Source organism: Procambarus clarkii, chromosome 51 (assembly GCF_040958095.1).
Source record: "Procambarus clarkii isolate CNS0578487 chromosome 51, FALCON_Pclarkii_2.0, whole genome shotgun sequence".
Taxonomy (NCBI): domain Eukaryota; kingdom Metazoa; phylum Arthropoda; class Malacostraca; order Decapoda; family Cambaridae; genus Procambarus; species Procambarus clarkii.
In genome coordinates this window covers 3,731,729-4,012,634 of record NC_091200.1, presented here as the reverse complement: position 1 = coordinate 4,012,634, position 280,906 = coordinate 3,731,729, and the positions used below count along the sequence as shown (strand labels likewise).

At 41.5% G+C, this 280,906-nt stretch overlaps 8 protein-coding genes and 1 non-coding gene across 21 annotated transcripts in view; 4 read left to right on the top strand and 5 right to left on the bottom strand.

The window, feature by feature from the left end:
• Positions 1-28,006, top strand: part of LOC123774590 (max-interacting protein 1) — a 739,857-nt gene extending 711,851 nt beyond the window's left edge. For 4 of the 6 annotated variants that reach the window (XM_045768983.2, XM_069303894.1, XM_045768986.2 and 1 more), the window contains 3 exons: positions 7,698-7,760; positions 16,840-16,982; positions 22,149-28,006. In XM_045768983.2, coding sequence (XP_045624939.2) covers positions 7,698-7,760; positions 16,840-16,982 — 206 coding nt within the window. In that variant the 3' untranslated portion in view covers positions 22,149-28,006. The remainder of the gene's footprint in view (positions 1-7,697; positions 7,761-16,839; positions 16,983-22,148) is intronic. The other 2 variants (XM_045768985.2, XM_069303893.1) reach the window with 1 other exon arrangement.
• A 10,365-nt stretch (positions 28,007-38,371) lies between these two features.
• LOC123774489 (uncharacterized) lies at positions 38,372-45,155 on the top strand. The gene is made up of 3 exons (XM_045768824.2): positions 38,372-38,472; positions 42,743-43,266; positions 43,460-45,155. The coding sequence occupies exons 1-3, from the start codon at positions 38,463-38,465 to the stop codon at positions 43,904-43,906; spliced, it is 981 nt and encodes a 326-aa protein (XP_045624780.2). The 5' UTR covers positions 38,372-38,462; the 3' UTR covers positions 43,907-45,155.
• A 2,831-nt stretch (positions 45,156-47,986) lies between these two features.
• Positions 47,987-121,519, bottom strand: LOC123774589 (beta-1,4-glucuronyltransferase 1). 5 transcript variants are annotated; one of them, XM_045768981.2, is made up of 7 exons: positions 121,365-121,519; positions 67,863-68,659; positions 65,291-65,440; positions 64,313-64,520; positions 61,516-61,715; positions 55,835-55,996; positions 47,987-50,967 (listed from the first exon to the last, which is right to left on the bottom strand). In XM_045768981.2, the coding sequence occupies exons 2-7, from the start codon at positions 68,643-68,645 to the stop codon at positions 50,770-50,772; spliced, it is 1,701 nt and encodes a 566-aa protein (XP_045624937.1). In that variant the 5' UTR covers positions 68,646-68,659; positions 121,365-121,519; the 3' UTR covers positions 47,987-50,769. The 5 variants fall into 5 exon arrangements, with proteins under 5 accessions (XP_045624937.1, XP_045624936.1, XP_045624938.1 ...); XM_045768980.2 differs by lacking the exon at positions 121,365-121,519 and adding an exon at positions 84,604-84,747; XM_045768982.2 differs by lacking the exon at positions 121,365-121,519 and adding an exon at positions 84,628-84,724.
• LOC138351946 (uncharacterized) lies at positions 109,962-110,546 on the top strand. The gene has a single exon (XM_069304115.1). The coding sequence runs from the start codon at positions 109,962-109,964 to the stop codon at positions 110,544-110,546; it is 585 nt and encodes a 194-aa protein (XP_069160216.1).
• An 11,658-nt stretch (positions 121,520-133,177) lies between the features above and the next one.
• Zwilch (zwilch kinetochore protein) lies at positions 133,178-165,228 on the top strand. Its single transcript, XM_045768976.2, has 15 exons — positions 133,178-133,388; positions 134,259-134,400; positions 134,895-135,003; positions 136,220-136,367; positions 142,972-143,071; positions 143,728-143,874; positions 146,796-146,936; positions 150,125-150,305; positions 151,257-151,379; positions 153,041-153,144; positions 157,121-157,253; positions 157,453-157,625; positions 160,642-160,733; positions 164,381-164,496; positions 164,759-165,228. Exons 1-15 carry the CDS (start codon positions 133,336-133,338, stop codon positions 164,848-164,850), a joined length of 1,854 nt encoding a protein of 617 aa, XP_045624932.1. The 5' UTR covers positions 133,178-133,335; the 3' UTR covers positions 164,851-165,228.
• A 5,500-nt stretch (positions 165,229-170,728) lies between these two features.
• LOC123774588 (protein YIPF6) lies at positions 170,729-190,391 on the bottom strand. The gene is made up of 7 exons (XM_045768977.2): positions 190,264-190,391; positions 187,501-187,626; positions 184,319-184,397; positions 180,922-180,964; positions 179,239-179,364; positions 174,490-174,647; positions 170,729-172,692 (listed from the first exon to the last, which is right to left on the bottom strand). Exons 1-7 carry the CDS (start codon positions 190,291-190,293, stop codon positions 172,574-172,576), a joined length of 681 nt encoding a protein of 226 aa, XP_045624933.1. The 5' UTR covers positions 190,294-190,391; the 3' UTR covers positions 170,729-172,573.
• Positions 190,392-208,354: 17,963 nt separating this feature from the next.
• On the bottom strand, positions 208,355-213,046 carry LOC123774586 (uncharacterized). The gene is made up of 3 exons (XR_011222644.1): positions 211,835-213,046; positions 211,555-211,583; positions 208,355-211,165 (listed from the first exon to the last, which is right to left on the bottom strand). It is a non-coding gene; the product is annotated as an uncharacterized protein (transcript).
• A 12,341-nt stretch (positions 213,047-225,387) lies between these two features.
• On the bottom strand, positions 225,388-243,106 carry LOC123774496 (uncharacterized). The gene is given in 10 exon segments (XM_069303890.1): positions 225,388-226,539; positions 227,738-227,904; positions 229,856-230,027; positions 230,530-230,633; positions 232,335-232,489; positions 233,715-234,580; positions 234,582-234,863; positions 234,971-235,218; positions 237,435-237,647; positions 242,803-243,106. Coding segments are annotated over 10 exon segments (2,718 nt in total). The 5' UTR covers positions 242,855-243,106; the 3' UTR covers positions 225,388-226,080.
• A 7,287-nt stretch (positions 243,107-250,393) lies between these two features.
• Positions 250,394-280,906, bottom strand: part of LOC123774585 (uncharacterized) — a 92,847-nt gene continuing 62,334 nt past the window's right edge. For 3 of the 4 annotated variants that reach the window (XM_045768972.2, XM_045768971.2, XM_045768973.2), the window contains exons 5-10: positions 280,294-280,906; positions 279,920-280,074; positions 278,993-279,105; positions 258,140-258,311; positions 255,379-255,545; positions 250,394-255,045 (exon numbers count right to left, since the gene is read on the bottom strand). The exon at positions 280,294-280,906 is cut by the window's right edge and continues 535 nt beyond it. In XM_045768972.2, coding sequence (XP_045624928.1) covers positions 254,596-255,045; positions 255,379-255,545; positions 258,140-258,311; positions 278,993-279,105; positions 279,920-280,074; positions 280,294-280,906 — 1,670 coding nt within the window. In that variant the 3' untranslated portion in view covers positions 250,394-254,595. The remainder of the gene's footprint in view (positions 255,046-255,378; positions 255,546-258,139; positions 258,312-278,992; positions 279,106-279,919; positions 280,075-280,293) is intronic. The other variant, XM_045768974.2, reaches the window with a different exon arrangement.

Sequence of the window (280,906 nt, the reverse complement as noted above, 5' to 3'; positions counted from 1 at the left end):
CGCCCGTCCTGTAGCCACCATGGTTGGTTTATTGCGCCCGTCCTGTAGCCACCATGGTTGGTTTATAGTGTCCGTCCTGTAGCCACCATGGTTGGTTTATAGTGCCCGTCCTGTAGCCACCATGGTTGGTATATAGCGTCCGTCCTGTAGCCACCATGGTTGGTTTATAGCGTGCGTCCTGTAGCCACCATGGTTGGTTTATAGTGCTCGTCCTGTAGCCACCATGGTTGGTATATAGTGCCCGTCCTGTAGCCACCATGGTTGGTTTATTGCGTCCGTCCTGTAGCCACCATGGTTGGTATATAGCGTCCGTCCTGTAGCCACCATGGTTGGCTTATTGCGCCCGTCCTGTAGCCACCATGGTTGGTTTATAGTGCCCGTCCTGTAGCCACCATGGTTGGTTTATAGTGCCCGTCCTGTAGCCACTATGGTTGGTATATAGCGTCCGTCCTGTAGCCACCATGGTTGGTTTATAGCGTGCGTCCTGTAGCCACCATGGTTGGTTTATAGTGCTCGTCCTGTAGCCACCATGGTTGGTATATAGCGTGCGTCCTGTAGCCACCATGGTTGGTTTATAGTGCTCGTCCTATAGCCACCATGGTTGGTTTATAGCGCCCGTCCTGTAGCCACCATGGTTGGTTTATAGCGTCCGTCCTGTAGCCACCATGGTTGGTTTATAGTGCCCGTCTTGTAGCCACCATGGTTGGTTTATAGTGCCCGTCTTGTAGCCACCATGGTTGGTTTATAGCGCCCGTCCTGTAGCCACCATGGTTGGTTTATAGCGCCCGTCCTGTAGCCACCATGGTTGGTTTATAGCGCCCGTCCTGTAGCCACCATGGTTGGTTTATAGCGCCCGTCCTGTAGCCACCATGGTTGGTTTATAGCGCCCGTCCTGTAGCCACCATGCTTGGTTTATAGCGCCCGTCCTGTAGCCACCATGGTTGGTTTATAGTGCCCGTCCTGTAGCCACCATGGTTGGTTTATAGCGTCCGTCCTGTAGCCACCATGGTTGGTTTATAGCGTCCGTCCTGTAGCCACCATGGTTGGTTTATAGTGCCCGTCTTGTAGCCACCATGGTTGGTTTGCAGTTTGTGGGAACAATGAACAGTTTGTGGGGACAATGATTAACTTGTGGAGGTAATTGAACATACCACGAATGGTAACTAATTAACAAGGAATAAGTTAGTGGTGGTTTGATCCTCTAGCTGTATTGCTCATCTCCAGTACAGTCTTATACTCTCGGTGTCCTGGGCATGTTGTTCATGTTACTTCGTGAACATGAACAAGTTTTTGTACGAGGATGTTGTACATTAATTAAGAGTTCATACTCGATAGTACTCCATGTGTGTGCGCGCGCGTGTACGTGTGCGCGTGCACTTGTTGCTCAGATGAACTTGATGAAGTGAAGATCGGCTCTTAGCTTCGGCTTTCAGGCATCCACAGTTTGATGCAATGATTCTATGTACTTGCTTTGGATATTTTTCTCCCAAACTCTGCATGGAGTTAGCTTCGACATTATCCAATCCATTCCGTGTATTTCCGGCACATATATATATATATATATATGGAGAATTGGAAAATCTTAAAAGTTTGAGAAAAATCATGGTTGAATTGTTGTGAAGGACGGGAGAGTGGTAATGTGGGAGGTGGAAGTGTTTGTCGAGGCTCCCGGGGTCTATATTACGCTCTCCTCTCCCTCTGGAGACCACCTGGCCGATATTGATGAAAACTCTGCTCTAAACTGTAAGAAATGTGTCCTGGTGAGAGTGAGAGTCGACCCAGGGTTTTTGTTTGGCTGGGGAGGAGGGGAGAGGGAACAGGTGTGTGAGGGGAAGGGGGGAGAGGGGGAACAGGTGTGGGGGGGGGGAGATTTGGCGGTGAACGTATCGGTCTTGGGAAGCGACACGTGGTTGCTGGGGACGATCGGTCACCGAGAAACAGGATAAGGTATTGTCCGTACCGTTTGCAGCTGTGTACCTCCGTGCAGCGGGTACTTAGTCACTGTGCGTGTGTGTAAGCTGGCTTTGTGCTGCCTACGAAGACTCCTTCACCACTGTTGTCAAGGCAGTTACCAGTGCTGTTAAGGTAAGGCAGTTACCAGTGTTGGCTCTGCCAGAGCCATTGACACCATCAGCAAGTTAGAGATCATTATAAAACCGGTTATGCCAACCTCAGTCTTCATTATACCAACACCAGTGTCATTGTTACTGCACGACCCTCCTCACCATCCCTAGCACCAACAACAGCGCTCCCGCAACACCGCCGCCAGCGGGTTTTCCATAAGCTAGACCATCAGCATTATAATTTGTTATGCTCTTTTGTGGTGGGAATACCTGGAGGTGAAGGCGGGAAGGGCGCCCAGATCAACGGCCTCCCGAGGGCGCTGTTGCCGGCAGCTCGCGTAGCCACTCCTAAAGTTCTCTCCATCACTCTCCATGTGTATCGCCTCTCCATACAACCATACGAGCATACACTATTGTATGTGATAGAACGCGGTTGTAGTTATGTTGCCGGTAAGGGATGGCGTGTATGCCTCATCGTTGTCACTCGTTTAGGCAACGTCGATGTCTGGGTTAGATAGGAAAGAGGTATAGCCCAAGTTTTCCTGAGTTCGAGGTTCGATGATAGGTTTGGGGGAAATTTAAGGTGTTCGGAGAGTCGGCTGGGGAAAAATGAGGGTTTGTTTTGACATGTATATTAATGAGAAGTTTGGAGAGAGAGAGAGAGAGAGAGAGAGAGAGAGAGAGAGAGAGAGAGAGAGAGAGAGAGAGAGAGAAAGATTCTTAACTCTCTGGTTCTTATTTTTTTTGTTGCTACTGCTTCTGTTTACACAGAACTCAGACTCGACGGAGCCAGAGAATTTCAGTACCCAGGAATATGAATGGAGAAATTGCAGTAGTAATATAGTAGTAGGTGTAGTAGTAATTGTACTATTGTAGTAATAGTAGTTTAGGTATACGAGGATTGTAAAGCGTCTCTACACAGTAGGGTGAGGGCGACCCAGCTGTTGGAGGCAGCATACTCACACCCTCATCCCTCATTCTCTGACGCCTCGGCTGGGGAAGAGAAGTGATGATGGCATGTCCCAATTAACTATCCACTCTTACATGTCATGGACCTCTAGAGGTCAAAGAGCCCTGCATGTTGGGGCTCAGGAAGTTTGGATGAGTCACAGGAGTTTGGAGTTTTATAGGAGCGGTGGCTCATGCTACCCCCACAGCTTCTAAAATCTGGTAATTGGTGAGCTCGGAGCGCCAGGCATAAGTCTTCAGCAGCTGGCCTCCGAAGTACCATGGCACCTAACAGCATGAACAGCATCTCACACTTCCCACGAGTCCTAAAGAGGAAGGATGTGTATTCTCGCCAAATCAGATTTGTAAAAAAAATACAAGAAACATGGCTCTGCAATATGCCAAAAGTGTTTGTAGACTAGATTATAGGACTCAGTTAAACCCACATACCAGTGATTAGAGACTTCTAACTGTTCTGTGATGAAAGGTTACGGGATATTTTGGGGGTTGGATATTTTATATTTGCAGTATCCTCTCTTTTTGTTTGGTATGCGGGAGTATTTTGTACCAATAAATAGGATCAGTATTTATAAATAAAATTAATGTCTCCCGGAAGACCCATCTTGTATGTACTGTTATCTTCTTAACATATTGATGATATAGTTTTAATAACTTGATTGTGTAACTGGAGTATATCTGGAGTCGATCCTGGGAGTCCATTTTCTTTATCGAGATGGTTTCAGTGTGATATCTTTTTATTATGGTGGTGATATATTATCGCGATGGTACACTTTTTAATATCGTTGATATCTTTTTTTAGTATGATTATATAATTTTATCACATAGTTAATATATTTTGTACAATTAGTCGACAAAATCCTCATAACTGCATTATTTAAGAAAAGCAGGTTGTAATTTCATCGAAATTGAGAAATGGACAGCCCAACAACTTGGCCTGGACGGTAGAGCGACGGTCTCGCTTCAAGTAGGTCGGCGTTCAATCCCCGACCGTCCAAGTGGCTGGACACCCATTCTCCCCCCCCCCCCCCCCCCCGTCCCATCCCAAATCCTTATCCCCTTGCAAGTGTTACATAGACGTAAATGGCTTGGGGCTTTCTCCTGATAGTTCCCTTCCCCTTGAGAAATGGACAATAAACTGTATGTAATATTCTACCAGGGAATTATTATAAGTCTATTTCTTCATGCTTGTCTGATATGTTCGGATTAATACCAGCATTTTTCCAGATTGAAAGTATAATCTTGGTGTTGTAGAGTCCTTCATCAAACATACAATAACTACAATATTTCGTTAATGTTGTAACTATTACAACACTGTAACAACACAATATTGTGTGTGACGTTGCTGGGTTGGCAGGGTACTTGACGAAATTCAAACACATTTTCTGGAAGGTTAATTAGTGAAATCTGATGTTCGAGTGCCGTAGAGTGTATTGTTACGAGGAGATGGCGCAGATGTATTGTAAGACGAAATATGAAATTATTCCCAACCATCCTCCTAAAATGCTGGCACTTACAGCAACTACTTGTAATGACGTACAGGAAATAACCGTTGCAGCTAACGATGTTCACGTTTTGTGATTTTTAATCAGAACTTTTGTAATGTTTTCAGTCCATCCTGTTAAAGTGTGTTCCAAACGTGTCACTGTAATGAAATGATGCGCTTTGTTGGATCTTGGCTTTACAATTTTATTTGTTCACAAGTAATTATCTTGTATAGTAGCTACACGACGGGACTTATTATACGGTCCACGCCATTATTACTGTGTGTTGACCGTGTCTTGGGCACCGAGCCCTTGGTCGTGGTATCACATTGAACACAAAACGAAATTATAAAAGGTTCACCAGGCTAGTCCCCGAGCCGAGAGGTATGAGCTACGAAGAAAGATTCCTGGAACTGAACCTCACGTTATTGGAAGACAGAAGAGTTAGGGAATACATGATCACTGTCTATAAACGTCTCAGGGGAATTGACAGGGTAGATAAACGTAAAGTATTTAGCATGTTTGGGGCGCGAACTAGGGGACACAGGTGGAAACTTTGTACCCAAATGAGCCACAGATTCATTAACAGAGTAATTAACAGGTGGAATGCATTAGGCAGTGATGTGGTGGAGGCAGACTCTATGCGCAGGTTCAAATGTAGATATGATATAGCCCAGTAGGCTCGGGAATCTGTAACCAGTTGATTGACAGTTGAGAGGCGGGACCAAAGAGTCAAAGCTCAACACCTGCAAGCACAACTAGGTGAGTACACGCTCACACACATTTGTCATGGCCTTTTTCACCTGGAGAACAAGAACATAAGTATACACCTGGAGTGTAATAGCATAACAATTACACACCTGGAGAGTAAAAACATTTACACCTTTGGACAGTACAGTAACAGCATAACTGCACACCTGGAGCATAACAACGTAACATTTACATACAGGAGGAGAACAGCAACAGGCGTTTTGACAATTTTTTTTTACCAGACTATTTCTTAACTAATGGCAGGCAACACATACTATTCAGCGTGTTATGGAGAAAAGATCAAACCCTTTGTCAGGTCAGACTTCCTGACCCCTTAATCATAGTTGCCAAGAAGTGGAGGAGAAAGAGAATTAGGGAAATGAGAGAGAGAGAGAGAGAGAGAGAGAGAGAGAGAGAGAGAGAGAGAGAGCGCGAGAGCATGAAGGGCAAGGACTAAGCTATTGGAGTTAAGGTCACGCATGACCTTTGGAAGGAATGTTCCCATTAAGATATTTGCTACAAGATGACCCGTTAACACTTTTAAAAACCCTGCAGGTGGTAAAGATCCCATGGGACCTGACCTCTCCCAGGAGAGGGAACTATGAAGGGGGAGACGAGGAGGAAGAGAAGGGAATTGGAGTAAATGGCACATATGAGGAAGATTTTCCTGGTTGTTACAACTCTCCTTGACTGGAATTAAGGCAAAATCAGGTGTATGAACAATTTTGCCTGATTTTGTCCTGCCCTAACTTGACCACAGTCCCATACAACAAAGTTTTAAGAAGACATTGAATTGAGTTACTCATAATCTAATCTAGCTAACTCAGTACAAACAAAAGTACATTATACAGATTCACTTCAAAAGAACTGATTGCAAAATTACCAGTAGTGAGTCTTAAATAATCCTACCCTGAGGAACATAATATTAAACAAGGTACATTAGTGTAAGTACACATAGCCCGACTGCACAATAGGCAGCAAGTCTTCCCCCAGAAGGCTGGGTCAAAAAAGCAACAAAGACACACATCCTACAACTAACATAGGATCGATCGGTCGGATCGAGCACACGCGCTCTTACATGACACAAAAAAGCGTTTCAATGCTCTTATTCACTCCCAAATGATTCTAGAGCCAACAATGCATGAAACGGCTAAATCTAAAAATTGCAAGTACAAGTAATTGGTTGAGAGATAGCCAGTTGTCCGGGTTCGAAGTCAGCGTTCAGAAACCTAACAAGTAGTATCTAAAGTCATCATCTCAATTTGTGCATTTCAGCGACTCGCGACCTAACATGACAAAAGACACTAAATTGTACACGCTGACGCCCGCAGCTTACGGCGGGCAGAGGGCAGAGGCACAGGGCAGGCAGGGGCAGGGTGAGCAGGCACAGGGCAGGCAGGGGCAGGGTGAGCAGGCACAGGGCAGGCAGGGGCAGGGTGAGCAGGCACAGGGCAGGCAGGGGCAGGGTGAGCAGGCACAGGGCAGGCAGGGGCAGGGTGAGCAGGCACAGGGCAGGCAGGGGCAGGGTGAGCAGGCACAGGGCAGGCAGGGGCAGGGTGAGCAGGCACAGGGCAGGCAGGGGCAGGGTGAGCAGGCACAGGGCAGGCAGGGGCAGGGTGAGCAGGCACAGGGCAGGCAGGGGCAGGGTGAGCAGGCACAGGGCAGGCAGGGGCAGGGTGAGCAGGCACAGGGCAGGCAGGTCAGACTCAGGGCGGGAAGGTTGAACTCTGGACCTGTATTAAGGTAAGCAAGTAATGATACAAGACACTTCCAAACATGGAGTAGCTTAAGCCTTTGCTTGCCCTTAAGACTGTCTAAACTACACACACACACATTGCACTTAATTAATCTGATATCTATCATCAGAAAAGGGAAACGTGACAATATTTAACAAAAACTATAATGAAATTAGGTGGAGTGGAAAATGTCATTTATAAGTATTATTCAGATCTATTTGGTCCAGACAGACCGACACTTTGTTACCCTCATTTGAGACTTGTTGATTATTGGTTTTCAGCGACATTATTTTGACTTATTCTCTGGCAGTTCTTGCTCTTTAAGATAACACAAGGTATAACATTTTATAATCTATTTGTTATTTTTCATCATATACATTACTGCGTCCACTTGGGCTGGACGGTCTCGCTTCATGCAGGTCGGCGTTCAATCCCTGACCGTCCAAGTGGTTGGGAACCATTCCTTTCCCCTCGTCCTATCCCAAATCCTTATCCTGACCTTTTGCAAGTGCTATATAGTCGATTTGGCTTGGCGCTTTCTCCTGATAGTTCCCCCTCCTCATCCTCACGTTAAACCAGTCCTTCCTCAAGCTATTCAGCTTACCTTGTGTATCCTTATATATATTTCTATATAAATAGATGATAATGTATATAGTGTGTGTGGTGTGAGTGGCGACTGACTGTGAGGATCTTTACAGGTGAGCTGTTCAAGGACCTGGCGTCCCCGCTGGCCTGCTCCTCTTCCCACAGTGCAGAAACTGGTGAGTAGTTAAGTGGTGGTGGTGGTGGTTGGTGGTGTGTGGTGGTGGTGGTGGTGGTGGTTGGTGGGGTGGTGAGTGTGTGTTGGTGGTGTGGTGTAGTGATGATGTATTGATGATTGATGAAGATTAAACCGTAGATGATGTGGTGGTGTCGTGCGTTGGGATGTCATTGGTGTGGTGCAGGTGATGTGGATGGTGTGTAGGTAGTGTGGAAGGTGTAGGTGGCGTGGTTGTGTGGTGTAGGTTATGGTGTTGGAGGAGAATGGTGGTGATTTAAAATGGAATGGCATAAAAAATGAATGGAATAGTGGTTATTTGTTAGTGACTTAGAGGAAGCGAGATCTAGCTCTTTATGCCCCGACTACTAACCTTACATGTGTTACGTTATAATTGATCTTTCCTGTCAGTTGAATTTTTTATTGAATATGGCTAGAAAGCTGTGCATGGAGGTGGCTTCCACAACTTCTCCTTTCAGCGTATCCCACTTGCTGACCACCCGTATAGGGCGCGAGTTAACATTTCTTCGACTCATTTGTGTTTCCAACTTCCACCTGTGTCCTCCTGTCGTGTTGCAACCCGTTCTCGCACTTTCTTATAGTCAATATTGACTTATTAAATACGTGCATATGTGACATACTAATTTATTGTGAATATTTTAGTTTACCTTGAAAAGCTTCATAGAAAACACCGACCTTACCTAACCTTCTTAGTATGTTAAGATAAGCATCTTATTACTTCGTAATTACAATTATTACTTAACCTATTATAGGTATTGGTTAAGTAATAATTGTAATTACGAAGCAATAAGATGCTTATCATAACATACTAAGAAGGTTAGGTAAGGTCGGTGTTTTCTATGAAGCTTTTAAAGGTAAACTAAAATATTCACAATAAATTAGTATGTCACATATGCACTTGTTAAATAAGTCAATATTGACTTAAAGAAAGTGCGAGAACGGGTTGCGTATTTTCCCTCAATTTGAAGAGGTTCTCTTTGTCCATCTTGTACATTTCTCTATCTTATATACCGCGATCATATATCACCTGCTTCATCTTATATAGTTGTGAGATTTAAATCCCTTAACCTGTCTTCGTACCTTAACCCTCTTAACTCCGGCGGCACTAATCTTGTTGCAAACCTTTGTACCTTTACAATTTTGGTTTTGTGCTTTACGAGGCGGGAGTTGTGTGAGTGTGGGAGGTGTAGGTAGTGTATTAGTGGGTGTCTCGAGGGTGTGGTACTGGTTGATCAGGGATCACTTGCCACTTACTGTGCTAGGTGGTGTACGTGGTGTGGGTGTAGATCTGGTGGTGTAGCTCGGTGTATCAGTGGTGTGATAGTGATGATATTTAAGTTATTGTATCAGTGGTGTTAGTGTGATGTGTACGTGGGTGTATCAGGGGGTGTAGGTGGTGCTGGTCGGTGTGTGAGGTAGTGCTGTGCGATACCAAAAACAGAAGTGTGTAGGTTGTATCAGAGATACACGTGAGAATAAACATCCAAATTAGCTAAAGGTACTTTGTAAACATACTAACTAGGGGGGTACTTTGTAAACATACTAGCTAGGGGGGTACTTTGTAAACATACTAACTAGGGGGGTACTTTGTAAACATACTAACTAGGAGGGTACTTTGTAAACCTAGTAGCTAGGGGTTATCTTGAGGTTATCTTGAGATGATTTCGGGGCTTTAGTGTCCCCGCGGCCAGGTCCTCGACCAGGCCTCCACCCCCAGGAAGCAGCCCGTGACAGCTGACGAACACCTAGGTACCTATTTTACTGCTATGTAACAGGGGCATAGGGTGAAAGAAACTCTGCCCATGGTTTCTCGCCGGCGCCTGGGATCGAACCCAGGACCACATGATCACAAGTACAGTGTGCTGTCCGCTCGGCCGACCGGCTCCGGAGGGGGGGTACTTTGTAAACATACTAGCTAGGGGGGTACTTTGTAAACATACTAGCTAGGGGGGTACTTTGTAAACATACTAGCTAGGGGGTACTTTGTAAACATACTAGCTAGGGGAGTACTTTGTAAACATACTAGCTAGGGGGGTACTTTGTAGACCTAGTAGCTTGGGGGGTACTTTGTAGACTTAGTAGCTAGGGGGGTACTTTGTAGACCTAGTAGCTAGGGGGGTACTTTGTAGACCTAGTAGCTAGGGGGGTACTTTGTATTCCCATTAGGTTTGGGGAATAGCGCATTTATCTGTAGTGTGTTCCCACATACACTACAACTGACAAAGTGTGGTGTATTACGTGCACTTTAGCTCCTGGGTGTAGCTTAGTGGCTGCCTTTTATTCTCTCCGTCGGGTGTAGTCCAGACCGTGCTTTATGCCACCACTAGTCGTTGGGTGTAGTTAATGTAGTCTTTATCTCCACGCAAGGTGTAGTTAGTCGTGTGCCTTGGAATATTTCTAGCTTTAGGGTGTTGTGGAAGACCTGTTTAGGGAAGGTTGAAGTTGGGACTCGCCGTTCATCATTATTACCTGGAGGAAAAGGTAGGTTTTCAATTTTAAATAGGCGAAGTGAGGCTCGGATTTCACGATGAAGTCTTGATAACCCCTTGTTTCAACTCACCCACCATCGTAGTGGTGCCGAAGATATCAAATTTGCCTCGATACGATTCTAAATCGTTGAAATACTCTGCTGTTTTTTTCTCAGGTATCCACCTTACTCTACTGATGCACTGACACCTAACTTCTAGATCCATATGTGAGGTGATGAATATGAGGCTGAGATGTGCTGGGTAAAATCTTAAATATCAGTATGTATACACACACACACACACACACACACACACACACACACACACACACACACACACACACACGCGCGCGCGCGCGTATAAGGGCTCACTGTCATGTCTAACTTGAACACCAATGGTGTGTGTAGGGTGCACGGCGTGGAGGATGGGGTGTGTTCGTGACTATGGTGGTGGCGGCATGTGGCACCGGGTCTCTGGTGAGGTGGTTGGTCGCTTCCTGGGTAAGTCACGTGAGTGCTCACCTGTCTCCTGGCAAAGAACTTCATATTACCCTCAGAGTTACAACACTGAAGCGCACAACAGGCTCTTTGATCACGTGTTCCTTTGGTATGTTTACACGAATCTTGGGAGAGTGAGACACGCTTGTGATCCGGTGTGTGTGTGTGTGTGTGTGTGTGTGTGTGTGTGTCCGTCCGTCCTTGTGCGCACCAGCATAGTCATAAACCAGATGAAACACATTATAAATTATTTCTATGTATATTCAGAAATTTATGAATTGATTACAAATGGTGCATCTTGGGACTAAGAGATCGAGACGAGCAGAAAAGTTTTATTCCATCTTCCCTACCAACCCACTTAAGCAGAGAAAGTAAAATCAACTCTTCAAACTATGATGTAAAGTTAACGGCGAAAGGCGTAAGAGAGAGAGAGAGAGAGAGAGAGAGAGAGAGAGAGACAGGGGGAAGGGGGTAGGGTGGAGAAAAAGTGAGAGGAGTAAAGAAAGAGGGGGGGTGAGGGGGGGAATTATGTAAGATGATGGCTTCTCTCAAAGAAGCTATTGGGAGCCAAGAGAGCAAAGATTAAGTATATCTTTGGCTAGGGGTTGTGTGTGTGTGTGTGTGTGTGTGTGTGTGTGTGTGTGTGTGTGTGTGTGTGTGTGTGTGTGTGCGCGCGCGCGCGTGTGTGTGCGTGCGCGCGTATATTTGAAATTATGCTGCTCTATTTGATGTCAATCTATGTTCTGATGCTCACATAAGTCCGCCGTACGCCTACACCGAGGTGTGTTACTGGGGTCTGGCGTATGTACACACACTGGGACCTCTGAAGTACGCGTTCACTGCGGAGCGCCGTGGTGAATACCTTCCGTAACTGTTGCAAATATGGATATATATTTTTTCCCCTCCGGTGCCGGTGGTATGGACTAGTGCCAGACGGGACCATCTGGCGGGCAGCTGGCGCCCTTCAACCAACCTGCTGCCACCCCGCCCGTCCGCCCGTGCCTCGCCCACACATCACTTGCAACAAAACACAATATGTTCGCTTATCAATTGAATTAAGAATAGCTCATCCCTTTTTATCTTCTCGTTTTTTATTCCTGGGTCAACAGACCCAAATCCATTGATGCGCTTGTCCCACGTTTTTTGTTATATATATGTAGTGTTAACTGATACGTTAAGTCGTGCAGTAACTTGCGTACAGTGTACTCATGCTGGTGATAGTCTCACCGTGAGTACTGAATGTCTTCCTTAGCTAAGTCTGCCCGGGTTTCTCCATCTTGACTCTCAGGTGTATTTATGTCAGATAAATGGATGGTCATGATCGTGAAGGCAGCGCAAGTTAGCAAGGTTCACAGTGTAACACTATTCAATGTCAGGTTCAGTACCACACATTACTTAAGCGTCTCTCGCGTGGTTACTCTTGAGTACCGATATCAACTTGCAGGTACGTGATCTGTGGCTAAAGTTGACTGGGAAATTATGCCATGTCTGCCCTCGTTGGCACCAGCTGCTGGGTGCCACCAGGGGCCTACCTGAGTGTCTCCAGCCTCATAAGACGTGTATGGCCACCTTGACATGTTAGTATCATGTGCCAATAAACAAGTGAGACACTTAATGCGCACAAATGTAAATGTTTCCAAAGATGAAAAAAACTCTTAAGTAAATCGTAAGCGAAGGCAAGGTTGGGGAGCCCACTCTTGCATGTTGAGGAAATCAGTAGGAGCCATAATGAGGATTCGAACCCCGCACACTTATACTCTCAAGCCCACAACCTAGACCACTACATCAAGACATGGTCAAAAGCAACGCAACCTGGGGTTCAACTCAATCCTCTTGGGCGTGGGTTTGGGGGTAGCAAGTGTGTGGGTTTGAATCCTGGCGGCTCCTACTGATTTTCGTGTTGATACATCACGTTAGTGTGATTCCATTGTGCTCTTGCCTGTTTACATGTCGGGTACTTACGTGGTATCACGTATGTACCATGTACTTACCACGACATGTCAACCCATGTTGATTGGTTGGTCAACAGGAAGTACTTACGTGGCATGAGCCGATTGGTGGGCCGAGAGCAACCTTTGTTCTACCCCACTGCCACCCTGGCAACTGTTTTCAAGGGCGCGAATTTGGCAGTGGATAAACACTGGCGCGGAGCCCCGAGGTGATGGGTATTGGCGTCAGTATGGTGCTTCATTCCTGTGACGCAACACTCTAACCTTGCCTTTCAAGAAGTATGCGCGCGCGCGCGCGCACACACACACACACACACACACACACACACACACACACACACACACACACACACACACACACGCACACGCACACGCACACGCACACGCGCACACGCACACGCACACGCGCACACGCACACGCACGCGGGCATGGGGGCCGGCCGGCCGAGCGGACAGCACGCTGGACATGTGATCCTGTGGTCCCGGTTTCGATCCCGGACGCCGGCGAGAAACATTGGGCAGAGTTTCTTTCACCCTATGCCCCTGTTAGCTAGCAGTAAATAGGTACCTGGGAGTTAGTCAGCTGTCATGGGCTGCTTCCTGAGGTGTGTGTGTGTGGTGTGAAAAAAAATTAGTAGTAGTTAGAAATAGTTGATTGGCAGTTGAGAGGCGGTCCGAAAGAGCAGAGCTCAACCCCCGCAAGCACAACTAGGTGAATACACACGGGGACCTCGTGGCTAAGTGGACAGCGCTCGGGAGTCGTAGCCATAAGGGTTCGGGTACGATCCCAGGTGGAGGCAGAAGGAAATGGGCAGTTTCTTTCACCCTGGTGCCCCTGTTCTCCTAGTGGTAAATAGCTACCAGGTAATTAGACAGCTGCTACAGGCTGCTTCCTGGGGATGTGTGCGCGTGCGTGTGTTAGAGAGAACTATATACAGTAGATATAATAGAGGAAAAATAGATTGGTTAGAAAGGCGTGGTCCAAGAGCTAATAGCACGATCAGACACAAATATTTAATACAAATAGTAAATACACACACACACGGGCGTTGCTGGACCCCGCGGCGCTAAATGGACATTGTTCGGGGATCATAGCCTTTTGGGCCCGGGTTCTATTCCCGGCCGTGGCAGAAACAAATAGGCAGCGTTTCTCTTACCTGATGCGCCTATTCACCTAGCAGTAAATAACGTAAGCAGATGCTACAGGCTGCTTCCTGGGGATGTATGCGTGTGTTAGAGAAATATATATGTAGTAGACATGGAGAAAAAAAGTAGATCGGTTAGAAAGGTCGGGTCCAAGAGCTAATAGTTCAGTCCTGCAGGCACAAATTGGTGAACACATACACACACACTGTGTACATCTCTCTTGCCTCCTCTTGTTTCTCTCAGTATTGTCGTAGTAACAATACTTTTGCGATAATTTATGTCTTCTGAAAAGTTTATTTGTATGTTGATGGAATTTTAAACTAATAATGTATATGAAACATTATTACCCATAGAACTAGTGACGATACTATTGAAGTGCAGTTCCGAAGTTAGAAATGTTGATATAAATTTAATTATGCGCATTTTGTAATGGTTTAATCATTAACCCGTTTTCAAGAGGGAGGGGGGGGCCATCAGTCATGAGAAAAAAAGGTTATAGTAAATGAATGTTTTATATATATATATATATATATATATATATATATATATATATATATATATATATATATATATATATATATATATATTATATATATATATATATAATAAATAAATAAATAAACTAGCCCATTCATTATGTCATTCATGACATATAGCATCACAGATAATTACCACCACACTCCACCTGTCATCATAATACTTTACTCATTATTCATTTTTTTTTATTAACATATTAGGTACATCTGCATTAGTGCAGCTACCCTAGACTATATGAAGTGGAGTACAGTGTGTCAAAAAGAAGCTAACTAGGTGATGCTAAAAAATCCCCATCACACAGGATGGTTAGTCATACAGAGGCATGTGATAAGCGGTCGGCACTGGCAGACTCTGGGTGCATTTTGAGAATATCAACACCACAAGATTGAAGGTAGCAGTGGTAATACAAGTCCCCATCTCGCAGGATGGTTAGTCATACAGAGCCATGTGTTTAATAGCCTGCACTGGCAAATTTTGGGTATACTGTGAGGATATCTTCAAGAATACGAGAGTGAATAAAGTAATTGCAAAGCTCCAGGTACCTCATGCCAACTGGTCTGAAAGGTCTAATAACTGGGCATTAGCAGGAACTACGGCATGATCTCCCGCACTACATCACTGAATGCCCCCCCATCATTCAGTGTTCGAGCTTACTCACCGTAGTCTACGGCACTGACTCGCCACGTTTCACTTACTTTAACACTAGTTGAGTTTCTCGTATGTAAATTTACTAGTTCTAAAACAAATATTTTGTTTAAGAACGTCCCAATAAACACACTTATGTAATTTGACCTTTAATTATTCCCTATTTACTTATACATCTCAATGTTAACTTTAGCATTATCTTTTGCTTCGATTGTTTGAAGTTTTTGCCTAAATTTGCTCTTAGGAATTTTGATTGAAATATGTAGCTTGCATTTTTCAAACTGTGGCTGTTAGTACATTTCTTAAAAAGTGAGTTGGTTATTTCTGTGTGTGCCTTGGCATCAGAATTGGTGTTGGAACGCAGAGACCACAATACCCAACATTGTGTGCTGCAAATAACCATGTATCCATAGTGGTAAAGGGGCTGGAACTGGGGACCCATTATCCAAAATTCTTTCCTGCGAAAGGATAAGGTAGCCTCGGCTCTAGCTAGGCTCGTGTTTGTAATGTTAAAGCAATAGGTGAAGAACGGAGGAAGATTTAAGTTGTGCAAGTTTGTAAGGAAGAAGTATACATGATGTGCTAGGTTTATTGCTATACAGAACTTCAAGCATGAATAATGAGGAGAATGGAGTATGAATTACTAGATTGAGAGTATGGGTGGAATAAGACGGTAATAGAGTGTTATGCTGCAATGAATGGAGGAATGTTATGAAAATAAGAAATTTGTTCATTATTATATGTATATTGAATGGCAAGGTTGAGATAGATGTCCACTGTGTGCCTGGAGTTGATAAAAATGACTAGACAAATACTGTATACGTGCACTGTAATAAAGCTATGTATTAAAAATACATACAAGATACCATATATAATTGTGTTGACTGTATAAGTGATGAAAGAAAAAAAATGGCTAAAATTACTGTACCATTGTGGAAAGTAGGTTACAGTACTGTATGTATATAATACGAAGGTCTAGAAGATTCTGTTCACATGATCTGGGTATTGTAAAATAAGATTAAATAATAGGTGAATAATGATGTTTCGCAAAGACAAAATTTTTAACTGCCACTGTTTTATCTTTTAAGAGAGATCTTTTGTAACCGATGTTTACAAAAGAATTGATTATTTTGAAACCAGATTGTGAACAGATACATTTTGTGACAGATTGTGACAGACTACCTTGGACCAAGAGACTGATGAGCCGTATTTCTTTACTTGTTATTTGACATATTTCTTAGTGAATGTTGGCATATTTTGAAGCTTAACAGATCTACTAATTTATGGATACTGTATTTTACAGGAAGTTCCTTCATTCTCATATTTTCTACAAATCAACCATGAATAAAAAAAATGTGGACCATTGAAAAATCTTCAGAGATTAGAAACCAGAGGTTCCAAGGAAAAGAAGTTATTAGTCCATATTAAAACCCATTATGCATTTCAATATTTATTCCGATATTAACTAATATTTTATTCTGCCATTCTCATATTTAAAAAAATTCTTGAATGCAGTCAGTTATTGCTGAAGAGCATTACAGCCCCAGCATGGTTGGTGCTGAGAGTTGGCTTTCACATTTCAAGGGTACTAAATACTGTAAATTCTTTGCAACATGCCAATTTTGACATGTTGAACATTATGTTAGTGTGAAGATCAAGACTTCATATTTCTTAGGGGAACAAATCGTAATCTTCAAGTTGATAACGTCATTAATTCCCAAGCCAATTTAACAGGATTAATTTACATCACATTACTAAAGACTGTCAAAGGCATTTAAATGTGTACAAAACTGCATTTTCATTGCTCTTTTACATTTCAGATGAGGTAGACATACTGGGTTATGCGAGCAACCAGAGCGACACTGACGACCACTCCTCCATCCAGTCTTCGGCTAGTGACGGGGGAGTCACCATCTCCACCCGCCGCCTCACCATCACCGAGCCCCATTCAGATACCCTCTAGGTACCTAACTCTCTCTCCTGTAATAAGCTTTAGATTTTCAGTATTTCTGCAAGACGAGTGCTTTTAATCTTAAATTTAAGTATTTTATAATACTTGTTGCATTGTTTTGCAAGCAAAACTTATCCTGTCTCAATTCTAATTTTTTAGCTTTATTTTTCAAGGCACTGCACAACAACCAGATATTTTAGAAACAATGCCTAGTCAAATTTTCTGACAATAATTATATAATTAAAAAACAAAGCTGAAATGAAACTAAACACTTTTCTCCTTATTTAGGAAACAAAGCTATTTTTAAATAAATGAGAACTTAGCGATATCATCCAACTTGTGTAGTTCCTGATTAAGTGTTTTCCAAGAAGGAAATAAAAACATCTTGATCCCACTGTTCTTCAGTTATTTTTTTGTCCATGGTTAACTTACCTATAATTATAATGAAACATTAAATTGGCAATTCTACCCTTCAGGTTATAACTGCATTTTTGTTTTTAATTTGATGGTGATATTATTAAAATATGGTTTGAAAATCCATAATATATTTTTCAGGAAGGTCATTTGGTTGATATCTCATTGTTTCTGTTTTAAATATTAATATTATGTATGGTACAGTATATTTTCCTAATTTACCTGAGGGGGCCATTAACACTAGTGGCCTTGACAAGGACAGGAAGCTAGCAGCTTGTCAAAGGTCTCCCCCTTCTCCATTTGCCTCGATCCTCTGTAGGTGGATTTTGAAACCTAACTAGAGTTTTGGCATTTGTGGCTTCGGTGAATAGGCAGTTCCATGGGGTTTATAACCTTGTGGGTGAAAAAGCATCTCCTGTTCTCGGTATTAAATTGAGGTTTGTTGAGCTTGAAACCGTTGCTCCTAGTTTGTATCATAGCTGACCTTTTGAAGAAATTGTCCGTATCAACTTCCTCCAACTTGTTCAGTATTTTAAAAGTTTCAATGAAATCTGCTATGTCATACCTGGTTTGCAGTGTTATTAGACCTGTGGCCCTCAACAGTTCCTAATGCGAGAGATGACTTAGCTCTGGAATTACTTTTGTTGCCCAATTTGCATTTCCTCCAGAGCACTATGTCCTTCTGAAAGTGAGGTCTCCATGCTTGGGTACGGTAATCCAAATGGGGGTGCACCAGAAATTTATACAGTTGAATCACTACCTTCTTTTCCTTGAAGTCAAAGGTACGCTTTATGATTCTGAGAGTTTGGTTAGCTTTTCTGACCGCTGCTCCTATCGAACAACTTTTAAATGAAGAACAGAGTTGGTCCTAAGTGAAATACTGTACTGTATTTAATTTGAAATGAAATATGCAATTAATGACACCAGAAATCATTATTCGTTTAGTAAAATTATTTTCAATACAATTACTAGTATAATAATACAAAATACAGTATAAAAAAAAAAAAAAAAAAAAAAAAAAAGTTAAATGCTTCAGTTTCCCTTCAAGAAGTTTAGCATTTCAAAATGGCTGCCATTGCAACACGTCCTCACAAATAGTACATTGCTTTTTTTAGTAATCCCCTAAGGGCAAAAGTCGATATTAAAAATCACAGCGGCTTGCAAAATTGATATGATGTCCTGTTTTCTAATTGTGGGTCCATGGTTTGGTAAGGGCAATTTAGTACATCAGTTTAGTGACACTGTGAATGCTCGAGAGAATGGGTTGCTCACCGAGCCCTGATCTCAGCTTGAGCAGGTCTTTTTCCCAAAAAAGAAGAGCCTCTACATGGTGGCACTGAAGGGGGATATTCATATACAACTTTATAAAAAGTCCTTAAATGGTGGGATGGAAAACAAGCCTTGTTGATGAAGGGTTTCTGTTTCACAAATCTCTTAACCTTTGTGTTGCTAAGGGCTATTTGGCCTTTGTCAAATTTGTCATTTGCGCCTGTTGCCCACAGGCGCATAAAAAAAAAAAATCTTCTTAACCTGTTAATTTGTGTTCCCTGATCACGGGAAAAATAATAAAATCGTAAGTGGCATATTTTGGCCGCAATAAGTCACGGAAGTCTGGCAAAAAAGAGGCGCTGACTCAGCAAGAGTCAGGAAAGTTCTGCTTCGCTGAAGCTGTCAGGCGGGGGGGTTGCCACAAAGATATAATTACCTAATTATTTCAATGTCTGATTTTTTCTTCGTTTTTTTACTGTAATATTATTCAATAGTGATATATTTATATAATAAAATGTGTAAATCATCGTTGTACTCAAAATTATGGTGTGCATATTATTGATTCAGTTATGTTCATAAACCAGTGAACAAATACTTTGTCAGTTATTACACTCTATACACAGGTTGTATATAAGTATCTGCATATTTTGTTCACCATAATGAACCACTAAGTTGATAATGCGAGTCAAAAAGCAAGGAGTGGCCACATCTGCCAGCCAGGCACTCGACACCACTCCCTCCCTCAAAAACTCCTCACTCGCCTCACATCATACTATTTTTGCTTTTATTCGCTATATACAGACGTTATATATAAGTATCTACAGGTTCTGTTCACCATAGCTGTTCATTTAAGCTGGTATAGTGCACAAAGAGCATAGTGGAAACCCTTACACAGCATGACAAGTCATGCAGATGTTGCCACCTCCCTCACCAAAATGGCTTCTCCCAACACTCCTATTGCTGTCATTACACTATATATACACGTTATATATAAGTATCTACATTTGTGTTCACCATAAGGAACCACTAAGTTTGGATGCTGACTCAAATAGCAGCAAGGAGTGACCACCAGGTTCAGTGCTCATTTGTGTGGGGTCTATGTTCTCCTATTCCACATTCCATAACATGGCATTGTGGAATAGGAGAACATAGACCCCACACAACGTATAAATTATGTGAGAAATCTTTAAAGCATTCTGATAAAGAAAGAGATCTAGGGGTTACCTTGAGGTTACCTTGAGGTGCTTCCGGGGCTTAGCGTCCCCGCGGCCCGGTCGTCGACCAGGCCGACGACCAGGCCAATACTAAAATTGTTCACGACTTTTGTTAGGCCAAAGCTAGAATATGCAGCGATTGTGTGGTGCCCATATCTTAAGAAGCACATCAACAAACTGGAAAAGGTGCAGACATGCTACTAAGTGGCTCCCAGAACTGAAGGGCAAGAGCTACGAGGAGAGGTTAGAGGCAATAAATATGCCAAAACTAGAAGACAGAAGAAAGAGGTGATATGATCACTACATACAAAATAGTAACAGGAATTGATAAAATCGATAGGGAAGATTTCCCGAGACCTGGAACTTTAAGAACAAGAGGTCATAGATTTAAACTAGCTAAACACAGATGCCGAAGAAATATAAGAAAATTCACTTTCGCAAACTGAGTGGTAGATGGTTGGAACAAGTTAGGTGAGAAGGTGGTGGAGGCCAAGACCGTCGGTAGTTTCAGAGCGTTATATGACAGAGTGCTGGGAAGACGGGACACCACGAGTGTAGCTCTCATCCTGTAACTACACTTGGGTAATTACTTAGGTAATTACCACACACCAGCTAGCCCAACACTGGCTGCCACACCCACCCACCCTCCCTCCCTAACCTCACCTGACTCGACAACATTCTCTTCCCACCATACTGTTTTTTGCTTTTATTCACTATATAATATGCAGATATTATATATAAGTATCAGCATGTTTTGTTCACCATAGCAAACCACTAAGTTGGTATAGTGAGTCCAGACAGTAAAAGGTGGTCACACAGAGTCAGCAGACAATGCTACCTCCCTCCCCACCAAGATTACTCCTCCTACTACAGTGCTAATTATCACAACAATCCTGCTATTATAAGAATCCTGGACATTTTTATCACAGTCAGGGGTCTTTTGTAATACTATCATCGCTAAATAATAGCATGTACATATATATTTTGACATTTTTAGGCGATGCTGTGGTCACAAGCTGAACAGCAGTATCTGTGAGCACATGCCACATGCGCCAGCCTTCGTGGCTCACTCAGTACTGAGGCCCTAACACCTGGGAATGTTACCCACAATTTTTTTTAAATGGCATCTGTTTACAAGAGCCCTGATGAAGGTGAGGTGAACCCCGTGTATCCGCGGGCCATTTAAATCTTGCGTAGTACACGTCATATGACGTGATGTGCAATTTTGGGTAAGTTACTTAACATGTCATATGGCTTGTTGTGCAGTTTAAGGGTTAACAATATTTTCTCCACTAACTTCATCTCACTTTCTATCCTATTTTCAAAATTAAAATAAACGAATGAGAAATGTCCAACCATCAGGAATTGCTTTAAAAAGGACTGACTTTTCTGATCATGCTTCTCACAATGAACAGAGTTCCAGGAATTCAGTCCTACCCACCTACTACTACTATATTTGGTACTACCTAAGAGTACAGTATACTCTTTTTTACTAATAACATTAATGCAATTGAGAAAATCAGTAGGAACTGGGAGGAGGATACGAACCTATGTTCTGGGTACTCCCAAGCAAACACCCAAGACATGACATGGTAAAAGCATTTCAACCTAGAATTCAATTTAACCCCCTTGGGTTCCTGAGGCTTCCATTGAAGCCAGAAATCACCTTTTCACACAATGTCTCCATGATTTCCAGCTTCAGTGGAGGCCTCAGGAACCCTATTGGATTCAGTTGAATCCCAGGTTGCAATGCTTTTACCATGTCTTGGTGTAGTGGTCCAAGGTGTTTGCTTGGGAGTACCCAGAGTATAGGTTTGAATCATCCTCACGGCTCCTACTGATTTTCTCTCATCGATACACTGTTACTGTGATTTCTCTGTGTATTAAATGTAATGGGCAGTTTTTGGGAGGTAGGGAAAGAGGGAGATTTTCTCCATAGTGGGAGGTGAAATGCCTCTTTTGAAACTCATAAATCCCTCATTCAGTCATAAATTATAAATCTTTCAAACTTACAAATCTGCCAAACGTCCTTCCTCTCACAATCACATTGTAACTTCTCATACCTGCCTCTACACTCTGTGCCCATCCCATAAAAACATTCCTTTTGGGATTTCCCTGTTATCATTCAATAGTTATTTTTAAGTGTACTTTTGTGAAGTGCAGAGGAAATTTTTATAAACTTGTCATTATAAGAGGAATTAAGTTTTTCAGGAAAACTTAATTTAGTTTTTAATTATTGTAACTTTGATTTAAAGTTTATACATTTTAAATTGCTTTTCAGGTGGTGGCAAGTGTCTAGGAGACAGGAGTTGTGGTGGTACCAGGCAACGTTGGATCTGAGCCAAGCAAGTTTTGGATAACATGGAATGCGGAGCTGCAGGCAGGCTAATACCAAGAAATCTGAAAAATCCTGTTCAAACAATCTAAATCCACATTGAAGAGTCTTTGCTGATAGAACGACCAAATCAGCACCCTCGGTTCTTGTTTTAGCAAAACAAGTCTTAATATTAATTCAGGACACCATTAATAAAAGCTTCCTCTTCTCCATGATATCTAAGAACCCTTGTGGGCTTATTTTAAACAAGATTATGGAACATCAAACCAACATCCACCACGATATTTTTAGATTTTTATTTTTTTGTTATTTATGCCAAAAAGAGAATGCTACAAAGTACATTATTATAATAAATGATGTGAACTTAAGAACATTTTTAAAATTATTTGAACAACTGGAGAAGTGTTCAAGCAGTGATGAGCGATTGATGTGCAGATATAATACAATATTTTTCTTTTATGAGATGGATGTATAATTGCTCTTTCACATGTAAGATCATTTCTCATTTTCCAAAATCCCAACCTCTTCTTCCATCCAGCCTAACACAAGAAACTTTCTACTTCTACACTTGTGTATAAGTGTTTTGTGTTGGAATAATATAATGAAAACAATCCGTTCTAGTCACTCAAAAGATTCCCAGAGATGGATATTGCTGCATTATAACAAATGAAAATTGTAATGCTTGAATAGTTATTAATTTTAGTTGCTTCGATCCAAACAATGGAACAAACAGCAAGAATAATATAGTTTATATTTTTTGATAAGGCGAGTACATAAAATGATAGCAAGGTTGGTAGTTGAAACAAGGCCATTGATTTGTAATAACATTACAGTTGAGAATAAGGAAGGTATGGGACCGGCAAGACCTGACCCCCTGCTACCTCCTGGCAACCCATTTTTGACAAATTGTAACTCTGTACTAAACAGTTTTGCTTAGAACTATCACTAACCTTATTTTGCAAATTCAAAATTAATTGGCTTTGTTCCTTGGAGAATGTACAAGTGAAGTCAATCAGTTGGTCAAGGATGCAGAGTCAGTGAGTTGTCCATCTTAGCTACCCAAATCCAATGTGGAATGTGTTGATGGATATCCACTCAAAAGACTGTGCCCAGGAGTCCCTCCCCCTCTCACTGTAAATTTTCTCCTACTTTACTATTTATCAGCATCTTTTCCTACAAAATTATGCTATGCTATGCTCTTATTTCCTTAAAAAAAAAAATACATTATGGATTTCTATTTACACTTTAATGTGTTCTTTCTCAACCCAATTTCTTCATTTTATGTAATCAATGCAGCCTCATGTGTTGGTGAGAAGCAAGGGCTAAGTATGCTGTTTGTTTCAGGTTACCTTTTGGTATTTTCTTTGCCATTCTCGCATTCCAATCTTGCAACTAGAAAAACTTTCACCCCAGAAGGATGGAGAAGAGTTGGTGCTATAAAAAAGGATTTTTTTAAGAATGTGGATTTGTTCTACTGCCAGAAAAACTGTTAAAGTGTGAGATTCAGATTGATGTATGTGTAAACAGATATACCATACTTTGTTGGAGAAGTGGAATCTGTGATAGACCTCTGAAAATGAGTGAAATAGTAACTTTTTTATACACAAGAACATTGAATGCAATAATTACTGCCAGCTTTTTAACTGCCATCCCATAGAATGCAAGAAAGATTTCCACCGACAATACTGAACAAGAATACCCTAACTCCACCTCTGTTGATGGCTCTGGCCTAGCTACTTTTACCATGCAGTTTGATATTCCATAAACGAGTTGGTTTTGCATTATGAACAAGGCTCCACTGATGGGACACCTGGGCTGTCTCTCCTGTACAGTGTAAATACTGACTAGTACAACGTGTAGAGTCTGGACACAGGGTACCAGCCTTTTCCACTGGACTCCTGGTAGCTTTAATTTTTGCTGATTCCATAGGAGTTTTTTTTTTTCCAATCATTGTCCTTATAGATTTATTTATTTTAATTATTGTATCTAATGGCCTTGGCTCCAAATGCCCCAGCAATTCCATTTACAATTGTGTTATTTCAGATTATCTAAAAAAAATTAAATTTATCAAAATGATTAGCTAATAGTACATTTTAGTTTATAGATTATATTGTAGTTCAATTCCTTACATCCTCATTTAAGCACTAACTCAATGTGAAAACAGAGACACCTTGTTCTTACAGACTTGAATCCCATTTGCAGACACGCACAGACCTCGGTGCACTCGTCCATTTACACGAGCCACTATGTGCATGTATGGCAGTTGACCACATGCTCATTGATCAAAGTGTACATGAGGTACTGCTTGTAAATGTTGTGGCTGCAAGCCGTCCCAAGGGGTGTTGGGTGGTGCCGTGATAAGTTCTTAGGAGATAATATAAATTAATGTGTATTTCAAGTCAATTTTGTTTAATTTTAGCATTTAACTAAGGCCTGCACTTGTTTTAAACACTTGTTTGTGATAATTAGTATGTTCATTAGTGCTCCCTTAGCTTCAAAGTGTTATGGTTAGCTGTGAACATCTGCTCCTTAATGTGTTAGGATAAACAATTACAAGCCTTAACCAATTTCTAACAGACAAATTTTCCTACTCAGCAATGAATTGGCTAAATTTCATAACCGAGTAATGCACCATCTTCTGTGAAGAAACCTTGCACCACCCAAAAATCACCAGCATTGAAGAGTTCTGGCTTGTCTTTCCACAGACCATCCTCTTGATAAGCTTAAATGTGCAATAACTGTTACTGATAAGCTGAACATTGTTAGACAAACTTGCAATGGAGTACCACTGGCAAAGCAACAGTATCCTGTGCACCCTCAGGAATTTTCTTCAATGGATAGCAATCTGCGCCACATTTCTAGATAATTTACCTGTGAACTATAGCTTGGGTATAACTAAGCTGTGAGAATAATGTACTGTACTTCTCTACATCATTGTTGTTGTAATTTTTACAAAGTGAGGCTTCTATAAGATGAATAATAATGACAAAACTTCTCCTTGTCATGCATTTGCCATGATTTGGTTTTAAATCAAGAATAATATTTCCATAGTGATGAATATATTACAAGTTATGTGTGGGTAAACTGTTAGCATAAGTCATCATGACCCATTACCCACAGGGCCTTGAATGTTACTGTAGTCAGTCGCTACCAACCAGCTGTAAACTAGTGCTGCCAGTTTGCAGGTTACAGTCATTCATAATTAAAACCGATGTAGGAAAATTTTTATCATATGTCTAACTTTCGATATTAACTGTTTAAATGTAAAATTGCATAGCCAAGAAGCATGGAAGTGCGATGTACCTGTAAACCTGGCATCACTTGTACCTTAGACTCTGCTATCCAGGAAAGTTGCCTCAGTGCACCAAATTTTTCTTGCCTCACCCAACTTAACATATCTACCCACACATTTTGTGCTGGCTTGATGGTTCGTCCACCTCAGTTTGAAGTTTAATCCCACTTTGTAATTGTAGGTAAAAGCTCTATACAATGTTGGTGACTGTGAGTATGGCTCATTTGTCTCAGCTTCCAGATTTTACCATGCATTTATTTAGCTCCAACCTACAATCTTACAAACCAATTTCTGTGTCTAAAGAAATTTAAACGGGCAGGCTTAAGAAAAGGTTTCACCAAAATATGGAATGAAGCTATCCAAATTGGTAGTGGGTATGATTTTGGTGGGGGGAGAGCAGAGTCCCTTGCGACACCGAGGTTCTTCCCTCTTAATACTTTAGTTTGATCTCGTGAGATGCCTGGACAGAATACACAGCAATACAGTAAGTACCTGCATGTGAAGTGTCCACTGTTTTATCAAGAGACATTCACAGCAGTGCAAAACCCAGATTCAAACTAGCAAGGATAATACAATGTTCTGGGACAGCTGCTGATGTGTATTGTGTCACTGGTGCCCACCCGAGCACACTGACAAGTGCAGCCGGGGCCGTAGTGCCCAAGAGGCCCACCATCTGTCATCACCACTCCTATTTACTGCCTGCATTACAATAAAGTGAAACTTCTGACTTAGTCAGGATACACAGGATCTTTCGTAGAGTGTCGGTAAACAATTAAATCTATTTTGTTGTGAACAATTGATAATCTGAATGTTAATGAGTATAAACACCATGGTGATGGTGATGGCAGTAGGTGGGTGGTGATGTGTGTACACCTTTATCCTCAGTGGAACAATGGGGTGGGTGCTCACAAAAAAATGTACAAAAAAGAAAAAAATTTGTTCATATTGTGTCAATGTGTCTTTCCCTTTCCATTATTCTTCACGAGCCATGTAGGAGCTGGGAAAACTGGAATGCAATCCAGAATGTGTGAAATTGGAAAATCCCCAAACAGAACATACTTGAATCATACTATCTTCACCCCATTTCCTATTATGGCTGTAGGTAGAAGTGCCCAAACCTCATTCATTTGACTGTATTTGATTTTATCCTATGTGTTGGATTGTCTGATGTGCTTCAGTCATCCATAGAAACACTCATTGCAAAAACTCATCTGTGTCTTAACATTTCATTCACCCTGCCTCAAACTTGTCAAAAACCTCTGCATCAAAGTTAGAAAATGCTACAAAAACAATCCATTAACAACTAATCCCTTTGTGCTTGTTACATACACTACTTAAAACTGAAGTTGGAGGCTGGTATAGGTCCATTGAGCAAGTGGTGTATTCTAGTAGGATGGGCCATGCTCCTGTGTCCAAAACCTACTGTTTCCATGAGAAACAGACCCAAGTACTGCTCGAGAATTTAATGCACATTCATATGTTCATAATTCCAATTCAATAAATGGATAATAAGCAGTGTAGATTGTAAGATAACCGACCAAATGTAAAATATTTCATATGAATAATTTTACAAATAGATTGCCTTGGTCCTATGTGTTATGATCATTGCTTACAAGATGTAAATAAGTTTTGAACAGTGAATGTGTTTGTGTTGATTTATGAGAGGGAAAGCTTAACTATGGCAAGCTGTGATGAGCAGACTCGCCCTGTGTGTGAGGGATCGGCTGGAAGGTGAAAACGGGAGACTTCCTACTAGGGTATTAGGTAGAGGCGCTTAGAAATTTATGGATTTTAAAGTCTACAAAGCAAAGTTCTTTTGCCTTTGACTTTGTAATGAAGAAAGCTAATACTGTTCATACATTAAATATATAACTTACACTCTTTGGGTCTACAATTTCATCTCTCCAAGAAATTCATCACAGCGATACAAAGGCAAGGCTGCCCAGTGGCCTCAGGCTGCCATGTAGTCTGTTTGTTGTCCACACCCTAAAAAGCCGTCCTTGGCGCCTTTTGCTGACTGCCAACACTACTGAAAGTTAATGCTACTCAGGGGATTCAAAACTTGCAAGAGTTGTTTTATTCAACTTTTGCAGTGGTCCTCAGTCCATTTAGTTAAAAACAAAGTGTATTGAACAGATTAGTGGGTGTTTATACAATCTATAAATCACTTCATATGACGGTTTGTGTAATTGCTAATAATTCGTCTTGTGATCCGGCAGCCTTCCAGCCTATACAAAATAAGATCCCTCCACATGACTTATTATTACTGATTAATATTCTTATTCTCCAATTACTTCCGACCAATCAAAACTCGACAGTCCTGGGTTCTTAGACACACTGATGGAATTAGACTCAATTACTGGCCCCCTTCCCTCTTCTGCCAATAGATCAGCCCCTTCTCAAGTCGAACCCGCTATGTGTCGCAAATACCATTAATGTACATATTTCTGGTAACTGTTGTTTCTGTTCTACATGATTTTCTTGAATCTAAAATAAAAATAATTTGTGTAAATATACTTATTATTACCCTTAATAGAGTTAAAACTAAATACAGTACTGTATTCTACTCCAATAGCTATAAAATTTTTACAACACACTAGTATCAAAGGCATTTTTCAATGTGTGCTGATTTTTACTCCAATATATTCACCGAGTATAATCTAATTTTCAAAACTTCAGTACCAGAATTTGTAGATCTATTTTACCATAAAAGACAACAGCAAGATATAAAACAAGGGAGATTTAAGGACTAGTTTATTATCTACCGATTCTTGCATGTTGTGAAAATTCCAGCTGGCACCCGTAATTCACATTTCTCTGTAATCCCCTCTCCTGATCAGAGGCAGTGGTAGTAGTCTTATGTCTTATCTACTGTCGTCCATTAATCCTATACTGTATTTTCTTTGGGGGCCTTTGAGGAATTACATGCTTCAATGACCCTGTGGGCAGATGAGTGTGGCTTGTAAAATCCCTCTTCTGATTTTATTTTATTTATATATACAAGAGTTCTTACATTCTTGTACAGCCACTAGTACGAGTAGTTTCTGGCAAGTCCTTAATCCTATGTTCCCTGGTCTACGACCCCGCGAAGAATCGTTTTTACAACCAAGTACCCATTTTACTGTTGAGTAAACAGTGGATACTGTTAAAGATTTGTGCCCAGTAAATCCTCCCTGGCCAGGATACGAACCCAGGACAAAGCGCTCGCAAAATGCCAGGCGAGCGTCTTAACCACTACGCCATGGAGACTGTAAAGATGAAAAGATGATCAAAGATGAAAGACAGATTAACAGTGTTCCATCCTTTAGGAATGAGCCTTATGGTCCTTTTAGGTAGCCTATCCCTTCTGGTTTGATATTCTACTGGAGTCAAGTCAAGATTGCTAACTTAACCCAAAGGTTTGCTTAATGTTTATTTTATACTATGCCAGTGACCTTATTGTTATTTTTTCTAATTATTTAGCAATATCATCCATGAATTAGAAGTTTGCAATGACTTGAAACAAATATATATAATTTTACTGTAATGTTTGACTGAAAAGTGGGAAATGATAATGATATTTAAAGCCTTACAAAGAGATCTACTTGAACTCCACAAATGGTCAGAGAACTGGCAAATGCTTTTTAATATTGATAAATGCAAGACCCTGCATGTGGGGCATACCAACCCACATCACAACTACCAAATTACAGTAATAACATTACAACAGATTGATGAAGAAAAGGTTCTTGGAGTCAAAATCCACCACACACTGAAAGTTGCACAACTGGAAGGAGCAGGAGGCAAAAAAGCTAACCAAACCCTTGGAATAATCAAGCGTACCTTTGACTAAGGAAAAGTAGGTACAGTAGTGATTCAATTGTATAACTCTCTGATGTGCCCTATGTGGATTACTGTATCTAAGCATGGAGAAGCATGTTCATCTTCAAAAGAACATAGTTCTGGAGAAAGTGCAACACCGGGCAACAAAAAAAAAATCATTCCAATGCTAAGTCAACTCTCGTATCAGGAATGGTTGAGGGCCACAGGCATAACAGGGCAAACCAGGCGTGACAGAACGAACCTCATTGAAACTTAAAATACTGAACAATTAGGAAGATGTTGATCCGGACAATTTCTTCAAAAGGTCAGATTAACACAAACAACGAGCGACGATTTCAAGCTCAACATGCCACAATGTAGGACTGAGAACAGGAGATGCTTTTTCACCCACACGGTTATAAACTCATGGAACTGCCAACCCGTCAAAGCTGAAAATGCTTCCCCCCCAAAAAAAAAAAATTACATTTTCAAGTCAAACTGAAAAAAATCATCAGGACAAATGGGGGGTGGGGACGTTCGACAAGCCGCCGGCTTGCTATCCTCGTCGAGGTCACTAATTGGACGGAATTCAATCCAAAATTGTAATCTGATTATTTGTCTCTTCTACTGAAAGACCTAATTAGAAAAGCCAGATCAAAGAAAAGTCCCCCTGGATTGGAAAGGGGTCAGAATTAGTAACCGAAAACAAAGCCTGGACCTAGATTCAGGAAGCTCTGTGTATTTCTTCGTAAGTGGGTTTGCTACGAAGGTTCCTAAGTGCGCCCTAAGAAGATGCTTAGGTGCGATTCAATAAGGTATACTTAGGAAGAAAATTGTTGGTTCACCTGCGTGCCGATAGAGGTCACTACTGTGTTTCGTTTGGCCAATCAGAGAGCAGCAACATTCTTCATATTGAAGATTTAGCGCTGGCTTATCGGAGCTCTACTGCCGCCTATTTACGTCGAATTTTCTTATAAAATTAGTATATTTCGAAGTAAAACAATGTTTTTTCAACTTCTACAGCCAGCACCGACATTGTAGTAAACAAATATGTTACATTTGTTGTTTACCTACGTAATTCTAAGAGATACTGTGTAGCTGTCCTTGTTGCTCGGAAGATGCGCTGACAATTATTGTATATATTTACTGAATATACCCAAGGGCCACTAACTATCTAGTGGCCTCGAAGAGGACAGAAAGCCGGCGGCTTGTTAAAGGGCCCGCCAATTGTCTTAATGATATTTTTTAGCTGGAATTTGGCATTTACGGCTTCAGCGGGTAGGCGGTTCCATGGGTTTATAGCCCTCTTGGTGGAAAAAAAACATCTGTTTTCAGTCCTACTTGAGAGAACATACTCTCCAACACTATATCTGTGATTGTCCTGTTATCAGTGACTTCATACCAAATGGTATGAGGTATTTTGAGCTCTGTAATTACTTCATACACTCAGGAATATTGGAAGATATTCTTGTGCTGCACCCAGATTTTGCCAGTGGAGGCTAATAGATCAGCATTAAGTATTTTGTTCTCTCCTAATTCCATGTATGACTGGCCATCCTGTGAGGTGAGGATGTTGGGTGAGCTGGTAGCTGGTTTTTGATCTACACTGTGTGGTCCTTTATACAGAATAGGAAAGCAGCACATTGCTGTGTATACCTAAACATGTTTAAAAATACATTGTTTGAGAGGAGTTTTGTAGAAACTGGTAAGAGTAATTATAATATAATGTTTCCATGATTCAGTGCTTACCTCTTGTGAAAATTGCTTAGAGTTGTTTAGTCAGAGTTGATTTGTTTTTTGTATTGAGGCTGGTATTTTCTAAATTGATTCCATGTACAGTATGTCTAACCATCCTGTGAGATGGGAGTATTAGATAAACTTATAGCTAGTTTTTTATCTACACTGTGTAATATTCCATATAGAATAGGGTAGCAGCACATTGCTGTGTATACCTAATCTTCTTAATAAAAAAAATCAGTAATAAAGATTTTAAATTATAGTTTGTATTATTACAAATACAGTACTGTATTATCCTTATTAAATCATGTTGACCATGGATCATTAAGATCTCATGTTGATATGTAATACAAGTCATATTTCTTTTGAACTGCTAATCCATGCTAATCATTCATTAAATTGTGCATTATGTCTCAATTTTTCACTTCCTTGGATATACTGTACAGTACAAAAAGATAGGATAAAAATAAACCAGTAATATTTCTTTCATTATATTTTTCATTTAAATAACTGCATCAATATTTTTACAGCTGACAGGATTTGTTTTACCATACAGGTGCATTATTTGTTAAAAAAAATTTGGTTTATTGTTACACACAATGGTGCTACATAGCCTTCCCAGCTTGGTGCCTTCTTTTAATACTTACTGATTAAAAAATAAATAATAAATACATTTTATTCAGGAAAAGTACATACAGTTGATTTACAAACATAATGTTGGATTTATAGACAGAGCTAGTACATACAATACCTAAAGCCACTAATACTCATAGCATTTCGGGCAAGGTGTGTGGGAAAAAACACAGACTAAAACTTAGTAATCGGGATTAGGTATAAATTGTGTTGATAGAAGGAATAAAAAATACAAAAAGGGGGGTTAGCATAGCATAACTCAGCAATTGCACATGTTGGTGAACAGCGTTGTTTAAAAAATAGCAAGACATGGGTTGACATTTAGGAGGTAAGTTAGGTTACATGGAGTTAATTAGGCAGTACTTGGTTTAACTCTTAAAACTGGTTGAGAGAGGTACAGCCTTTGACATGATTCGGGAGGTCATTCCACATTCTGGGTCCCTTGATTTGTAGAGCACTTCTAGTTTGGTTACACACAGCCAAATTGAGTAACAGGAAGAGGTCTTGGACACAAATTTGTTCCATGCTAAATGTAGAGGAATCAGCTGAGTATTCCTCAAATAAAATAAGTTGCCTCAGCTTATAAGGTAAATAAAATAAGCATTTCTCAAATAAGTAGCTGCCTCACCTCACTGCCTTACTGCTACATAGCCTTCCCGACATGGTGCCTTCTTTTGATAATTACTTGTTCCACACCCAAATTGTATAACAGGAAGAGGTTTTGGACCCCTACTTCCCTCTCTCTTTTTTAATAATCTACAGTATATAGTCATAATTATAGCTTTAAGTATTCAATGAATAAAGTTTGTGACATTTTTACCCTTCTCCTTACCTAACATCATTTGTGCAGCATATTTTTATTTTATGTCTCACCCAGATTTAATTTCAAAATAAAACCAAACTAAATAAATTAGAAATGGGTATGTATAGCTAAGGTACACCCTTACTACTAGGTGAACAGGGGCATTTGGTGATAGTAAATGATCCCATCAGGCAGGGCTCATCACCTTCTCTCATATTTCATGTTCACCAGTGTTTATTTACTTAATAACTACTGGTATAATATCTTGCTATTATAAAACTAATTCTACTATCATCAAACACATATTTACTTCAAGTTTCAAGCAGAGAATGCATATATAACTAACACGAAGGATTCCTCTTCACTAGATTCACCAGCTATAATATTTTGGTCATGTTCCAATATCATAAATCGATCCCAGTGTTATGTAGTAGAGAAAAAATGACTTATATCCAGTTTACGTAAAGCTACGAGTGGTCGAAACCACACTTAAATCCCGGAATGAACTTACGAAGGTTTTTCCACTTAGGGTAGCTCTTTGAATACGGACGTAGCCGCCACGAAGGCGCTAAGAAGGAATTCGTTCTTAGCTAAGAGGAAAAACCTTCGTAAGTACCTTCCTGAATCCGGCCCCTGATCATTGGAAAGACAAATGTAAACAGAAATTGGACTTGGAAGCCTCGCATCTCTACCCACCACGAAGCCCAACAAGGGAACCCATAAGTATATGGGCAACCTCAGGGGTGATGGGGACAGTATACATGAGTCATCATTGAAGCTAGGGTCCCTGTTAGTCCTAGGGACTGACAGGGATACCAATCCCTCAATGCCCACTTGACCCAATGTCTAACTAGACGGTCCATAGAATTACCCAAATCAGCCCAAATTAGTAATTACTAGTCTTATTAGTAATTACTTAGTCTTATTAGTAATACGTTCATTATTACAGGAAGAACGAGGTTAACAACCGTGGAGGTCGTTAACGGTCAGCACGGTATGGCTCGTCCGGTGGCGGGAATTTCTGTTAGCCAATCAGAACCATCCACGGTCGTTAACGGTCAGCACGGTATGGCTCGTCCGGTGGCGGGAATTTCTGTTAGCCAATCAGAACCACCGGGCGAGGTAACGTGTGCTCGCCGGAGAATGTGGAGAGACAGACCTCTACTCCCCTCCATTCAGTCAACATGCTGTCGTCGTTTTCGGATGTTTGACCAACTGACCCAACTGTTCCAGTATGCTCCACCCTCACCAAAGGAAACGGACGTGAGGACCTAGCGGCATGGTAGACGTCTCTGAGGTCGTGGAAGGCACAGTCATTGATAGTTAGAGGCGTTGAGGTAACACAGTGTCCGAATAGTGGTCCTAATTACGGAAAAGTGAATCTATAAGTGGGAAGAACAATCGGACAAGAGACGACCATTTCATGGTCGTAGTCTCTCTCTACATAATATATATATATATAAATAATTGTACTTGTGTACAATGCCTTAATATATATACATGTACTATATTGTATATAAGGTGGTTAGAGATATATCCGAATATATCCTATGAAGTTTTTATACAATCTTATATACAATTTCTTGTCCTTTGTCAGACCTCAGCACAAAGTGTGTCGCACCTGACAATAGGTCCGGCTGAGGCTGACACCTGATCAGATTAATGTACCCCGTTATAGTACAACGAAGCATAGGATAAACACTCAGAATAAACCTAAATTAAATGTGTTGGGTTGTCGACAGTTCGATCCCAACAGCGGCACACACAAGGTCTCACCCCTCCCCCCCCCCCCACTCATCGCATAAAAAGAACTGACGGGGTTAAGGGATGTACAAGGGTCTCATAGAACAGTTGGCTTCATTCTCGTTTCATAATCAAGGATCCCAAATTCGATTCTCAGGCGGGACAGAAATAGTTTGCCATATTTGGTTTCACCTATTACCGCTGTTCACCTAGCAGTAGTCATGTGATACACTCTAAAAAGCAGGCATACTCCGGCACTCTCTTCCTATGTCCTATAGCTGTTATGCCAGCTAGGTGCTCCCACTTTTGTTCCATTCAGCATTAACATGCCACGTGTAACCTATATGCCTAGGCCTTGATATAGGTCTATGTACATCCCGCTGTAATTAAGAATACCAAATCACTGGACATATCAAAGACACGTCATATTATCCAGCCAAATAAAAAAAATTGCATGCTAACACTCTTAGCAGCAACGGAATCAAAACTCGGCCTCATAACTCACTGTTAACCTATCCACCGCTGCCCACTGGATGGGGAAGCGGTGTGCAGGACAAACATATAAATTGTGACAGTAGCTCTCAACATATGTCAGTTGCTTAATGTAGAACCTGTACCTGAGGTCGATCTCGAACCCATTGTTGATGTGACGACTTATATTGAATTTTGTAACTAGTTCATCAAGATTGTAACTTGCTTAGCTAAATGAATTGTGGGGTTCAGTCCCTGAGCCCATTATGTGCCTCTGTAGCCCTTTCCACTACCGTCCACAAGATGGGTATGGGGTGCATAATAAATGAACTAAACTAAAACTAACTACAATTACAGGCCACTACTACCCCTACCATTGCAGTTATTACACCAGAGTTTATTTATATACAAGAAGGTACATTGGGGGTTAAGAGAGAACATAGAAATCAATGCCTTGGTTAGGGACACACAATAGTCACACCAGGGCTTGCACAAGGCGCCAAGCCAATACGATTATATAGCACTATGAAGTGATAAGGATTTCGGATGGGACAAACCTTTTCCAAGTTGACAACATCTCTCAACACCATTTGACCACCAAGTTAAAAAGTCTGCTATTAGTATTGAGGTGAAAATCGCGAACAATTAATAGAGAATATAGCGAATGTATAGTCCTGTAGTAAAGTAATCTACATCCTCTGCTCACAACCGAAGGAACCTGGGTTCAATCCCCGGGCAGGACAGAAACGATCGGGCACGTTTCTTTTCACCTAATACCTATGCTCACCTAGCAAGAAACTATGTACCAACGAGTTGGGCAAATGTTTTGGCCTAGAGGAATCCCGACAACAGGAATTGTTATATTGCCAGCTCCACTTTCCAGCGTTGCAAGTGGCCGGAGAAAATGTGCAATGATATTGAATCAAATATCGCCACGGACCGCTAGCTAGCAGAGAACCTGGATATCAGATTAACTACACAATCAGTAAAATTGCAGAGATAACACGATAACTTATAATTCCTTAATCTTCCTTGACGTGCTGCCGAAGTCTAACTTTATCAAGATAAAAGACACATTCATATAAAAGTCACTTTCAAGGTTTTAAGACACTTGACATAGCGGAAAAAAAAAGTATTTTTTTATTATGCATTTTCTGATACTAGTTTTTGTATTACTATATTTTGAGGATATTTTTAGATTAGAATATTGTTTCCGTAGGCTGTATAGGCTGTGTCTTATATTTGATGTACTTAAAACACTTTCGCGCTATCTGGACGCGCCGGCGCGTCCCGTTTCGTCTAACGCTAACGCATAGTGGACATAAAGTTGAGTCCTCTTTTAAAATATTTGTATAAAATTCAATTTTTATCCGATTTACTTTGGGTTTGTTTCAAACTGCGCGCTATGAGGCTCTTTCTCACCACTAGGCTGCATGGTACAATAATTTCATGAAAGGTGTGGATAACTTCGATCAAATGGTATTTTGTCCCAAACGGGTTGCAGGTGGGTGACTTTAGCCGTTTATACTGGAAATGCTTCCCCCATATCATGTATTATATGCATATGTCTGTTTAGGGAATTTTATTCCGATCAATATACAACCAAAAATAACTGTGTGCAACAAGTATAAACTTGACAAACATAACAAAAGTAAAAACATTTCGTGTGTGTTTGACGCTCACTGATATGTTCCAGCGTTGTTTTATATTTGGCGCTATTCTAACTTACGCTTTGTTGATATTTTTTACCTATGGGCACATAGAACATTCTATTGCGAACACATTGACACAAAAATGAATGACGTACATAGAAAATTAATGTCATGAGAGTGAAATAAGTATAAACTTTCAAAGCGCCGTGCGTCGTCCCGTCACCGATACCGGGTAACAATTTCACCACTTCCCACACTCTTGCGGGCGGGCCGCATCATTATTCTACGCTTATATTCGTATCACCGTGTTGGGAATTTCATTGCGAGTCCATTGATACCAAAATTAACGCTGTAGAATAAGTGTGGAGGTGATTACAATCCCAAGAGTAAAAACATTTTGTTGCTGATGGGCGCTCACGGCGAGTCATCTTCGTAGTTATTTATTTGGTGCTGGTATCCCTATACGTTTCGTGACTTTTTTTACTGATGTTCTTCTAGAGAATTTTATTGCGAACACGTTGGTACCAAAATGAAATACGTAGCATGAGAACTAAGGTCAGAAGAGTAAAAAGAGTATACACATTTTTGTTTTTACGCTTAAGCGATAAAAACGCCGCGCGCACATTCGGTTGGCTGAGTGACCTTCACGGAAAGTGCGAAAGTGTTAAGCCAGAAGATATGAGCCAAGAATTAGAGGAAGACGAACTAGATGAATGACAAGGGCAGGTAAAGATTCTTTTTTACAATATTTTCTGCCACAAACATGGCCATTAAATTTCAATGCTAACCAGCATATAAACATTTTCTTCTGTACTCCATGGACGGTTAGAGATCTGTTATACATATAATTCACTCATTGAACAATTAATCACAGAAGGTAACTGTAACGCTTTTATAAAATACTAGTCTAACCTGCTCAACCGCTGAAGTATCAGTATATTAGGAATCACATTGATTAAGAGATATACAAAAATCCATTAAAGGCAGCCAAAATAATTTGAGAAAGAAAACTTGCTAGAAACCTTAAGATCTCGTGTTTAAAAAAAGAAGTAAAACCAAGACAAAAGCCACAGTTTGAGTACTGCAAAAGTGAAGCAAAGTTCGCACACAAAGGCTCTCACTACACATACAGAAGCACGGATAATGCTTTTTGTATTACAGTTCGCCTCGTTCTTAACTCTCAATCGGAGATCTCGGGTTCGATTCCTGGGCGGGACAAAAATGGATGGGAACGCTTCTATTCACCTAGCAGCAAATAGGTATCTGTAAGTTAGGCAAATGTTTAAGTTGTTATAGATTCAGCTATTCGGAACAAGTTCCAAGTAGCACGGGCTATGGTGAGCCCCTAGTGGACTTATCTGGCACAGGTGCGGTGCTGTGAAAAATGTTTAAGGGTTGCAACCCGGAAAGGGTCAAGTGCTTCGACCTTAGGGGGCCTCGATACAAGCCTAAAGAATATACCCTACACACAAAGGCTTCCTGCCCCCGACAAAACGAATTAGTATTACTTCTATCTGGTTGCAGTACCTTACATTATCGGTAAATAGTACTTTCTCTGTAACTAGCTGACATTGTAACTATAAGGTGTGAAGGAGAGATGAAATTCCTTATGTAATAATCTAAGATGAGGTCTGATAAAGACCTTTTGTGCCCTCTGTAATGCTTTTGCGCTACCGCTCACAAGATGAGTATGGGGTGCACTATAAACTAGCCGCCTTCGGCGGCAACAATCAATGCTCTGTACCCACCCTTATTAATTATAATAAAAGCAATCACATCGGGATAATAAAGTCGATCAGTGATGCACAGAACTTGGAGACGGCCACAGAAACTACTCATTAAAGACTATTTTTATCGTTTAAATGACATGTAATAAAGTTTAAAACGTAAAATCTCAGTTGAAGTAAAAAGTATTACCTCTTAATCGTTTTTTTAACAATAAGATATGATTAAATCTTTGAGGATTAAGCAGCATTAAATTATTTTTGTGGAGCACACGAGATATGCTAAGAGGAAAGGCAGTGACGCGTTAATCTGGGGTCTTGCAAGAGGCTCCCTCATATATTAGACTTCCGCCCCCCACCGACGGCCATTGAGAAGCTGTCTGCACGTATAGTAACATCTTTACTATGCTTCCGCGTAAGAGTGCTCCGCTGAAACCAAGTTATAAAAGCTGAACGGGAGAGGCGATGTGTGTGCGCGCTGAGCCCGTGTACAGACGAGTGCGTGTACGGGCCAATGCGTGCGTGTACGAGCGAGTGCGTGCACCTACGGGCGAGTGTGTGCACGTACCGGCGAGTGTGTGCACGTACCGGCGAGTGCGTGCACGTACGAGCGAGGGCATGCACGTACGGGCGAGGCCGGGCATGCGTGTACCGGCGAGTGCACGTACGGGCGAGTGCAGTGTTTCCCATTGTGGGAGACGGAAATCTTTTAGGACTTATCGAAGTCAACTACTGACCTTCCCCAGGACACACCGAACAATAGCTGCCTAATACTTAGTAATTATTTGCTGCTAGGTGAACAGAAGTATCGGGTGAAAAGAAATATGCCCAAACGTCGTTGTCTTGCTGCGAGAGTCGAACCTGTGAACTTTCGTTCGTGATATAACTACGCTGATCACTGCGCTTCAATGAATAGCATTCCATAAGGTGTTAAACGGAACATATTTTGATGCCTCGTATGGATGTGATCGCCTCCCTGTCCTACGGGCTAACCATAGCCCGTGCTACTTGGAACGTTTTGTTCCAGGTAGCGAATCTTAAACAACAACAAGCCTCGCTGTCCATTGGAGCGGAGGCTATACATAAGCCTACCAATACTTTTTGCTGCTCGGGCCAAATTACCCTTGAACCCCCCCCCCCCCCCGCACCCTGTAACAATGTTCACATTAACAACATAATTCCTTCGCCAAAAAACACACTTGCAAACAAAACATTTTATTGGAAGAAAAGTTAAATAACTTTATTTAAAGTCACCACTTCAGTTTTAACAGTTCAACATAATGTGCACGTAATATACACTACATAACGTCCACGATAACTATTGATATGTATAATGGTTACTTTAATTTTCCGATTTTTATAACACAAAAATCCATGAATTTTTTTTTCTATGTCCATTGTCTCTGCAACTTCACGTTCAACTGAAATAATCACCAATTTGCTCACACTGGCTTATAGTTGACCCGAAGCAAGTTTTTTTCAGATTCGTTAAACTAACCTCAGTATTATAAAACACTTTACTCTTACTTTCTTCCAAATAAGTGATTTTCTGAAACAACGCGTTTTTGGACGGATTTTTTTTTCTTTAGCATGGACTAAAAAGGTCTCGCCTTTTCGAGTGATACTGAGGTGGCAATAAACAGCATCAAATGAACATTCCGATTCCTAAGCCGAAAGAATCTGGCAATTACAGACCCATTTCATTAACATCATGCATTAGTAAAACTGCGGGACGGATGGTCTTAAATAGGCTACCGTGGAAGACTGGAGACCTGCATAAACACATTTTTGGCTTCACTAGAGGAGTAGGTACTGCCAACTGCATAGCAACATTACTAGGAACAGTTAACTCGGGTCCAACTATAGTGATCTTCCTTGATCTAGAAAAAGCATTCGAACTTGCAAGCCATTTTACACACCTTAGTTAAAAAAGGTGTAAAGGGAAACATGCTAGCATGGATTCAAGATTACCTAAGTCACAGGTATGCCAGAGTAAAGTTGCGAGGACAAGTGTCGGACTACTACTTGCATGAGAATGGGACTCCACAAGGAGTCCTCAGTCCTAGTCTTTTTAATTAACATCCTTATGGAAAACCTCGTTACCATGACATTTGCAGAAGGGGTTAAATTGCTAAGCTATGCTGATGATATAGTATTAGTCATTACAGGTAATTCACTTCTAAATAAAGCACAGGGTGCATTAGATAAAGTAACATCTGAATACAGCATTTTAGGGCTAAAAGTATCTGCACAGAAGTCTAAGGCAATGAGACTAGGCGGCAAGAATGCGTAGGTTCCAGACAGGAACCTACGCATTCAAGACATTAACCTTCAGTGGGTTACACAATATTAATATCTCGGAGTGTGGATAGATTCTAAAATGACATTCAACAAGCAAATTCAATATCTGAAGGAAAAAGCAAAATCACGACTAAATATAATGAGAGCAATCACAGGGCGCCATCTAGGAGCGGGACACAAAGTGTTAAGAATGTTTTACATACACGCAGTTCGTTCCCTAGTTGATTATGCAGCGCCTGCCTTAATCACTCTTTCTCCTGGTCAGTGGACAAACGTTGAAGTTATTCAAAACGATGCAATGTGAGTCATAACAGGACCTCCCAGATGGACTAAAATACTGAGCCTAAGACTAGAAACCAAGTTAACGTTGATTGAAATAAGGGTAAAAGGGATAAGATATTGATATTGACTAGACCTAGAATCAGTTCACTTAAAAGATATAATCACTGGAGCACTAACTCTGGACAGAAGAGCCTCCAATAGCAACAGGTGGACCCATTGTGAGATAAACACCATCAATACATTCGATATAACAAACACAATCACTGAAAGGGGTGTCGACGAAATACGTGCAGACTTTGTAATGCAAGCCCCGTGGGAATCTCTGCCAGCAGACTTTAAGATTATGGTTCTTGAAGGAAAAAAGAACCAGACAAATCCTCATCTGCTACGTAATATTGCATAGATGCATATAGAAGCAAACTTGGCATCTGACAGCTTCACTTACTTCACAGATGGATCAGTAGACCAGCAGGGACAAGAAACCGGAGCTGCAGTTAAAGCAGGAAACTCTGTAAATAGTTGGAGACTCTCAAATCGGTGTTCGACTTTACAGAGATGCTAGCTATTCAAAAGGCTTTGGAACATGCTCTTGTTGAACACCGACAACATGTTATCAAACATACAAATTCGAGAACTGCCATTGAAACCTTGCAACAAGAACACATATGTGATAACATCCATCTAATCACAGATGTCATATTTGCAAACACTCAAACGACATAATGCAAACACTCAAACGACAAGGCCGACGGGTACTTATCAACTAGGTGCCAAGTCATGTGGGAATAAGAGGAAATGACATTGCAGATGAGGCTGCAAAACTTGCAACTAAGAGAAGAAATGTAGACATTTACATACCACAGAGTATCACAGATTAAGAAAGTTATTAGGAACAGAGCAATGCAAAAGATGTGCACAAGAATGTGATAACTCTTGTATATATCTCAAAAAAAAAAAAATGCAGTGACCACAACACAGCAGTTGTAACATCAGGATCTGCGGGTTGGTACAAGAGTTCAACCAACTACGAATCACTTAGTTTCATGAAAGGGAGCAGTAGAACAACAGAAGTACACTTACATCCCATCAGGCTTGGATACCCATGTGCATGTGAAATAGGCTTACGGGTTCCGGAAGATGAGAGGAACTGTCAACACTGTGGAGACATGCCCGACAGACCACTGGAACATTATCTAACACAGTGCAGAGTTACAAACTCATTAAGATTTCAACTTAGATTCAACAGAGCAGAAGAACTTGTTAAACACGTGGGACAAAATCTTGCTGAAGCGACCATACGAATCATAAATACTCATACTCCGCCCAAGTAAAACAGAAACAAGCAACACTTAGTAGGCCAGCCAGAGGCTTAGGGCCCGCGCAGGAATATCCCTGTAAAAAAAAATCAAATGAAGATTTTTCGACAAAACCGTGGATAAGTACACAAATAATGCGCGACAATGATGAGACAATTTTTGGAGGGTTACATTTTAACCCCCCCCCCCTCCCACACAAAAGCAAAATCATACGAGGCTGCCCACCTGACAGCAATTTGTCAGCGGCGAACTCTCTCTTTCACCCCCGTGGTAAACCACTGTCACAGTCAGGTGTTCGTAAGGTGCTATCTGTCTACCTACCTGTCCACTGATTTGTTCTGTGGGTTAAGTTGTAGCTCAGCTCATGGTTACACTCCCCATACCGATCCTGCAGGCGGTAGTCGAACACATTTCTGAGGCACAAAATGTACTCTGGAATTTAACCTACAAATTTGTTTAGCTAAGCAAGTTACAGTCTTGATTGTTTAGAAAATATTCCTTACAGCCTTGTATAGTATGGGGTTGCTGTGATGTGTGCAGCAGGGTGAGGTGAGGTGTGAGTTGGGTGTTGCGACTCAAGTGGGCGTAAGGTCACCAGTACACCCTCACTTGCCACACTCACGGTCACCACACCCGCACTTGCCACACCCACGGTCAATACACCTACACGCTGAATTCACGCCACATTCTCTATATGGAAAACAATGAATAATGTACATGTAATTTCAGCACGAGCATTAGTTTATTTACAGAACGTTTTTATCCTGTAATTATTTTGTCCAACAGACCTTCGCGTGATCTTCCTTGTAATGGTTCCGTTGTGCTGTCTTGCTCCCAACACAGCCCTGGATGACGATCGCTCTATTACCATATCTTCAGCTAAGCCCAGGATCACAGACAGGACAACAGACTCATCAATAAACCAGGATTCAACAGACGCTAAAGTTAGCAATGGATTCCCTGCACCAAACACACAAGACTCCATCACATCCACAACCCAAAACACAAAAAGCAGCCATAACCTCAAAGATTCTATAAATCTTCACGGCACCATACGGCCAGACAATCAAAACATACACCGCTCACAAGACCCACTGATAATAAAATGGTCATTAGTGAGAGAGTCCGATTTCGAAAACCAGGAAGCTGCAACAAACCATGATGATCAGGCATCGTTTGGAGAGAAGAAAAAGGAGGTAGTGAAGGTGTCGCAGATATCCACAGTGGGTTCAGTGGCAGACATGGCCAGTATCCTTATAAAAGATGCTATGATATGTCTCTCTAGCATCGATGACTTTAAAGATGACTTCGTAAGTACTCATTCATTATATAAACTACCATTTTATTGGCGTATTGTCAACAGTCAAAATAGGAAATCGAAGTTCATGTGCAGTAACGTTTTTGTTGTACGAGAGATTACCAGTGTCGAATAATTACAGACTAATCATATTTTGTCAGCCTTCCTAAACCTGAAAATGTAATTTCCTTCTTTGTTTAAACCAGGTTATGTCCACACTGCACATGTCTTGGGAGGATGCTGATGAACAATACCCACCGGGAACAGTTGAGGAACCCTTCTTGCCAGACTTGCCGGACGCAGGGTCTTACTCTCCCCTTGACTTCAACTACGAACTGGTAAGAATATACGGTCTGATGCAGCACTACACTGTGGCCCTCGAGTTCCTCAGCCTTGACCAGTCCCTCTATTCAAACGTCTCCGTCCAGCAGATAGACCAAGTGGATCGTAACCTGAACGTTCTTATGCTCCACATGAAGAACTTTATTGGTGACCAAGGACTTCAACCCGACAACAATACAACGGAGAAACTAGTGAAGATGACTTATGAAAGGGGTGAGGAGACTTCCAGGAATATGAGAGACTTCGAGATCCTGCGTGACATTAAGAATGGCCTTCTACACCTCAACGTCGTCTTTAGTAGTTACATATGAATTTTTTACACCATTTGTTCCCCGGGCAAGGCTTATTTTATTTATATTTATTTATATATATATATATATATTTTATATATGTATATATTTTATATTATATATATATGTATATATTTGCATCAAACTATCATCATGTATGTACACAATCGACTTGAGAATTTGAATGAAAAAATGCATTACACCATTAAATGTAATGAAACAACCCGTTCTCACACTAGGCTGTTTAAAGCAGCGCCCGTCCTTTCCAGACGCATTCGTCAATTTTAACAATGGGTATTAAAAATTGGTTTGTTCTCATATATAAAGTAATATTATACATAAAACTTATATGTATAGTTAGGCGTAGGTTAGATTAGGTGTTTATTACTACTGAGTCAACTACTACTACTGAGTCACATCAGCCATATAAGTTGTCTACGCCTGTCTATATCCTCTATGGGTTATCGAGGACCAGAGCCAGAACCTGCCCCCCCCCCCTCACAAAGCCACAAGCAGCAGGGAATTGTTAAGATCAGTCTTACCGAGATAACATCCAGAAAATAAGCGAAGCAATGCAGAACCTTCAAGATTCATTGGTTCAAAGAAAACGAAGCACCGAGGCAGCTAAACGACCAAGGAGGGCAGGATTTCAAGGGCCACCAAAACTTTACCAAAATTAAGAGGCGTTTCATTTTACTCAATGCATGTTTTCCGGAGGAGCCGAACGGTGGCTCCCTGAAGCTAACTAACAACAGAGCAGAAGGAAAACGTGTGACTTACCAGAGGAGGAGAGGGAAATGATACGAAGTGGACCCGCCATGCAGAGAAACAAGAGCCCGACTGGGACGGAGAACATTGAACCAGATAATGAGCCACCGGGACCGTGCTAGACTTCCAAAACCCTCGAGCCTACACCTATCCCTAACTAATCGTGCATAAAACATTACCAAATTAATCAGTTTAATTTAACATTGTCAAGATTTTCATGGGCAATTAATTCCCACTGTCAATTAATTTTAACTTATTTACAGATTAGTTTATTATTCACCCCATACTCATCCTGTGGGCGGTGGTGGTAAAGGTTACAGAGGCACATAATGAGATCAGGGACTAAATCGCAAAATTAATTTAAGCTAAGGAAGTTAGTCTTTGTGTCAATTATTTCATTGTAATTTATTCTTCATTGCCAATAGTTACTTATTCTACTGTTATTGTAGCCAATTATTTGTTAAGTTACACACTGATACATTTAATTAAATGAATTATTGTACTCAAGTCTATCAGCCTATGGAAAGTTATTAAGGCAACAGTTACAGCTTACTGATCTACCAGCAAGAACTTTAATCCTGAACTCTCAGTGTATATATACAGAAAACCCTGAATTTTCCTGAGGGCCACTATCTTTGGTGGTCTCGAGGACGAGGACTGGAAGCCAGCAGCTCATCAAAGGTCTCCCCATTTGTCCTGATGATTTTATCGAGCAGGATTTTAAAATTCAGCAATGTTTTGGTTTTTACGGCATCGGCGGGTAGGCGGCTCCATGGGTTTATTCCTCTATGGGTGAAAATGCATCTTCTGTTTTCTGACCATTGTGGCTTGAGCTTGGAACCGTTGCTCTTTGTATACATTGCATTTGACCTTTAAAGAAGTTGTATGGATCAATATCCTCCAAATTGCTCAGTAATTTAAAGAGTTTTGATAAGATCAGACCTGTCCTCTCTGGTTTGCAGTATGTAGTAGTCCAAATATTACTAAGAATTTAAAAACCAAAAGATCAATGCATGAATGTTCGTATAAAGCAAACAGTTCCTGGGACTTATTAATCAAAGAGTTAGTAACAAGACACCTGGTGTTGTTCTTCAGCTATATCTTGCTCTGGTTAGGCCCCATTTAGATTATGCAGTTCAGTTTTGGTTGCCCTACTATAGAATGGTTATAAATTCACTTCAACTTGTCCAGCATAGGATGACAAAGTTAATTCCCCAAATTAGAACCCTTTCATATGAAGAAAGATTAACAAAGCTTAAACTGCATTCACTAGAAAGGCAAAGAGTTAGGGGTGACATGATAAAGGTTTACAAGTGAATTAATGGACATAACAAAGGGGGATGTTAATAGAATATTAAAAGTATCAACACAAGACAGAACACAAAACAATGGGTATAATTGGATAAGTTTAGGTTTAGGAAAGACTTGGGTAAATACTGGTTCGGCAACAGGGTTGTTGATTTGTGGAACCAATTACCGCATAACGTGGTGGAGATGGGGTCCCTCGATTGTTTCAAGAGTGGGTTGGACATGTATATGAGTGGGATTGGGTGGTTATAAATAGGAGCTGCCTCATATGGGCCAATCTCCCGTCATGCAGGGTGCAGTCGCACCTCCACAGATCTCCAGCATCAGCTCCTGATACTGGTAATGGCTCAAAAGGGCCACCACTTACGGGCTATTCATGCCCAGGCCACCTTTTGGATGGCTTAATCTTTATCAATCATCATCTATGGGCCAATAGGCCTTCTGCAGTTACTTTTGTTCTTATATTATGTAAATGTGGGAGCACCAGAGGGCTAGAAAGTTAGCTTTATTTATTTGGCGAGATTTATTTACTGCAGCTCCCACTTGTGCAACTTTCAATTAGTGGATTCTGACTCCAAGGTTCTTTTCTTCGTCAATCTGCTGGAAGGTAATGTTGATTTGGTAGTTGTGATGTGCATTTTTATTTCCCATATGCAAGGTCTTTCATTTTTCAGCATTCAAAAGCATTTGCCAGTCTTCCGACTATTTGTGGAGTTCATGTAAATCTCTTTGTAAGGCTTCAGTATAATTTTCACTTCCTACTTTATCAAAAAACTTAAGTGTCATCTGCAAATTTTATCATATGATTTGTAATATCCTCATATGTCATTTACATATGTAACAAAAAAGGGTTGGCCCTAAAATGTAACTTTGCAGTACCCTACTTGCCACATTTCTCCAGTCAGATTTATTTACATTTAGGATGGCCCTTTGCTTTCTTAGTTTTAACCATTGTTTTATCCATTCCATAATAACAATGATAAAAATAATAATTCATATAATTCTAGAAGTGTTCCATAATTATAGTTCTATAATTCAATACAAAAATATAATGTTCTTCCAGTTTTATAGAACAAATTCGCTTGAACAGGGTACAGAGTTGACCCATAAAGCAAATTTTAGGAACTGGAATTTTTTTTATGAAAAGAGATTAAGAAAATTTTATTTACATTCCCTAGAAGGATGCAGAGTAATGATTGAAGACCAGTATACAAATGAAAGGGTATAAAAAAATAATGGACGAGAAAATCCACTAGGACTATAGGTGGGCACGAACCTATGACCCCGACATTGCCAGTCACGTACTCTACCACTATAGTCTTTATTTTCCCACCTATCTATAGTCCTAATGGATTTTTTGCATTGATATATATCACGTTAATGTGATTTGTTTGAAAATAATGGATATTAGCAGTACTAAATTTATCAATGCAAAAAAGAACATGAAACAATGGATATAAATTGACAAAGTAGAGGTTCAGTTAAGATCTGTGTAACAAAATGGATACAGGATGCAGACGTCACAATGTAGCCAAAGATATGAAATCCAAACCACACATCAGAAAATAATGGTCCAGGAGGACCAAAACGTTGTCATCTACATTTTCTGACGTGGTTTGGATATCGGATATGGGGTCATTGAATTGTACGAAGTGAAGGTTAGGTACACAGTATATAGGAGTTTCATTGGATGGAAATAAGAGCTGTCAAGCATGGGCCAAAGGGCCTTCTGTAGTTGCCTTTAATATTCCTGTTATAGTTTCCTACAATTGCTATTTTTAATACATTGCAAGAAAAAATGTAAATCTTTTTGTAAAGGGGAAAATTTTTCCTTTGCTAATTCACCTTATGTATAGTAATTAAGTAGTTTTCTGTAATTAACTTTTTTTTTCAATTTGACAAAAACAAGTCCTCAAATTGTTTTTGTTGAAGGGTCTTTGATGGCATCAAATATCTTCACCGTACACGAAGTAACAAACTACGGTATTTAAAAAAAAAAAAGGAAAAGGATAAGAATAACATTAATTAATTAATATCTTGTATTTTTAAGATATAAAATTGAAATTAAACAATTACACAAGATTAAATTTACTATTCAAAGAAAATATCGATTATGAATTTACATTTCATGTCTATTATTGTCTTGAATATAAACACATGATTAGATAATCATGAATCTTACACAAAACTAAATCTATTCATGAAAATTAATGCATCATACTGCACTGCACTGTACCCCTTGCTACACCTGTTGGTACTTCTGACGTTTACAGTGTTTATCAGTCCTGTACTTGTTTCAAGCTGGTACATTGCAGACTTATCACTTCAGTTTAATTAATACAGCATTCAAGTTTATCTATGAGCACAAAAGAAAGTACATAAACATATGGGTTCACTTCACTGAAAAGGTGATAAATTTTCCAAACTCACTGGTATTAAGTAAACTATTTATCAAAAGAAGGCACCAAGATGGGAAGACATCACTAGCATTAAACTAACTTCTTAATCAACAAAGCCAATAGCCAAGGCATAAGTACAGAACATGTCTATAAATTCCTTTGTATCTGATGTACCATTTTCCACTTGGCACAACTGGGTCACTAAACACAGTGACTGACAAGTAAATAGTCTCTTTTCCATACTAATAAACTTGTTATCCACAGGCTTCTAATTTTCTTGCCACTCTCCCCATTTAACCAATTCCTTTACACTTGCCAACCTACAACACAATGGTAGCACAATTGGCTCTCAAAACATTGGTGCTAGGGTTCAATTCCTGAGGACAAAATGTACATCTTGGGCACATTTATTTATAACTGATGCCTCTTTCCACCTAATAGCAGTCCATCCACTTTGACTGATCTGTAGAACAAATGCCTTTTACCTTGCAGGGTCAGCATTCAAACCCTGATGGTTCAAGTGGTTGGGCACTTCTTTCACTTCATCCTCATATCCCAGCTCCTATCCTATCCTCATATATATGATAGAGGCATGATAGAGGTATACAAGTGGATGAATGGACGTAACAAAGAGGATATTACAGTAATAGGATATTAAAAATATCAACACAAGACAGAACACAAAACAATGGGTATAAATCGGGTAAGTTTAGATTTAGAAAAGACCTGGGTAAATACTGGTTCGGTAACAGGGATGTCTATTTGTGGAACCAATTACTGCATAACATAATAGAAGCAGGATCCCTTGATTGTTTCAAGCATAGGTTAGACATATACATGAATGAGATTGGGTGGATATAAATAGGAGCTGCCTCGTATGGGCCAATAGGCCTTCTGCAGTTACCTTCATTCTTATGTTCATCTCCCAAGTAATATATACAGTAGTCACATTCGCTTAGTACTCAGCGCTGTATAGTCATGGTGGCTTGGCGCTTTCTCCTATTTATTCAACATTTGCTTAGCACTTTCTCCTGATACTTACCTTACTAGCAATATACAGGTACCTGAAAATTAATAAGACTGCTGTGGGATGCATCCTAGGGATGGTCGGCCACTGTCTAGGGAAAACTTGATAAGCCAAACAAGCTTTCTGCACCAGATAATGAATAACTTGGTCCCCTCTCCATGCTCAAAATACCTTAATGCTGTTCCTTTTACTGTCCATTTTTGGGACTCTAACATCAACCCTCAGAACACCCTCCTTGTGAGCCAAGCCTCGCACCTCTCCCATCACACACTTCATGGGTACTTGTGTTCTTGATGCTTAGGATACTCAAATTGTGATTTACTCAGTTTGCCTGCCTGTCATGACTTCCTTTTATATCTTTTCATTCATTTTCCCTGACAAATTACTATGTAGATGATTAGTTTCTGATAATCAAAAAATTTACTCCATACACATAAATCTCATTCTTAATGGAAAACGAGGCTACCTGCACCACGTTCTCTTGGACCTCTTGTAGAGTACATGTGACACACTTGTGATTACAAAAAAATATGTATTAAATTTTTGCTGTCTTCAGTGCAAGCCTAATCTAAGGCACCAAAGGAAGGAGGACGGAAGACAGTTGGGCAATAAATATATATACATTAAAACCTATCAATATATACAAATTATTATATGCACACACAATACCCTTACATCAATGTATAACTCACACATCAAAATCTTTTCCGTAACACTATTAGAAAGGATTTTTTTGTAACATTCTAACTACAGTAAGGAAAAGCACCTTCTAACCTTTCAGCATTAGAAAACTTGTAATTAAAGTGGTAATCTATATCAAAATTTAAAAACTTTTGTTACAAACTCATTAAAAAAGAAAGTTTAAGACACAAACACACATACAACATGTACACACAAGTGGCCGCCCATACACATTCAAGAACATACAGTTGGTGACCAATTACCAAATGCATTAGATAATTTATCACTTTAAGAAACAATGTTATAAAGATCACATAATACTTCATTATCAGAACTTAAAAAATATATGCATATACAGCATGAATACAGTATTACATATGTATCATCACAGAGCTCTTGATATGGTTAGCTAGAAGTAATACTCCTGAAAATGTTACTATTGAAGACAACTTTTTTTTTTATTTGCCAGAAAGCGATCACTTCCATATAAATTATTTTACCAAAAATATGGTCTGTTTTTCTCTTATGCACTTCACAACTATGCACAAGGGTTCAGATTAAATTTTACACTATACCTGTATACTGATTGTTTCAAATTTTGACTTCATGTATTCAATTAATGGTCAGCAACACTTACATTTTAGCATTAAAATTAGCTTCATTAAAATAAAGAAAAATCTAAAAATATACTGAAACTTAGATCATATAACACAGCTCTTACGGAAACCAAAGATTGTCTTGTACTCGGGAAAAATCTTGCTGCTAATGGCACTATTCTGCTTGGCCACAATCTTCTCCCGAAATGGATCCTTGTGTACTTTCTTGATACCCGGCTTATGGACCAAGAATGCATTATCAAGGATGTGAAACTCATAATCCCGAACACACAAGATGTACATCTGGAAAAGTATCAAAATATATTAACTTTACAATTTTCAATTAATATCCAATGTATAAAGATACTGATATCCAATGTATAAACAATGTAAAAAGTAAAAATAAGGTAGAAGACTGAAATGGTTCCAATAACCAAGTGCAGGAAGAGGAATGGTATTCAAGAATATATAACTAAATGCTTACAAATGAAATATGATGGACTTGGCTCAGAAATAGGGGTGAAACAGGGCAGCATGAGAAACGTACTGTATGTAAAAGTTTCAGGCTGTTCAAATGACATTTCAGAAATAATATGGAGCAGTAAACAATGATGACTAGTCAATAAAGAAGAATATGAATGCTGTGATATGACAAAATCAGAGCTTTATGATGTTACAAGGTCTTTTAATAATAATTAATAATTCATTGTGCTGGTGACAGGCAGCCAGTGTATTAACCTGATTTACCCGAGGGCCACTAACACTGATTTAACACTGAGGGGCCACATGTCAAGGACAGAATGCCAGAGGCTTGTCAAAGGTCCTCCCCCGCCCGATTTGTATTTATGTTCTCCCCCGTTGGACTTTAAAATTTAACAGTTTTGGCAATTCCATGGGTTTATAACCCTGTGGGTGGAAAAGCATCTCCTGTTCTCACATTGCGGCTTGATGTGCTTGAAACTGTTTCTCCTTGATTGTGTTACATTAGAGCTTTTGAAGAAATTGTCTGCATCAACATCTTCCAAATTTTTCAGTATTTTAAATGTTTCAATGAGGTCTGCCCTGTCATGCCTGGTTTGCAGTGTTCTTAGTCCTGTGGCTGTCAACCGTTCCTGACACAAGAGTTGACTTTGTTCTGGAATGATTTTTGTTGGATAGTGTTGCACTTTCTCCAGATCAGCTATATCCTTCTGAAGATGTGGTCTCCATGCTTAGATACAGTAATCCAGATGGGCATCTTGATTATCTTGAGATGATTTTGGGGCTTAGCATCCCCCACGGCCCTGTCCTCAACCAGGCCTCCTTTTTGTTACACACCCCCCAGGAAGCAGCCCGTAGCAGCTGTCTAACTCCCAGGTACCTATTTACTGCTATGTAACAGGAACATCAGGGTGAAAGAAACGCTGCCCATTTGTTCCTGCCTCCACCGGGGATCGAACCCCGATGGATCCGAAGTGCTGTCCACACAGCTGTCAGGCCCCAAGAGGTATACACCAGAGATTTATACAATTGAATCACTACGTTCTTTTTCTTAAAGTCAAAGGTACACTTGATTATTCCAAGGGTTTAGTTAGCTTTTTTGACTGCTTATATATTAGCCATATATGTTTTATTATTACCTGTTGTGCAACTTTCAGCAAGTGGTAGATTATAACGCCAAGATCCTTTTCTTCATCAATCTGCTGTAATATATTATTATTGATTTGGTAGTTGTGGCATGGGTTGCTATGCCCCACATGCAGGGCCTTGCATTTGTCAATATTAAAAATCATTTGCCAGTCTTCTAACCATTTGTGGAGTTCATGTATATCTCTTCGCAAGGCTTCAATATCATTATCATTTCCCACTTTACCATAAATCTTTGTTATCTGCAAATCTGATGATGTAGTTTTGTAACATTCTGTCATTGATGTATAATGACAAAAAGGGTTGGCCCCAAAATAGACACCTGAGGTACCCCACTTATCACATTTCTCCAGTCAGATTCATTTCATTTAGCCTAACTGTTTTCTTTGTTTTAGCCATTCTAATATTTAATTATTTATTCGATGTGCCTGAAATTTCCTTGCCAGTCTTTCATGTGGTACTTTATCAAAGTCTTTAGCAAAATCCATGTATACTACATCAACCAGAATTCCTTTGTATGAGTAGCTGCTTACCGTTTCCAAAAATGTGAGCATGTTTATAAGGCAGGATCTATTTTTAACAAACCCATGTGTCGATTGTACAAGATTGTTCACTGAAAGGTGGTGAATGATTCCCTACCTTAGGATTCTTTCCATGTGTTTGCAGATGTGTGATGTCAAACCGATTAGACAGTAGTTCTCCACCGAGCTCTTTTTGCCTATTTTTGAAAATAGGGGTGACATTTGCACACTTCCAATCTAGGGGGGACTATTCCTTGGTCCAGAGATTTTGTGAAAAGTATTTTAAGTGGTAGGTATAGTTCTTTTGCCAGTTTCTTTATGACTTTGAATTGGATTCCATCCACACCTGAGGCTTTTGAGTCTTAGATTGTCAATGTTCTTCCTGATTATGTCGCATATTATAGGTATATCCTCAAATTCATTCTCTTCACCTCCTTCAAACATCTGTGTGGGTGATGGGATGTCATCTAACCTTTTCAGTGTGAACACTGATGTAAAATATTCATTTAGAGAATGTTTGCTGCTCTTTTATCGTCCATTATAATTTGGTTAGTCATCTTTTAAGGGTCTTACTGAGCCCTTTGTTTTGGTTTTACTCCTTATATAGGCATAGAATGATTTAGGATCTATGTTTTGGGCAAGTTTTCTTTCATAATTCCATATGTTAAACTTGTATCGAAATCCACGCCCAAGGTAGAACAACTGACCCTCCGCAGGATGCAATCCACAGCAAGCTGATTAACTTCTGGGTACCTATTTACAGCTAGGTGAACAGGAGAATTTGGCAATAGAAAACTCACCAAACCAATTCTGTCTTGCCCAGGATTCGAGCCCAAAATTCCCAATTGTGAGTTAAGAACGAACCTGACTATACTACCGGAAGCCTTACAAAAGTTTTAACGAGGAAATTAGTGCGATAGAGGATACAACGGATACAACTGAAAAGAAAAGTTAATACCAAGTACAATGGATTAGCCAAGTGATGATTTGAATACCTGTACCTTCATCTTGGATGGAGACAGTGGAGAACTGCTAGGGTAAAATATTTATAAATTAAAATATAAATAAAGCATTTAATTTAAAATGATTTTAAAAGCTCAACTTTACATTGCTACTATTATTATTATTATTTTTTTCTAAAAAAATAAAGATCAGATTACAGTAGTTGCTTATTGGTACAATATGCATATATTTACAAAACCTCTGAATTACGTGCATCATTTTAGGTATAATTTAAGATAATGAGTATTGAGTTTTAATTTGGGGGAGGAGCAAAATTAATACTGTACTTCAGATTCCTGAACTTTCCTCAAGGGCTTTTCTTATCTCTTTCCTTGGAGATTTTTTTTTAAATCTTTACAAATTAATTATTAGTACAGTATAAACATCTTGAGCAATGAAAACGGTTAGATTTTAATTTTACATAAAATATTTCAACACAAATTAATCATTGAAAAATCATAAATCAAGCATTGAATATAATAATAATAATAATAATAATTTTTATTTAGGCAAAGGTACATACATAAAGAGATTTTACAAAGTTTGTTGGCTTTATAGATAAGAGCTAGTACATACAATGCCTATAAATAATAATGCCTATATAATAATGCCTATATAATAATATATAATAATGCCTATATAATAATGCCTAAATAATGCCTATATAATAAACCCCCCCTTCTAGCTGGCCCCTAAGTAGCTTTCCAAAGTCTAAGTTGCTGGTGAGGCTAAGCTTTCAGGTTGTACAAGACCTGTGAGAGACATCTACTGGGAATCAGCACCAAAATTTGGAGTGTGGGAGAAGGAAAAACACATGGATAGTCAGAATATGTTGGAGGACAGAGATACTGTTTACCCCCATAGTTAAGGACAGGATGCCTTTAGGATTTATTGAATGTTCCCTTGTAGGAAAACTATTGAACCTTCCCAGAATGCAAACAATAACAGTTTAACTCTCGTGTACCTATTTACAGCTAGGTGAACACGGGTATGAATAGCAAGAAACCATTGCCCTGGCACTTCTTTCCTGCCATAGTTGTAACATGACTGCACTTACCACTGTGCCACAGGACCCAGGAAAGGAGAGGTGCTGGGAAAAAGAGGGAGTGGGTGTTGGAGAGGAAAGAGGATGGGATGTAGTTACTTTGTTTGGGCATGAACCCTTTTTTTTCTTTTACTCTGGGACCTTCCGGCTCACTCGTTGTGGTGGCCTTGCGGCGCTAGGATGTGGGGATTTTATTTAGAAGAACTTTGGTGGGGCAATGTGTATTAATCAGTTTGATGATGGTGTTGTTCCAACACCAATTTGACTTCTATATGAAATGTGGTCTGGTGATTGTGTTTCTAGGCAGTAGTGTGTACACCCATAGAAATTTTTTAGATACTATTTATTCAGCAATATAATTAAGAGCATTTTTATTGACAAAAAGCAGTTGAATTGATTTGGTTTTAAGTTGGGAACAACTCTTCCAATTTATTTATTTATTTATTTTTAACACAAGTGGGGTACCAGAACAAATGACTTCTTACTTGTTAGCAGCCTTAGAGCTTTTCCCTTCTCAGTCATACCAAATAGTTTTCCATGGAACATGACCTGCCAATACCCAATTACTGCCAAGTGAACAGGGGCAAACAGTTAATTATTGGCACCCAGTTAATCCTCCCTGGTCAGGACTAACCTAGACCAAATTGCTTGAAAGGTGAGTGTGTTACCACTGTGTCACCAAGGACTACAATTTAATTAAAGACAATTTAATTGCCTAATATAAGGTAATTAATATGGCAGATTGTAAAACTACTAGTTTCCTTTTTTTTTTATTCTAGATCATTTTTCCTTATACTTGAAACTCTGGGAGCACCCAAAGAGACAGACCGGAAATGAAGTAACTAACAAATATCAAGAAGATATTTAGTTAGTATGTAGTATGTCCATTAGGCACTGTATTAAGCTTTCATTAGCAATTGCCTTCAAACAACCTATTGATCTTAGTCACAGAAATTAAGGATTTAATTGTACTGACCTGTGTCATTTTGTCACTTTTACCCTCCCAGGACAGTCGCTCATCATACAAAGGTTCTTTGTTGGTCCCAATATAAATTGGTTCCCATTTGTGAAAAGGTGGCTTTCGTTTTCCAACATGAAACACAGACATGCCAGGCTTCACAGGAGCTGCAACCCATTCCTGCAAGGAAATTATTTGCTTATTTATTGCGGAATTATAAATTTAATACTGTATCTTATTTTACAAGATAATACAATTGGCTTTTGCAAATTTGGCAAGTGGGTGGTACATTCATTCAAATCCACTAACATACATAACAATTTAAGCAAATCTTTAAGATGGCAGCAGTTAAGGTACACATTGAGAATTTGCAGCGATTTGGAAGTTAACATAAGTAAATTTTAATGTAATTAAAGCTAGTGAACATATTAGTAAACACAATTAAACAATTGCCAGAAGCCTAGTAAATATAATAAATTTGACACTGAATATACAGAGGTTGAGAATCCTGACATCATTGGGCTCAGCGAAAGATGGGGTGAGACAACATAATTAAAAGTGGAATTCCATCTTCCAAGATAATATCAACTTTTGAAAAAGGGAGAAAACAATGGCAGCAGGTGGAATTAAACATGGAATGCTCAGAATCTGCATGGTTTGCAAACAATGAGTCATAATAATGTAGATGAAGATATGATCACCAAACCACATACTAGAAGATGAAGAAACGACGATGTTTCAGTGGGTCCTGGACCATTACAAAGTCATGTGTTGAACACATGACTTTATAATGGTCCAGGACGAACTGAAATGTCGTTTCTTCATCTTCTGTATGGTACAATAAAATAGCTCAAAAATAGCAGGCTGTGGGAGTATGCTACAGTGCGGACACAGCAACACCAGAGGAAAAAGTGTAGTTACAGGATGAGAGCTATACTTGTGGTGTCCTGTCTTCCCAGTACTGTCATATAATGTTTTGAAATTACTAACGGTTTTGGCCTCCAACACCTTCTCACTTAGCTTGTTCCAACCATCTACCACTATTTGCAAAAGAATACTTTCAAATATTTTTTGGTAACTTTGTTTCCTTAGCGTGAATCCTTGTCCTCTTGTTTGTGAAGTTGCTGGTTTCAGGAATTCCGACGTTTGGTTGATTCCTGCTAGTATTTTATAAGTGGTGATCATATCACCTCTTTCTTTTATCTTCTAGTTTTAGCATGTTTAAGATCTCAAGTCTCTTTTTGTAACGACAGCTTACTATCCGAAACCACCCCAGGTCTCGTTCTTTATTAGAGTTCTGTAATTCCTTTCCACATAATTTGTAAGCTGTGTGGGGTCTATTTTCTCTGATTCCACATTCCATAACATGGCATTTATTCACATTGAATTCCAACTGCCACTTGACACTCCAAGCTCTTATTTTATCTAGATTGACTTGAAGGGTATTACAATTGTCTGCATCTCCTATCTTCCCCAGTATCTTATCTTAGCATCATCTGCAAACACGTTTGTATAATTCTGTATTCCTTCTGGTAGATCGTTTAAGTGGACAATGAACATTACTGGTGCAAGAACTAGACTATGTGGTAGTCCATTGGTACTCCACTAGTAACACTCTTCTAGTCAGATACATTTTCTCTGTTTACTGCCCTCGTCTGTTGGAAAATTTGTAATTCATGTCAGAAGTCTTCCTGTCCAACTGCCTCCAGCATGTTTGTTTCATACACAATGGGCTCGAGATCAACCACAAGTACAGTTTCTAAATTAGGCAATTGACATATGTGGAGAGCTAGTGTCACAATTGATATGCTTGTCCTACACACTGACATATATTTCACAAAACTTGAATGAGATGTATGTCAAGTTTTGTGAAATATATGATAAAGGCACAAAAAAATTTATTCCAAAACAGATGCAGAACTAGGAAACAGGATTGCTTCAACAGAAATTGCGAGAAGGCCAGAGACCAAAAGACATAAAAATGGAATCAATACAGGAAGAGGCCAAACCCCCAAACATACCAGCGATACAAAGATGCGAGAAACAACTACACGGCAGTGAGGAGAGGGGCAGAAAGAAATTTTGAAAAAGCGGTTGCAGACAAGCAGACACAATCGACTTGAGAATGGTCCAGGACGGACCGAAACGTCGTCGTCCCTTCAATTTCTAGTGTGTGGTCTGGTCAACATACTTCAGCCACGTTATTGTGACTCATCGCCTGCAAGCAGACAAATGTAAAACACGTGTGTGTGTGTAAATAATTAATTAATTAAATAAATAATTAAATAAATTATATTACACACACATTTTTTTATATATATATATATATATATATATATATATATATATATATATATATATATATATATATATATATATATATATATATATATATATATATATATATATATATATATATATATATATATATATATATATATATATATATATATATATATATATATATATATATATATATATATATATATATATATATATATATATATATATATATATATATATATATATATATATATATATATATATATATATATATATATATATATATATATATATATATATATATATATATATATATATATATATATATATATATATATATATATATATATATATATATGTCGTACCTAGTAGCCAGAACGCACTTCTCAGCCTACTATGCAAGGCCCGATTTGCCTAATAGGCCAAGTTTTCCTGAATTAATATATTTTCTCTAATTTTTTTCTTATGAAATGATAAAGCTTCCCATTTTATTATGTATGAGGCCAATGTTTTTTTATTGGAGTTAAAATTAACGTAGATATATGACCGAACCTAACCAACCCTACCTAACCTAACCTAACCTATCTCTATAGGTTAGGTTAGGTTAGGTAGCATAAAAAGTTAGGTTAGGTTAGGTTAGGTAGGTTAGGTCGTCAAAAAAACAATAATTCATGAAAACTTGGCTTATTAGGCAAATCGGGCCTTGCATAGTAGGCAGAGAAGTGCGTTCTGGCTATGACATATATATATATATATATATATATATGTCGTACCTAGTAGCCAGAACGAACTTCTCAGCCTACTATGCAAGGCCCGATTTGCCTAATAAGCCAAGTTTTCATGAATTAATATATTTTCTCTAATTTTTTTCTTATGAAATGATAAAGCTACCCATTTCATTATGTATGAGGTCAATTTTGTTTAATTGGAGTTAAAATTAACGTAGATATATGACTGAACCTAACCAACCCTACCTAACCTATCTTTATAGGTTAGGTTAGGTAGCAGAAAAAGTTAGGTACGTTAGGTAGTCGAAAAACAATTAATTCATGAAAACTTGCCTTATTAGGCAAATCGGGCCTTGCATAGTAGGCTGAGAAGTGCGTTCTGGCTACTAGGTACGACATACATACATATATATATATACATATACATATATACATATATACATATACATATATACATATACATACATATATACCCAAAAGTGTCAGGAGGCAGTAAACAGGTTCATCCCGGCCCAAAGGGAAAAATCCGAGAAGCAACAGAAGAATCCATGGTATAATAGGGCATGTATGGAAGCGAAGAAACTGAACAAAAAGGCGTGGAGGAACTTCCAGAATAACAGAACACCAGAAAGCAGGGAGAGATACCAGAGAACCAGGAATGAGTACGTCAGGGTGAGAAGAGAACCAGAGAAAAATTTTGAAAATGATATAGCAAACAAAGCCAAGACCGAACCAAAGCTACTCCACAGTCACATCAGAAGGAAAACAACAGTGAAAGAACAGGTATTGAAACTTAGAACAGGCGAGGACAGGTATACAGAGAATGACAGAGAGGTGTGTGAGGAACTCAACAAGAGGTTCCAGGAGGTCTTCACAATAGAACAGGGTGAGGTCACTGTGCTAGGAGAAAGGGAGGTAAACCAGGCGGCCTTGGAGGAGTTCGAAATTACGAGAGAGGAGGTCAAGAGACACCTGCTGGATCTGGATGTTAGAAAGGCGGTTGGTCCAGATGGGATCTCACCATGGGTACTGAAAGAGTGTGCAGAGGCACTTTGCTTGCCACTCTCCATAGTGTATAGTAAATCACTAGAGACGGGAGACCTACCAGAAATATGGAAGACGGCGAATGTGGTCCCAATATACAAAAAGGGCGACAGACAAGAGGCACTGAACTACAGGCCAGTGTCCTTGACTTGTATACCATGCAAGGTGATGGAGAAGATCGTGAGAAAAAACCTGGTAACACATCTGGAGAGAAGGGACTTCGTGACAAATCGCCAACATGGATTCAGGGAGGGTAAATCTTGCCTTACAGGCTTGATAGAATTCTACGATCAGGTGACACAGATTAAGCAAGAAAGAGAGGGCTGGGCGGACTGCATTTTCTTGGATTGTCGGAAAGCCTTTGACACAGTACCGCATAAGAGGCTGGTACATAAGCTGGAGAGACAGGCAGGTGTAGCTGGTAAGGTGCTCCAGTGGATAAGGGAGTATCTAAGCAATAGGAAGCAGAGAGTTACGGTGAGGGGTGAGACCTCCGATTGGCGTGAAGTCACCAGTGGAGTCCCACAGGGCTCTGTACTCGGTCCTATCTTGTTTCTGATATATGTAAATGATCTCCCGGAGGGTATCGATTCATTTCTCTCAATGTTTGCGGACGATGCTAAAATTATGAGAAGGATTAAAACAGAAGAGGACTGTTTGAGGCTTCAAGAAGACCTAGACAAGCTGAAGGAATGGTCGAACAAATGGTTGTTAGAGTTTAACCCAACCAAATGTAATGTAATGAAGATAGGTGTAGGGAGCAGGAGGCCAGATACAAGGTATCTGGGAGAGGAAATTCTTCAGGAGTCAGAAGGAAAAAGACTTGGGGGTTGATATCACGCCAGACCTGTCTCCTGCAGCACATATCAAGCGGATAACATCAGCGGCATATGCCAGGCTGGCCAACATACGAACGGCATTCAGAATCTTGTGTAAAGAATCATTCAGAACTTTGTATACCACATATGTCAGGCCAATCCTGGAGTATGCAGCCCCAGCATGGAGTCCATATCTAGTCAAGGATAAGACTAAACTGGAAAAGGTTCAAAGGTTTGCCACCAGACTAGTACCCGAGCTGAGAGGTATGAGCTACGAGGAGAGACTACGGGAATTAAACCTCACTTCGCTGGAAGACAGAAGAGTTAGGGGGGACATGATCACCACATTCAAGATTCTGAAGGGGATTGATAGGGTAGATAAAGACAGTCAATTTAACACAAGGGGAACACGCACAAGGGGACACAGGTGGAAACCGAGTGCCCAAATGAGCCACAGAGATATTAGAAGGAACTTTTTTAGTGTCAGAGTGGTTGACAAATGGAATGCATTAGGGGGTGATGTGGTGGAGGCTCACTCCATACACAGTTTCAAGTGTAGATATGACAGAGCCCGATAGGCTCAGGAATCTGTACACCTGTTGATTGACGGTTGAGAGGCGGGACCAAAGAGCCAGAGCTCAACCCCCGCAAACACAACTAGGTGAGTACATATATACATATACATTATATATATATATATATTATATATATTATATATATTATATATTATATATATATATATATATATATATATATATATATATATATATATATATATATATATAAAACAAATACATAACTCAGCAACAGCAGAATATTCACTTACTTTAGACATTGGTACATTGTGACATTTGGCGCACACATTCTTGTGGAAAGGAATGGCATCTCCTTTTTTAAGCATTTTTTGAAGTTCACTTTTAGTTTCTGGAGCTGTTGCATTTTCCTTTACTTCAAAAATAGAAAAGACAAACACTCTCTGATTTGTTGTATTGGATGCATCAGGCTGCTTGAGCATTTTGAAGAATTCTGAAATATAACCAACCCATTAACCCTTAGACTGCACAATACATACATGAATGATTTGACAACAAATAATTTAACATAAGTTTTTAAAACTTGCACAAACACTTTCCAATATTTTTTTGCATAATTTACTAGGTAAATGCTCCAACTTTTTCTAAATGATCACAGCGTAACTTGAAAACTAAGAGAATCAAAATTAATTTTAAAATTGAGAATTGAAAACTTCACATTTTCAATTCAGAATAAAAAATATGAACCATCATTAATTATTCATTTAATGTAATTATTCTCTCAGAATAGCATATGATCTTCATCAAATTAGAATATAGGTTTTCAGTATAGTTTACTGTAAAAAAAAAATTGTCAATAGGGCATTTGAAATATGCGGCAAATTTACACCAGAAAAATTATAACTCCAAATGTATAAAGTTTATGAAAAATCCATTTTGATGGGATTGTAGAATAGACAGCCGAGCACACAATATGTCAAAATAGTGAGAATCGGTTAATAACTGGAATTTTAGAAGCCACTCAAAGTTGAAACTTTGGTTTTAGAGATAATTGAAGTTGAAGTTATCAACAATGAATAAGGGTAGTTTTAATTCATTAATTTAATTGTATGTTTTAATAAACATTGTTTGGCATTCGTACTCGAATATGTGAAAGTTGTAGGTCACTATGTGTTGAAATGAAGTCAAGAAAAAATAGTCCACAAAAAACTCAAAATATAGGATTATAATGATTTAGGGGGATATATTTAGGGTATACTTTATATAAGTGAAAAAGCCCTAATATGGTCCCTAATTATCAAAACAACCTAGAGAGACAAAGAAAAAGTTTGAAATCAGAGAAAAAATCAGCCACAAAAAATTAATAGTTCCAAGTTTTGCGAGCTGTGACCGATTTATTTGTAGGCCAATTTCATTCTATCTTCAAATTGTTATGAAAACATATGCATTCTCCAGGATGTAAAGGTTACAACAGAATCAGATAATAAACAAAGGAGAAAAAAAGTAAAATCTTGAAAAAAAAAAATCCCCTAAAAATATTTTTTTTGAGACATTGATGAAAGTAACATATTAACATTGGGCAATGTATTTATATGATATATAACAAAATAGATCATATTAACATAGTTATTCATTATTATTTGTGTTATTATGTATTACTCAGCAATGATATAAAGGCACCAGCTGCATATCCACTTTGTGGACACTTCTTACTACTATTGTTCTTCTTTGAGTGTCGGACAGGTGCTTGCATCTCTCTATTACTGCTTCAGTTGCAGTTATTAGGAGCTGTTCTCCTTAATAAAATATTCTTATTTTTCAAAAATTCGTCTAAAATCAATTTGTTTCACGACACTGAAGCCAATAAGTTGGAGATTTGTTTAACATTTTTAAGTTATTTTTACATAATTTGAATATTTTTCATAATTATACCCCCTATATTCACCGTAATATGCGCGGTCTAAGGGTCAAATTACAATGATGTAACTAAATCTTAAAGACTTGCCTGAACACTAACTTGAGGCATTTAAACAGAGGCAAAAGCTGCTGCTATAAACAAACTCCATTACCCTATATAAATTTATGAAAATAATCATCACATTACATCAGACCTAGAAGTATACTTATTACTGAAAGAAAACTAAAGCAGTTGTGTCCAGTAGACTACCCTGTTGATTAATGGATTTACAAAAAGTTAAATCTTACTAGATTAATACCTTCTACTTTAATAGGTAATCTATTTCTGAGGTACAGTATACATTTTCTTTAACTAGCTTTAGCTGCAACCTTAATAATGATAATGGTATCATTATTACATACAATTATCATTGCTAGTTAATGATAATTTTGTTATTAACTAGCATTGCTTATATTTCATTAGTATAATATTAATTACAATGATATTTGAATTCATACAAATCAAGTACCAGTATGGAATGTTGCTAGTGGAGCCTTCAGTAGCTTCCCAAATTATGTGCAGGTGCAGCTATATCTTTTAAAAAGATGCACCAGGCCTCAACCTCCTCCCCCCCCCCCCCCCCCAAGACCCACCCATACCTATAGAGCCAGGGATAGAAGCTCACACTCTACGATGAGGAGGAAAGTTTGGGTGATGAGGGATCAACCCAAAACAGATTTGGGAAAAAAAAATCTACTAAAAACCATAAACATAAACGTAGGCAATAGTCTATGATTTTCATAGCCATTTTTTATATTATGCTCTTAAGTTAATTTTTATATAAATCTGGAATATGAACACAGTATAATAATACTAAAGAGTAAATATTAAAGTAATATGAGGTTTAAGAGAGAAAAAAAGACAGGCGTTGTCATTCCAACAATATTAAGTGAAAACAAAACCAGCATAAATAAGCCAATTGACATACATGCAGATATGTGTAAAGTTTGATGATGCACAATAAATAAAACTTTTGTGGAAGAATCAAGGAATGAATTTCTTCAATCTCTGCAGAACATAATTAAAGATAGTCTTCCTACGTAAAAAAAAAAAATCAGTGCAAACAAGATTCCTTCCAAGGTACTGAACTTTATGTATCAAAAGGATTCTAGTTCAGTAATTAAGAAACGTACCTGGAATGAAATTGATTGATGGATACAATTCTACATCTGATGGAAAAACAAAATAGGTCTGAACAGCTTGTCTAGCAGTATTTCTCGCTATGTTGACAGGATACAACAATTTCTTTTGCTGCCTGTATGTAGTAATGTTAGTCCAACGAGGGGGTTCCAGGGCACAGTCAGTCTTCCTCTTCAATAACTCTTCACTGGATGGAACCTGCTAAATAATTAACATAGCACTGAGTATAAATCATTGAGTGGAACAATTGAATATAGACAAATGTAAGTGAGTGGAACCTGAGTGGAACAATTATTATATTAATTACTCTGTTTCTACTGTTGTAAAAACTGCAGGTTCTAAATACATCTTAAAAACTGTCAGTTTAATTCTTTTCAGCAATTCAAAAATGTTATTGTATCTCATTTAGTGTTAAGTGTTAGCCCATTACACTTGTATATTATTCTCCAAATTATTTTAGGTTATGCCTGAAATGCTCTGCTTATCAGTTGCTTTATGTATTGTACTTCTCTTGTCTTCAAATAAAATATCATCTACATTATATGGTTATGAATATGGTTCAAAGTTTGTCAAACTTGCCAAATACAATTAAAACAAACAAAAATTACACACTTTGACTGCAGGAACTCTAGGTAGTGGTATTGGGCCCAAGGCCTATTAACATCTATAGGGTTATTAATGCTGTGGCAATAGTTTACTGACCAATTATGATCTGGCAAGAACAATTTGAGGCATTCCTCATTGTAATGTGCAATCAACCTATTCTGACTGTGTTGATCCTAGCTGGGAGTCAGCAAAATCTTGCATTGAGTAGTAATGTAGTCGAGTGGTTAACTTTGAATGACAATTATAAAAGGCATCTACTCTTCTGCTTTACACTGGAAATATGACATTCATAATAGAATCTGGACTGTCAACTAACATCTGCATGGTACAACTCACTGGAATACTTACTGTAACTAAATATTTACCTTTTTAGGTGTATGAGAAACATGAAAAAATAGATGGAAGGTGACATATTTCTTTATGCCCTCTGCCCAGCAATCTCGCAGATAAAGAATAGTGTTGATGGTGGCATTAAAATCATCCCCAGGTGCATACACTGCCACACTTACAGGACCCTGAAATATACAAATCCTGCAATGTACAACATGTATATACATACTCTTAAGTCAGATCTTAATTACATCTTATAATGGAAACTTAATATATCTGAAAAAAATTATTTCATATATGCAAAAGGAAAATTTAGCTCTTTACTGTCGTTGGATAAAAGTCACAAATGGTAATGATCCATTAAGAATAGCATGATCAGGAGAAAAGAACAAAGCTCTTTTCACAATGAGTTTAAGCTGATTACTCCTTAAACTGTCACAAACTCTGCATCGAACCAAGGCGACAATATCCTGGCTCATAAGTATTCAGAATGCAGGCCCACTTGGCAGCAGAACAAGTAATTTATCAAACCAAGGAAACATGTCAGGAATTTTAAATGTCTAGAGATAAATATATGTCAGCTTACATCTAATATAATATTAAACATTATCCCTAAAAATGAAAGCTATACATCAAGTAGTATATGTTTCACATGGGATGAATTAAATGGCAATGAATCTAACTGGCAAATATGGTAAGTGGGGTACCACAGGGGGGTCCAATTTTTGGGCCAACCCTTTTTGTCATATACAGTACTGTACTGTACTGTACATCAATGATATAGATGAGAACCACTTCATCAAGTTTGCAGATGACAAAGACTTATGGTAAAGTAGGAAATAATAATGATATTGAGGCCTTACAAAGAGATCTATATGAACTCCAAAAGACTGACAAATGTTTCTTTAATGTCGACACATGCAAGAATTTGCATGTGGGGCATAGCAACCCATGCCACAACTATCAAATTAATAACACTACATTACAGCAGATTGATGAAGAAAAGGACCTTTGAATCAAAATTCTCCACTCACTGAAAGTTGCACAACAGGAAGGAGCAGGAGTCAAAAAAGCTAACCAAACCCTTTCAATAATCAAGCATACCATTTGCTTTAAGGAAAAGGTCCAGTACAGTAATTCAATTCTATAAATCTTTGATGTGCCCCCATTTGAATTACTGTATCCAAGCATGGAGACCTCATCTTCAGAAGGACATAGCTGTTCTGGAGAACGTAACACTGGGCAACAAAAATCATTCTAGAACCAAGTCAATTTGTGTAACAGGAACAGTTAAGGGCCACAGGGCTAACATCACTGCAAACCAGGCATGACAGGATGGATCTCATTGAAACTTAAAATATTGAACAATTTAGAGGATGATCATCCCAGACAATTTCTTTAAAATGTCAGATGTAACACAAATAAGGAGCAAGACTTAAAACAGGAGATGTTTTTTTAACCACATGGTTATAAACCTATGGAACTATCTACACACCCAAGCTGTAAATGCCAAACCTGTTAAATTTTAAAATGCAACTGGAAAAGATCAAAAGCGGGTACAGTATTGTTACTGTTAAATATTCTACTGTAAATATACTTTTATAATAGTTACCTAAAGCTATAGTACAGCCTAATTAATGTAAGTTTTTTATTTTTATTATTATTAACAGGCTTAGATGCCCTTCAGTATTTACGTATCACTAGAAAACTTTCATTTTGCAAAATATATTAATTTTCATTTACATTCTAATGATAATTTGCATTTCATAGTATTAAGTACAACCCTAAAATGTACCAATACATTAAAGTATACCTGAAACACCGAATAATTAGTCGTTTTATAAAAAATATAAAGACAGTACTGTACCTATGTATTTGCAGATTTATAAAAAAAAATCAATTATTATTATTAGTAGTAGTAGTAGTAATGGTAATGTCTTCTTACAGACATAATAACATAGAATAAAAACCCCACACTTGTGTATGTTAAATTTATGTAAGGAATTTACACCTAATCTTTCACACCCTCCTGAGTGCTTTGTCAAGATCCGAGTGTGTGATATGGATGAGACTTACATCTCAACGTCTAATGAGCAAAGATGCACTAGACATTGCATCTCAGCTCATTAGACATTGAGATGCAAGTCTCATCCTAATCACACACTCAGACCTTGACAAAGCACTCAGGAGTGCAAAAGACTAGGTGTAAATTCCTTACATAAATTTCACAAATGCACAAGGGGCGGGTTTATATTCTATATTATTATTATTAAATATGCAAAATAAATATATTTTGGGGAATACACATCAGAAATACAGACAGGTCTGTTTCATATATTTATATTAAGCTTAAGATATGTAATCCCTAAAGTGTCTTGGTGTGGTTTCGTTTACAGTATATTGTTGTATGTACTAGTGTATGGTAGATTCCTTACATTGTGCAGCATGATAAATATATTTTTGTATTTTTTTTTAATAAGTACTGTAGTGTGTGAAGATTGAATATTTTTATATTCTGAATACGGTACAAATAGAGATCAACTGAACAAACTATGGAAACGTTTTATCAAATGTAGAGGGATAAAGTCTAAAACTATGTTAACTGACCTGCCAGCGAGAGGTGAGAGGTTCTAGGTTATCAAGAAAGGTGTAGTCTGCATGAGTGGTGTAGGTGATGGACTCATCACAGCGAAAGGAAAGGGCAGCAGGAATATAATTCTCCAAGACCCAGTAGTCACCCCGCTGGTAGTAGAAAGGACGCTGTGGTCTGGTGGAGCACTCTCGTAAGTCTGGGTATATCTTGCGTTCCATGGAATCCAGTGGAGGGTCAGGAGGTTCCATAGCAAGAGGCTCCGCAACTAGCTGCTCAGTCACTCCTGCACTCTCTTGGACCTCCCTAGGAGGCTCCTCTTGTTCCCCTACAGGAGCTTCCACACCACCTTGAGGTACCTGTTCTACACCTCCAGTCTGGGGTATCTGCTCTACACCTACTTGAGGCACTGGCTCTATGTCACCTTGAACTACCTTCTTCACACCTTCCTGCCGTATTTGTTCAGGCAACTGCCCGAGTGTTCGACGTCCACCAAGAGAGATGTCTCTTACTTCACTATCACTCAGCCCATTACCCACAGCTTCAGGTGGAGGTAATTCCAGAGGAACATAATTCTGGCTAACACCCTCACCGTTGGTATTAACCCCATCATTAAATTCTATGACTCCCAAACCAACATGATGGCCATCAAGAGAATTGGGTGTGCCTAAAGAGAAGTCTCTTGTTAGCGATCCAGGGCGGGTAGGCGTGGTGGACAGCCATGAGAGACACAGGTACAGTACCAGCACAGCATTCAACAGCAGGGATCCACGCACTATCATCACTCGTGCTGATGCCATTCTCCACAGCAAACCTGCAATAAAAAATGTAATATTTTGATAAAAGATTAATTAGACTAACCTGCAGGTAATGTGGCAGTTCTATTCTTGAATGTGAGGAAGTTACGTGTTAACAAACAGAGCATTAATTCAGTCACAGTAGGTGACATCCTGTCTCAATGCAATTATAATGGACCAGCAAGGTTTACAGCGAATTTATATTTTTGTCGGACTAAGGAAGACGAGGCTTGTTAAGACTAGCATGAGGGTACATTGAAACATTAAAAACCTTTTAGTAACTGATCAACAGGTGTTATGTTAATAGATGCGGACAATCCAGTAAACGAGTAATTAATCCCGCTTATAAGTTAATTTAGTCTGCAATTCCTTAATTCTTATGTTTATCTGTTAATCCAAGATTAACTAAGATAAGAGAACTTCATTTGCCAATTTTCCTGTTTTTTTTTGTTTTGTTTTTACCCAAGAGCCATTAACACTAGTTACCTCGACGAGGACATGAAGCCGGCGGTTTGTCGAAGGTCCCCCCATTTGTCTTTATGGTATTTTCCAGCTGTACTTTAAAGGTTAGCAGAGTTTTGGTATTTGCGGCTTCAGCTGGTAGGCGGTTCCATGGGTCTATAACCCTACGGGTGAAAAAGCATCTCTTGTTCTCAATCCTACATTGTGGTTTGTTAAGCTTTAAACCGTTGCTCCTTGTTTGTGTTACATCTGACCTTTTAAAGCAATTTTCCAGGATCAACTGCTTTCAAATTGTTCACCATTTTAAAAGTTTCGTTGAGATCCGTCGTCATGCCTGGTATTTGCAGTGGTGTTAGCCCTGTGGCCCTCAATCCATTCCTGATACGTGAGTTGACTTAGGCTCTGGAATGATTTTTGTTGCCCGGTGTTGCACTTTCTCCAGAGCAGTGTTATGATCCAGATATTTACCTAGTTACTAACTATTCAAATTATGCATATTTATACATTTCATCCTCCCTCAATTAAATATGTATTAGTTGTCCACAATTATGATATTCATATCATAAAGTTATGTTACCATATTCTTATTTCATTTAACTGTATTGCGGTTGCCTTGTACTGTTGTATTATATTGTATAAGAGTTGGTTAGGGGGGAGGGGGCTACAAGTGGTCCTGTGTTGAACGTGTATTTATCACGATCGGGCCGAGGTGAGAGTCAGTGGTACCAGATGTGCGTGTCACTGACTAGATATTATTTACAGTATAATTAGTATAATTATACGAGTTGTTGTTGCCTGCATGTCTAATATATTATATACTTATGTTTAGAACTGTATGGCAGTGTGTATCCCTGTATAAAGTGGAGCTTATGGGATTATATTTACATGGTGTGTGGCTACATTTATCTGAGTAGCGTTGAGCAACGGTCCCGCTTCATGCAGGTCGGCGTTCAATTCCCGACCGTCTAAGTGATTTGGCACCATTCCTTCTCCCCCGTCCCATCCCTAATCATTATCCTGACCCCTTCCCAGTGCTATATAGTCGTAAGGGCTTAGCGCTTACCCCCGATAGTTCACTTCCCTTCCCGTCAATAATAAATCTCGGTGAATGTGCGTCAGGTGAATGTGCGTCAGGTGTTGAACTGACGTGACACTGAAGTAGGGGCACTATCTGGGATGCTCCCGGACGCAGGTTCGAATCCTCGTCACGGCCCTTGTGGATTTGTTCATTTGAAGTAGGGGTAGTTAATTTTCTTGTGTTTTACGTGTTGCTATGAGTCTGGTATTCATGTGATTTATTAATAAGCTGTATATATTAACGTGTTAGTGGTCATAAGCCTATAAACATTATTAATTGTTAAGGTTGTCTGTACTGGTGTATTTTATCTGTGCCCTTCACAGAGTAAACTGGTGTTCCGCATTTTATTTTTAATAATGGTTTTATTTATGATTCCTGTAGTTAAATATATGATAACAGGTCAATAAGGATCTTTAAGAGCTGCTATCAGGAACGAGCTTAACCAAGTGTAAAGTATCCGTGCAAGCACATATATCCTTCTGAAGATGAAGTCTCCATGTTTGGATACTATAAACCAAATGGGGGCGCACTAGAGATTTATACAATTGAATCAGTACCTTCATAACTTAAAGGTCTTGATTATTCCAAGTGTTTTTTTTTTTTTTACTGCTGCCCCTTCCGGCTGTGCAAATGTCATTGAGTAGCGGATTTTGACTCCAAGGTCCTTTTCTTCATCAATCTGCTGTAATGTAATTACGCAGCTTTTAGACCTGCACGAACATGCGAGTAGTAGTTGAATGTATGTTCGACGAAAAAGGGAAGAAAGTGAACATCATTCGGATTCAAAAAGAAAAGCGGTGCTAGGATAACCATTTTAAAGATTGAGGTAAGCTTACAAAAGGCATAGCCATGAAAGTGACTAAGCCCACCAAGCACCGGTTCCTGGAGACAGGTCCACACACACAAATTAGAAATTTCAAGCTGAAAGTCTGAAAAACTTGTAAACAGAAAAAAAAATTCAAGCTGAAGGTCAGAAAAATTTGTAAAAAAAAAAAAAAAAAAAAAGAGCTGCGTATATTCCATTGGATATTTGACCTTTTGTAAGAACGAAAAATAGACAAACAATGCATAAGCAAAGAAGGATACAGGAAAAACGAGAGGTAACCAAGTTGGAAATTACGAAATCAGGGTTAGGTGGCATTTGTAAATAAACATTGAAAATGGGCCCGGAGGGGGCAAGGTGTTCAACCTGTCCTCTTAAAAAGAACGTCGCTTTTGGCCGTTTGCCCGTATGGCCGAATTTGGACGTAATTTGAAAATGAAAAAAAAAGTGAAAATAAATTTGGGAATTTTTTTTCAACAACAGTAAGTTAAGGGTCCTCTGATAGGTTAGGTGAGCAGGAAATTCTCATAAAGTTTCAAAACGATATGAAAAACGTTAATGGAAAGTTTCCTTTTCTTAGCTTGCCGAGTAAGCCGGACGACTCAAACAGAAAACGGAACAGTACGTCACTTTTGTGAGTATTTCATTTCAAATTACGTCCAAATTTGGCCATAGCGCGCATACGAGCGAAAAGTGACGTTATTTTTAAGAGGACGGGTTGCTCTAGGAAGGGGGCAGGAGATCTGGCTTACGCATCTGACCAGAGGAAGATAGTGGAAGTCGTAATGCAGCTTGCAAATGTCAACAACAGACTCAGTCGGTGACGAATATAAGGGATGGACACGAGTCGCAACTGTGGGCAGTACGAGTGGTCAAAATGAAGGGGGGAAGAATAAAAGTGGATGTGGATGTGGATCCATAAAGAGGCCGCATTGACAATGGAAATGCAAAGAGATAGCAAAGCAGGGAGGAAGTGATTATTACTATTAACATCTTTATTGACAAAATTAATTACAATTTTGCCTAATCTGAGGATTTTGATAGTCTAATTAAAGTGAGGATAATGCTGGTATTCACTGTCACGCAGGACAGAGGGTCATACATAAGACAATAGGTCTAAACTGTAGGCTGAAGCACATATATATCATGGTTACAATCAATGTTTTAATGTATGGATATGTGAAAAAAACTTTCTACTGTGCACTGCCACACAAGGGCAGGGATGGGTTCATAAGTGATGCAGCTTAGAAGTAATATAAATAAAAATTGTTCTTCATTCTTTAAAATGGACAAGCAAATTTTGGGTAAATGGTTAGGATGTCGTCCAGAACACCTGAGTCAATAAAATAGTTACACAGTTGGTGGTACAAGAGGCCAGGAGGTCTAAAATCCTTTATATTGATGAATGTGAAACCGTAGTGTTCTAGTGAATGCATTAAAGGTTTATCACAGAGTTTACAATCTGAGTATTCTGGTAGTGGCTCAGCCTCACCTAACCTGTCAGATGTGTCTATAGCCAAGGCGAATTCGCGCAATGACTACATCACATTGCCTTGGTTCGGTTACTGTGCTGACCATACAAATATCTATTATTACAAAACTTGTCATAACTTTTAATACTGCAGCTTTCAGGTCTCTGGGCATTTCTTAGTTCTTCTAAATCTGAACTAATTTCTTTAATTTGTATGTTTCTAATAACTGCATTAGATAGTACAAAGTCATAATCAATGTATTCTTACCTGCAAGGCCTCATCGGCCAATCGATATACAAAGTCATGTTTTCCAACTCCAACATGGAATGGGAATCCACACAAATTTTATACAAGAGTTATTCATCATTGGCAAAAATTACATTCCATTTAATATTACAAGCTACTTCCGACATACATTGTGATGGGTTATTTACGTACTGCATAGCACTTTTGGGAGTCACAGAAATAACTCCACCACCATTGAGCTTAAGGTATTCAGTGGCTAGATAAATGCCCAATAGCTCGGTCTGTGTCGTGCTTGCCCAGTTGTTCAATCTCTGTGTACTAGTCATGATCATTTCATTCCCTTTATATACTGCACATGCACAACCTGTTCTACCAGTGCCTAACTGCACAGAGCCATCAGTAAAGGCATAGGATTCAGTCGGTTTGAGAATTTGAAGACGACTGTCAATAGCTTCTAATGTTATACATCTCAAAATGTCAGTGTTATACAGGGAGGAAGTGATGTGATGTAACAAGTGAGGGGGGGGGGGAGCTAGTGAGACATCTGCCAGGCTAAAGACTGCAGAGTGGCAGGATAATTATTAGCTTCAGTTGAGGCTCTGGTGTCGAGGACATGGAAACTATTCTGGAGCAGGGGAATGGGACGAAGGCTCCTGACGGGCTCCGCGAGCACGTGACGTCCTGGAAGAAAGCCAGGCGATGTAGTTGACGCCTCACAAAGACAACTTAGGGTAGTTATCAGGAAAAAGTGCTAAGCTGCTTCTATACATCACTTGAAAGAAATACAAGGACAAGGATCTGGCATAGGACGGAGGGAAGGGGCGGATGAACGTGTTCACCAGAGTGCCCCTGGCACTTAAGAATTAATATCAGTTTAATATCATAATAGCAATCTCTAAGATCCCTGCCTTCAACGGTAAGATGTGACTAGAGAATGATAATGAAAAAAAGGCTTATTATTTCTTAGTGATAGTAGTACTATTTTTTATTAGGCCCCTAAATTACGCACAGCGTTATAAGCAAAGCTTAAAACTGTGTTTGAACTAATTAGTAAATATAAAAGCCGAAGAACAAAAACCCAAGCCACAGTAGCAATAAATTTAGTGGTACTAAAAGGGAGAGTGTTGAAGCAATGCACAATGCCTAGAAGTGGTACAGAGTCCCAGTTCCGCCACTCGACTCGTGTACTTACCAGGTCTTGAAGTGTTTAACACCCACACCCGTCGAAAGGTAGGTTGCATCATCAAGTTTAGTAGATCACAGAGCGACTAAACCTGAAGTCGACTGGGCAGTCCCGAGGTCGACTAGGTCAAATGATATTTATTATGACTGGCCCTCAAGTTGGCAGCATTACAGCCTTTCTTCAAAGTCTAAGACAACATGCCCGATTTTTTAGTCGACCAATCAGCATGAAGTAGAAGCACCATTATCGCAAGTATACACCTATACATTCAGCACCTCTTATCGCCCTCTGGTACACTACTGGATAGGAAGGCGGCCTGGCCTCTACTGTGGCCGTGATGTCAATCTCTACTTGTCCCGTCTCGACCATTCAAAGCCTGGCTCGGCCATCATATTCGTCAGTGTGAAGACGGTGAAGAAATTGAATAGGACACTTCGTACATGGACAGAGATATTCGGTATCAAGAATTTAGGGACTAAACGAATAGTTGAGCGAGAGATAAAAAGAGGCAGGACCCAGGAGCTGAACCTCAACTTTGACACTACAGGTTAATGCGAGGGAACGAACACAACTGTGCACGTGCACACGCATTAGAAATGGTGAAGTGTGGAGGACAGTGTGCCGGCTCCATCATTGTTGAGCTGATCCCCACCCCCCTTCCGCTCCCTCAGTATGCTCCCCCCCCCTCAGTATGTAACCCGTCCTCGACTCTTAAGTTCATCCATTACATCCAGCTGTCGACCCCACAGACGCATTCATCCATTTTAACATGCTGCTAATTCAAAATGGGATTTTTTTCAAAAATAAATTAATATTATAATATATTAGCATATTGTGCATATGTAGGCATAGGTTAGGTTAGGTGTTTAGGTTCTGTTGGCGATTATTTGTAGTAGGTGGGTGAAGCATTTACAGCGTTGTGATTCGAACAAAATTCGTCAGTGAAGCACTTGTTCCGGAAGTGTTCGAACGAAATCAGTTGGAGTCGTGTGTAAAACCGTTTTTCATTCTTAAACAGAGGGTTTGGCGGGTGCATGGAATCACTTTTGGGCCTGTTTGGAGGACGGGGCTGCAGTATGTCCCCTCCCCCCCCTCCTTCATTATGTCCCCCTGCACCCCGGTCAGTAGTTAGCTTAGTAGTCAAGACATACACGCACACACATGATACACGCGCCCGTAATACAACCCGGGGAGGGATTGATTAGGAGCCAATTCATAAAGCCTCACCCCGGTTCACCCAGCAGTCACTGGGAGTTAAACCGGTTAGCAGGTTGTGTTCCAGGGGGAAAGGTAGTAGGCATGGCTTACCTTTCATGGGGTATTGTACGTCTGATACCATACTACTTGTGTAAAGGAGGAAATGTATATGTTTATTTCTCAGAATGTTTGGCAATATGTTTATTGTTTGTGATGTGTGTCTATGTATGTATGAACACGTTGTACTGAAAGGGGTGAGAATAGCTTAAGCTGCCTCATGCCTTTGTGTGATTCATGGGGTATTAGAAGCAAAAGCTCTAAGCCTGTTAACAGGAGTCTGGTGTCTACTCCTGTACCCTATACGTGTAAAAAAAAAGTGTGTCGTCATTATTTATGACATGAATTTAGGGCCGGTTTTAAGACAACTGGACTAGTGTCTCTAACTGGGCCCTGTGCTAGGGGTCATTTCTTCAAGCCTTGTTAAGTAAAACGCCTTCTAACAGAGGCAAACCTGTAAAGGCTTGTCATAATCTAACACAAGCGTGCAGGCTAATGTTTATGTCTGCGGAATTCATTATGCGAATACAGATACCAGTCAGACATTAAGGACTTTTTATAATAGTTTTAAGAAATCCAAAAAAATTTTTTTTTTTCCAACAGTGTTGTTCACTTACGTTTTGACTCTTTCTAAACAAAATATAAAGGTAACGCTTTTAATAAATATTTACACTAAAACAGACTTGGCTGGGAACCTTGGGGCCCCGCCGAAAATATTCCCAATTGGGCCCCCAACTCCAGTACGCATGACCACAGGATTTCCAGTGGGACGGGGAGAGTTCCCCCTCCACCAGCGGGACGGGGAAGAGTTCCCCCCTCCACCAGCGGGACGGGGAAGAGTTCCCCCCTCCACCAGCGGGACGGGGAAGAGTTCCCCCCTCCACCAGCGGGACGGGGAAGAGTTCCCCCCTCCACCAGCGGGACGGGGAAGAGTTCCCCCCTCCACCAGCGGGACGGGGAAGAGTTCCCCCCTCCACCAGCGGGACGGGGAAGAGTTCCCCCCTCCACCAGCGGGACGGGGAAGAGTTCCCCCCTCCACCAGCGGGACGGGGAAGAGTTCCCCCCTCCACCAGCGGGACGGGGAAGAGTTCCCCCCTCCACCAGCGGGACGGGGAAGAGTTCCCCCCTCCACCAGCGGGACGGGGAAGAGTTCCCCCCTCCACCAGCGGGACGGGGAAGAGTTCCCCCCTCCACCAGCGGGACGGGGAAGAGTTCCCCCCTCCACCAGCGGGACGGGGAAGAGTTCCCCCCTCCACCAGCGGGACGGGGAAGAGTTCCCCCCTCCACCAGCGGGACGGGGAAGAGTTCCCCCCTCCACCAGCGGGACGGGGAAGAGTTCCCCCCTCCACCAGTGGGACGGGGAAGAGTTCCCCCCTCCACCAGTGGGACGGGGAGAGTTCCCCCCTCCACCAGTGGGACGGGGAGAGTTCCCCCCTCCACCAGTGGGACGGGGAGAGTTCCCCCCTCCACCAGTGGGACGGGGAGAGTTCCCCCCTCCACCAGTGGGACGGGGAGAGTTCCCCCCTCCACCAGTGGGACGGGGAGAGTTCCCCCCTCCACCAGTGGGACGGGGAGAGTTCCCCCCTCCACCAGTGGGACGGGGAGAGTTCCCCCCTCCACCAGTGGGACGGGGAGAGTTCCCCCCTCCACCAGTGGGACGGGGAGAGTTCCCCCCTCCACCAGTGGGACGGGGAGAGTTCCCCCCTCCACCAGTGGGACGGGGAGAGTTCCCCCCTCCACCAGTGGGACGGGGAGAGTTCCCCCCTCCACCAGTGGGACGGGGAGAGTTCCCCCCTCCACCAGTGGGACGGGGAGAGTTCCCCCCTCCACCAGTGGGACGGGGAGAGTTCCCCCCTCCACCAGTGGGACGGGGAGAGTTCCCCCCTCCACCAGTGGGACGGGGAGAGTTCCCCCCTCCACCAGTGGGACGGGGAGAGTTCCCCCCTCCACCAGTGGGACGGGGAGAGTTCCCCCCTCCACCAGTGGGACGGGGAGAGTTCCCCCCTCCACCAGTGGGACGGGGAGAGTTCCCCCCTCCACCAGTGGGACGGGGAGAGTTCCCCCCTCCACCAGTGGGACGGGGAGAGTTCCCCCCTCCACCAGTGGGACGGTGAGAGTTCCCCCCTCCACCAGTGGGACGGTGAGAGTTCCCCCCTCCACCAGTGGGACGGGGAGAGTTCCCCCCTCCACCAGTGGGACGGGGAGAGTTCCCCCCTCCACCAGTGGGACGGGGAGAGTTCCCCCCTCCACCAGCGGGACGGGGAGAGTTCCCCCCCTCCACCAGCGGGACGGGGAGAGTTCCCCCCCTCCACCAGCGGGACGGGGAGAGTTCCCCCCTCCACCAGCGGGACGGGGAGAGTTCCCCCCTCCACCAGCGGGACGGGGAGAGTTCCCCCTCCACCAGCGGGACGGGGAGAGTTCCCCCTCCACCAGCGGGACGGGGAGAGTTCCCCCCTCCACCAGCGGGACGGGGAGAGTTCCCCCCTCCACCAGCGGGACGGGGAGAGTTCCCCCCTCCACCAGCGGGACGGGGAGAGTTCCCCCCTCCACCAGCGGGACGGGGAGAGTTCCCCCCTCCACCAGCGGGACGGGGAGAGTTCCCCCCTCCACCAGCGGGACGGGGAGAGTTCCCCCCTCCACCAGCGGGACGGGGAGAGTTCCCCCCTCCACCAGCGGGACGGGGAGAGTTCCCCCCTCCACCAGTGGGACGGGGAGAGTTCCCCCCTCCACCAGTGGGACGGGGAGAGTTCCCCCCTCCACCAGTGGGACGGGGAGAGTTCCCCCCTCCACCAGTGGGACGGGGAGAGTTCCCCCCTCCACCAGTGGGACGGGGAGAGTTCCCCCCTCCACCAGTGGGACGGGGAGAGTTCCCCCCTCCACCAGTGGGACGGGGAGAGTTCCCCCCTCCACCAGTGGGACGGGGAGAGTTCCCCCCTCCACCAGTGGGACGGGGAGAGTTCCCCCCTCCACCAGTGGGACGGGGAGAGTTCCCCCCTCCACCAGTGGGACGGGGAGAGTTCCCCCCTCCACCAGTGGGACGGGGAGAGTTCCCCCCTCCACCAGTGGGACGGGGAGAGTTCCCCCCTCCACCAGTGGGACGGGGAGAGTTCCCCCCTCCACCAGTGGGACGGGGAGAGTTCCCCCCTCCACCAGTGGGACGGGGAGAGTTCCCCCCTCCACCAGTGGGACGGGGAGAGTTCCCCCCTCCACCAGTGGGACGGGGAGAGTTCCCCCCTCCACCAGTGGGACGGGGAGAGTTCCCCCCTCCACCAGTGGGACGGGGGAGAGTTCCCCCTCCACCAGTGGGACGGGGAGAGTTCCCCCTCCACCAGTGGGACGGGGAGAGTTCCCCCTCCACCAGTGGGACGGGGAGAGTTCCCCCTCCACCAGTGGGACGGGGAGAGTTCCCCCTCCACCAGTGGGACGGGGAGAGTTCCCCCTCCACCAGTGGGACGGGGAGAGTTCCCCCTCCACCAGTGGGACGGGGAGAGTTCCCCCTCCACCAGTGGGACGGGGAGAGTTCCCCCTCCACCAGTGGGACGGGGAGAGTTCCCCCCTCCACCAGTGGGACGGGGAGAGTTCCCCCCTCCACCAGTGGGACGGGGAGAGTTCCCCCCTCCACCAGTGGGACGGGGAGAGTTCCCCCCTCCACCAGTGGGACGGGGAGAGTTCCCCCCTCCACCAGTGGGACGGGGAGAGTTCCCCCCTCCACCAGTGGGACGGGGAGAGTTCCCCCCTCCACCAGTGGGACGGGGAGAGTTCCCCCCTCCACCAGTGGGACGGGGAGAGTTCCCCCCTCCACCAGTGGGACGGGGAGAGTTCCCCCCTCCACCAGTGGGACGGGGAGAGTTCCCCCCTCCACCAGTGGGACGGGGAGAGTTCCCCCCTCCACCAGTGGGACGGGGAGAGTTCCCCCCTCCACCAGTGGGACGGGGAGAGTTCCCCCCTCCACCAGTGGGACGGGGAGAGTTCCCCCCTCCACCAGTGGGACGGGGAGAGTTCCCCCCTCCACCAGTGGGACGGGGAGAGTTCCCCCCTCCACCAGTGGGACGGGGAGAGTTCCCCCCCTCCACCAGCGGGACGGGGAGAGTTCCCCCCCTCCACCAGCGGGACGGGGAGAGGCCAGCCTGCCTATCTCAGAGTGCCACACACTTGTATCCCCGTGGGTGTTGAATAATCAATGTGACACTTGTATCCCTGTAGGTGTTGAATAATCAAGGTTCCACGTGTTATCTGTATCCTATAGATCGCATCAGGCTTAATGATACGATAGAATTATCGATGAAAATTAACTATTGCATTGGTAAGCGTAGTCGGTTCACTACCGACAGGTCCCTCGTTCGATTCCCACTGACGTCGGAGGGACTGGTTGTGGGGAAAACTGGAGAAGTTAGTTGTTAACCACAGCCTAAACTCTAGGGCTAGGCCTAGAGGGAGATATCTATAAGCCTAACAGGTTTCTTGTCTCCGATATGGGAAACGAAATTGTGCGAGATAGGACGAGCCATAGGCTGCGACCGTCAAAGGAGTAGAAATTAACACAGAAGGTAAGTTGATTTCTCACTGTATATAATTCGTTTGTACTCACCTAGCTGTTCTTGTGCTGCTACAAGTATATACTGGCAACCTCTTGAGCTCTGGCTCTTTGGTCCCGCCTCTCAACCGTCAATCAACTGGTGTACAGATTACTGAGCCTACTGAGCTCTGTCATATCTACATTTGAAACTGTGTATGGAGTCAGTCCTCCTCCACATCACTGCCTAATGTCATCTGTTAACTACTCTGACACTGAAAAAAGTTATTTCTAACGTCCCTGTGGTTCATTTGGATACTCTGTCTCCACCTGTGTCCCCTTGTTCGCGTACCACCTGTGTTAAACATTATCTTTATCTACCCTGTCAATTCCTCCGAGAATTTTGTAGGTAGTGATCATGTCTCCCATAACTCTCCTGTCTTCGTGTCGTGAGGTTCAGTTCCAGTAATCTTTCCTCGTAGCTCATTCCTCTCAGCTTGAGGACTAGCCTAATGGCATACCTCTGAACCCTTTTCAACTTCGTTTTGTGTTTGACTAGATGTGAACTCCAGGATGGAGCCGCATATTCCAATATTGGTCTGACATATGAGGTATACAAGGTTCTGAAGGATTCCTTACACAAGTTTCTGAAGCCAGTTCTGTGTTCGCCAACTTTTGCATACGCCGCTGATGTTATCCTTTTGATGTGGGCTTCAAGGGACAGGTCTAGTGTGATATCAACCCCCAGATCTCTCTCTCGTCCTGACTCCTGAAGAATTTCCTCTCCCAGCTGGTACCTTGTGTTTGGCCTCCTGCTCCCTACGCCTATCTTCATCGCTTTGCACTTGCTCGAGATAAACTCTAGTAGCCATTTGTTGGACCATTCCTTCAGTCTGCCCAGGTCATCCTTGTAGCAGTCTCTTGCAGTCTTCCTCCGTCTTCAAACTATCCTTCTCATAATTTTAACATCAGCAAACATTGAGAGGAACGAGTCTATACCTTCTGGAAGATCCTTCACGTATATCAGAACATGATAGGGCCGAGTACAGAACTCTGCGGGACTCCGCAGGTGACATCACGCCAATCTGAGGTCTCACCCTCTCACAGTAACTCTCTGCTTCCTGTTGTTTAGGTACTCGCTTATCCATCGGATGAACCCTACCACTTTCTCTAGCTGGTTTATTGTAACTTGCTTAGCTAAATGAATTGTGGGGTTCAGTCCTTAAGCCCATTATGTGCCTCTGTAACCCTTTCCACTACCGCCCACAAGATGGGTATGGGGTGCATAATAAATGAACTAAACTAACTGGTTTCTCCAACTTATGCAACAGTCTCTTATCGGGTACTGTGTCAAAACCTTTCTTGTGTTTTGGTGTGTGTATTCACCTAGTTGTGTTTGCGGGGGTTGAGCTTTTGCTCTTTCGGCCCGCCTCTCAACTGTTAATCAACTGTTTACTAACTACTTTTTTCTTCCCTACACCACACACACACACACACACACACCCCAGGAAGCAGCCCATGACAGCTGACTAACTCCCAGGTACCTATTTACTGCTAGGTAACAGGGGCATTCAGGGGTGAAAAACTTTGCCCATTTGTTTCTGCCCGGTGTGGGAATAGAACCCGCGCCACATAATTACGAGTCCTGCGCGTTATCCACCAGGCTACCAGGCCCCCCCTCTGTGTGTGGGGGGGGGGGACACTGTTCTGGGTTGTATCGAGGTCCGCCAAGAACTACTAACCTTCCCCAGGATGGAGCCCCACAACAGATGCCTAACTTCCGGGTACCTATTTACCGCTAGATGAACATAAGCATTAGGTGAAAGGAAATTTGTCCGAACATATCTGTCCCGCCGGAAATCGAACCCGGGATCCCCGATCGTTATATATGCAAACTTCTTGTCCTGTTTATCCACTTATTAATTCCCATTAAATACGGTAGCAGTTGTAAATTTATTTACACAAATTAACCACCATTTTTTTGTTAAAATATTTAAATTGTATATTCAATCTACCCAAATGAGAGCGTCATTGCCTACCAATGTCCATGGAGGACTGAAGAAAATGTATATATGCTGGTTAGCATCGTAAATGTGTGGCCATGTCTGTGGTAGAAAAAAATGGTCATAGGAAAATTTTTTGTATGCCACACATACATTTTTCTTTTGACTTACTAGTAGTAATGACACACACTCACACCTGGGCAGACTGAGAGCTGGGACGTTCCCGCCACCTGTGCACTCACATTTCGAAATGAATTTGTTACTACAGTATTTCTGAATATAAATGTATTTACATAAATTAATCGCACCATTTTTTAATGTTAAAATATTTTAAATTTATATTCAGGAATACTGGAGTAGTGAATTAATTTCGAAATATGAGTACACAGGTGGCGGGTCCGCCCTGGCTCTCAATCTGTGTGTGTCTGTGTCTGTCTGTGTGTCCCCCCCCCAATACATATATATAGGATGGGGTATCCGGCACTGTTCAGGTGAAAACGGATGCCACATTTACACTACACTACAAGCTTCATCATTGTAACAATCTTCATACTATCCGCATTATCATCACCAGAATGTTGCAGCATTCAAGTGCTAGGAGACCCCTCCCCCCATCCCCCCAGAATGCAATTTTGACATGTTCTATCTATTTCTCCCCCCCCCCCCCCTCCCCCTTCCCACACGAGAGCCCCCAATACCACCACACCAATCCACTGCTTCAAAATATGAAGCCTGAGCATTAATCAGCCCCAAATGAGCACATTAACACCTGCACACACACACACACACACACACACACACACACACACACACACACACACACACGCACACGCACACGCACACGCACACACACACGCACACACGCGCACGCTATGTAAGCCAGACGTAAACCTGTGTATTTATGTTTGTATGTAGGTTAGATTAACATTTTAAAAGCACTAACAATCATCTTCTGTGGTTAATTGTTCAATAAATCACTGAACTATATGGTTAACAGATCTCTAAATCTTGTCCACGGAGGACAGAAGAAAATGTATATATGTATATTAGCATTATAAATGTGTGGGGGGGCCACATGTGTGATAGGAAATAATAATAAAATATAAAACTTCTCCCACGTGTCACACGTACGCACAAAATACCAGTTCATCCCATTACATAAAATGTAAATACAAGTTTAATAACTCACATTTAATGGCAACATTTAATGGTAACATTTCCATGCACATCTTGTCACTATATATATATACCGAATTATATCCAGCGTGCTATTAGGCTTTTAATAACTCTTCTTTGAATTATCTGCACAACAATTTGCGCACATAATATTAATAATAATATTATTATTATTATTATTATTAATAATAATAATAATAATAATAATAATAATAATAAAATCTTGGAGGTTTATTTACTCAATGTGTAACAAATATAAAAATATATATATAGCCTACAGTTTCGTCGTTTTATCGCCCTATACAAACTTTTTTGTTCCTATTTTGTATTTGTTTTTTGTTTGTATGAGTTACTTGTCCGCCCTTCCCTCCATCCCTTTTTGCAGTCCCTTTCCCCACTCTCTCCATCTCTTTATCCTTCTCTACCCTCCTCCCCGTCTCCTTTACCCTTCCCACCCCGTCTCCTCCCCCTCCCCCCTTTCCCATCTCGTCTTTTCAAATCAATTGTTACCTAATGTTTTATTTTTTGTCCCCTACTTATATATGACTCCCTCTATTGTTTATAATTCCTACAACCCTCCCTCCCCTCTCTCTCAACTCCGGTCAAATTAAGTTGGGTTGGGTTGAGGTAGGTTAGATTAGCATTGATTGATTAGTTAGACTATGCATTGTATGTACTAGCTCTATCTATAAATCTATCAATTTTTATACCACCTCTTGTATATATGTACTTTACCTGAATAAACATTTGAATTTGAATTAGTTAGATTTTAAAATCCATTGGCGAATCGTCTTGTGTACGACTCGACTTGTATTCTTAGAAAACACCGCTTACGTATATGGCAGCTACGATTCACCTTTTTTCTTATACATTAAACTAGCTCACCATAAAACGTAAATGGCTTAGCTTATGGATCATTAGGGTCCAGTTCCTGAGCACATTATATGCAACTCCATAAGACTTACTATCTGCCCACATAATGGAAATGGCAAGAAACAAATGAAACAAAATTTGAAGTGCATTTCGAAGTCATTACAGGCGGCTGAGCTCAGTACCAGTACTGAGCTCATGTAACAGTTTCACGTATGACTGCACACATGTGTTGAACTATGTAACTAGCTTAGCAAGGCTAACTTTCCTTTGCCAAATTAATTTTACGACTCTGGAACTGAGCTTATTAAGTGCGTGTGTACTTTTCCCACAACCGCTCACAGGATGGGTATGAGGGTCTATAACCGCTCACAGGATGGGTATGGGGGGCTACAACCGCTCACAGGATGGGTATGAGGGGCTACAACCGCTCACAGGATGGGTATGAGGGGCTACAACCGCTCACAGGGCGGGTATGAGGGGGTTACAACCACTCACAGGGCGGGTATGGGGGACCAACTACCGCTCACAGGGTGGGTATGCGGTGCATAAACAAACTAAACTAAACAAGCCAATAGCGAATTTAGTACCCCCAAACTTGTCTAAACTTAATGTTTACCAACAACTTTGCCAGTTATACCTGGGGAAACTGCCAGTCAACTTGCATTAACTTGCTTGCCACAGAAACAATCCACAAACACTAATATAGCACAACTTCCTCCTCATCTACGTGGGGCTCCTTGCACTTCCCACTCTATAATATGCCACCTACATACACTACTACCAAGCATATACACTCAGAATTAGCAGTTGTGTAAGTAAATGCACTGAATGAGTAGTCTATATCAAATATTTTCACACAATAAACATTTGCTACTAACAGTATTTTTCCATAGGCCACGTACAGGTGGTAGTAGATCATAATGAAGCACGAGATAATTCACAAAAGATGCAAGGAGTATCAGTATAAACTAGGGAGAGGAGTCGAACGTCCTCCCCCGGTCACTACCTCGGCCACACTGTTATCCAACACCATCTCTAGACACAACTCAAAGGCGGGAAGAGAGGGAGGTTAGGGGTAGGTAGAGTGGCGAAGGAGGGGAGGCAGGGGAAGAGAAGGGAGAGGAGGACGGGTAGGGGGGGGCGAGGGATAAAGGGTAGGGAGCTGTGAGGAGAGGGAAGGGGGTTAGGGGAGGGGGTTAGGAACATGAGATTGGAGAGAGGAAGGGGGAGGTGTTACGGCATTAGCCCCCCCTTGAACCAGTGAATTAGTGCCAGTGAACGCTCGCCTGCTATCATCTCGCGCTATATTTCACATTTCTACAACTTTTCATTCTCCCGTACCTCTCCATTACCTTTATTTAATGGGACGGAACTACACGCACTCTCCCCTCTACCCTCTTTTTTTTGTATTTTTTTTTATATCTGGATCTTTTTATAATTACCTTTTTACCGTCAAAGAGCCCTCTTACGGAAACTAGTATAGAACCGGAACTAAACCTCTTATCTAGTATTTATGACAATTATCACTTTAATGATAAAAATTACAGGTATTATACAGCACATGTAAACAATGTATTAACACAATGACAATATTTCTGAAATTAACTTTAATATAAGATCTCTAAGCAAACACTTTGATGATGTTAGTGCCTTGATTCAAACATTTGACAACAAATTCTCTTTTGTTGTCCTTAATGAAACGTGGTTGAAAGAGGATACTACTCAACTAACATACCAAACTACTCAGCAATGCACAACTATCGACCTATTCAGAGGTGGTGGTACTGCTCTTTACTACCACCAAGAACTTACATGCTTAAAAGCAATTAGAACTAGAGATTCCTGTTTAAGAGAATATCTTTGCCCGTTTCAGAGTTAAGAGTGCCGAGGCTGACCTGACTTATCTTGAAATGATTTCGGGGCTTAGCATCCCCGTGGCCCTCGACCAGGCCTCCTTTTTGTTACCCCGAGAGTAACCCCAGTCCATAAATGTGGTGATCTCACTGATGTCAACAATTTCAGACCTATATCAATTCTGGCACCCTTGTCAAAAATATTTGAGAAGCTAATCTACAAGCAGCTTTACTCTTATCTAGCCAAACACAATATACTTAGCTCTTGCCAATATGGCTTCAGACCCCAAAAAGGCATTAACGATGCACCGATTAGTATGATTAACTTGATACATGCAGCTCTTAATAAAAATGAGTTCCCTGTTGGGTTATTTGTTGACCTACATAAGGCTTTTGACAGTGTCAACCACCAAAACCTCCTTAAATGACATCATTATGGAGTCGGAGGTCACTCCCTCCGATACCTTCAGTCTTACCTTACTGACAGGCTCCAGTATGTTTCTGTGAATAATTCCATTTCTCCCACCCTACCCATCAACATTGGTGTTCTAACAGGGCAGCCTCCTACTCTTTCTCATCTACATTAATGACCTTCCACATGCCTCTTCAACACCTCAAACCAAATTGACCCTCTTGCTCTAAATGTCACAGTGAATGCTGAACTAAATAAAGTCCATCTTTGGCTAACTGCTAACAAACTCAACCCTTAACATTGACAAAATTTGTCTATATTCTGTTTGGTAATAAATCCTCAGATCAAATTAATCTAAGAATATACAATATCCAAATTAGTAATAGATTAGATGGCAAATTCCTTTGTGTTCTCATCGATAACAAGCTGAATTTCCAGGGATCACATTCTGAATATAGCAAATAAAGTTTCTAAAACTGCTAGCATTCTTCCTAAGATAAGTTGTTTTGTATCTCGCCCTGCCCTAGTGATGCCTCTATTACTCTCTCATCTATCCTTATCTCAATTATGGTATTTGTGTTTGGGGTTCTACTACCCAAAATCATCTACGTCCTCTAATTACTTAACACAAAGCTGCTATTAGAACAATATCAAACTCTGGCCCCAGACAGCTCTCGGTACCCCCTTACTTAAATCTCTGAATATGATAGATATTAAGTCACTGCACATCCTCTCATGTGTACTCTATATATTTAAAACTCTGAACTGTAATGCCAATCCTGACCTTAAACGCTTCCTAGAAGGTTGTAACAGAACCCATGGGCACCACCCCACAAACAAATACCCATTTGATATTCCAACAGTACGCCTTAACCAAACTAAAAATGCTCTACAAATCAAGGGACCCAGAATGTGGAATGACCTTCCCAATCATGTCAAAGGTTGTACCTCTCCCAACCAGTTTAAGAGAAACTAAGTACTACCTAATAAACTCCATGTAACCTACCTAATTGTCAACCCATGTCTTGGTATTTTCAAACAATACTGTTTGTTGACCAAGTTGTATAATTGCCGATGTCTGCCACGTTCCCCCTCCCCACTTTTTTTCCTCTTTCTGCACAATTTATACATTAATCTCAATTAGTATTAAGCTTTAGGCCAAGTGGTTTTCCTCCCCCACACTTTGCCCGAAACGTTGTGCGTATTAGTGGCTTTAGGTATTGAATGTACTACTGTAGCTCTATCTATAAATCCAACATTATGTTTGTAACTCATCTTTATGTATGTACTTTTACATGAAAACATTTTTTTTTTTAATTTTGATTTGATAATGTTAAGAGTGCGTTGCCATCACCAGCTAGGGAGTTGCGGGGGCCAGAGGTGCATAGTTCCACACGTAATATTCATCAATGGTCATTGGAAACAGAAAGAAGGTAAGGATACTCAACTGCAAAATTGGCCAACAACCACGCTTCCTATACACACTTGGGACGTTAGAAAGAACTTTTTCAGTGTCGGTATTTAACAAATGGAATGCATTAGAACGTCATGTGGTGGAGGCTGACTTCGCACACCGTTTCAAATGTAGATATTATAGAGCCCAGTAGGCTCAGGATTCTGTACACCAGTTAATTGACAGTTGAGAGGCGGGACCAAAGAGCCCAAGCTCAACCCCCCCCCCCCCTACTGACTGAGAGGCATTTAAAAGCAGCACAGGAAATCGATCTCGGATTTCACAGGCAAGAAAATGTGCAGCATAAACAAAACTAAACAAATGGAGTATCACAAAAATGCATGGAGTGTTGTACAGGCTGGTATAGCTGTATGTTCACTCACAGGATAAACTCACACTTCAGGACAAAATTTAAAATATTTAATGCATGAACGAACACACCTCCATACACGACGTTCCTACACCCTCTAGCCTCTGAACACTACAAATCAGATGAGTCATTAAATGGAATCAGAAACTGGACCCCAATATTTTACAGGTAGAGTAATTTACATTTGTGGTGAAAACCAGCCAATTTCTAGATGTTACTGCTCGGCTTAGGCTCGGATATGAGTATCTCTGGGAGGTTGCTTCACCTACCGATGTAGATCTGACCAGATGTAAACGGTCAACAGAACTATTCGCCCACACTGATGGAATGTGAAGAGCACCATACCACAGGGGCACCATACCACAGGGGCACCATCCTACTAGAGACTTCACACCAGCACCACAAGTGGTCCCTCCCGCCAACTGCAGGCCGGCCTACATTCACTAATCAACACCAACAAAGCACTCGACACTGCAGCTGGCCTGCCACCAGGGAGCACTCCTCCTGGACTCGACCTCCGCCTTCGAGTGACGTAACGTAATCATGACGTAACTACTATTATCACGTCATTATAGTAACCACATCCAAGTGTCAACCTTGGAAACTAAAGTTCAGTAGGCACAGCTAAGTGTCGCCTTGACAGCAACATTACCCCATATACTGAACCCTTCACACAAATACAAAATTGTTTCCTTTCCTAGATCAAATGTTAATTTTTGTTTTTAATCTAGCAGTACGTATTTAGACAAGGCAAAAACAGTACTGAAAACAAGATTAACACGGCCATGACCAGATACATGTTAAAATAATAATGAGAATGAAATGACTGAACGAACAATAATGATATGAACACAGGCTGCAGCTGGCGCGCTGGGCCAATCATACCAGATGACGGTCAGTCAAGCCTAAGACTATCATCGTCTGATTCACTCACTTCCTCCCACAGCTGCTGCCGCTGCTGCGCCCCCAGCTGCGTCAGGGCAGGGCAACACAGCCATGCGTCAGGGTAGGGGTCTACTTTTCTCACTTCCTTGTATGTAGTGATCATGTCCCAGCTTCCATATTTCCTCTATTGTTGCCAGATAAAGTGCCTAAACCTGTCCTCGTAATTCATGCACTTGTCTTGCTGAAAACCTCTGCACCTTTTATAGTTTGCTTCTGCATTAGACGAGGTGGGGGTACCATGCAAGTGCTGCGTATACTTCACCATTAACCTCATAGGCTACAGGACTCTTTAGAAAGTCCTTGTAGGGAGTATATGATAATATGCTCGCTCCAAACCCATCTCATTAAGCTAATGAGAGTTTGTAACGAGTATATTATGGTCATCATATACTTGCTACATCCTCATTTAGATTTATAAATACCGCTTATGAATAGTATTTTCTTTCAGATTCCTGTAGTTGCCGTGTTTTTACAGTATAGATTCCTCCTGGTCTCCTATCTCCTTTTCCCATCTTCAGTACCTCACACTTATTGGGGTTGAACTCTCATAACCATTTATCTACCAACTAAGAGTAAATCTAGGTCAGCAGTATTACTCAGCTTCCCTCGGTTTTAGTGATTCCTCGTTAGCTGTGTCTAGTGGTGGAGGCTGAGGGCAGCGTGCTGGTGCCGGACAAATAAAGGTGAAGGAAAAGCTGAAGAAATGTGAAATATAGCGGATGATCGCAGGCGGCTTGTCAGTGCCGAGGACATGGTAGGGGTGAGGCAGAGGAGACTGATAAAGATTAAGCCACCCAAGAGGCGGCACGGGCATGAATAGCCCGTAAAGCCAGAGGAGGGGATGGGAGGATATATAAAGTGGGGTGGGGAGAAGAGAAAGGGCGAGCAGAGTTACAGCCCCGCTCCTGTGCCAGGTAAGTCCTCTACGGGCTCACCATAGCCCGTGCTACTTTCGAACGTTTGTTCTAAGTAGCCAAATCTAAAACAAACAAGAGAAGGGGGGGGGGTGAGGGCAGGTACCATGGCGAACCAAGACCTTCACTGGCTTTCATTCCCTGTAACGCCTAAGGAGTGGTTATCGGGGGGGGGGGGGGTGAGGGAGGACTATTACGTAAGAGGTTATTGAGGAAACAGGATAAACACCATTAAATGATACCTGCTCAACCAGGCTGTGATTCATACGCAAGGCTACGAGCAGCCTCGTCCAACAGCCTGGTTGACCAGTCCACCAACCAGGAGGCCTGGGCGAGGTCCGGGCCGCGGGGACGCTAAGCCCCGGAAGCATCTCAAGGTAAGGTGACCAGTCCAGCAACCACGAGGTCTGGTCGAAGTCCGGGCCTCTTAGCGGGGACGCTAAGCTTCGAAATCATCACAAAGTAACGTAGGTGAGGGTGGCTTATCGGGGGGGGGGGGGGGTCTGTGTGGGGAGAGGTGGCTAATGATGTCTATCACCGCAGGCGGAGTCGTAAATTAACACACTTGTTATGCAACAACATGTTACCTGTATACATTTTCGCCTCACACTGATAGTGGCAAGAGCTGCTACTGTATATAGCCAGCTACTGAGCAGAGGTGATCACTGAGCACAGGTGATGATTCAAGGGGTTTTACAAGCTCAAGTTATAATTACATATAATAGTTTCAGCATACATTAAATCTCTGGTACAGGTCAGGTATATCATTAAGAGTTCCATATATACAGAGTTCAGCATATCTAGGTGGGTGGTGGGGGGGGGGGGGTCGGAAGTTGGTTAATATGGGACAGTCTGCCATTGATCACGTGCACTGATCAATTGTACGGGTACGCTGCACGTGTTACTTCGCTCCTGGAATGTGTACAGTTTATTCAGTTGTTGAATTAGTGACCATTTGCTCATCCATAATATTTGCTTTTCTGCTTCACCTATTCGTTGGTTCCCATTTCCCAAGCATATGGGTAGCGTTGACGCATGCTGTTGTTTCTGTTTTAGATTTAGTTACTCAGAACGAAATGTCCATATAGCACGGGCTATGGTGAGCCCGTAAATGAGTTCGGTTATTCGCGATAACCTTGTTACTCTGATATTTGGGTCAGTTTTAAATGGAGGTGGAGGTTCCTCCTTTTTCCCTGTTTCTTTTTCGCTTCTGTTTTAGTCGTGTTTAAATAACATTACCTTGGTGGCAGATGTAGGTGCAGAATGTTCACTAGTAAGTCCCATTCTTTAACGACTTTCGTAATCAAAAAACGTAGAACAGCATGGTATTCCTTTTGTACCCCCTGGTGGTGGCTGTACTGAAGCTGGGTGACTGGGCAACCTGATCTCTTACAAAGAACGTCGCATTTCAATCGCATGCGTTACTGACAAAAATTGTAGTGCTAGAAAATGGAAGCGGCTGGCGAGAGTGACGTACTGTCCCGTTTTCTGTTTTGGGTCCTCTGGTAGGATAGGAGAGGACACTTTACATTGACCGTTTTCTTGACATTGGGAAACCTTAGGAGGACGGGCTGGATTGGGGTACTATGTATAGCAGCAGCTCACACACATCCAGTTTTCTATGCATTGGTTGGTTAGGCTAGGTGGGTGGCATGGGTTTGTGCGTTTCAGGTCAGGTCGGCACTTCGTGCGTTGTGGGAATCAATTGCTGAGAAAGGGCTGAATTCACTCACGAGTCTTTGTTACCATCCAAATATGTAGTCGATTTTGTCGATAGACTTGTCGATAGACAAGTCGATAAATAATCGACTTTCTAGTCGATTTTTTTGAAGTATATTCTTGCGCGGGCCCCAAGCCTCTAGCTGGCCCACTAAGTACTCACTTAGTTGTGCTTGCGGGGGGGGGGGGGTATTTCTTTCTTGCCTAGGTGTTGGATGAATATTTATGACATATGTTGACTTTAGTAAGATTATTTCCAGAGATTTAACAACTTATGCGCTGTATAATCTCGGTGAATGTCTTATTTGGTTTGTAACTCCACTGTATTATATAATGTTCCAGTGGTCTGACATTTCTTCAGAATGCTGACATTCTGAAGAAATGCTCTTGAATGAATGAATGCTCTTCTGGAACTTATAATCCTATTTCCCATGCATATGGGTATCCAAGCCTGATGCGTGTAAGTGCACTTCTGTTCATGCATTGCTCTATCTTTAATTATTGTCTTAATGTTTGACTGTGGTATGTAAATGTTTACATTCCTCCTACAAGACTTGGCACCCACTTGACCTGTATTCAACGACCTAGACGTTGAGGGTTTGCATTAATGTTATAACATTTGTGGTCAGGTGCATGTTGTCGAGTGTTCTTGTTACAAGGCTTCAATGTAATTTCTCGAATCTGTATGATAACGTGTTGATGGTGTTCAACAAGAGTACAACAGGTGCGCGGTGTTCCAAAGTGACTCCTGAATGGCTCCCATATCTGTAAAGTTGAGGACCTGTTTGAGGCTCCAACTAGAGAATTGTCTGCCCTAACTGCAGCTCCAGATTCATGTCTCTGCTGGTCTACTGATCCGTCTGTGAGGTATGGGATGTTGACATTCCTTGACGTGTTTAGTTTGCCTACAATTTCCATATATCCTGCAGGAAATTCCCACAGAAGCACCACAAATTATATGGGAAACCCCCAGACACACTATCTCTATTACTTTGAACCTGACATATCGACCACTGGGTCCTGTAGCACAGTGGTCTACGTTCTCTACTCACAACCGAGAGACCTGGTTTCAATCCTAAGCCAGGAGAGAAATGGCTTCTTTTCACTTGATGCTTCTATTTACCTAGCAGTAAATTAAGCACCCAAGAATTAGGCAATTGTTGTCGTCAGTTACATGCTTGAGAAGGTCAGTATTTAGCCCAAGGAGCCCTCGATAATCGTTAGCACATGCTGCCTGTCCCCGACAACGGAAATTTTATCCTAATCATTTTCCAAGATGGGAAACACACGTGTGTGGCTCCCGTGACAAATAACATTAGGTGGTTACATGTACGAAATGACTGCTCAAGACAGATTAAGTTCGTCTATTTTATCTGGGATCGAGGAACAGCGAGTCGTCCAGATATACATCATCTCCGTGTACATTAATATTTAATAATGTGTAATTCCTGTAATGGGCTGGCAACCCGAGAGGATATGGAAGCAGGGAGACACTTGCGCTAGCCCACAAGTGTCCACTGGCCAACACTCCTTGTGTAAACTATGAACAACTGGGTCATGATGACCTCACACAGTAAATTAATAGAATGTCCAGTCACTAGACTCCTCAGACCTGCTCATATGAGTTACCTGAAACTTTGAAGTTACTTTATCCATTTTCGTCTTCTTGAGGATATCCTCAATGTATGCAAAGTCTGTCAGTAGAGGCTGCTGATCGCAGGCCCCTGTGTGACTAACCATCCTGGTAGTTTAGAGCATTTAATATGCACCCGATACCCATCCTGTGGGCGGTAGTTAAGATTACAGAGGCCCATAATGGGCTCAGGGACTGAACCCAAAAATTAATTTAGCTAAGCAAATTACATTCTTGATAAATTAGTTACAAAATTTAATAGTGTTATATCAACAATTACCGAGTTAGAGACCGACCATAAGTACAGTCTCTACGCTAAGAAACATATATATGCAGGGAGCTAGTTTCATAATATTTGTGTTTATCCTGCACACTGCCCCCCATCCAGAGAGCAGCGAGGACAGTTACAGTCACCCACATTTACTACCTACAGTTAGTAAACTGAGGATATTGGGTTAAAATTTATGGTATTGGGTCATTTTGATTTAAATATTTACATGTTAATAATTGAACACCTGTTATAGAGCTTCGAGATAGGAGATGTTTAGTATCGCATAACTAGTTCTTGACACAAACTATGTGATCCTTCTAACAGTCTAGAACGGCTTATAAATGTGCATGCACCTATATTTATAAACTACTAGTGAGTGATGATTTTTGATTGATTGTTGCCGCCGAAGGCGGCTAGTTTATTGTGCACCCCATACTCATCCTGTGAGCGGTAGCGCAAAAGCATTACAGAGGGCACAAAAGGTATTTATCAGACCTCATCTTAGATTATTACATAAACAATTTCTTCTATCCTTCACACCTTATAGTTACAATGCCAGAGTGACGTGATAACTAACCTGGACTAATTTCTGTAAAAGCCCTGCCAACCCTTAGATACTGCCTCAACCCAATCCTAACTATTCTTTCATTCACAGATAAATCTACTGGAGCAGAAATGGAAGGATGCATGAACCAGAGGTGGACGTGTTCAACCCGCCAAGACGCGCGTCTCCGTTTCATCTTCTCACACAATATCGAGGCAAGAGATATACCATAATATTATAATCAACGGCTTCACCTTTTTTTAGTTTAAGGTGAAGCGGTTAAAAGGAAGCAACACCCACACAATTTCAAGTCCAATTGACTATAAACATTCTTTCCGCAACTACACTAAGATTGATTGGTGAAGATTAAGCCACCCAAGAGATGGCACGGGCATGAAAAGCCCGTGAAACTACACTAAGGCTCTACATATGGGAGATGGTAAGGTCAGGAGGGAGCAGTTACAGCCCTCCTGCTCATGTGCCAGGTAAGTCCACTACGGGCTCACCATAGCCCGTGCTACTTGGAACTTTTTGTTTCCAGTAGCTGAATCTTAAGAGAACAACAACCATAATAAATCACTTTAGTTCATCAGCGTCTTGCTTCAGAGAAAGATGTTGCAGTTAAGTTTTGAGGACCGAGTTAGTGGGTTTTCTTCCTATCAGCTGTAGTTATGTAGTAACTATAGTGATAAACTTTGTATTGTCTGAGGGCTTCCATTTTCTTAGGGGTTGAATGGCGGTTTTGGAGTAATTCTGAATTATTATACATTGTTATTCATTGACATATACATACATTATTTTCATTGGCATATAGGCTTCAGACTTGAGGGATGGGAGGGGGGGGGACGGTTATTAATCGTAAACTTTGGTTTAGACCAAGCTACAGGAGGAACAATGGTAGTGCGTTCCTCATATTGACTGTGGAATGGTGAAGTGAAACACCGAAGCACTTAGGATTAGCAATACAATGTTTTGGAAGAAACGCTATCGCAATCACCATATATCATACAAGAGGGGCAAAACTTATGCTGTTGAAAGGCATTTGATGCAACAAATGAGAGTTGGCAGGCGTCTTGACGGGACGAGTTGGTGGAATGGGTTCCTTGACTGAGGAAGAACAGAGCTTGTTAGCTCAGCTTAGTATGAGTAGGGAGACTTCTATATCGGACCGGCGCAAGACGTAATCTGGGTAGCGAGATGATTCTTGATGAAGGCATTTCCTGGTAGGCAAAGGTTACGACAGTTCCTTGACGCTGGAGGCGACGGAGGGAGGGAGTAGGAGGAAGACTGGACACAGGTACACGGGGGAGGACCCTGTGGAAGGGAACGACGCTGCACCAGTGCCTGGAGGGAGAGGGGGGGAGGGGGAGTGGGAGAGAAGCGACCTTGAAGACTCAAAAGCCTGAACAAGTGAAGGTCAAGGGTGGAGAATCGTGGAATGCTGCTCAGGGTGAAGTGCATTAAATACTACAACGGAAGGTAGATACAGCCCCCCTCCTGTGCCAGGTAAGTCTACTACGGGCTCACCATAACCCGTGCTACTTGCAACTTTTGTTCTGAGTAGCTGAATCTGAAACAACAGGAAAGTAGATGTGAAAGTAAGAGCTTCAGCCTAGCGTCCATGTGAGCCGATGTGGACCTTATCAAATGATCAAGAAATATGGATTTATAACGTAAAAATCTTCAAAATTATGTAATACCCGAAAGCTCAAATCAAGTCTTCGAAGTTTGCCTACTGTAGGCAGTGCACTAGACAAACAGGTTATATTTTAACTTTCCCCGACAAATGTACTCATCGGGGGTCCAACACTTGAACCCATTATGTATTTACGTTAATCATATATTATGCACCCCATACCCATCCCGTGAGCGCTGGTGGAAAGGGTTACAGAGGCACATAATGGGAGCAGGAACAGAGCCCAACACTATTTAGCTTAGTAACAATCTCGTGACGCAAGTATGTCGCGAACCATTCTCTCAATCACCCACAAGATGGATATTGGTTCTATAATAAACTGAACTATTGATTGATTGAAGATTAAGCCACCCAAAAGGTGGCACAGGCATGAATAGCCCGTAAGTGGTGGCCCTTTGGAGCCATTACCAGTATCAAGAGCTGATACTGGAGATCTGTGGAGGTGCGACTGCACCCTGCGTGACGGGAGATGTCTCCCATGAAAAAAAAAAAAACTGAACTAATCTAAGCCGGGTTAATTAAGGGCCTCTTGGGGTTATGATCTTGTTACTCTCTAAAGTGACTGTTGACTGACTCTAAAGTGACTGTACTGACTCTAAAGTGACTGTTGATGTAAGTATTAAACTTTACAACCAGCTCATCAGTGCTGAAACTTGCTTATTTAAACCAATTTTGAGGTGTTCAGTTCGAGGTAATTATATGCTGCTGCAGTATTTCCCATTACCACTAATAGGATAGGCGATGTGAAACAAAAAATAATAATGAAGCCAAAGGCAGGGTAAATGTAATGGTGACATCAGGAAGTTCAAAAGGCCGCCACCCCCCTTTAACACCCCCCCCCCCTCCAATCACCCGACTGGTCTCCCATTACCTACACCACCCCTTTCCTTCCCTTAACCACGCCAGCTGTTAATACATCCCCATCACCAGCCTATTACAAACATGTTACTGCGAGTAGGCAGTCACGGGCTCACCATAGCCCGTGCTACTTGGAACTTTTTGTTCCAAGTAGCGAATCTTAATCTTAAACAACATGCGGGTAGGACTGAACTACCTATCTTAACTATCCAGACTTAACTAGCCTCCAATCCAGGAGGATAGTTTAGTTATTATCCCTTCCGTACTTATAGTACCGATGAGGACCATAGTATATCTACCCACCTACAACGATATTACAACGTAGAAATCTGAACTATTGAGTTGGACAAACCGGAAAACTATTTTTTTTGACTTGTGTTGCTTCGACAAACTAAACTAACCTTCCTAGGCCTAATACACGATATCTGAGGCCTAATATAGTACATGTGTGCGGTATAATAGGTCTAGCAATATCTTTGTTTTAGCTTCATTAATTTTGAAAGAATTACTAGTCGGTATACTATTATCAAGAAGCTAAATACGTACGAATTCGCGACTATTGACGACCGTCAATAGTCTCGAATTACTAATTACCAAAATTACCAATTACGAATTACCAAAGACAGTACTATCTAAGCAGGAGGATGGGTTGTCCTTTCATACCCATCCTGTGAGTGGTGATGGAGAATATTAGAAGCACATAACGGGCTCAGGAACTCTACTCCAATGTTCTATAGCCTAAGCAATCCATATTTGTGGTGCCAATGCCTCAAGTTTTATTGCTTAAAGCTTGCTATAAATTACAATGTTAGAGATCTAATTAAATCACGGCATCTTACAGTTTGGTACATGGTCGCGAGATAAGCAAGCAGAGCAAGCTTACAGTGTGTGCTTTATCTACACATTTTCACATATATAAACGCAAATATTATTCACACATACATACAACATTGTCAGACGTAGCTCTGAGCAACGAAATTGCACACTTATCATAAGTGATGATCGGAAAACGGCCACAAACGAACTTGCCACTCTTGGTCATCTATTACCTTGATGCTGCACTCTTAGTCTGCTTCATCCTAGTGTGGGGGGAGCACCCACAGTTAGACCCCACAGTCAACTGGAAGTGATGGATAAGGAACAGCAGCAGACATCGCAACAGGATCAAGATGAGACGGATCGCAGCCTCAGCCTCCCTAGCAACTCGCCCTTGGGTCGCTCCACTGATCAAGCGGCAGCAACACCAGCAGCAGTCACAGCAGGAGACGCAGCGGCTGCCCTTCATGAACGGTGGCAGCAACACCAGCAGCAGTCACAGCAGGAGACGGAGCGGCTGCCCTTCATGAACGGTGGCAGCAACACCAGCAGCAGTCACAGCAGGAGACGGAGCGGCTGCCCTTCATGAACGGTGGCAGCAACACCAGCAGCAGTCACAGCAGGAGACGCAGCGGCTGCCCTTCATGAACGGTGGCAGCAACACCAGCAGCAGTCACAGCAGGAGACGCAGCGGCTGCCCTTCATGAACGGTGGCAGCAACACCAGCAGCAGTCACAGCAGGAGACGGAGCGGCTGCCCTTCATGAACGGTGGCAGCAACACCAGCAGCAGTCACAGCAGGAGACGGAGCGGCTGCCCTTCATGAACGGTGGCAGCAACACCAGCAGCAGTCACAGCAGGAGACGGAGCGGCTGCCCTTCATGAACGGTGGCAGCAACACCAGCAGCAGTCACAGCAGGAGACAGAGCGGCTGCCCTTCATGAACGGTGGCAGCAACACCAGCAGCAGTCACAGCAGGAGACGGAGCGGCTGCCCTTCATGAACGGTGGCAGCAACACCAGCAGCAGTCACAGCAGGAGACGCAGCGGCTGCCCTTCATGAACGGTGGCAGCAACACCAGCAGCAGTCACAGCAGGAGACGGAGCGGCTGCCCTTCATGAACGGTGGCAACAGTCACAGCAGGAGACGGAGCGGCTGCCCTTCATGAACGGTGGCAACAGTCACAGCAGGAGACGTCTGTGTTGGTCTCAACGTTTCTCACGTCTGGTGTACATTACACATGAGTGTTTGCACTGTAGGGTCAATGTTTAAGGTAAGGGATTAACCAACTACCTCGTAGGACCTCGTAGCCTGGTGGATAGCGCGCAGGACTCGTAATTCTGTGGCGCGGGTTCGATTCCCGCACGAGGCAGAAACAAATGGGCAAAGTTTCTTTCACCCTGAATGCCCCTGTTACCTAGCAGTAAATAGGTACCTGGGAGTTAGGTCAGCTGTCACGGGCTGCTTCCTGGGGGTGGAGGCCTGGTCGAGGACCGGGCCGCGGGGACACTAAAGCCCCGAAATCATCTCAAGATAACCTCTCAAGATAACTACTGGGATTAGGTAAGGCCCCAGCCCCCAAGGGAAACAATTCCCAGCAAATGAAAAGTAACACCAAATATATATAGTCTGTGTCTAGCGTGATCAACCCTGCCCCCTCCCAACTTACAATGAGTAATGGAAACCTCTGGTTAATACCTTAATATAATTTATTAACCCTAATCTACCCCAAGTACAGTCAGCGCCTTACCAGCTCGAACTTATGTTACCTCATTGAATCCATAAACAGGAAACGAGAGTACATACAGCAAAATTAGAGGTAAGATCTACTTTCCTTAAGGGGACAGTACATAACACTTGATAACTTTAACATGCAACAAGTGTTCACTATCTCTAGGCCACCCCAAACAGTAAACACTTGAGGCACAAACACTGGCCTGGAGAACACACTTCAAATACACTTGGGGCACAAACACTGGCCTGGAGAACACACTTCAAACACACTTGGGGCACAAACACTGGCCTGGAGAACACACTTCAAATACACTTGGGGCACAAACACTGGCCTGGAGAACACACTTCAAACACACTTGGGGCACAAACACTGGCCTGGAGAACACACTTCAAATACACTTGGGGCACAAACACTGGCCTGGAGAACACACTTCAAACACACTTGGGGCACAAACACTGGCCTGGAGAACACACTTCAAACACACTTGGGGCACAAACACTGGCCTGGAGAACACACTTCAAATACACTTGGGGCACAAACACTGGCCTGGAGAACACACTTCAAATACATTTCGAACAACTAGTGGCACGTACAATAAGAATATTTAACATAACTGGTATAGTAAAGATTAAGAAGGGAGGAGAATAGTAAAAGAGAAAAAGGAAGAGAGCACGCCCACAGCACGAGGTCCAGACTGCTTGGAGTATGGTTAGAGAAGACCTTCTTCAACACAATGTGGCTGCTGCCTGAATCATTAAACTGATCGTACAGTAACATTATTTATTCTTCAATACAAATATGATTGCCACTAATCAGTTCAAAGTGTAACTAACTTCTTAGCTTTACAAAGCACTAATCATCATAATATCACAGAGTATATCAACTTGGTGCTCCTGCGTCTGGCAGGGAAACGGAGACCGCCATTTTCCAAGCTGTAGGTTCAAGTCCTCTTGAATCTATAATTTGTTAGCTATCTTCACTCCTTCAAAAACTCAACCTATTTATCAATATTCTATAATTTAACTAGTCAAAATCCCACACATAATCCTAAACAATCGGGGCCTATCACTAAAATACTGAAGTGAATTGTCCCCCGATTCTTTTGAAAACAGAAGCGCTACGATTCTGGTTCATTGCAGAGTGCCAATCTTTGGCTCAGGATCATAACAGTATACATCATCTATTGTAAGATATTTGTTATCAGATCATCATCCTTGATTGACTACTCTATGTATCTGAAATACCATCCTGCTCGGTGGGACTTTTAAACGCAAACGGCTCAGTGTTCCTCCTACCCGACGTAAAGACTTTTGTTGCTCATGTGTCAGAGTGGTACAGCACTTATGATCCCTCCACAGTCCAGACATTTAACCACGATCTAGTACAGAGCATTCAGATGTTCGCTGACCCTTTAGGTCGACCCCCCCCCCCACCCGCACCATCCAATAGTCGGAACGATAATGAAAAATAATAAACACCATGCCTATTACAATGACCCCAAACTGCGTACTTTGAAACGCACTGCCAGAATAGTTGGACTTGCCTATAGGGAAACACGTATGCCAGCAATGCTCAAGCTCTTTCAGAAAGCCCTAGCCATGGCGAGGGAGCGCATGACAGCTCAAGCAAGGTAACTGGGAAACTTTTGTTAACAGTCTCAACTCTCACACCCCCCCTCAGCCAGGCATAGGAGGATATTAAAAGAATTAAAGGCGATAAGATCGGCCAAGTGTCACACCCTCACCCTCTACACAGAGCAAACGAGTTAGTCGATGCTTGGGCAACCACCTCTAGCTTCAACAATCTTCCCCAGACACACAGTTCAGATTAAATGCTGGTTACGGATATTGAGAAAGGCTCGTTGACTTCATGCTCCACAAGGAAGATAAATGCAATGTGCCATTTACCGAGTTTGAGTCACTTTCGGCCCTAAACAAAGGTAAAGGCCACGTCACCCTGTGAGAATGGTATCACGTATGACATAATGCATTTGCTTCCTTTAGTACCAGGAAATCCCCTTTTTGAGCTGTGTAATATGAGCTATATTACTGGGATCTTCCTATATCTAGGACCAACAGTATAATCATTCCAATTCCCAAGACAAATCAAGAGAATGCTTTCCGCCCAATTTCCCTTACTAGCTGCCTTTGCAAAACATTCGAGAGAATGGTCCTAAACCATCTCCTCCATAGAATAAGATCCGTGCTATCGTCCCATGTATATGGTTTCATGCATAGAATGAGTGTGCATCATTGCATCACCACCTTTCTTATCCTGCACGCTGAAAAGTCATATACCACCTTCCTAGACCTCAAGTCTGCCTTTAATATTGCAGACGTTTTGAGCCCATTGTTGATGTCACGATGTGCATTGAATTTTGTAACTAGCTCATCAAGACTAACTAACTTAGCTAAATGAATTGTGGGGTTCAATCCCTGAACCCATTATGTGCCTCTGTAACCCTTTCCACTACCGCCCACAGGATGGTTATGGGGTGCATAATAAATGAACTACGCTAACTTCAACCTAGGCCTCGTACATACATATATGTGACCAGAAAACGGGGCATCAACAGTATCTCTCTCATCAACTGCTGTATCAGAGCAGTAACTTCCTATCACAGGGAAGAACACTCCTGACCTTGTTAGTCTTCCACAGCCTATATACCGCCCAACTAGAGATGCTTAGGAACGGAAGGGAATTATCAGGGTGGAAAGCGCCAAGTCGTTTTGACTCTATAGTACTTGGAAAAGGGGTCAGGATAAGGGATTTGGGATGGGTCAGGGGGAAAGGAATGGTGACCAACCACTTGGACGGTCGGAGATTGAACGCCGACCTGCATGAAGCGAGACCGTCGCTTTACCGTCCAGCCCAAGTGGATGCTTAAGAGTGGATAATGGGATACTCCACCTTCACAGAGAAATCGTCACGGCTACAACCAACGGGTCGGTCTGGCTTATGATATATCAAACAACGGACAGCTCTAATGACCACAGAGACCCGAAGATGAACCCACTCGCTCCGTGACTTCAAGCAGGCAAGTGCCACTATGTTAACGTGACACCTCTACCAGGCACCATCTATGTTTGCTAAAATACAAAAATTCAGATACAACCTGATCTCAACCTCATTACGTAAGTTGATATAAATAAAGAATTCCAAATTGATACTGTACTCGCCTAATTTTACTTGTGGGGGATTGAGCTTCGACTCTCTGGTCCCGCCTCTCAACCTGTACACAATCAACTGGTGTACAGGTTCCTGAGCCTACTGGGCTCTATCATATCTACATTTGAAACTGTGTATGGAGTCAGCCTCCACCACATCACTTCCTAATGCATTCCATCTCTTAACTACTCTGACACCGAACAAATTCTTTTCATGTGAAAAGAATTTGGTTCATTTGGGGACTCATTTTCCACCTGTGACCCCTTGTGCCACAGTTCATTTGTGCCACAATTTGGTTCATTTGGTTCATTTGGGGACTCATTTTCCACCTGTGATCCCTTGTGCTTTGTTGCTGTTTTAGATTCAGCTACTCTGAACAAAAAGTTCCAAGTAGCACTGGATATCGTGAGCCTGTAGTGGACTTACCTGCCACAGGAGAGGGGCTGTGTACACCCCGTCCCCCTTGTGCGAGTATCACCCGTCTTAAGTAATGTCTGTCTACCCTGTCAATTCCACAGAAGTATTTTGTACGTGGTAATCACATCTCCCCTAACATTTCTGTCTTCCAACGATGCCTTTCCTCGTAACTCATACCTGTTAGTTCTGGAACTAGTCTAGTGGCATATCACCATTTCTCTTACCCAAGAGGAAGAATTGCCCGAAATAAACTGCACACACACGTCAAATGTCGCCACGTGTTACAAGTGTCAACAAAACCATTACGACACAACACAAGGACTGCAAAAAATAGCAAAAATGCAAAGAATTTGTAAGCTGTTGTTATGAACTCTTACTAATTACGCAAAACTTTGCTGTTTTTATTCACTCTTGACTATGAAATCATGTACCAAGGCTGTAACCCAAACTATATTTAAAATTGCATACTTTACCTTCTAAACTACCACAAGTGAGAACAGTTTTAAAATAAAAAAAAACTTGCCATCTACAGAACGCCAGGGTGAGGCGACTGGTCCGGCTCCAGACCATCTCAAGCAGTTACTTCTTGTGCTAGAGAAATGTCCTGCTATTGAAGTTAAGCGTAAGGTATACAGATAAATTGTATAAAAACAATAAATAAATAAATGTTACTCACATTCACTTGCCGTCGCTGTAGGCAACACTCAATAATCATTAAATTGGAGAATTCAACCCACATTCAAAACGATGTGGACGAACCATTACTTAGAAACTAGTAAAACTTTTCATTTGCCACAAATTATCGTAATTTAAAATAATTAGGTGTTTACACATCTTTAAACATTAATTCAAAAAGTAATAATCATGATTAAATGATCTGATATTCTTGTACAAGAACTTCAGATATATATTTTGCTGTGCTTTGGAAATGCAAGTAAACAAAAAAATCCGTGTTGCACCTTGCAAGGAGAGGTGTGAGGGCGGCTGGCAACATCACAGACTCTACTGGAAGACTGTGACTGAAGGGGCCACCCAGAGGTGAGTAACACAGATGGGGTAGACACGTGCGAGGGAACACAGCGTGGAAGGGAGAGGGAGAGTGGTGGGAGGGAGGACGGAGGAAGGGAAGTAGATCATTACGGGGGCGAGTCTGTTGATAACGGGACGACGACCCAACGCTTGCCCATTAAATTCCCCTCCCAATACTGACGTCCTACAAGCCCATCCTGCCGCATTCCCAATACACCTCGGTCCCTGCCTCGCCGCCAAGGCCACACCTCAGTCCCCTGAACAACTTCCAAGTAGCACGGGCTATGGTGAGCCCGTAGTGGCCTTTCCTGGCACAGGAGGAAGGGCTGTGGGTTGAGGCTTCACCCACGTTCTTCTAATACAAATAGTCGCCAACAAAAACCTAACACCTAACCTAACCTATGCCTAACTACACACACAACATTATTGATTAAATTAATGATGTTAATCTATATGAGAACAAATCTATTTTTTAAACAGTTAATTAAAATTGATGGACGTCTCCTTGGGGATGGCCGCTGCATTAACGAGCCTAGCCTGAGAATGGCTGGGGTAGTAAACTATTTGTTGTAGAGTTTGGGCTGTGGATCTATAAACTGCCGTTTACTATAATGAGTAAACATATTATGAGTGTTCACTTCCTTTCGCATTCATGTTGATTTCTTCCGACTGCAATCTGTCCTCTCAAATAGTACATCGCATTTTGATGTACAAGTCGTCGGGTCACCCGACTCTGTCCCTGCCTCGCCATGGACCTGTAACACGGGTTTGGGTTTCTCTCTGACTACTTCTCTTTCCTTCTACTCCCTCTACCCGTATTCTTACTTTTTATTCTCTACCAAGGGACTCCAAAACTTTTACCAAAACCAACTCCACGCCACGTGGTCCTAAGACGATTGACCGACTTAGGATTCTACACCCAGTATGACGTGACCTAGGCTTTGAGCAAAACTCTAGAGTCGCCTCTACGCTGCCACCACCAGACCAGCAACACCGAGCAATGATCGAGGTCTGGATCGATCACGCTAATTAATCAACCTTGGGGCTTGATCCCCACTCGATGACCGTGGAAACTTAAGAGTGTGAAATTAATTACACGGGAATGATTCGATGTTAGAATCGGCGCCCAATCCAACTCTGTCTCGTGTGGACCACGTGACCAGGACAAGTGTACACATAAAACACATGGAAATAATAAAAATGCAAAGTACTAACAAATTTAATTTATTAAAAGAAAAACTAAAACAAAATCTAAATATGTTCACTCCCTGTCACTTTAACACTCCCTACTTGACCTGAATGGCAATGAAGACTATTCTATAAATAACCATAGCAACTATACCTCTATGTTTTACCAGCTAAAGATGTTGGGCTGGTCTTGGGGAGAGGTAAGATGTTTGACCTCTCCCAGCTGCTCTGCAGATCACACCGATCTCTTCTCGTCTGATCTAGCCCAGACTAGAACATTGTATCCTTCCGCCTAGTCAAAGTTTCACCAAGTTACTAGCCAGGTTTAAGTTATAACAATTAACCTCTGTTGTACTTAATTGATCCAGACTGGTTGAATTATTTTACTGAAATTAAATTACACAAACATCTACGGCAGAGCTGTTCCCGATCCCCAAAATGGTTAATTGAACTTTGAGAAATAATAGACATGTCAACCCTGCTGACCTATGACCGCCGGTCACTCCGCCTTACAAGTTAGATCTGATTCGTGACGTCACTGATGGTGACTTAAACTCAATAATTAGAATACTCTTGATATTGTACCCAGTACTATTATACAATGCAATTTTAATACAAAATGAATAAAGGCAAATTTCTCTAAATTACTGAATACTATAGGATGGTTCATTATACGCAGCTACAAAGCGTCGGTTATTTCCACTGCGAATTCCCCTGGGGGTCAGGTCCCCAGGTCACCATGCGGGCTCAGCTTCCCATTCTCTTTTGTCGATAAACCACTCTGGGTAATTCTTACAACAGCCTAGTTTGTTACAGACCGAGTTAATCACATCTTAAGCCACGTTATTGTGGCTCATCGTCTATACATGGAAAGTAAACGTTTTAAACTATCAAAATCAAATAATAATGAACAATGAGTCAAAACATGAGCACGCTAGGCTGTGGAAATCAAATTCATATTTTATTGCATGCCGAGATATCATAGGCAGTAATTATCCCAAATATATCAGCCAGTATCCAACGACAGCAACATTTCCATTGTTGCACCGATCCACAGAAGCCGGCGAGAAGGCTTGAGGAAGAACGAGACTACCGTGGCCGAATAACCCAACTGAACCACATAACCACCACCAAGATCCTGACGACGCGCGCACGTGGGTACACAACCTGCTGATTTATCAGACATAAAAATAGTCTGTCATCACGTTGCCTCGATGATAAGGCAAGCCTCGTTCACTAAGGCAAGCCTCGTTCACTAAGGCAAGGATAACGTCACCTCGGGTTGCCGACAATGTGTAATACCTGACGTCGGTCTAGCTAGTCCGTCGACTCCACTCATGACTAAATGTAAATTTTGCCCCGAGTGCGAGTTTATTAGGCAGCGTCACTCATCCTGTGAGTGGACACACCGCCATAGCAGCATGTTCAACATTCCCCAATAGGAAGAAAACCCGCTGGGTTGTTCATCCTGTCACTTGTACCCAGACACAGCTGGGACTTGCTTAACTGTCTCAAGTGAACAGCTCCTCAAACAAGATGATTAACATCTGTCAACCCTTAAAAGCTTACGTTATCTTGCGGGTGCAAAATGGGGAAATATTTTAAGAACAGTATCAACATTTGACAAATTGTGTTTTCCTAACTCAAACAATGTGGGGTTTATTATTCTATACATATTTCTAATGTCTCTCAGGTGTTCACATTCACTCAGGTAGTGGTCAAGGCGGTGTCCGTCACTCTCATCACAGATTTCGCATCTCTGCTGCTCAGCGGTTTTTTGTATTCCGAATCTCCACGGATATTTGTATCCAAGACGGATTCTCGCTATTACTGATTCTCTCCCGCGGCCACCTCCTTTTCGTCCATAATGATTGGGATTGCCAGCTGCAACCATGTTGTACCATCGTACAGATTCGCTGATTTGTGCTTCTATCCTCCTTTCCTCAGTTACCGTGTCACGGTGATGTGGCCTGACAATACCTCTAATTTGTAGCAGAGTCTTGGGTATGAAGTATTGAATATGGTCTCCTTCAGCGCCTTCGGCTGCCAACAAATCTGCTCGTTCGCTCCCACATATTCCAACATGGGAGGGGACCCACAGAAACTTGACTCTTCCCTGATTGATTAATATCCTCTTAGCTCTCTTAATTTCAGCGATTATTGCAAATTTTCGGCCCGATTTTTACTTAGGCTTTGTAACGCTGCTTTTGAGTCAGTGCAGATCACTGCGCCATTAGTGTTTCGTTCAAGGAATCTTAACGCCATAACAATGGCAGTTAGTTCTACTTGTGTTGAGGCATTAGTTCTCAATACTGTGCTTTCTCTTCATTTCAGCGTTGAAAGGCATTATTCCTAATTACAGTGAATACTGCACCAGCCCTGCCATTGACAGGATTAGATGACCCGTCAGTGTAAATTTGATCTAGCTCATCTCCGGCTTCTTTATAAATTTCCCAGAGATACTTGTGCCTCATTTCTTGTGGTATCATGTTGGATTTTTCGTTGCCATTTCATTGACGATAATCCTACACGAGTCATCCTCCCAGGGAGGTAACCTCTCTACAGGCAGGAGCTCACGGGCTTGCTCGAGCAGGTGAAGTTCTTCGAGGTAGCAGACTGATCTGTGATGCCATTTTTTGCTTCTGTTTCCTCCTGTAGGTAACACAGAACTATGTTTTTTCTTGGCAATATTGTAATAGGGATCTCTGGCTATCCTAATTGCAAGCTTAGTATTCAGTTCCTTAGTTCTGCTTTTAACACTGGGGAGGGACAACTCCTCTTGTAGATTAGACGATTTGGCAGTTCTTCGAACTCCAAGAATGATTGTCATGGCTTCATTCTGTATGCTTTCGAACCTTTTTATATCGTTTTGGGAGTAGGTGCATAAAGCTGGTGCGGCATAGCGCACATAGGCTGTGTACATCATTGTAAGGACGGCAATAGAGGCTCCATGTCCCTTCCAGGTCATAGCTTTCAGTGTCCTGAGTCGACTTTTGCATGTTCCTATGAGTTGGTTGAGCTCCTCTTTCTTCCCCTTGTGAGAGCCGATAATGACGCCAAGATACCTATAGTGGTCAACCCATTCAAGTGTTACACCATTAATTTGCAGTTCATTTGCTGCCCGCATGTGACGAGAGTATGCTTTTGTCTTGTTTGTGGAGAGAGTGAAACCGAGCTCAATTCATTTCCTTCCAAGGCATTCAACGGACTGTTTAATTTTCCCAAGGTGGGAGCTTGTATTAGGACATCTGCATATCCCACGTATTGTGTTTCTTCCGGAAAATCAATATTTGCAATGGCGTTCATAAGTACATTGAATAGTGGGGGGATTAGGACTCCGCCTTGGAGGGTCCCGAGTTCCATATTCATTGTTCTTGAGACTGCTCCATTGAAGCAGATCTTGGCCTTCCTCCCTGTGAGGTAGTCTTCAACCCATTTCATGAGTCTCCCCTTGACACCCATGCATGCAAGGTCGTTCAGGATCACAATCCCCCTGCACTTTGTCGAAGGCTCCTTTGATGTCAACAAATACAGAGTACCTAGCCGTGTACATTAGCCAAGTAATTAACTATACAGTTTGCTGTGCTCCGTCCTTTAACAAATCCATTTACCCCCTCCCCTAACCTGCCTATTTTCTGCAACAGCCGGTTTAGGTTGATCCTTTCAAGCATCTTGCAAGTGCATGACATGAGACTGATAGGTCTGTAATTGCCAGGGTCACTGGGCTTCGGTATGGGAACAATTATTGCCCGTTTCCATTGTGTGGGCAACACTCCACTTAGGAATGACTTGTTAAACAGGTGGAGTAGTTGATTCCCAGGCACTTCACACAGTGATTTGAATATGTCGTAGGTGACGCCAGGTGCAGTACTTTTACCCTTTTTCATAGCGCCCCTTACTTCCTGGTCTGTGATTGGTTCCCCATAATCGTCGTCACTAGACCTCACAGGACTTGCACGCGCACGCACGCGCACGTGCGTGCGTGCGTGCGTACGTACGGGAGGCTAGGTGGCCGAGTGGACAGCGCTCTATACTCGTGGACCTAGGGACCGGGGTTCGATCCCCGCATCCGGCGGAGACAGATGGACAGAGTTTCCTTAACCCTGATGCACCTGTTACCTATTAGTAAATAGGTACCTGGAAGTTAGACAGCTGCTACGGGCTGCTTTCTAGGGGTGTGTGTGGATGGGGAGAAAAAAAAATGAAAAAATTAGTAGATAGTAACAGTTGATTGATTGACAGTTGAGAGGCGGGCCGAAAGAGGAGAGCTCAACCCCCCGCAAGCACAATTAGGTAAGTACACACACACACAGACGACGAGCGCAAACACTGTTACAAATGTGCAAAGATTAGCAAACATCACAATACTTACACGCTTGAAGATGAGAACAAAGTTGTCGTATCTCTTATCACAAGGAGATAAGGAGGACAGATACACCCCCGTAATTGCAATACAAGATCAACTCTACAAGACAAATTTATGATAAGACCAAGAGTAGGAATTTCTCGCCTTACACTTTTAACCACAAATTCCCTGATAAATTAATCAATTACTCTTCCCTTGCCCTGTTTATATTGGGGTCACGCCGTCGACAAGGGCGTCTCAGGTCATGACAGCTACTCATCCAGGGGATCACACATGATAACTATTAAGTGCAGGCTATTAAACACATGGCTCTGTATGACTAACCATCCTGCGAGATGGGGACTTGTATTACTCTGCTACCTTATTCAATCTTGTGATGATGATATCCTCAAAATGCTTCCGGAGTCTGCCAGTGCAGACTGCTTATCACATGCCTCTGTATAACTAACCATCCTGTGTAATGGGGGATTTTTTAGCATCACCTAGTTAGCTTTTTTGACACACTGTACTCCACTTCATATAGTCTAGGGTAGCTGCACTAATGCAGATGTACCTAATATGTTAATAAAAAAAAAATTGATGTTCCAGCACACTTTCCCTCATTAACTATCAAAATATGAGGAGACAAATGAGCCTAACATCCCCAGTGGATGTCACACGCACATGACGTCTTGGAGTGTGATAGTCGTCATCATTATTACTCATTAGTGAAGAGATTTACCCAAACTATTGAAATAATTATGATAACTCTCCAAGTTTATTCAATTTTACTTATTGTTGAGAGGACCGCCTTCACACTTCATAAATATAAAAAATATGGGGTACACAAACTACCGCTCACAGGATGAGTATGGGGTGCACAATAAACTACCGCTCACAGGATGAGTATGGGGTGCACAATAAACTAATCCCCGGCGCCAACAGGCATAAAATCTCACTAAAAACGACCCTTTTACCTGGTGACCATTCGACGCCGGTCAACAATGACCTCGTGTATACACGACGGTCTGCAAGCATTGCTCAGATGAGTCGACAATACCTCCGCCGCCCCGCAGCCGCCCCGCAGACCGCCGCCCCCGCAGCTGCCCCGCAGACCGCCGCCCCCGCAGCTGCCCCGCAGACCGCCGCCCCCGCAGCTGCCCCGCAGACCGCCGCCCCCGCAGCCGCCCCGCAGGCCGCCGGCCCCGCAGCCGCCCCGCAGGCCGCCGCCCCCGCACCCGCCCATGCAGACCGCCGCCCCCGCACCCGCCCATGCAGACCGCCGCCCCCGCACCCGCCCATGCAGACCGCCGCCCTCGCACCCGCCCATGCAGACCGCCGCCCTCGCACCCGCCCATGCAGACCGCCGCCCTCGCACCCGCCCATGCAGACCGCCGCCCATGCAGACCGCCGCCCATGCAGACCGCCACCTCGCAGACCGCCGCCCCGCAGCTGACTGGCGAAGTTGACTTTTTGCAGGCGCTGACAACGCCGTCTTGGAATGCCACACAGGCCACCGCAACACACGGACCCCCCCCCCCCCCCCACATCAACCACGCTGCAGCAAGGAGCTTCTACGGGCAAAGATCTACCTCTAAATGGAGTGGACCCTCACCCCCTCTTGCTCCACCAGTACAACCAATCCAAGCTCTTGCTGGCTGATTCATGGTGAATTTTTGGTTGAGAAATGTATTGCTAAACACATCCCAAGTGAACCTTCGCGCACATCACGTTGTAACAGTTGTAAAATAACAACAACACGTTGTAGGTTTGTATGTGGTGAAGCCTCAGGCCACACCACCTTCAACACCACAATAATCCTTCACAGTCGCCTCGTCTCCACCTCTCTTGTCGATTTCACTAAATTCAACAAATGATCTCCAATACCCAGTGTCGACACTGTGCTAACATCTGTCCACATAGTTTTAAAATCTTAATATTAAGTAGCGTTTGACATCTGGGAGGCAGGAAGCCCCTGGTCTGATGTGACGGAGGGGTGGGGGGGGGGGGGAGGGGGGGGGCGTCGCGGGTCAGGTCATTGGAGGGGAGAGGAAAAAGTGTGCACTGGGAGGGGGAAATGGCAAGACAGGTTGGAGGATTTGACAGATAGTAAACAATTCGTGGGACCCATAGGTTATCATCTTCGCTCAACTTCCTCAAGAGTCTTACAGGAGTGGGACAGGCAAACTCTCCATGACAGTACAACTCATCCCTCAAGGATCAAACAGTATATTGGATCATCCTTCAAAATGCAATAATAAAACTGCGATTCAACTCTGAATGTATATAATTCTCAATGTTTACCAAAAGAGAACAAGGCATTTCCGTGCGCCGTCAGAGATTGCCGTCTTTCAAACAAGTCTCACTATATCCACAACAATTAAAGATCAGCCCAAGCTTCGTCCTACGACAAAATACAGCGCATTAACCTCCCTCTCCCAAACTATACACACTAGTGGTTCTCTACACCACCCCACTCCTGTTGTTGTCATAACGAACCCACCTAATTGCGGGGTCGAGCTTCGGGATCAACCCCCCGTATATTTTAGAGTGGAAAGTCCGCATAAACAAGTGCCCCTCACCCTGCGCCTCAGTTCACACCTAACTAATTCTCATATTTTATTCAAATTTTTACGTACAGTACTTCAGAAATTTACACATTAATTCAAAGCAATTATGATCCAAGATCGCATTCAGTTCAAGAGCTGTGACATGCTTGTATCTATAGCTTGGATACAAGTAATGAGATACAAGTATTTATGATAGTATCAGACAACTTTACGTGGATTCCTCTCATTATAGAATCCAAACAGTTGAAAACTGATGATTGTTGCCGTCGCAGGCGGGTAATTTATTGTGCACCCCCTTACACAGCCTGAAAGGGGGAGGGGGAGTTATCAGGGGAGGGGAGCTATCGGGGGAAAGCGCCTAGTCTTTGCGATTATATAACACTAGGAAGGGATCTGGATAACGATTTGGGATGGGAACGGGGGGGGGGGGAAGGAATGGTGCCCAACCACTTTGACGGTCGGGGATTGAACACCGATCTTCATGAAGGGAGAATGTTGCTCTACCGTCCAGTCCAAGTGGTTGGCCTGTGAGCGTGTAATATCAATATAGCTATATGTTAAGTACTAATTGTAATTAATTAAGAAGCAATAAAATGCTTGTCCTCATACACTAAGAAGGTTAGGTTAGGTCGTGGTTTTCGATTTAGCTTTTCAGATAAACTCAAACTATTCACAATATTTTGGTGCGATTCTGGCGATTATTTAACAGTACGGTTTAATACTAAGTGTGATAAGTACAATTCCTGACTGTTAGAAATAGTACATAATTACCCATACTTGTGCCGTTCCATTTACCTCCCCATATTCGGAGGATGGGCTGGTGAGCGATAGCGCAAAAAGGATTACAGTGGGCGCAAAAAGAATTACAGCGGACACAAGAGGTCTTAATCAGACCCCAAAATACATGCTCTCAAAGAAACAGTTTACTAACCTTAAATTACCTATGAACAGAGAACACCATAAACTTTTACAAAAACTTCATAGATCTAAAAAGAAGTCGACACTAGTTATCGCATATATTGCAACATTATCATGCAAGATGTGTTGCATATATATGGGACGTCCTATAACGGAGGACTCCTAGATGCAGGCGATGAGTCACAATAACGGGGCTGAAGTATGTTGACCAATCCACACACTAGAAAATGAAGGGACGACGACGTTTCGGTCCGTCCTGGACCATTGTCAAGTCGACCGTGATCGAAACGTCGTCGTCCCTTCATTTTCTAGTGTGTGTATTGGTTCAACATACTCCTAGATGATATTACTGCCCAGTGTCGAGGAGAAGCACCCCTAATGTGATTGGGATGAGGTGGGGGAGGGGGGAAGGGGTGGGGGAGGAGGGAGGGGGGTCAAGATGGGATATCTTGAGGTTATCTTGAGATGATTTCGGGGCTTTTTTTTGTGTGTGTGTGTGTTCCCGCGGCCCGGTCCTCGACCAAGCCTCCACCCCCAGGAAGCAGCCCGTGACAGCTGACTAACACCCAGGTACCTATTTTACTGCTAGGTAACAGGGGCATAGGGTGAAAGAAACTCTGCCCATTGTTTCTCGCCAGCGCCTGGGATCGAACCCAGGATCACAAGTCCAGCGTGCTGTCCGCTCGGCCGACCGGCTCCCTAGGGGATAGGGGAGGAAAATGAGACAGGGAAGGGTGTAGTTGGGCACCGGAGGACAAGAGGAATGATCAGACCAGAGACGAGAAAAGTACACATTACACACCAAAGAACTGTTTACGAAAGAACAGCACAAAAGACGCATCAATATTGCGTGTGTGTTGACTGTTGGTATTGTACATGTACAAGACAAAAAAAAATGGATTCTCTTGCAACGCTCCTACAAAATTAGACATCTTGAGATGATTTCGGGGCTTAGCGTCCCCGCGGCCCGGTCCTTGACCATGCAGGCTTCCTTTTTGTTACACACCCCCAGCAAGCAGCCCGTAGCAGCTGTCTAGCTCCCAGGTACCTATTTACTGCTAGATGAATAGGGACATCAGGGTGAAAGAAACTGACCATTTTTTTTTGTTTCCGCCTCCACCGGGGATCAAACCCGGAACCTCAGGACTACGAATCTGAAGCGCTTTCCACTCAGCTGTCAGGCCCCTTCATCATCTCACCTAATACTTTATATTTTTTAAACTAATCAACCAATCCGTTAAAATTGCGACGCATTAGTAAATATTCAAGCCCTATAATAATGACGTTTTTCTATACATCAGCCTCGATAGGTTCGGTGGGTTGCTTGGGGTCGTACGTTCCTGGTTAGGCAAAACAGTTCAATATTTTAGCGGAGTAAATTGAGAGAACGGACTGAATATACGTCATGAAGACCAGCTGGCCCCAGACCACACACCAAGAGGAGACGACGACCACGTTTCGGTCCGTCCTGGACCGAAAGTCGATTGTGGAAATAGTCCAGGACGGACCAACACGTCGTCTTCGTCGTCCCATCTGCTTGCGTGTGGTCTGGTCTTCATATCTTCAGCCACGTTATTGTGACTCATCAACTGCATACATACGTCATAGTCAACTGATGTTTTAAGGCATGTTAATTATACATGTTGCGTATTAGGACCACATTTGCATACATGTCGCATGAATAAGTTTAAGGTAAATAGTATGGCTGAGTAGGTACCTACCACTCACCCTTTGACCTGGTTTTATTCAGCCCTTCCTCCTGCCTTGGAAGTTCTTACAGTAACGACGAGAACCATAGTATATATATACCGACCTACAATCAAATTAGACAGTAGAAATGGGAACTATTCAGTTGGACAAACCGGAAGACTATTTGTGTTGCTTTGACAAACTAAACTTAACCTAACCTTCCTAGGCCTAATACACTACCAGAGGCCTAATATAGTACATATGTGTGCTATATTAGGCCTAGGAATATTTATGTTTGCTTATTAGCTTTATTTTAAAAGAATTCCTTACTGGTCAGTATACTACTATCTACAAGCTAAGCATGTACGAATTCGTGACTATTGACGACAGTCACAATAGGTACTATCTAAACAGGAGGATGGGTGGCTTTATTAGGAACCCCTGGTGACTAGCAGTAGGCATCCATCAGTCTCTGGAGACTATGGAGCTGCGCTCTGATTGTCGGTCTGAAGTGGCCTCTCCTTACCCTGCTGCATGGGTAACAGCTTCTCCTCGATGTCTACTGTTGCCTTACTGATTAAAAGCTATGCCTTTAGACCACATTCACTCCCTTTGTTTATTCCCAAGACCCACACTGGAAACCAAGTTAATCAATAGCAGATGTAAATCTTACCCTGGGTGTATTGATATTAAAGTAGAATTTTATCCACATTATTGGTATTAATACAACAAACTTTCAAAGAAATTAAAATAAAAAATTCTAAAATCCTTAAAAGGTAGCCAAGCAGGTAGCCGCCAGACAGACGGGGCGAACACCACCACAAGGTCCGTGAACACTGCAGGAGTATCACAAGAAATAATACATTTTAGACTCCTGCAATACTAACGGAAGGACACCGCGCTGGACCTTTCCCCTGCGACCAAGCCGCAACGCACACAGCTCCTCTGTCAATACTTCCAGCTATACGTTTGTGTGTGTTTGAAACACAAACAGCACCTAGAGTCGTCCACCCTACGACTCTTGCGTTCTCGGAGGAACTCGCTGGTCAGCAAGAGTAAAGTTATAATATCTCATTGGCAAAGACAAAATCAATGGATTGGGTTGGTACTATTACATAATTTTTTCAACATTCGATATGTACAATCGTGGGCCACAAGCACAGGGAGGCCCTTCCGTCCACAAGTACAGGGGGCCGGGCCTCTCCGTCCACAAGCACAGTGGGGACCCCTCCGTCCACAAGCACAGGGGGCCGGGCCTCTCCATCCACAAGCACAGGGGGACCCCCCCTCTGTCCACAAGCACAGTGGGGACCCCCTCCGTCCACAAGCACAGTGGGGACCCCCTCCGTCCACAAGGACAGGGGGACCCCCCTCCGTCCACAAGGACAGGGGGACCCCCCTCTGTCCACAAGGACAGGGGGACCCCCCTCTGTCCACAAGGACAGGGGGACCCCCCTCTGTCCACAAGGACAGGGGGGACCCCCCTCTGTCCACAAGGACAGGGGGGACCCCCCTCTGTCCACAAGGACAGGGGGACCCCCCTCTGTCCACAAGGACAGGGGGACCCCCCCTCTGTCCACAAGCACAGTGGGGACCCCCTCCGTCCACAAGCACAGTGGGGACCCCCTCCGTCCACAAGCACAGTGGGGATCCCTCCGTCCACAAGCACAGTGGAGCCCCTCCGTCCACAAGCCCAGGGGGCCGGGCCTCTCCGTCCACAAGCAAGAACCGCTGAGCAGAGTCCAAGGAGTGACGATGCAGAAACCAGAACAAACAAGACCCCACTGGTGCGTCCGTTGTCCAAGCCCCTCACTTTCTCTCCTGCCTTAATGACAGCCAGCCAGAGAGAGCAGTGGGGCTCCTACCTGGCTCTTTCTCCACCCTGTATGAACAACACTTCTTAGATATGCCCCCCCCCCCCCCCACACACACGGGTCGGTGGCTGAGTGGACAGCACGCTTTATACGTAGTCATGTGGACCGGGGTTCGATTCCCCGGGGCCAGTAGAAACAAATGGGCAGAGTTTCTTTTACCCTGATACCCCTGTTACCTAGCAGTAAATAGGTACCTGGGAGTTAGACAGCGGTTACGGGCTGCTTCCTGGGGGGGAGGGAAAATAGTAGTCCGTAACAGTTGATTGATTGACAGTTGAGAGGCGGGCTGAAAAAGCAGAGCTCAACCCCCGCAAGCACAACTAGGTGAACACACACACACACACACACTACACAAGTTTCAAGTGTAGATATGATAAGAGCCCAGTAGGCTCAGGAACCTGTACACCAGTTGATTGACGGTTGAGAGGCGGGACCAAAGAGCCAGAGCTCAACCAGGTAAGTACAACTAGGTAAGCACAACAAGGTAAGCACAACGAGGTAAGAACACTCACCAACCCCGTCTCTCTCTCTTAATGGCGGCAGCAATGTCCCGTTGGCTGGTGAAACAATAGTCTCCAATCTGTCAGCCAGCAATGGCAAAAACCTCCACGGCGTCTAGATGGCGTGCTTCATACCTTAAGTACTTCGAGCTGACAAATCTCTTCGACGAAAGGTCGCCTAATATGTTTTGTGTTGGGTTCGAGGCCTAACAACCTCTGGAAGCTTAATTGACGTTGTGGCACTAGCTTACTAGCCAACCAGCCGACTCGTTCAGAGTCCTGAACGAGTCGGGGAACACATCAAATTTGTACCGTTTGAAACATCTTAACGCAACCAGAATTGGCAAAGCATCGCTCAATATATTTTCCCATTATATATTATTTTACCTATCAGAAGAAATATTAATTAAATACGTTAAATCAACAAAGCCAATATTGGCTGCCGACGAGGAGACGAGTGAGGAACAGTCCTCCCCGCTGGCCTAGGGTCAACGTGAACGAAATGCAGAGTAATGAACACATTTCTAGCTTCTAAAATGTTTAATTACGCAAAATATGGCTGGGTATGATAATGTGTTGTGGGGGGGGGACACACAACCTGTGTTATGTGGGGGGGGGGGCGGGGGGTTTCAGTCCAAGACTTGAGGGTTGGGGGATGGGGGATGGAGAGGAGACTTGTGAAGCCAGCCCCGAGGTGAGTGACCGATCTCAGTTTTCTGTACATACAATGTTTAAATCAAGTATTATATTCATTGCATATTTTTCTCTTACCTTTTGTTATAGTGAAACGTACGTTTGATTACCTGAGAGCTCAAGGTAAACATTGTGTGTGCAGTCTTTAACCCTGTACATTACCCTCACCCATTGTTTACCCCTCATGTCCACCCATTGCCCATTATCTTTGTATCCCTCCGCATCATCCGTGGTGTTAATTGTATCCCCCTTTTCGAACACACGTGATCCCATGGCGCGTTCTAATTACCTTCCTGTGTGCCCATTCAACTGGTCCCTTTATCCATGGTTACACCTCGTCTAATACCAAATCTACCTGTAACTTTATCTACCTCCTCTTAACACTTCTATCCCCCCCACCCCCCGATACATTTTCTACATCTCGACTACAGTAGGAGCAGAAGCGTGTTGAAAACCTACAAACTCCCGTGGCCCTCCTGGCTAAGTCCCTTCCTGGGAGATTATGCTCAGGCTGACAGAAGGAGACAAGACTCACACTACTTAACACCAACACCAAGACAATGCGCCAGCATTTATCACCAAGCTCAACCTGCTTTAAGCTCGCGCTCGCATACGCGCGCACGTACGCTCACACAGTAGGCATAGTAGAGCAATGTAAACTATCTGAATTCGGAGGAATTGTTGCCCAAACGGCACTGAAATACACTGAAGCTTGACCAGCAACTCCGACTACAAACTTGATGCGTATTGAAAACCCGTAGATATTCCTATCAACCTCGCTGCTCGGCCCATCAACCCAACCACAACCACGCTGCTCGGCCCATCAACCCAACCACAAACCCCGCAGCTCGACCCATCAACCCAACCACAACCACGCTGCTCGGCCCATCAACCCAACCACAACCACGCTGCTCGACCCATCAATTCAAATTACGAACTAAAGGCCAAGTGAATCAGCTCCAAGCCATACGGCGACGCAGTGTGTATAACAACACTCCACAAGATCCAACAACGTTTTGCCGAAGTCAAAGCCATTAGAAAGATTACGACATAGTGAAGCTCGTCCGAACTGTGCCACATGGAAAGAGGTCCCATGGTAACAGATTGGTCTCAGGAGGCAGATGCGGCGCTGGCCCAAAGACACAGCGAAAGACGCAAGTAGGGAATACACAGCATTATAAGGGCATCGAACACCTTTAATACCGACTCAGTAAGCGTCACTGGTCTCTGATTCCATTAGCATTCGTCCCTCACACTAGCGACCGAACACGAACTCGCAAAGACTAGTATTTACAGGTAAGAATGAATGTAGCGAAAGGAAACAATGAGCAAACACACTAGTAAGTACTTCACGTAAGATGGTACGGGACTTGGGTGGAATAGATTTTAGAAGTGGCACTAATGGTCAACCTGCAAACTTAACATGGCCCTAGTCCCTATAATATAATTGGTAATCTAACCCTCTCTGTCCGTCCGTCACATATAATCTATATGTACCGTTTCCTTTTCTTCCTGCAGTTTCGACAAGGCAATCGTCCAAGACACACCGAGTCACTTTCCTCTTCATGTGTGAATTGAGGGTATTTAAATAATATACACATACAAAGAAGGAAAGAGAAAGTAGGCTACCTTCAGGGATCAATTTCCGGTAGAGGGGTTACACTTATACAATTGCGTGTACCTCCGTACGACTAATTTACTACCACAACTGGACGAGAGGGAAATGCTTCTCATAACAGCATTAACCTGGTTAATGGTTAAACTGTTGAAGGGGTAGTCTACCCCTTTAGTTTAAGGGTGAAAAACTGCTTCTAAAGGAGCAGAAAACTGCTGTTTCTTAAGGGTGTTCTTCATAGACAAATATCTACATATTCCCTCTATCCACGTGCGCTTGAGTCCCGTGTGTACATATATGTGCCACAGTGGCATGTAATACAACATTATAACGTCGAGGTGAAAATATATCAATGTGACAACATTACTAATAGCCTTAGTCAATGAAACGCAGCCTATTTTGGACAAATAAAAAAGGTCAAGCCATCAGTACATGCACGTATACATACACACATACACAAAATTCTAAGAGGAATTGACAGGGTAGATAAACTGTTTAACGCGGGTGGTACGCCAACAAGGGGACACAGGTGGAAACCGAGTACCCAAATGAGCCACAGGAACGTTAGAAAGAACTTTTTCAGTGTCAGAGTAGTTAACAGATGGAATACATTAGCCAGTGATGTGGTGGAGGCTAACTCCATACACAGTTTCAAATGTAGATATGACAGAGCCCAGTAGGCTCAGGAATCTGTACATCAGTTGATTGACGGTTGAGAGGCGGGACCAAAGAGCCAGAGCTCAACCCCCGCAGGCACAACTAGGTGAGGACACACACACACTCAACCGTCAATCACCCTGTTGATTGACGGTTGAGAGGCGGGACCAAAGAGCCAGAGCTCAACCCCCGCAAACACAACTAGGTGAGTATACACCAAGCAAATGTAATGTAATGAAGATAGGGGTAGGAAGCAGGAGACCAGATACAAGGTATCATTTGGGAGATGAAATACTTCAAGAGTCCGAGAGAGAGAGAGAAAGACCTGGAGGTTGATATCACGCCAGACCTGTCCCCTGAAGCTTATATCAAGAGGATAACATCAGCAGCATATACCAGGTTGGCTAACACAAGAACGGCCTTTAGAAATTTGTGTAAGGAATCTTTCAGAACATTATATACCACATATGTCAGACCAATCCTGGAGTATGCGGCTCCAGCATGGAGTCCATATCTAGTCAAGCATAAGATTAAACTGGGAAAGGTTCAAAGGTTTGCCACCGGACTAGTACCCGAGCTGAGAGGTATGAGCTACGAGGAGAGACTACGGGAATTAAACCTCACTTCGTTGGAAGACAGAAGAGTCAGGGGGGACATGATCACCACATTCAAGATTCTCAAGAGAATCGACAGGGTAGATAAAGACAGGCAATTTTATTTAACACAAGGGGCACACGCACTAGGGGACACAGGTGGAAACTGAGTGCCCAAATGAGCCACAGAGATATTAGAAAGAACTTTTTTAGTGTCAGAGTGGTTGACAAATGGAATGCATTAGGAAGTGATGTGGTGGAGGCTGACTCCATACACAGTTTCAAGTGTAGATATGACAGAGCCCGATAGGCTCAGGAATCTGTACACCTGTTGATTGACGGTTGAGAGGCGGGACCAAAGAGTCAGAGCTCAACCCCCGCAAGCACAACTAGGCGAGTACACACACATACACGTGTACACACACATACACGTGTACACACAGGGGGGTCTATGGCTGAGTGGACAGCACTTGGGGTCCCCGAGGATTACGGGGGGGGGGGTGCACATGCCCCGAGGGGTGGGGGGGGTGCACATGCCCCGAGGGGTGGGGGGGGGTGCACATGCCCCATGGCGGTTCGAGTAGGGGGGGCGGGGAGGGGCCCCCCTCCGTCATAATGAAGGGGGGCGGGGAGGGCCAGTAATGGTAATGAGACAGCGGGCTGCCAGATAATAGGTGGTCTGGTGGGGAGGTGTTCCACCATAGCATTCCTACAGTAGCTCTCTACGGGAATATGTTAATGCTGTGAACCTAACACTGTGATCTGTGTACGTGGCGAGCCAGGGCCCGGGGCCCGGCGTGGAGGTCACGGCCACCACACGGAGGCTGGCGATTCCAATGCCGACAAAATGATCTGTTGTTGGTGGTTGAGGCTGGCTGGGGTGTAACGTTTATGTTCCCACACTCTCTGGGCTCTTCTCCCCAGGAGACACCACGGGTGCTGTAGATGGGGCCCCGGGGCCTTCAAGGAGGAATCCCAGGGTGCAGAAACCGAGAGCAATACCCCTGGTAAGAGCCTCCAGGCCATCTAAACGCTAGTGAAGAAGGTCGAGGTGTAGCGGCAAGCATGCAGCAGCCATTACGCTCATCGCCACAAACCTCGCATCAATTAAAACAAACCACCGTCTATCTACCCCGAACACTACCGGCTCTCTACATATTCTTACCTATGCTAGTGGTCAGGCGTCACCTGGAGTGATGTACGACACTATCCCGACTGATTTTCACAGAGTGAACACATTGGTAGCGAGCCGTAACCCCCACACAAGCCTCCGCCACTCACTACCTGAGAACATTTCACCTGACGGCCGCCCGGAGACGCGGTTGCCAGCTATCATCCACCACTACGATACAACCCCCATCCATTTTCCACTTCTGCGGGGTGACAACGTTCTATTAACTGAAATGTTGTTATAGATATTTTTTGGTTATGATATTCCCAGTCGGAGGTACTAAGTTAGGATACTGAAATCAACTTAGAAGGAAGTGAAGGCCATGAGGGTGGAGTGGCGGGGGTCGCGCTCCGAGTACACAACCACGGGTGTGACAGCCGACCTTGGTCGCTACTCACAACCTCAGCAAGAACATTAAATGGGAACTTATATGTAATATCTTAGTACAACTTTATTCAATGTAATTATGAATTTAATGTGTTATTAAACTTGGTGCCTAAGGAAACCCAACCCTCAAACTATTAGCAATGCTGATGATATCATAACATTGAGAATCCTAATACACAAAACATATTCAACTAGCATGTATTAGACACATGTTAGAACCGCCTAACCTAGACACATGTTAGAACTGCCTAACCTAGATACATGTTAGAACCGCCTAACCTAGACACATGTTAGAACTGCCTAACCTAGATACATGTTAGAACCGCCTAACCTAGACACATGTTAGAACTGCCTAACCTAGACACATGTTAGAACTGCCTAACCTAGATACATGTTAGAACCGCCTAACCTAGACACATGTTAGAACTTAGGTTTAGTAATCTCAGTTAACAAGATATTAAATCGGCGCTCACCCAGACAGGAGAGGAAGGAGCCCCGTGCAAGATACCTCTTAGTTTGACTATTTTGAGATAGTTATCTTGAGATGATTTCGGAGCTTAGCGTCCCCGCGGCCCGGTCCTCGATCAGGCCCCCTTTCTGTCACTTTTGTAACCAAATTCACTGTAACCAAATTCAAATATCTTCGCCTTAAGGTCACCCGAGATGACCATGTCGTAAGCAGAGGGTGTCGTCACCGAGGATAGCTCAAGGGCTCTCAAGGCTCGGCTACTCTCCTACCTAAGTCACGATTCTGAATCTCATCTCATCTTTATGGTGCTAATGTCAAAATGACAAAAAATGGTGTACAATGCATACGTTATTTAAACCTAAGATTGTGTACACAACATAGGCTATATTAAAGCCTAAAATAATGTATAATGCATATAGGTTATATAAAAGCGTAAACTTATTATCTCGTTCGTCTGATTATTCTATATGCCAGGAAAAAATGCTGGGAGGTCCGGAATAAATGCAAAAAAAAAGTCCAGAGGATCATCGTCAGATGTCCCTGTACAACTAAATTATTTAATGAGAGGGAGGAACACAATATTCGAAGCGTCGGTGATTCGTTTCGTATTATATGTGTGCTACATAGTCTTCCTATTTTATTGTCTTCTTTTGATAATTACTTACTTCTTTATTTATAGCAAGATAGGCAACCTTTCCCAAGTCGTGCACAGAAGAAAGCAGCTTTTTTTTTATTCAAAGGTCAAGCCTCTCAAAATGAATTAAAATATCAAATGAACTCAGAATGCCTTAGACTCTATCTTTATCGAGAAAGACAACAATAGAGCACTTCTCTGCACCTCTTTTCAAATTACTATCCCTTCCATTCCAACCCAAGATAATAATTAAAGACAGAATTCATTGCCCTGAGCAATATTGATGCTCTGATAAGAGAGTGCTCCCTCTCTCAGAATAAAACATTTTGCTAATGGATCTCCTGCAAATAATTGGCCCTCCACCTCAAAACCAATTATTTGCCATACACCATACACTTAAACGTGTGCACGAATCAAAAGTTGACATTAATTGTATATGACTCGTCATTCCTGATTGCATGTAACTTCTCAAGACATAATAACTAACACATACAAGACATGACATATCACTCAGACAGAACAGGTCAATGACATGTCACACAACCTGGCCCAACCGGTTACTGCCATACGGAACAAACTGTCTGCTTAAGACAAACAAGGAGAGAGAAACTTGCTACGCTTAAAAGCCAGACAAAGGGCTTGATTAAAGAATCCATGATCGGCTGTTTTATGCCAGGGATCGACAATGTCAAAAGCTATATATGGAACTACCTACCCACCGAAGCCGTAAATGTCAAAACTCTGAATATTAAAATCCAGCTTGAAAAAATCATCATGACAAATGGGAGGACCTTTGACAAGTCTCCGGCTTCCTGGCCTCGTTAACCCCGGTCTCCCTCAGCTGACAGTGAATAGTCATCTCCGGACCCGATCAGCTGATAGTCTAGCGTAGCCTCGGACCCGATCAGCTGATAGTCTAGCGTAGCCTCGGACCCGATCAGCTGATAGTCTAGCGTAGCCTCGGACCCGATCAGCTGATAGTCTAGCGTAGCCTCGGACCCGATCAGCTGATAGTCTAGCGTAGCCTCGGACCCGATCAGCTGATAGTCTAGCGTAGCCTCGGACCCGATCAGCTGATAGTCTAGCGTAGCCTCGGACCCGATCAGCTGATAGTCTAGCGTAGCCTCGGACCCGATCAGCTGATAGTCTAGCGTAGCCTCGGACCCGATCAGCTGATAGTCTAGCGTAGCCTCGGACCCGATCAGCTGATAGTCTAGCGTAGCCTCGGACCCGATCAGCTGATAGTCTAGCGTAGCCTCGGACCCGATCAGCTGATAGTCTAGTGTAGCCTCGGACTCCTTCAGATGGTAAGCAAGACTTTTTTTCCAAAGTGTAGACAAAACACTGGGCTCGTGATGTTACATACGAGCCCTGAGGGTCTGACTGTCAAATTTATGTCTAGCCTACCTTACCTTACCTTACCTTGAGGTGCTTCCGGGGCTTAGCGTCCCCGCGGCCCGGTCGTCGACCAGGCCTCCTGGTTGCCTGACTGATCAACCAGGCTGTTGGACGCGGCTGCTCGCAGCCTGACGTATGAGTCACAGCCTGGTTGATCAGGTATCCTTTGGAGGTGCTTATCCAGTTCTCTCTTGAACACTGTGAGGGGTCGGCCAGTTATGCCCCTTATGTGTAGTGGAAGCGTGTTGAACAGTCTTGGGCCTCTGATGTTGATAGAGTTCTCTCTCAGAGTAACTGTTGCACCTCTGCTTTTCAACGGGGGTATTCTGCACATCCTGCCATGTCTTCTGGTCTCATGTGATGTTATTTCTATGTGCAGGTTTGGGACCAGCCCCTCTAATATTTTCCACGTGTAAATTATTATGTACCTCTCCTGCCTGCGCTCAAGGGAGTACAGTTTTAGGCTCTTTAGTCGGTCCCAATAGTTTAGATGTTTTACTGAGTGGATTCTAGCAGTAAAGGATCTCTGCACGCTCTCCAGGCCAGCCTATTCATAATGGATAAGGCTTATCCTATATAACATAAATATTAGTCTGTGTTCGTTGATGAGTCATGAAATATATATGCTCACAATTGTTTTAAGATGCTCACAAAACATTCCAGTTTGGAGGACACATATCGGGAACACAGGCAGTTTCAAGCCACCCTTAAATAGCCTCAGCGAGACTGAGCGCAAGTCAAATCAGGGGTCATTGCATGGAGGTTTTTCACCCTGTGAGGTGATCGCTCCCTCGAGTCAAGGTTGTTCCTCTCACCCGTGTTGAAGGTTGTGTGGCCGGGATAAACCAGCATTCTTCCTGTTCAGTACATGACAATACAACAATTCCTACAGTGTAGCTTTTTAATATAGTTTTATGTACTCTGTACTCTATACCCATCCTGTAAGCAGCGGTGGAGGGCCTGTACCCATCCTGTGAGAGGTGGAAAAAATACATACCCATCCAGTAATTAGTGGTGGAGTACCCCATACCCATTCTGTGAACGATAGGGCAATTGTTGCAGAGGAACACGTGTAACAGTTAGTCAACAGCATTAATGAACTATAGAGAATATGTTAACATACATATGAACAGTTTTAGTTAGCTTAATTAATTATTTCTTCAAGCCCCATGCCTATTGCATAGGCTTTGATAGAACAGTAACAGTCACATAAATGGTCCCCCAGACTACCATAGCGGGTGCCGGAGGGGGGCGGGCTATAGTCACACAATAAACTACGGCACTGAACGCTTGTTCGTTTGGAACAACCGAAAGTGAAACAAAGATGTTTCTTTGTTGAAAATGTTACGAAAGATGTTACAATGTTCCATCTTTCGTGAAATGTCACAAATATAGTGCAGCCTAATTACAGTGGTTAATGTTCCGCAAATAAAATTATTTAAATTTGCAGGCAGTAGAAGGGTTACATATTCAAGATTCATTATGCGGGATACTTGGGTAATATGCAAATCCCAATTTATTTTTTAAATATTACCAAGAAAGATGTCTCTAAATACTTGGATTTGTTTGACTGTCATTTGCATGGTAATATTGCAGTAGTTTTGTTAGTAGCGTTTACATATGATCAGTTCTACATTAGGAGTTATATAGATGATGCAAAACTCCTAAACTTATAATCGAGTCTATAAGCTTTACATTACAGATGTCTAGAAGTCTGCGCTGGTCTTACTGGCTGACTCATAGATACTCTTCTTGCATAGTAGTATGATGATATATGGAATAATTAGTATAGATTTAACATTATCTTGGGTTTATTCAGTTTTTGTTAAGTTTTTAGCACTTTATTTTCCTCGGGCCGCTCATAATAGGCATTCCAAGGTGATGATCAGCCCCATCATGTGCTGTGGCTAACTCTTCATTTATATCATGTGCTGTGGCTAACTCTTCACTTATATCATGTGCTGTGGCTAACTCTTCACTTATATCATGTGCTGTGGCTAACTCTTCACTTATATCATGTGCTGTGGCTAACTCTTCACTTATATCATGTGCTGTGGCTAACTCTTCACTTATATCATGTGCTGTGGCTAACTCTTCACTTATACATTCCGAGGCCAATTATGTGGGATGAAATCTTCTTGTGATTATCTTGAGGTTATCTTGAGATGATTTCAGGTCTTAGCGTCCCCGCGGCCCGGTCCTACACCAGGCCTTCTTTTTGTTACACACCCCCAGGAAGCAGCCGGTAGCATTTTTTTTTTTTTGCAGGGATATTCCTGCGCGGGCCCTAAGCCTTTGGCTGACCCACTAAGTGTTGCTTGTTTCTATTTTACTTGGGCGGAGTGTGAGTATTTATGACTCGTATGGTCGCTTCAGTAAGATTTTGTCATATGTGTTTAACAACTTCTTCTGCTCTGTTGAATCTAAGTTGAAATCGTAATGGGTTTGTAACTGTGCACTGTGTTTGATAATGTTCCAGTGGTCTGTTGGGCATTTCTCCACAGTATTGACATTTCCTCTCATCATCTGGAACCTGTAAGCCTATTTCCCATGCACATGGGTATCCAAGCCTGATGCGATAGTAAGTGTACTTCTGTTGCTCTACTGTTCCCTTGCATCAAACTAAGTGGTTCGTAGTTAGTTGAATTCTTGTACCAACCCGCAGATCCTGATGTTGCAACTGCTGTGTTGGGGTCACTGTACATCTTTTGCATTGCTCTGTTTCTAATTACTTAGCCCGTAGCAGCTGTCTAACTCCCAGGTACCTATTTATTGCTAAGTAACAGGCGCATCAGGGTGAAAGAAACTCTGCCCATTTGTTTCCGCCTCCGCCAGGGATCGAACCCGGAACTTTAGGACTACGAATCCCGAACGCTGTCCACTCAGCCGTCAGGCCCTTGCCTCATTGAAGTGTCACATCATCTTAGATTGAAAGGTAACTGGACAGTTCTTCGGAAAACTGCTCCTTCTTCTGTATAATAAATACATAAAAATTAAAGAAATGTTTTGTACTGTGTACTATGAAGTGCTATACCTGGGTATGCCTTATTTTAATTTCCATTTGAAATTAATTGGGTGACGCAGACCTCATACTTACGCTCCAAACTCTAAGCGTAAACTCAGATTAATTAGGGGATAACCTTGGAAGGAACTATAGAGTGATTATATATATAAAGCGATACAATTCACTTATAACTGTATTGCTTTCAGCTTAGGCTGCTTGTATACATTCTGTTCGAACGCTAATGGATTTTGGGAGATCCGTGACGTCACGGGGCAATCCGTTGTTGTAGCACAGAGAGACGAACACTAATCCACAGAGGATTGGCAATCTCCAGCCAGTCGGGAAAACAAATAACAATGACGTCTTTCAAGTGGAATGTGTCAACAGTTACGTCACCGCAAGGGTGTATATAAGCAGGGGGGGATATATACACCTGAGAGGTATACACCATTTCTTGGTGTATTTACACTGAGAGTTTACTCTAGTCCTGATTACGGGCTATTCATGCCCGTGCCATCTCTTGGGTGACTTAATCGCCATCAATCAATTATCGTTAGTCCTGAACCAGACCACTATTTAACATATTGAATGTTAATACTCGGTACCCACCTCAGTGTAACTATGTTCAGGACAGAGGTATATTCATTAAATAGCTTTCAATCAAATAACAACGTCCTTGTCCACGGCGCCAGATATGGATACTTCCATACATAGATAGATTTTCAAATTTTCTCCTGCTTACATATATAAGTAGGAGAAAATATATAGGAGCCATGAGGAGGATTCGAACCCACTTACGCCGAAGCTAACGCACCACGACACTGAAAAAGCAAGCAGCCTGGGATTCAGCTGAATCCACTAGGAGTCCTGAGGCTGCCAACCGTAGTCCAAACAATGGGTTTCAAACCAGCTCCGGTTGGGACCCAACCAAAAAAAAGATCAAAATCCGCCGACAAAATATTAAAAGTCTGGAAAAAGAAACTCCAAATCCTCCAACAAAAAAATTCCAAATCCAACAAAAATATTCAAATCCACCAACACAAAGTTCCAATTCCCCCCAAAAAACTAGAAATCGACCAACAAAAAATTCAAATCCTCCAACAAAAAAACTCCAAATCGGACAACAAAAAATGTCAAATTAGGCTAGAAAAAACTCTGTTGGCACTTTTTTTTATTGGGCGTTTGCACTTTTTTGTTGGGCCTTAGCATTTCTTTTGTTGGCATTTGCTTTTTTAAGGGGCATTTGCCATTTTTTGTTGGGAATTTGCCACTTTTTTGCTGAGTATTTGCCACCTATTTGTTTTGTATTAACTACTTTTCTGTTGAGCGTTTATCACGTTTATGTCGTTAGTTTGGGCGTTTGGCACTTTACACCACGGGAACTGCTATCATCATTACCTAGCCTCAAACTCTTGCATCTGTCAGCACTAAACTGCATCTGCCATCTTTTGACCATTTCAAAACACTATTTAGATCGTCTTGAAGTGATAGTGAATGTTTTTCCATCGGCAAATTTGCAAATATTGCTGCTCAAACCTGAATCTAAATTATAAATATATATCATGAATAACAGAGGTCCCAGGACAGAGCCTTGAGGCACTCCACTTACAATATTTTCCCATTCTGACTTAACTCCAGTTATACTAACTTTTTTGTTTCCTTTGGTATAGTCATGCCCTTATCCTTAATCCTTAATAGTTACTTAATGTAATACCCCCAATGCCGTGAGCCTCTAACTTTTTAAATCAGTCTTTCATGTGGCACTGTATCAAAAGCTTTGCGAAAGTCAAGATACACAACGCCATAAACCTAACCACTGTCAATTGCCTCAACTATACAAATTACGAAGTGCACAAAGGGACTGGTGCCAGACCAAAGGGTTCAGCCAGCGGTGGGCCTGCCTCTGATGTAGACTGGCCAATCCCCGATGCTGGGACAATGTCACCTAGTGTGGGGGGAGCACCCACAGTTAGACCCCACAGTCAACTGGAAGTGATAGATAAGGAACAGCAGCAGACATCGCAACAGGATCAAGATGAGACGGATCGCAGCCTCAGCCTCCATATCAACTCGCCCTTGGGTCGCTCCACTGATCAAGCGGCGGCTGCCTTTCATGAACGGTGGCAGCAACACCAGCAGCAGTCACAGCAGGAGACGCAGCGGCTGCCCTTCATGAACGGTGGCAGCAACACCAGCAGCAGTCACAGCAGGAGACGCAGCGGCTGCCCTTCATGAACGGTGGCAGCAACACCAGCAGCAGTCACAGCAGGAGACGGAGCGGCTGCCCTTCATGAACGGTGGCAGCAACACCAGCAGCAGTCACAGCAGGAGACGCAGCGGCTGCCCTTCATGAACGGTGGAGCAACACCAGCAGCAGTCACAGCAGGAGACGCAGCGGCTGCCCTTCATGAACGGTGGCAGCAACACCAGCAGCAGTCACAGCAGGAGACGGAGCGGCTGCCCTTCATGAACGGTGGCAGCAACACCAGCAGCAGTCACAGCAGGAGACGCAGCGGCTGCCCTTCATGAACGGTGGCAGCAACACCAGCAGCAGTCACAGCAGGAGACGCAGCGGCTGCCCTTCATGAACGGTGGCAGCAACACCAGCAGCAGTCACAGCAGGAGACGCAGCGGCTGCCCTTCATGAACGGTGGCAACAGTCATAACATAAGAACATAACAATGAAGGTAACTGCAGGAGGCCTATTGACCCATACGAGGCAGCTCCTATCCACCCAAACTCACTCATATGTCTAACCTACGCTTGATGGGAACAAACCCATTATTTGTATTATTAATGGGTTTGTCACAGTCACTGCAGGAGACGAAGCGGCTGCAAGAGCAGCCCCAACAGAGAAAAACTCCACCAACGATATTGCAGAGTTGCTCACGTGCACGAGAGACCTTGTAAGCAATGACTGCCACCCTCCCCCCATCCCCTTCCATATTCAGCTGTATATTCATATTCAACGGTACTTTTCTGCACCATGGGAGATTATACCCTTTCCAATTTTAATCCCTCCCTTTTCACCCAAGAAGCAAATTAGAGATCAGTCCAAGCTTCGTCTTGAGGCAAAGCTCAACGTCTTAAGCCATATTGATGTTCTGTCCACGGAGCATTCTCTCTTTCAAATCATATACACTGATGGTTCCACACCACCCCACGAGTGCAGCTGGAAGTGCAGTTGTCCTGACAATGGGCAACTGGGCTTATATTTTGAGTGGGAAGTCCGTCTAAACAACTGGGTCTCTACCATTCAGACCGAACTATTTGCCTTGCTTCTTAAACTGAAATGTGTACAAGTCTCCAAACTTGATACATTAATTGTAAGCGACTCTTTATCATCCTTATTGCTCTCAACTCTTTAAGACGTAACTGTAACATGCTCGTGCCTGAAGCTAGACACAAATACAACAAAATTATTAATGATGGTAACAGAGTCCATTTCATGTGGATTCCATCTCATGTTGGCCTCCGAATGCATGATAGAGCTGATGAATTTATCAAAGCGTAGCCATAAGATACAACTTATGCCATCTCTTGACACCAAATTAGACTATTAACAGACCACCCTACAAAATACAGCTTGCGCCATCTATTTCTTCAACATTGATCTATCAATAGCCGAACAGCAACCCATAAGGTAGGTTGTTGTGCTGAAGTAAGAATTTCCATGCTGTCATATCATTGGTAGAAACTCTTTGTTGACATTCACAACAACAGCCAATCACAGGAAGGGATCAGCTAAAGGTTTCATCCACTTAATAAATCATCTTAGTTCAACACACCAGCCCTGCTTATGACATTCTGCTTTAACATTAATCTACCCAAAAATGAAGTGTTAATTATTTAAAAAGTGTTACAAAGTTCTTCCGCTCTAGATATTCTACTAGTTTTTTCGCACAATCTTCTCCATCATCTTGCATGGAATGCAAGTTACGGACACTGGCCTGTAGTTCAGTGCCTCCTGCCTATCACCATTCTTGTATATTGGGACTACATTGACCATCTTCCAAATTTTTGGCAGTTCACCTGTTACCAGTGATTTGTTGTACACCATGGAGAGTGGCAGGCACAGAGCTTCTGCTCCTTCCTTTAGAATCCATGGTGAGATTCCATCCGGGCCGATAGCCTTTGTCACATCCAAATCTAGCAGATGCTTCCTCACCTCCCCACTGGTAATCACAAACTCCTCTAGTGGTGTCTGGTTTGATATTCCCTCTCTTATCTCTGGGACTTCTCCTTGCTCTGAGATGAAGACCTCCCGGAATTTCTTATTGAGTTCCTAGCACACTTCCTTGTCGTTTGTAGTGAATCTTTCTGCCCCTACCCTCAGTTTCATTACCTGTTCCTTCACTGTTGTTTTCCTCCTGCTGCGGCTATGCAGCAGTTTGGATTGAGTCTTTGCCTTGCTTGCTATGTCATTTTCATATTCCCTCTCTACCTCTCTTCTCACCCTGACGTATTCATTCCTTGCTCTCTGGTATCTTTCTCTGCTCTCTAGTGTTCTCCGCGCCCTTTTACTTGGTTGCTTTGCTGTCTTACATTTCTAATTAAACCATGGGTTTCTCATCTGCCTTTCATTTTTTTTCCTTTTGGACTGGGAAGAACTTGTCTGCTGCCTTCTTACACTTCTGTGTGATGTAGCCCATCATGTCTTGAGCCGTCTTTCCTCTGAGCTCTGTTTCCCAAGCTATATCAGTTAGGATATAGCAAACTGGGGATATTTGGCTAAGATTTCTAGCAGCAGATCATTTTGAATAAAATATTTACACATCTCTTGAACATTTGTTATAGAATTGTCTCTGAACTCAGATATGTTTTCGCCCTGCGAATAATTTTGTTGGCACAGTTTATAGTTGGTCAGGTTTACATCAGTAGATATTGAAAAGACCCCACCATCAACTTAATGTTAGACAGAATCTACCATGACAATACTACTCCAAAACTAGACATTACAGAGTCTGCCCTCCGTAATCTTTGGAAGATTTGCACCAAGTTGGGCCCATTCACAACCCCTTCGGAAGACATATAATGGCAGATAGATGGAGAAGCCATGTTTATGCAGGCGATGAGTCACAATAATGTGGCTAAATTATGTTGACCAGACCACACACTAGAAGGTGAAGGGACGATGACGTTTCGGTCCGTCTTGGACCATTCTCAAGTCGATTGTGAGAATGGTCCAAGACGGACCGAAACGTCATCGTCCCTTCACCTTCTAGTGTGTGGTCTGGTCAACATAATTTAGCCACATTATTGTGACTCATCGCCTGCATAAACATGGCTGCACCACACACTAGAAGGTGAAGGGACGATGACGTTTCGGTCCGTCTTGGACCATTCTCAAGTCGATTGTGAGAATGGTCCAAGACGGACCGAAACGTCATCGTCCCTTCACCTTCTAGTGTGTGGTCTGGTCAAGCCATGTTTATTATTTTTGTATTTTTTTTACAAGTGCTTTTGTATATATAAATTAAATAAAAATAAATATAAATACCTGAATACAAAACGTACAAATTTTGTGTCCAAAATGGTAAAAATATGTTTTCTGTACCAAGTGACTAGTATCCTTTCACCTCATGCCCCTGTCCACTTAGCAGTTAATATGTACATTCCTGCCCGAAACGCTGTGCATACTAGTGGCTTTACAAGAATGTAAACACATTATGCTATGCACGCTCATAAACCTAATGTAACTTCTTGTATATATATACAAATAAATAAATAAAATAAATAGGAGTTGGTCAGCTTGTTATGGAGTTACATCCTGGGGAGGGTCAGTGGTGGTGGGGGGGACCTCAATATAAGCATAATATGCACCGAATGTATAATCTGGCTTCCTGTCCCCGGCACAATGAATTATATTATACAATTCAAAATATTTGTTAGCGCCATCTATTTGTGAAATTGTAGTGTGTGGCGGGCGTGACGTGTGGCGGCGGCGCCTCTACTTTACCGTCTTAGTAGTTTACACACCAAAATAAAATACTACACAAAACTTATTTAGCGGGAAATCAAGGACCAAAATCATCTCTCGGTTTTTCTGGCTTCTGCTCGATTATTAGGCACTATGGAAGACACATATGAGGTGCAGCATGATGAGATACAGGCACTATTGAAAAGGTAGGGTAAGAAGAACTTGCCATATACAACAAGTGTCTTGAAACTAGTGAAATAATTAATTCAAATCTGCCACGGTATTGCCCTTCTAGCCCATAGCTATAACAAATTTAACCCTTATACCTAAACCGTTTTGATGTAATGACTATTTTGACCTTCAACGCTTTTTAGAGGGTTACAATACTGGGAAAAATAATAGATAAATGTTATTTATAGAGTTATTTAATGAAGCATTATAAAAGATACTGTACAAAAGTATTTCAAGTACTGGAATTTAAGTATTCATTGTTCATGTAATCTTTATTTGAAAAGTTCTGATCTCTATTTGAAAGGCTCTGAACTACATTGGTGCTTGTGAGCATCTGTCAGTTCCATGTGAAAGAATTTAGTTTCTACAGGCTTTTCCAATTTACACATTCATGACCATAACAATAATAAACTGTTGAGGAAATGTGGAGCTGTGCTTTGGCTTTTTTTTTTTTTTTGAGATATATACAAGAGTTGCTCCATTCTTGTATAGCCGCTAGTACGCGTAGCGTTTCGGGCAGGTCCCTGGAATACGATCCCCTGCCGCGGAGAATCGTTTTTTCATCCAAGTACACATTTTACTGTTGCGTTAAACAGAGGCTACAGTTAAGGATTTGCGCCCAGTAAATCCTCCCCGGCCAGGATACGAACCCATGACATAGTGCTCGCGGAACGCCAGGATTTGAACGCCAGCTTTGAATAAAGCTACTGTAGTACTGTACTCCTCTTTAGTTATGTATTAAAATTTGCTGTGTGTAAGATAATCCTGTATTCCAAGAAAGGTTTTGGTTTAACAACTTAAGAGATACAGTATCTTTATTTAATTATTATTGGTTACTTCTGCAGGCTGTTGCTGAAGAGTGATTGTGGTGAACATGTGGTTGTTGATGAGGAAAAACTCGTTGTGAGTCGTGAGGCCTGTCCTGCCGTACTTCTACCCACCAACAAGAACTGTCCAGAAATTATTCTTATCCAGCGCTTATCACAGGTAACATTCAGCTTTCAATTCTCACGTATCGTGTATCCATGACACATGTTATTGTGAATGATTGTATGAATGGGAGTGATATTTTTATTGTTTTTTATTTAAACAAAAATGTAACCTTTTGTATTACTCGCCTTATGGGGGCAATGGCGATGTATGAAATGTACAGATTCATTTGTTTGAATGGCACAACTGTCTGGTTTACTAACAGCCTTTTTGCAAGTGGGTCATGAATCCTAATTTAATGCCAAGCTAGAGGCTGAATCCAGTTTCATTTACTGTTAACAAGTATCATCATACACAACAAATATGTTCTGGAATGAATTTTAATTTCCCTCTAAAATTCTTCACATTATTTTATATGGTGTAAATATATAGTATTCCGGGAATGCAGCCATTAAAATTTAAATACTACATGATTACTTGTTTATGCTTGATACAGCTAGGGATGGATAGAGCTTCTCAGTGTACTCAATTAAATTTTGTTTACTCCACAGCACAATAAAAGGCTCTTGCGCTCCGGCTCTAATGACAGTACTCTACAGACTGTTACTCCTGTTAATGCCATGGGCAGTACTCCTGCTAAAGTTAGAATTTGCAGCTATGGTTAGTGATATTTTTTAAACAAACTTTTGGATATGCATTTTATTGCACTGTTCAGTTGACCTTACGTCTTCAGGCCTTCTGCACTTATTTCATCTTTTGTGTTCTGAAGTAGATTAGCTTTTAGAAGCAATTATTTAATCATTATCATTACCGTTTCCCACTCTTTTTGCATGGAAAAGTCTAAACCTAGAAGAAATAGGATATAAAATAGAAAAGGAAGATAAAAATATAAAAAAATTATCCCTACCATTCATCATGTCTTCTACACTACAAACTTCAGTATCACATGTAACCTCCCTACTCCAGCAATATATCCATAGTAGGACTCCCACTACATGCAACCAGATGTAAAGTGCTTCCAGTGAGTTACATGAAACTGTCAAACATTCATGCGTAAAAAACCAATTCCACCTAGCCTTATTCCCTACCACTTCTTGTGCACTGTAAATAATTTATACAGTCCAAATCTGAATCAATTGGTTATTGGTGTGATAACATTGAAGGGTCCCGGTAGTTCAGTTGGAATCATTCTCGAAGCACAAATGAGAATTTCGGGTTCGAATCTCGGGCTGGACAGAAATGGCTTGGCACATTTCCTTTCACCTAATGAAAGGGGTTCACCTAGCAGTGAGTAGATACGCAGGAGTTAGTCAGCTTGTTGTTGGGTTGCATCCTGGGTGGGGTCAGTAATTCAGCCTTGGGGAGGGGGAAGGGAGAAGATTGATAAAAAGCCAAACGTGTATGAATACACTCTGGCTTCCTGTCCCAACAATGAATTATTATTAGTTACAAATTGCTGTAACTTTTTGTGAAATTTAATAAATTAAGTCATGCACTTATCAGTTTGTTGTACCCTTTACAGCGGTTTGCCTGCTCATTTCAGTCAAAACTGTTAGTTTGCAATTTGTGTTGATAGCTATGAATAATTTTTTGTTTTTTTGTATATCCAAAGATATTAAACCAGCTTGTAGGGAAATTTTTTTCAATTATGTGAATAGAATGTTGCACTTTTAACTACATTGATTATGATCACATCCATTTTCATGCCGAGTTGTAGTCCTTGTGGTAGGTGAAAATACATATTAAGTAGATGGCCAGGTAATGTTTTTAAAATTCACTATCCATTTTTACTAAATATTCTTAAATTTTAACATTCTTGTGCTCAATTATGTGGATCATTATGATAAATTTTCTAATCACTTGTGTTCTCTGTCAGATTTGGATGTGACTGGATCTCCTCTAAAGTGTTCCTTCATGCAAGATGGATACGAGACAGACTTCTCACCATTTGGAGTTTCCCTGCTGCATTCCAAGAAAAACAAACATACTCTTTCCTACACACCAGTTGGTAGCACAAAAGCTGTGTAAGTTATTTTGGTATGGTTTGTCACCAAATGGTTATTTGCTCACCAGCTATTTGTTTGGCCCAAGGTACTGTTTTACTTCGTAAATGGAGACAATAGACAAAGTACAGTGGAACCTTGCTTCATTGAAATATGTTTTGTAAAAAAATCACCCTATTTTAACATTCTGGTCCTATAAGAATCCCCCATAACAATACATTGTTCATTGCATCTGCTTTCATGTGAAATTTTATGGCTGCTCCCAAATCTCATGGCTACTTAAATGAAATGGTCCTAAATATTTATTATAAAGTGTATAGCAACTTTAAAACTAAGGGAAATATGACAAAATTATACAAATATCAAACAATAATAAAAGAAATATACTTAAAACATGACTGATTACATAACAAATACAGTTCAAATGAATGTCGAGCACATAATAGTTAAGGTTATGTTTCTATGCCTATATTGTGTATGTAGTCACTCCATAGCCAAAGAATTTTATTGCAAAATATTACATTGTCTATGCTCTTTTTCTGAGAAGAACTTCTCAGTACTTTTCCAAGCTTTAACTAATCATATCATACCTCGGAAGCCTATTCTTGCCTTCTGAAAGCCAGGACCAGAATCTAACTTGCTTTGCAGAGTGAGGTAAACTTGGGGATTGGTGACCAACCAAAATCAGAGTTAACTGTTACCAGAATGCATAGGAAAACAAGGCCAACAATTGTTGCCACAGAGTATATACCCTGACCGTAATATGCTTGACTGTCACCAGAGTGCAGATGTGGCCTCTCGAGGTCACAGCCAGGGGTGTAGTGCCAATTTTATAGGTGCTAGAGCTCTGGTGGGTCTGACAAAAGCCTGTCATTTCCTATCCTGTGTTTATATATGTCACACGATTAAGTATTTTGTGTTTGTACTCGCTAATTATCATAAAATATAATTATCAAACAAATAAAGAAAAACATCAATCATGTATTTATAAATTTAAGAAGTTAAAACACTTAATGCTCACAAAATACAACCAGTGAGATGTTTCACAATAGTTTCCAAAAGGTCAGGTGTGAGATGTTTTCTGGAATCTGAAGCAACTCTTGTCCTGGTGTCATCTGCTGATCTGTGGTACTGCAGCGATGATATGGCATATGGCATATTCCTCCAAGGAGTGCCGGACCAACCGGGCTGTGGTGGGTATGTGGGCCTGCGGGCCGCTCCAAGCAACAGCCTGGTGGACCAAACTCTCACAAGTCAAGCCTGGCCTCGGGCCGGGCTTGGGGAGTAGAACTCCCAGAACCCCATCAACCAGGTATCAACCAGGTATCAACCAGGTATCATGGCTCAGAATTTCACTGAACTATAAAAGAGGTCCATGTAGTTGAACAAACATAAGTGCTGATACATGATTTATGAGAATACTTGAGTGTGTTGTTGTTATCAGGTTCATGTGACTCAATCCCCTCTCACACTCCACAGTACTAATAGGAATAATTTGTAAACAGCTCAGTAATGGGTGTAAATCTTTGGGGATGCAGTGTCTATGATCCTCCACATAGTCTTTAAAGGTGTTTAGTGTAGAATAAGAAGAAAGCTTAAACCTCTTAGAGATAATATTTCAGCTTCTCTGTAATTAGGTGATATTTCATAGGCCAGTAGTCTTTTTTTTTTTCAAGGACACACATTTCACTTAGCAGTGATTTATACTTATTTTGAGGTTCAGAAGTTTGAGAGCCTTTCATGGATGTTGTCGTGAACATGTGATGCTGCAAATTGTTCACAAGACTAGTAAGAAACTTTATAATTAATGGAGACAATTTTCTTGTTGCTTGTTATGGTAATTCCTCCAAACTTTCCCTTTTCAATTGCCTTTTGAGCTTCTAAAGTTCTAGTGCCAGGTTTCTCTTTTAGTCCATGAAATGACCTTGTGCTCTGTTGAATCAGTTTGTCTGTATACACATTTAAAGTAGTGCATTTCTGTAGACACTCTGACAGTAAACCAAGTTCATGCAACATGTTATATATTATTGCTAAATTCAATAGAAACTGATCTGAAATTAGCTTTTTCAACAGACCTTAATAGGTTTTTCTATCATTCCAAATCTCATTTCATCTTTCACTGCTTTTTCAAAATAAAAACAAAGTGCTTTGTAATTTTTCTACACTGCTGAAACTGTTCAAAAAGAACTGGCTACCCACCTGGTGTTCAGAACATGACCTATTTTGCAATTCTGTTGTTCAAGTCAAGAGGCACATTCGGATACAGTAGTTCCTTTTGATTTAGAGGTGATCTACTTTAAACTGATTACAATTTGTCCATAAATGCTTGAAAATTATTAATTCCATGACCTTCTCTCGCTGAATCACTTACTGCAAGTTCTAATCTGTGATTAAGATAGTGTCAGATTATTAAATAAGGGTAATGTTCCTTGAGAATTGTTGCAATGTCAGATTTGACACCAAGCATGACACTTGCCTATCACTAACAAATGCTACAAGGTTCTGTTTCAAATATAAGTCATCAAACCTATGATAATTGAGACAGCTCAATAGATGCCTCAATAGTTGCTGCTCTCTGATCACGTAGTTCATTTAGATCTAAGAACATGACATTGAGATTAACTTCTATCACTTTCACATTTCAAGTACACAATCAAAGTTGCTTTAAGGGGCCCCAGTGCTTGTGCACCGAAATTTCCTCAAATGCACTAAAATTTTTTGTGGTAAATGCTTCAGGGTAAATGCGCCAACATTTCTAATGGATCAACATCATACCATGAACAGAAAAAGAAGTTAAAAAAATAAAATAAAATAAAAAATAAAATCACAATTTCAAATTAGTAATAAAAATATTAAAATGTCACCAATTATTTTATTCATTATAGTCTCAGAATGGCATAAAATGTTCATGTTCTGTTTGGCAAAATATTGTTTGAGGGTATAGTGCACTATAAAACATTTTTTCAATGTGGCCATCCAAATATGTGTCAAATTTATACGCAAAAAATTAATAACTCCAAATGTTATGGCTTTATGACTAAACGACAAAATAGACACCCTAGAACTAAGAACTTTGCACATATGTAAAAATGGTGGCAATTGGTCAGAAACTTAATGTTTTATCAGGTCTCAAGATTGAAAATTCTGTTTCATACAGAAAAATGAAGTTAAAGTTCTCGACAATGTATATAGTACTTTGAATTTATTACATATCTTGTAAGTTTTAATTAAGATTGCATGGTAATTGTACTCAAATATGTGAAAGTTGTAGGTCAATGTGTGTTCAAATGAAGTCAAGAAAAAATAACCCCCAAAAAACAAAATATATGGATAGGTTATGGAAAACATACATACATATTCCAGTAACTTTATTGCCCACATATAAATGATAAGGCCTTCATCTGGTCCTCATTCATCAATACAACCTAAAGAGACAATGAGAATAGAATTTGAATCTGTAACTAAATCGTTCCCCCAAAAATAAGTCACAACATCTGCCTCCTGTGGCTGATTAACATGTTGTCCAATTTCATTCCTACTTCATTTGCTTAGTGCCGGATATGCATTCTCCAAGATGTAGAAGTCACAACAAAATCTGCATAGAAACAAAAGAGGAAAAAAAAAAGGGTTGTCAGCTTTTCGTACAGAAACATAAAAATATTGCCATTGGGCAACATATTTATATGATACATAATAAAAAACAGCATAACAACATACTAACTCATTATTATATGTGAAATCTGGCCCTCCAGATGGCACCAGCTGCATATCCACTTTGTGGACCCTCCTTACTACTGCTTTTCTTCTTTGTTCATCGTACAGGTGCTTGCATCTCTTTATCCCTGATTACCAGTAAATAGGATGTGTTATCGTTATAATAAGTTCCGGTTACCGCCTGTTGCGTACACACATTTATTTAAAAAAAAATTGTAAAAAATCCATTTTTTAACATATTGGGAGGAAATTTTCACGATGCTGATGCCAAATAACAGGATATTTTTTTTTTACAAATTTTCACTATTTCATATTTGGAAAAATACTCCTCAGTCACCGGGCCCCTTAATGCTCAGGCTTGTTGATACATCAATGAGAACATAAATTTTGCCATTTATCTGCTTGATATGCTGGCAAATTTTCTTTTTCATATTAATGGTTATGTGATTAATTATCTCTGTGGCACTAGTGTGGGAATGCAGTCCAAGTTCCAATGTCAACACCATTTTGCTTTTGTAGTGCCAGTAAGCCAAAATGCCTGTCATTCTGAGCTAAATAATATGCAGAATGCAAAATTGAACAAATTGTATTTAGATGCAAAGCATTTATGGCATCACACAATTTTCCCAGAGCATCTTCACTAGCTACATTTTCAACGCTGTAAAGCAGCAGTGTTAGCTCTCGATAGATTATGATCAACAATTTTTTTTCTGAGAGACTTCAAGCATGTACTTCAATCTGCTCCATAATAGTATACAGTACTTGATAAATATATACAGTACTTGGTTCGAACCCTCATCATGGCCCTTGTGGATTTGTTCATTTGATGCATCACACTATTGTGATTTCTGTGTGTATAATATACTTGTTACATCTGTCACTCATTTGATAGTCTTAAACCCTTAGAAGTGAAAAGGGTTACATTGCTTATGTTTGCACACACCTTACACCCAAGTTTATCATCCCTGAAGTCTAACCATGGATAGGTTTCCTTTTTTATCTCCCACATTTCTTTGTTCCAAACACCTAAACAGGGATACAAGTTAGACTTCAGAGCACCATTACTTTCTGAGTTGCACATGGATCCAGTTTGAAAATTTGAACTAGAGGCAGTCGAAACACAACTTTGCCACTTTCACTGATATCATTATCAGTCTCCTGTATGTTATTCTTCTTACATTCCTCATTTTGTTTATGGAAGAAGGAAGTCAACATGTTTGTGTAGAAGCCATGATGGGGTAGTTTGTGAGAAAAAAATGCTTCTGTATTAGAGAGAAATCCATGAACACTAGCCACCACCTTACTAATGCCACCGAAACACGGAAGCATTTTCCAACTCAAGTGTATCACACAACACTAGAACTACACCAAAAAGCACTAAATTATGTATACCGTAGGGGGTGTGTAGCAGTTTTGTCGTTTTACCTACCTAGTATTTAATACTAAAATATGCTATTGTATGAATAAAGAATACCTGTCTAATGAACTGCTGCTAAATCCATGAACATTATCACTGAATATTCGTATCCAAAGCAATAGGTTGGCAACTTTGTCGCATACCGTTTGTCTCGCATAAATGGACAGGAGGCGTTCACATGCATCAGGTATTATGTTTCCAGATTTGTTACAGTACAATTCAGCCTGTTTACTTTTTAAATATATAAAATTTTAAATATTGAATCCCTTAAAAAAACGAAGAAATATCATAACATTATTAACTTATTAGTGATGTAATACTAATATTTTGCTGCCATAATCAACCATCACCCACAAGCCATCATCTCTCTTCCCCTCATCCTCTCTTCCATTTCCCCATTTCATCATCCTTTTGCAGAGGTTCTGGAGTGGCGCTCCGGCGAACTCGGGCAAGCTCCGGCAGCACTGTACCACTGGTCAACTTGCAACCTCACTCTTTGATCTGATGCCATTGTCTACAACCTGAGTCCATCCCTATATATTTATTATAAATAAAATAAATATATAAGGATGTTGTATGCTTTGTGCCAAGTGGTACTGGCTTTCCTTGGAACATTAGTTCTGCGGGGCTATTGCTTTGGTTTTTATTGTGGTTCATGATCATGATGGTCAGAGATCTGGTTCTTTCACAGTTGGCTTACTTTGACTTTTTGACCAGTTGGCAGAAGTTCAATTTGGTGCCATTTCAGGTTGTGTGCTGTGGCTGGTCTGAGATACCAGAATCGCCTCGCTTTATTTCCCTCGGGTAGCCCTGTTACAGTTATATTTCTGTCTTGGACTGGTGCTATGGCTTTCCTGTCAGGCCTTCAAGCACCTTTTGAGCATCCTGAACTTCACCTCCATGATATACCTGCTGGGCCATGACTGGATGAAGGCATTTTGACAAATTTTGTTCATTAGGGATTATTTTACCTTCGCCAGAACTAGGGTTGAAGGTAGAGTTCCATGGCACACTCATCCTCCACTTAAGATGTTTATGGGTGTCATAACTTGGTCTGGACCTAGTATCCAGCTTTCATCAGACTCTTGTTGACAGGTGATCTCTTCACCGGTGGTGGAAGCTGTGGTGTGAAAATTTGCAGTAGTGTGGATGGCACTTAGTCATATCCATGTTCTGTAAGTCTCTGCATTTGGTTTTTATTCTAGGTTCTGAGGAATATCCACCATGTGAAAGGGTGAAAACTAGATTTTCTTGGTAAATGCACAAAAAAGTCATGGAAATAATAGTGTATACTTGATTTTTCTTAATGTTGCTTCAACCGCACTTCAAATACGTAACAATACATAACAGCACATTATTAAAAAGTTATTTGTGCCAAGAGAAAGCTATTTAAATGAAAACGAACCACATCATTTCATTTCGAGTTTGAAATTTTAATTTCTTTGAACTTACGACTTACAATATCATTATGTAACTTGTTTTCTCTTTTAACAGATTGATAGCTTCAAAGTTCAATTTGGCTCTGAGTAAGATGTCAGATGACATAAAGGAATTTTTACCGCTATGGGTCGTTTGTGATGGCAGTGATGCTCGGGTAATTATTTAACAATTGGATTTACTCTCAGGTCTGACTAAATTAAACGAGTAATAATTAAAATATATATATACTGTACAATAACAATTTTGCAAGTACAGTAGTGCTATACTGTATTCTACTTAGCTTTAAAATTACAGAATAACAGCTGTGTAATATTAAAGCTCATACAGCATGGTGGTTTCCTAGTTATACAAATCTGTACTGTATTACCTGACAGGTTACAAATTTGGATAAGATCTTCAGGTCATTTTGCTGCTGATTTGATGAAATCTGTTTACATTACATATTGCCATCAGACTAACAGTTCACTGCACGATTTGAAGTACTGTGTTTTATGATCATTTTCGGCTGTGTATACACACCCTGTAGTTTATCAAGATTGTAGTTTATCATATTTCATACCTCAATGAAATATGAATTAAAGGAGAGAATAAATCACAGTAAAATGCTGAAAATTAATAACTAAACCCCCACACACATGAAAAGAAGGGAAAGTGATGACAATGTGGTCTGCACACATGACTTGATGAGGGTTTAGGATAGACCAAATCATTATCTCTATCCCTTTTCATCGGTGTAGGTTGGGTTATGAATTGAAGTAGTGGTATATTGTACCTGTAATTTTTTTTTTTAAGTAAATTCTCTTTCATCAGGGAACACTCTTCATTGGATTACAGCGCTCTGAGGATAAAATGTCTCGCTCAATAGTTACATCATCAGGCTCGTATCAGGGCTTTGAAAATTTACCATCCTTGGATCATTTGAAGTTGCATCACACAGCAATTGGGCCAACAAAGAGGGTAAACTTTTTTGTTTTTATAAAACATGACTAATGCAAATAAACTCTTGTTTTTGTGGTAATTTCACTTTTTTTGGCACTGAAGTTCAAATAAGCTGAAGAAAATCCAATTTTCTCTTGAAATAAAATAATCCTAATGGATTGCTGTACTACCTAAAAACAAAATTCTGTAGAAACTGTAATTTGCTCTTATTACCATTCCGTAAATGCACTGTAGTAAGAAAATATTAATGATTTATAATACTGGAGAATATATTAGATTTACAGTATGCAATAGTGAGGGAATAATGTTTAGTGTGCATTCAAACACACATGGCTGCATGCAGAAAAATTGATTTCTGAGCAAGACTGAATGTTCCAGAATGAATGAATGTGACAAGATTTTTTATTTTTATTTTACCTTTCATATCGGAGTCCCTTCAATCTCTTATGAAGAAAAATAGAGCATGGGGTTCGACCATTCGGCTCCTTTCGGACTATTCTCCGGTGGTTTATTGCCTGAACCGTGGGGGTTCTCTTCGGTCCTTGCTTCTTTGGAGCTGGTCGCTTCTAGTAGCTCGTCTGCTGGCTTCTTGGGATTTGGCTCTCCGTGTGGTGTCCGAAGTCCTGGCGGATGGCCTGTCTCGGTTCATTTCCTTGTCCAAGGAATGAACGGTTGACACCGACTCCTTTCATTGACTCTACCGAATGTACAGACTCCTACATGTGGATCTCTTCGTGTTGCCGTGGTTTTGGCGTCTCCCCCATCTATGTGGCGCCCTTTCCCGACTGCGAGGCTGTCGCGGTGGATGCCTTTCAGCATGACTGGTCGAGGTGGGGTTTCTTGTACCCCTTCCTACCCCGGTCCAGCTGTTGCTTCAGGTTCTGGCTCAATTGGAGTCCTACCATGGGAGAGTAGTCCTCGTGGCCCCTTGCTGTTTCAGGCGCTGCTTGCTCGAAGTGCGAACTCAGGATGTTTTCTGCTGCTCTGCCTCTTCCAGCAGGTTGGCCTGGTCTGGTACACGGGTGGTTCAGTCTTCTCCGCCCTTTACATCTAGTCTTTTTGACACGGGTTTACCACCAATTGTATGGTGATCAAGTGGCTTCATTGATGGTGTCCCACCTGAGAGCTTCGTCTTGGCAACAGTATGAAGTTTCCTGGCGTTCTTTCCGCCATTTTCTCTCTTTGTAGCTTGTCTTCTATTTTTGTTCTGGTTTGTCTTGTCCTTTCTATCTGGGCTTTTTTATAACCATCATTTGATGCCTAATACTGTCGCCTCGTATTGTGTGGTGCTGGTGGAGCCGCTCCAGCTTGCATTCGAGGCTGATGTCACTTCAGCCTCATTCCGTAATCTTTCTCGTGCTTTGTTTCACCTCCGGTCTCCTCATGTGCCGCCTGAGCCATCTTGGTCCTTGGACAGGGTGCTCTCCTTATCTTTCCTCTCCTCGGTTTGTGGTGACCATTTCTGTTCAAGATTATGTTTTTAAGACTATTTCTGTTGGCATTGGCCTTTGAGGGTCGGGTCGGTGAGCTTCATGTTCTCCGGCACAGGGGTTTCTGCTCTTTCAGTCCTGGTGGTCAGTCTGTTTGGTTGCAGCCTTCTCCTTCTTTTCTGACAAAGAATGAGACAGCTGCTTTCCGGAGGGGTCCTTGGGTCATTGATGCTTGGTTGGTCAGGCTGGGCAGTGCATCATGTGTTGTTTCTGGTTGCGGTTCTTTGCCGTTATCTGCGTGCTTCATCTTTGGTAGCTAGGGATGCACTTTGGGTTGATCCGGTTTCCCTCATTTCCTGTTCCAGGGTTCGGGTCTCCCAGGTTATATGCAGGGTTAAGTCTAGCCAACCTGAGGTCTATCCTCGTGTTGGCTAGACACGAGGATAGACCTCAGTTTGTTTGCTGAGGATAGACCTCGGCAAACATTAGGAAGTTTGCTGCTTTAGCAGCATGTCCTGGGATGATATTTGGGCGTGGGGATTTATGAGGTTGAAAAGAGTCCTGGACACCCATTATTTGGTTAACGTTCCTGCTCCTGGGCGTTCCTGCGTTGCTTTGGGTCGCAGGTTGCAGCCAGTTGTCTTGACTTCGCGTTGAGGAGAGTGTGGCGGCCGCCTCCCAGGTAAGTCCCTCTTTTCCTTACCTTTGGTTATGTAGCTACAGGGAGCCGAAGGGGGCTCCCTACAGAAAACCAGCTTTAAATGTAATGAAAAGCCGTTTTTTTTGGGTGAGCCCCGGAGGCTCCCTGGCAACCCTCCCTCTGGTCGGTGGTTTTTCGCGTTGTTTGATGCTTAGCTTCTAACTAGAGTGTTGGGTAGCCAGTGCAGGGAAGTCCGAGGCTACCCCCTCCCCTTCTTGGGAAGGTCCGAAGCTACCCCTTCCCCCCTCTTAGGGAGGTCCGAAGCTACTCCTGCCTTCCTCTCGGGGAGGGGAAGGCTGTGCGGATGAGCAGCGCAGCAGTGGCGTGTGACGTTTGCTTGTTTACTTGAGATTGGAGGCAGTCTGCCTTTGTTCAGTTTTCTTTGTACTTTTCTTACCATGTGGGTTTTTGTTATGCCTACCTTTCTGGATGCCTAACCCCGGGTGATGGCAGATAAGGAAAAACCCTAACCACGGGGGTTTTCCAGTGCCATTGCTCCCTGCAACCTCTCTTAGGGGGCCAGGTTCTTGCTCATGGTCCCCAGTAGATTGAACTCCATTGAATAATGCCCCGGTCTAATATATCACATATTAGCCCGATAGCTCCAGGGAGCCTCCGAGGCTTACCCAGAAAATGGCGTTTCATTGCATTCAACGCTGGTTTTTATTCATTCCATTTTGCTCACCTTTGTTTTTCTGGGTAGATGTCTTCCTACCTCATGTGTGGTAAATAAGGTAAATGATAATGTGTGATAAAATAAATTCTTTATCCATAAGCACTCATTTATTTTGTATGCTTTACAACTTAAGGTCGAAAGTGCAGTGGAAGCAGTCTTCAATGTGCTGAACAGCGATGAGGATGACAAAGGATCAAGTTTGAGACTGATATGTAATTGGAAAAAGCCTCTCACTATTCTCTCTAATCCTGCTCCATATGCAAATACAACAGCAGTAAGTATTTACTGTCCCCCACTATTCATCAGACTGTTTTAAATTATTTTAGTTATTTACATGTATGCTTGCTTAGTTCAATTCCAAGTTTGTGTGATTCAATCATGTTCACCATAGTTAGGACAATATAGTATGTTGAGTGTAATTAAGTTTTGCTTTTTGGGCAGTCCCCAGTAGTTCCCCTCAGCCAGTGGCACAGGTGCCGCAAGGCCACATTCCGCTTATCAGGCTTATATGACTATTTCTGCTCGCCGTTGATAAGTACTATTCCAGTGATTGTATCGTCTCCTCAAAGGGAAGTGGAGTATGTGAGGATAAAGATCGACTTGCTATGAAGCCAAAACTCTTCTAACAAAGAAAGTTTCAAAATACAATACACTAAAAAAAATTAGAATTACATAAATTGCCGAACAAACAAGGAACACCAAAGCCATATTTAATTTGCCATCGCGCCCGTCACCACCTGGTGGCACCCAGCCCCACTTGGGGTCCCTGGAAGGTAAACCCTTGCTCTCTTTACTGACATTGTTCTTACACTTCGCTCTTGCTGGGACCTTTGTTTTGTCCATTTGGGTAAGGAGACTAACACTTCTTCAGTATTACTTGCAATCTGCACTATTTTGTACTTGCTTTGAAGTTCCCACCTCTGGCATCACTAGCAAAGAATGTTACCCACTGAAATTTTCTGTGTGGTTTTAGGTTATTCCTTTGGGGCAGCTTCTTTAGAGTTGACTCATGGCCCAGGTAATTGGGCCTAATTGCTGACATGAGGTCTGTTCAGGGAAGATGCAATAGTCTCTCCATAAGTGTTTTTGTTCAGGTTAAACTCGTGCAGGTGTTGGATTCTTACATCTTCGACGAGGTGTGCCAGGGAGCAGTATAAAGTAATTTTATATTTGTTTTTTGGTTCCTTGTCGCTTCTTTGTTGTGATAAATATGATGAGATTTGGTGTTTGTCAGCTGTTCATGCATACTCTCATGTTTGACTTTACTACTGTACCTCTAAACTTCGGTCAGTCTAGTTGAAGAGCCTTCCCGTTTCCCTGCTGTATCTGGGACATTTATTTACCTCCTATACCTGCTGGTTGGGTCATGATGAATTTCCTACTCACTCCAGAGCCCAACTTTATTGCTTGCAGCATTCTGGTTTGTGCCTCTGTGTTGTTTCAGTGATTGTGACTTGTGTTGCATGCAGGAATTCTTCTGATGGGTTCAGGGGGCCTTTTCACCCTCCAAAAAGCGACAAATATCATTACTAGACCTCGGTTTTGGCAAAACAGCCTTCACAGGTAGCAGCTTGTTTATAGGCTTCATTTTCAGTCCTTTGTAGACCTCATTCATTGCTTGAGAGGATACAGTAGCTTCAAGTAGATACCCCTCTCTTTATGATGATTTTGAGGCTTTAGTCTTTATTATATAAGCCAAATCAAAGTCTCCTGCTGCTTCTGGTGGTGCACCTGCTGGACTTGGCTTAAGTCTAATAATCGCCGAGCTTCCTCACCTCCACCACTGGTTAAGGCTTCGAAAAATCCCAAGTTTAAAGGCATACAAGTGTTGGCTTGTTGTTATGTATCGAAGGCATAAGTGCACCTGGTTCAATAGCTACTAGGCAGGGCTCTAAAGCTAGATTGTACTTCTCATAGACAACTAGGTTAACACCAAATCACCACAGTAACACAACACACACACACACACAACATGGAAGATCCTGTGTATCGAATTTACTCAGTTTCTATGATCGAGCCACAGAGATTTTACAGGAAAGAGATGGTTGGGTTGACTGCATCTATCTGGATCTAAAAAAAGGCTTTTGACAGAGTTCCACATAAGAGGTTGTTTTGGAAACTGGAACATATTGGAGCGGTGACATGTAAGCTTCTAACATGGATGAAAAATTTCCTAACTGATAGAAAAATGAGGGCCGTAATCAGAGGCAATGTATCGGATTGGAGGAATATCATAAGTGGAGTACCACAGGGTTCAGTTCTTTCACCAGTAATGTTCATTGTCTACATAAACGATCTACCAGATGGAATACAGAATTAATATGAACATGTTTGCTGATAATGCTCAGATAATAGGGAAGAGAAGAAACCTAGATGATTGTCATGCCCTTCAAGAAGACCTGGACAAAATAAGTATATTGAGCACCACTTGGCAACTGGAATTTAATGTGAATAAATGCCATGTTATGGAATGTGGAATTGGAGAACATAGACCCCACACAACCTATAAATTATGTGAGAAATCTTTAAAGAATTCTGACAAAGAAAGGGATCTAGGGGTGGTTCTAGATAGAAAACTGTCACCCGAGGACCACATTAAGAACATTGTGCGAGGAGCCTATGCTACACTTTCTAACTTCAAAATTGCTTTTAAATACATGGATGGTGAAATACTAAAGAAATTGTTCACGACTTTTGTAAGACCAAAGCTGGAATATGCAGTGGTTGTATGGTGCCGATATCTTAAGCATATCAACAAACTGGAAAATTTGCAAAGGCATGCCACTAAGTGGCTCCTAGAACTGAAGGACAAGAGCTACGAGGAGAGGTTAGAGGAATTAAATATGCAAAACTAGAAGATAGAAGAAAAAGAGGTGATCACTACGTACAAAATAGTAACAGGAATTGATAAAATTGATAGGGAAGAATTCCTGAGACCCGGAACTTCAAGAACAAGATGTCATAGATTTAAACTAATGAAACAAAGCTGCCAGAGAAATATAAGAAAATTCACTTTTGTAAACAGAGTGGTAGACGGTTGGATCTAGTTAATTGAGAAGGTGGAGGCCAAAACCGTCAGTAATTTGAAAGCGTTATATGAGAAAGAGTGCGGGGGAAGACGGGACACCACGAGCGTAGCTCTCATCCTGTAACTAAACTTAGGTAATTACACACAGCCCTCCACTAACCATATGCTCATCTGCTCACAACCCATAATCATTCCATCCTTCACTTATAATATTTGAATATACTCTTCTCTTATATGTACAAAGGGGAGGGAACATTTTTAAGATTATTATTATCTTTGTGAAACTGGCTACAATAAAAAAAAATCTTGTTAATGGCCTATACCTCATTATATGTACTCTACAGTACAATGTTAGAAAAAAAAGTTAGGTGGTTGAGTTGGAATTGATGTACAGTATTATCAGGAAGATGAAAATACAGTATTAAAATTTCCAGAGTTTACGAATAGTATGCAGTGATCCACGCAGTGCTGCCCACCAGATGTATAAAGAATTAAATATGCTGAGAGGATTTGTCTCTGGCATTGAATCAGGGGAGGTGGCCTGGTTCATTAGAGAAGGATCTGTAACTATAGCTCAGGAGATGGAAGAGGTCTTTGCTATCATCAGAGAAAAAGGTTTGAATTACTATATCCCAGATTTTCTTAAGTTTATTATTGATAGGTAAGGTTATAGATTTACTGTAATAGCCACTGTACAGATACAAAGCACATTGTTCCAGTTAAATATAAAGTATAACATATTAAAGAAACTACCATTTTGATTTAATTAATGTGCAGTATTAAATGTGTGTGATAATGCTTGGACATCAGTAAAATTTGAATATTGTATAGCTACATTTCAATATATTTATTATATTGCAGTGAGCTACACTTGCAATTTTATCAAAAGTCGATTATTTTCAATAAGTAGTGAAAAGTGATCAATTACTAATACTGTAGAGGGGAAAAAAATGCAATCATCAGTATAACTGTGAGACTGAGTGAGGGCATGTGATAAAGGGGACAGGCAGCCATTGTATGCATACATGTTTGGCTTATATCAAGGTCTCCCCCCCCCCCACCAGGATGCAACCCCATAACAAGTTGACTAATTCTTGGGTACCTACTTACTGCTAGGTGAACAGGGACATTAGGTGATAGGAAATGTGCCAAACCATTTCTATCCTGCCTGGGATTCGAACCCAGAATTCTCAATTGTGCGTTAAGAATGAAGCCGAGGTGGGTGAATTATGAACTAGTTGCTGGGCAATTGTCATGTCTTCTGTTAGTAAATGAATTTAGAAGCATGAATTGAATGTGTGTGTGTGTATTTGAGTGGATAGAGATTGAGGAAGTGTATTAAAGGAGAAAAATTTATTTCATTTTTGAAAAGAAAGAAAAGATAGAAAAATTGATAGTATCCTGTTAACAGTACAGAATAGCATACTGCAGTGTTGTTTAGGGGTAGGATATAGTATATTCAATGATGTTATACTTGGGTGTAGTTGATCACTTAATTGGGCCATGCATATAGTGTTTATAGCATGAAATCTGCAATAAAAATTACTTATTGTTTTACATATAAAGGTCAGCGGCAAAAGAAAGAGGATGATGACGGAATATCTGATTTTGACATGCTGATTAAGGGAACAGCTTTCAACAGACGACAGAATATGGACTTCACTGATCTCCTCTGGACAGTCCTTATTAGTAGGTTTTGTTATCATTAACTTTATTTAACTATTTTGTATTTGTTGTTTTTGTATATACTATACATGTTCTTTCTTTATAATGTTCCTTATATAAACCAAGGAAAATGTTGATCTTAATTTAAAATAAAAAAAAAACAAGTGTGCTATATCAGTTTAATATTTACATGGTGAAAAAATCTGGATTTTGAAAATACAGTACTGCACTGTTAAATCCAATGTTCAGGAATTTTCAGAATTTAATATTGTAATTTTTTATGCATGTCTTAGATGTTTGCAATAGAAGCAACATAAATTTAGATATTTTCAAATTTAGAAAAGTTGCAAATGGTTTGGAACTTTTTATAGGCAATCATTATCATCATTATGCTGTTTCTCTTTCATAGTGGGGAATCATCAGCCCAGAGGAACAAAAATTGCTCCCACATTCACAATAAAATACACATTATAAATCCACACACACACTAGCACCACCACACTTGCAAATTATCCACAGAAGCACGAGATGAGACCAGGTGTACGGTGCTACTTGTAACTTGTTATACACACCACAAACATCTTTATTTACTCAGATGTTTTCCACCCAGCTTTGTCTCTTTATCATATCCTTTGCCCTGTTCATGCTTGATCCACGCTACCTCTCTCACACTTGTCATATCCACCTGGACTGGACTTCCTCTTATCCTCAAATTCACTTAATAAATTCTTAATACACTGTAATAGTGCAAGTATTTTGCACTCTTTCATGTATAATTGTGGGTTATAATTGTGGGTGGGTGTGTGTGTGATTATGCATGTGTGCATCTTGGTGAGGAGCGAGATGGTACGAGTGAGTTGTTGACTAGCTTCAATTCCGCTGACACTGCAGGACTTAACAAGGAGGGCCTTGTGTACTGCAGGACCAGCCTGGGTCCTATAAGGGTTAGTTTTGCTTCTCAGTCCTTATTTGGACATGAGGAAGAGTACACAGCTTCCCCACGTTGGGGGTGGCTGGTAGATTCAGTTCGCAACCGCCTTGCACAGAGAGGTGACCAGCCAGTCTTCACACCCTGACGAGTGACACCCAGGCACCCTCAGGGTGCATCCATCTTAGTTGAGAAGGTGAGAGTTCAGTTATGCATTGTCTTAAACCAGAAGTGTGTGTTAGTGGTGACGAGCTAGTGGAGTCTCACCTTCTCAACTCAGATGGATGCACCCTGAGGGTGCCTGGGTGTCACCCATCAGGGTGTGAAGACTGGCTGGTCACCTTCTCTCTGTGCAAGGCGGTTGCTAACTGAATCTACCAGCCACCCCCAACGTGGGGAAGCTGTGTACTCTTCCTCATGCCCAAATAAGGACTGAGAAGCAAAACTAACCCTAATAGGACCCAGGCTGGTCCTGCAGTACACAAGGCCTTCCTTGTTAAGTACTGCCGTGTCAGCGGATTGAAGCTAGTCAACACCTCACTTGTACCATCTCGCTCCTCACCACACGCACACACGCATACACACACACACACCCACCCACAATTATAACTCACAATTATACATGAAAGAGTGCAAAATACTTGCACTGTTACAACACTATACTGCTCTTTCCAGCTGTGTTATTAAATGTAAATTTGTGAAAATTACAATGTTTAATACTTAAAACTAATAGGGTTTTATTATTACTTCTGAACAGAATGTGAGTCATTTCAAGAACTGAAGGAAAATCTAAGCTTGGTGTTCAATGCTGTAGCATCTGGGGAGATTCGCCCACAGATACACGTTCGCAACAGTACACAGGTAAAACAGTTAATGTTGGGTTACTTAGATAAGACTGTTTAGTTAGGGAAGTGGTTATGGCCACTGATATAGGTGAGTACAGTAAGGACATTTAAAAGCAAATTCGAACTTAGAAAGATTATTTCCAACATTTGACATTCTGAATTTTTTTTCCTGACAGATATGGCCTGACTGATGCTCAGGATGGTAGAAGATTTTTTATTAGGTTGATGAGGATAATTCCAAAGGAATCTCAGTATCTTGATACGTATAATTGTTGAGTTATCTATTGTTTATATTTTGCTGCTATACAAGAGCAACAAGTTGTAGTGAGCATAACTTTGCTCTTAACCCTTACACTGCTCAGGGGTCCTTGGGACATTTACACCCCTGTGCGCACGAAAAAAAAAAAATCAAAAATTTTTTTTTCGTCTTCTAAACATGTTAATTTGTGTCCCCTGAGCATGGAAAAAAAAAAAAATCGTAGGTGACATATTTTGGGCGCAATTGACCGAGGAAGTCTGGCAAAAAGTGGGCGTTGACAGAGCGGTCGTCAGACCCGGTCAGCGTCACCCGCGTTGACAGATGGGAGTTGCCACAAAGATATTATTACCTAATTGTTTCAATGTCTCCGATTGATTTTTTCTTAGTTTTTTTGCAGTAATATTATTCAATAGTGTGTATTGTAATATATTTATATAATAAAAGTGGTTAATAATCGCTATACTCAAAAGTATGATGTGCATATTAGTGATTCAATTATTATGTTTATAAAACTATAAACAAATAGTTTTGCTGCTATTACACTCTATACACAGGTTATATATAAGTATTGGCATGTTTTGGTCACCATAACGAACCACTAAGTTGGTATTGAGAGTCGAAAAGCAACGAAGAGTTACTGCCACACACCAGCCAGCCACTCGCTGCCACTCCCTCAACACACGCACTAAACTTTCTCCCCCAACAATACCATTTGTGGTGTTATTACACTATATACAGACGTTATATATAAGTATGTATATATTTTGTTCACCACAACTGTACAGCTAAGCTGATATAGTTAGTTCAGGCACTAAGAGTCGTCGCTATACACAGATGGCGGCTGGCGGCTCCCTCACTCTTTCAAGGTCACACGCACTAAACTTTCTCCCCCAACAATACCTTTTGCAGTGTTATTACCCTATATACACATATTATATATAAATATCTACATGTTTTATACACCGTAACTGTACACCTAAGCTTGTAGTGCGCCCAAAGAGCATAGTGGCCACCCTCTAAACAGCTAGACAAATCGTGCAGACGACGTCACCTCCGTCACCCATATGGCTCCTCCCAGCATAATCCTTTTGCTGTTATTACACTAATACACACATTATATATAAGTATCTACATTTGTGTTCACCATAGAGAACCACTGACCTGGTATGGTGAATGCAAACAATAACAGGTGGCCACACAGTCAGTAAACGATGCTGTCTCCCTCCGTCTCTCAGCATCACTCCTCCCACAGCGCTAATTATTACAACAATCCTGCTATTATCACAACCCTGGTTATTTATATCACAGTCATGGGTCATCTGTAATATTGTCATCGCTAAATAATAACAATTATATATTTATTTTGACATTTTTCGGCGATGCTGTGGTCACAAGCTGAACATCAATGCTGTTCGCTCATGCTGCGTGCGCCGGCCTTGGTTGCTCCAACAGTACTGTGCCTCTCACACCTGAGAATATTGCCCATGATTTTTTTTTTAAATTGCATCTGTTTACAAGAGCCCTGAGGAAGCTACTGTGAACCCCGTGTAGCCGCGGGTCATTTGAATCAGGCCTGGCACCCTATGGCGTATATATACGCCATGCGCACCATGGGACATGTTACTCAGGGCGTATATATACGCCATGCGCAGTTTAAGGGTTAAGCTGTGTGAAGCTCCAGTGCTGGTCAGTTTGAATGTCTGTGGTACCAGTGATCACCCGTAAGCTTATGTTTATACTTGTGCAGTCAATAAATTGAGTATGTAGATGAGGAAGCTTATTTTTAAGGGAATATTATTGGAAATACAGTACAGTAATACGTGAATAGTATATGTTGTGTGTTAGAACAGCATGAGTTGTTCTGTGCTAATGCAGTATATTGATGTTTATCTAACATTTAATAATTCTAGAACTTTGATGTAAAACACTATATTTTGTAATTTATTCATCAATTTAATAATGTAATATGTAATAAATTTAATACACTATTAATAATATACTTTAATAAATTTAATGTAATAAATACAAGTAGCAGCAATCACAAATACCATACAGGCTTTCAAAATAAAGTTAGTGATATATTCATTAAGATGGTAAACACCTTTATGTTCATTCTTAGAAAAACATTCGTGTTGTGAAGTTTCCCGCCTAGTTTATCTGTGAAACAGCAGGCAGTCATACCAGGGAATGTATGAATGTTGTAGACACATTTGGGAGGTTAAAGTTCTGTTTATTAGTACCCATTCCCTTTTCCTCCCAATTCATCGAGTTCTATAATACACTTTGGCTCTGACTCTGGTTCGTTTCCTTTTAGGAGAAGATGGGAATTTTAAGATACAGTTGGGTGATATAGCCTTGTACCTCTGTATGTTCTGTGGCACTCCCATCTACTCTTACCTTAGGACAGTTAGAAGCCATGGAGGATTTAGGTACCTGAGACACACTCCACCTGTAATGCCTGCACAGTGCAGTAATGTTTACATATTGTCTATTGCCTAGGTTCCCACCCCTCCCCCTCCCCCTATGCTGGGGGCTTGGGATGGATGCCTATGTATGTTCTGTACCCAAAGTCTCATCCTGTGGTCACATCCCAGGTTGTTTTTGTGTCCTTCATTTAGCATTTTCTTACTTTCCTCTGTGCTTGTTTTCCCCAGTATTTCATGGCTTTCTTGTTTTTCTTCCTGTCCTCATTGCTGGCTGTGGACTTTTATTTTGTCTGCTACTGTCTTTTCATCTTGGTTCCTATGCTGGCTGCATGCCCCAAATTTTTTCGATGGTGTGCCCCTAGTTTCAAGGTAGGGTACTCTGTTTTTTCAGATGGATGCGTCTGCCCTCTATCCTGCATATCTTGGTCATTGGGTTTGGTTGGGTCTGTTGGCCTCTTTCCCACCTTCCATTGGTTGATGAGTGTGGTGGGTGATCTTTTTTAATTGCCACCTTGCTTTGTTCTGGGGCAGTGCCTGTGGGCTTCAGGCCCTGGGATGGTTTTTCCTTTGTGAAGGGTACAGGGTTCCAGTGTTGGGTCCTTAGTAGGCCCTTGTATCTTTTTTGTATAATTTTTGGGTATCTCTTCTGCCTTCTACTCCTATGGTCAATCTCCTTTGTCTTAGTTCTAATTTTATTCTTTCTTTTCAGCAGAGTTGTTACCATTCTCAGTCACTGTTATCAGTTTTCACCTGGGAGTTAATGAGGGTCTAGTCCAGAAATTAAGCAATGATTGTAATGAAAATGGCCGGCCTTTTCTTATCCGTATTCATTAGCTCCACATTCCCACCCTCCTTACACATGGGAAAAGATTGTACTCAGTATTTACTACTTTTGTGCCTGCAGAATTGAGCTATTACCTCAATTCTGCAGGCAGCCTAATGCAACATAGCGCTGTCCGAATAAGGGCATTTAATTTCAATCAACGTTTCATTTTTCATAAGGACACTCCATCTAGAAGGGTAAGTTTCAGTTCCATTGGGAACACGGCAACAGATTAACTAAACTCAGAAGGTGCTAGATAATTATAATAATTTTGTATGGAGGTCATAGTTCATTAGTATGCAAATGAATATTATTTTATAAATACTGTACAGTAGATAGACCCAAGGTGGTTGATGTGTTGAAGGGAATGCTGTATGCTTAATCCCATTTTGTATGTAGACAAGTACTGATTATTTATATTTAATGCACTCTACAATAAAGTTTTTTTGCCAAATATTTATTTTAATACAGTAACTATACATAGGTTGGCAATCTGTCTCGGGATTTGATGCGAGGACATGAAATGGTGTCTGATCTATCTGGTCTTCTGCCCCTCCATATGCTCATTGAGATCGGTTGTGAGAAAATCAAGAGAGACTATATTAACATATTTCAAGGTAAAGCCTCAATGTGTTATTCATCAAACACTCTTCTTTACTTTAGGTTTCTTAGTGTAGTTTTATTTATAACTTGTATTTGTACAAATTAAAATTTAGTGCCATTAATGTATTAAATTTTGAGCTTGTGATTTAATATTTCTTCACTGAAAATTTAGATACTTTGTATCATGTTTTTGTTTTCCATTTTGCTGTTTAGCTGGTGAACTGGCTACTGGTGTTCAGCTTTCATGGTTTGTGAGCAATAGTGAGGACTCTACCGAGATGGTAATAATACAGTTGGAGAGGCTTCATGTAGCCTTGCAAGCTGTACTTGCCTTGTATACTTACCTCAGTCTGCCACCAGCATCGTTGACCCAGATCACTGAACAGGTTAGTTACTCGATAGACATTTATGGCTCTTTCTATAATTTAGCCTTCATATTTAAAATATTGATTATGCTCATCATATTCTTTGTTTCTTGTGACAAATTAACTTTGTCATTGCAACTATACTAATACTGTTATATACTACAATATATATATATACAGTAATGTACAAATACTTATCTTTAGAGATACTGAACACATTTTTTTTATATAGTGTGTATCTCCATTCATGATTTTTCTGGTCACTAAAATTGTACTTGGTATTTCTGTTTTCACAAACTTTAAAAGTTTCATACGTGAGCTATACCACTTGGTTATTTACTGAGGTAAAATTCTGCTTCATATAGGAGATTGAATTATGCAGTCAGGCAGATTGCATTTAGTATTTGACATTTAGTATCGGTGCCATAGGGAACCTTTCGTATGGCCCTAATGGTTCATATTCAGGGGGAGCTGGTCGGCCGAGCGGACAGCACGCGGGACTTGTGATCCTGTGGTCCTGGGTTCAATCCCAGGCACCGGCGAGAAACAATGGGCAGAGTTTCTTTCACCCTATGCCCCTGTTACCTAGCAGTAAAATAGGTACCTGAGTGTTAGTCAACTGTCACGGGCTGCTTCCTGGGGGTGGAGGTCTGGTCGAGGACCGGGCCGCGGGGACACTAAAAGCCCCGAAATCAAATCAAGATAACCTCAAGATAACCATACTGGTATATTGGAGTACTCTAATTTTGCATCTGTTGTGGAATTACCATGTATTGTGGAGGAGTATGTAGTAAGTTTAAAAAATAATTTGCTCAGCTTTTACAAGCTCTCCTTGGCTAAGAAAGCTAAGGAATGTGCTATTTAACTACTGGTTCACTCATTTAGCTGCCTACCCCTCTTGCTACCAATTTGTGGTACTCTTGTTGCTCTGACCGAAGAATTTAATATTTTCACCAGGAACATGCATGAGAATAGAGTAAACCACAGAAGCCCTATTAGCCCATGTGAATCAGCTGCTATTTATACCCAACCAAACTCGCTCTTATACATGTCTAACCTACATTTGAAACAATACAATAATTCCACATCTGTTCTGTTATCCAACACTCTGTTCCATCAATCAAAAGCACTTTTAAAATTAGTAATTACCCAAGTTTTTTCTTAGTTTAAACTTACCCAATTTTTATCCATTGTTTTGTGATCTATTATGTGTGGATATATGTAGTATTTTATTAATAACCCTTTCAATCATGCCTTCCATTACTCTACCTTTCTAGAGAATCTAAAATAAGCTTTTTAGCCTTCTTCATGATGGGGGTTTCTAATCCCAGAATTAGCTTTGTCATCCTTAACTGTAAGATTTTCATAAGTATTTACGTTCATTCTCTGCAGTAGTATGTATGGCAACAAAAACTGAATCGCATAATCTAAATAGAACCTAACAAGGACATGATAAAAAAATTCGAGAATAACATTAGAGGTCTTATTACTAACACTCGCCAACTCCTAATATTTAATTTGTTGTATTTCGAACATTTATCTTAAGCCAAGAAAATCTATGTACATCTGCTATTCATGGCACTCTGATATTTTGCATTCATATTTGACAGTGTTTGCATTGTGCAGCTGATATCTATTAACTATTATTATTTCCTAGGCATAGAATCCTGTATTTGTCAATTCTGTATTGAAATGCATCTACCATTATTTAACCCATTTTAAAAGACTAAGTTGTCATGTAGCAGTTTTGATTCTTCTAAACTTGGCATTTCATGGGTGATTTTTGTATCTGTGGCAAATTTTTTAATGCTGCTTTTTAATCCTGTGACTAAACTGTTTATACATTTGGTAAACAACAGAGTTCCCAGGGCACCCCACTTTCAATGGTTTCTCACTCTGATTTTACTTTATGCTTGTCTCCTTTCATTTTCTTTGAAATAACAATACCCTAATCCAACTTCAGATACCCTCCATTTCCCCAGTTCCACGAGCTTCACCTGTGGAGATTCCGGCAGCTAAATGAACAGGCTTCCAACCATTCATCAAGTCGCAGGACCTCTTGCACAGGCACTGGTTGTTGGGACAATGATGACTACACATGTTGCTCCACCTTCACCCATAGTGGTTGTTGGTTGAGAAAATGTACTTTGTTTGAAGTCTTCCATTTTCCCATTTATACAGAGGAAGCAATCTTGTCCACCTTAAAAGGTTTCTGAAGTGTTTTTGGGCCAGCCTTGAATTATGTCAACTCTAAAAGTCTTAATCTCTTTCTGAATTCTATAGCTGCCTTTCCCTTTGTTGTATAATCCTTCTGGTCTCCTTTCTCCATCTTCAATACCTTGCACTTGATGGTGTTCAACTCAAACTCCATGTATGTGTACACTACTGGAGTATTATTTCTTGCGACACTTGGCAATCCTCACTCTCAATTTCCTCATTAAGTACAGTTCTGTAGTTACCTTACATTACACACAGAGATCACACTAACATGATGCATCAAATGAACAAAATGAACCGAGTCGTAGCTCAGTCTATTAAGGCAGTGTCTGGGATGCTTCCGGACACAGGTTCGAATCCTCATCACGGCCCTTGTGGATTTGTTTACCTTACAAATCATCTTGGCTGAAGAAAATTGTCAAGTTTATCTGATCATACTGTGAAGATGTGGAGGCCTGATCTTGTCAACAAGTTTATAATTTTGAAGTATAGAAAAACTTGTTTGTTCATTTTAATGATATTGTAAAAATGCATGTTCCTTTTCAATTTGTGTGTAAAGATCTAAAATAGATTTAAGTGCTTTGAATTGTTTTCATATTGGGGAAGGAAGTATAAGAGATAGTTGGGGAGCAAGAATAGAAAGCAGAAAGCTTTTGTCATGGGATATACCCGGATTGGAGAATGGGGATATTATTTCTGAATTGCCATCTTGTGATTGAACTATAGCTTTTTCATTGTTGTGCATAAAGTTTCAGGTAAAAGATCACTTAAATTTTGTGTTATTTTTTTTAATTAATGTTAGGCTAATATCACTTTGCAGGTACTAAATCAACTGAAGGAAGAGGAGCCAAGATCAGCATACTCATTCTCCTTCAGACTTGAAACACTGACTGTCCATAAGTTGCTTAGCAGGTCAGATATACCTTTTGGCTTGCTGTTTTCATTTAGTTATTCATTCTACCATGCTTTACCCCCTTTTTAAAAAAGTACTGTGCATCATTAACACCTTCTCAACTGAATCAGACATGAGCGGCTGGTGGTGTGTTCAGTACGGATGTTTGCACCATGCAGTATCTGCTTGGTATCCCCCCAAAATGGCAACACTGGGTGCATTTAAAAAAAAAAAAAATGTTGTGATCACAATTTCTTTACTTGGACAGTGCAACAAGCTGCCACTTTCAATGCCAGGATTATATCAATAGTAGTTAAGAAAGGTACTGCTTATTTTGAATTTAAGACAATTTCTTTCATATTTGTTTAGGCATTTGTAACAAGTTAAAAACTACATAAAATGAAACTAAATACTTATAGTATAGATGAGGTAGTGAAGAGATGTAGGTAGTCATTTACCAATTAATGTTTCAAGTGAGATGTAGTAAAAGCTAATATTTTTAATTATTATTAAGAAATGTCATGGAGCAACTAATGAGTTAACATTGTGTTCCTGTAGTCCTCTTGCCAAGTACATGGCAGGGCATTGCAACAGTAATGGCTTTACATAAAAAGATTCTTCAGTTTATATACTGTAAAATGCTAACATATGTAAGAGGTGTAATGATCCATATGGAAGCAGACATTTGGTTCTGGAAGCACACTTAGGCAAGTACAATTGGCGGGACCAAAGAGCCAAAGCTCAACTCCCGCAAGCACAATTAGGTGAGTACAATATGCCGATGACAGCCGGCAGTGTTGTGGTGACCATGGAGCAACTGGGGTCATGTAGTTACACACACTCATACCTGCATACACGGCAAGAACAGAATAGACGTTTCTTGTCTGACAAATTCTAGATTTCTCCTAAATTTGACTTTATTTGCAATAGAATGCGGCAAGCATTGAAATGCTACCATCTGAGCTGTCCATCAGTAGCTTCCGAGCTATGTACTTGTAGCTAGACCACAAAAGTTACTAGTCTCTTTCAACCATCTACCTCAGTGAGAGTTTACTTTGCATAAAACAAGGGGCAGGTAATTCTGAGTTGGTCATTTCTCTCTTTTAGCTTCATGCTCTAACTTTGCAGTTCTGGCAGCTTTCAGAAGGTCCCGGTAGTACAGTCGGATTCGTTCTTGACTCGCAGTTGAGAATTCCATGTACGAATCCTGGGCAGGACAGAAATAGTTGGGCACATTTCCTATTGCCTAGCAGTAAGTAGGTACCCATTAGTGAGTTAGCTTGTTGTAGGGTTGCATCCTGGGGAGGGTCAGTAATTCGACGTTAGGGGGATCTTGATATAAACCTAACATGTATAAATACACTCCGGCTGCCTGTCCCACAACAAAATGAAATATTAATTATGAATTATCATTCAGTACAACCATGAGACCTTTTGGTGCTCCATAGTGCTGGAGGCCAGGTGTCTTCTGCCCTTTCTTATCCTTGATGTGCCTTTGTAGTTTTGAGATAAATGCTACATACTAGAGTTCTACCCCACATTCATCTGGTCTTGGCATCCAGGACTTCAGTGTACAACCTGTCCTCTCAAATAGTACCTCACATTTTGATGTATAAATCCCAATGGCCAGAATATGATATACTGTACTGTACTATAAATCATAGCCCGTCAGTTTTGCGAGCCCCTGTCACATTTTCTATTCATGGGTACTTCGTTAAGTCAAGTTAGGTTCTGTACGTTACTTTCGTTACGTGACAACTCTAAAGGATGGCCTGCAGTGTGAGCCTATTTTCTTTAACTCTTGGGTTGCTAAGGGCTATTTGGCCATTGTTACCCACAGGCGCATAAAAAAAAAATTCTTCTAAACGTGTTAATTTGTATTCTCTGATCATGGGAAAAATGATAAAAAAATCATAAATGGCATATTTTTCCACGCTGACTCATCATGCGTCCCAGACGTTCTGCTCCGCCCCAGCTGTCAGGCAGGAGTGGCCACAAAGAGATAATTACCTAATTATTTCAATGTCTCTGATTGATTTTTCTTCGTTTTTTTTTTGCTGTAATATTATTAAGTAGTGTGTAGTGTGACATATTTATATAATAAAATGTGTGAATCATTGCTGTACTCAAAATTATGGTGTGCATATTGTTGATTCAATTATGTTCATCAAACAGTGAATAAATACTTTGTCGGTTATTACACTATATACACAGGTTATATATAAGTATCTGCATGTTTTGTTCACCATAACGAACCACTAAGTTGGTATTATGAGTCAAAAAGCAACGAGGAGTGACCGCCACACACCAGCCAGCCCTCGCTGCTACTCGCTCCCTCAATACCTCACTCGCCCACATTCTCCTCCCCCCATACTGTTTTTGCTTTTATTCACTCTATACAGATGTTATATATAAGTATCTACATGTTTTGTTCACCACAACTGTACAACTAAGCAGATATAGTTCAGGCACTAAGAGACATCGCTACACACAGTCAGCTGGCGGCTGCCTCCCTCACACATTCAAGGTCAGACACACTAAAATTTCACCCCCAACAATACTCTTTGTGGTGTTATTACCCTATATACACACATTATATGTAAGTATTTACATGTTTTGTTCACCATAACTGTTCAACTAAGCCCGTATAGTGCTCAAAAAGCATAGTGGCCACCCCTACCCAGCATAATAAATCATGCAGATGTCGCCACCTCCCTCACCAAAATGGCTTCTCCCCCCACTCCTTTTGCTGTTATTATACTATATATACACATTATATATAAGTATCTACATTTGTGTTAACCATAACGAACCACTAAGTTGGTATGGTGAGTGGCAGTAGGCAACCCGCCACTGGCTGTCACATGTTCCCTCCGTCACCTCACCTTACTCGCCACCATTCTCCTCCCACCATACTGTTTTTGCTTTTATTGACTATGTACAGATGTTATATATAAATATCTGCATGATTTGTTCACCATAGCGAACAACTAAGCTGTTATAGTGAATCCAGACAGTAAAAAGTCGTCATTCAGAGTCAGCAGACAACACTACCTCCCTCCCCACCAAGAATACTCCTCCCACTACAGCCCTAATTATCACAATAATCCTGCTATTATCAGAATCCTGGTCATTTTGATCAGTCAGGGGTCTTCTGTAATTCTTTCATCGCTAAATAATAGCATGAACATATATATTATGGCATTTTTAGGCGATGCTGTGAGTTACAAACTGAACAGCAGTGCTGAGAGCTCATGCTGCATGTGCCAGCCTTGGTGGCTCACTCACTACTGAGGTTCTCACACCCGGGAATGTGGCCCACGATTTTTTTTCTTAAATGACGTCTGTTTACAAGAGCCCTGATGAAGGTGAGGTGAACCCCGTGTATCCGCAGGCCGTTTAAATCTTGCGTAGTACTCCATCTCGTCATATGACACGATGTGCAGTTTATTGCGAGTTACTCAATCCTGCAAATGACGTGTTGCACAGTTTAAGGGGTTAAACTGAATACAAGGTTTCCCTTTCTGGCTCATGTGTTTTGTGGGATGTAGAATGCTGATGGAAACCTTCTTTTATTGGGAAACATTTACTGTACAGTACAGTTCAAATCTTTTTGACCAATGCAGTTAGTATTCATCTAAGAAAATTATATAATTTAATGTTACAGCATGAAGCCTAGCACATGGGAACTGAATCTTGGCAGCAGCCATGGAAATTTTGCAAAGACTCTGATGTGCCACATCTCCCATGATCCACTTATCCAGTTTCAATCCACAGCTAATGGTTAGTAAGCTTAAACTTTACAAAATACAGTATTATGTATGAGTTTATTTTTTCTTGGACTATTGTTTGTATATTTAAGAGCTAAATTAGTACCTATTTCCACAAAGCATTAATATGATGATGCATTACATTTGGAATCTTGGAGATACTTAAGGGCTGACTTTAAAAAGTGTGCCTCATAGTTGGGCAAATATGACACTAGCATATGCTAATGTTATAGTAGTTACTATTTTTATATTAAATTACAAATTTGTTTTTGCAGAGCTTGAGGAGCTTGCAGATGGAGACGATGAACGTGAGGGCCGCTTCTACTGTAACTTCATCACAACCGTTACAGATAAAATCTTCCGATAAGTGTATTGGTGATTAATGCAAGTTGTATATTTTTTCCACAATGGTTCTTTAAATTAAGTTCTGTATAATAAAATAATGGGGTTTTTAAATACTGTGCACATCTCATATTTTTCCACAATGCAGTAAATACCTGATATCAATACTAAACTGTAAACCAGTTCCTACATTAACATACATGGCAATTTGCTTTGGTACAGCATCATTTTAGAAAGCTGTAATGCTCTTTAAAATTAATGGTACTACTGTACTGTATTTTACATTGAAGTCACTGCTTTTTATTTTTATCATGCTTTTTATTGTTAGCCACAAGCGGAAAACCAAGTGGCAATTGCCTAATTTGTGAAAGTAAAATAACAAGAAATAAACTTTATATTCCTGGTTGTTGGTACCAACAATTCCCTTAATTGTTGATTAACAGGCCGATCAGTCCTGTTAACACATTCTGGGTCTCTTAATGACTCGTGCCTTCTCAGCCAGGCTGCACATAAAATCTGCATAACCACTTCCCAGCACAGTTGTTTGAAGGGTTATAACATTGGATGTGACATTAAAATGTTTACAAATAGTTTTGAGTCATAAAAAGGAAGGGCTCACTAATGTAAATAATTACCTAAAGAAAGCACTAAGCCAGTATGACTATTTAGTACTAGTGCAACATATGCTAACTTCAGGAATGAAATATTAAGATTGTAATTCTTGAAAAGGCTTTAGTTTCAGAAATTCTTTCTGGTGGCAAAGAGTATTCTCATTTGCTGTATTCCTAGCACCAGCATGTGGCGGTAAGAATTTGAAAAGTAACATCACATCAGTGCAGAATGTTCACCTGAATTGATAGTAAAAAAAAAAAAAAAAAAAACCTAACCAGTGCTTGGCATGCTGTATACCAAGTTGGTTGAGCAAAGACTTCCCTTACTGCTACAGCTGATCCATGATCACTGATGCATTAACCCTTAAACTGGTCAGCAAAAGGGGCAGGGAAGCAAAAATTATTCAAATTATGTTAAAATTTCTTAAAAATGTTAAACATCATCTCCATCTTATTGTCTTCACCGTCGTGAAACTTTCATCAAAATATTTTCAGAAATTGATTTTAGACAAATTTTTTAAAAAGAATGTTTTTGTTGATAAGGTGAACAGCTCCTATTAACTGGAACTGATGGATAATGCACTAAGAGAGATGCAAGCACCTGTCCAACGCACAAAGAAGAATACAGCGTAGTAGTAAGAAGTGTCCACAAAGTGGATATGCAGCTAGTGCTTTTATAGTATTGCTGAGTAATACATTAATAATGAGTATGTATGTTATGCTCTATTTTGTTATATATCAAATAAATACATTGCCCAGTGTTAATATCTGCTACTTTCATCAGTCCCCCCCTCCCCAAATTAAAAAAAAATCTTTTGTTTATTATTTGATTTTGTTGTAATCTTCGCATCCTGGAGAGTGCATACCAGTCCCTAACTATGTGAAGATAGAATGAAATTGGTCAAATAAATCAGTCACAACTCGCAGAACTTGGGACTGAATTTTTTTGACTGATTTTTTCAGATTTCAAACTATTTTCTTTCTCTCTTTAGGTTGTTTTGATGATTAAGGACCAGTTTAGGGTTTTTCATTTATATAAAGTATACCCTAAATCATTATACTGTAATTATTATAATTATCCCTATAGTTTTTTTTTTTGGGGGGGGGGGGGTATTTTTTCTTGAATACATTTCAACACATATTGACCAACAACTTTTGCATATTAGAGTATGAATGCCAAACAATGTTTACTAAAACATACACATAAATTCATGAATTAGAACCGCCTTATTCATTGTCGATAACTTAAACTTCAATTATATCTATAACTAGAATTTCCAGTTCAGTATCCCAAAATCTAGTTTCTGACCGATTCTCACCATTTTTACATCAGAAGGCACCAAGCCAAAGAGACTATATAGCACCATCAGAGATTCGAAAGGCACTAAATATCAATAAGGATGCCAATAGGAGAACAAGCACAAAAGGCAAGCGATATTAGTGTCACAAAGGAAGACCGAGCCAAACCAGGTGGTGAGGTAGTCATTGCGGGCTTGGCTCTCGACCCTGCCAAAGAAATGGGAGAGAAACAGACGGTTGGGATAATGAGACAACGCTTGGTCTGGACTTGCCACATCTGGAGCCTGATGCTCTTAACACGGGTCTGACTTGGGGGATGATGGACCTGGTCGCCTACCCCCCCACAGGTCCGAGAAGGGAAAAGTAAATAATTATCAAAAGGAGGAACCAAGCTGGGATGGCTATGTAGCACCATCAAAGGTTGCTAAATATCACTAAGGATGCCAACATGAGAACGGAAATGCATAAGGCGAATAATATCAAAAGTATCTGATTCACCAAGAATTCTATCAAAGGATAAGTGACCGCGAGGAAGCAAGACACGCTCATCCTGGAAATCAGGACATTCAGCAAGGATATGCACAATTGTAAGAGGGACAATAAGGAGCAGGACGGCACTCCATTGTCCGAGTTGAGCGTGTATGGCCAATACGTAACCTCGTCAGAGCCGTTTCCCACCGCTGGTTACGGTGGTAGGAGGAAAGCCATGGGGAGACACTATCCTTAAGAGCATGCAGTTTGTTACTAGTAACAGAAGACCAATAACTCTGCCAATGGGCAAGGATGGAGGAATAAATAACTGAGTAAAAGTCAGTAAGGAATAATTTTACAGGAGATGAGATAAGTGCAGATAGCTTCCTTAGCAGCAGCGTCCATACGTTCAATTAGGGACACACCAATATGGCTGGGAACCCAGCAACACTCCACTTTCTTAAATCTACTGGAGATAAGAAACAGCTAATGCTGAATTTCATCTGCCACTGGATGGAATGGATTAAAGGACTCCAGAGCCATGAAGGCACTGCGCGTCAACTACAACAAAGGAGAATTGACAGTGCAAAAGCAGTTGACGAAGAGTACAAAGAATAGCATAAAGTTATGCCGTGAAGATGCTAGGCTTCAGAGGCAGGCGACACACACAGTTGTGGTTGGGAAAAACAACAGAGTAGCCTACACCGTCTGCAGACTTAGACCCATCGGTGAAGACGGGAATGGAGTGGGAAGAAATGCATTCAAGGAAAAGGCATTTCAGAACTGTAGGAGGGGTAAAAGCTTCAGTAACTTGGATCAGGGTTTTACAAAATTTAGGAAAGTGGGGACCCTCCACGGGGGCAAGGACGGAACAACACGAGGAGAAATATTGGTAACACTGAGAGAGAATTCTGTAAGCAAGTCAACTGTACAGAAAGAGGGTGGTGGTGAAGGGGGACAGGGACCACAGGAGGGTCAAAAGTCAAAGCATGACATAAGTGAGAATGAGGGTGTTGTAAGGACCGATCACTGCGGTCCTGGAGACAGGGCGTCGGTTTCAACACACAGGCTGAGGGTGGGAGCCGCACGAAAGGCACTAGAGCTTAGGCCTATGTATGTAGTATTTGAACATGGGGAGCAGAGCATCAAGATGGCGAAGAATAGGAGAAACAGACGAGTAAGCAGGGCAATCATAATCAAGTTTAGGCAGTACGAGAGAGGAGCGTTCGCCTATCAGCTCCCCAAGAATTGTGGGACAAAATCTTAAGGCAGTTAAGGGCCTTGGAGCATTCAACTCGGAGGTAAGAGATATGGGGTAACCAAGACAAACGAGTGTCAAAGATTAACCCTAAAAGCTTAGCAAAATCTTTGTACACAAGGGGATAACCATAAAGTGACAGAGGGACGAAGAACTACCTGTTTCTGAGTAAAAGTCATGACAAGTCTTAGTTGTAGAGAACCTGAAACCATGATTGGTGGCCCAAGACGACACGGCATTAATCGCAAGTTGAAGTCGTCATTGAAGGAAAGGAGAGTCATCACCTCGACAACAAAGAGTAAGATCATCAACATAGTGCTGAGAAGATGCCAGAGGGAAGGGAGGAAAGAAGACCATTGAGGGCAACAAGAAAAAAAAAACGATTACGGTCAGAGGTATACATAAAAGTTATGAGAGCATTTGCTGACCAGCACCCCCACTCACCACTGAGCCAACATGGAATTCATTAGCACATGAGCAAACAACCCCTGGGATAACGCACAGTATACACACTTAACCACTGAGGGGCCTGAACAGTATCCCAGAGACCAATGGAGATACCAACCCCCCACCTCACTTCACCTGATGTCTAGCTAGATAGGGCTAACCAGATGAGCTGATTGGTTTCAGTGGGCTGCATGAACCTCCTGTTTTACCCCTGCTACCTCACCAAAGAGAAGTGTTGTCACCCAAAGGCTGCAGCTGCTGGGTAGGCTCAACCCTTGGATAAAGAAACTAGGGCGTGCACTGGCAAACATATGGGGACATATTTAACTTGTGCACTCCAACAGCAGGCAGAAGAAGAACTGGAGCTACCCCATCCTACCCATGGGCAGCACAAGTCACTTTACTACGTCAAGGCTCCGGCCACCGAGGGGGAGGAATAATAATAGGTTACCAATCCAAGAAATTAAAGCTGGAAAAATTGTGGTAAGAAATAAGTTTATGGCTGTGCTGAGACTTCCTTCACTATCATAGCCGATACAAATGTGATTTTACATTTTTACTCAAAATGTCGAACTATAAAAGCTATTTCAATGAAGTAAAAAATAAAGAGAGAAAAATAATGTAGGGAAAAACAAAAAAAATAATTTGAAGAATAATTTAAATAAATAACAATTGGCTGGCTTTCAAAGCTTCCATTGCTTAGGTAAACAAAACACTCCCAGCAGCAAATGGCATTCACTGCAGTATGTTTAAGACTCAAAATTCATTAAAATCAGAGATTCGTTGCACTTCTACATTTCTGGATGTTGAGAAAGAACACATCCTGTAACCTTTAAGTGCTATCATACTCCATCTACATTAGTTTGATATTTTACTGTACATGCTACATATAAAACATGCTATTAAACATTCTTTAAAAAAAAAAAATCCAATCACATGCAAATATTTAACAAAAAAGTACTAAATTTTGTTGTAGAGTATAAATTAGAATAGAGAATGCTGACTTTCTTGAGTGATGCTGTTTGGTTTGGCTTCATTAGGATACATCACAATATTTATTAACTTTATTGCAAACACAACAAGCTAACTCACTCCTGGGTATCTATTTACTGCTAGGTGGACAGGGGCATTGGGTGATGGGAAACATGCCCAACCATTTCTGTCCCGCCTGGGATTTGAACCCAGAATTCTTGATTGTGAGTTGAGAATGAACCAGACTGTACTACCGGGACCCTAATATTTGATATTAGATCAAGTATCTTATAAACCTACTAATCGTTGACTTATAAAAATAAATCGATTACTACTGTATATTACTATGGAATGTTTTGCAGACAGACAAAGCAATTTCAAAATGTATGACAATACATGCATTTTGAAATACTGTATCGAAATTTGACTTTTGTTAAATTGCATAAAAAATGTATAATGTTATTACCAACTTGACTTTAGAAGTTCCTGGTATACAAACTATGTAAGCATTATACTCACTGGTTATATAAGATCAGATTAACATAATTACTGTACTGAGTAAATAAATTCTAAAGTAAATAAGTACGTAAATAAATTATAGAATGAGTTGTAAAATTCTTAAGTGACATATGTAAATTACCTTAGTCAAGTACAGAACTAATACACACAAAGTAAAGAATTTGTCAGAAAACCTTTGAAACCTTTGCACTAAAGAAAAACTCGATCTTCAAAGCAGAATAAGCATTAAGGATATACAATACATTGTACAGCATATATATAAAAAGTAACAAGCAGTGGTATACTGGTGCAAAGTATCATGGGACTTTCCAAAATATGCAACCAAAAGAAAATACAGTATTTGTTTATTGTGATTCATGACAAGGATATACTAGTAGCTTCATAATAGAAGCAAAAATTCTTTTGATATTTCATACAACATTTATTAATACAAACTTAGTTTGCAGTTGTCATTCCAACATGCTTGCTCATTCTGGCGATGCCCTTGATGCAACACATGAAATATAAATGCATTCCAAAAATGCGTGCAAAAATACTTCAATATAATAGTGGCAAATATTGTGTATAAATATACTGTAAATATAAAAAAAATCATGCAACATCAAGAACCCGAACACATTAAGATATCCAGCCCATAAAAAGTTTTGCTCTTTTGAACTACATATGCACATGGTAATTATTAAGAGAAGCACTAAACCCAAGATATTCAGATTGTTTATATGAGCAAAAATATTATAAATCATGTAATGTTTGTATATCAATTAAACACACTGTTCAAAGTACTGTAGTATTTCTATGATTGTTCCCTTTGGATTCGTAACCACTGCAACCACACATGACAATATGCTTATATTTTAACTGGTCTCCTTTGTATACTTTGAAATTTTAACTAATCTATAAACATGAATTAAATAGACAGTGGGTACCTCAAGCAGGTGACTTCCTCAATTTATATATAATTTGCTTAATCCTGCTCATACTATGAATACTCTCTACATTCTGAAGCTTGATTAATTTCAGGTTATGCTAGCAGTTTAACATTTTGAAAACACAAACAGCTATGATGCTTGAGTTTATTCCATTTTGTGTAGATAAGCTATATAATACTGTAGTGCCATTTTTTAAAGGGATGGCAACTTATCGGAATAGGTTCCAACTTGTCTGACGGACATAGGTCAGTGTGTATTAACCCAAATAATGTTACAGGATGAGGGATACACTAGTGGTGTCCTATCTCCTCTACAATCTTTGTCAGTGAAGATTTGAAGCTTCTGGTATACATTACCTTCTTTTAATTGATTCCATTCATCTACCACCATTTTTAAAGATTTTTGTATGGTTTTTGGAACCTGTGTACAAATAGTTTTAAAACTGTATTATTAGTTAATTGCTATTTACCGTATAAAAATGTACTCTAGGTTTTCCAGGGATGCATCCATGGAAAATCTAGGGGGTGGCTGTGTATGCAAGAGGGGTGAATCTATGCAGCCGAGAAGGATAGTAATAGCACAGATTACATATGCCACCCTGCTAGTTGGTGGAAAATTATATACTGTATATAGGATATAGACAATTTTCTTGATAGTTCTTGCCAATGTAGTATAAAATATTTTTTAAATTCATATTACAATGAATGGATAAACAGCACCATATGGTATATAAAGAAGATAGAAGCATAAAAAACATATATACTGTACTGTATATACAGTATATATACTTTATTTTAGAAAGATTATGTACTATATACTTTACTTCAAAATAAGTCTAATGAAAATACACAACTTATACAGAGTATGCTTAAAAAAAAACTCAGCATCACTATTAAGCCTAATATAGTTTAAATAATATTTATAATCCCTTACACTGTCTTCTCAATTCAGACTGCAATTAATGTTTTTACATGCACATATGTACAAGGCCATCTGTAATAAACAATATGTAAACCGTCAATATCACTTACACCTTGAGAACATAAGCTGATATACACAGCATGTTTTAGATGCTCTCAAAATGTTTGTGATTTATTAGCCTAGAATCACACTCGTTGCTTTTTTTTATACTGTTCATGTGCTAACAGTATTTATATATATATATATATATATATATAACAAAAAATAAAGAAAAAATCATAACATGGTTTGACATCTAGGTACCGTGTAAACAAGGAAACATCATACATTAGAATGTGAGATAATGAGCCAAGATATAACAAAGTAGAAGAGAAATATTGGATATACTGCCAAAGCTTTCCTAGTGCTTGGTTGACTGTCTCCAAGGAATATCATGGCAGCTGAAAAGAGAAAAATTTTGAAAATTATATTTGTTAATACCATAAAAGGCACAATAAAATTGTTGTATGAGGTTAAACTTACAATTACATTTTTTAAATAAACTTTGTTAACCCTTGTGTTGCTCAGGACTAATTAGCATTTGTCACCCACAGGCTCATACAAAAAAAAAAAATTCTTCTAAACCTGTTAATTTGTGTTCTCTGATCACTGGAGAAAATAATAAAAAAATCGTAAGTGGCATATATTGCCTGCTATAGGGCAGGGAAGTCTGGCAAAAAACAGGTGCTAACTCAGCGTGCATCCCAGACAGTCTGTTGCTCCCAGCTGTCAGGCAGGAGTGGCCACAAAGAGATAATTACCTAATTATTTCAATGTCTGATTGATTTTTCATAGTTTTTTGCTGTAATATTATTCAATAGCGTGTAATGTGATATATTTATATAATAAAATGAGTGAATCATCGCTGTACTCAAAATTATGGTGTGCATATTGTTGATTCAATTATTATGTTCATCAAACAGTGAACAAATACTTTGTCGGTTATTACACTATATACACATGTTATATATAAGTATCTGCATGTTTTGTTCACCATAACGAACCACTAAGTTGGTACTATATTATGAGTCAAAAAGCAATGAGGAGTGACCGCCACACACCAGCCAGCCACTTGCTGCCACTCACTCCCTCAACACCTCACTCGCCCACATTCTCCTCCCATCATACTGTTTTTGCTTTTATTCACTATATACAGACGTTATATATAAGTATCTACATTTGTGTTCACCATAACGAACCACTAAGTTGGCATGCTGAGTGGCAGTGGCAGCCCGTCACTGGCTGCCACTCCCTCCCTCCCTCACCTCACCTGACTCGCCACCATTCTCCTCCCACCATACTGTTTTTGCTTTTATATACAAATGTTATATATAAGTATCTGCATGTTTTGTTTACCATAGCGAATAACTAAGCTGGTATAGTGAGTCCAGACAGTAAAAGGTGGTCACACAGAGTCAGCAGACAACACTACCTCCCTCCCCACCTAGATTACTCCTCCCACTACAGCGCTAATTATCATAATAATCCTGCTATTATCAGAATCCTGGTCATTTTTATCACAGTCAGGGGTCTTCTGTAATAATATCATCGCTAAATAATAGCATGAACATATATAATGGCATTTTTAGGCGATGCTGTGATCAAACTGAACGGCAGGGCTGTGAGCTCATGCTGTGTGCATCAGGCTTGATGGCTCACTCAATACTGAGGCCCTCACACCCGGGAATTTGGCCCACGATTAAAAAAAAAAAATGGTGTCTGTTTACAAGAGCCCTGATGAAAGTGAGATGAACCCCGTGTATCCGCGGGCCGTTTAAATCTTGTGTAGTACTCCAATACATCATATGATGGGATGCGCATTTTATAGCAAGTCACTCTACCCATCATATGATGTGTTGCGCAACTTAAGGATTAATGCTGCAGGCAAAGTTCCCACTTGGGTTAAAAAGAATTGTTTATGAGTCACTATCACAATAAGTGAAAGATGTGTCTGGCAATTTTGTTCTTAATTAAAAAAATTAACCTTATTTACTGGAAATGTAGTGTCATATTATGCAAACAAAAATAGAAAATGGGAGTAAATGATGAAATTAACGTAAAACTTAAAATGTTTGCAATTGTATAATTACCTAACTGTATTTGCAAGAAAAACTTTGAAGTGAAAAAGCTTGCCATCCCTTCCTTTCCCATAGTAATGCCTCTATCTACTACAGTACACATAAAAATGGATGACTTACCAAAAGTCGCCCACACAAATCCAATGCAAGTGACAATGAATCTGAGGGCGAAAAGGACCTTATTTTGCGTGGCAATGAGTATGAGACGGCATAAGATGAGGGAGAGACAAGAGGGCATCAGGCAATAACCCAGGACACATACCGACTGGAAAAACGATCTGTAAAATATTAACATGAAAAATTACTAAATATAAATATATAACATATATGTATGTACAATGTACATATATTACAAAATTTAAGGCAGGCAGTTTTTTTTTACTCTGCATAAATGACATGGCTTCAGAGCTTCAGAATTATTACTGACGTACAAATAAATTTTCTCATCATACATATGGCAAGAATTTTGTTTTGTAAAGTAAATTATAATCTTTTAATACACTATATCTGTACTGTACTTTTGATTGCTGAGTCAAGTTATACTTTTATATGATCAATTTTCTGTAGTAATGCAATCTTACAGGCACTACCACATTATTTTTACAAGGCCAAGTTAAGGTACTATATATTTGTTAATTATTTTGTCATCGCTGTATTATTAATATTTCATACATCCATGGTGTAGACAACTAATAGCTAGGAATCTGGGTCCAAGAGACAGATTTCACTTTCTGTAAACATTGACAGGTAAACACTATCCTATAATTTTTACTATGTTAAAGCCATGTATGGTTTATTTCTGCTCATTAGTCATATGCATTCAAGACAGAGGTAAAGGGCAGAGCAAGGCAGTCAAAGCAACCTACATTTTCAGGGCACATAGAAATCAACCAGCCTCTCATTGACTAATCATTTACTAAACTAATAAACAAAATAAGAAGCATATTATTTTACTGTACAGTACTTATAAATATAGCGCAAGATAGGGGTGTGTGTGTGTGTACTCACCTAGTTGTGCTTGCGGGCGTTGAGCTGCGGCTCTTTGGTCCAGCCTCCCAAGTGCCAATATACAGTACTGGTGTACAGATTCCTGAGCTTCTCGAAATTTACAAAATTTGTTGTGTACCGACCAGGCACCCCAGGGAGCCGGTCGGCCGAGCGAACAGCACACTGGACTTGTGATCCTGTGGTCCTGGGTTCGATCCCAGGTGCCGGCGAGAAACAATGGGCAGTTTCTTTCATCCTATGCCCCTGTTACCTAGCAGTAAAAATAGGTACCTGGGTGTTAGTCAGTTGTCACGGGCTGCTTCCTGGGGGTGGAGGCCTGGTCGAGGACCGGGCCGCGGGGACACTAAAAAGCCCCGAAATCATCTCAAGATAAGATAGTAGCACACAAAAACTAGTTGTGTGTAATTATCTAAGTGTAGTTACAGGATGAGAGCTATGCTCATGGTGTCCTATCTTCCTAGTACTGTACTGTTATGTAACGCTCTGAATCTACTGATGGTTTTGGCCTCCACCACTTTCTCACTTAACTTGTTCCAATTGTCTACCACTCTGTTTGCAAAACAAAACTTTCAAATATTTTTTTGGCACCTTTGTTTCCTTAGCTTGAATTTGTTTCCTCTTGTTCTTAAAGTTGCTGGCTTCAGGAATTCCTGTCAATTTGGTCGATTCCTGTTATTATTTTGTAAGTGGTGATCATATCACCTCTTTTTCTTCTATCTTCCAGCTTTAGCACATTTAACACTTCTAGCTTCTCCTCGTAACTTGTTTTTCAGTGCTGGAAGTCATTTTGTAGCATGCCTTTGCACCTTTTCTAGTTTATCTATGTGCTTCTTGAGATATGGGCACCATACAACTGCTGCATATTCCAATTTTGGTCTGACAAAAGTCATGAACAGTTTCTTCATTATTTCACCATCCATATATTTAAAAGCAATTTTGAGGCTGGAAAGAGATCCATGTGCTCCTCACACAATGTTTTTGTGTGTTCCTCTGGTGACAGTTTACTATCCAGAACCACCCCTAGATCTCGTTCTCTGATAGAGTTCTTTAACTCCTTTCCACATAATTTGTAAGTTGTGTGTGGTCTATTTTCTGCAATTTCACATTCCATAATATGGTATTTATTCACATTGAATTCCATTTGCCACATGGCATTCAAAGCACTTATTTTATCTAGATCAATTTCACGGGAATGACGCTCATCTATATCTCCCCAGTATCTTAGCATCATTTGCAAACATGTCCATATAATTCTGTATTCCATCTGGTAGATCATTTATGTAGACAAACAACATTACTGGTGCAAGAACTGAACCCTGTGGTACTCCACTCATGACATTTCTCCAGTCCGATACATTGCCTCTGATTACTGCCCTCATTTTTCTGTCAGTAAATTTTTCATCCAAGTTAAAAGCCAATCCTCCAATATGTTCTAGTTTCCAGAACAACCTCTTATGTGGAAAATTGTCGAAAACCTTTTCTTAAGTCCAGATAGATGCAGTCAACTCAACCATCTCTTTCCTGTAAAATCTCTGTGGCTCTATCACAGAAACTGAGTAAATTTGTTACACAGGATCTTCTATTTCAAAAACCATACTGTGTTACAGGTCTATAACTGAGGAGGTCTTCCTTGCTGCCAATTTTGTAGATTGGAACAATGTTACCCTTTTTTCCCACACATCGGTTAGGGCTCCTTTACACAGGAATGCCTGAAGTGAAGTAATTATCAAAAGAAGGCGCCAAACTGGGGAGGCTATGTAGCACCATCAAAGGGTGCAGGATTTTTGAAAGATGCTAAATATCACCAATTATGCCAATATGAGAACAAAGGTGCATATGGTGAACGGCAGCAAGGCATCCGATTCACCAAGGATTCTATCGAGGGACAGTCGGGAAGCAAGACACACGCATGTCCTGGAAGTCAGGACATTCAACAAGGATATACATAACCACAAGAGGGACAATGCAGTTCGGACAATAAGGAACCGGGTGGCGCTCCATTAACACTATCGCTTCCTGATGCCATAATATTCGTCAGAAAGCCAACATATGTAGAGTGCAGCATGATGCAAATGGTGACAATAATTTAAAAATTTGAAAAAATTCCATTTATTGTCCAAATACTATGGGACTTTTATTAAAATGCACGCCAATGTCTTCCTATTCTCTGTATATCCCACGTGGCATCCCAACTCCGCCGTGTGGGGTTGGGATGCCACGTGGGGTGGAATGTGCCTCCACCCACGCTGGAGGCTCACTAATCTCGTGACCTCGCTCGCGACAGCCACGGCCTTCCCTTGAGTCAAAAAGTTTCCCCATTCTAACTACCCAAAGATAAGGAAAAAACAGGGACTTACCCGGGAGGTGGTTCGTCCTCGCTCCTCAACACGAAGTCGAGATAACTGACTGCAACCGCCGACCCAAGGCAATGCAGGCCCTACCTGGCCCTGGAATATTCACCAGGTAGCGAGCAGCCAGGACACTGTTCGACCTCCAAAAACCCCGTGCCCGAAAGTCAACCCAAGACATGTTGCCAAAGATGGCAGCCAAAGCAGCAAACTTACGGACGTCGTGGGCATGGGGATAAACTGCAGGCTCGCTAAACTTAATAACCCTGCGGACAACCTGAGAGACCCGAGCCTAGGAACAGGGAAGAATGGAAACCGGGTCAACCCAAAGTGCATCCCCGGCCACCGAAGCTGTGGCGCGCAAATAACGGCGGAGAGCCGCAACCGGACACAAAACATAATGCACCCCCCAGCCTGACCAACCAAGCATCAACAACTCAAGGTCCCCTCCGAAATGCAGCCGTTTCATTCTTCGCCAGAAAAGAAGGAGACAGCTGCAACCGAACAAAACGACCACCAGGACCAAAGGAGCAGAAACCCCTGCGCCGGAGGAGAGCATGAAACTCCTTGACCCGATCCCCAGAGGCCAATGCCAAAAGGAAAAGAGCTTTATAAAAACAATCCCAAACGGAAGGGGCCTCGAGTTCCTCAAGGATTTTCGTTGTTAACCAGAATAGGAATTTGTTTTGTGGCGCTTACCTTTCTGGGTGCCTATCCCAGTTGATGGCAGATATAGAATGCTCTAAATCACATGTGCATTTCTATGGGCCATTGCTGTTCATGCCTCGGTGAGGGGTGGGGGGGGCAGGTTCTGGCTCGTGGTCCCCGGTAGGCCTAGAACTCCACCCATATCGACTGATGCAAAATAGTTAGGGTATCTATATCAGCCATGGATAGCTCCGGGGAGCCGTAGGGACTTCCCCCAGAAAAGTTCGTAGATAAGCTGAGGTGTCACTGTATACTTTTCCTCAGTTTTGTTACTCATTATTATCCTACATATTGTATTATTATTATTAAAAATTATAAATAAGTCTCAGTGAATTTATATTTAATTTGTAGTGCAGTGGTCAGTGCAGTTGGCTAATGACCGAATGATCCCAGGTTTGATTCCTGGTTAGAACAAGACATTTGGGCAAGTTTCCTTATACTCAATGTCTCTGTTCACCTAGCAGTAAATAGGTACCTGGGAGTTAGTTAACTGTTGTGGGTTGCATCCTGGGGAAGATCAGTCTTTAGACTAGGGGGGGACCTCGATAAGCCAATCAGGCTTCCTGTCCCTGACAACGGGAAACCAAAGACTGCCATTTGTTAGTGCACATAAAAAGGTTCACCTTATAACCATAAAATAAGCATTTCCTATAGACAAAGGAAGGTCATCTGTACAGTCTAACTGACAAAGAAAACAAATCATAGACTACAACTGATACAGACAAAAAGCACTTTTATTTTCGTATCTTTCAGAGTACATTACACTGTATCTCCATATTGGAACATTAATGAGAACATGACTTACATGGTACCACCGAGTAATTTAGTATTCATGGTCACAACCGCAGCTCCCGCCCAAACAATGACAAACACCTGTGCAAACTCCGGTCCACCGTCATGTTTATTTGAATCTTCAGATCCCTGAACCATCCTGGAAGATAAAAACAAATAAATAGAAGGCACCTGGAAAAATACGCTTCTAGATGCAATGGGCACCATTACTGTACTCTCTAGTAATTTGATGTTACTACTGTTATTCCACACAAAACATGAGTGGCTTCTTTCTGAATTTTCTAAGGAATATGTCACCAGCAAAGTCCACAGGGCTTGAACCCATCCTAATGTTTCTAATGATCTTTCAAAGGGTATAGTCATTCCTTTCAATTTTTTTTATTTATATATTTAAGAGTTCTTACATTCTTGTACAGCCACTAGTACGCCTAACGTTTTGGGCAAGTCCTTAATCCTATGTTCCCTGGAATACGACCCCTGCAAAGAATCGTTTTTGCAACCAAGTACCCATTTTACTGTTGAGTTAAACAGAGGCTACAGTTAAGGATTTGCTCCCAGTAAATCCTCCCTGGCCAGGATATGAACCCAGGACAAAGCGCTCGCAGAACGCCAGGCGAGCGTCTTACCACTACGCCACGGAGACTGCCATTCATCATGTTTGCTGATGATGCAAAAATTATGAGAAGAATCAAGACAGATGAAGATAGACAAAGACTATAGGACGACATGGACAAACTGGAGGAATGGTCTAGAAGATGGCTACTAAAGTTCAACTCAGGAAAGTGTAAAGTAATGAAATTAGGCGAAGTGAGCAGAGGGCTGAACACAAGGTACCATCTGTGAGGAAAAATCCTGCAAGTCAAATAGAGAGAGAGATCTGGGGGGTTGATATCACACCGAACCTGTCCCCAGAAGCCCACATCAAAAGGATATCATCAGCAGCATATGCTAGATTGGCCAACATAAGAACTGCCTTTAGAAACTTGTGTAAGAAATCGTTCAGGACCTTGTATACCACTATGTCAGACCAATCCTGCAATATGTAGCTCCAGCCTGGAGTTCATACCTAGTTAAATACAAGACAAGGTTAGAGAAGATTCAGAGGTATGCCACCAGACTAGTCCCGAAACTGAGAGGTATGAGCTACGAGGAAAGGCTAAGGGAGCTGACCCTCACCTCCCTGGAAAAACAGAAGAATAAGGGGAGACATGATAACTACCTACAAAATTCTCAGGAGAATTGACAGGGTGCACAAAGCACTTTAGCATGGGTGGATAGGGTGGACAAAGCACTTTAGCACGGGTGGAACACGAACAAGGGGACACAGGTGAAAACTTAGTACCCAAATGAGCCACAGAGACATTAGAAAGAATTTTTTCAGTGTTAGAGTAGTTAACAAATGGAATCCATTAAGCAGTGATGTGGTGGAGGCAGATTCCATACATAGTTTCAAATGAAAATTTGATAGAGCCCAGTAGGCTCAAGAATCTGTACATCAGTTGCTTGACAATTGACAGCCATGACCAAAGAGCCAAAACTCAACCCCTGCAAGCACAACTAGGTGAGTACAACTAGGTGAGTACAACTAGGTGAGTACAAGATTATCTTTTAGATCAAAACAAAAGTGACAGTGCATGCATTGTACCTGAATAATGTGAATTATTCAGAATTCCATTATGAAATATGTTTCACTTACATGGCAATAAATGTGCACAAGATAAGTGGCCCCCACAGATCCCCTGAAAGAAAAAGAAAACAAATATGTTATACTGCATATGAAAAACACCAAAATATTTACAAATATATACAGAAGTAAAATACTGTAGATAAGGTTAAAAGTACAAGTGAAATATGAATGAAAATACAGTAGCCTCAGTCCCCTATGCCAGTAGCCAATGTATCCTTCTGTTAACACGTAAACAGGAGCTATATCTGAATACTATGTCACCAAACAATGCAGGGTAAAAATATATTGGTGTCAAGTGTAATGAAATGACAAGTGCCATGCAGGACTTTAGTAACTTCCTGGGACTTACTTGCCTACTGCGGAGCCAGGACCGATTGGTGGCTCTCTCGAATAAGCGAGGAAAGTATGTGGAATCAAAGATGAAAGCACTTTAACCCTTGTGTTGCTCAGGGCTAATTATAATTAGCATTTGTCACCCACAGGTGCATATAAAAAAAAAAAAATATTTTTCTTCTAAACCTATTAATTTGTGTTCTCTGATCATGGGAAAAATAATAATAAATCGCAGGTGGCATATATTGCCCGCTATAGGGTGGGGAAGTCTGGCAAAAAACAGGCGCTGACTCAGCGTGTGTCCCAGACGTCTGTAGCTCCCCAGCTGTTAGGCAGGAGTGGCCACAAAGAGATAATTACCTAATTATTTCAATGCCTCCGATTTTTCGTAGTTTTTTTGCTGTAATATTATTCAATAGTGTGTAGTGTGATATATTTATATAATAAAATGTGTGAATCATCGCTGTACTCAAAATTATGCTGTGCATATCGTTGATTCAATTATTATGTTCATCAAACGGTGAACAAATACTTTGTCGGTTATTACATTATATACACAGGTTATATATAAGTATCTGCATGTTTTGTTCACCATAATGAACTACTAAGTTGGTATTATGAGTCAAAAAGCAACGAGGAGTGACCGCCACACACCAGCCAGCCACTCGCTGCCACTTACTCCCTCAACACCTCACTCGCCCACATTCTCCTCCCACCATACTGTTTTTGCTTGTATTCACTATATACAGACGTTATATATAAGTATCTACATTCATTTTCACCATAACGAACCACTAGGTTGGTATGCTGAGTGGAAGTGGCAGCCTGCCAATGGCTGCCACATCCTCCCTCCCTTACCTCACCTGACTCGCCGAAATTCTCCTCCCACAATACAGTTTTTGTTTTTATTCACTATATACAGACATTATATATAAGTATCTGCATGTTTTGTTCACCATAGCGAACAACTAAGCTGGTATAGTGAGTCCAGACAGTAAAAGGTGGTCACACAGAGTCAGCAGACAACTACTACCTCCCTCCCCACCTAGATTACTCCTCCCACTACAGCGCTAATTATCATAATAATCCTGCTATTATCAGAATCCTGGACATTTTTATCACAGTCAGGGGTCTTCTGTAATATTATCATCGCTAAATAATAGCATGAACATATAACATATATATTATGGTATTTTTAGGCGATGCTGTGGTCACAAGCTGAACAGCAGTGCCGTGAGCTCATGCTGCGTACATCAGGCTTGGTGGCTCACTCAATACTGAGGCCCCTCACACCCGGGAATTTAGCACACGATATTTAAAAAAAATGGCGTCTGTTTACAAGAGCCCTGATGAAGGCGAGATGAGCCCCATGTATCCGCGGGCCTTTTAAATCTTGCGTAGTACTCCAATACAGTACATCATATGATGTGATGCACAATTTATAGCAAGTTACTCAACACATCATGCGCAGTTTAAGGGTTAAATCCACATGAAGGGCCTCAATCTTAGATTATTTCAGAGTCTTGATCAGCAGTGGGGGACTGCTGATCATGACTCCTATGTGAAAGAAGACAGCCATCCAAATCTTGAAAATCTGCAGTGAAACTCAGACTTGGTACAAGTCATAAGAAGCAAGGTCTTAAGTCTGCCTTGTAAAGCAAAATAGAACCCTCTGCTTCTATGTCAGCAACAGCCAGGAGATACAAAATGCCTGAAATTCAAGATTCAGGCCAACACAGGTCTAGCAATGACCCCCTATCACACACCCGAGGGTAAAAACCCAGTGTTTAATGTAATGAAATGCCTTATTCTGGTGGGTCCATGGTGGCTCACTGTTGCTAGCTGTTCTGGATAGTCCCACACCTATCAAGTTGCAACAGGCCCTTGTAAATCATTAATAACCTACCAGAGACCAGATGCCAAAATCCAGTCCCCTCACAGAGGCACAAAGAGCAGTGGAAACTAGATCACTCGGGTAGACCTCTTCAGTCATGAGCCGAACCAAGTGAACTGAAGCATCTGAAAGGAAGGAAGAATCCAGGGAACCACCCTAGACTCACAATAAGAGGAATTTCATTACATTCAACACTGGATTTCTAAAAGTGCTTCCAAGATGGCTCCCATCTGCTATCCCATTACAGAGAACAGAAAAGTGAGGATTCACCAGGAACAGAGGATAGCAGATTGCAATCAGTAATGGGGATAACAATATCCAAATCTACCAATGATACCAGAACTTTACTAGAGCCCCAAAATTCTGTTATTTTAGCATGTGGTCCCTCATTTCACCATCCTGTCAGTTGGGGTGATGTGCCCAATGTCTGAATTGGGGCTCTATTCCTGTGAAAGTGGGGAAGTGCGGAGTGCTAATTTTTGGATTCAAATGTTCCTGTGCAGGGATCCACCATAGCCCAGCCATTAACGTACAGTATTTTTCTAACATCTAATGTATCAGTGGTTCTAGTCACTGGCATCTTCTAGATTATTTTGGGGGGCCTCAGGCACCTTTCTCTTCCAATTTTTGGGGTGGTGGTTAAGCCTCAGTCTTGGGATGAGATGTTTCATCCAAGCAGTTGGTTGTAAGCCAGTGTCCATGAGGGGCACTTCTGGACCCTCTTTTCAGGGAGTTTTTCTCCCCATTTATTCTCACTCTTTGTGGCCTGTGGCTTTCCATCTGGGCTGTGGTCTGGTCTAGTTCACTGACTGGGTGCTGGCTTCCTTTTGTTGGGTACGGCTTTATGACAGGGTGGAGCTTTGTGTCTATATCAGCAGGTCTGTGGCCCTCTTGTTTCATCCCAATTTTTCACACCTTCTGCTCCACTTTGTCTTTGTCTTGCACTACTCCACCCGAGTAGTGCAAGGAGCTTTGCATGCTCCTTGCACTACTCGGGTGTTTGCTACTTTGAAAACAAAAGGCCATAAAGTTAAGAAAACACATACAGTACTCACATTCACAATGTATAGTAAAAACCAAATCTCTCACTCTACAACAAATTATATTTACTCAAATGTTACATTAATTAAAATTCAATACATGAGCACTGTATGCTATAATAACTAAAAGCGTACATACATTCCTTCAGGAGTGCCTTTTTCTCCTTGGGGTATAAAACATGGTAGAATTTTGTGCCCACTGCTCTTAAGTCACGCATCTGAAAATCAAGATTAATATATACATACTATTTATATATGTACAAGTTTTATCAGGCTTACAGTACATTTCACAAAATTATAAAAATATGATGACAACTATTCTTATGAACAGAGATACTGTATATGTCTTTTGGATTTCCCACAGATCCTTGGGAATCTGTTACAGTTAGATGTGTGTATTGTGATATAAAGAGCTATTTAAGTGTCTGAACAAAGAAAATGTTGGTGTTTTTTGAAGGTTGAGAGGTACAGTACAGTAGTTTGTTCCACATATGACCCATTCAAACTGTGTTGCCTGTTTGCATGGGATAGGAGTGGAAGTGTCAGGCTTTATCTGAATTGTAGATAGTGTTGAGCATTTTCAATTTTGTTGAATTAAATTTATAATTATACTCTATTAGGTTCAGGTTACTTCTCTACTGAACTGAACCCTTGAGCCACCTGTCTTTCGGATAGTGCACAGGATTTAGTTTTTTACTGCTGAGGCCTGCTGACTGTTAGTATAGTAGTTTGCTGTGCACTTGTGTTGCAATCATCCCTAGCCCTGCTCCTTGTGCATGTTGAGGCTTTGTGTTTTGTAGAGGGTGCACTCAGGAAGTCTATGCCTTCACCACAGTGTGTTTTAAGATGGAAATCATTGTTTGTTCTGACAAGTTACTTTCATTTACCTGACACACCTCTTCTCGATAGTCAAGGTAGCTAGAGTCCCTTGTTCCAATATTTCTTTTTTCATCCTGTTCATGTTATCAGTTCGATATTTTTTGGGTTCCTTGAAAATTTCTATATCTGACTGCGGTCCAGCAGTTACTTTGCGTTTCTGCCTTTTGATGCAGGGTTTACCCTCTTCACATCCTGGTGGGTTGCTGCTGGCTTCTGCCCTGGTACTGTCTGTGGTAAACCTGTGCCCTATGGCAGTGGCTGTTCGCTTCTGCCTTTATGATTGTGGTTTTGGCCCCACTTTTTCTTAGTGCTTTAAATATTTTTGGGCATTGGGTGTTATAATGGGCTATGGCTCCCATGTATGTACTGTATTTACTTTGCTTTTAAGGTGTGGTAGACCCAGCTGCTGAAGAATTTTTGGGTCATGGGATGCTTTACGTTTTCCTGGCTGTTTTCAGACTGCGTGCCTAGTAGTTCTCGGGCTGCATGCTTAGTTCTCGGGCTGCATGCCTGGTAGTTACTGACTGACTTCCTACAGGAAGCCGGTCGGCCGGGGGAGCCGGTCGGCCGAGCGGACAGCACGCGGGACTTGTGATCCTGTGGTCCTGGGTTCGATCCCAGGCGCCGGCGAGAAAAAATGGGCAGAGTTTCTTTCACCCTATGCCCCTGTTACCTAGCAGTAAAATAGGTACCTGGATGTTAGTCAGCTGTCACGGGCTGCTTCCTGGGGGTGGAGGTCCTGGTCAAGGACCGGGCTGCGGGGACACTAAAAAAAAAAAAAAAAAAAAAAAAAGCCCCGAAATTATCTCAAGATAACCTCAAGATCTCAAGAAGAGGATCTCTTAAATGGCTCTTATACTTGCTGTATCCACACAGACTTCAGAAATCTTCCTAGAACTAATGACATACCTATTTTTAAATATATTTTGTACTGTCCAAGACAGGAAGCTTGTACTTAAGCTTATCGAGGTCAACTACTAACCTTCCTTAGGATGCAACAACGGATGTCAAACTCCTGGGCACCTATTTACTACTAGGTGAACAGAGACATCAGGTAAATGCAAACGTGCACTGTTGTCCTATTGGGAATCTGTCCTATTATCTGTCCCATTGAGAAATCAAACTTGGAACCCTCAGTTGTAAGCTGATGATGTAGATAGCCTTGGCTACCACTGAGCTTGGAAATCTCCATAGATATCAACAAACTTCTCAATAGCAATCAAAACTTGCACACTCCCAATCACATTATCTTTAAGACAATACTGGATAAAACATTTGATTACAGCTGCATCTAAGAACTTATGCTTATGCTTCCTTTGGTTTTCGTATTCAAAGTACTAGCACCAAGACTGGCCCCATTACCAAAAATCTTTTGCACTTTTTTATCTGAACAGTGCTTACCTAAATGCCAAGCTCCCATGTCATGTTTATCACGCTAGCCCACATGATCAAATTGCTCTATCAATTTCAGTTTTTTTCTTTTAACAGCACAGTAAAGAGGATTTTTGTTTTATCTTCTCTTGCAGTACTTTTGGTCCAGCTGATGCAGTCGAATACAACTCACATCAGTGGTACAGAATATGTAATGCCATTTGAAAAGATCTCTGTTGCATTGGGGTTGGAAAGCCAGATTGGTCCTTGATGAGGAGCACAATGTCCATGAGGGAGCAAACACTTTCCTTAGGAAGTGAATGAGTTAGTTGGGCTCAGAAAATTCCATTAAAATTAACATTAAACACCAAGAATGGAATAGACAAGATATCAAACTTGTTATTCATTGTCAAGGCACTGGAAGGTTTAATATATACAGTAGGTTAAATTCAGCATAAAAATATACATAAATACTGCATACATCTATAGTTCCATCACCTTACAACCTCCTGGGAGCTTCCTATCACTGGGTGGCCAGTGCAAAAGTTTCTCCAAGTGGCTCTCTCACCACACAAACCTTTCACTCTTCAAGTTCTCTTACCCCTCCCCTTACCTATTCTTTCATAATATTGTATCACTCTTCAGCTTCCAAGATACTGGCAGTCTTGCTTTACCATATGATCCCTTTAATTCACCCTTATACACCCTACTCATTAAATGATTCTCGGGCAGTCAACTAACATGTTCATTATACATATGTATACATGTGTATCGTAATTTATTGACTCCACATTTCACTCCCCTCAACCCTTTTACATTTACCTCATGTCTATAATAATGGGAATACATTTTTTGCTCTCTAGTACAGAAAAACAACCTATTATTGTTTCAAGTAAGCTACCACAGACACACAAGTCATAAAGGAAAACTTTTTATTTTACAATCGCTAGCCGTGTTATGCATGAACAACTTGCTCCCGGTTAAGGGCTACTATCCCTGGAGCTGACACTAGAGATACAAACAAGATTTCCAAAACAAAATAAAATAAGAGCACCTATACAGAAAACTTACAATAGTTTCCCTAACTGGTTCATCAAGTGTGTTATACTCCTCTGCCTGAGTCTTGCCCACAGTTCCAGGAACGGCCATCTCTCCAGATACATCTCCATAACCTCCTGGGTCTACAAAATCTGGAATCTGTTGGAAAAATCATTAGCACTATAGCACTATTCAATGCAAAAACATTACCAGTAGTTGTTTAAACATAAATTACCGGTTAAAGAAGTCAAAGAAGGATTACCAGTCAAAGAAGACCGATGTAATAACATCCCAGACATAAAAATTTCGAAATACGACAACATAACAATCCACCTTCAACTAACCTACCCCAACCTAACCTAACCTTATACACATTAACCCCATGTTACTAAATGTACTTTACCTTACCCTACCGTAATCTATCTTAACCTATCTGAAATGTAACTAACTCCCAACATACTTCGACTCTCAAACTCAGTCTCTTGACTAAACCTCACTTTTCGTAAAAAAAAAAAAAAAAAACAGCAACACTTTGATACCACCATTAACACAACTCTTCATCTTTGCCCTCCTGAGTACATTTCCACTCGTATGTTTATTTTCTCATTATCCTTGGAAGTATGGCAGACAGTTGGCATGGGACTATGCTTGCGTATCCACCCCTGGAAGTCACATACATCAATATCTCTGTTGGCTAAGCAGGAGCCGCAGCAAAAGAGAGAGAAAGAGCCAAGTCAATCAAGTACTGTACAGGGAAATAGATCACCAGTACAACTTTGTTCCAATAGGATCTGAGACCCTTGATCCATGGGAAGAGAGCACAAGAAGGCTTTCTTAGCCCCTGCACTGCGCACCTGTTTTTGGCAAATACCTCATAGTGCAATTGTTAAGGACATATTTTTGTTGTTTTAATAAATGTTCAGATAAAGTTAATGTCAAAATGTTTCCAAACTCCACCATTTTCATTTCAAATCACAAAGAGTGATGAAAACTTGAAAACATTAAAATATAGCCTAATTAAAAAAATAGCACAACTCAAATGTGCAATAAATGCTCAGATAAAATTATTTATTGTGCATTGTGCATTTGAGTGGTTAAGGATCTTGGTTCCAGGTTCACTGAAACTACAAGACCCTAGAGCGGCAAGTTTTCTCTTCCAGTGTCTCAGTGTGGCGATCCAGAGGGGGAATGCTCGCTTGGTTCCTGCCCGGCGTCAGAGGAATTTGAAGAATTCTACAGCCTCTAGTAAACAAACTTTCTTTTATATTATCTTAATGTTTACTTTTTACAACCAATCAGATATGTAAATGTGTAACCTTGAATAATAAAGTGTACAACATAAAAAAAAAGAGGGGTGGTAGAATTGAACAATCATATGTATTCAGAGTTGAATGGCAAGGTTTTCTCTGAATGCTCTGTATTCCCTTTTCCGAGGCTACGGGTCCCTACAATTGCACCAGAGGTGGTACCCCTATAATTTATTTTTATATATATATATATATATATATATATATATATATATATATATATATATATATATATATATATATATATATATATATATATATATATATATATTATATATATATATATATATATATATATATATATGTCGTACCTAGTAGCCAGAACGCACTTCTCAGCCTACTATGCAAGGCCCGATTTGCCTAACAAGCCAAGTTTTCATGAATTAATTGTTTTTCGACTACCTAACCTACCTAACCTAACCTAACTTTTTCGGCTACCTAACCTAACCTAACTTTTTCGGCTACCTAACCTAACCTATAAAGATAAGTTAGGTTAGGTTAGGTAGGGATGGTTAGGTTCGGTCATATATCTACGTTAATTTTAACTCCAATAAAAAAAAATTAACCTCATACATAATGAAATGGGTACCTTTATTATTTCATAAGAAAAAAATTAGAGAAAATATATTAATTCAGGAAAACTTGGCTTATTAGGCAAATCGGGCCTTGAATAGTAGGCTGAGAAGTGAGTTCTGGCTACTAGGTACGACATATATATATATATTATATATATATATATATATATATATATATATATATATATATATATATTATATAATGTGGGGTTGCATTCTGGGAGAGGTCAGTAATTTGGGGGAGGGGGGCCTCGATGAAAGCCAAAACGTGTATGAATATGTAGACGAGGAGTCACAATAACGTGGCTGAAATATGTTTACCAAACCACACACTAGAAAGTGAAGGGACGACAACGTTTCGGTCTATCCAGGACCAATCTCAAGTGTATGAATACACTCTGGCTTCCTGTCCATGATACAATGAATTATGTTAGGCTAATATGGAAGTCCCCCCCCCCCCTAGGGTCGAATTACTGATCCCACCAGGTTGCAGCCCCACAAGCTGACAAACTCCTGGGCATCTATTTACTGCTAGGTGAACAGGAGCATCAGATGACAGCTAACGTTCCCAATCATTTCTGTCCGCCCGGGAATCGAACCCGGAAATCTTGAAATCTGTACTAACGGAACCTCTAGCATAGTTTGTCGATTAATGAACGCCGTTTTAATATTGTGTCAAGTAAACAGTACTTCCCATGACTTTCTTATTTTGAAAGATACTATTTTTTGCACTTTTGTCCTGACAAGATGAGTACGTGGCGCCAACAACACTTCAAAAACAATGCAAGTCAATTAAATTACTGGTAAGTTAAGAGCCCCATTGACTGCCTTTAGTCTGCAGGATTCATTACCAACTCAGCTTCACCTATCACTTCCCAACCACCCAACAAATTACTGTATTATAGGGTGTCTACCTCCAGCTTGGTGTTATCTACGTCAGCCATGGCTGTCAGGTGTTTACATCAACAACTTGACGCCTGGTTCTTTTATCTTAACTCTTCAGTATTTGTAATGAGGATCGTAATTCTCCTCAGTCAATTTATAATGCATTCATTTCTATGACAACAAAAATAATAAAATTGAGTAAAAAGGGCTAAATACAACATAAATTATATTTAGCAAGGAAATTCTGTATTAGAAAATTAGTCAGGCGGAAAAACAAACAAAATCCGAATTGTTCGTGATTTCAGACCAAATGGTATACTTTGAGCTCTGTAATTACTTCATGCACTCACGAATATAGCAAGATATTCTTAAGCTAATAGATCAATCAGTTAGTTAGTTTAGTTCATTTATTATGCACCCCATACCCATCTTGTGGGCGTTACGTGGAAAGGGTTACAGAGGCACATAATGGGCTCAGGGACTGAACCCCACAATTCATTTAGCTAAGCAAGTTACAATCTTGATGAGCTAGTTACAAAATTCAATATAAGTCGTCACATCAACAATGGGTTCGAGATCGACCTCAATCAGCCTTGTATTTTCATGTTTCTATGTATAATTAACCATCCTGTGAGATGGGAATATCAGATGAACTTATGAAGCTAATTTTTTTATCTATACTATGTAATCTTTCGTATAGAATAGGGTAGCAGCACATTGCTGAGTATACCTAAGATTGCTGATAAAAAAATGTGCTTGGGGTTCTACTACCCAAAATCATTTACGTCCTCTAATTACTCAGCACAAAGCTGCTATTATAAATATAAATAAATATATATATATATATATATAACTGAAAACTCACACCCCAGAAGTGACTCGAACCCATACTCCCACAACTGGTATGTACAGGGACGCCTTAATCCGCTTGACCATCACGACCGGACATAAGGAAGTGATAGCCGAGGCTATTTGAACCACTTCCCCGCCGGCACTCGGATGGTAATCTTGGGCATAGCATTTTATCAAATCACCTCATTCTTTGGGGCACACGTGAGGAACACAAATGCAAACAAGCCTGAATGGTCCCCAGGACTATATACAACTGAAAACTCACACCCCAGAAGTGACTCGAACCCATACTCCCACAACTGGTATGTACAGGGACGCCTTAATCCGCTTGACCATCACGACCGGACATAAGGAAGTGATAGCCGAGGCTATTTGAACCACTTCCCCGCCGGCACTCGGATGGTAATCTTGGGCATAGCATTTTATCAAATCACCTCATTCTTTGGGGCACACGTGAGGAACACAAATGCAAACAAGCCTGAATGGTCCCCAGGACTATATACAACTGAAAACTCACACCCCATTTGCATTTGTGTTCCTCACGTGTGCCCCAAAGAATGAGGTGATTTGATAAAATGCTATGCCCAAGATTACCATCCGAGTGCCGGCGGGGAAGTGGTTCAAATAGCCTCGGCTATCACTTCCTTATGTCCGGTCGTGATGGTCAAGCGGATTAAGGCGTCCCTGTACATACCAGTTGTGGGAGTATGGGTTCGAGTCACTTCTGGGGTGTGAGTTTTCAGTTGTATATAGTCCTGGGGACCATTCAGGCTTGTTTGCATTTGTGTTCCTCACGTGTGCCCCAAAGAATGAGGTGATTTGATAAAATGCTATGCCCAAGATTACCATCCGAGTGCCGGCGGGGAAGTGGTTCAAATAGCCTCGGCTATCACTTCCTTATGTCCGGTCGTGATGGTCAAGCGGATTAAGGCGTCCCTGTACATACCAGTTGTGGGAGTATGGGTTCGAGTCACTTCTGGGGTGTGAGTTTTCAGTTGTATATAGTCCTGGGGACCATTCAGGCTTGTTTGCATATATATATATATATATATATATATATATATATATATATATATATATATATATATATATATATATATATATATATATATATATGTGTATATATGTCGTACCTAGTAGTCAGAACTCACTTCTCAGCCTACTATGCAAGGCCCGATTTGCCTAATAAGCCAAGTTTTCATGAATTAATTGTTTTTCGACTACCTAACCTACCTAACCTAACCTAACCTAACTTTTTCGGCTACCTAACCTAACCTAACCTATAAAGATAGGTTAGGTTAGGTTAGGTTAGGTTAGGTAGGGTTGGTTAGGTTCGGTCATATATCTACTTTAATTTTATCTCCAATAAAAGACAATTGACCTCATACATAATGAAATGGGTAGCTTTATCATTTCATAAGAAAATAAATAGAGAAAATATATTAATTCAGGAAAACTTGGCTTATTAGGCAAATCGGGCCTTGAATAGTAGGCTGAGAAGTGAGTTCTGGCTACTAGGTACGACATATATATATATATATATATATATATATATATATATATATATATATATATATATATATATATATATATATATATATATATATATATATATATATATATATATATATATATATATATATATATATATATATATATATATATATATAAAACGCTGAACTGTAATGTCAATCCTGACCTTAAAAGCTTCCTAGAAGGTTGTAACAGAACCCATGAGCACCACACCAGAAACAAATATAATAATAATAATAATAATAATAATAATTTTATTTAGGTAAGGTACATACATAAAGAGATTTTACAAAGTTTGTTGGCTTTATAGATAGAGCTAGTACATACAATGCCTAAAGCCACTATTACGCAAAGCGTTTCGGGCAGGAAAAACATTAATGACTAAAGCTTAAAACTAATGGGTAAAATGAATAAGATGTGTTGAGTACAAATAAAAATAGAGGTAAAAGAGGGGGGAACATTGTTGAAAAAGCAGCACAAATACAATTACAAATTATTACAGAAAATTACATTCAAACAGCGTTGATTTGAAAAACAAAAAAAACAAAAAACATACATGGGTTGACAACAGAGGGGTAAGGCGAGTTACAGGGAATTTATTAGGTATAGCTTCGTTTTTAACTTAAACTGGTTGAGAGAGGTACAGTCTTTAACATGGTTGGGAAGGTCATTCCACATTCTGGGCCCCTTGATTTGTAGAGCATTTCTAGTTTGATTAAGTCGTACTCTAGGAATATCAAAACTGTATTTATTTCTGGTGTGATGCTCATGGGTTCTGATACAACCTTCTATGAAGCTTTTGAGATCAGGATTGGCATTATAGTTTAGCGTTTTATATATGTATAATACACATGAGAGAATGTGCAGTGACTTAATGTCTAACATATTCAGAGATTTAAGTAGGGGTACCGAGTGATGTCTGGGGCCAGAATTGGATATTGTCCTAATAGCAGCTTTGTGTTGAGTAATTAGAGGACGTAAGTGATTTTGGGTAGTAGAGCCCCAAGCACAAATACCATAGTTGAGATATGGATAGATAAGGGAGTAATAGAGAGTCACCAGGGCAGGGCGTGGTACATAATAATAATATAGTGTTAGGAATTCTATAGACTGCTCCCAGAGTCAGAACAGACTCAGCATCCTTGACTCTGAAACTGGCAAAGATATACTCCCCACAGGAGTCTCTAGTTCTAATTAAGGGGGTTAATTATGTTGAGTCATTGAGAGGGATAATTAGGTGAGACAAACCACATTGGGAGAGGAGAGTGTTGAGGTTATCCTCATTAGCAATTCTAAACATTTTACCTCCAGAAGTCGTCCTCACTTTTCTCACGTCATCTCTAACGAAGCACTGATGAATCACATCTGGGTTTTGATTACGGATTTGACGCAGGCGGTGGAGGAGTTTCTGTCTTTTCCTAGTCAGGCACTCGTTGATGAAAATCCCCTTTCGTTGGGATACAGCTGTCCGGACAAGATTAGATTTTATGGACTGAGTAGCTAGCTTGAGGCAAATTTTTCTCTGGTTTTGTCCTAATGGATTCTTTTTGCCTACTCTGTAGGCAGCAATAATGTCCAATTTGTCGAGACTATAACGTAATTCGTCTTTAATGAGAGCATGTACTATATCAATACACTTCTCACCTTCTAGTTAAACACAAGACAAAGTTAGAGAAGATTCAGTACTATGCCACCAGAATAGTTCCGGAACTGAGAGGTATGAGCTACGAGGAAAGGCTGAAGGAGCTGAACCTCACGTCCCTGGAAAACAGAAGAGTAAGGGGAGACATGATAACCACCTACAAAATTCTCAGGGGAACTGACAGGGTGGACAAAGACAAACTCTTCAGCACGGTTGGAACACGAACAAGGGGACACAGATGGATATTTAGTACCCAGATGAGCCACAGAGACATTAGAAAGAATTTTTTTCAGTGTCAGAGTAGTTAGTAAATGAATGCACTAGGAAGTGATGTGGTGGAGGCTGACTCCATACACAGTTTCAAATGTAGATATGATAGAGCCCAGTAGGCTCAGGAATCTGTACATTAGTTGACAGTTGAGAGGAGGGACCAAAGAGACAAAGCTCAACCCCCGCAAGCACAAATATGTGAGTACCACGAGTACACCACGGGTACACTAACACTACGCCACGGACTTGTATACAAGTCAAATGCAACAACTTGTCCTTAGGTAGGAAATCCCCTCATAGTAATGCATTCAGAACAACTCCGCAATTATTTACTCTGACCATGGTTAGGTTAGGTTTCATTACATTTGATTACGTTAATACGGTGTAATATCGCCCAATTTTGTTTTAATCTGACATTATTTAAGTACACCCTTGAAATTTATTCACAGAAAACCAAACTAGACTGTTTCAAAGAAAACGAATTAAGCATAGACTTTTATATTTAAAATCAACTATTTGCTTGAGGTTAGGAAGTCTTTTTACCTGAAGTTCACTAAGTTTACCTGAAGTTTACTTGTATAACTGCTGATTTCCGCCATGTTACCCCCCCAAGTTTTTCCCTTTTTTAACTCAATTTATGCTTTGGTCTCAATTAGTATTAAAAATTTTAGTCAGTGTTTTTTTCTCACACATTGCCCGAAATACTGTGCGTATTAGTGATTTTAGGCATTGAATGTACTAGCTGTATCTATAAATCCAACATTATGTTTGTAACTTATCTTGTATGTACGTACTTTTACCTGAATAAACATTTTATTTTATTTGACTAGTGGCCTCGACGAGGACAGACAGCCAAAGGCTCGTCAAAGGTTCCCCATTTGCCTGACGATCTTTTCAAGATGAATTTTAAAGTTTAATAGTTTTGGCATTTACTACTTTGGCGGGTAGGCGTTCCATGGGTTTATAACCCTGTGGGTGAATCCAATCAATCCTAACTGGCAAGAAGTAAGCAAGCAATTATCAAAAGAAGGCACCAAACAGGGAAGGCTATGTAGCTCTATCAAACGTGCAGAATAATCAGAGGGCGCTAAATATCACCAAGGATGCCAATACGAGAACAGAAACGCATGAGGCGAACGATATCAAAAGTATCTAATTCACCAAGAATTCTATCGAGGGACAAGTGACCGCGAAGGACGGTTGGAAAGCAAGATACATGCTCGTCCTGAAAGTCAGGACATTCAACAAGGATATACACGACTGTAAGAGGGACAACGCAATTTGGACAATAAGGAGCAGGGCGGCGCTCCATTAAGTGACCGTGAGTTAAGCGTGTATGGCCAATACGCAACCTTGCTAGAGCCGGTTTCCCACCGCCGGTTACGGTGGTAGAAGGAAGGCCACGGGGACACACTACGCTTAAGAGTATGCAGTTTGTCACCAACAACAGAAGACTAACAACCCTGCCAACAGGCAAGGATGGAAGTATGAATAACCGGGTAAAAGTCGGAATTAGAAATACCTTTATGGGAGATGGGACAAGAGCGGTTAGTTTCTCTAGCGGCAGCATCCGCACGCTCATTTAAATTAATACCAATAAGGCTGGGAACCCAGTAAAACTTTACGGATTTAAACCTTACTAGAGATAAGAAACAGCCAATGTTGAATCTCAACGATCACCGGATGGACATGCAGGATTAAAGGACCCTAGAGACATGAGGGCACTACGAGAGTCAACTACAACCACAAAGGAGGATTGACAACGAGAAAGTATGAAGGGGAAGGGAACTATCAGGAAAGTGCCAAGCCATTATGACTATATAGCACTGGACAGGGATCAGGATAAGGATTTGGGATGGAACAGGGGGGAAGGAATGGTATCCAACCACTTGGACTGTCGGGGATTGAACGCCGACCTGCATGAAGCGAGATGACTACACCCTACAGGATGCTAGTGTTCTGTACCTTAAGTTGTTTGGGAAAGAAAGACCTATGTGAACAGAGAATCAATGTGGCTAATTGTATTAATTGTGCTTTTCTGTCAAGTTGATGCATAGTTGAAGCACCTCCAAAGGATACCTGATCAACCAGGCTGTGATTCATACGTCAGGCTGCGAGCAGCCGGGTTGATCAGTCCGGCAACCAGGAGGCCTGGTCGACGACCGGGCCGCGGGGACGCTAAGCCCCGGAAGCACCTCAAGGTAGGTTGATCTTTATCTTCTTTGGCGAGGTGGTGCTTGTATTGGGTAGTCAAGCTGAGAGCCATCATGCAGTTGCATCTTACGAACAGCTCCTTTGGGTGAGTTTCAATTTAGTATCTTGTTTTCATATGGTTGAGAATTCTCTCAAGTGTTTATATACCCAACAGTATGGACCATGTAATTAGCATAGCTTATAATGTAATCATTGGTTTTCTTAGGGGCTCAGAATTTAACAGAGCATATTCAAATAAAAATCAATCAAATCAAATATTCATTAATATTGTAGCGAGTATATTAGGTCAACAATATACTCGCTCCAAGCTCTCATTAGCCTAATGACAAACTCATTAGCAGTAATTGCAAAGCTATAATCTTTTCTCTAATTACATGTAACATTCTTTTCATCCTATGGGAGGAAGCTGAGGTGTAGTTCAATAATATAAGCATCGAGAAGTGAATAGCCAACCTACAAGTTACAGCCCTGCTCCTATGCCAGGTAAGTCCACTACGGGCTCACCATAGCCCGTGCTACATGAAACCTTTTGTTCCCAGTAGCTGAATCTATAACAACACAACGAATAGCCAACAGTATAATTTCCACAGTAATTCAGTTAACTTCAGTACAGACACTTCGGATTTACCACACCTCTTCAACCTAAAGAATGTAGCACTCGGCATGTACAGTTCCAACCGACCCCACGACGCTACAGCTTCGACACAGAGCAGACAGCAGACTAGACCGCATCGAGCTACAACGCTCTCGTTCCCTATCGAGTTTAGTCACTCACGATTCCCCATCGAGCCGCCACGCTCTCCCGCATAGAGCTCCACAACTCCGTCCTCACTGAGCCCTCTGCTCTGCTCAAGGCTCCGTCTCAACGTCTACGACAATGCCAACAACCGACTGCTGTAATCAAGACTACTCAATAAATATTACTAAACCCACTAAACACTGTGTATCTAATCTACCCACCAACGTAAGATAATCGTACGTTACAATATATTGAATAAGGCAGGGCTTACCATTGAGGGCAATTTGGAGAATAGTAGTGCTTAGAACACTACCTTGGGGTACACATTTGTATTGACGAAAAGAGGCAGAGTGTGATGCCAAGCCTCACTCTAAAGGAACGACTAGGGAGGAAGCTTTGGAGGGCGGGAGGGAGATTACCACGAAGGCCAAAAGAACAGGAGTTGGGACAGAATATGGTATCTCCAGGTGGTGTCATACTCCTTTTCCACGTAAAAAAAGACATCAACAGTAGAGGTCTTCGAAGCAAAGGCAGTACGAATATAGACCTACAAGTTCACGAGGACATCAGTCGTTCTGCGATACTTGTAAAAGCCAAATTGAGGAGGGGAGAGGTGGTTACCTTACCTTACCTTGAGGTGCTTCCGGGGCTTAGCGTCCCCGCGGCCCGGTCGTCGACCAGGCCTCCTGGTTGCCGGACTGATCAACCTGGCTGTTGGACGCGGCTGCTCGCAGCCTGACGTATGAGTCACAGCCTGGTTGATCAGGTATCCTTTGGAGGTGCTTATCCAGTTCTCTCTTGAACACTGTGAGGGGTCGGCCAGTTATGCCCCTTATGTGTAGTGGAAGCGTGTTGAACAGTCTCGGGCCTCTGATGTTGATAGAGTTCTCTCTCAGAGTACCTGTTGCACCTCTGTTTTTCAACGGGGGTATTCTGCACATCCTGCCATGTCTTCTGGTCTCATGTGATGTTATTTCTGTGTGCAGGTTTGGGACCAGCCCCTCTAATATTTTCCACGTGTAAATTATTATGTACCTCTCCCGCCTGCGCTCAAGGGAGTACAGTTTTAGGCTCTTTAGTCGGTCCCAATAGTTTAGATGTTTTACTGAGTGGATTCTAGCAGTAAAAGATCTCTGCACGCTCTCCAACTTTGAAAGGGGCTGTCATTGTGCAGCAGTACTCCACTCTAGAGAGCACAAGCGTTTTGAAAAGTATCATCATCGGTATAGCATCTCTAGTGTGAAAAGTTCTTGTTATCCAAGCTGTCATTTTTCTTGCAGTTGTGACGGCTACTTTATTGTGTTGACGAGCCGACGAGTATTCTATGTTCTTTAAAGGTAAGGTCTTCCGACATGAGTACACCCAGATCCTTTACATTGCCTTTTCGTTCTATGTTATGATTTGCCTGAGTTTTGTACGTGGTTTCCGTTTTTATATTTTCATTTTTTCCATAGCGCATGAGCTGGAACTTATCTTCGTTAAACACCATATTATTTTCTGTAGCCCATAGAAAGACCTGATCTACATCTGACTGGAGGTTCGCCGTGTCCTCTATGTTGCCTACTCTCATGAAGATCCTAGTGTTATGTGCAAAGGATGATACAGTGCTATAGGTTGTGTTCTTGTCTATGTCCGATATGAGGATGAGAAAAAGTACTGGAGCAAGCACAGTACCCTGGGGGACTGAGCTCTTCACGGTTGATGGGCTGGATTTTATTTTGTTGACTATTACACATTGGGTTCTGTTGGTCAGGAAATTGTAGATCCATCTGCCTATTTTTCCGGTAATTCCTTTTGAACGCATTTTATGTGCAATAACACCATGGTCACATTTATCAAAAGCTTTTGCGAAATCTGTGTAAATTACATCAGCGTTTTGTTTGTCTTCCATAGCATCTATTATATTCTAGCATATTATAGTGGTCCAGCAACTGCGACAGGCAAGAGCGCCCTGTTCTGAAACCATGTTGTCCGGGGTTATGGAGATGCTGTGATTCCATGTATTTTGTGATCTTACTTCTTAGCACTCTCTCAAAAAGTTTTATGATGTGCGATGTTAGTGCTATCGGTCTGTAATTTTTTGCCTCTGCCTTATTTCCTCCTTTATGAAGTGGTGCTATCTCTGCTGTTTTTAGTATATCAGGAATAACGCCAGTATCTAGGCTTTGTCTCCACAGAATGTGGAGGGCCTGCGATAGTGGTTGCGATAGTGATAGTGGTGATAGCATTCCAAGAACCACATCAAATGGACATTGACCATCCTTTCAAAGAGTTTGCAGACGCAACTCGTTTGGGCAGTGGGGAGAAAGTCTTTAGGGGATAACCCTAGAGAACCAGGTTTCTGAATAGGAAGAACCGCCTCAAGCCAGTCCTCAGGGAATGACGATGACTCCCAGACATGGTTATAAATATTCAGTAAATAGTGAAACGTGCATGGAGGGAGATGGCGAAGCACCTCATAATAAATGTCATCTGAGCCCGCCGCCATTCATTCATATCATAAAATATGGTTATGGAAAAGATAAATCTCATAACTTTTGATTGTGGAAACTGTGGAGTGATGCCATAATCATGTGATTAATTTCATGTGTCGCCAGCGGATGGAATTAGATACTTTTTACGGATCAGTACGGTGTAGCCTAATTTGAGTAAACGAATTAAATTTTATAACTGTTTACTTCCTTCTCTTCATTTCTTTTACATGTTGTTGTGGGATTTACTGAACACTCCATTGCTATTGAATTAGTACTAGACTGGGTGTCGTGGCATACATACCACTGTGTAAGGAAATATAACTTGACTTACAGGGGAAGGCAAGTCAAGTTGGCGACCTTGTTGATTAACCTTGTGGACGGGTAACTCAACCTGGGTAAACCTTAAGTTTCTGTGTTCATGGACATGCCTGCAGGGAAACGAGGAAGTGGTTGAGTTACCTCACTCACTACGGGGTGCATGGCTTGGGTTCGGTGGGACTTCTGCTCCGTAGTTTGACCGAGAGGGTCGAACTACGGAGCTACTGAAGGGGGTCCCCAGAGGTGAACAGTGGCACCTAGGGAGGGGAGTAGGACCCCAACAGAGTTTTAGAATGGAGTGCGCTGCAGCACTTTGGGGAGTGCATCGACGAGTGCTCTAGTGGAATATCATCCCATAAGGTAGAATACGCCGGGGTATAATTGGCGATTCTGCCGAAATGACTAATGATGGGTCAAGACCCATCTCAGTGGCTAGAGGAAGATGGATTGATCTAGAGATGGTAGCTCTATCATCAGCCATTTGCACATTTGTTATATGCAAAGAGGAGGAGTTGGAGATCTTTGCAGTCTTTTTTGCCTAAAATGTTTTGACAACCTTCAATGCCTGACTTAGCAGGGCGTGAGAATTGAAAAAGTTACAAAAATTTATCTCCATTTGCCTAAGCTTCATTAAACATTCCCTTACTGTTACCAGGGCTATCAGAAAGAGCTTAAGCATGTAAGTTTGCCCTTTATCCTGTTTCAAGTCTGCAAAGTGCCTTGTATATTGACTGTTGTGAGCCTCTTGTTGAATCGCTTGTGATACAAACAATTATTGATGTATGTATTTGTGTAGGTGACTGAATATGTATGTGTATGTGTATGTATATGTGTGTGTGTATATATATATATATATATATATATATATATATATATATATATATATATATATATATATATATATATATATATATATATATATATATATATATATATGTACATGTATGTATGAGTATGTGAACATGTATATATAACATTAATAATTGTGTAATTAGCGTCAAAAGATTGTTATTTGCTTAGCTAAACGAACTAGAGGGTTCAGGTCCTGAACCGAGTGTGTGTGTCTGTAACCCTTTACACCACTGCCCACAGGATGGGTATGGGGTGCATAATAAAGAAAGAAATTGAAATCAAGTCTGCTACTACAGTGGTACATTTTAGTGTATGTAGTTGTCATTGATGTTTAATGTTAGTGAAATTTACATTGTATGCTCTTGGCAACTTATCCAATTTCAAATTCAAATGTTTATTCAGGTAAAAGTACATTTTTTTTATTGATATATACAAATGATGTTACATTCTTGTACAGCCACTAGTACACGTAGCATTTTGGGCAAGTCCTTAATCCTATGTTCCCTAGAATACGACCCCTGCAAAGAATCGTTTAACCACCAAGCACCCATTTTACTGTCGAGTTGAACAGAGGCTACAGTTAAGGATTGTAAAGATTGTAAAGATTGCCCAGTAAAGATGTGAACCCAGGACAATGCACTCGCAAAATGCCAGGCGAACGTCTTAACTACTACGCCACGGAGACTGCTATACATAGAAGATGAGTTACGGAGACATACATAGAAGATGAGTTACGGAGACATACATAGAAGATGAGTTACAAACATAATGTTGGATTTATAGATATTGATTTTATAATCAAATTTATCAAGTGATTTTATAAAATTCTGGATATTACAAATAAGCTCACTGATAAACTTTTCAACTGAGGAAGGTTCAAGTAAGTAATTATCATAAGGCACTAAGCTCATATGGTTATATTGCAGAGAAATGTTCAAAAGAATTGAACCATTTTGACACATGATCATTAAAACTGTCACACTGGGTGGAGGAAACACATGGCTGCTTTGTTTGAATATTCCTCCAAGAACAGTGCTTCCAAAATTTGCAGTACAGTACAATACGTAATCTGGGGAAATGACTGCCATATCATACTGGTGTATGGAAGATGCTGGGGAATACTTAGTCTAGCCTGGAATGACCTCCAGGAGGCTCATTCCATGTAACTCGAGTAGCTCTTCAGCTAACCAATGGCTTGCCTGATGTATAGACAGGGTACTCTGACTGGAGCTAGATCCCATTCTACCTGACATGAAGAACCAAGAAAGAACAATTGAAGCAAGGATACAAAGGGGGAATAGGAGCAACTAAGTGTCCTGTTCAGAAGGAGCTTTCGTGTTGTACTTAGAAAAGTGGGTAATGGCATAGATGTTTAAAGTTTTGACCTGCTGAGGATCATTTTCCTTTTGGTCAAGTGTCAAATTTCTGAGCTGTATCACTCAGTTTCTTCCAAAGGCATATCAAACTGAAAGGTGATTGACTACAATAAACATATAAAGGGGTTTGACTCACTTGTGCTGCAGAATGGAACCAGATAGAGCTCTAGAGAAAGGAAGCCTCCCAAAGCCCCGTTGCCAAAAACTCTAATTTTTTTTTTTTTTTTTTTTTGAGATATATACAAGAGTTGTTACATTCTTGTACAGCCACTAGTACGCGTAGCGTTTCGGGCAGGTCCCTGGAATACGATCCCCTGCCGCGAAGAATCGTTTTTTCATCCAAGTACACATTTTACTGTTGCGTTAAACAGAGGCTACAGTTAAGGAATTGCGCCCAGTAAATCCTCCCCGGCCAGGATACGAACCCATGACATAGCGCTCGCGGAACGCCAGGCGAGTGTCTTACCACTACACCACGGAGACTGTTAATGAAGGAAAGAGCCGTCTCCCCACATAAAAATAGATTTAAGAACACAAAGCTCCAACACCCTAATCAGAAACCAGGTCAGATCTAATAGACCAATGGAAGAACAGATGATTAAGAAAACCTTATCAAGATTCATAAACAGATAATTCATGACGGAAAACAACTAGAGAATTCTAGAGCAAAGCCAGAGCAGGAAACAATGGTGTTAGAAATGAGCTGCCAAGCAGTGAAGGACCAAAAGATTGACAGAGCAAGAAACTACTGAAAGACCTACCAAACCACATTCTATTTGAAAGATGGCAGTAGACCTTCATTAGAACTCCACATTTAATAAACGGAGGTGATCCTCCAAGTGTACCTGAACTGAATGTTGAATCTAGGGAAGAGCACTGGTTGGTAATTCTTATTGTTGCAAAGTAGTGCTTGAAATGCTTCAGTTATATAGAATTAACCATTTAGGGATGTACTGAAAAGATTATTTCCAGCATCTCCCTTAAACAAGTATGATATGACATTTGACATTATTGCACTTGAGCAGAATATCAACCAATCCAGACTGTTTATGCTGATGTCCAGCATACCAGAAAGACCTTGCATACGGAAACAGCCGAGTGACATAGTTTAGAAATAAAAGCTTAAAGTGCAAATGTAAACGATATCTTAAATACAGTATAGACATTATGATGAATCAAACACAGACAAATATTATATATTCAGAAATATATTTTGTATGCACATGAGATTCGAGTACAATACACTTGGGGACAGTAAACCAATATACAAACATCAAAAGTTCTGGATGCACAAATGAGAGTTTCCCTTAAACTGAGAACAAACCAAGTACAGTATTAACAAACAATTCAAAACAAATATGGTTATTAATATATATACACAACTGGTATATATATACTTTTACAATAATATCAATCAAATACTGTAGGAAATCTTTGCCCCTCTGTTCAGCTTTCAATTTCTCCTTTAAAAGTTATATGGCAACATTATTAAATTATGCCTGAGTTTAATGATTTAATGTGATGTTTAATGTCATATTATTGGACATCGAAAATGCTTGGACATTTCTCCAAAATGTGACCATTTTGGAGAAAACTTTACTGATCATAAAACAATAGAAAACTGCATTATTTCTACTGCTCTGAGCAATGAGACACTTTTTACATTTAAATGACACTGTTACCAACCACCGCATGTGATATAGCCAATGCATTAATGTAGACTAATGTGATGTAGATTAATCTACATCACCACATGTGATGTAGATTAATGCAATTCTGAAAATGTCAGTATGGTATAGTAAGTAATTATCAAAAGACCAGCATAGCAAAAGTTCATTTGACAATGTTTTTGTTGTGTCCTCAGGTAATGGCTTTCTATCAAGGACCACCCTCTATATTTCTTTTTATAAGCTATTTCATTAAAAGTTATTATGGCAATTTTGAAAAATAAATTTTTGTCAAGTTTCATCTCTCGTGGCTGTGCAGTCGGCTCATAACCGATTGGCCCCGAGTTAGATGGCCAAGCATGACAAGGCACTTGGGCACAACTTTTACATTTGATGCCTCTCTTCACCTAGCAATGAACAGGTACTGTACCTGGGAGTCCTGATTTGTAATTATGTACCTTACTAAGCAAAGCAGCAATTTAATGATCATTAATGTATATAACAGGAAAAGAATACATGAACTTTATTTTGATTTCTTAGTCATCAATAAATACATTTGTTGTCTGATAACAATTTCAAAATTGATGAAGTGTTAATGTGGCTGTCATGTAAAATGTTCACTGCATTATACATGGACTGAATTTTACATGAATAGAACAAATTTAAACAACTTGGGGATAAAAATAAATATTTAGTGTTTGACACAAACTAATGCTAATCATTAAACAAGATTTTTCTGGGAGGAGTCCCGTCGGCTTCCCGGAGCTATGCAGGCTGAATGGATATGTATAACTTTCTGGCATCAGTCAATGTGCTTGGAGTTCTTGCCTACCAAAAACCACGAGCCAGAACCTGGCCCCCCTCAGAAAGGCACGAGGAGCAATGGCCTAGAGAAACTCCCCTGTGGTTGGGAGCATTCTGTGTCTGCCATCGACCGGGACAGGCACCCAGAAAGGTAGTGTCCCCAAAACAAACCCCTATTCTGGTGAAAATATTGCTACTGAAAGCCGAACGAATGGACAGAACTCCCCAAACAAAATTAGCAAACTAGCATGACGTCATCACGTTCGCTGCGCCGCCGTCTGTGCACCCCCCTCCTCCCCGGGAGAGGGAAGGGGGAGCCCCAGACCGCCACACTGGCGATCCAATCATCAGTACTTGGCTGATGCGATTCTGGAGAAGTCGTGTGCCTCTGGCTCCTGTTTTGTTTCAGTTCTGTGACTTGTGGTGTAGGCTGTCTCTACAGGTGGTGTGTGAGCCTGGAGTAATATTCCACGGTACTCGGGCTGCATGCGCCTAGGGTTCCCTTCCCTTCCCTAGGTGCCCTGTAAGTATTGCCCTTGGGGCTTGGGGCCTTCCTCCACAAGTCTCTTTGGGATTCTGCCTCTGCTGTGTCTTTTACTGCTTGGTACTTGGCCAACATTGGAGTCAGCTGGGGTTTTGTTGCCCTTGTTTATCTCTGGGTAGGAGGTAGTTTTCGTCACTGGTAGGGGTGCAGGGTACTGCACAGCTAGTTATCACCAATTATAGCGGCCGGCTGTTTTTTCTTTTGTTTTTGTTTTTCCTGCCTGGTGGGGGGGTCCTACCTTTTCCTCCCACTCTCTGTTATTGGGGTTGGTGTGTTTTCTTGTGTGTTGGTGGTATCTCCTGCTAGGCCCTCATGAGTGCAACCCGTCCTCTTAAATATAACATCACTTTCCACTCGTATGTGTACTGTGGCCAAAAGTGGACATAATTTGAAATGAAATCAACTCACAAAAGTGACGTACTGTTCCTGTTTTCTGTTTGAGTTGTCCTGCTTACTTGGTAAGGTTAGGAGAGGAAACTTTCAATTAACGTTTTTCATGATGTCTTGAAACTTTATGAGAATTTCCTGCCCACCTAACCTACCACAGGACTGTTTTTTTTTTAACTTACTTACTGTTTTTAAACAAACTTACTGTTGTTAAAAAAAATCCCAAATTTATTTTCATTTTTTTTTCATTTTCAAATTACGTCCACTTTCGGCCATACAGGCAAACAGCCAAAAGCGACGTTATTTTTAAGAGGACAGGTTGGTGAGTGGACACGTCCCAGGGGTTCAGCTTTTAGAAGTTTGTTTGGTAGACTTGGGTGCCGGTTTGCAGTACCCAGCTTGGGCTTCCCTTAGTGTGTTAAAATGGCTAAGGGCCCTGGGAAACCCCTGCGGGGACTCTGTGGTACAGTGGATGAGACCCTTGAGCCCTTCTTGCTTCATTGCTAGTTTGAAGGTTGCTCTGTCCCCTTGTCTCGGGGCAACATTCACAGGTGTGCCTCTGATATGCTGTCTGTTGGGTCAGTGATTCTTTTGACCCGGAGTCAGTGCGACGTTATTGTCTGTACATGCTCCAGTTCACCCATGCTACTTAACATATGTGGGTGCAGGCAACTGCTGCATTGCATGCTTGGTTGGTTGCGGCCCCGAAACTGCCCTGTTTTGGTCATAAGGGTCCGGATTTGAGGGCGAGAATCGCTTCGGCTCTGGTTCCGTCCGTCCCTTCTGTTGTGCATACTTTCCTCCCCCCTTGCTTCCAGCTCTGAACCGTCAGCGGGTTTTGGAGTTGGGGCAGGGTCTCGTTGGTGTTGAGACTCGGGCGGTCTCGGGGGTTTCCTCTTCCGAGGAGGCGGCAGAGGCATTCGAGCTTGTTCCTCCAGCCGTGGTGTATGGGTCTGACCAGTGGACTCCCTTCCTTGGTGTTTTTACGGCTGCCCTGGCTTTTTCTTGTGAGGCCGGGGCTTTGAGGGAATGGCTCGGCCCCGGGTCCTGCCGTTGGGAAGGGGTTGCCTGGGGGGCCTTGGCCCCGTTTGCCCCACTTGGGTTTTTGTGCCCTAGGAGCAGGGCTTGCAGTACCTCAGTGTGGAGTTTTCCTTTCCCCTCTGCATCCGAGTTGGTTCGGGTCTGCCCCTCCCCGGGTTCAGTTTCGTGTCCTTTCGGGTCTGTCGGTTCCGTCATTCCTGTAGATGCTTTTCACCGCTTTCGTAACTTTTTTCTCTTGGACATATAACGGGATCCCTGCATGACCTTTGGTCAAGGGTGCCATTGGGCCTGTCTGTGCCTCCATGAATTTGTACTTGCTTCTCACGATTCTTGAAGGTTCGCGAAACTCTTCGATACGTACAATAATTATTGGAACTTCTGTTGACTTCCTGTGAGGCTTCCCTCCAGTCCTTTCTCAGACTCGTTGGTCCTCTTCCGTACTCTGTCTTCTTTCGATTCTGTTTCGCATTATTTTGTATTCACATCAACCCTCCTTCCTGTCTCGACTTTCCTCATATTCGTTAGATACACTTTGCTGGCGCCCTCCCTAGAAGACAGGGGGTGCAGTTCGGACCTCTGGCACAGGGACCGGGGTGATCGTTTTGTTTCTGGGCGGTGTACACATGTGTTGGTGTCCCGTGTCCTTTATTGCGAAATATACGCCGTTCTCGCTCATCTTCTCTCTCCAGTCATAGCCTCTTAGATACTGGGGGTGTTTTGGATTTTATATGTGGGTAATTACTGAGTTTTTCTCTGCTTACGGGTGTGGGGTGGCTCAGTGTGGCGCCACTTCTACCTCTGTACAGCACCTCGCCTTCTCCTAATGGGCACGGTACTCTGGACATACTCTGCTAATGATGCTCTTGGTATATTACACGACTAGGCTGTTTTGTGACTCAGTCGTGTATCCACTCTGCAAGTGTGATTGTACAGTCCTGGCGACTCTGTTGGCCAGGAGCTATTTCTCAATTTTTGATTGGTTATCTTCAGATGATTTCGGGGCTTTTTAGTGTTCCCGCGGACCCAGGCCTCGACCAGGCCTCCACCCCCAGGAAGCAGCCCCTGACAGCTGACTAACACTCAGGTACCTATTTTACTGCTAGATAACAGGGGCATAGGGTGAAAGAAACTCTGCCCATTGTTTCTCGCCGGCGCCTGGGATCGAACCCAGGGACCACAGGATCACAAGTCCAGCGTGCTGTCCGCTCGGCTGAACGGCTCCCTGCCGGTCAGTAAGAACTCCAGTCGGTAAGAACTGGTAGGCAAGAACTCCAAGCACATTGACTGATGCCAGAAAGTTATACATATCCATTCAGCCTGGATAGCTCCAGGGAGCCTCCGGGACTCACCCAGAAAATGACGTTTCATTATGGCTGGTTTTTTGTTATGTACTGAAATTTATAAGAAATAAATTTGTATTGTATTTGGCCTTTAAATACCTAGTTTAATAAAACAGCAAATTTTGCATGTCACACAGTCTTCACTAAGGAAGCTCTCTGAGGGAAGATATTTTGTTATCAACTTGAAATAATAATAATATCACCAGCATCTAATGATGCATCAGTCTTGCAGGTTATGTTCAGAGTATGTGCACCCTCCTCAACCAACTTGGCAGTGTCAGGGTTGCTATCGTTATAAACAAGAGTAACACCAGTTAAGTTAAGCTTCACCAAACAAATGACTAATTCCCACCACAAGAGGGGAAAAACCTCAAAAGGAAATGACAAATGCAAGGAAAGTGACCATGGCCAATTTTTAACAAGTTCATTGAGCGTGTAAGAGTTCCAGGTCAGCAAAATGACTGCCACTGATGGTTTATCAAGATTCTTAACAAATTCAATTGCCTTGCTAGTACTTCTGGCATAATCAATGGCAATTATGATTTCAGCATGACAAGATTCCCTAATCAACAGATTCAACAAAGGTTCCATCTTGAGTACATCAGTAACAGAGTTTCTTAGTCGAATACGAGAAGGAATACTTAAAGATGTGCTCTCAAGAACCCATTTTACACTCTGTGGATCATATTCATCAAGGAAATCTGCTATTTCTTGTCCTGCAAACATATTTTTAAGAACTTCTTGAACTTCTACATTGCTCTTTAATATATCATTACTTATTCTTCTCACTGCAGCAAAGGACCATGGAGCCTGCACTAATGCTATCTGAAAAATTTCACTAGCTCTTTCTTTAGTCAATTCATTTTCCATCGATAGCAAACCAGCTATAAATTCTATTACTTGAATTAATCTCTGTAGCTCCTTTTCTTCTCCATCACCTCCATGGAATCCTAGAATATTTTTGAGTGACTCATCATCAATTATCACACTTTCAGCAAGAAATTCAGCTGCAATAAATTCTTGTTGACAGTTGTGGGTAAATGACCAGACCTCAGAATAGTCGGTAAGGCTAAGTTCAGTATCACAATGTAATAAAGATGAAATTGCCTTCCTTAGCATCAACACCTAAAGATCTACCCTTTCTTTTAAGTTTTGTTAGATCTCTATCACTTAAATAATGTTGATTTTTTTTAAGATTGGCCCATGCTATCTCTCCCAGAGCTAGCATCCAATCCCGACATTTATCTTGATCAGATATGTTCAGCTGAGATCCAAGCCTCTTTAGCATAAAATCTGTAAGTTTTCGGTAGAGCTGTGTAATGGTTTTTGCTTCCATAGCATTCTTTGAGTCATCTATCCATAACATAGCCAATAGGGTTAATGTCAGTGGCACTTGTGTAAGTGCTTCAAGCTGTTCTCCTAGTTCATTTAAGTAAGCCAAAAACTGGTTACACTTTTGCTGTTGATGTGTCCCCAATGTGACACAAAACAGCTTTTGAATAAATTCATCTCGTTTGTCATTAGTAAATCCAACCAAACTGAGAACCATGCAACATGAGGCAATTTGATTGACTTTAGACTTAAGATTTGGTACCCACTGTGGCCTTGACGTAATTATGGTTTTACTCTCAGGTAGAGAGATGAGAATATCTTCTAAAAGGTCCTTGGCCTCGGTGCGAGCGTCATCATAACCATCCACTAAAAACAATACCTGTGACCCTTGCATCAAAGGAATAATATCATCCTTATCAATATGTTTAAATGTGTTAGGCAAAATTATTTTCAAGTAGGATGACACAGAGGCTGTGTTAACATATCGGCATTGTATATAAATTAACAAATCAACAGCTTTAAGACTTGCATCACTTTTTTCAGTTGACCAACGATGAATGAGAAACTTGCACAGGGATGTTTTTCCTGCCCCTGCAACACCTTGTACAATGACTACTCCAGATCCCATTTTTTCATTCTGTTGTAGTAATACTGGAAACACTTTATCTGTCAAGGAAAATGTGCTTCCAATTTTAACATCAATGGCATCTACAATTTCTAAATCTGTAAACAATTTGTCTACGGTCATATTTTTATGTTGATCAATGTAACACCATGTTATTGGAGACATATTTTTACAAGCAGCACGATTATACTGGTCATGCAATTCCTTTTCAGCATCTTCCATTATTTGGTTCACCAGTGTTTCTTGAAGCAGTTTTATATTGTTTATGTAACTTTCTTTGTCAATGATGATAGCTGGTGGTCTTGCAAGTGGTTGTATTTCATCTTTCATTACTTTTATATTATCCTGAAAATTCCTGTTTGATAAAGAACCAGTTTTAAGCAAAATGTTTTCCAGTAGGAATTCTAAGTAATGAATTTTGGATTCTAGCTCCTTATCTGTGATACGAGTTATCTTGTGGGCTAATTCATTCCTCATGTTTTTAACAGTGGCAAGATAGTATTCAAGCGTATCTCCTTGAGTGATCCAAACAGGATCATTAGGTAAAGCCAAACCACATGCAAACCTTACAAGCTTATATAATAGAGTAATGTCTAACTGACTTAAATCTCCCTGCACTCGACTTAACTCATCAGCAGTGAAGTAAGTCCTTTTGATTTTCTGATTTATTACATTATCACCAGCAAGAGCATCGCAAACTTCAGCCATGACCTTAGCTGCTAATCCTCCTGGACAAAATGCTTTAAACAAATGTAAAATATTAGCTTCCTCGGGTGTCACAGCATTATTAGGATATACAGGCTGACTGGAAAAGAGGGAGACAGAAGGGTCCTTTGGTGTGAGAGTAGAAGTGCCAGGTTTCTTCGGTGTGGGAGTAGAGGTACCAGGTTCCTTTGGTGTGAGAGTAGATGTACCAGGTTCCTTTGATGAGAAAGTAGAGGTGCCAAGTTCCTTGGGTGATTGTGTGGACATGTTAAGTTCCTTGGGTGTGAATGTGGATGTGCCAGGCTTCTCGGGTGTGAGATTGGAGGTGCCAGGTTCCTTGGGTTTGTGAACGGAGGTACCAGGCTCCTTGGGTGTGAGAGTGGAGGTGCAAGGGTCCTTAGGTGTGAGAGGAGAGGTACCAGAATCCCCAGGTGTGAGGGGGGAGGTGCCAGGGCCCTCAGGCGAAAATGGGGGAGGTGGCAGGGACCTCGGGTATGAGAGTGAAGGTGCCAGGGTCTTCAGGTGTGAGAGTGGAGGTGCCAGGGTCCTTGGATGTGAGAGTGGAGGTGCCAGCCTCCTTGGATGTGAGAGTGAAGATGGCAGACTCTTCAGGTATGAGAGAAGAGGTACCTAGCTCATGGACCTCAGAGAGAGAACCAGTCTTTTGAAATGTAATGGAAGAGGATTCATCTTCTTGGGTCATGTAAGAGGAAGTACGTTTTGCAGTAGGAGAAGTGCTTAACTGTTGGACTGTATGCAAGGAGGGCCCAGTCTCGTTAAGTTTGAGACACACACCATGGTCTTCAATTGTGTTAGGAAAAATAGATGGTTTGGATACAAGAGGGGATGTAGTAGGATACTCATTTACAGGAGAGGAGAGATGACTAAACTGTGTCTGCTTGTCAACCAAGGACTGAAAAGAATCATCCATACATATTGGTTCATCTGGCATTTCTCTTAGAATATCTCTTTTAATTTTTTGTGTTTTTTCTGCAATCATACTTATGACTCTATCTACATTTATGTACAACTTGTGAGAGTTATTCGAAAATTCCTGCACATCCAGTACTGATAAATTGTCATGTTCCTCCTTTATATTATAGAGACAGTGTTCTAATGTATTCTGAGACATGGCCCACTCTCTACTGTTCAAGAGACCACATACACGGGGAATAAGTTTATGTAAGAGATGGATGGTCATTTTTTCTGGTGGTATGCTTGAATTTTTCAGTAAATGTTTTTCTCTGTGTGTGAAGCATACCATTGGTCTACGTATTTTCTGGTCTTCTTTAAGATACTCATAAAGACTCTTTCCTTTAAGGCAATTTAGTTGTATAAATACCATTACAAAAACTCTATGTATGATATGCTGGGTTAAAATTTTGTACATATAAGGTATGTCTGAAGAATGGGACACAATAGCATATGGATTCATGGTTTTCAGTGAGTGATTTTTTAATATCTTTCTCTTGATATTCTCAACATCGACCTGTTTCTTCTCCCCAACTTTGTCAAGAATTCTTATAAGACACTTATTCAGATAGTCAAGTTTGTCATTGAGAGCTTGATCTGTAAGGGCAGCAGCCTCATTTAATGTGTCTATCTCAGTTTTGGCAAAATTAATGAGACTTTCTAGAGTGTCAGTATCGGTTTTCCAGTTAGGATCCTCACGTGGAGCCAGACCACTTACATATTTCAATAATTTATACAACAATTTTATATTCAGATTTTCTGGGGGATTTGCCATGACCAAGTTATTCTCCTCAACCGAGAAAACATGTTTCATGTATCCTGGAACATTTTCTTGTGAACAATAATCATAAATACTTCTACCATTTAATAGAGACAAGTACTTATAGGCTTCAGAGAATGTCAGCACAACAGAGTTTCTAACGAGGTTGCACCTTTCTATTGTTGGACGCACTGCTGGGAATGGTGACATTTTTGCTCTCATTGAAGACATCAATGAACAGTGTTATGCTTTCTGTGTACCTGAAGGAGGAGTGCAGTTTTGCGATGCAAATACAGTACCAATATGATGGGTAGTTTGTTGTAGCACCTGGGTGTGAAGTTAAGCCAACAGGGGATACAGGTGGCTAGGACTCTTGCATGAAGTTGTCTGGTAATACAGGCTGTGCCACTTTATCCACAAACAGTATTAACATCTGTATAGAAACAAAACACAGTACAGTATATGTGCAATTTTATATATTAAACATATCATTAGCTTAACAAAAATAACAGTAGATATACTGCATAGTACAATATTTACATATGCTTTTAAACAACCAATACATAATTATAAATAAATTACGAGTTGAATGGAATGAAATAACATTTGCTGATAGACCCTAGGTAACATCCCAATCCTTATGTGCTGATATCCCCGAGTTTAAGGATCATGACAAGCCTCCCAAACCCATGCTAACCAACCATGAGCCAAAATCAGAATCTGGCTCTTGCTACAAGATGAGGGGAACTTGAGGATCATAGATTTACCCAAAACTGACGAAATTCCTAAAGAAATGCTTTGCAAAACAAAACTACTTGAAAAAAATTAAAATAGGGGGGAGGGAGATGGCATTTTTAGTCTGCTATTTGCCTTATTTAAAAGCTACTTGTGTAGAACCCTCCACCCCCCCCCCCTCAAAAAAATAAAAAAGGTTAAACAGGGTTGAGACAGGAAACTACCTAGAGCCTACCAGAAAAGGGGGATTTCATTGAATTCAACACTTGATTTCTTGGAAATCCCACTCAATAGCTCCCTGGTGCTTATTTACAACACTGCCTTGTTGAGAATGGCATTGCTGAAAAGGAAAATTAGAGTCTCGGTGGACTAAAAAATAGTTAAATTAGGTTTATTGCAAAAGTTATGACTTGAAAGAGATGTTCTGTAAAATTAAATATATAGATGCTCAGATGTCTATCCCACTGCTTGAGATACTTTGCCCACCTAAAAGGTATTAGAAATGTTGTATAATAAATCCCACATTGTGGGAAAACTTTGTTAAATATAGTCCTAAAAAAAAAAAAAAAAATCCCCCCACCCCCTTTGCATCCATATGACATTGTTAGCTTTAGTGTTCTAAGATGTTATTCTCCTTGTTTGACAGTCTGTTAGCTGAGACAGAAAAGTCCATCCCAGCTGAATCTGGGTAAAATTGACAGGATTAACAATTCAGTGGGTTATACTTTTCTTCCATATAGTGGAATGTCCACTCATAAGATGAGTTATGTTTCTCAACAAACTATACCAGGGTAAAATTTTAAATTGAGACTTTATACAGTACAATATTTGAATTTTAATATTTACCTACCAGGTACATTAAAAAAAAGTACTAAATTCTTCAACAATGTCATTATTTGAACAATGGCCAATCATAATCAAGTGAATACCTTCCTGTACATTAATGGTCTAACCCAGCATTTCTCAATTGGATTCTGTGCAACCCCAAGGTAACGAGGGGCTTCTGCAAGAAATAGATATCAATAGGTTGATTCTAATCATATGTACAGCAATTGTAATTTTTAATAATGTTGTATTTAATTTTTCTCATTTAACCAGCATCAAGAGCAGATAAGTTGACAATGAAATCTGTGTGTGTGTTTATTTAAGTTTGACTCAGAATTATTTCAAGGGTTGAGAAAGGTTTCTCAACCTTTACAAAAGTTGAGAAATGCTGATCTAACCTATGTTAAGCATTATAAGGTATGACCAACATGAGACCATGTCTTAACAACATGAGACCATGTCTTAACAATACTTATTAATAATATAGTCACTGCTAAGCGTTGCAGTCAAATAAAAGGATAAAAAATGGCAATGTTTGTATACAAATTCCTTCAGCACTGCTACACAGTATCACAATCAACACATAATGGACTGGGCCACAGATCACTAACCTCTTTCTTTCCAATTTTTTCTACTCCCTTTCACCCCTTACCTTAAAGCTCTTTCCAGCAAAAAAGAGCAAGTGATGGGCTAGTCTTCAAAATAAAAGTTATGGGGCAGAGGCAATGGTATTTAACAAAAAAAAAAATGAGGCAACATATAACTCATCCATCATAGTACCTATGGAGAGAATATCAAGATCAATATAAACAAATGCAAAGATTGTTTTACTTATCAAATGAACTTCCTAGTGGATAAATTATCCTTTTTCTCAGAATATTCATTGAAAAATGTCTTGAAAGGATCTACAAAGTATTGCATGCTTGAGCATTTGACCCCCCAGAACTGTGACACTTACCTAACTGAATAAAACCAGATCTTATTCTTACTCTGTATTCACCCCAAACTTCAGCACTAAAGTAATTTCAATTGCACATTAACTTTTGTTAGTGAATTGGAAGTTTTCCTACTCGCCCTCGAAACTATTCACCTAAATGATGCATTGTAACTGGTTTGAAGGTCAAACTTTTTCCATTTGCATCCATACTTGCCCAAAGTCACTTGAAATTATATAATAAAAGCCAATTGAAATGATAATAATAATTTATTTACACAAATGAACATACTAATGAAACAAGAAGAGGGGAAAGATACACAGGCAAGAAAAGTACACTGCATAAAGCCTGCAATACACAGTGCACATGTGTCTTACTGAATTGTCAGTAACAATAAATGTCTAATGTGAAGAAATGATTTTACTCGGAAATAAGCTAATTTTAATACATATTTAAAAGTTAAAAAGTAGGTAACGCAGAATGTTAGCTTATTTCTGAGTAAAACAATGTTTTTTCACTTTTGTATATTCATTACCAGCATCATAGTAACATGTAATGATATAATTTAAAGCCCTTACATTATTTACATGATTTCAAGTGATTTTGGTAGCTTTGAATTCATTAATTCCCATTATCAGAGACAGGAGGTCTGTACCTAGGCTTTTGAATGTCTCCCTAGGCTTAATGACCTAATTGCCTAATTCCTGATTACATATTTTACTTCTAGGTGAACAAAGGCACGAGATGAAAGTAAATGTGCCTAACCGTTTCTGTGCTGCCCAGGGATTAACACTAAAGTCCCTCGGTTGCATGCCGAGGATGTAGACTGTGGTGATATAGGATCCTTTGGGATGATTTATTCAACTTATTTTCCAGGATAGTTAGATAGGAGAGGTTGGAAGAGATTGGAGTTACAATCAAAATTAGATTATAAGATAATTAGATTAGATTTTATTATATCAAATTATGTCAGGTTAGGCTATATTATGGTTATAAGTCAGAAAGCAGGAAACTTTTTACAATTGTATATATATATATATATATAGGACTGTATTCTACTACATTACTTTAATATGTTGTAACAATGTGTTGCAAACGTCAATTATTATATTAATCAAAACCATACAAAATAAAGCTCATTAGTAGTGTTGTAAACGTATACACCCACCCTTGCCAAGGTGTTCCCCAAGGTCAACACCACCCTTGGCCCCTGCTTTGTCCTCACCACCCCAACATCACTCTTATTTCACAGCTAACATACTTTATGTTCAATATAAACTAGCTTATACTGCACTACAAGTTTATGGAGTGTGTTGCTAGCACCAATTCTAGCACGGCTGGATGGTGACAGGTATAGGTTAAGAGGTCTCGGTCAATGCTCACTATCTCCCTCGCTGAAAATATATATACAACTTAAGAACTTGGCGTTATAGGTGGTGGCAAGACACATACCGTGCGACTCTTTTTGTGCGTGTGCTATACAGTTAAGTTGTACAGGAGCCCGGAAAGTGTTGATTGTCCTGGCAGCTTCAGTGACAGCTTCTCCTGCCTCCCTGAGGACGGACGGATAGTTGAGTCTAAGAGCTGTGTTAAGTTTGACCCGGCAACGTCATCGCTACTATTTTTTTTTATACTCTTATTCAAGCTAAAACCTAACCTATCGAAATTTAACTTAACCCAACGCAATCTAACCTATCCTAACGCGGCTTAACCTGAAGAAAATAATAAACACGAAAGTGTGTTTACTATATAGCACGTGCACGAGGTGACGTCACTATGACGTCATAGTTTTAACACCAGGACATGTCTTGTCTGCTCAATTTTGTCGCCAATATCTCTCTCTCTTCCTCACAAAATATTCCAGGGGAAAAGAAAACCTAGGAATCTGAAATAATCCTCGCAAGATATTAATGATGATTTGGCAAACAGTTATAACGAAATATCTTTATCAATTTCCTAAATTAAGCAGCACCATAAACCGGTTTGTTCGAGTGGGGCTCAAAACGTGCCAAAAAGTCATGCCGTCCAACGTCATCGCTACAAACCTCTTTTTATTTTTGCATTTATTTATATTTATAGGAAGAGTTCTTACATTCTTGTACAGCCACAAGCACGCATAACGTTTCGGGCAAGTCCTTAATCCTAAGTTCCCCGGAATACGACCCGCCAAATCGTTTAACAACCGCGATATCACTGACACTATACTGTGTGGTTTGTCCTAGTGTTACTCCTCACACAAAAATATATACTCCCTTGAAGATTTGTCCTGTTTTATGTTAACATGGTTCAGGCGCACGTCAAGAGCTAAGCTCATTTAAAATCTACAATTCTCAGATTGGTTTGTTATACATGGGATCTGAGCCGAGAAATTATAATGAAGTGTATCCAAGTGTAACGTACATTAATTCCACGCCGAATCAACGTTATCAACGTTGATTTAACGTTTAATTAACGCAGAAAACGTTAAATGGTTGCATGGGAGCGCCGGACTAGTACTACATTTATCTATTTATATACAAGAAAGTACATTGGGTTTGTGAGAGTATATAGCATTGTGTTTACATTCTTATAAAGCCACTAGTACGCACAGCGTTTCGGGCAGGTCCTTAATCTAGCTTGTACATATACAAGCTGAGGTACACAGACGTGTGCTGCTATACTATTCTATATGAGATTATAAAATATAGATCAAGAGCTAGCTATAAGTTCTGCTGTATGTCTATCTCATCTGTGGATGGTTAGTCATATATATGGCATTAGATACACCTTCAAAAATACGAGAGGTGAGTCGAGTCTATTACCGTGAAGGCAATAGTTGCGAAACTCAGTGTCTCATGCCTTTGGAATAAAGCCATTTATAACAGGGTATTATATAATGTTGAAGAGTATGTCGACCTACAATTAGAAGATTCGTGTGGATCAATATCCTAGCCTAGCTAATTCTAGCACTTATACAATGTGACACCGAATGATGTTTTATGCTGCTCGCCCATATAGTTCTCGTTCTAAACACATCATAGTTCTTTACATTATAGTGTTTTCTACCCCTTGAAATATTGAAATGGTGCGGTTTTGACAACAGACTGGAATATCTAGGTTCAGTTCAATGTCTGGCTTATCATAAGCAGCCTTAGCAGCCCCACAACAAGCTATCTAACTCCTAGGTACCTGTTTACTGCTAGGATGAACAGATGCATTAGGTGTCAGGAAACGCGCCCAACCATTTCTGTCCCGTCCGGGATTCGAGCCCGGAATTCTCGATTGTGAGTCGAGAAAGCACCCGACTGTACTACCGGGACCCTATTTCAAACTGCTCATTAAGTATTTTTGTAATCAGTGCTAAATACATACGATTTAAGGATCGATACATGTAGTGAATATGGTGTACTTACCAGCATCGGAACAGAATAAACATTTTGAATAAAATAACTAGAGAGATTTATAAAAAAAAAGGTAATGGGAATTTTATGCAAGCAGGCCATTCAAGAAAGTAGGGCCATGTCAACTGGCCCACCCTCGAACTGTCCACACCTGACTATATATATAGCTCTTGTTTCCACTCTTCTCCTTTCTTCAGACACATTTATATAAGAGTTATTGCCTCTGGACTTTATTCAAAATTCTTGACTTTATTTAAAATTATATTTGATAGCCCCAGATTATGTTTACCATTGTTTCTATTTACTGCAAGCTTGACAAGAGCATCAACTTTATCATGTCTTCTTGCAGTCTAGTGTGAGAGGGGATTCGTAACAATTTGATTCTGATATATTTTTTAAGTGAAGTATGCATTACAAAATCGTTTTAATTTTCTACTGCAGTATTTTCAATAATTTTGAGCGCTTCAGAAATAGCCAACAGTTCAATTTGTAAGGTGGATGCCTTATTATCAACTCTTATAATACATTTCTCTCAGTTGTGTTACCGTTGGGCTGACCTAAAATGACAGAAATGTATAACCATAGATCCTGTGAGATGAGGCTACATGGTGGACATAGCTAGTTTTGACATTTACTCTGTAAACTCTCGCATCAAAAAGGTTAGTAGCACATTAATTGCTGTCTTCCTAAGATTATTAATTAAATAAAAATATATAAATCCTCTTCGCCATTCAAGTTGCAATTTTCGTCTTATTTCGTTATAAAATTAAATTGCTAAGAAAATTCTTTTATATATATATCGTTCTCTATTTTTACACGCTATGTTTATATGTATTTGTCTTTATTAAAAATAATAGCTAAAATAATAATAGCTCGATCGACTCTGATTTAAAAAAATCTTAATTAACATGCGTAATTAAAGCAATAACCTAAATAATTTGTTTGTTAGATAATATATAAAATTCATACCTATAAGATGTCATTGAAAGGCCTATAATTCATACAGTTATTAAATTGGCACACAAGTTTCAAAATGGCGCCTAGATGACCTCCCACCCTCCCTCCCGAGTAGCGGTTGGTCACTCAGGGCTCAGTACCGTCACCGACACCAACGTGGTAGTACGTGCGACGTGACCTCAGATCCTCATAGGTCGTCGTCGCCCCCTAAACCAACAATAACTGCAACATTGCTCTAGGTAAGGTTGATCAATCTATTAAGATATGAACAGTTCTTTTATACACTGGGGTGCTGTGTTTGCTTTGTTTTATTGCGAAACTTAGATACACAAAGCAGTGTAGACTACTCTATTATGTTTGAGGAATTACAGAGTGTAGATCAAGAGCCAGCTATGAGTTTATCTAATATCCACCATCTCACAGGATGATTAATCATCCATGGAATCATGAGATGCCAGCCATTTTTAGTAGCCTACTCAAGCAAACAAGAATATTTTCCAATATTCGTAAGTGTATGAAGTAGTTCTAGAGCTCAAGAGTATCATGCCATTTGGTATAAAACCATTGATAACAGAGCACTCACAAACTGTGTTGAAGTGTATGTCTTAGTTCAAGCTCACATAGTTTACAATTGGAGTTCTGATTAACTGCAGCCGCCTGGCGCAAGTATCGATATCTTAGCACTGTCTAGCGGATGTTTTGTGTTGACCGTACATATAGTTCTCGGTTCAAAACATATAACTCTTTATAATAGTGTTGTGTAAGGAGTCTGCCTCCATCACTTCAACGCTTAACGTAATCTATTTGTTCACTGTTATGTTTGATAATGCCCGATAGCATTATAATGATAGCATGCCCGAAACGCTTTGCGTAATAGTGGCTTTAGGCATTGTATGTACTAGCTCTACCTATAAGTCAACCAATCTTTGTAAAAATTTCTTGTATGTATGTACCTTACCTAAATAAACATTTATTTATTTATTTATTTATAAAAAATGATTTATATCTCTGGGTCGTTCCGGTAAATGGTGTCCACTGCGTCCAGTTTCCAGTGTGTACCCCTGTTCCAGCCATGACTGTCAGAATTCGGCTCAAAAATCACGCTCAGGAGTCAAATTTCCGACATTTCAGATATTTTGAAAACTGCAGGGGGGTTTGGGCAAAATATGACTCATCACCGTTTTCAGTAATTGGCATATTTTCGGTGTAAAAAGTCATAATTTGAAAATGAAAATAGGTGCAGAGAGTCAGAATTCGGCTCAAAAATCACGATCAGGAGTCAAATTTCCGACATTTCAGATATTTTGAAAACCGCAGGGGGGTTTGGGCAAAATATGACCCATCGCTGTTTTCAGTAATTGGCATATTTTCGGTGTAAAAAGTAGTAATTTGAAAATGAAAATAGGTGAAGAGAGTCAGAATTCGGCTCAAAAATCACGCTCAGGAGTCAAATTTCCGACATTTCAGATATTTTGAAAACTGCAGGGGGGTTTGGGCAAAATATGACCCATCACCGTTTTCAGTAATTGGCATATTTTCGGTATAAAAAGTCGTAATTTGAAAATGAAAATAGGTGCAGAGAGTCAGAATTCGGCTCAAAAATCACGCTCAGGAGTCAAATTTCGGACATTTCAGATATTTTGAAAACTGCAGGGGGGTTTGGGCAAAATATGACCCATCGCCGTTTTCAGTAATTGGCATATTTTCGGTGTAAAAAGTCATAATTTGAAAATGAAAATAGGTGCAGAGAGTCAGAATTCGGCTCAAAAATCACGCTCAGGAGTCAAATTTCCGACATTTCAGATATTTTGAAAACTGCAGGGGGATTTGGGCAAAATATGACCCATCACCGTTTTCAGTAATTGGCATATTTTCGGTATAAAAAGTCGTAATTTGAAAATGAAAATAGGTGCAGAGAGTCAGAATTCGGCTCAAAAATCACGCTCAGGAGTCAAATTTCGGACATTTCAGATATTTTGAAAACTGCAGGGGGGTTTGGGCAAAATATGACCCATCGCCGTTTTCAGTAATTGGCATATTTTCGGTGTAAAAAGTCATAATTTGAAAATGAAAATAGGTGCAGAGAGTCAGAATTCGGCTCAAAAATCACGCTCAGGAGTAAAATTTCGGACATTTCAGATATTTTGAAAACTGCAGGGGGGTTTGGGCAAAATATGATCCTTCGCCGTTTTCAGTAATTGGCATTTTTTTGGTATAAAAAGTCGTAATTTGAAAACGAAAATAGGTGCAGAGTCAGAATTCGGCTCAAAAATCACACTCAGGAGTCAAATTTCCGACATTTCAGATATTTTGAAAACTGCAGGGGGGTTTGGGCAAAATATGACCCATCGCCGTTTTCAGTAATTGACATATTTTCGGTATAAAAATTCGTAATTTGAAAATGAAAATAGGTGCAGAGAGTCAGAACAGGGTTGCCAGATTGGGCTACAAGTAGTGAATTGGGCTACTTTTGAGAGCCCCACGCTCCCAAATTTTTAATTTCGCTACTTGCGACTTTTTGGGCTAGATTTAAACAAGTTGGGCTACTTTGGGCTATTAATATTAGGAAACTCAGTGATGATTATTTATGCTTTAATAATATAATCTGTACAAATCACAGCCAAGTCCATCAGCCTGATTGACTAGACTACTTACCGCAGGAGAGCCCTGGTCAGAGACCGGCTCCTAGGGACGTTGATCCTAGGAACCTTTGAAAGAAAAAGTAACCGCAAGGCAAGGTTATCCTCCCCAGGGGCAATAGATTTCCCAACCTTAATTGTTAATGATACTTCATCCCAAAAGCTACACCTGGTTCCACAGATTAAGGGGAGTTTAAGGGTTTCATTAAGGGGAGAAAGTTATCTAGAAATTTACAGATTGATAAATGATGGGAAAGATCCCTTACAGTTAATACCTTTGTCAGGAAGACAATGGTTGGCAAGGAGCGGTAGTGTAAAGCGGCCGTTTGATCAATGGGGTTCTCTAACAACTCATTACCAAATAGCTTTTTCCTCTTGTGATAAATATGTTGCAAGGCAACTATTTTCAATGTACGCTGGTCCCTCCAATAAGCTATATTTCACATGTCTCAAACCAATCCTAAATGATTTTGAAAGGATGAATTTACTTTATCAAAAGATGAAGCAGATCAGTATAGCCTTCACACTGTCTTAGAAAACTTCACTCTTGGAATACTCAGAAGAATCTTTCGTCCTCATCATGCAAAGCTTCATGTTAATTTGGACTACAGTTCTATGTATCTGCCCCTGGAGAAAGTTGACTTTGGTTACGAATTTTCAACACTTCTGGCCACTAACAGACAAAACAATTTTACAACCCAGGAAAAGTTTCAAAATGTTCAAGAAAGATGCGATAATTTTTTAATGAAAGCTTGCAAATAGCTTCTTTCTAGTATTCTAAGTAATGTTGAAACTATAAAAAAAGGTGAAAAATCTGTTACCTATCATATGCCTTAGCTTACATGGCCACCATTTTCGGAACTTCCGTTAGTATTAGCTGACCAATCTAAGCTTAGTGAAATTGAAAGTCAGTGGCGCCTACTGTTAACCATTGACTAGTCCAACATTTGTAAGGGACAAATTCTGACATCTGAATCGTCATTTTAGACCAAGACAATAACTGTCAAGAACACTGCTAACGATCCCATACTGATTGACTTCGCTGAGTTTGTGTTGAAAATATACAGCTTGCCAATCAGTAATGCCCTGGTTGAACGGATATTTTCAAGAGTAACGTCTGTGAAAACTAAACTGAGAAATCTTGAATGGGAATGGGACTTGAGCTTTTGACATCAGTCTTGAGAATCAAAACTTATCTTTAAGAAAATGTAACTTGTTGCTCGTCATTTGAACCACTCATGTCAATGCTTAAATATGAGTCTGCAATATACAAGAACGAGGTTGTGGATGCAGATCAAGATCTTGGTAATCTTCAACTGTAAAGACGTGGAAGGACTCCACACCCATTAAGCTTCAAACAGTAAATATTGGTAAGTTATCCTATTATCATATTGGTTAAATATATATATATGCAGAGGTAATGCTAATAAAACAATTAAAATCGTTTAATGTACTCTATATATCATAATAGATTACTTTGAAACCCGTATCAGTCACTAAACAAAAAATTGGGCTACTCTTATTACAAATTCGCTACTTTTAGACCGTCAGCTCGCTACTTTTAGCAATTTGAATCTGGCAACCCTGAGCCATGCTAAATAGTCTGTCCTTGTCTGCTTTGACTTGTGGAAGATTTTGAGGATAGTGATTTACCAAGAGCATTTATGTAGGCGGTGTATGCTCAAATCGTATACAAGATGGATCGACAAAGCTCGGTTTTTGATTACCAAAACCGTATATATATCGTGAGATTAGGATGTATTAGCTTAGGTTAGGCTATGTTAGGTTTTGTTGGGTTAGTAAGGTTCTTCTTAACATTCGTTGATATACCATTGATATTCTGGATATATGTATCATTTAATTATCATCACCTTTTACAAATAGCTAACTAGAGCTAAATAGTCATAACCAAGATGGGAACATTAGTATGCTAACTGTAATATATTCACTAGTTTTAATTACTTGTTAAAGAATGACTACTTTTATTAACTGTCTAATCCACATTTTCAATATATCTCATCCTTTTTTAATATGTAATAATCTTACCCAAAATTGGCCTAAAACATTGTGTAGGATTATTAGACTGTGAAATAAACTTAATTTAATATTTTTTTATAAATAATTTTATTGGAACTATCTTCTATTTCTTCATAAATAAAGAATAATGATATTAGGTGAGACACGAATATAAAAAAACAGGTTTAGTTTTATTCACAAAATAGAAAAGATACTCTTTAACTCTACTATAATTACTAAAAACAAAAACATTTAAATAAACAAATGAAAACATTAAATTACAATATGCAACATATTGATAAGAATAGAACCTTGGAGGACTTTTTTATAAATCATTGAAAGTTGCTCAGCAAGTAGGAGCTGGCTTAAAAAAATCTTAGGAATAATCATAAACCCTTTTCCCTGAGAAGATAGTAGTCATCCAGTTGAACAAATCCTTTGTGAAACTGTCTGGTTCTACAGTATGGGAACATGGAGACCTCACCCACACACACACATACACACAAAATATGATTGCACTAGAAACAGTTTACCACAACGCCGGAACTCACATTCAACGAGAGGGGTAATGCCCTCAGCGCTAACATTAAATATGAAGACAGAGCTGCAACTCAAAATACAGCTGGATCAAATCTTCAGGAAGAATTGGGAAGCCTACGCGCTACGGCTTCCTGTCCTCATGGAAGCCACTACAGACATGGCCATAAGGTTACATTTGGTAAATAATTTGGGTTGAGGATCTGAACCCCAATATTCTTTTAGCTGAACAGGTTGAAGTGAAAATGAACTTGTAATAACAGGCAAAGTTTACATAAACTTGTAGTACAATCTTGGAATGACCTTCCGGTGACACTTTGGTTGTCACATATGAATACCAAGCTATCAGTGTCGTCACCCTTCATGCCCGACTCTAGATTATTCTAAATATAATAGTTAATGCTGATGATAAGTCACAATAACGAGACTGAAAATATGATGACCAAACCACACATCAAAAAATGGAGAAACAACTAAGTTGTTTCCTGCCATTATCAAAACATTTTCGATAGGGATAAATAAACTAAAAAAAAATGGATTTATGTCTTCAGTTTTCGGTAATTTTTATTCTGAGGATTTGCTTGAATCTTGATTGATTTGCTTGATTTGAATTGAATACCATCTTTTATCCTGCGTGGAAGAGAATTCAGGATGGGGAAGTTAACAGTGAGACAAATAAACATTGAATTATTTATATTTTTATTCTAGGGTATTTTTTGTTTACAGTAATTAGTCCATTTCATAACACGTGAGCTGTTATGTCTAGAGAAAGTATTTTATTTGTTTTTGCCTGTTAAGTTACACACTCAAATACACTGCTGTGAAATTTAGTGATACAATCATTGACAACAGCTCTGGGAGGGTTGTCTAACTAAATTTAAGGAACCAGCATCAGCCATATATATACAAAACCAAAATATACATTACTGTATTTGACTTTTGATGGTGTCTGATTTCAAGACTTCTAATTAAGAAACGCCTTACTCTTCCTTTGAGGTCTTAAGTTCAGCTTCATACCTTGACTGTATTTATGATTTAACTTTGTTTACTGGTTCTTTGACAATATTCACGTCACGAGTGATCATGGAATATGTGTAAATTGGAGTCGATTGGTGTGAAGGTAGTTCATTAACGTTAAGGTTTAAGAGTAGGTATTGGCGTTTAACTATTAAAGTCCATCTATATTAATAATGTAACAATTAGGAAACTTATTTGTTTTGTGACCCTCAGTCAAATTGTTACTAAAATTAATTGAAGGAATGGTTGTAATATATGACTATTTTCAGCATTATTGAAATTTGACCGTTCCTCAATTTTTCACGACTGAGTGGCCAAATACTAGATCTAGAAGTAGCTTTTCACACGAACATTCAGACTAAACTAAAACAACAGTCCAATAAACAATATGGAAGACAATCAGTAATATAAAAACAAAGACTCGGGCTCCGAGAATGATGATCTCGTGGAGTGGCTTGACAGTTACCACATCACACTGCTCTCTCTCTCTCGGAAGCTGCAAGTCGTACTGGCTCATTTCCATAGAGTTTCTTCTCAATATCCCAATAGAGTTCCTCCTAAAGTCCCCCTTGTCCAACGGTCCGTTGTCCACACTGTTGGATCTCATTCCTTTCCTAGAGAAAAAGCTTGACATTGGCACATTCCCAGATGGTGATGGGGAAGGAGCCATTCTCCTGCATCCTAAGTTATTATCCATTTCTCTTACTCTATCAATAATTGTGTGAATGACAATAATAATAAAAATGAAGAAGATGCTTGATAAGAGCCAGACATCCACCATCTTGAAATAGGATGTCTTAGGCAATGAAGCCGAGGCCTAGAATTTGAAATAAAGATGTTTAATTAATTAGTATAATTAGTTTTGACATTTGTCTTATAAATTAAAAAATTTAGTAATTATAATATATATATATATATATATATATATATATATATATATATATATATATATATATATATATATATATATATATATATATATATATATATACTGTACAATATGTGCGTCCAAAATGCCACGTATGCAAATCTCTTCATTTAACACTATACACCGTAATTTTCCCTCTTATTTTCAGTTCTCACAATACCCTAATAATCATACTTAAATATGTAAGTTTGACTAAATTGACAATACCATATATCCTGTTATATATCATTACTACTTTTTTTTTGGCTGGCCCACTAATCATTACCACTGACTGTATTATTCATTCATCTATTAAGTTTAAAAGAAGTCGTGTTTCTATATTTGTACTTGTAGGGATCATTATATTGTAATGATTAGAATTTATGTAGAACATAATAGAGTTGATAACAACATAGTAAGGTCCTGTAGCTAAATATTGTAGCCCAAAGTTTTCCTTTCAATGCTTCTCTTGTAATTTTTGGCTGTTTTGGATACAAATGAGTTACTAACCAGCTGGAATGGCAATTCAGCATTCAGAGCTCTAATCTCAATTATATTAACTTTAGATTTTAGTTTTATTTTGACATGAGCCTAAACCTATAAACGTGTTGACTCATGCTGGTTTTTAATCAGATTCGTATCTATGCTTATCTACTTTGTCTACCCAGAGTATTATATTTAGCTCATTAGCCTACTCGGGTTCTCCATTTCGTCATCTCGTATTGTCTTGTACACTTTATCTAACAACTTTCGGTTATAAAGTTGTGTCCAATACTACAGGATCACCACTTTCTACAAGTGTTAGTGATTATACGCAGTATATAGTGCACGTGCCATTTTTTTCAAATCATTGCGATTTCGTTGAATTCTTAATGACTTCCTGTTAAAAAAACTTGATCACACAGTCACAGCGGGCTCTCAACCTCTTCATGTATGTATCATTTAATCTATTGATTTACATCTACCCCTTTCCTTCATAAAAAACATGATTTTTTTTATTTACTCTATTGCTTATTCAAATTTCTTTGCAAACTTATCCAAGTGAAACACCCAAAAACCTAATGGGCCCTCCCTTTATGACTGCAATATATAAGCTCCAGTTTCTGACCTGAGTGTAAAGTGTAGCTACGACGAGGAGGGAGGTGAGCGAGGCGAGGATGCGGACCTGGAAGTTGGTGGGCGTGAAGTAGAGAGTGAGATAACTGATGATCAGCAGACACAGTGACGGGATGTACACGTTCATGATGATGAACCCCGACCGTCGCAGCAGCTGCACTGTTGGGGAAGAGGAGAAATCCTCTTCCAATTAAACCAAGATGCAAGAGCACTAGTCAGAGGGATAGAAACCCTAAACAAGAAAATAATCAACACAGAATGTGCAGTCATATTCAATGAAACATGTGAAACATGTCTAAATAAAAATCTGCTGCAAGTATTTGCTCCTGAATGGTGTACAATGTTATGAAGAGTGTACAGTCTTAGGGTGGAAGCAACATCATGTTGATTTGTTATAAAGCTGAATTTAATAAGATAATAGTTAGGAAAGCTAAAAATAATTCTTAAAAAATTAATTTTGAAGTTGTTTTTGTTAACACGAGTTAAAATATCACTTATGGTAAGATAATTAGTGACGAAATAGCAATATATATATATATATATATATATATATATATATATATATATATATATATATATATATATATATATATATATACATATATATATATATATATATATATATATATATATATATATATATATACACACACATATATATATATATATATATATATATATATATATATATATATATATATATATATATATATATATATATATATATATATATATATATATATATATATATATATATATATATATATATATATATGTCGTACCTAGTAGCCAGAACTCACTTCTCAGCCTACTATGCAAGGCCCGATTTGCCTAATAAGCCAAGTTTTCATGAATTAATTGTTTTTCGACTACCTAACCTAACTTTTTCGGCTACCTAACCAAACCTAACCTATAAAGATAGGTTAGGTTAGGTTAGGTAGGGTTGGTTAGGTTCGGTCATATATCTACGTTAATTTTAACTCCAATAATAAAAATTGACCTCATACGTAATCAAATGGATAGCTTTATCATTTCATAAAAAAAAAATTAGAGAAAATATATTAATTCAGGAAAACTTGGCTTATTGGGCAAAACGGGCCTTGCATAGTAGGCCAAGAAGTGCGTTCTGGCTACTAGGTACGACATATATATATATATATATATATATATATATATATATATTGCAACCCATCCTCCGAATTGACAGTACGGTTTAATACTAAGTGTAATAAGTACACTTTCTTACTGTCATAAACAGTGCATAATTGCACTTATGGGGTTGTTACATTTACCCAACCCCCTCCCCCGATTTAATTCTCGTTTTCTGTTAAGACACTCAGAATTTTAGGATGAAGTTTTCAACTTTAATTTGCAACACACAAGTTTTAAATATCAGGACTTTCTTTTTCAGGTTTATTAAACAATATAGATTTTATACAAAATTTTAAAATATCCTGAGTTACTTTACAATTTATTGATATATTTTAGTTTTGTTTTATTAGTTTGATAAAACTGTAATATCAATATAGCTATAGGTTAAGTACTAATTGTAATTAAAAAGCAATAAAATTATTATCTTCAAAAACATAGACGGTTAGGTGAGGTTGTGGTTTTCTATTCAGTTTTTCAGGTAAACTCAAATATTCACAATATATTTGACAGTACGATTTAATACTAAGTGAAAATAAGTACAATTGCTAACTGCTATGAATAGTACATAATTGCACTTATTTGTCTTCTTACATTTACCACCCCATTTTTGGAGGACGGGCTGATATATATATATATATATATATATATATATATATATATATATATATATATATATATATATATATATATATATATATATACAGGTATTATAGTGTACTGAAGGATTGGTATTAGTTGCATGTTGACACCATATTGAAATTCAAAAATGCCACTTCACCTGCAGAAATGATTAGTAAAATGAGACTTAAATATGCATATAAGAAGGAAGCTAGCCACATACCATTAATATGAAACATCAAACATATGAAACCATTGTACTTTGCAAAACTGTCTTTTTTTTGTGAAATTTCCAAGTCGCTGATTAAGTATAATAAAATCTACAAATTAACTAACTCACACTTGACAAACATGGCAGCAAAGTCCCTGTCGTTGTGAAAATCAATGTCAACATCACCAACAAAGTACTCAACCAGCTGAGGGTTGCCCTGGAAGAGTGCGCGGGTGGTAGCCTCGTCAAACACCAGCAACCTGGACGAGGCTGACAGCAAGGTCAGCTCCAGGTGGCAGAACTACTGGGGAAAAGACCGATCTGTCTTAATGACATGACATACATATTATATATATATATATATATATATATATATATATATATATATATATATATATATATATATATATATATATATATATATATATATATATATATATATATATATATGCTGGAGGAGCTATTCAACTTATGACAAGCAGCCTTGTACCCTGTATGTAATCAATATTGTAACTTTTTTTGTGTAATGACATTTTCAAATAAAGTTAGATAAATATACACACTTAACAAAAGAATAGGGGTGGTAGGAGAAGAAAATATCAAAGTGTTCAGTGAGGATCCACAAGGTCTTCTCTGAGTACTCTTTATTTTCTTCTCTGAGGCTATGGGTCCCTACATTTGCACCAGAGGTGGTACCCCTTCTATATATATATATATATATATATATATATATATATAATATATAACTGATGATAAACCAGAAAATTGAAGGTTTGATTTTCTTTGGGAAGAGGATGGCTCACCTGTTCGTCGAATGGGTACATCTTGAGGTCAAACTGACACTGGAAGGTTATGCTGTATTTCCTCCTTACACTTATGGGGTTTTCTGGACCAGAATACACCTCCACTGTAAGCAAATTACAGTGGAGGATACAAAACGTGTTAGAGGTTTGAAATTACATAATACCAAATGTGACATTACAATATAAAATCATGACATCGGGGACACAAAGAAACAATAAATCACCTTTCAATGGCCTAAAGGATCATGAACAAACTAACATTTATGTAAATGCCATTATGAATGAAATAATGTGAAGCATGGTAGTCCAGAATAATGTAAAAATTTAGATTTTATTAAGAATTTTGCCATCCTTTTAACAAATCAAATTTTTCTTTGGAAGTCGTATACAGTACAGTATACATATATTTTCTTATGATGCATATCAAGAAGTAACAGTTACTTCTGCTGTGTAAATATGGCAGGTGTGGAGAAAACTGACTTGTGGGATTTATTGAGTGATTTAAAATATATTAATTTATTAAGTTAATTTATTTAGATAGCGGATTGTATGAATTAAATGCCCACAAATCGTTTCCTTCACAAGCTGGGGGTTTATTATTTATAGTTTATGAATCGAAATTAATCGATTGGTAGACATTCACTACAATGTTATTAGGTGTTAAGACTACATGGGTTAGTGAATTAAATTAAACAAATACAGCTTATTTGTATAGCTGTCTATAGCTTGGTCAACCAGATATGAACACGGATGATCAGACTAATTCTCCTTGTAGGTGATACTAGTGTAATCACATGTCACGTATTGTACCAGGTAGTTACTGCTATTTATTCTTCCAATTCAATTTCACCTGTCAAATGGAGGGCACACAGTAATGATCGTAACCAACATATCATTGGCTAAATCAAGGGATATTATTATAATTTATTAGAAAAGATTTAATTATTAATTACCCTGTTTGGGTGGCTCAATCCTGTCCTAACTGGAATGACCGAATTTATATTACTGGCCAGGAACAGCTAAATTTATTGGAAATTTTTTATTGGAAATTTCAGAATTACCCCCGTTGAAAAGCAAGAGATGCAATAGATACTCTGAGAGAGAACTCTTATCAACATCAGAGGCCAGAGACTGTTCAACACGCTTCCACTACACATAACGGGCATAACTGGCCGACCCCTCACAGTGTTCAAGAGAGAACTGCATAAACACCTCCAAAGGGTACCTGATCAACCAGGTTGTGAATCATACGTCAGGCTGCGAGCAGCCGCGTCCAACAGCCGGGTTAACCAGTCCAGCAACCAGGAGGCCTGGTCGAGGACTGGGCCGCGGGGACGTTGAGTCCCGAAATCCCAGGGATCAAGGGAGATATTCAAGGCCAAGTCTTGGCGTATCTTGAAGATTAATCGGTGTTCCCTTACTCCTTAAGTATTAAGCCTATCGACAGCTAGAATAATTACAGCCGCATTCTTCCTCATTTCTAAGTTTAGTTGATTTCTAACATATTTAAAGTGTATTATTATTAGTTCGGTCAACAGAAGAGTTACAGAAATATTCTACAATGTAAGAATGTCACAATAAATCTGTCCAGAAGAAAGTAATTTATAATTTGATATTTTGCACGGCATGATGATGTTCAGCGAGTTAATATACAGCTACAGCAGCTACACTCAGGGTTGATACAGCTACAGCAGCTACACTCATGGTTGATACAGCTACAGCAGCTACACTCAAGGTTGACACAGCTACAGCAGCTACACTCAAGGTTGACACAGCTACAGCAGCTACACTCATGGTTGCCTTACATTCTTCAGGTTGCGTGTCGTCGCCAAGACTGGGTTTACCCTGCATGTTGACCACCATGGTGGCCTGGTTGTCGGCCTGGGTGATGTGGTTGCCCTTAGTGTTGGTGAAGTCCACCACGGGCACCCACACCTGCTGCATAGTATCATACGGCACTCTGGCGGCACACAAACCCACACACACACATATCAACCCATTTTCTTCATTTGCCACTGTACAAAATCCAGCCTCCCACCCAGGAACGAACCCAAGCAACCCACTTAACGTATCGCGTTTCCCCTTTATAGAAAACGTAAGATATTTGTGAGCCGTTATCTTTCATAGTAGGATGCATTTGCAACGGTGGTTACTATAACGTAAAAAAACGCGACTGTCAAGAAATTTAGTCGAAATTTTCTATAATATTTTAAGAGGTAATTATGTGTTGATAAATGGAAATCAAAATTAATTGTTATTATTATTTGTAAGTAAATTATTTGGATTCCATTTAAGGCTAAAGTAACAAAGTGGCGATATTAATTACAAGCTGTTTTGAATAGTTCTGATCTAATAAGATTATTAAATAATATAAACTCTAAAAATATATTGCTATAGGATTTCTGGGAATCTGGAATTTGATATGCAGAAAATGGAGACGGGAGTGAGTAGGAAGGAAATGGGAATTAATGGAAATGCGGAATATAAGAATATGAACTGCATAATATATGTTAATTGTGTGAATAAATTCTATAATTTGTAAAATTAAATATGAATGGCAGATTGAGAGACAAATCAATAGAAGAAATTAAACTGCGGGAATTACTGAAACTCGAGATCCTTATCATGTTCTCGCTTTTTGGCGTTGCGCTACGTTGTGTTCCAGCCCATCTTCCTAAAATTAATGTACTTGTAGTAACTATTTGGTCCACAGTACCAATATATATGTAGTTACGGACCACCATAAAGTTGACTTTCGTATTACTGATTTTGGGCAAACTAGAAACTTTTTTTTACCGCAACATAAATATGAAGATCTAACGTAACATCTAGAAATCCTAGGGCTAATACACTTAGGCCTAATATAGTACAAATATGTGCTATATTAGACCCCTAGGGATTTTTCAGTTTGTTTTTTTAGGTTTATTTTTTGGACTATATTAAATGAAAAGTACAAAAAGGGGTTTATTGGTCACTACACATTAGTGCTTTCGACCAAATAGTTTTAGGAGGACCAAAAGTGCTTTCGACCAAATAGTTTTAGGAGGACCAAAAGTGCTTTCGACCAAATAGTTTTAGGAGGACCAAAAGTGCTTTCGACCAAATAGTTTATAATTTTAGGAGGATGGCCTTGAATATGAGTAAAAGAGTGAGAAAATAATAAAGAATTAAACTACACATTTCACCTGTTGAGTGTATAGTCTTCATTGAGGTTGAGGTAGCTGAGTCTGGCCTCCTGCCACGTCATGCTGATGATGAAGTTGACGTGCATGTGCATGGAGGACGTGTCCACGTCGACACTCTCAATGATGATGTGCAGAGCGATGGGCAGAGGTTGGGACAGGTTGTTGTTGTTGTTGATTTCTGGAGGCACGTCTGGTCGATACACCGGGGGAAACTTGACCAGCTGGCAGCCATTCTCGTCACTCTTGTCCTGGCAGTCAAGTTTAAGATCACATCGCTGGTTGAGGGGGATGCACGAGGCATCATCACAAGAGAAGTGATCTCTGGGGCAGGGAGTCAACAGAAGGCGTCGAGTCTCGCCCACTGTCTGGCCACACATTGCCTTCTTCAGAGTCCAGTTCTGACGGCCAAGCGGAACATCATTAACAGCATTGGACAAGGTAGCAACTGTATGATTCCTGCGCCAATTTTTCCAGTGCCAAGTACTTTTGTCTTCGCTCTGCACTATTCTATAATCAGAGTAACCTTGAAACATTAACCTGCTTGAGTTACCCTGCAGAGTGACTAAATGTATATTACGTTGATATCTCTCACAAGAACCAAGGAGTGTCCACACTGGCCGTCGCGGTACACCACACACTACACACTTCAGTTCATCACAGCGAGTGTCAGCAAACTGCTGGCTACCTTCAGCTACTGCACAGTTCTCTAACTTGTCCCCATCAGGTTCACCCATAGACCACGAGGGGTGAATTTGTGCTTGGTGCTGGATATCCACCCACACCCCCTCTTCCTGTTCATCTGAAATTCCCACCCAGAAGGACTTGCATGAAAAGTCTTCTCCGTGGTACTGATTGACAGCTTTCATTAATTGTGTTGTATTCTTCTTCAACCTGAGGGGTTGGCACAGATCCACCGAGACCTTTACACACTTGAAAGGCAGAATGAGCTGTGATATAATTGAAGATAAAGTAATCTGTACCTGAAGCTTCCTTACAAAGGTCATCTAAGGCTACTTGGTATAATGATATGTCTCCAATACTCGTCCAAGGGCCGCTCCAAGGCAAGATGTCTCCTTCTTCCTCCTCCATAGTACAATCAGCCAGAGCATTCACTTCTTCGACTGTCAAAACACGACTCCATATATTGACCTGAAAAATCCAAGTGTAAGTTAACCTTGTCAAGAGTGGCATGATTGTATATACTAATGGAATGTCATATGTGAAAAACTGAGTTGAATCCAAACCTTATCCCTTACTTGGGACAGCTGACCACTGTAGTTATTTCCAGCATCCCAGGAACCAATTTTGATATGAGTTGCTATGACGGGTTCCCCAAGGAAGCCATGTTGACGATCCTGTTCTATGCCGTCCAGGTACGAGATGGTGACCCCATGACCGTAAGTGACACAGACATGGTGCCAAGTGAGTGCCCTCAGCTGCTGCCTCAAGAAATGGTAGCGACGTAACTTGGACAGAGTCACTCGAATGTAGTTCAAGTTGACCTCTAGAGAAAACGTGAACAATCTAGTTATCTGCCATTTCCTAATAATACTTGTGCCAATGCTACACATTTTTTATATATGTCGTTTGCATTCATACCAAACAATGGTCTATGATGAGAACGATGAGGTTTGAGAAAATAAAAACAAATTGACATAAATTTATGACACTATTTACCTTGAAGAAATAATACAAATTTCATATGATTTGTAAGCAATGTTTTTCGCCTTATATTTCTGGTCTCAGAACAGTATATTTCTCCTACCGGGACCTCAGTCCTGATAGGGGTATTTTTTGTGTATAATAAATTCTTCTCTGACATTTCAGATGTGTAACGAAGCAGTCACTGTTGAAGGATCACTTGTAATATATGCCGAGGAGTTTTAAACGTTCTTCTGGTTCATATGCTAAACAGACGCTTGTGCTAGCAAATGAGTGTGTGGGAGTCACACAAGACTCCAAGCTAAGACTCCTTCTGGAAGGTAAGTAAGACATCCTCAGTAAGCTAAGACTCCTTCTGGAACGTAAGTAAGACATCCTCAGTAAGCTAAGACTCCTTCTGGAACGTAAGTAAGACATCCTCAGTAAGCTAAGACTCCTTCTGGAACGTAAGTAAGACATCCTCAGTAAGCTAAGACTCCTTCTGGAACGTAAGTAAGACATCCTCAGTAAGCTAAGACTCCTTCTGGAACGTAAGTAAGACATCCTCAGTAAGCTAAGACTCCTTCTGGAAGGTAAGTAAGACATCCTCAGTAAGCTAAGACTCCTTCTGGAACGTAAGTAAGACATCCTCAGTAAGCTAAGACTCCTTCTGGAAGGTAAGTAAGACATCCTCAGTAAGCTAAGACTCCTTCTGGAAGGTAAGTAAGACATCCTCAGTAAGCTAAGACTCCTTCTGGAACGTAAGTAAGACATCCTCAGTAAGCTAAGACTCCTTCTGGAACGTAAGTAAGACATCCTCAGTAAGCTAAGACTCCTTCTGGAAGGTAAGTAAGACATCCTCAGTAAGCTAAGACTCCTTCTGGAACGTAAGTAAGACATCCTCAGTAAGCTAAGACTCCTTCTGGAAGGTAAGTAAGACATCCTCAGTAAGCTAAGACTCCTTCTGGAACGTAAGTAAGACATCCTCAGTAAGTTAAGACTCCTTCTGGAACGTAAGTAAGACATCCTCAGTAAGCTAAGACTCCTTCTGGAACGTAAGTAAGACATCCTCAGTAAGCTAAGACTCCTTCTGGAACGTAAGTAAGACATCCTCAGTAAGCTAAAACTCCTTCTGGAAGTTAAGACTTCCTCAGTAAGCTGAAACTCCTTCAGGAAGGTAAGTAAGACTTCCTCAGTAAGCTAAGACTCCTTCTGGAAGTTAAGACTTCCCCAGTAAGCTGAAACTCCTTCAGGAAGGTAAGTAAGACTTCCTCAGTAAGCTAAGACTCCTTCTGGAAGTTAAGACTTCCTCAGTAAGCTAAGACTCACTCACTTCTGTCCCTCTTCTCTTCTCATCTGATGGAACAGTGACACTAGTAAAACTTTAATGTACGGTATATAAATATTAATTTTAAATTTGTATATGTTATTTCTTACTTAAATTCAATTATCCATTTCCTCTTCCTAATAATGTCTGATTTTGTTTTACACTTTAAAAAGTACTAAGTCGGTTTAATTGTGGTAAATATATATATAATATAATTGACAGCTAATGCACAGGTAGCACTCTACCTGTGCTATCTGTGCATTAACGCAGGTAATTGGTGCACAAGTAATACTCATCAGAGTACCAGCAACACACACCAGTGTATAGGTACCGCTAAGGAAGGCATGAATAAAACTCATCAGTGTACAATAACAGTGTGTAAGTAACACATGTCAGTGATCAACCAACACTCATCTGTCCACTGGCAACAATCAATGTTTACATAAAACTCGTCAGTGTATAATTATCGAGAACAGTCGTCGAGGACACAGTACAATAGTCTAGGACAGTGTTTAGTTGTCGAGGACAGTGCACAGCTGTCGAGGACAGTGCACAGCTGTCGAGGACAGCGTGCCGTTGTTAGTGACAGTTTACAGCTGTCAAAGGCAGTGGTCGAGGACAGCATACAGCTGTCGAGGGCAGGACAGTTGTCGAGGGCAGGACAGTTGTCGAGGGCAGGACAGTTGTCGAGGACAGGACAGTCGTCGAGGACAGGACAGTTGTCGAGGACAGCGAACACTCCCGTCACTCACCTGCCTGTATGGTGTGTATCAGCTGACCAGTGGAGTTGTCGGAGACCTGGAGGAATCCGGACACTTCCCACAGGAAGTAGAATCTGAGCCTCACGCAGAAGGAGAGAGAGTCGAGGGGCGCGAAGGATAACTTGTCCCTGTACCGCAGGTGGCTGTCTGACTGCTCCCCGCTAGCTTGGAACTCGAACACTTGCACCGAACACCAGCAGCAACCTGGCATGGCAGAGGAGGAAACAGTTAACTGTACCGCGTGAAACTCTGAAGATTTCCCGCTGGCTTCGAACTCGAACACTTGCACCGAACACCAGCAGCAACCTGGGATAGCAGAGGAGGAAACAGTTAACTGTGCCGCGTGTAACTCTGAAGATTCGCCACTATTCTGGAATTCGAACACTTGAATCGAATTATGAATTCGAATACTTATATCGAGTAATACCTTAGACGAAATCTTTTCTGTCTATGAAACTGGTAAATAATATGGTGTTGGATGAGATATTAACTTTGGCGTTAGCCATGAAAAATTATATATTTGACTAGTGCTAGGTGTTAAATATGCAGAATTTCTTATTAATTATAGGGAGAGAGTTTAGCGTCCCAGCACCGAGTTGTGTGATGGAGAGTTCTTAGCTTACACTGCGTAAAAACTTGGCAACTCTAATATATACATACGCTGAAGATATACATACGCAGAAGATATACATACGTATATACCGGCATAAACTAGTAAGTACATAAATTCCAACCCCATCCTCCTGTTTAGATAGTACCTATTGTGACTGTCGTCAATAGTCACGAATTCTTATGTACTTAGCTATTAAATAGTAGTACACTGACTAGTAAGAAATTCTTTGAAAATAAATGAAGCTAAAAAGCAAACATATATTCCTAGGGTGAGTAAAGCACACATATATATACTATGTTAAGCCTCAAATATCGCGTAATAGACCTAGGAAGGTTAGGTTTAGTTTAGTTTGTCAAAGCAACGCAAGTAAAAAGTAGTTTTCCGGTTTGTCCAACTCAATAGTTCAGATTTCTACTTTGTAATTTTGTTGTACGTCGGTATATATACTATGCTCCTTATCGTTACTATAAGTACTACCAAAACAGGAGGATGGGCTGATGACTTCATATATATACACACATACACAAAAAGCTGCATGTACACTTACTCATGTATATAAAAGTTGTATATAAATGCATACTGCCAGATACATAAAAGGCCGCCGCAGACTGTAACCTAACAGGATTAATCAAATCCTCTTTTGCAGGGAAGCCCTCCAAGACAGTTGTGACGTATGTCCTGAGTAAGACTGTTCTCTCTCCCAGTACACCAGCGACGGTGTTGACCACTGAGACAATGAGCAACCGTATTACAGCGAACATGTCTGGGTGGCCAAGACCGTCGCTGGAAGACGGTGTTGACCACTGAGACAATGAGCAACCGTATTACAGCGAACATGTCTGGGTGGCCAAGACCGTCGCTGGAAGACGGTGTTGACCACTGAGACAATGAGCAACCGTATTACAGCGAACATGTCTGGGTGGCCAAGACCGTCGCTGGAAGACGGTGTTGACCACTGAGACAATGAGCAACCGTATTACAGCGAACATGTCTGGGTGGCCAAGACCGTCGCTGGAAGACGGTGTTGACCACTGAGACAATGAGCAACCGTATTACAGCGAACACGTCTCGGTGGCCAACACCGTCGCTGGAAGACGGTGACACAATTCATCATGACATGCATCTCTGCCCTCATTTATTGATGTAACAGTTGAAGGGTCAACCAATACAGCTGAATTAAGAATTTGTATTCTTAGAAGTTACAATGGCTTATTTCATTACAGATTTTGGTAATTTAGTACACATTCTCGGCAAAGCCACTAACACGCATAGAGATTCAGGCAAGACTTAAAGGATAATAACAAATTAATGTTTACATTATATATTTGCAGTAATTTGTAAGTTACAAAGCGAACAATTTATCTCTAATAAAGAAATGCAACTTTTGACTAAGGTAAACATTGAGAAATTGCCTTAATTTGAAATTACGTAGTTACAGTCAGTTAATGAATAGCGCCTGTATCATTGTTAAGAAAGGAAGATGGTGATAATGGGAAATTATATTGATGGCATTGTATTTTAAAAGTACAATGGAGGGGGGGGGGGAGAACATTTTGTTTTACTTTTGAACAAAGTATAGGTTCAGTAATTCTTACTTCATGATGGGAGTTTCGTAGCGTAAGTTCCTTCAATTGTCTAGCGTGTGTGCATAGATTTAATCGGGCTCTGGAAATATTAAAGATATACTTACAACTCTTGAATTTCGTATGAAATTCAATGGTTCTATTACACCCATCTAGGAAGAGTTTCACACTAGGGTTAGTATTAAGAGAGGAGAGGGGAACGTAGGGGAAGGGAGGGAGAAAGGTAGACAGGGGGAAAGAGGGAAGAGGGGAATGTTGGGAGAGTGGGGGGGGGGGAATGGTGGCGAGGGGGAAGGTGGCAGGATAGGGAAAGAGAGATGAGAAAAAGGAGGAGATTGGGAGAGAGGGTGGAGAGGGGAGAAAGATGGACAGGGGAAGGTGAGAATTAGTGAAAAGAGGGGAAACAGAAGAAGAGAGGGGAAGAGGTGGGGGTGGGGAGGGGAAGAGACCCGTACACAGCCGGGTACCTCCCCCATCTAGTTCACTGTATTGTTTAGTCCGCGTGGGATGCAGCTAGACCAAATAAAGGTAAAATTATTAGCAAATATTATAGGTTGAATGTAGTTGTCTAGTCCTTTTCTGGACTAGATTGGTTACATAAATTGTGTCAATGTCTGTCTTTTCGTTCCACACTTTGCTTTTTACAATATATATTACCTTTCAAATGAACTAAATGTCACTCACACTATGCCAAAATGTGTTGGATTTAGATTGCTGTTCACCTGTTGAGTCCAGCGATTATGACTGTAATAATTTGTTTAAGTTGTTAAGAATAAAGTATCTGATTCTGATAATGACAATGTCTACGTATTATGCTGTTATTGTGACGTAATTAATCCCCAGTAATTTTTATGTAAACTTTCTCAATTATAAACGTACAACCATTTATGAGTAAAGTTTTTGAATGATATGATTATATTGCTATCACTCAAAATATCATTTATTTTGTCAACGTAATAACTCACTCACAGGCCTTGATGTGTTGCGCATACTGAATGTGGGTGTGTATTGTGTGAGTGTTTATGATAGCAGAAGTAAACATAACTAACTATACAAACACCGGTGTGTGTAGAGTTCAGTGCTCTAATCTTTCTCTGCTGCCACTATTCCAATATCAATTACCATTTGGGAAAACTCTCTTTCCCCCCTTCCGACACAAGCTTCTTAATCACCCTTCTCGCTATATCACCCATTGAGGTTTTCCTCTACTGCAAGCTCCCTCTCTCCCCACCACCACCACCACCAGCTCCCTCTCTCCCCACTACCACCACCACCAGCTCCCTCTCTCCCCACCACCACCACCACCAGCTCCCTCTCTCCCCACCACCACCAGCTCCCTCTCTCCCCACCACCACCACCACCACCACCAGCTCCCTCTCTCCCCACCACCACCACCACCAGCTCCCTCTCTCCCCACCACCACCACCACCAGCTCCCTCTCTCCCCACCACCACCACCACCAGCTCCCTCTCTCCCCACCACCACCACCACCAGCTCCCTCTCTCCCCACCACCACCACCACCAGCTCCCTCTCTCACCACCACCACCACCACCAGCTCCCTCTCTCCCCACCACCACCAGCAGCTCCCTCTCTCCCCACCACCACCAGCAGCTCCCTCTCTCCCCACCACCACCAGCAGCTCCCTCTCTCACCACCAGCAGCTCCCTCTCTTCACCACCACCACCACCAGCTCCCCTCTCTCCCCACCACCACCACCAGCTCCCTCTCTCCCCACCACCACCAGCTCCCTCTCTCCCCACCACCACCACCAGCTCCCTCTCTCCACCACCACCACCACCAGCTCCCTCTCTCACCACCACCACCACCAGCTCCCTCTCTTCACCACCACCAGCTCCCTCTCTCCCCACCACCACCACCAGCTCCCTCTCTCCACCACCACCACCACCACCAGCTCCCTCTCTCCCCACCACCACCAGCTCCCTCTCTCACCACCACCACCACCACCAGCTCCCTCTCTCCCCACCACCACCAGCAGCTCCCTCTCTCCCCACCACCACCAGCAGCTCCCTCTCTCACCACCACCAGCTCCCTCTCTCCACCACCACCACCACCAGCTCCCTCTCTCCCCACCACCACCACCACCAGCTCCCTCTCTCCCCACCACCACCAGCTCCCTCCCGCCAAACACACAGCGAAACTACGACGTTGCTACAATGTTCGAACAAAATTTAACACCTAACAAGTTATAACAACCAATATAACAAGTTGTAACAACGTTCTAATACGTCAAAAACACGTTAAGCCAAGATTTAACAACTTTAATGCTAGTTGTAACAAGCGGAAAATAGGGTCAGTTGCGGTTTGTGTTTCCAGGGCTCTCTCCCCACCTCGCTCATAACCACGTTTTCTATTCATGGGTCTGTTAGGTCTGTGGCTTGAGATCGCGCATTTTAGTACACCACATTTTGTTCGTTGTGGGAACTCATGGGACGGGTACAGCGTTCCCTTGAGCCAGTCCCTTGCTGGGGAAACTAGTGAAAGCCGTCGACGGGAAATTGGAAGCTCTAGATTCCGCACCTAATTTAGCTCAAAGGTTGTTTTAGTGGAGACGTCTGAGGCCATAGCCGGGAACTGGGACAAGGAAGCCAAATAACTGCAGTGTCCCCCACGAAACCTTCTCTAACGAGACAGTATCAACAGTCTCAACCTATTCCACTGTTAGGAGCGGGAACCTAAGCCTTAAACTTACGCTGACCTTGTTTCTTCATATGTTTATTTTTTACCTATTTGTTAGCTTAGTTGATCTTGAAACGTGATGGTCTTTTAACTCATTCTGGATTTATCTGAAGGCCTTGTCGGTAGAAGAGATGCACAGAACTTCCCGCAATAATTAATCCATAATACCACAAATTTGTTACTACTAGCGCAGATCTGTACGCATAATTCGGGGGTCAATCTTTTAAGTCTTTTTGTTTGTCGGGCGCTAACTACTCATTATAAATACCATTACTTAGACTCTCTACCATACTATTATCTAAACAACGCAACGCCTCTAGCATCACCATCAACTACCACAACAATCATGCCAACTATACGGCTTTCATTTTCGATATTACACTAGATACTATCAACAGTAAATCATGAGCGGGGTTAGCTACCATAGACAGTGGTGGTGTGACAGAGAGCAGGCAGTAAACTCACTAGAGAGGCACGCCAGCAGCACAACACACTCCAGGAACACTGTACGTGCCATGCTAGGTAACACGGCGAGGTTGCCACGACCAGACACCGGATAGCCCGACAGATCGCCGGAAAGGGCGACACATTAGCGGGTGAGGCGACAGGTCATCAGGTCAGACGACTTGTCACTATATAGGGCAAGTCATTAGGTAGGGCAGTGACAGGTTGTTTGACAGTGAAAGTCGAGTAAGGGGTTGGGGGACGGTTGTGTCACACGCAGGCTCTCACGCCAGAGTCAGCGCCGCAGCCTGAGGTCGCTGGCAGCGGTGTGGGGACCCGGGGAACACTGGGGAATCGTCTGCTCGAGCACATAATCCCCTTAACATTCTCGTTTTCTTCGGGCAGGCCATTCCGGAAACTGATTGTTTTTCTTTCTTGCACTTGTCTACACGCTTGTGGTCCTTCCAGGGTACGAGTGGATGGAGAGGTGGTCCGTTAATCTGGTCTCCCCAGCTCACAAACGGCAGAGGTGAGTGTATTTAAATATTCGTACATTGAAACATTGATTGTACCCCATGATATATATGTACTTCAGCCTACAGTTCAGACCTATTGTCTTGTGTATGTTCCTCTGGCCTGTGTGAAAGTGAATACCAGTATTATCCTCACTCTAATAAGATCTAATTGAATTACTCTAGGCAAAATTGTAAGTAATTTCTGTCAATAAAGCTGTTAATAATAGTAAGGTGAGTGTTCGGACTAGCTTGGCTAGAGCAGGAATTGTGTAAACAATAGTTGCTGAATAGTTATGATTTCAGAATATCTGATAAAGTTTAAGTACTGGTAGTGGATAATAAGTAGTTATCAAAATAAAGGTTGTTAAGCCAGTTTGGCTATGCGGTATAGGTATAGTATCTTGTTAATTTTCAATTAAGAAAATTAATTAGATTTTTAAATAAAATTTAAAATTTGATTTTCTTCTGCGTCTGTTATTTTTCTTTTGAAACAAATGTTTGGTTTTCTGAAACATGAATCTGTCTTACTTCAGCAAATACGTTTTTTTTTCTGAATAAATGTTCAGAAAGTCAGTTTCTTCTCACAAAGAAGAAACCTTATTTTATTTTCTGTGTTTAACTCAAGTGCCCAGAGAAAAAATATAAATAATACTGTTTCATTTGATTACTGTTTACTTAAGATAAATATACTCGATACTGTTTATAAACATATTTTAGTGCGTCAGAACTGGTGAATTGCAATGATCGGGACTGTGGTTCATTTATTGTCTTGTACTTTTATTTATTCTCTTGAGTTATTTCTTTATTTTGAATTTTGAGAGAAGATATATAGTTCCCGTCCCTCCAGGGCACTGGGGGAGGTGTGGATGGGGAATAAAAAAGAAAACATGTGAACAACTTTCCGAATAAATTTGTAGCTGAAATCTGAATATGCTCGATCTGATTTTGACAAGCAGGACTCTCTGTGCAGGCGATGAGTCACAATAACGTGGCTAAAGTATGTTTACCAGACCACACACTAGAAGGTGAAGGGACGACGATGTTTCGTTCCATCCTGGACCATTCTCAAGTCGTCGTCGAAACGTCGTCGTCCCTTCACCTTCTAGTGTGATCTTGTCAACAGGACTCTCTGTAATTATCCCTATGTGGTATGTGGAGGATATGCAGCTATATTTGATTTCAAGCCACTGCATACCTTCAACAAGATTCTTAAACACTTGAACCTAGACTCACTATGCGCCATGTATGTCTTCCTAAGTGGGTTTGTCACCAAGGTATAAAGCAAGATAGCCGCTCGTAATCGGTTTGTTTACGAACGTCGATCGTAATTACGAACCCCCCAAGAACGAGTTAAGAGAGAAAGGTTCCCAATTAGTTGCATAACAGCTTGATAAAACCGGTCCGTGGAGATGTATGGAAAGAAGAGAGGCATAGACACATATTCAAATAAAGGAACGGCAATATCCTCGCCCTTCTCCTCTCCCAGGCGGTGGTTTATCACTATCATGCAGTATTCAAACTACCATTTTCCCAAAGCCAATTGGGCTTTCAGGGGATCACGAGCAGGAATCTTATTGGCTGTACAGATAGACATCATTTGTGTAGCTTGTCGTGATTGGTAAATTAAGAGCTATTTAAGCAATTAGTGATCACTGCCTAAAATGACCAAAGAGTCACTAGAGTTACTCTAGCCAAACATTTAAGAGTTGGAAAATAGTGCTGACGTTTCTAATGTGTACGTTTAAGGTTTCTTTGTTTCAGCCCCGTTACTGAGACTTTACTGTTCCAGCCCCGTTACTGAGACTACCGTTCCAGCCCCGTTACTGAGACTTTACTGTTCCAGCCCCGTTACTGAGACTTTACTGTTCCAGCCCCGTTACTCAGACTAGTGTTCCTGTCCCGTTACTGAGACTTTACTGTTCCAGCCCCTTTATTGAGACTACTGTTCCAGCCCCGTTACTGAGACTTTACTGTTCCAGCCCCGTTACTGAGACTTTACTGTTCTAGCCCTGTTACTGAGACTTTACTGTTCCAGCCCCGTTACTGAGACTATACTGTTCCAGCCCCGTTACTGAGACTTTACTGTTCCAGACCCGTTACTGAGACTTTAATGTTCCAGCCCAGTTACTGAGACTTTAATGTTCCAGACCCGTTACTGAGACTTTACTGTTCCAGCCCCGTTACTCAGACTAGTGTTCCAGTCCCGTTACTGAGACTTTACTGTTCCAGCCCCGTTACTGAGACTACTGTTCCAGCCCCGTTACTGAGACTTTACTGTTCCAGCCCCGTTACTGAGACTTTACTGTTCTAGCCCCGTTACTGAGACTTTACTGTTCCAGCCCCGTTACTGAGACTATACTGTTTCAGCCCCGTTACTGAGACTTTACTGTTCCAGCCCCGTTACTGAGACTTTACTGTTCCAGCCCTGTTACTGAGACTACTGTTCCAGCCCCGTTACTGAGACTTTAATGTTCAAGCCCCGTTACTGAGACTTTAATGTTCCAACCCCGTTACTGAGACTTTAATGTTCCAGCCCCGTTACTGACACTTCACTGTTCCAGCCCCGTTACTGATTCTTTACTGTTCTAGCCCCGTTACTGAGACTTTACTGTTCCAGCCCCGTTACTGAGACTTTACTGTTCCAAACCCGTTACTGAGACTTTACTGTTCCAGCCCCGTTACTGAGACTACTGTTCCAGTCCCGTTACTGAGACTTTAATGTTCCAACCCCGTTACTGAAACTCTAATGTTCCAACCCCGTTACTGAGACTTTACTGTTCCAGCCCCGTTACTGAGACTTTACTGTTCCAGCCCCGTTACTATGACTTTATTGTTCCAGCCCCGTTACTGAGACTTTACTGTTCCAGCCCCGTTACTGAGACTTTACTGTTCCAGCCCCGTTACTGAGACTTTATTGTTCCAGCCCCGTTACTGAGACTTTACTGTTCCAGCCCCGTTACTGAGACTTTATTGTTCCAGCCCCGTTACTGAGACTTTATTGTTCCAGCCCCGTTACTGAGACTTTACTGTTTCAGCCCCGTTACTGATTCTTTACTGTTCCAGCCCCGTTACTGAGACTTTATTGTTCCAGCCCCGTTACTAAGACTTTATTGTTCCAGCCCCGTTACTGAGACTTTACTGTTCCAGCCCCGTTACTGAGACTTTATTGTTCCAGCCCCGTTACGGAGACTTTACTGTTCCAGCCCCGTTACTGAGACTTTATTGTTCCAGCCCCGTTACTGAGACTTTACTGTTCCAGCCCCGTTACTGAGACTTTATTGTTCCAGCCCCGTTACTGAGACTTTACTGTTCCAGCCCCGTTACTGAGACTTTACTGTTCCAGCCCCGTTACTGAGACTTTATTGTTCCAGCCCTGTTACTGAGACTTTATTGTTTTAGCCCCGTTACTGAGACTTTACTGTTCTAGCCCCGTTACTGAGACTACTGTTCCAGCCCCGTTACTGAGACTAAAAATAACCAGCCCTGACAGGGTTCAGAATTTTGACTGTATAGAGACAATTCAGTACTAGGATGCGGCTGGACACCATAGTTTATGATAAATCATTTATTAATCCGACATGAATGATGGATGGGAGGTATACCTACACCTCACCAGGAATGTGGTGAGTATACCTACTCACCAAGGTCCTACTCACTTACACCTCACTAGAGGGCCAGATTCACGAAGCTGTTACGCAAGCACTTACGAACCTGTATACCTTTTCTCAATCTTTGGCGGCTTTGTTTACAATTATTAAACAGTTAATGAATTCCGAAGCACCAGGAGGCTGTTTATAACAATAACAACAGTAGACTGGGATGTTTTTAGTCTTGAAAGCTGTTTAATAAATGTAACCAAAGCCGTCAAAAATTGAAGAAAGATGTACACGTTCGTAAGTACTTGCGTAACTGCTTCGTGAATCTGGCCCCAAGAGTGTGGGGAGTGTACCACCCACACCAAGAGTTGTGAAGGGATGGCACCCGGGCCCTGGGCTGAGAGCCCGAGGTGCAGACCAGTGTGTAGTTGTGGCAGTACACAGTCACTGTGATGACTGAGGAGAGCTTCATAGGTTGAAATAAGTCAAGTTTGCAAAGTTTTTTTTTGTTTATCGTGTATTCTTTATTGAAGTTGATCATATATATATATATATATATATATATATATATATATATATATATATATATATATATATATATATATATTAAAATGTTCAGAATAACGTATAAAAGCAGGCAAGGTCGGTACATTCAGTAAAGATTTGTCCTAATAAAATTTGCTTTGAATATCAAATATTTTGTGCACTGAGAACATATTAAAATTTAAACTGTGTTAAGGTGAGCCACTATCTTAATTCTGGCATGTCTAATATCTGAAATATTACCAAATATGTCACCAAAAACGTATGCGGGTAAATAAAATATTGTGATTTAGATGCCTTTCGAAATATTTCCTTAAACGGCTCAAATACCATTCGAAATATTTCCTTAAAAGGCTCAAATACCGTTCGAAATATTTCCTTAAACGGCTCAAATACCGTTCGAAATATTTCCTTAAACAGCTCAAATACCGTTCGAAATATTTACTTAAACAGCTCAAATACCGTTCGAAATATTTACTTAAACAGTTCAATACCGTTCGAAATATTTCCTTAAACAGCTCCTTAATTAATATTTCAATTTAACTCTAATGGGTTTCGCGCCATTATTTGTGCGGTAAACAAGGTGTTGCCAACCGTGAGGGCTGACTTCGCTAAACACCAGTGCTGCCAACCGTGAGGGCTGACTTCGCTAAACACCAGTGTTGCCAACCGTGAGGGCTGACTTCGCTAAACACCAGTGCTGCCAACCGTGAGGGCTGACTTCGCTAAACACCAGTGTTGCCAACCGTAAGGGCTGACCTCGCAGAAAGTTGCTAAGAGTCCCCTTTTGTCTTGTCTAGGCCTTGGTTTGCACTTAATAATATATAAATTATATCTTTCACGAGAAAACTGTATAATGTATGCAAAATATTCATTGCAACATTAACATTTTGCAAGATCGGTGTTTCTCAACAAGGTTTGCAATGTATCAAATGCACTTATTTCATTCATATATCACAGTCTGCAATAACATTAATTTCAACTTTTATGACCGTCTCGTAAGATTGTTTTTCATTGAATGTATTTTTTTTTTTTACATTTGGTTTAGAATACAAGGCTTATTTTTTATATTATTTGCAGGTTAAACGACTCGTACGAAACACGGTCCAGACCAGACGCCTTCAGTGGCACGATATTTGGGATAGAAAATTTAAAAAAATCACTGATGCAATTTTTTGTGTTATGCGGCGTTCATGTTTTCTTTATTTTAAGGTCATCAAAATAGTACATTTTAATTGGCATCTCATCGCTTATTTAGTAGCTGCGAACGCTTTTTGCGGTACTGGTCATATATTTGGTTTGACTTCTTTAAGTTGCGTACAGGTCCATTTTATAATTATAATTTTTATTGTTGCATAATTTGCCATGCTGTAGCACTTAGCGAATGATTGGTATAATATTATAACCCTTGATTGTGCTGATGCTTTCTGCCTGACAGTGTCAGTCTTCCCTTTGCCAATGACAGCTTTCTGTCTGTCAGTCAGTTTTTTCACTCTGCCAGTGTGAACTTTCCCTCATGGTGTTGGCTGCCGCCAAACTTACACAACATTGGACCATTAACCGTCTGTGTACCTGCTCCAGCTTGACTTATCCCGGTGTACCAACATTGACAAATGACCCTTCCATTATATCCATTACCAGACACTTTACCTTAGCATACCCCCAAACACTTGACCTTCCCTTATACCAAATGCCGAGTATAAAATACCCCTTATTATAACTTTGCCTGAAACACTGTGCGGACTACTGGCTTTAGGCATAGTATATACTTGCTTTGTCTAGAAATCCAACATTTAACCTGTAACTCATTTTATATGTATATACTTTTCCCTAAATAAAATTGTTATTGTCATCATTATACTCGCCAGCGCATGTTAATTTGATCTTTCTCCTTGTTCCTGTCACCCAGTTACCCAGCCTGGTTCACTTTCATGAATGCGTTATGCATAAGAAAATAATTATAAATGGATGTGCAGACGGCAGCTTCTGTTTATATCCACCCAAACTCATATATATATGTCTAACCAACGCTTGAAACAATCTATAGACTTGTCTGTTATATTACCCGGTAATTTGCTCCACAAACCAACAATACTATTTCCCGACCAGTATTTACCCAGGTCTTTCTTAAATCTGAGCTTATCCAATTTATACTCATTGCATCTGGCTCTAGTTTGTGTCGGGAACCTTCTCGCCTACTTGGACACACACACTTGTTCTTAGTTATCGAGGAACAAGTCACCTTAGGAATATAGCCTAAGTATATTATAATTATTATGTAGTCTCATCTACACGAGACTAGAATTGTTAATGGCATACTGCTTATGGAATATATGTGGGAGAAATGTGTTGATGATATATTATGATGAGTGGTCTTCCCAGCTTGGTGTATTCTTTTGATAATTACTCATATTATGCTTATTGTCTGAGTCTAAAGATTTATGTTGTTTTATGTTAAGATCCAATAACTTGCAGACGAGGAGTCACAATAATGTGGCTGAAATATGTTGACCAGACCACACACTAGAAAGTGAAGGGGACGACGACGTTTCGGTCCGTCCTGGACCATTCTCAAGTCGATTGTGAGAATGGTCCAGGACGGACCGAAACGTCGTCGTCCCTTCACTTTCTAGTGTGTGGTTAGGTCAACATCCAATAACTTGTTTTGGTCCCATCTATTAGTTAACTATTGCAGGAGAGTAGAATAGATCTCTGTCATTGGATACAGTGATAGGTAGTTAGTATCTATCGTAAACGTACTGACGTATATTCCTTTGCACTAGAACCATCACAGAAAAGAGAAATAGTTTTATTCAGTGTTACTGTGAGTAACACTGAATCAAACATTAAGGATTATAACAAAAACATTAAGGAGTACAACACGTGGTTGTACTCCTTAATGCGCTGATGAGGAAGTATGCGAGATTGCCTCAAAGTTTCAGTAATCAAAATCCTCCATAAGACTGTAAACAGTTACCAAAATGTTTTATTATGGTGTAGAGACAGTCATGTTGGTTGGTACATGTGCCCAATACCAGGTCTCAGCACAGTCACCTCACAAGATCGTAATATATCTATGATGAAATATTGAGACAGTGCAATAGAACTGAACCTGCGTCTCTGGATTCTCCAGACACACACATAAACACGATGAGAGGCCGTATGGCGGGATCGAACCTCCGCGTTCCTGGACTCATGTTACCGTGTTGAGGAGACTCTGCCGTAGCAAAGCACAACACAAACTTCCACAAAGTTAATATTGAGATAAGTCACTCTAAAAATACAGTATGTTGGCCGTCTCTGGTTTTGAAGATTGGTTAATACCTTGACATTATTTTCAAGTGTTTAATAATGTTGACACTCATGCAAAATTCCTAGTGCCGAATATCATCTAACACCCCCCCCCCACCCCACCCCACCGGGTAATACTATAATCTAGAAAATACCATGAAATGAGATAAATAATTATCAGTACCATGATAATTATTATTTGTGACTAAATTAATAGTAATAAAAATGGTAATAATAATAATATCTATAATATTTCAACCTATGCAGTCGGTTAAACATGGCTAAATTTATAATGTCTTTTTTGTTAATTTATCTGAAAATTCTCATCAAATTGATTGACAAGGTTCCCCTCCAGTGACCATTTGACAGAGTTTTTCATTAAAAATGAAACATGAGTATCATTAAATCTGCTATAATACAAATTACAGAATCACTAAATATGAATATCAATAACGGATTGTACATTTCATTTGTATTTATATATAAAAAAACATTTCAATAAGAAAAGTAATAACAACTGTTCTCATTAGAGATGAGACGGCCATTATCTGTGACATAATCAGCTTATCTCCTAAACATATTGTTTTGTTTCAGTGTAATTTTCCTACCTGTAACTTGTGACACACATTTACCATTCAGAATATATTTATTGTGCAGGGGCGGCTATTATTATTACTGTAGAGGAAAGGCACACCAGAGTGTGTAGGCATTTCCTCTTTCACTGTCGTGGTTAAATGGTACCAAATTAGTTATCACGTGCTTTTGTTTTGTTCGTGATGTAACCACACACACACACACACACACACACACACACACACACACACACACACACACACACACACGCACACACCCACGTACGCACGCACACACACACAATAAGTGTAATACATTAGGCAATTAGTTTTCGTTCTTTTAGTCAACCTTGAACAAATGTAACATTTGGAGAAATCTTATTCCAATTAAACCAAGATGCAAGAGTACTAGTTGGAGGGATAGAAGTCATAAACACGTAAACAACTTAACTTGAACTGTAACCAAACCACCCAGCTCCAGACCTCCCAAACAAGTAAATAATCAACACGGAATATGCAGTTATATTCAATGAAACATGTCTAAATGAAAACCTGCTGCTAATATATATATATATATATATATATATATATATATATATATATATATATATATATATATATATATATATATATATATATATATAATCTCAATAGTTGTGCAAGTAGCATCTTTTTTAGTCCTCGTTCCCTTGTCCTTAACTCGTGACGAAAGTTTTTTCCTTATTAACTGTTTCACTGGGTTAAACATGGCTAAATTTGTAATGAAAATCATTACACTGATTTTCGTGTTGGATTTACGACTATGTCTCACTGAGTCTACTTACACAGAGCAGCACATGCACCCTAGGCATGACATAGTGGGGATATGATAGAAAAGGTGAACAAACTATAAGAGAAAACTCGAATTCACACGAAATATAGCTCAAGATAATGTTTACAAATTAGATAAATTTAGATTCAGAAAAAAGGTGGGTAAATACTGGCTTCGAGACTGGATTGTTGGTTTATGGAGCTCTAGACAAATATTTGGGTGGGTGTTGTTGGATGTAAGTTGAATCTGCTTTGTATTTGAGGCCAATAGTCAGGCGCTCCTGTAATTCTCTCTCCCCCTCTCTCTCCTGTAGGTCTCTGTCTGTGACTCTGTCTGTCTGTCTGTCTCTCTCTCTCTCTCTCTCTCTCTCTCTCTCTCTCTCTCTCTCTCTCTCTCTCTCTCTCTCTCGTTCTCTGTCTCTCTCTCTCTCTCTCCCTCTCATACATGAATTATACTAGAGCGAATCTTCTCTATATTTCTTATGTTCTTCACTTGAGAAGGAAATTGCAGCCTGTGGTCATCTAACTCTGCAACACCATTGACATAATCAAGTAAAACCATCAATGATTTCAAGTTGTTAACCTTATCAATTATAGCAATATCCCTTACTTTTCTTACATGCCACCTTCACCGTCCCGACCTCACCCACTTTCCATCTATATTATCACTCGCCTCGTTTATCTCTGTTATACATACAACAAACTTACGCGTAAAACGTTCTCAACCAACAAAGTCAACTTTCAACTCGGTGTCTCTCTCAACAACCAGATACATTCTTCGATACATTCTTTACCTGTTCGCAAACTGTTCTTACACAAATGTCCTCCACTACACGGGCTCAAATCGCTCCAACATTGCAGTATCTTCATAAAGAATTTTTGTAAAAATGCAGTTATTGTACTTCCTTCATGGAACCATCGCAAGGAAATTAGACTACGAGGAATAACGCTGGAACACCACCACGCCGACCCCGCTGCTCAGGTTGGTGAGAGAGACGTCACTGGTGAAGCACTCATCACACCTCTACCTCCCACACTATCAAACACGTCACCTTCACTATCAAACACGTCACCTTCACTATCAAACACGTCACCTTCACTATCAAACACGTCACCTTCACTATCAAACACGTCACCTTCACTATCAAACACGTCACCTTCACTATCAAACACGTCACCTTCACTATCAAACACGTCACCTTCACTATCAAACACGTCACATTCACTATCAAACACGTCACCTTCACTATCAAACACGTCACCTTCACTATCAAACACGTCACCTTCACGTATATGCTGACTGCATTCTTCCACCACGGCTGACAAAGATGGATTTACTATGTACAAGGACTCTAGCACGTGTGTTTCTCTTAATTATTGTCTGTGATTGAAACAAAGTAAAAACATAGTTTGTTCTACCTTCATGTTAAATGAATCTCGGTCAGGGTTGCAGACGATGAGTCACAATAACGTGCCTGAAGATATGATGAACAAACCACACATCAGAAAATGAAGAAACGATGGCGGTTCGGTCCGGACTTGATACTGGTCCAGGACGGACCGAAACGTGGTCATTTCTTCACTTTCTGCTGCATGGTTTGTCCATCTCTCCAGGGTTGTTTGTACCCAAGGGGGCCGAGCGGACAGCACACTGGACTTGTGATCCTGTGGTCCTGGGTTCGATCCCAGGCGCCGGCGAGAAACAATGGGCAGAGTTTCTTTCACCCTATGCCCCTGTTACCTAGCTGTAAAATAGGTACCTGGGTGTTAGTCAGCTGTCACGGGCTGCTTTCTGGGGGTCGAGGCCTGGTCGAGGACCGGGCCGCGGGGACACTAAAGCCCCGAAATCATCTCAAGATAACCCTTCAATTCTTATAGAGAAATTCGCTGAGTATATTGCGTCACAGATATAGTGTGATAATCTTAGTAATACTACTTGCTAAACTCTACAATTGGATATTATATCACAAATTAATATATGAAGCTACAGATGGTAGAGGTGGTCAATATAGCGCGGTGTGTGGGAAGGTCCGGTTATTTGGTCGGGGGAGGCAGGCAGCTGGCGGTGTTCCTCCGGCCTGCTCCGCTCTTCACATATTACAAGAACAGTAATGGTAACACTTAGACTCGAACACTACCAAGACTCGACGTGTCATCAGTTGGTTATCTGCCACTCATATAACATATTTACAAAGGCATAAATATGCGTTGTTGGCAACGCTTCCAGTTTGAGCTGTATACTGCTAAAGCTGGAGTAATACAATGTCAGATTTGTAACACTTGTTCTTAAGAACATAGATCAGGCTGTGTATCTTACAGCTCAAGCCTTAACAGCCTCACGGCGCCACAACCTAGAATATTCTCCCAGTCATAAACTGGGCCAGTTGTTCATGCGCCGAATGGCAAGTTCTCAGTTTCACTAATGAGCAAGGGTTGAGAGACCCCGCTTGTAAGAATACTAACTATCCAGCAGTGTTTAACACACGATTACACCAAAACAACGGTCCAGTAAACGAGGTTGAAGACGACAAGGAGCCCCAAGACGAGGACCCGGGCTCCCAGGATGATCTTCTCAAATAACGGCCTCTGCTCCGTTTCAGGAGAGGTGCCAGTCACGTGTTTCAGGCACATATCCACAAGCCTCAATAACCTGTTGCTAGTCTCCTCTACATCTGGGGGTCCACCAGGCTCGCCCACAGTCACTTTCTCTTCCTCCGACGGGTGGACGGTGTTGGAGGCCGTGGACTTCTCGGAAGGTGCCCGCGAGAGAGTGATCTTCTTGGTACCTGCCGGAGGGTTGGCGCTGGTGGGCTCCCACTCCCTCACTCGGTCGATCACGGTGTGGAGGACGATGATGATGAAGATGAAAAATATACTTGACAAAAGCCATACGTCCACCATCTTGAAGTAAGAGGTCTTAGGCAGAGAAGCGGAGGCCTGCAATGACAAGTATATGATTATCGTATGTAATATGGTAGGAGGAACCAGCAGTGTTATGTTCATTTAACCTTCCTGTTTCAGGCACAACACTTTCATTGCTCACGTGTTATTCAAGCACTGGTACAATTACTTCATACAGCAAACATATGTATTATAATACCCAGCATGCTGTTATTATATTTCATCTTTCAGTTTCATAACTACCGTAGACACATGTCTAGGCGTGTCACCGACCTATAAATATAGATAATATAGTATCTAACTTTCCCCACTTGACAGGCAGTGAGCGCCTGTCTCGCTCTTGACCGTGCCTCCCTGCGCGCGCCTCACCTGTGTGTAGAGGGTGGCCATGACGAGGAGGGAGGTGAGGGAAGCGAGCACCCGCACCTGGAAGTTGGTGGGCGTGAAGTAGAGAGTGAGGTAACTGATGACCAGCAGGAGCAGTGACGGGATGTACACGTTCATGATGATGAACCCCGACCGTCGCAGCAGCTGCACTGTACACAGGAGCAGAGTAAAGGTACAGTCAGTACAAACTACGTTATCCGGCGTGTGGCCGTCAACACGTTCCTTTTTTGTTGAACGTTTTAGACCAACGAGTTTGGTGAGGGGCGGGGAGGGACTGAATGCGGGAAATGTACATTTTAGGTGCGCGTAAGATGACTGAGGAAGGTAGAGTTCACATACCTGTGCGAGAGCATGTACGCACACACAGTGTTCATTCATGAACAAATTGGCCTGGAAACAATGTACCCGAGAGGGAAAGAAGAGACATAGCGTAAAAAGCAGATAGAAGTAGCAGGAAGGAACTTCTGAACGAAACATCATGCAAAGAAATACATAGAACAGGAGCAGACCAACCAGCAGAAAGACGCAGACAAACCTAGCCTTCAGACAATGATGGACACTGAGAGCATTAACACGAGGGCAGCAAGTGGCAGTGCATATCTTTCATGGATATATTGGCTTACACAGTTTAATCCTAGGGCCTTGCATACATTCACTTCGAGTAGATGTTTTTCTACAGGAAGGAAGCACCGGGAGACAGCGGGCTCTTTGAGCCACTAATCAGAGGGATACAGCCTTGGGACAGGGACCTTAATATAAGCCAAACGTGTATGAATACACTATGGCTTCCTGTTCCCCCAAACACAAAGAATTATTATTATTGCATCCTGCAACACATTCTCAGGCAATGCTCGTCCATGCAGCGGGCAACCTTCCCAAAGACACACAGCATACATTTTAACATACTGTGTACTCAAAATCAGAATTTTATCAGATGAAAATTATTGTTATTATTATTATATATTAGCATATTGTGCATATCTAGCCGCAGTTTAGGTTCTGCAGGTAATTATTTATATTTGTAGTACGTGGGTGATGCATTTACAGCGGTGCGATTCGAGCAGAGGTTGTCAATGAAGCACTGTTCGAGAAATGTTCGAACGTCATCAGTTGTATGTCGTGTGTAAACCGTTTTTTTTTATTCATAAACAGAACTCGATATATTGGCTGTCCATAAGTCTGGAACTCTGTCCATAAGTCTGGAACTATGTTCATAAGTCTGGAACTATGTCCATAAGTCTGGAACTATGTCCATACGTCTGGAACTATTCCTCATAAGTTTCGAACCATGGCTGAAACTACGGTTTCAGAAATATGAATCATGGTTCTAAACTTATAATGTACGGGGGTGAAGACTTCAGGGAGGGAAGAATGATGTACGGGGGTGTCCACTAGAAGGAAGACTGATGTACGGGGGTGTCCACTAGAGGGAAGACTGATGTACGGGGGTGTCCACTAGAAGGAAGACTGATGTACGGGGGTGTCCACTAGAAGGAAGACTGATGTACGGGGGTGTCCACTAGAAGGAAGACTGATGTACGGGGGTGTCCACTAGAAGGAAGACTGATGTACGGGGGTGTCCACTAGAAGGAAGACTGATATACGGGGGGGTCCACTAGAAGGAAGACTGATGTACGGGGGTGTCCACTAGAAGGAAGACTGATGTACGGGGGTGTCCACTAGAAGGAAGACTGATGTACGGGGGTGTCCACTAGAAGGAAGACTGATGTACGGGGGTGTCCACTAGAAGGAAGACTGATGTACGGGGGTGTCCACTAGAAGGAAGACTGATGTACGGGGGTGTCCACTAGAAGGAAGACTGATATACGGGGGTGTCCACTAGAAGGAAGACTGATGTACGGGGGTGTCCACTAGAAGGAAGACTGATGTACGGGGGTGTCCACTAGAGGGAAGACTGATGTACGGGGGTGTCCACTAGAAGGAAGACTGATGTACGGGGGTGTCCACTAGAAGGAAGACTGATGTACGGGGGTGTCCACTAGAAGGAAGACTGATATACGGGGGTGTCCACTAGAGGGAAGACTGATGTACGGGGGTGTCCACTAGAAGGAAGACTGATGTACGGGGGTGTCCACTAGAGGGAAGACTGATGTACGGGGGTGTCCACTAGAAGGAAGACTGATGTACGGGGGTGTCCACTAGAAGGAAGACTGATGTACGGGGGTGTCCACTAGAGGGAAGACTGATGTACGGGGGTGTCCACTAGAAGGAAGACTGATGTACGGGGGTGTCCACTAGAAGGAAGACTGATGTACGGGGGTGTCCACTAGAAGGAAGACTGATATACGGGGGTGTCCACTAGAGGGAAGACTGATGTACGGGGGTGTCCACTAGAAGGAAGACTGATGTACGGGGGTGTCCACTAGAGGGAAGACTGATGTACGGGGGTGTCCACTAGAAGGAAGACTGATGTACGGGGGTGTCCACTAGAAGGAAGACTGATGTACGGGGGTGTCCACTAGAGGGAAGACTGATGTACGGGGGTGTCCACTAGAAGGAAGACTGATGTACGGGGGTGTCCACTAGAGGGAAGACTGATGTACGGGGGTGTCCACTAGAAGGAAGACTGATGTACAGGGGGGTCAGAGTGGATTTTGTGGCCTGTGAAAGATTGAAGACTAAAGTTAACCCTCTTCAGTAGCGTGTCTGATGAGTAGAGATGAGTATGTGGGTGGTTGAAGACACTCGTGCAGACCCACAACGAAACAAATGAGTTACTCACATTTGATAATCATGACGGCGAAGTCTCTGTCGTTGTGGAAGTCGATGTCGACGTCCCCCACGAAGTACTCGACCAGCTGAGGGTTACCTTGGTAAATAGCTTTGGTGGTGGCCTTGTCGAAGATCAGGAGACGGGAGGAGGCAGATAGCATGGTCAGCTCCATGTGACAGAACTGTCAGGACGGCACAAGATGTGGTGATTATCACCTTCTGGTAACGAACCTCCGTTGCCAACACACGCCTCCTTCGTTAGCAACGAAAGAGACTCTCCAAACATAATAATTTGACAAACAAGATAACAAGTTTGATAAGATAACAAACTATAGTCTGTCACCATTATTGTCTAACACACTTTCTTTGCAGTAAAGTGCACAAAATATATTACAATATAAATAATCCAATTAAATACCTACATATGAAGAAATATATATAATAACCATTTCTTCCCATAATATATAATAACCAGTGTTTCTTAGTCGGGCATTACTAATTAAACTATTATAGATAAACCAAAATTCATTTTAAACAAATAAACAATATCGTGCATGTTAACTATTCCACAGAATGTTAAATGTCTGCATTTTGTATGCATACTTTCATGCGCAGTTGAGTTTGGTTGTGATGAGGTAATACCACAGGGGTGATATAGGAACCACACAAGGGATTATATAGGAACCACTCTAGGGGTTATATAGGTACCACTCTAGGGGTTATAATGGAACCACTCTAGGGATTATATAGGAACCACTCTAGGGATTATATAGGAACCACTCTAGGGGTTATATAGGAACCACTCTAGGGGTTATATAGGTACCACGCGAGGGATTATATAGGTACCACGCGAGGGAGCTGATATAAGCGACAAGGGAGTGCAGGTAATACCACAGGTTTAGTATTCCGGGTTACCACGGTCCAAGGAGGTCGGGTGGAGGGAGAATACGGGTGTGATGCACAAACAACATTCAAGATCCGTGTAACGTCTTAATTAATAACCTTCCAGGTTAAGTCCGACACCACGCCGAGAGACGTGTCTGGGTGCAGGAGGAGTGAGTAGCCGTATAGTTACTACCAATTCCCCAAAAAAGTATACAGGTATATGCATTCATCTCAAACCTTAAGGGCTGTGTGACTAAACACCCCCCTAGCTGCCCGGCCGAACACGGCCCCGCCTCCCTCAACGCTCATCTTTCCCTGTTTTCACATATCCACACATTAAAACATAGATTGTAACCATGATATATATGTGCTTCAGCCTACAGTTTAGACCTATTGTCTTATGTATGACCCTCTGTCCTGCGTGACAGTGAATACTAGCATTAACCTCAATTTAATAAGACTATCGAAATCCTCAGATTAGGCAAAATTGTAATTAATTTTGTCAATAAAGATGTTAATAATAATAATAATAATCTTTCCCTGTCCGCCCATAGATGGCGCCCCGGCCGTCCATTGTCCCTTGCCGGCCGCAGAGGGACAGAAGGACAATTGTCCCTCTCCTGCTCATCTTGCCCTGCCCCGGCCGCTCACTTTCCCCTATTCATGGCCGGGACTTAATTTTAAGCTGACTAGAGGTTAAATGAGGTGACCCGCGGAGCGTGGTGGTGGTTATCTTGAGGTTATCTTGAGATGATTTCGGGGCTTTAGTGTCCCCGCGGCCCGGTCCTCGACCAGGCCTCCACCCCCCAGGGAGCAGCCCGTGACAGCTGACTAACAACCAGGTACCTATTTTACTGCTAGGTAACAGGGGCATAGGGTGAAAGAAACTCTGCCCATTGTTTCTCGCCGGCGCCTGGGATCGAACCCAGGACCACAGGATCACAAGTCCAGCGTGCTGTCCGCTCGGCCGACCGGCTCCCTACCTTAGACGAGTTGAGCTAATTCTAACATGATGCTAATACAGAAATGCGAAGGCAGTCCAGTAGTAGTTTTTCGTGATAATTTATATAATCAAACTTCAAATTATATCATCTACACGCGCGCGCACACACACACACACACACACACACACACACACACACACACACACACACACACACACACACACACACACACACACACACACACACATTGATGGCCTCGTGGCTGAGTAGACAGCGCTTGGGGGTTGTAGTTCTAATGGCTCGGGTTAGATTCTTGGCGGAGGCGGAAACAAATTGGCAGAGTTTCTTTCACAGTGATGCACATGTTCACCTGTCAGAAAATAGGTACCTGGGAGTTAGACAGCTGCTACGGGCTGCTTCCTATTGATGTGTGTGTGTGTGTTAGAGAGAAATATATGCAATAGATATAATAGAGGAAAAAATAGATTGGTTAGGAAGGTAGGGTCCAAGGGCTAATAGTTCGAATATGCAGACACAAATAGTAAATACACACACACATTCTCTCTCTCTCTCTCTCTCTCTCTCTCTCTCTCTCTCTCTCTCTCTCTCTCTCTCTCTCTCTCTCTCTCTCTCTCTCTCTCTCTCTCTCTGCGATTCTACTGGTCCCCAGTTTCGCACGATAGCATCTCTAACACCGGATTTAATCTTGTTATATATTTGAACCCATGTATAGAGCTGCCTCCATAACTGTCTATCTCCCTACATTCATTAACCTGAGAGTGAAGAAATGTACTTTCATGTCTAGTTCACGAGGATGTTAACTAGTAGGCTGGTCGTGCTCCAGGGAAAGCTAGAGGGGTGAGGTTTAAGATGAGCTAGGAAAGGAAAGCTCTTAGCTTATTAACAGGAGTCAGAAGTGGTCTCCTGTACTCACCTGTGTAAAAGCGAGAGAGAGAGAGAGAGAGAGAGAGAGAGAGAGAGAGAGAGAGAGAGAGAGAGAGAGAGAGAGAGAGAGACTGACACATGGGAGAGGGAGGAAAAGAGAAGGGGTAGGGAGATGCAGAAAGAGCCCAAGTGATGCGGGGAACTGATGCGTTGCCAATAAATCCAGGTTCATAAATCTTACTGAAGATGTAAAACTTCGGTCTGAAACTGGACCACTGTTTCTTATTTTCATTTCCTCATGTTTGTGTGAACTGAGACAGACAGCTAGGCGAGTCATTCTCAACAAGAACTAATATTTTTGTTATTAACGCTAGTGTAAAAATGACAAGATAAGAATTAGCGAAAAAGTCAGGTTTCAAGAGGAAGAAGGAAACATTCTGAACATTTTACCAGCAGATACGAGGCGCTCGATGAGGTAGTGTGATGAGCCAGGCTCAGTGTGGAGGACCATCAGTGTAGAGGGCCAGCCTCAGTGTGGAGGACCATCAGTGTAGAGGACCAGGCTCAGTGTGGAGGACCATCAGTGTAGAGGGCCAGCCTCAGTGTGGAGGACCATCAGTGTAGAGGACCAGGCTCAGTGTGGAGGACCATCAGTGTAGAGGACCAGGCTCAGTGTGGAGGACCATCAGTGTAGAGGACCAGGCTCAGTGTGGAGGACCATCAGTGTAGAGGACCATCACAGTGTAGAGGACCATCACAGTGTAGAGGACCATCACAGTGTAGGTAACCATCAGTGTAGAGGACCAGGCTCAGTGTGGAGGACCATCAGTGTAGAGGACCAGCCTCAGTGTGGAGGACCATCAGTGTAGAGGACCAGCCTCAGTGTGGAGGACCATCAGTGTAGAGGACCAGGCTCAGTGTGGAGGACCATCAGTGTAGAGGACCAGCCTCAGTGTGGAGGACCATCAGTGTAGAGGACCAGGCTCAGTGTAGAGGACCATCACAGTGTAGGGAACCATCAGTGTAGAGGACCATCACAGTGCAGGGAACCATCAGTGTAGAGGACCATCACAGTGTGGGGAACCATCACAGTGTAGAGGACCATCACAGTGTAGGGAACCATCAGTGTAGAGGACCATCACAGTGTGGGGGACCATCAGTGTAGAGGACCATCACAGTGTGGGGAACCATCAGTGTAGAGGACCATCACAGTGTGGGGAACCATCAGTGTAGAGGACCATCACAGTGTAGGGAACCATCAGTGTAGAGGACCATCACAGTGTGGGGGACCATCAGTGTAGAGGACCATCACAGTGCAGGGAACCATCAGTGTAGAGGACCATCACAGTGCAGGGAACCATTAGTGTAGAGGACCATCACAGTGTGGGGGACCATCAGTGTAGAGGACCATCACAGTGTGGGGAACCATCAGTGTAGAGGACCATCACAGTGTGGGGGACCATCAGTGTAGAGGACCATCACAGTGTAGGGAACCATCAGTGTAGAGGACCATCACAGTGTGGGGAACCATCAGTGTAGAGGACCATCACAGTGTAGGGAACCATCAGTGTAGAGGACCATCACAGTGTGGGGGACCATCAGTGTAGAGGACCATCACAGTGTAGGGAACCATCAGTGTAGAGGACCATCACAGTGTGGGGGACCATCAGTGTAGAGGACCATCACAGTGTGGGGGACCATCAGTGTAGAGGACCATCACAGTGTAGGGAACCATCAGTGTAGAGGACCATCACAGTGTAGGGAACCATCAGTGTAGAGGACCATCACAGTGTGGGGGACCATCAGTGTAGAGGACCATCACAGTGTGGGGAACCATCAGTGTAGAGGACCATCACAGTGTAGGGAACCATCAGTGTAGAGGACCATCACAGTGTGGGGAACCATCAGTGTAGAGGACCATCACAGTGTAGGGAACCATCAGTGTAGAGGACCATCACAGTGTGGGGAACCATCAGTGTAGAGGACCATCACAGTGTAGGGAACCATCAGTGTAGAGGACCATCACAGTGTGGGGAACCATCAGTGTAGAGGACCATCACAGTGTAGGGAACCATCAGTGTAGAGGACCATCACAGTGTGGGGAACCATCAGTGTAGAGGACCATCACAGTGTGGGGGACCATCAGTGTAGAGGACCATCACAGTGCAGGGAACCATCAGTGTAGAGGACCATCACAGTGCAGGGAACCATCAGTGTAGAGGACCATCACAGTGTAGAGGACCATCACAGTGTGGGGAACCATCAGTGTAGAGGACCATCACAGTGTAAGGAGCTACATATATTGCATACATATTAATCACACATCATCCCAGAGAACAAACAATGAAATTACCGCGATAACCAAACCACTGTCTAGAAAACAAAACAACCAGGCTACCTCCGTGTCTAGTTTACAAACGACAGTGTTATTTTCCACGCCGAATGCCAGCAAGAAAACACCAGGACTTGCTTAGAAGGAGAAGAAGAACCCTCAAGCAATTGAGAACTGTTTTCCGTCGCCGGTGTTACTGGTTCTGACATTTTCTTGCCGCTCTGTTTCCCGCGCAAATGTTCGCCCTGGAGCCGCTCTCAGGACGTGTCTCGATGTTTACTTCTTATCTGTGTTATTTTGTCGACGTGCACTTCCTTCGTGTTCTTGTCTCTCCTATGTTAAAATGAATATTTATGTGTGTTCTGACACACACACACACACACACACACACACACGATCGGGGAGCCGGCCGGCCGAGCGGACAACACACTGGGCACGTGAAAATAGTCTAATTAACAGGAGCTTCTTTTCGACGGCTCATAAAACGGAGGAAAGGGTCCTGAAAGATATTGTTGATAGGAACGTCATCCCTACAGACAAAAATCAGAAAATTAACAATTGATAATTTATTATAAAACCAAAAAAACGGCCAATCTACTCGTGAAAAACTCGCCAGACACCAAGCAGAACGCTTTGAAGGAGACCAACGTCGTCTATGCCTTTAAATGCCCACTTGGGGACTGTAAGCCCCAAAGACCTCAGTATATAGGCAAGACAACAACGTCTCTTTCTAGGCGACTAATAATGCATAGGCAACAGGGGGCCATCAAGGAACACATAATCTCTTCTCACAACCAGACCATCACCAGAGAAATCTTAACAAACAACACAGAAATCATCGATAGGTACGGCGATAGCAGGCGGCTTGACATCAGCGAGCCACTACACATCAAAAAGTGAACACCAGCAATCAACAGCCAATTAATGCACAACTATATTCTACCTACTTCTAGACCCCGAATCAATATGGAAGCAGCAAGAGGAAGTATGGGCCAATAGACCTTCTGCAGTTACTTCCATTCATATGTTCACTTATCCAATTTATACCCATTGTTTCGTGTTCTGTCTTGTGTTTGTCACCTCACCCAAAACTTTTGTACCATATCACCTCATCCAATAGAGTATAAGTACGAAGAATTTGTGTGTAAATTAAGTCTTTGAAAATGTAATACGAATTACGAAACGCGTTCAGGCGTCAGACAATTAAAAAATGAATTTCGGAGAATTTTTATTTTTATTACCACTGACAGTGAAGAAAAACATAAGAAATATTGAGAAGATTCGTGTTAGAATTATTAATCTTACCCTTTCGGTCATATTCAACAACATATATATATATATATATATATATATATATATATATATATATATATATATATATATATATATATATATATATATATATATATACATATATATATATATATATATACATATATATATATATATATATATATATATATATATATATATATATATATATATATATATATATATATATATGTCGTACCTAGTAGCCAGAACGCACTTATAGGCCTACTATGCAAGGCCCGATTTGCCTATTAAGCCAAGTTTTCATGAATTATTTATTTTTTAACTACCTAACCTAACCTAACCTAACTTTTTCGGGTACCTAACCTAACCTAACCTATAAAGATAGGTTAGGTTAGGTTAGGTAGGGTTGGTTAGGTTCGGTCATATATCTACGTTAATTTTAACTCCAATGAAAAAAAATGACCTCATACTTAATGAAATGGGTAACTTTATCATTTCATAAGAAAAAAATTAGAGAAAATATATTAATTCAGGAAAACTTGGCTTATTAGGCAAATCGGGCCTTGCATAGTAGGCCTAGAAGTGCGTTCTGGCTACTAGGTACGACATATATATATATATATATATAGGTAGAATGGGTATTTTCCATTCTACACAGATATCATCTACGATCTGGAGGGTGAAGAAACATAGGATCACTTAATCTTTCCATTTTTATTGTTGGACGTTTCGTCAGCAATACCTGGAGAGGGTTGTGGGAGTTCTTCTACTCTCCGATCCCTGGCCTCAGGCAGGCTCCACTTGTGATAACTTGGTCCCTCCTTAGTAGTAAAATCATAGCTAGCGTTTGCAGGCGATGAGTCACAATAACGTGGCTGAAGTATGTTGACCAGACCACACACTAGAAGTTGAAGGGACGACGACGTTTCGGTCCGTCCTGGACCATTCTCAAGTCGATTGACAATGACGTCGAAACGTCGTCGTCCCTTCAATTTCTAGTGTGTGGTCTGGTCATCATAGCTAGCGTGTCTACTATGATGTCTCCCGATAATAATAATGCTCTGATTATTATTACTCAGCGAACGAGAGTAATGTGACATCTTCAGGAAGTACTCTATGTTGAACTATCATGGGTATACTGAGCTTACAAGATTGACGAAGATTAGGCCTCCAAAGAGGTGGCACGGGCATGAATAGCCCATAATAGCTTACAAGGTTATTGTTGTTGTTTTAGATTTAGGTACTCATAACGAAATGTCCATGTAGCACGGGGTATAGTGAGGCCGTAATTTTGTTCGGTCATTCGCGATAACCTTGTTACTGTGATATTTGGGTCAAAATTGTAAATGGAGGTGGGGTTTCCTCCTTTTCCCCGTTTCTTTTTCGCTTCTGGTTTTAGTCTTGTTTTAAAAACATTATCTTGGTGGCGGATGTAGATGCTCAGTGTTCGCTAGTGTGTCTCATTCTTCAACTGCTTTTCTAATTATTGTAGTCGCTGTGGAATTTGCATCTAATGCAGCTGCCGTCATTGGATTAATGTTAAGTTTGATGTGCAGAGCTTCAGTTGCTTCACATTCCAGTAAGTAGTGCAATAGTGGCGCCTCTGCTTCTGTTCCACAGATATGACACTCTTTAACTATTGGGTTTATTACTTCCCAGCAGCACTTGTAACCAAGTCTGAGTATGGTTACTGCAATGTCTCTTGATATCTTTTTGCTAGGCTTGATAGTACCCAGTGGCTTGTTCGTACCACAGTCTTAAAAGATGTTGTTGTTTAAGATTCGCAACTTGGAACAGAAAGTTCCAAGCAGCACGGGCAATGTCAGCCCGTAGTGGACCTACCTGGCACAAGAGAGGGGTGATGAGTCTCTTACAAGGAGAAATCTAGACATTGAACAAATCCACAAGGGCCGTGACGAGGATTTGAACCTACGTCCGAGATCATCCCAGACATTTGTAAGTGTGGGTACACCTCACTCTACGTTTCACCTAATCTCCTTAATCGTAGGGAGCGGCGAAGGATAGGGTGAGGTGACTGTTGCCTAACTTCGGCTTCTAGCTGTCCGCCAGCTCTTCCATGCATCAATCTCCCTCTGGATAAATGGAGGGCCATCAAACAGCTGTATGCCCGAAGTCGAATTCATCTGGATGTTGATTACTGATGTCAGCTCCCGAATGAACACAGCCTCAAGCATACGAAGCCTCTTACTATCTTCGGTGCGTGTGATTACTGTCGTATCTTTCACTATGTCTTGGTGAGTCAGTGTTGAGAATGATGTTGCTTAATACCTCCGTCTTGCAAAAGAAGTGTAAGACGTCTACCTTAGTGTATTCGTGTTATGTCCAATGTAGCATATATTTCGGAGCTACATTTGTATTGATACACTACATTAGTACATCTCAGGTTGTCAGAAGAGGCAGAGATCTTATTTCTCATAATGAGGGAAGATGTACGTGGGTTGTTTATAATAAATGACTGGACGAATCCTTGCATTTTCATTGCAATGTATAGAATTCCTGTTAATTATGTCTCGTATCATCTTCTCATCCTTCTTGTATTCCTGAGTAAATGTATTTTTATAATACACTATAATATATTCCCTTCGGGGCCGATTTTCTACCCTTGCCTAGGTGGAAAATTTCATTTGCGTAGAATGAATATTCAAAAGAAAATTAATGATAGTCACAATGCTGTTGTATTTAATGACATGTGTATTAGAGAAAACCTGCTCTCTCTCTCTCTCTCTCTCTCTCTCTCTCTCTCTCTCTCTCTCTCTCTCTCTCTCTCTCTCTCTCTCTCTCTCTCTCTCTCTCTCTCTCTCTCTCTCTCTCTCTCTCTCTCTCTCTCTCTCTCTATATATATATAGTGCTTTTATAAAGAGCACTAATATGGCTGGAGCTCGCGACCTTGCGATCGCCAGTTCGTCAACTATCCACTTTGCTGGATGGGTGCCGCCTGACGGAGCTTTTCCAACCTGTCCACAACTTCCCTGCTTTCCCGTTCTTATTATTGTGTAATAATATGTCTTAATACGTCTGTATTTGTCGTTGGGAGTCTTGCGCCTTCCCACACGCTCTTGTCTCAGGAGAAACAAGCAAGAGACGACTGTTCCCGTTATGTGGCTTAAACAGATACTTAAAGTGCTCCTTCAGAAGTCTTAAATGCTTTACAGGAATAGCAGAGATGCTCAGGCACATTTACCACTCATTTAAACATCTTATTTGCTACTTTTTAAAAATTAATAGTTGGAAAATCAGGTACGAAAATCAGTAAGAGGAAGTGGAAATGAAGCGAGCTTGGAAACTCACTGGCGGAGAGGCTGGAATGATACAGTCAGTTGACATTTGAGGAGCAAGTAGGAGACACGATATCAGGAGCTCCTCCTGCTCCACTAAATTGGCGACTGCAGGCGATGGCAAGCTTGCGAAAGGTTGCGGGAACTGCGGGAGGTTGAGGGAAACTGTTGTAAACAACTGGTAATTGTTAATGATCGTGGAAAGCTGTTAGGGGTTTACGGAAGGCTTCGGGGGGGATTGCGGGAGATTGCTTGGGACTGCGGCAGTCGCGAAGGCTGTAGTTTGGTGCCGCAAGAAGAGAAGTGTGCCTTCTTTGCGGCTATGGAAATCTGTGGACCGCGGCAGAGGAAGGAAGGGGTGCGACGTGTAAGAGACTGCGGTAGGACACGAGGAAGCCACGGGGGCGGCGGCAGATAGCTAGGGTGAAAGCTAGGGTGCGGCTGATGGGAAAATCAAGGGTGCGGCAGAACAGACACTGCTGCGGCAGGTAGAGGGCGGGATGGGCGGGGTCGCAGGTGCGCGGGCGAGAGGCAGGAGAGGCTGGCCGACCCCGCCCACTGGCGATCAATACACAGCATCGTTCATAGCACAGTCAGGCAAAGCTTCAATCTTATATCTGCCTAACATCAAGAAAACAAAAAACTCCCAACATAATATTAATATAACATTGAGGGGTGTCCAGATTTTTCTGCGAGGCCACGGTCATCCGGAAGTACTTGTGGAAGGTGTGTTGCTAAGGCCACGAGGACTGTCCCGGGATGCTGCTTCTGTAACACTGAAGCTTTCTGTACCCTGTAGTTCAGTAAAACACACACACACACACACATGACCAAAGAGGCGGCACACGCACTAGGGGACACAGGTGGAAACTGAGTGCCCAAATAAGCCACAGAGATATTAGAAAGAAATTTTTTAGTGTTAGAGTGGTTGACAAATGGAATGCATTAGGAATTGATGTGGTGGTGACTGACTCCCTACACAGTTTCAAGAGTAGATATGATAGAGCCCAATAGGCTGAGGAACCTGTACACCTGTTGATTGACAGTTAAGAAGACCAAAGAGCCAGAGCTCAACCCCCGCAAGCACAATTAGGTGAGTACACATACACACGCAAACACACACGTACGTGGATATCAATTCTGCTAAACTAGAGTAAAGGGAAACTTTAGCGTCGATGATCTGTATTATTTAGGTCGTGCGTTCCTTTTAGCGAAGCAGCTGAAGAAATATACGAGAGTGACTATCATGAGAGCTGCTCTTTACAGCGCTGTGATGCTGTAAGGTGGTGTTTACTGGCAAGTGGCGGCAGCTATCTCAACGGTGTGATGATGCTAGTCTCTATACTTTAGTAAGTGTGTGTATTTTGGACTTGTATGGAGCGTGTGTGTGCGTGTGCGTGCGCGCGCGCTCTGTGTGTGTGTGTGTGTGTGTGTGTACTCACCTAGTTGTACTCACCTAGTTGTGTCTGCAGGATCGAGCATTGACTCTTGGATCCCGCCTTTCGAGCATCGGTTGTTTACAGCAATGACTCCTGTCCTATTTCCCTATCATACCTGGTTTTAAAATTATGAATAGTATTTGCTTCCACAACCTGTTCCTGAAGTGCATTCCATTTCCCCACTACTCTCACGCTAAAAGAAAACTTCCTAACTTCCTTGTGTGTGTGTGTGTGTGTGTGTGTGTGTGTGTGTGTGTGTGTGTGTGTGTGTGTGTGTGTGTGTGTGTGTGTGTGTGTGTGTGTGTGTGTGTGTGTACTTTAGGCTCCACCACGTGTGTGCTGTTATACTGTTACACTACAGACTCATATTATATGGCACTAATAAACAAATATTTAAAGTAGAATTGAACACTAACTCCCCCGAAGCCAGCGAGGGGCGGGGGAGACGACCCCTGGTTGACGCGCACACAATCTCCTCTCCTGTAGGCCAGGAGACCAAGACCGCCTGTCCACCAGTACATGACGTGTCCGTGTTCCTCAGTAACAATCGTCCTCGACGATTGTGCCTCCCTTGGCGAGGTCCTCATGACCTTCATCATGAAGGAACACCTGCCTTAGTTGTCCAGGTGTATTAATATCGTCTTTTGTACGGTCACTGATGGTCGAGTGGTTAAGGTCTCCTGTACACCAGTTGCATAGTGCTCCTGGCAGTATGGGTTCGAGTCACTTCTGGGTTGTGGAGTTTTCAGTTATATATATATATATATATATATATATATATATATATATATATATATATATATATATATATATATATATATATATATATATATATATATATATATATATGAAAATGACTGAATTTCGGACCATCCAACACAGACTAAAAATTTTCATATTAATTTGCATGAGAAGTTTTTTTTCGGTGACGAGGAGAAATGCCACAGGTGATGGAGGGAGAAATATGCATGCATAGAGTTGGCCTACTACACCTACCAGGCATTTATAGCCTCAGTAGTCCTACTACACCTACCAAGCCACAGTCATGATAGAATCAGGACACATGATAACCACCAACAAAATTCTCAGGGAAATTGACAGAGGTGGACAAAGACCAACTATTTAGTACGGGTGGAACACGAACAAGGGGACACAGGTGGAAACTTAGTACCCAGATGAGCCACAGAGACGTTAGAAAGAATTTTTTCAGTGTCAGAGTAGTTAATAAATGGTAAGCATTAAGCAGTGATGTGGTGAAGGCTGACTCCATACACAGTTTCAAATGAAGATTTGATACAGCCCAATAGGCTCCAGAACTAGTTGATTGACAATTGAGAGGCGGGACCAAAGAGCCAAAGATCAACCCCCGGAAGCACAACTAGGTGAGTACTACTAAGTACAGTCTTACAGTAGGAATACCACACCTACCAGGCCACAGTCGTATAGTAGGCGTACCACACATACCAGACCACAGAATTGGGGGGTGGGGGTGGGGGGGGGGGGGAGGCCGTGGCTGAATTGACAGCGCTTGGGAATCGCAATACCAGGGTCTGGGATCGATCCCGGCCGCCGGCGGAAACAGATAGGTAGAATTGATTGATTGACAGTTGAGAGACGGGACCAAAGAGCCAGAGCTCAACCCCCACAAGCACAACTAGGTGAGTAGAACTAGGTGAGTACAACCTCACAATAGGCCTACCACATCCACATCGATCAATACAGTAGCCACTCTTTTGTGAGGGGGGGAGGGGGGGGGGGAAGTAAGATTTGATTTCCTCTGTTAGTTTTTTCTCTTTGTTCCATCGGGGTTGCCATGGGTCCAGGCCGCGCCCTTCTTCCTCCACGCTTGTCTTTTTCATAACCCTCTTCCCGCCGGCTACCACACTCTTCCCGCCGGCTACCACACTCTTCCCGCCGGCTACCACACTCTTCCCGCCGGCTACCACACTCTTCCCGCCGGCTACCACACTCTTCCCGCCGGCTACCACACTCTTCCCGCCGGCTACCACACTCTTCCCGCCGGCTACCACGCTCTTCCCGCCGGCTACCACACTCTTCCCGCCGGCTACCACACTCTTCCCGCCGGCTACCACACTCTTCCCGCCGGCTACCACGCTCTTCCCGCCGGCTACCACACTCTTCCCGCCGGCTACCACGCTCTTCCCGCCGGCTACCACGCTCTTCCCGCCGGCTACCACGCTCTTCCCGCCGGCTACCACACTCTTCCCGCTGGCTACCACACTCTTCCCGCTGGCTACCACACTCTTCCCGCCGGCTACCACGCTCTTCCCGCCGGCTACCACACTCTTCCCGCCGGCTACCACACTCTTCCCGCCGGCTACCACGCTCTTCCCGCCGGCTACCACGCTCTTCCCGCCGGCTACCACACTCTTCCCGCCGGCTACCACGCTCTTCCCGCTGGCTACCACACTCTTCCCGCCGGCTACCACGCTCTTCCCGCCGGCTACCACACTCTTCCCGCCGGCTACCACGCTCTTCCCGCCGGCTACCACGCTCTTCCCGCCGGCTACCACGCTCTTCCCGCCGGCTACCACGCTCTTCCCGCCGGCTACCACGCTCTTCCCGCCGGCTACCACGCTCTTCCCGCCGGCTACCACACTTCCCGCTGGCTACCACACTCTTCCCGCCGGCTACCACACTCTTCCCGCCGGCTACCACGCTCTTCCCGCCGGCTACCACACTCTTCCCGCCGGCTACCACACTCTTCCCGCCGGCTACCACGCTCTTCCCGCCGGCTACCACGCTCTTCCCGCCGGCTACCACACTCTTCCCGCCGGCTACCACGCTCTTCCCGCTGGCTACCACACTCTTCCCGCCGGCTACCACGCTCTTCCCGCCGGCTACCACGCTCTTCCCGCCGGCTACCACACTCTTCCCGCCGGCTACCACACTCTTCCCGCCGGCTACCACACTCTTCCCGCCGGCTACCACACTCTTCCCGCCGGCTACCACGCTCTTCCCGCCGGCTACCACGCTCTTCCCGCCGGCTACCACACTCTTCCCACCGGCTACCACACTCTTCCCGCCGGCTACCACGCTCTTCCCGCCGGCTACCACGCTCTTCCCGCCGGCTACCACGCTCTTCCCGCCGGCTACCACGCTCTTCCCGCTGGCTACCAGGCTCTTCCCGCCGGCTACCACACTCTTCCCGCTGGCTACCACACTCTTCCCGCCGGCTACCACACTCTTCCCGCTGGCTACCACACTCTTCCCGCTGGCTACCACACTCTTCCCGCCGGCTACCACGCTCTTCCCGCCGGCTACCACACTCTTCCCGCCGGCTACCACACTCTTCCCGCCGGCTACCACGCTCTTCCCGCCGGCTACCACGCTCTTCCCGCCGGCTACCACGCTCTTCCCGCCGGCTACCACGCTCTTCCCGCCGGCTACCACACTCTTCCCGCCGGCTACCACACTCTTCCCGCTGGCTACCACACTCTTCCCATCTTCACCAACCTTCTTTTCTCCCCACACTTCCCTCTTCCTTCCCCCCTCCCGCCCATCACCGCCCTTTTCCCACCAACCACCACCTTCTTCCCACTGACTACCGTCCTCTCTCACCCCTTCCCCCTCCTTCACAGCACTCATCCCGCGAACTACCGCCCTCTTCCCACCCGACACCGCTATTCCCCATCGACTTATATCCACTTAACGAACACTCTTTACTCGGGCCAGACACCATCACTACGCTCTTTCCACGTGTGTGTGTGTACTCACCTAGTTGTGCTTGCGGGGGTTGTGCTTTGGCTCTTTGGTCCCGCCTCTCAACTGTCAATCAACTGGTGTGCAGATTCCTGAGCCTATTGGGCTCTATCATATCTACATTTAAAACTGTGTATGGAGTCAGCTTCCACCACATCTCTGCCTAATGCATTCCATCTGTTAACTACTCTGACACTGAAAAAGTTCTTTCTAACGTCCCTGTGGCTCATTTGGGTACTCAGTTTCCACCTGTGTCCCCTTGTTCGCGTACCGCCAGTGTTGAATAGTTTATCCTTGTGTACCCTGTCAATTCCCCTGAGGATTTTGTAGGTAGTGATCATGTCTCCCCTCACTCTTCTGTCTTCCAGTGTCGTAAGGTGCATTTCCCGCAGCCTTTCCTTGTAACTCATGCCTCTTAGTTCTGGGACCAGTCTAGTGGCATACCTCTGAACTTTTTCCAGCTTCGTCTTGTGCTTGACAAGGTACGGGCTCCATGCTGGGGCCGCATACTCCAGGATTGGTCTTACATATGTGGTGTACAAGATTCTAAACGATTCCTTACACAGGTTCCTGAAGGCTGTTCTGATGTTAGCCAGCCTCGCATATGCCGCAGACGTAATTCTCTTTATGTGGGCTTCAGGAGACAGGTTTGGTGTGATATCAATTCCTAGATCTTTCTCTCTTTCCGTTTCATTAAGTACTTCATCTCCTATTCTGTATCTTGTGTCTGGCCTCCTGTTTCCACCGCCTAGTTTCATTACTTTGCATTTACTCGGGTTAAACTTTAGCAGCCATTTGTTGGACCATTCATTCAGTCTGTCTAGGTCGTCCTGTAGCCTCCCACTATCATCCTCTGTTTTAATCCTCCTCATAATTTTTGCATCATCAGCAAACCTTGAGAGAAACGATTCTATACCCTCTGGGAGATCATTTACATATATCAGAAAAAGTATTGGTCCAAGGACTGACCCCTGCGGGACTCCACTTGTGACGTCACGCCAATCTGAGACCTCACCCCTCACAGTGACTCGTTGTCTTCTGTTACTTAGGTACTCCCTTACCCAACGAAGTACCTTCCCTTTCACTCCAACCTGCATCTCCAGCTTTTTCTCTATCCTCTTGTGTGGTACTGTATCAAAGGCTTTTTGACAATCCAAAAATATGCAGTCTGCCCACCCCTCTCTCTCTTGCCTGATTTTTGTTGCCTGGTCGTAGAATTCAATTAGCCCTGTGAGGCAGGACTTGCCATCTCTGAACCCATGTTGATGCTGTGTTACAAAGTTCTTTCGCTCCAGATGTTCAACTAGCTTTCTTCGCACAATCTTCTCCATCAGCTTGCATGGTATGCAGGTTAGGGACACTGGCCTTTAGTTCAGTGCCTCCTGCCTATTCCCTTTCTTGTATATTGGAACTACGTTAGCCGCCTTCCAAATTTCTGGCAGTTTCCCTGTTGCCAGTGATTTGTTATACAATATGGAGAGTGGCAGGCACAGTGCTTCTGCTCCTTCCCTTAGTATCCAAGGGGAGATTCCATCTGGGCCTATAGCCTTTGTCACATCCAACTCTAGTAAACACTTCTTGTGTGTGTGTGTGTGTGTGTGTGTGTGTGTGTGTGTGTGTGTGTGTGTGTGTGTGTGTGTGTGTGTGTGTGTGTGTGTGTGTGTGTGTGTGTGTGTGTGTGTGCGTGTGTGTGTGCGTGTGTGTGTGTGTGTGTGTGTGTAGCTGCTATATTACAAGACCAATCAGAGGCGCCACACTCAAGAATGTCATACAGCGACACTAGCTGCCAGCTCTCCCATTCTGATCGTTGCCAAACTCGTGGGAGATCAGACGTTTGTTACTTTAAAGTGAGAGAGTTTAGTTCCTAGTAGAACAGATTGTTCAAGGTGAACAGTGTTACGGTGCCCTCTCCTATTTCTTCCGTTTGCCGGCTTAAAGAGTCATATCAGCTCTCCCTACTGATTCTCTGAGGTTCAGGGAGTCTAATGATATATGTGGCGACCAGACCGGCTGCCAGTTAATGGAAGGAGGTTACATTATAAGTTGTAAATAAGGAGAAATTGTCGCCCTGTTATAAAATGAAACAGTATCCCCTACGGCAGATATGACCTTGTGGAAGGGACACTATGCCGATCGCGGATTGGCCGACGTAGGTCGCGGGCGACAAATCAGGGCCCGCCATGACGTCACCGAGTGCCCCGGGCGGCGCCAACGTCAGAGTTGTACTGACCGTGGAAGCGACAGGACGCGCCTCGGTCTGCTCTCAAAGATTGGAGGCTCTGCAAGCCTTGTTCAGTGGATTGAGCTGGCCTGCGCAGCCTACCACAGTTATTGGAGACCCTGTGCTTCTGGGAAGCAAAAGAGGAACCAAGTTCAGTGAGCAGAGAAGTGCCCAAACTTGGAAAATAGTCGGCGACGACGCTGGGCGGCGCCGCTGGCTGGACGTTGAGGTCTGGAAGGTGGGCGAGCAAGCCAGCTGTGACTGGGGTCACATCCACTGAGAATCTTGGAAGGACGACACCGTGCCTAGGACAAGGAGCGACGCCCTGTGGGAGAGGCGAGTGTGGGGAAAAATAGTGATTAGCTCAGCGCCCATCGATGAACCAGGATTGGGGCAGCTGAATCTCAGGGATTGGAACGGCGACGACGCGAAGGCTTCACGACACCTGAGGACCTGTGGAACGTCCTGGATCGTCGAGGATCGACCCAAGGAAGCGTGGGAACCTCACACCATCGAGGGACAGGCGTCGTGAGCCAGGAGTGTAAGGTAGATCATTTTTCCCTCCCATTACCCCTTGTATGAGTAGGCTAGTTAGGCCACAATATTTACTCGTGTATGTGGCAGCAAGACTTTATTACTTTAATAGTAGAGTAGGCTGCAAGGCAGCTTGTGTCCAGGACTGTCAGAGAGGACAGTGTGTATGGATGGCAGGACAGTGAAGAAGAGGTGCCGACGTGGTGAAGAGGCCCTCCGGTGAGAGTGTGAGGCTCCTGTCTTCCTGCCCAGTAGAAGGAGCGTTGGATGGTCGTGGAAGAAGAGGCTGACGATCTCCAGACTCATTATCCATATTCCATATTCATGTATTACTTGTGATTGTGTGTGTGTGTTCATGTAATTTGCATCAGTAAATCCACACATTTTATTACTGTGTTTGAGTGTGCCTCCATTTGTGATATTTCTCTATGAGCATACATTTCTGGCTACAAATAATATATAATACACCCACTGAACTGCATTGCTGGGATGCAGATACAATAACCCAGCTGGCGACCTTGCTAAGAGGAAGATAGAGAAGACAGGCGGGAAAGGAGTTCCTGCAACCTTTTTTGTCTGGCAGGCAAGACTCAGGGAGGTTATGGTTATAGGTAAGCCTGAGTCTTCCTTCACTCCCCCACGGGTCTAGGCCGGAACTGTTAACAGCAGTTTCCCCGTGTCTGACTGAAGGGCTTCCAGGGTGAATCAGTGGCACCCCTTTTGGTGGAAGCAAAGACCTGCGGAGGTGGGCATTGTTGGTCCTATCTTGTGTGACCAAGGAGACTCCGGTGAATCCAGGGAGTCGGAGGGGCTGAGTATTTGGGCCTTTGAGCCCCTAGCAGCCGAGTGTTAGCAGAGCCCCGGACCGCCCACCCCCACGTGACAACAGGGAGGAGTACGGCCATTGTTATATAAAGAACAGTAAGGAAGAACCACCTTCACTGTGCTTTGGACAAGGAGAATCGAATCTACATAGAATGTAACGATTCTATCTAGATAGAATCTAGATAGACAGGTAACGCTAGAATGCTCTTACGGTCGCGAAGTCAGTTATTTTTGCTTACTCGTGAAAGATAAACTAATTATGTTAATGTGTAAGAAATTTGAAATATATCGTTGTTAGACTAGATTTTATGGCGGCATATATTAATACCTGCCATATTTACATGTTAATATATGTCATATTTACATGTTAATACCTGTCATATTTGCACGTTAATACCTACCATGTTTACAAGTCACAATTAATTTGATACTGAAGTATTTTATAGTAAAATATTAATAGTATAACTATATTTGTTGTGTGAGTTACTCATCTGTGTTGCGTTGAGGAAAAACCCCACAGGCAATTACCATGACTAGACTGCATGATAAGTGCAGCTGAGAGTGACATAGAAATGTGTGGGAAAATTCTAGTGCTCAATAATGAAGTTGACATTATGGGGGATGAAGTAAGCAGCCAACTTAGTTAGTAAACATGGAGTAAGTTATTAAGCAAGGCAGCCAAGAAACCTACAGCTCTAAGGCTCATCTTAAACCATCTCGACAGCAGGGGTTGCAAAACCTTGTGTGAATCACAGGTTTGGTCTCATCTTTAAAATATGTACCACTATCGTGTTCCTCCCCCCATCATCATTTATTTAAATTCTAGGAAAGATAAGGAACGTTGCAGGAAGATTCATCTCTAGTTTTGACGTGGTCTGGTTGAATTGATCTCTGCATCTGACATCTAACACTGAAGAGATGTATGTGTGGCCTTATTGTCATGTATAACACGAATTATCTCAAGGTTCTCCACCTGGGGGCAATTTTGTGGACAACTAGAAGTTGGTAACCACAACACAAGGCGCTCAGTCATCAACATCATCCTGTTGGCTTTGCCATTCTCAAGAACAACAGTCCATCTGTGATCATTCATTTTTAAGCTGTCTCGAATTTGGAACTTGTTTGCTCAACATAAAGATATACATGAAATCATGGTTATCGACCACATGAAGGCTCTGGTACACAGTTGGGTCCAGGTTAACCCTGCACCTAACATGATTTTAACTTAACAGTAAATAAAGTTTATTCCCAACGAAAAAGTAATTATAAGCTCATTAAATAAATGGGTTTTTATGGTCAAGCTCTTAACTTCCATTTTCATTAAAAACATTAGCACCGTTCCTAAAAAAGAAAAAAGGGAGAGAGGGAAATAAAGAGAGAGAGAGAGAGAGAGGTACAGATGGGAGATAAAGGTTAAGATAAAGGATAGTGTGTCCATAACTCCGTCCATTATCGTCTAGGGAAAGGCATGAGGGGGCTAGACAGTAATTTTTGAATTATAATACACTTACTGGATTACATTTTGTGCATCTAAGGGTTCAGACCCTATAGCGACTTCATGAATCTAAGTTGTTATACCCAAAGGAATAATCATTTCACTCAGAGAGATTAAGGTAATCTGGGAAATGAAACTATGTTACTGGTGGAGTAATATATGGGAGGTTAGGAAGGCGGTGTGTGTGTGTGTGTTGACACAACAACACGATCCACTCTGCTCCTGCAGGCTTAACTCACACTACAACACAGGGACAATACTTTCAATACCTGCTGCTCTAAAGGGTAATTTTCTTCCGCGCAATATATTTGTGTTTGAAAATACCTATTATATTATTGACAGCTCGTCGAAGGGTTCTCTGTCTGTCTGTCTCTCTCTCTGTCTCTCTCTCTGTCTCTCTGTCTCTCTCTCTCTCTCCCTCTCTCTCTCTCTCTCTCTCTCTCTCTCTCTCTCTCTCTCTCTCTCTCTCTCTCTCTCTCTCTCTCTCTCTCTCTCTCTCTCTCTCTCTCTCTCTCTCTCTCTCTCTCTCTCTCTCTCTCTCTTTCTCTCTCTCTCTCTCTCTCTCTAGTTGGGCTGGACGATAGAGCGACGGTCTCGCTTCATGCAGGTCGACGTTCAATCCCCGACCGTCCAAGATGTTGGGTACCATTCCTTCCCCCCGTCCCATCCCAAATCTTTATACTGTATCTAGACCCCTTCCAAGTGCTATACAGCCGTAATGGCTTGGCGCCTTCCCTCGATAATTCCCTTCCCCTCCCTTCTCTGTCTTTCTCTCTGTTTCTCTGTCTCTCTCTGTCTCTCTCTGTTTCTCTCTCACTAGCTCGTTGAAGAGTTCAATCCCTCCTGCTGCTAAAACATACATACAATTTACCTTGCTCGTTGAGGGGAACATCATTTTGTCACATGCTTTTCAAAAAGGGGAAGTGGGCGGGTGGGGGGGGGGGGTTAACATCTTCTTAGGTCGTCTAAAGGGGTAAATTTCTTCTTACAAAGTCGTGTAAATGCGTACTTCTCTCACCTGCTCGTCGAACGGGTACATCTTGAGGTCAAACTCGCACTGGAAGGTTATGCTGTACTTCCTCCTTACACTTATGGGGTTCTCCAGGCCCGCGTACACCTCCACTGTGAAGACCAATATCCAGTCAGACAGTCACTGGTGATGTAGTTATACAGTTAGTCAGTTACTGTTGATGCATTTAAGCAATTAGATAATCACTAGTGATATATCCACACAGAGTCAGTCACTGGTAAATTAGCCATATAGACAGGCACTGGTGATGCTTTTAGAAATGCAGGTACGTGTAATATAGTCATTTATGATAGTCATACAGTTTTGCATAATACAGTCATATAGTTATGCATAATAGTCATATAGTTATGCATAATACAGTCATATAGTTATGCATATAGTTATGCGTGATACAGTCATATAGTTAGACAAGAACATGTAACAGTTACACAGATACAAATAATACATCTATCAACAATATTTCACATTTGTCATCCACTTTAACAATACAACAAAATGAACATACATATTTGAAGTATACTGCAAGTCATTTACCTGTTGAGAATTTTATAGTCCTTATTTACACAATTAATTTACATGTATGACAATAACCCCTACTGACATGCTCATATACCATCAGTAATCTGTGTCTTGTAGTGAATAAGGATGGGAAACGAAGAATGTCAAGACGGCGAGAGGCGGGGCTCTTATTTTGCTGACAGACACACTCGGGTCCGTCAAATGTCTTCGAGAAACTGTGATATAAACTTTTGGGGCACGCAACAAGGGGATAACAAGGCAAGAGGGTGGCAGCACCTCTAAGTTCCATGTTGAAAGAGTCACGTGAGAAGAAATGATTGTAAGAGTGTGGTTGAGAGTGTGGTTGAGTGTGTGTGATTGAGAGTGTGGTTGAGAGTGGGTCCTTACACTCCTCGGGGCGCGTGTCGTCGCCTAGGCTGGGTTTGCCCTGCATGTTGACCACCATGGTGGCCTGGTGGTCCGTCTGCGTGATGTGGATGCCCTTGGTGTTGGTGAAGTCCACCACGGGCACCCACACCTGCTTCATCGTCTCGTACGGCAACCTGCCCGAAAGAACAGAAGGAACTCAAAATAACACCACGAGTCGATTCGTGTAACAGCGGGATGGTGTTGAAGATTGACATTGTCATGAAGTATTTAATTTTAATATTCAATACTGTTGGTGTAAGGTGTTTTGAATATTTTATTTTATTTGAAGGTGATTTTTTCAATTTCCAGACGTATTTCTGAAAATGTATTCGTAAATGGGATTTGCATATTACCTGTTGAGGGTATAGTCTTCATTGAGGTTAAGGAATTTGAGTCTTGCCTCTTGCCATGTCATGCTGACGTTGAGATTGACGTGCATGTGCATTGACGGCGTGTCCACGTCGGCACTCTCGATGATGACGTGCAGAGTGACGGGCAAGGGCTCGGACGAGTTGCTGTCGCTGTTGATGACCGGAGGCAAATCGGGGCGGTAGACGGAAGGGAAGAACACCAGCTGACAGCCACTCTCGTCACTCTTGTCCCGACAGTCGAACTTGAGGTCGCAGCGCTGGAAGAGAGGGATGCAGGAGGCGTCGTCACAGGAGAACTGACCTGCACCACAGGGAGTCAACAGGAGGGGGCGAGTCTGACCTACAGCCTGACCACACATGGCCTTCTTCAGGGTCCATTTCTGACGGCCAATAGGAAAGCCACTTACTGCGTCAACCAAACTAGCGACAGTCTGGTTATTGCGCCAGTCCCACCACAGCCACTCACTCTTATCCTCACTCCGGATTATTTGGTAGTCCGAGTAGCCTCTGAACAAAAATTTCCCAGTTTTATCCTGAAGGGCTACAAGGTGTGTGTTTCGTCGATACCTCTCGCAGGCTCCCAAGAGCACCCAGA

Bases quoted from the DNA above. Each gene is read 5' to 3' on its own strand.
- LOC123774489 (XM_045768824.2), top strand. The intron at 43,267-43,459 runs GTAAGTACTCAT...TGTTTAAACCAG, and splicing joins ATGACTTTAAAGATGACTTC to GTTATGTCCACACTGCACAT.
- LOC123774589 (XM_045768978.2), bottom strand. From the start codon at position 73,967: ATGATGCAACCTACCTTTCGACGGGTGTGGGTGTTAAACACTTCAAGA. The intron at 61,716-64,312 runs GTACGTTTCTTA...GTTATATTTCAG, and splicing joins ATCAATCAATTTCATTCCAG to AATTCTTCAAAATGCTCAAG. The intron at 55,997-61,515 runs GTAAGTGAATAT...ATTTCCTTGCAG, and splicing joins ACAATGTACCAATGTCTAAA to GAATGGGTTGCAGCTCCTGT.
- LOC138351946 (XM_069304115.1), top strand. From the start codon at position 109,962: ATGGGGTGCACAATAAACTACCGCTCACAGGATGAGTATGGGGTGCAC.
- Zwilch (XM_045768976.2), top strand. From the start codon at position 133,336: ATGGAAGACACATATGAGGTGCAGCATGATGAGATACAGGCACTATTG. The intron at 157,254-157,452 runs GTAAAGCCTCAA...TTTGCTGTTTAG, and splicing joins CTATATTAACATATTTCAAG to CTGGTGAACTGGCTACTGGT. The intron at 164,497-164,758 runs GTTAGTAAGCTT...TTGTTTTTGCAG, and splicing joins GTTTCAATCCACAGCTAATG to AGCTTGAGGAGCTTGCAGAT.
- LOC123774588 (XM_045768977.2), bottom strand. From the start codon at position 190,293: ATGGCTGACGTAGATAACACCAAGCTGGAG. The intron at 180,965-184,318 runs GTATGTACGCTT...TTTTTCTTTCAG, and splicing joins AAAGGCACTCCTGAAGGAAT to GGGATCTGTGGGGGCCACTT. The intron at 179,365-180,921 runs GTAAGTGAAACA...TTTATCTTCCAG, and splicing joins TTGTGCACATTTATTGCCAT to GATGGTTCAGGGATCTGAAG.